The sequence below is a fragment of the Sarcophilus harrisii genome, chromosome 1 (genome assembly GCF_902635505.1).
Source record: "Sarcophilus harrisii chromosome 1, mSarHar1.11, whole genome shotgun sequence".
Lineage (NCBI taxonomy): Eukaryota > Metazoa > Chordata > Mammalia > Dasyuromorphia > Dasyuridae > Sarcophilus > Sarcophilus harrisii.
In genome coordinates this window covers 528,372,620-528,660,977 of record NC_045426.1, presented here as the reverse complement: position 1 = coordinate 528,660,977, position 288,358 = coordinate 528,372,620, and the positions used below count along the sequence as shown (strand labels likewise).

Sequence of the window (288,358 nt, the reverse complement as noted above, 5' to 3'; positions counted from 1 at the left end):
TCATGTCCATACCCAGAAAGAAAAATAAGACATCCTGCTGAAATTTATTTGGAGAAAAAAATCCTGCTAATTAGAGAATGAAAGCTGAATTGCACCTTGGAGAAGAAAAGGCTTATCAGTGCATTGGCCTATTCATTCATAAAAACTTTCCTATAAGTGTCTTTCAAAGGCATATAAAATCTGGCACTGCTCTATCTTTCCAAAATTATGTCATATTATTGTCCTTGCTGAATTTTATACTTTTGGAATATTCTTCCATACGTGCCTTTCACTCTCCCACCTCTATGTCTCTGCTTTTGTTATAGTTTGTGCATGTATGCATCATACTGTAGACTTAGAACTGAAAAGGGATTCCTCAATTTTAGCTTCTTGAATTCATACCCATCTTTTATTTACTTTTGTATTATTTCAACTTTTATTGTAATTGACTAGTGAAAGACTTTAAGCCTTTAAAATATTTCATTAAGGATCTTGGTTTTATACAACTATCAATTCTTTTTTTTTTCTTGAAGCTTTTTATTTTCAAAACATGCAAGGATAATTTTTCAACATTGATCTTTGCAAAACCTTGTGTTTCAATTTTCCCCCCTTCCCTAGATGGCAAGTAATCCAATATATGTTAAATATGGTAAATATATATATATATATATATATATATATATATATATCATACCTATCTTTTAAAGCCCAACTCAAATGCTACCTTCTTCATGAAGCTTTACAATGCTGCACTTAGAATCAGGAAGACTTTATTTTGAAACTTCACTCAGACACCCTCTGTGTGACTCTGAAGAAATCATTTAAACCTTTTTTAGCCTCAGTTTCTACAACTGTTAAATAGGGGGAGGGGGAAAGGGGATAAAAGAAACGAACTTGATGACCCTTAAGGTCCTATGACTATTATCCAATATTCCCTTTTTGATGATATTGGTACTTGGACCTTGTACTTCTCTTAATAGTTTTTCTTATATCTTTCTAACGTACTTATCCAATATTATTGTGCAGTATGGTTATTATGTTGGGGAAAATATCAGGTTTTCCTAATGAATTGAGTTTTTCCAATTCATTTGAAAAAATTAAAGAATATAAAGGGAAAGTAATAGAGATAATGAGATACAATACTTTCAGCTTGTGAGTAGCCCACTCATACCTTATTTAAAATGTCAGATCTTGAATTCATTTTGTGGTGCTTACCCCTGAAGCAAAAATGCCTACTTATGTCTGCTTGCTTACAGGAACATTGTGAGGAAAATGCCTTTAAAAATATCTATAACTGTGAATCATTACCTTTTAGGAGTTCTTTATCTACTGGGAGCCAGAGAAATTTCCTTCCTTTAGCTGCTTGGATTCAGTTCAATAAAACTCACTTCTATTTCATCCAATTTCACAAACAGTTGCTACATTCTAGTATGAAGAACATTCCTTTTGTTAGTTCTGATGGCAACACAGGATTTGGATAAGATATGGTCCCTGCCTTCATGTAACTTAAACCCTAGTAAGAGAACAAGATGCTTATTCAACTGTAGCACCACCTCTGGGCACTTGAGCATAGTACACATACCCAGTTCTCTGGGTTTAGAAAGTATAAATAACTATCTTAATTTAAAGTATTCTGAGTTTGTACAGAGTGTACTGAGTTGCACTATTAATAAGTGTAACTCACAAGTCCCTACCAATGGTAGGGAGAGAACACAATTAGCTCAATGCAAAGATATTTACTGAAATGACAAAGTAAAAACAGTAACAATAAAAATAATGTCCACCATAAAAATGGAAAACATTCTACACACCAAGTCATAAGGAATAAGCATAGGGAACACATTTAGCCAAAATAACATATATCTCTGGAACAACCTCCTTTTCTCTTTCCTAACTCCCTCCAGTTTATAAGTAAACTTTATAAACTGGAAGGTGTTACCCAAGTGTGGGTATAGTATCTTGTCCCATGAAAATCATAGGATAATAGATATCTGGAGTCAGAGGACCTGAGTTTGAATCCTACCTCTATCATTTACTCTTACCTTGTGGGATCCTAAGCAACCTCCTTCACTTCCATAAGCATTCTGAAGTCAGGATCTGTCTTGCTTTTGTATTTATGCCCTCAATACCGTGCACAAAACCTGATACACAATTGGGGCTTAAAAATACTTATTGATTGGACCTGAGTTTTCTCTTCTGTAAAAGAAAGAAGTTGAACCCATCATTGATCAAGATCTAGATGAAACCTCAGGGGTCCTTTAGGACAATACCGTATCTAACAGATGAAAAAACTGAAGGGGTGGAGATAAGTTGACTCCCAATTGCAAATAAGTAGGTTAATATGAGGTATAATATTTGAACCTAGGTCCTTAAACTCTGAAGTCAGTCTCATTATACTGTTCCCTGCTGCCTTCTATGATCTAATCTTTCTCTGGGATGGCCCTGGCAGAAAGATACAGAATGCATCTTTCAGTGTCCTTTATAGGTCAAAGGTTTTATGGATCTCAAATACAATCTATGTAACTTCTGCTTAACTTTATATTAATAATTTTTAAAATTTCTGTTCCTGATCTTGTAGGTATGAAAACCAAAGTCTATTCTTTCCCCTGACTCCAATTTACGTGAGATATCTGACTCCCGAATTTGAAAAAATTCAAATTTCCTAATTTCATGTTATCTTGAATATTGAATGAATATCCCTGTCACATCATATAGAAGCATGAAGGGTAAAAATCTATGCATAAACTACATGATCTGTGAAACTCTTACTCCAGGTAATAAAAAGACTGTATTTTAACAACACTGAGAAGCTAGCAACCACTCTGAGGTGATTAGCTGATTCATTCTTACAATACCCTTAAATGTCAAGGTTAATCACCCAGTGAATTATAAGTGAAAAATCTCTGTGCTAGCTAATATATGAGGAACTGGAATCTTGAGGTTCTGATGGTCTCTTAAACCTCCTGGGTTTTACTCTCTTGGATACCACAATGTATTATTCAACCCCAGGAGATTTCTCTGCAGGAGTAAGGTTTCACAGTTAGTACACAAGAACCTAAGTATTTTCTTTCTCTTTTGGTGTTCACATGCAATGTGATTTTTCTTTTCTTTCACCTACATAGTGCTTTATATACAATCAAAATTTGTATAGTTTTTTTCTCACCATGCATATTTACTGGATATTGTTTGTTTGTAGACTATTGAAAGTGTATTCTTAAAAGAAGTTAAAAATTAATACCTGTCATAATCCATCAAAGGCAGGCATAATGTAGTATCCAAAGAAATGAATATGACATTAAAAAAAAACCCTACCTATATTTGAATCTTGACTCTTCAATTTATTAGTGAATTTGTGCAGGTCATTTCACTGTTCTAGAAGTCAGTTTCCTACTCTGTAAAATGGGGATAATAATTTTTTAAAGACAGGCCATCTAGTAGGGCACAAAGAAATTTTAAATAAATGTGATATGTAGACATTTCATAGGACCAAAAGACAATAAAAATAGTAATACAGAGAATGAAATAAAAAAATAAAAAAATTAATAGGAACTTAATGACATGCTGAATGAGTAGATCAAAGAACAAATAGAAACAACATGAAAGAGAATAATCATAATATTTATAACAACTGCAAGCATTTAAATTGCATTACAAAGTTTGTAAAGCACTTTACATGTGTTGTCTCATTTGATCCTTATAACAATAGTGAGAAGTATATGCTATTATTACCCCCATTTTTACAGATTAGAAAAACTGTGGATGGGGAGAGTCTTGCTCAGGTCACATAATGTCTGAGCTAGAATTTGAATGTGGGTCTTCCTGATTCCAGTGTCCTAGTCATTACTCTACTTAGTGATAATGATAACAATTAGAAAACATGCCAAATTTCTGGGGTTCAGTGAATGCAGTCCTCAAAGGAAAAACAAGAAAAAGAGAAGGAAAATCGTCCCTATTTGCAAATGACACAATAAAATTCCAGAGAATTAGTAAAGACACTAATTGAGATAATAGCTTCAATAAAGTACCAAGATACAAAATCAAACCACAGAAATCAACAACATTTCTTTGAAGCAATCACAAAAAATAATAGATTGAGAAATCCCATTCAAAGCAACTACAAAATACAAAAAATATCTGGGAGACAATGTACCTAAGTATAATAATTAAACCATTAGAATTACAAAATACTCTTTAAAGAAATAAAGAACAACTTAAATAATTAGAGAGGTATTCATCATTCATTATATTGGCCACATCAATATGATAAAAAAACTATACTAGCTAAATTAATTTACAGATCGAATACTATACCAAACAAACTACCATGGGAGTATTTTACAGAGCTAGACAAAATAATAACAAAGTTAATTTGGTGGAACAAAAGCCTAAAATATTGAGAGGAATAATGATTTAAAAAGGTAGAAATAAAGGAGGAATATCATTTTATTATATAAAGCAATGATCATTAAAATTATTTGCTGCACATTCAAAAATAGAAAAAATAGATAGCAGTCAGATTGGCTAAACAAGAATCTAAACCTACTGAATAATTCAATCTTTGATAAAATTGAGAACATAAACTATTTAGAGAATGCCTCACTATTTAACAACTAAAGAAAACTGGAAGGAAGTGTGCCAAAAGTTAGATTTAGACCAACATTATATATCATGTGGCATAATCAGCTCAGAATGGATATGGGACCAGAATATAAAATGTCACACCATTAAAAAATTAGAAGAGAATATGATCAGGGACCTTAAACAGCAATAGTTGGGTTACACACTCTATCCAAAGTAAAGATAGAGATGATTGTCATTAGAGGCAGGTAGGTGATGTAGTAAATAGAATCAAAAGAGTTGAGTTTAAATCCAGGCTCAGATGGGCAAAACATTGCTATATTATCCTTATATCTCTGTTGTTGTCTCATATATAAGAAGGATAATATAGCACTTGCTTTTAAGGGTTGTTGTATCAAATGAGAAAGTTTCTCAAATGCTTAGTACAGTGCTTGGCACATAGTAGGTTCTTAATAAAGAGTTTGTTATCTTAAAGCATTTGCACAAGCAATGCAAGAAAAAGAACTGTCAAATGATAGTACAATTTGTGTTAAATATCTGTGATAAGAGTCTGAATTCCAAGGAATACAGAGAAATAACACAAACATATAAAACTAATACAAGCATATAAGAGCTGTTCCCCAAAGAATACATGGTAGAGGGATCTAAGCAAATAGTGCTCAAAAGAATTGCAAACAATTAATAATCATAAGGAAAACTGATTCAAATCAGGAATTCAAAACAAAACAACTTAAAACAAAAAAAAGCTACTTTTTACTTCATATTCATTAAATTTACATAAATGGCAAATTAGAAAGACAGATATACTAATACCCTATGAGCATATTTCTAAAATGATGTAACCATACTGGAAAACAATTTGCAATTATGATCCTAAGGTGGCAAACATGTCAAAAACCCTTTAAACCAGTGATCCCAAATCCCCAAACAAGGTCAAAATAGAAATAAAGACCCCCATACATGGCAAAATATCACTTGTAGAACATTTCGTGGTAGCAAAGAATTGGACACAAAGCACTGACTGATTAATGGTTCAATACATTGTGATGTCTGATTGTAAAAGGCTATTACTATTCTCTTAGAAATAGTGAATATGAAGAATTCAGAGAAGCATAGGAAGATTTTTATGAACTGATACAAGTTGAAATAATCAGAAACAGGGAAAAATATGACTATAACAGTATAAATGGAAAGAGCATCATAAAAAATGCAAACTACTTTAAAGTTTTTGTTATAAGCTATAGTTATAACTTATAACTAAGTTATAAGCTTGTAGTTATAAGCTATAGTTATAAGCTAAAGTTATAAAGTTATAACTTTATAGTTATAAAAATAAGCTATATTATATATATACAAATATATATACAACTATATATAGCAGAATATAGTTATTCTGCTCAGTATTTATCTGAGCAGAAAAAAAGGAAGGAATATATTCAAAATGAATAATCACAAGTATCAATAATATAACATTAAAAATTAAATTATCAATGTAACATGCTTCATAAATAACAGCATTACATAAATATCAATTATTATTATCGAACTTAAATGTTTATTAAGTATACATTATATGCAAGGCACTGTGCCATGGGCTGATGGTATAAAAAGAAAAAAGAAAATTCTTCCCTTCAAGACTTTAAATTCTAATAGTAGATATAACACTATAGAGAATAAAAACATGGAAACTTGAGCAAACAGAACGCCAACAATTTGGGTGTATATGTGAGAAGTAGAACATGTTTCATTGAGATTAAGAATTTTTTTTAAAATGCAGAAATGAATATTGCATATTCTTATTCTTAAAGACCAAACAATCTATAATTATATAATATGATAATATTTCCCCTTGTTGAAGAAGCTCTTCACTGATCCATTTCCACTCCAATTTGTTGGGAGTTTTGATCTGCTCTGTTTACTCAACTTTATTGGTTTGCTCTCCTTAAGTAATTCGGTGGATCCCAGATCCTGAGGTATCACCTTATTAATGCCAAACATTTAGCAAAACTTAGCATAGATACCCAATCAACTTGACATTGCTGCTCAGAACTACTGAACCCAAGAGATCCACCAAGGTTTCTAGTAGTGGGGATTACAAATGTGCATCACTGTGCCTAGTTCAGAGATGAATAAAGAATAATTTTCAGCTTGTACAGCTGCATCAACACAAAAGAAAGCATGTGAAATTTGAGGAAGAATTAGCCGTAGCCTAGTTTGTCTACAATGTATATGAAGGAGAGTAGAATGAAATAAGACTGAAAAGGAAGAATGATAGCAAATTGTGAAAAGTTTTAGATGCTAGATTGGGGAGCTGATATGTGATTCCAGGAGCTACTGAAGATTTTTGAACAAGAAATTAATTGGTGATTCCTTAGAATGATCATTCTGGCAGCCATATATTATAAAGGATATTGTAAAGATTGGAAAGGGAAGAAAGTAGAAGCATAGATCCCAATAAAGAAATTTTTGCAATACTCAGGGCAAAAGGTAATGAATGAATGAACTAGGGTGATGAGTCATACCAGTGATTTAAAAAAAGGGACAGATGGAAAGCATTTATAAAGGTAGAATCCATAAAATTTGATAATCCATAAAACTTTATAATCCATAAGACCTTGTCTATTTGGTGTGGGGATGGGAGCAGGAAGAATTGAGGATGACTGGTTTTGGATCTAGTTGACTATAAAAATGGTGATGACCTCAACAAAAATATGGAAGTATCAAGGCAGATAATCAGTTCTGACTTTGGTATGATAAGCTTGTTTTCCAGGAGGAGATGTCTTCAGGTCATTGGTGAAATGGATTTCGACTTTAGAAGAAAGATTGGGGCAGGGAAAGGAGAAAGATTAGAAAGATTACTTTGAGAATCATATGCATACAGAATCACAGAATTTCACTGTTGGATGGGATTTCAACAACCTCATATAAAAAAAAATGTCTGCAATTACACACTTGACAAATAGTCATCCAATCTTGCTTGAAAACTTTACATTTTTGAATATCTATAATTATTAGAGAGATTTTCCTTGAATTAAGAGTAAATTTGCATTCTAACAACATTGACCCACTACTGATAGATAGTTAATATCTCTGGCCCTTGGTTTCTTTTTCTGTAAAATGAAGGAGGATAAAAAAAAGATAATTTCTTAGAAGTTTTCCAGTCTCAAAGGTCCAGGATTCTAAGATGAAGATATCCAATAAGAATTAAACAAAAAGGAATTGAATAAACAGCACATAGAACTTAGCACAAATATAAGGAAGAACTCTTAAGCATTGAAGAAAGGCATGTATATTATGAATTTCCAAAGAACTCTATGAAAATTTTGTGGGGGGAGAATCTTTTAGGGGCAACTAGCTAGACTGCACAGTGGATAGAGTGCTGGCCCTGGTGTCAGGAGGACCTGAGTTTAAATCTGACTTCAGAAATCTAACACTTCCTAGATGTGTGACTCTGGGCAAGTCCCTTAACCCCAATTGCCTTGGAAAAAAAAAAGAAAAGAAAAAGAAGGGAGATCTCTTAAAACTAGATAGTCTAGTTCTTTGTATAAGGACAGTATTTACTGCTCCTTTTATATTACTGAGAGAAGGGGTACATGAGCAGAAATTATGTTGCCTACACAAAGATACTTATTGAATAAACAAAAGCTAGAAAATACATTAGAATATCTTCCATCTAATTTTTTGTACTTTTATAATTTTGTGATAGTGCCATAGGGGTAATTGAATGCATTCATAGAAATGAATTACATGAATGAATTACATGGCTTTACATGTAAAAATTAAGCACAGAATTTGTGAAGAGTACTGGAGACCCAAGTGGAGAGAAAGAAAAGCAAACTAAAATCTATATAATCCAATTATTTTAAATTATTCAATAATACTATTATCTTCATTATGCTCCTCTTCTTGGCATTTATTTGTCAATCAGAACCATAGTAGTCTAAGTTTGAAAACAAAAAACAGATCTCTCTGCACCAAGAAAAAATACCCAGCAGTCACCTTGATGTTTAGAAATCACATAAGACATTTATGGTACTCCATCCTAGGGATTTTGAATGTTTAGGCATATTATTGGACTCTGCAAATACTTGCTAGATAATAAGCCTTATGAGGACAGAGACTTTCCTACCCAAACTGCAAATAATTATGGCTGATATTTTTATACCCCTTTAAGATTTACAAAGTGCTTTAGTAACTTGCATCTCAATTGATCCTATATAGATTCTATCACTCTATAGGAAATTGGGGCTCAGCACTGGTAACAATCAAAGAGAAGATTTGAATCCACGTCTTTCCTTTATAACACACAGTACCTCTCAAAATTAACTCAGCATTTGGGATTGTAATATGTATGCTATTGGAACTTTACAAATGTCTGTTGGAATACTGCATAGAATAATAATTTAGGACAATTCAAGATGAGGAGATGGCTGCAAATGTAATCCCATATCAGGTCTTACATTCATCTTCTCCGACTCATTCTCTCATTTCAAAACCTAATTGTAGTCATTATCAGGAACTATCATAGAGACACTTGATGCTCATTTTTATTTGCAAAATGTTCTCCAAACAAATCCCCATGTATCTCTAATTTTGTGCATATTTAAAAATAAAACATAATAAACCTAATTTTTTCCAATACATCACTTTGACATTAAGGCATTTCCTTGGTACCCCTTAGGCTTGAGCTATGATAATAGAAAACAGCAGTGTCCTCTGGATATGGGGTGGGGGGAGGGAAGAAGTAGGATAGTACAAATGATTTCCCTCTTTCTACCACCTGGGGAAGGGTAATGAGAGATTGGGCAGATCTTCCTAGCTACAATAAGGCAACATGTTGAGACTTCCTGCCTCTAGCAAGGCATACACTCTGCACAACACTTAGCATACCTAATAAATGTGTCAAGTAATTAGAAGCCTACTTTCTTCGATGACAATCTGCCCAGGTCTCCACAATGAAAACAAAAATCAGTTTTGCTTTCAGGCTTCCCTTTTAGGTTAGAATGGATGTTAAAATAAGGACTAATCTCTGATTTCTTCACCAGGCGGTAGGAAACAGATAAATTATTTTTTTAATTTAAAATTATTTATTTAAACTCATTCAAGATTTCTTTACTTTGTCACCCTTATGTCACAAAGGGTAAACCGTGACAGGTATAACAAGGTTATTAAAATCTTTGGATCTGGGATCCCAAGCTAGAAAGCCAGCTTATCCCTAATGAAGTGAATGCCAGTAGTATTTGTCCTGACTAAGCTTTCCAGAAAGTGAACTAAATCTGTTTCACCTGTGACAGTCGGGGCCTTTCACCAGAGTGGAGAGTTCAATAGGCATAGCTGCCCCTTTGCTACAACTCTAGATTCCAGCCTGGCTGGAAAAATGCACTTTGGCTCACATCATCTATCTCCTGACAGACACCCCATGAGATCTGTTAAGCCATTTAAAAGCAAGTTGTCTTGAAGTAGAGTTTAGAGCTATTTCCCAGCACCCATTCAAGGCTCAGACTGAGGCAACCATGGAAAGACAAACACACACAGAGACCTTCACCATAATGGAATCCCAGAAATATGTCAAGCTTGCTCTTTCTGCATCCAATATTTATACAACTTCTTCTGGGGAAAAATATTTCACATCATCCCTTTGTTTCCAAGCATAGGTTTCTGATTAACCCAGTGATTTGCAGTCACTTTTCCTTTCTTTGTTTAAGGTTTGTATTCCTGAGTCATGCTTCACTATTAAAAAAAGTTGCTCTTATATAGGTCATGATTCTTAATATTTAAATGCACATCATTCTATCCCTCTGGTGCCAAGAGTAGAGGTGCTAACTTACTTGCCTAATTTCCAGAGGTATTGGCTGTTTGGCCCATCCTATTTACAAAATTCCAGTGAGGGGAATTCTTTATTCAATTATCTAAATAATTGTCAAAATAATTATTAAGGAAGTAGAACTCTTTTTGAGATGTTGATCAAAACTCTAGGGCCTTTTAGTTGTTTACAATTAACACTGTCTTTTCTGTATCAGATGCTAAGCAAAACCAGAAAGTCAAAACTCAAAAAGTCAGAGAAGCTTGCCCTTGATACCTTCTTATCTCCCCTGATTGTGTCCCTCCTCTTCTCTTTCAGGACTTCAGGCTGCTCCAGAGCAAACTCAAATGCTCCAGGTACATTTGACTGGACAAAAGTTCCTGATTGTCCATGGGGCACTACCTAGGGAATGTCTCATGCTTTCAAAACTCTTCTTTTCTCTTCTTCGTCTCCACTGTGATCTAATCTAATAGTAACAGAGGAAAACGGTCTGATGCAAAAATTCTACACTGATGCCTTAAAAGTCAATAAGCATTTATCAAGTGCCTGATTTGTGCTAAATGCTAGGGATACAAATACAAAAGTCCTAATTATTGATAATAGTTTAGGGAGATACCATGAAGGCTCTCTACTTTTTTAAAAAGAGAAAAAATGGATATCTAATAATGAAATTTCAGATATCTGATATCTCCTTAAATATTCTATATAAGATACTGCCTACCCTGTTGCTTAACAATAAATAATTTTAATAGCTAATATTTTTATTTATCAATTATCAATCCCATGAGGCAGTTATTATTACTCTCATTCTAAAAGTGAGAAAACCTTCAAAAGTTTAAGTTACTTGCTTGGTATCACAGTGATAATTTGAGGCAGAATTTGAATTCAGGCCTTCAGGGGATGTCCTGAAGAATAATCTAATATGCCACCAATCTTACATCCTATGTATAGATATATACAACATAGATATACACCCATCATCACATGGATATTGGACAAATAATTATTAAGGTTACTTTTCCATTTTGTTTTTCAGATTCTGTTTACTTGGGAAGGTACTTTATTTGAAATAGATTCTATAGGAGTCAGCAATCACTAGACAGGGAATTTAGGGAAATTGACCCTTCACTGAATTTTCCTGCTTTTATGGTCAATTAGAAAATGCCCAAGAATTTGAATGTGTCTTATTTTTGTCCCTCAGCCTCTCCCTCACCTTTTTAAAAATGTTTTATTAATGTCTTTTGTTCTTTACATCCAAGTTATTTCCAGTTATTCTCCTCTCCATCCCTAATTGAATTCTCTCTAATAACAAAGACAAATAAATCAATATTCATTTTATTAAGTGCCTACTATTTTCCAGGGTGTGTATAAAGTATTTAGGGAGGATTAGCACCTCTTGTGTGAGGATTTGCCAAATCCTTTTCAGGATTCTTCATCCACTTTTCATTTAACTCTCATTTGTAGCCCCAAGAAGCTGGAGCATGAGCAGTAGCCACACTTAGGGAAATGCATCACAGAAAATGGGCTAAACCAGGTTGAGGGTAATGACAGACTTCAAACCTATCAATGATTTGGGGGATGAATAGCCCAAGTGTGTGAAGACTTCCCCTTAGGCAGAATGGGCTGAAGAAAACAATTTGTTCCAATTGGCCATGAAGGCAGCTGGAGCAGATACTAGGGAGCCCTTAGCAGTTGGGGAGACATCAAAGATGCCAAGGTCACCTACTGCATCCTGGGTTATCACCAGTCATCCTTACTTTTATCCTGTCACTAGAGTTTAATGACTTTGGACAAGAGAATATGGTGATGACTTTGTGTAACTTCCTCATTTAAATCCAACTCATGTTCCAGCCAAGACATCACCTCATGATGTCAATGATCCTCCTCAAAAATGAAGTAAAAAACAACTCTTTACTGGGCATTGTGCTAAACTAAGGGAAACTAACCAACAAAGCTGTCTTAGGAGTTAGTATCCTCCTTCTTCCCCCAATAGTCTTTAAGATAACCCTAGACTATTATTATGTATACTAAAAAGAAGGATTCATATCAAGGTATTAGTGGAACTGCTAGGTTTGTTCCAATTGTGAGGTTTTCTGTTTCTGTGAATTTTTGAGAATTTAGAAGGGTTTTCAAAGTAAGGCACACTTTTACAAGCTATCCAAAGAATCAGGTAACCAATACCTTCTTTATAGTGCTGTAACAAACAGAGGAATTCAAAATCATTTCACTGCAATATCTTCCCATGGAAAGCAAAACAAGTTTCTTGAAACTCCCAGATCTGTATCATTCTCAACACCTCACAAGACATGAATATTCTTTCTGTTCTTCTCTTAAGCTCCAGCACTGGGACTCTTCTGGAGACAAAAAAAAAAAAAAAAAAAGAAAGAAAGAAAGAAAGAAAAAGAAATCACTGGACAATTAATAAGAGTTGGAAAAAATCTCAGAGATCATCCAATCTGGCTTTCTACACTGAACAGCCTCTCTGGGAAACTTCACCGGACAAAAGCTGTTTCACAACAGACAACCTTTTTATCTTTTCTTTTCCAGACTGTATTCTCAGTTTTTTCCACTGTTCCTTATTTATGACTATTCTCTATATGTATGCTGATCTCATCCCCTTCCATATTCTCCAGAAGATTTCATCTCTAACAATATCTTCCCCCTTTCTTCTTGAACCTCTCCCTTTTGGCTAGTTCCCATTGTCTTGAAATATACCCAACCCTTCACCATCCTTAAAACACCTCCACAAGACTCTACCAGAAGCAACTGGATGGCACAGTGGATGGAGCATGAGGCTTGGAAAGATCCATCTTTCTGAGTTAAAATTCAGCCTATTTGTCTCAGTTTCCTCTTCAGTAAAATAAGGTGGAGAAAGAAATGGCAAACTATTCTAATATCTTTGTCAAGAAAACCCCAAAATGGGATCATGGAGGGCTGGACACAACTGAACAATAAAAACCCTACCATCACCTCAAGTTACCATAAAGCTTAATATATACTCACTGATTGATTAATTTGTGACCCTCTCTGGATATACTTCAGTTTGTGAATGTTTCTTTTAAAATGCAATGCTCCAAATTGAACACAATACTATAATTGTGGTCTAACCACTACAGATTACAGTTAGACTGTTGCCTCTCTTGGTGTTTCTATTAAGGCAAAGTAAGATCTCATTAAGCTTTTGGCTGCCACATCACATTATTGACTCATATTGGATTTTCAGTCAACTAAAACATTTGTCTTTTTTTTTTTACATTAACTGCTGTTGTCACATCTTGCCTATGATGTACTCTTATAATTAAGGTTTTGATTCTCTCAAAATTTTAAGAACTTAATCCTTACTTCATAATAAGTCATTTCATATTTTCACCCTACTGAAATTTCATCTGAACTACAAGCTATACTTCCCAGCTTTGTATGACAGACAAATCTGATAAGCATGTCATCTCTCTTTTCTATCTTATAAAATAGTATTGAATGAATCAGGAGCTAAGACAGAGCCTTAGAAAGAGATTTCCCTCCAAGTTGACAATGAGACTTTAATCAACAGTCTTTGAACAGGATCATTCAATCATCTATCTACATACCCACTTTACAATTGTCACAGACCTCACAATTCTTTACCATGTTCACGAGAATGAATATCATAACAAAGATGAAGCATGAGTAGAAGGGGAAAACATGAACAGTTGTATTCCTTTGCTTGATGGTAAGAGGTTCTGTTGTATTAATCTTATGGATGGGATTTAATGGCTGATTTGTTTTTTTTTTCTTAATACCACCTACCAGAGTTCTCCTCCTTTTTGTCTCTGCTGTTCCTTTACTTTACTGCCAATTTAGGGCTATGCTGTAAAAGTATTGCAATGAAATAAAAATGGTCGATCAGATATCACTGTGAGAGCAGCAGGGAAATAGCAAAGTATAGAAAAGCAGAGATAGACTGCATACAAAATTTATGTTTTAATCTAAACATGTTTTGGATATACTCTACTTTGAGTAGAGAGGATGTGACTTATTTAATTTAAGTCTTGGACTCAAATTCAAGCCTTTGATTTGAATTCTGCAATAAAATACACACAGACTATTTGGTTGATAACTAATAAGGGAAATCACAGTAGCGAACAAGGAGGGGTTTTATGTTTTTTGTGTAAATAACACATCAAACTTTAAAAAAGAAACAGTCCATTTAGACTAGCTTACATCAAAATAAATTACTTTTTACATTTGTCTTCAGGGGAAATTTTTTAAAATTGAAAATAAGTCATTGATTTTGTCTTTTTTAGAGTTGATACAAGTAGTAACCTGGAAAATTCTTGTCTCTGATAGATATTGTGGTCCCTGATCACAGGGATTTAGTGACAATTCACTATAATGGGCAGCTAGGCGGTATACTGGATAGAATGCCAGGCCTGGAGTCAGGAAGACTAGTTCAAATTGAGCCTTAGATACCTATTACCTGTGTGACCTGGAACACTTAACCTCTGTTTGCCTCAATTTCCTCATCTGTAAAAATGAGCTGGAGAAGGAAATGGAAGACCACTCTACTATTTTTGCCAAGAAAATCTCAAATGGGGTCACAAAGCGTTGGATATGACCAAAACAAGTTAACAACAACAACCATCATTGTAACACTACTTTCAACAAATACAGCACAAAAGTTCCCACTTCTTATGTACTTTCTGTAAAACATTGTTTTGGTCATTAAAAAAAAAATTACACCTAAATATAGAATGAGAAAAGGGGAAAATATTGCCAAGTACATAGGAGACCCTAAGAAAAGATTCAATATGAAACAATAAATTTCCATTTCAAGAAAATCTGTATAATAAATACTACACATTGTTTAAAAAGCTACTCAATTTTACCTTGCTTCCTTGCTGGTGTTCCTTTGTTCTCTTCTGAGCACTTTTCACATTATTTTTTTCTCTCCCTCCCCCTTCCCAGCCTAAAGAAGGTTAAAATTAAGTGTATATATGTGTGTGTGTGTGTGTGTATGTGTGTGTGTGTATGTGTGTGTGTGTGTATACACACACATACCAATTCATACACATATATGTAAGACTATACTATGCTTATTTCCTATTATGTTTTCCTGAAGGTGGATAGCATCTTCCTCCATAAGTCTAGGTTTTCATGTTTTTTTCAAATCAACCAGCTTCCTACAAGACAGCAATATTTCTTTCTTCCTTCAATGGATCTTAGAAGTTAATTTTGGAATTTATAATAGTCATAATGACTTGGCTACTAAAGTTATTGTTAAAATAATATTGTTGTTATTATATACAATGGTCCTGCTCATTTCACTCTTCATTATTTTATAAAAGTTTCTCCATACTTTTCTATAAGCATTGAACTCATCATTTCTTATTGCAGAGTAATATTCCATCATGAACATATACCACAATTTGTTTAGCCATTTCACAATTCATGGTCATCCTTGCAATTTCCAGCTCTTGGCTACTACAAAGAGAGTTAATATATGTGTGTGTGTGTGTTGTACGTGTATACATATTTAGATATAGATATAGATATGAATATATAGGTTCTTTTTCATTTTTTCTAATCATCTTGAGAAACAGACATAATAATATTATTACTGAGTCAAAGGGTATAGACAGTTTAATAACTTTTGGGGCCTAATTCCAAATTTCTTTCCAAAATGGTTAGATTATCTCAAAGATCCAGCAACAATAAATTATGATCTCAATTTTTCCATATTCCCTCCAACATTTGTCATTTTCTCTTTCTACCATTTTTAACAATATGCTAGGTGTAAAGTTGTTTTTATTTGCATTTCTCTAATCAATAATAATTTCATGTGATTATAAATTGTTTTGGTTTTTTCATCAGAAAACTGCCTATTCTTTTGACTAATTATCAACTGGGGAATAACATTTTCATAGATTTGACAAAGTTCTGTATATATTTGAAATATGAGACTTTTATCTGAGAAATTGTCTATAAAAATTTGTTCCAAGTTTTATGCTTTCCATCTGATCTTTGCTATGTGTGTTTTATTTATTTATTTATTTATTTTATTTAATAGCCTTTTATTTACAGGATATATACATGGGTAACTTTACAGCATTAACAATTGCCAAACCTCTTGTTCCAATTTTTCACCTCTTACCCCCCCACCCCCTCCCCTAGATGGCAGGATGACCAGTAGATGTTAAATATATTAAAATATAAATTAGATTGTGTGTTTTATTTTGTACAAAACCTTTTTAATTTTTTTTTAAATTGCCCATCTCGCAACACTATTTCTTGCTTGTTCATAAATTGTCCATTTACCCATAAGTCTGTTAGGTGATATGTTTCATGTTCTTGAAACTTTCTTGTAATAACTCCCTTTATATCTAGGTCATTTTGACCTTATCTTGATAAATGGTATAAGATACTTGTCTATGCCCAGCTTCTACCATACTGCTTTCCAGTGTTCCTAATAATTTTTACCAATAATGAATTCTTATCCCCAAAACTTAAGTCTTTGCACTTGTCAAACACTGGGTAACTATAATTGCTTGCAGCTGTAGATTGTATGTCAGCTCTGTTCCATTGATCAACTTTCTATTTCTTAGCCAGTACCAGATAGTTTTGATAATTAACTGCCTTATAAGTTCTGGTATTACTAAATTTCCATCCCTTTACATTTTTTCCTATTACGTCCTTTGATGTTCTTGACTCTTTGTTCTTCCAAATGAATTTTATTATTTTTATTTCTAGTTCCAGAAAATAACATTTTGGTAATTTTATTGGGATGACATTGAATATGTAGATTAATTTTGGTAAAATTGTCACTTTTTACTGTATTGGTCCTATTTGTGTACAAATTTTTTTATAGTTTTGTTTATATAAATCCAGGATTTGTTTATTGTCAAATATTTTATACTATCTAGACATATTTTAATTTGGGTATCTCTGGCTATCTCCTCCTGCAGAATCTTGTTAGTAATATACAGGAATACTGATTATCTATATGGGTATACTTTATATTGTGCTACTTTGCTGAAATTATCATTTCAATTAACTTTTTAGTTGAATCTTTAGAATTTTCCAACATATCAGCATATTATCCACAAAAGAGATAATTTTATTTCTTTTTTTTTTCTTATTGCTATTGCTATGATCTCCAATATAATATTGACGATATTAGGCATCTTTGTTTTCATATCTGATCTTCCTGAGAAGACTTTGTTTATCCTCATTATAAATAATGCATGATAATGATTTTAGGTAAATTCTTTTTATCAGTTTTAGAAAAGTCCATTTATGTCTATACTTTAAAGTGTTTTTTTAATAGAAATGAATGATATTCTTTGTCAAATACTTTTTCTGTATCTATTGATATATGATTTTTATTATTTTTGTTATTATATAATCAATAATCTTTATAATATATTGCTGTAATCTTTAAGCTAGTATTTTATTTAGGATTTTTGCATAAATAATCATTAATGAAGTTGGTTTAAAATATTCTTCCTCTATTTCTACTTTTCTCAGTTTAGGTATCAGTATCATATTTATGTCAGAAAAAGAGTATGTAGGACCCCTTCTTTACCTATTATTTCAGATAATTTATTTAATATTGGAATTAGTTGGTCTTTAAATCTTTGATAAAATTCACTTTTAAATCCATCTGATTCTGATGGGGTTTTTTTGTAAGCTCATTTATAGCCTATTCAATTTTTTTTCTAAAATAAGTCTATTTAGATATCCTATTTCCTCTTCTGTAAGCTAAGCAATTTGTCTTTTTGTATATATTCTTCCATTTCACATAAATTTTAAAATTTATTAGCATATAATTTGGCAAGATAACTCCATATAATTGCTTTGATTTCATTTTCTTTAGGGGTATAATCACCCTTTTCACTTTTAATACTAATAATTTGGTTTTCTTTTCTCTTTATAAAAGTTATATTAACCAATGGTTTCACTATTTTCTTGAATTTTTTTCATAATTCCAAGTCCTTGTTTCATTGATTAATTCAGTAGTTTTCTTATACTCAATTTATTAATTTAATCTTTAATTTTTATCTTTTCCAATTTAGTGTTTAATTGGGGATTTTTAATTTGTTCTTTTTCTAATATTGTTTTAAAAACTTATATTCAGTTCATTAGCTTGCTCTTTTTCTTTTTTATTGATATAAGCAGTTAGGGATATAAATTTTCCTCTGCTTACTGCTTTGACTATATTTCATAGGTTTTCAGATGCTGTTTCATTATTGTCATTCTGTAATGAATTTACTGATTGTTTCTATTATTTGAAACTCATACATTCTTTAAGATTAGATTGTTTAATCTCCAATTTTTTTCTATGTTTCCATGATCCTTTATTAAATATAATTTTAGTGCATTTTGGTCTATAAAGGAAATGTTTAATATTTCAGTTTTTTTGTTTTTAGCTATAAAATATTTTTGTGCTAATATAACGTCAGTCTTTGTAAAGGTACCATGCAGTACTGGGGAAAAGATATATTACTTTCTATTTCCATTCAGTTCTTTCCATATATCTATCATATCTAGTTTATCTAAAATTTTATTCACTTCCTTAATTTCCTTATTTATTTTTTCATTAGATTTGTCCAGTTCTGAGGATGCAAGATCAAAGTTCCCATTATATATTACTACTACTATATCTACCTGTAATTCATTTAACTCTTCTTTTAAAAATTTAGATACTATGGTATTTGGTGCATAAAAGTTTAGTATTGATAATGCTTCAATATCTATGGTATCTTTTATCATAATGTAATTTCCCTGTTTTATCTTTTTTAATTAAATCTATTTTAGCTTTGACTTTAATATTTTTTGCCATTCCTGCTTTTTTTTTTTTTTTTTTTTGCATTGGGTGAGACATAATGCATTCTACTCTAGAATGTTTATGTTTAACTCTGTGTTTCTTTCATTTTTAAATATGTTTCTTATGAGGAGCATATTATTGTAGTCTTGATTTCTAATATATTCTGCTATCTCTGTTTTATCGGTGAATTATCCCATTTACATGCAAAGTTATAATTACTATTTTGTGTATTTACCTCTATATAATTTTTTCCTCATTATTGTCCTTCTTGGCTTCTGTTTTTACCCTATTCTTCCTGTAGTTTATTCTAATCACTATCTCTCTATTCCATACCCTTTAAGAGAATCTTTCCCTTATCCTCTCCCCTTATCCTTCTTTTCCTTATTTTATCCACTACTCTAAGAGAAAGACCCTTTTCTTCTTCCATACTCACCTAAATCTTAATCTGTATACCCTTCTGTAGCTCTCCTCTCCCTTATCCTGTTCCTTCACCCTCTTATTTCTTTATAAATTTAGAAGATTTTTATACACTTGCAGATGTATATATTGTTCCATCTTTAACCCAGATATGAGAGTATGGTTTCAGCACTACCAGCCTTCTACCTCTAGCTGATTTGTTTGTTTCAGTTCTTCCTCTCATGCTTCATTTATAAGAGATAATTCCTCTTTTTACCTTTTTCTATACAATTTTGTTTTTTAGAATTCTAAATTCTACTGAATTTAGAATCATACCAAATTCTTCCCTACAATTACCAATGACAATCTTAAGTATATGGTTTAATTTCCATATATAAGAACTAAACAGTTTGCCCTTTTTGAATCTTTTGCAATTGGGTCTTTGATATTTACTTTATATTTTTATTGGATTTTATATGTCAGATTTTCATTAAGTTCTGGTCTTTTTGTGGCAAAATCCTGAAAGTTTGTTAATTCATTGAATATCCTTTCTCCCCACCCCCACCCCCTCAGGATTATACTTGGCTTCGCTAAGTAAGTTAATTTTTGGCTGCAACTCCAGTTCTTTAGCTCTTCAGTACATAGTGTTTCAAGACCTGCAGGGGTTTTTTTGTATAGCACCTGCTAAATTTTATGTAATTCGGAATTAGGGGTTTTTTTGGTTGTGCATAATATTTTCTCTTTAACTTGAGGTTTTTGGTTATGATGTTCTTGTAGGTTTTCATCCTGAGATCTCTTTCAGGTAGTGATTAATGGATTTTTTTTCTTTTCTGTTTCTACTTTCGCCTCTTATTATAAAACTTCAGGACATTTTTCTTTAATTATTTCTTGCATTATTGTATCAAGATTCTGTTTTTATTATAGCTTTATTGTAATCCAATTATTCTTGGATTTCTTCTCCAGATCTGTTATTGATCTGTCCATTCTCCTCTTTTTTTGCTTCTTTTTGTTTTATTATTTCTTATAATATCATTCATTTCTCTTGCCCAATTCTGGTTTTCAAGGAGTTGCTTTCTACTTTAAGATTCTTGATCTCCAATCTGAAAAAAATGGGCAGCTAAGTGAAGCAGTGGATAAAGCATCAGCTCTGTAGTCAGAAGGAACTGAGTTGAAGTCTGGTCTCAGATGCTGGACACTTATAAGCTGTATGACCTGGGAAAGTCATTTAACCCTGACTGTCTCACCAAAAAAAAAAAAAAAAAAAAAAAAAAAAAAAAAGGTTCTGTATCTCCTTTTCTAATTGGTTGATTTTCTTGGTTTTCTTGGGTTGTTCCTTTTTTTTTTCTTTCTAAATTTAGAAGTATCTAAAATCAGTCTCTCACTTGATTTTTAAAATCCTTTTAAAATTCTTCCAAGAACTCCTTTTGGGGAGATAAGCATTTAACATTCCTCTTTGGAGTAAGAGGCTTTTTTTTTTTCATTCAGTATCTTCCTCTAAAAATGAACCTTGGTCTTCTCTATTCCCATAGTAGTTGTCTGTGGTTGGATTTTTTTTTCTCCTTTGCTCATTTTTTTAGCAGCTTGTTATTATAATCATCTCTGGATATGAAGTATAAGCGATCATGCCTCTGTCTTGAGGTCCTTCTTCCCATTATCTTTTGGGTTTTGTCTAGGCTTAACCTTCACACTTCTTTCCCCCTCCAAGCCAGACCTAAGGGTCTTAAACACACTATGCTGGAAACGTTCTTGCTCCCTAAGGACTCTCCAGTGGCTATAATCTCCACTTCTCCCCTCTGGCTAGAAACTAAAACCGAGACTTAAGCTATCCTGTAAATGCTCACAGTCTGAAGTATCCCTGCCCACTGCTGCTCAATATACTGGGCATGTGCTGCTGCTTCTCACTGTCAGCCAAAGTCCAGACAGCTCTCAGCAGCACAGCTGAGTCTGGTATCCCTTCAATCTTCTCCTGCTCAGATGTTTGACTCCTATACTATCTGTGAGGTAAGAAATCTTGAGGCTGAAACTGAGGCTCTCTCTCAATCCAGCAGTCCCCACATTTTATTTTGTTTGTTATTTCAGTGGAGATAACCTGGAGGTGTTTGCAGTTAATTCAGACTCAAGTTCTGTCCTGTGGTCTTGCCTCTGCTCTTCTCCAGTTGTTTTGATAGAAATACTACTCTGCCCCAATTCTTGTTTATTTTATTCTAAAGAGACTCTATTTTTTCTTGTTTCTGAGGGAAATATGGAAAGTTTGGAATTTTCTAACCTTCTCCACCATCTTCCCAACATCCTCTTCCTTAAAAACATTTTTATATATTTTCTTTTTTTATTTTGACCTAAATAAACACAAATATTTCAATATACAAAGAAAAACAGGACAGAGAATTATATTTGAAACTATTAAGTAAGCTTTGTTCTTTAATAGTGATCATTAAACTCAGGACCTATATGAACACAATGACAAAACACCTTCCAAACATAGTCTGATCTAAACAACTGGAAAAATATCAGTTGTTCATGGGTAGTTTGAGCTAGCATAATAAATATGAAAATCCTACCTAAATTAATCTACTTGTTTAGTGACATACCAAACAAATGGACAAAAATTATTTTATAGAGCTATGAAAAATAATAACAAAATTATATTTTTTTTACAAAGACACAGTTTTACAAAGATAGTTTTCAATATTCATTTTTATTATAGCTTTTTATTTACAAGATACAGGTATGGGTAATTTTTCAGCATTGACAATTGCAAAACCTTTTCTTCCAATTTTTCCCCTGCTTCCCCCCACCCTCTCACCCCAAATGGCAGATAGACCAATACATGTAAAATATGTTAAAGTATATGTTAAATACAATATATGTATACATATCCATACAGTTATTTTGCTGCACAAGAGGAATTAGACTTTGTAATAATGTACAACTAATCTGTGAAGGAAATCAAAAATGCAGGCGGACAAAAATAGAGGGATTGGGAATGCTATGTAGTGGTTCAGACTCATTTCCCAGAGTTCTTTTGCTGGATGTAGCTGGTTCTACTCATTACTAAACAATTGAAATTCCTAAATTTAGTTCATTTGGTTCATCTCCTTGTTGAAGAGAGCCACATCTGTCAGAGTTGATCATCATATAGTATTGTTGTTGAAGTGTATAATGATATCCTGGTCCTGCTCATTTCATGTAAGTCTCTCCAGGCCTTTCTGAAATCATCCTGCTGATCATTTCTTATAGAACAATAATATTCCATAACATTCATATACCATAATTTATTCAACCATTCTCCAATTGATGGGCATCCACTCAATTTCCAGTTTCTAGCCACTACAAAGAGGGCTGCTGCAAACATTCTTGCACATACAGGTCCCTTTCCCTTCTTTAAGATCACTTTGGGATATAAGCCCAGCGTAACACTGCTGGATCAAAGGGTATGCACAGTTTGATAACTTTTTGAGCATAGTTCCAAATTGCTCTCCAGAATGGTTGGATGTATTCACAATTCCACCAACAATGTATCAGTGTCCCAGTTTTCCCACATCCCCTCCAACATTGCGCATTATCTTTCCCTGTCATTCTAGCCAATGTGACAGGTGTGTAATAGTATCTCAGAATTATCTTAATTTGCATTAATTACAAGATATATGCATGGGTAATTTTTCAGCAATGACAATTGCAAAACCTTTTCTTCCAATTTTTCCTCTCCTTCCCCTGATTAATAATGACTTGGAACATCTTTTCATATGGCTAGAAATAGTTTCAATTTCTTCATCTGAGAATTATCTTGTTTATATCCTTTGTCAATTCTCTTTATATTTTGGAAATGAGGCCTTTATCAGAACCTTTGACTGGAAAAATGTTTTCCCAGTTTATTGCTTCCCTTTTAATGTTGTCTGCATTAGTTTTGTTTGTACAAAAACTTTTCAATTTGATATAATCAAAATTTTCTATTTTGTAGTCAATAATGATCTCTAGTTCTTCTTTGGTCACAAATTCCTTCCTCCTCCACAGGCCTGAAAGGTAAATTATCCTATGTTCTTCTAATTTATTTATAATCTCATTCTTTATGCCTAGATCATGAACCCATTTTGCCCTTATTGTGGTGTAAGGTGTTAAGTGTGGTTCGATGCCTAGTTTCTACCATACTAATTTCCAATTTTCCCAGCAGTTTTTGTCAAACAGTGAATTCTTATCCCCAAAGCTGGGGTCTTTGGTTTGTCAAACACAAAATTATTAAAGTTACTGGCAATTTTGTCTTGTGAACCTAACCTATTCCACTGATCAACTAGTCTATTTCTTAGCCAATACCAAATGGTTTTGGTAACCACTGATTTATAATATAATTTTAGATCTGGTAACAGCTAGGTCACCTTCATTTGATTTTTTTTTTCATTAGTTCCCTTGAAAGTCTTAACCTTTGTTCTTCCAGATGAATTTTGTTATTTTTTCTAGGTCATTAAAATAGTTTCTTGGAAGTCTTATTGGTATAGCACTAAATAAATAGATTAGTTTAGGTAGTATTGTCATCTTTATTATATTTGCTCACCCTATCCAAGATCATTTAATATTTTTCCAAATGGTTACATCTGACTTTATTTGTGTGAAAAGTGTTTTATAGTTTTGCTCATATAGTCTAAGATGTACCTAAGAGTACCTTTGAGTTGTTTTAATTTGTACTTCTCCAATCAACAATGCTTTAGAACATTTTTATATGAGTATAAATAATTTTCCCTTGGCAGATAGATTCCCAAATATTTTATACTATTGGTAGTTACTTTAAATGGAATTTCTCTTTGTAACTCTAACTGTTGCATTTTGTTAGTGATATATAAGAATGCTGATGACTTATGTGGGTTTATTTTTTATCCTGCAACTTTGCTAAAAGTGTGGATTATTTCTAATAGCTTTTTAGTAGAATCTCTGGAGTTCTCTTAAGTATATCATCATATCATCTGCAAAGACTGATAATTTGTTATCCTCATTACCTATTCTAATTCCTTTAATCTCTTTCTTAACTCTTACTGCCAAAGTAGTAATGGTGATAGTGGGCAACCTTGTCTCACTCCTGATCTTATTGGGAATGGTTCCAGTTTATCCCCATTACATATGATCCTTACTGATAGTTTTAAATAGATGCTACTGATTATTTTAAGGAAAAGTCCATTTATTCCTATACTCTCAAGTGTTGTACAATAATTTTAAACATTTCCATATTTGTCATGTTGTGAAAAAATTAGAACACAAGGGGGAAAAACACAAAAAAGAAAAAGCAAACAAAAAAAAGTAAGATAGTGTGCTTAGATCTGTATTCATTCTCCATAATTCTTTATCTGGATGCAATTGGCATTTTTCATCCCAAGTCCTTTGCTATTATCTTGGATCACTGCATTGCTGAGAAGAGCTAAAAGTCTATCATAGTTGATCATCAGTTCATATAAGTCTTTCCAGGCTTTTCTGAAATTAACATGCTTATCATTTCTTATGTGTTCCATATAATGGAATGTTATTCAGTTACATTCATATATTATGACTTCTTTAGCCATTTCCCAACTGATGGGAATACACTTAATTTCCAGTTCCTTGTCACTAGAAAAAGAGTTGCTACAAACATTTTTGCACATGTGGGTCCTTTTGCCTTTTCTATATTCTCTTTGGGATACAGACCCAGTAGTGACACTCTTGATCAAAGAGTATACAGAGTTTTATAGCCCTTTGGGCATAGTTCCCAATTGTTCTCCAAAATGGTTGGATCAGTTCACAACTTTACCAACAATGATTAGTGTCCCAGTTTTCCCACATTCTCCACAACATTGGTCATTATCTTTTCCTGTCATCTTAGACAAACTGATAGGTGTGAGTATCTTAGAGTTGTTTTAATTTGTACTTCTCCAATCAACAATGCTTTAGAACATTTTTATATAACTTCATTTGAAAATTGTTCATATTCTTTGACCATTTATCTATTGGGGAATGACTTGTGTTCTTATAAATTTAACTCAATTCTCTATATGTTTTAGAAATGCAGTCTTTATCAGAAATACTGGTTGCAAAATTGTTTCCTAGATTTCTGGGTCTCTTCTAATCTTGGCTGCATTTGTTTTGTTAGTGTAAAACCTTTTAAATTTAATGTAATCAAAATTATCCATTTTGCATTTCAAAATGTTTTCTAGCTCTTCTTTGGCCATAAATTCTTCCATTCTTTAAACATCTGATAGATAAACTATCCTTTGCTCTCCTAAATTTGCCTATACTATCACCCTTTATGCTAAATCATGTACCCATTTTCACCTTATATGCATTGTGAAATGTAGGTCTATGCCAAATTTTTAACATATTATTTTCCAATGTTCCCAGCAATTTTTGTCAAGTAATAAGTTCTTATTCCAGAATCTGGAGTTTTTGGATTTATCAAACAGTAGATCAATATGTTGATTATTGTGTCATGATATGTAATCTATTCCACTAATCCATTGGTCTAATTCTTAGCCAGTAAAAGATGGTTTTGATGACTGCTACTTTGTGAAAGAGTTTTACATCTGGTACATCATTTGCATTTTTTCCATTAATTCCCTTGATATTCTTAACCTTATCTTTCTCCAAATGAATTTTGTTATTATTTTTTCTAGCTCTGTAAATTAATTTTTGACAGTTTGATTGGTATGATCCTGAGTAAGTAGACTAATTTAGGTAGAATTGCCAATTTTATTATATTAGCTCATCCTACCCAGGAGTAATTGATATTTTTCTAGTTATTTAGATCTGACTTTATTTGTGTAAAAAGTGTTTTGTAATTGTGTTCATATAGTTCCTGAGTTTGACTTGGAAAGTAGACTCCCAAATATTTTATATTATCTATAGTTATTTTGAGTAGGACTTCTTTCTTTATTCCTTGCTGCTGGGCTTTGTTGGTAACTTAAAAATATTGATCATTATTTGATACTATGTGATAATACAGGGTACCCTGAAGAAGTACAGATGACAAATGGTGATCTTAAGATAGAATATTTAAAGCTTTGAAGGCAGCATTGTGAGTTTTATAAGTTGGATATGACTACACCCCTTGTGTGGTCATTGGAAGCATCCTATATCTACTATAATGCTTCTTGGAAGACAAACATTGCTGTGGTTCTCTGGTAGACAAAGACCTGAAGAGAAGTAAATATAGTGCAGAATCAAAAATTAGATGAAAATATAAATTCCCGGTGTCACAAAATGTATCCTGTTTTAAGTATTAATCTCCTGGCAGAGCATACTAGTAATTATGTTACCTCTTCATGCTTAAATTTTTGTAGTTTGTGCTTGTAAGGCATTTATATGTTTATAATTTCTTTTGTATGGAGGAAATAAATATCATATCCTGAAACAAAAAAAAATGCTGATAATTTGTGTAAGTTTATTTTATATTTGCTAAAATTATTAATTACTTTGAGTAGTTTTTTGGTTCGTTCTCTAAGTATGCTATCATATCATTTACAAAGAGGGATAGTTTTGTTTCCTCATTGCCTATTCTAATTCCTTCTGTTTCTTTTTCTTTTCTTATTGCTAGAGCCAAAATTTCTAGCACAATATTGAATAATAATGGTGATAATGGGCAACCTTGTTTCACCCTTGATCTTATTGGAAATGCTTCTAGTATTCCATTACATACAATGCTTGCTGATGATATATTTAATATCATCATTATCATTTTAAGAAAAATTTTATTATTCCTATTCTCTCTAGAATTTTGAATAGCCATCAATGCTGTATTTTGTCAAAAACTTTCTACATCTATTGAGATTATCATATGCTTTCTGTTAGTTTTGTTATTGATATAGTCAATTATGTAATAGTTTTCCTTATATTTAACCAACTCTGCATTCCTGGTATAAATCCTAATTGATCATAGTGTATTCTCCAGCTTATAAACTGGTGTAATCTCTTTGCTAATGTTTTATTTAAATTTTTTGTTTCAATATTCATTAGAGAGATTGGTTTATAATTTTTTTTCCTGTTTTGGTCCTTTCTGGTTTAGGTATCAGCCCCATATTAGGTATCAGTTTTCAATTCATGGAAGGAATTTGGTAGGGCTACTTTTTTTGCTATTTTTCTAATAGTTTATATAGTACTGGAATTAATTATTCTTTAAATGTTTGGTAGAATTTCCTTGTAAATCCATGTGGCCCTGGAGATTTTTTCTTAAGGAGTTCATTGATGGCTTATTTAATTTCTTTTTCTAAAATGAAGTTGTTTAAGTATTTTATTTCCTCTTTTGTTAATCTATGCAATTTATATTTCTGTAAATATTCATCCATTTCAATTAAATTATCAGATTTGCTAGCATACAGTTGGGCAAAATAGCTCCTGATTATGCTTTAATTTTTTTTTCATTGGTAGCAAATTAATCTTATTCATTTTTGATGCTGGTAATATGTTTTTTTCTAAAAGCAAAGATTTATCTCTTTTATTATTTTTTTCCATAAAACCAAGTCTTAGTTTTATTAATTAGTTCAATAATTTTCTTACTTTCAATTTCATTAATATCTCTTTAGATTATCAAAATTTTTAATTTGGTATTTAATTGGGGTTTTAATTTGTTCTTTTTCTAGCTTTTTAAAAAAATTTCATCCCCAATTCACTGAACTCCTTTTTCTCTATTTTATTCATATAAGTATGTAGAGCTATGAAATTTCCCCTAAAAATTCTTTAGCTGCATCCCATAAGTTTTAGTATTGTCTCACTATTGTCAGTCTCTTGGATGAAGTTATTGATTGTTTCTATGATTTGTTGTTTGACTCACTCATTCTTTAGGATTAGATTGTTTAATTTCCAACTGGTTTTTAATCTATCTTTCCCTGGCTCTTTATTTAATGCAATTTTTATTACATTGTGTTGTGAAAAGGATTCATTTACCATTTCTACATTTTCTACATTGTGGGGTTTTATGCTCTAATAAATGGCCAAATTTTGTGTGGGTGGCATGTATTACTGAAAAAAAAAACAGTATATTCCTTTCTATTCCTATTCATTTTTCTTCAGAGGTCTATCATATTTATGTTTTCTAAGATTCTATTAATTTCCATAATTTTTTTCTTATTTACTTTGTGTTTAGATTTATCTAATTCTAAGAAGGGGAGGCTGAGATTCCTCACTACTATAGTTATGCTAGCTATCTTTTCCTGTAACTGGCTTTTTTCTCTAAAAATTTAGATGCTGTACCACTTGGTTCATATATATTTAGTATCAATACCATTTCATTATCTATGGTACCATTTAACAAAATGTAGCTTCCTTCCTTATCTCTTTTAATTAAATCTATTTATGCTTTTGCTTTATCTGAGTTCAAAATTGCTACCCCTGTTTTTTTGTTTTGTTTTGTTTTTTTTGCTTTAGCTGAAGCACAATAAATTCTGCTCCAGCCTTTTACCCTCACTCTGTATGTATCTCTCGGTTCCAAATGTATTTCTTGTAAACAACATATTGTAAGATTCTGTTTTTTAATCCATTCTATTTGCTTTCATTTTATGGGAAGAGTTCATGCCATTCACATTCATAATTATGATTGCCAACTATGTATTTCCTTCCATCTTATTTTCTCCCCTGTATATACATTTCTCTCTTTCTATCCTGTCCCTCCTAAATAATATTTTGTTCCTAACCAATCCTGCACTCTACCTGACCTAACTTCCATCACTCCTCCTTTCTTCTTTTACCTTTTTCTCCAAGTGTTTGTGTTCTCCCTTCTTCCCAGTCTCTCTCTTTTCTTTTTCCTTTCTCCTCCTACCTCTTTATAGGATAAGATAAATTTCTATACTTAACTGAATGTGTATGTTATTCCCTCTTTGAGCTCGAATGGTTGAGATTAACCTTCAGATAATGCTCATCTCCCTCCCTTTTCCCCTCTTCTCTAATTATATCATTTTACCTCCCCTTTCCTCTTTTCCCAGTACAATCCTTTTTCCATCCCTTAATGTCTTTTTCTTTAAAATCGTCACATATACCGACATCCTCTAATGACTTGTATTCTTATGAATTTGACTCAATTCTCTTTATATTTTAGAAACTGGACCTTTAATAACAAAATTTACCTGGAAAATCAAAAGGTCAAGAATATCAAGGGAATTAATGAAGAAAAATGCAAAGGAAGGTTACCTAACCATACCAGATTTAAAAAGTATGTTATAAAGCAATAGTCACATAAAATCATTTGGTACTAGCTAAGAAATAATAATAGATCATGGATTCAATTAGTTATTCAAGACACAATAATAATGACTTTAATAACCTACTGTTTGATAAACCCAGAGACTCCAACTGCTGGAATAAGTATTTACTATTTGACAAAATTGCTGGGAAAATTAGAAAATAATATGGCAGAAACTAGGCATGGACCAATATCTTACACCCTATATATCAATATAAGATTGAAATGGGTTCATGATTTAGACGTGAAGGGTAATGCTATAGACAAATTAGGAGAGCTAGGGTTAGTTTACCTATCAGATCCTTGGAGAAAGGAGGAATTTATGACCAAACAAGAAATAGAGAATACTATGAAATAAAAAAGGGATAATTTTGATTACATTAAAAAGATTTTACGCTAATAAAACCAGTGTAGCCAAGATTAGAAGAAAATCGGAAATCTGGGAAATAATTTTACAGCCAGTATTTCTGATAAAGGCTTCACTTCCAAAATACATAGAGAACTGAGTCAAGTTTATAAGAATATATGTCATTCCCCAATAGAGAAATAGCCAAAAGATATGAACAATTTTCAGATGAAGAAATTAAAACCATTTATGCTCATATAAAAAAAATTCTCTAAAGCATTATTGATTAGAGAAGTACAAATTAAAGCAACTCTGAGATATCATCTTATACCTATCAGATTGGCTAAGATGACAAGAAAAGATAATGACAAATGTAGGGTTTGTGGGAAAACTGGGACACTAATACACTGTTGTAATTGTGAACTGATCCAATCATTCTAGAGAACAATTTGGAATTATGCCCAAAGGGCTATAAAACTGTGTATACCCTTTGATCCAGCAGTGTCTCAACTAGGTCTGAATCCCAAAGAGCACATAGAAAAGGCAAAAGGACCCACATGTGCAAAAATGTTTATAGCAACTATTTTTGTAGTGACAAGGAACTGGAAATTAAGTGCATGCCCATCAGTTGGGGAATGGCTGAATAAGTTGTACTATATGAATGTAAAGGAATATTATTGTTTTATAAGAAATGATGAGCAGGCTTATTTCAAAAAAGCCTGGAAAGACTTATATGAACTGATGTTGAGCAAAGTGAGCTGAATCAGGAGAACATTATACAGAGTAATAGCAAGATTATGTGATAATCAAGTGTGATATATTTAGCTCTTCTCAGCAAAGCAATGATCCAAGACAATTGTAAAGGACTTGGGATGGAAAATGCCATCTGCATCTAGAGAGAGAACTATAGAGAATGAATGCAGATCGAAGCATACTATTCTTATCTTTTTTGTTTGCTTTTTCTTTCTTGTATTTCCCCCCTTTTATTTTGATTTTTCTTTCATAACATGACAAATCTGAAAATATGTTTTAAATTATTGTACAAGTATAACCAATATCAGATTACTTGCTGTTTTGAAGAGAGGAGAGTTAAGGGAGGAAGGAAGAAAAAATTTGGAACTCAAAATCTTACAAAAGTGACTGTTGAAATTTATAGGAAAAATAAAATACTATTGAGAAAAAATGTTAATTTTAAAGTAGTAGTAACAAAACTGCTCTGCTTGGATTTCTTGGTTCCTTTTCCTGGGCTGCTAAAAGTTGCTGGAGAAAGTTTTTTTTTAATTAAGATAAATTTATCTACTACAAATTTACAGTATACATGTAACCATTGTTAGATTCTTCCCCCTGCTTTTGTCAATCATTTTTCTCTATTTTTATCAGTTCCCTAGTTTGAATCCTCATAATTCAAATGTTCAAAGGATTACAGTTTTGAAGAGCTGCCCCTGCTATTTTAGTCAAAAGCCATCCATCTATCTACTAGGCTTAACTTTTAACTACATTCTCAATAAAATGTACTATAGGGGTCTACTTAACCTGCGAGAGGTCTTTTCCTTTCTCCAGATATGAAGGCACCAGTGAAGCATTCCAGCTGTCCACCTATCAGCCATCACTCTTATTATACAGTTTCTTGAAAATTATAATTCTTCATTCCATGATTCTCAGTTCAGTTGCTGATTGACCAGAAATCCTGCTGCTGACAACTTTATCAGCTCAGTGATACAGTGGATAAAGTGCTGGGTCTGGAGTCAGAAAGACTCCTCTTCATGAGTTCAAATCTAGCCTCAGATACTTATCTACCTTTCATCCTGTGGCTTCAAGATGCTGTAACATACACAGAAGCCACACCCCAGTAAAACCATCTTAGTAGATGGGTTAAACCCAGTTGATTTTAACTGAGAAGCCTGAAACCCATCAATAAGTCAGGGTGATGTATGCTTCAAGCATGTGAAGACTTCCCCCTTGCAGAATGGTTGGATAAGACTAACTATGATTACACAACAAAGGTGCTAACATCATCCTATGCATCCCAGGCCATCACATCCACTTGCATCCCAAGTCATCACATCTACTGCATCTCAGAATATCGCCAGTCTTCTTGACTTTTATCTTGCCACTGGATTTTGATTACTCTGGAAGAGATAGTGATTGACATTGTTGGACAACTCTGCCTCATTTAACTCTAGTCTATAGACAAATAAGACATCACCCTATGATATTAGTGGTTCTCTTTGAAAATGAAAGACAAAGTCCCAAATCTACCATGTTTTACTTATGTCCTAGCCATTTTCTAAAGTTTCTCATTCATTTTTCTTAACTCCTCTCTTGATCTCTGGAACCATAATCAAATCAGGTATGTCACTGCTTCTGGAAAGAATGTGAGGCTCCTTTAACTATCCTTATAATATTCTCCACCAAAATATACTTTAGCTACAAATGCCCTTTAAATTTTGTCACTTCTAGTTAGAACATAAGCTTCTTAAGAACAAAGGATTTTTTAAAAATATCTATAGCTCCAGTGTTTTGGCTATTGTTTGGTACATAGGTTTAATAAATGCTTTTCATTTATTCCAGTCAGTTGTGTTTTGCTTCAAAGTTAAAAATTTTCCTTTCTCATGAAGGCTCTAATTAAAGCTTCACATTAAAAAATATTTCTTCACTTTTTATTTTATTGAAAGGATTGAACCCATCTGATCCATAAATCATAACTCTACCTTTCAATAGCCCTCCTCCATTCTTTATATTTTTTTCTATATCATCTATATCACCTTTTGTATGTCATATCTCTTTTTTTCCCTCTGATGATAGAAAAAGTATGGAAATTAATCACTGAATCTAAACTTGTTTCCTTTTCCTTTATTTTCATATTCTGAAGCTTCCTTTAATACTTTACTTCAGTCTTCCTCTCTTCATTGTCATGCTTCTCCTTGGCTCTTGCTTTGTCATGGTTCTAGGGTAGAAATAAGATAGACTAATATCCTGGATTAATTTAAATGATTGGTCCACAGAGTAATGGGTAGCAGGAATGGGGATTAAATTTGTAACTTAAAACATAGCTAAATAGGAATGCAATTATTCACTGTCTCATTCCTCCTTCCTTCCATGAAAAATTCTTGTGCATCAATTTCTCAGTTCCCTGTTGAGTTAATCTTACCTGTTTCCTGCTAATCTGGTTTTCCTATAGTCTTCTGAGAGATGTCTCATCTTCAGCTAACATCCAATGAGTCTTTTCAGTCTTTGATGAGGATTCTTCTTGTCAGAATCTGGGTTCAAATTCTATGTTAGGCTGCTTAGTAGCTGTTAGACTCAAGACAAATCATTAATATTTTCTTTCAGTCTCAGTTTCCTTATATGTAAATTGTGTTTGCATTTTTCACAGGCTTATTGTGAAGATCAAATCTGATGATCCATGTAAAGTGTGTTGCAAATTTTTTTCTTTGCAAAAAAAATTATATAAATATTAGTTGTTATTGTTGAAATAAAATGCTCACAAAAAATTAGAAAGACTAGGCATTTTAAAAGATAAGGTTAAAATCAGCAAGGTTAATATTAAATATTATAGAGGCACATCCTTGACACTAAGACAGCTGTTCTTTAACTTGTTCTGTCACCCATCCATATTCCCCTTTTTTCTCTTTCCTGGCTTCGGCCTTTTTTCCTGAAAGTTTTCTTTAACTCCTTCAGCTAACAAAATCTTACATTCTTTATCTTTCCCTTACCACCAGCAATTTGTTCTCAGATGACAAGCATCTGAGAACAAATATTCCTCTTACCTTGATTTTCTACCCAATCCAGTTATTGACCCCTTTCCTCTCAATACAGCTAAAACCAAAACAAAACAACAAAAAACTCCAAAACAGCCTTTTTTGTTGACCCAACTATTTATCATCAACTTCAGTTCATTCTGAGCTCTAAAGATAAGAACAAGAAAAAAAGGAGTTTTTAAACTATATCAGGAGCCAATAGACATTCCACTTAGGGCTAGGACTACTCTTCAAGATGGATACATCAATGCTTATACATGATGAAAAGACAGTCAAACTACAAATATTCTCTACCAAAAAGAATTATTTTTGCAGTGCAAATATACAACAAAAATGGAGAACAAGAATTTACAACACAAGATAACTGAGGAGTTGATAAAATAGATGGTAAGCTGTCCTCAACTCAAGTCATTGGGTTACAATGAACTACATCATAGTATACCAAACAGATCTGAGGGATGTGACTATAAAATTATTGTTAATGCTTTTTTTTTTGAAACCATGGAAAATGGAAGAGGGCAAAAAATAGCAAAATGATGTTCTAATTTTTGAACAAGTATGGCAGTGGGCTCTGGATATTGTTGGATGGTGAACTTGACAAAATTCTGACAAAATTAGAAAGTATACTTAAATATTTAGTATTTAAAAAGGGAAGTAGTGATCACTGAGAGTTATCATGGCTTCCTTCAATTATTTTTGTATGTGTGTGATAGCACTAATGGACTGGTAAACAAAAGGAGCAGAATATCTAGACTTCAGCAAGACATGTTTCAAGAATTCATGATACTGTTGTGAATAATTTGGTAGATATGTAACAGGTTATACTACAAGAAGCAGATTTGGAATAACCAGATCTTACGAGTCTGTTCAGTGTCATCTTAGAAGGTAATGTTTAGTGCAGGGATTCTATATCTTTTTTAAAATTTTTAAATAGCTTTTTATTTACAAGTTATATGCATGGGTAATTTTACAGCATTGACAATTGCCAAACCTTTTGTTCCAATTTTTCCCCTCCTTTCCCCCACCCCCTCCCCTAGATGGCAAGATGACCAATATATGTTAAATATGTTAAAGTATAAATTAAATACAAAATAAGTGTACATGTCCAAATCGTTATTTTGCTGTACAAAAAGAATCGGACTCTGAAATATTGTACAATTAACCCGTAAAGGAAATAAAAAATGCAGGTGGGCAAAAATATAGGGATTGGGAATTCTGTGTAATGGTTCTTAGTCATCTCCCAGAGTTCTTTTGCTGGGTGTAGCTGGTTCAGTTCATAACTGCTCCATTGGAACTGATTTGGTTCATCTCATTGCTGAAGAGGACCACGTCCATCAGAATTGATCATAAAGAAGTGGAAGTATTCTATATCTTTTTTGAAAGTCAAAGTCTTGTGAACCTTCTTTGCAAGTCTGGTAAAGTCAATGGACCCTTTCTCAGAAAAATGTTAAAAACACATTGCACATAAAATGAAATATACAGGATTACAAAGGAAAATAATTACCATGAAATAATAGTTATAAAAATATTTAAAATACAAGTTCATGAACCCTAAGTTAAGCATCCATGGTTTAGTGAATCTTGCCCTCAGTATCAGTCCCCATCACTTCACTGTTATACATTTATATTTAGGACTTGAATGAAAGCATAATTGGGATGTTTATCATATTGTCAGATGACATAAAGCTGGGTAGTTTTTTTTTTAATAAGTTGGATAGCAGAGTTGTGATCCAAAAAGATTTAAACAGTCTAGAACAGAGGTTGGCAAATTATGACCCATGGGTCAAATTCAGTCTGGTGCCTTTTTGGGAGGGGAGGTGGTATGGCTCATGAGCTAAGAATGGTTTTTATATTTTTAAGTGGTTGTGGGGAGGGAGATCAAAAGAAAAAGAATGTTTTGTGACATATAAAAACTATATGAAATTCAAATTTCACTGTTCATAAATGAATTTTTATGGAGACACAGCCATACTCACTCATTTATGTATTGTCCAAAGGCTCCTTTTATTACTGGTTACAACAGTAAAGTCAAATAGTTATGAGAGAGATATTTGGCACTCTCATCAGTTTGCACTGTTACTGGATGCATTGGAAATTATAGTGATACAATTATAACTTGAGTGTTTCAAGGGCTATGTGTATCACCATACCATGACTTTTTTTAAAAATTAGTATCAGTGCATGCCCATAATGTCAAAACAAAAAGAGAAAAGTGGACTTTGAGTCTTTTTTTTAAAGAACAATAGGATATAAAATATTTTTTTTGAGTTACATGGCGAAAAAAAAAAAAAACTTGTGTTTATTATGAATGACATTAAGAGAAGATATCATTTATATTTCCAGACTAATCACACTCATAACAAAATTCCCAATTCATAAAAAAAGCAACAGTCAGGAAAATTAGAAATTTTAAATGGAATATCTCATTTTAGTAGTATTTCTTGATAAAATAAAAAAATTAAAATGGTGCTAAAACTAAAGTAAGTATCTAAGTTTCCAAGTTCCTTGTTTGTTAGCCAACCAAGAAATTATGCTTATCAATGGTGAGGTAATTAAATCATGTCTTATTGCAACAGTTGAAGAAATGTGTCCAGGGAAAATAAATATGTTTACAACTATTATTCTTTTGGCTCAGTTAAAATCATATGCTTATGGATCGATATCTGCATTTAGCAATGCCTCTTTGTATGAAAAGAAATTTTCAGATACATAAATATGTAAACTCTCTACAGATCTTTAAGAGAACGTTTGCAATTGATTTTGATGATAGAATACACTAACCTTGAATCTAAATTAAATGAAATGCAACTTCCCCTAAAAGAATTCTATTCTTCTCATTTTAAGGCCTGTATTTTTTTTTAAAGGGCTTGTTATTTTTATTATTGTGTTTTGATTTTCATCAATAAAAATCTAGCAATTTGTTTTCTCTTATTAGGTAAATGCCTACACAACACCTTCAATTGTGCTTAATGGTCCACAAACCCTAAAATATTTACTATCTAGTCCTTAGCATAAAATGTTTGCCAAATCCAGGCCTAGAATGGCTCAAATTCAGTAAGATGAAACTTAATAACAGTAAAAGCAACATCTTACATTTATATTCTCAACTTTATAAGTACAGAGTGGAAAAAGGCACAGCTAGACAGCAATCCACATGAAATTAGACCTTGGAGTTGTAGTAGACTTCTGACTGAATATGAGTCAGTTTGCATGTTGTGTCAGCCAAAAAGCAAAAGCTCACCTAGGGCATATTCATAGTTCTATTATAGAGCAATCTCAAGTCATCTAGGATATTTTGTTTCAGATGTATGTGGGTACCACATTTAAAGAAGAATATTTTAAAAAGTAGACTATATTCAGAGGGAAAAAAGCATGGTGGCAAGAGAACTTGGAATCAAACCACAAAAGTGCCATAAGTTATAGGGACTAAAGAGCTGCTTAACCTGGAGAAGAAAACTAATTGGACCATGCCTTCTTTAACTACTTGCTGGGCTGCCATGGGAAAAAAAGATTTAGCCTTTTCTTTTTCATGGCACTAAGTTACTAGGAATAATAAGTGGAAGTTACAGGAAACATGATTTTTATTTAGTATAAGAAAGGACTTCCTGACATAGCTATTAAAAAGTGGAATTGGCTGCATCAGAAGGTAATGTGGGGGCCTCAAAAGAGCAATGAACTTGATATCAAGCAATAACTAGGTCAAAGCCTACTTTCTATACTGGTTAAATGAATCCTTAAGTTCTTCAAACCTTTACTTCTTCTTCTGTTAGATGAAGATAATAATATATATATATACTAAATATCTCCCAGAGTTGTAAAGATAAGTAGATAAAGTATACATAGATTGTGGATGTATGTTGCCCATATAAGATATGTATGTCATATGGGTTATCTAAATGCAGATTCAATGGAGGAAAAGATAGATATCTCTAGAATCTTGCCTACCTCTATCTCTAGAAAGATTTCTATTTCTATATGTTGGCAAACAAATAGACAGATCACCAGGAGGGCTACGTTGCTCTTCTTTGAGAGAGAGTGGTTCTAGACTAGAATTATTTCCATCTGCTCCCTATATATTTCTGTTCTAAGGGAATGATGGGGGAAAAGGGGTCAAACTACTTTTCTGGTTACTGTCCCTTAAAAGGAAAGGAATGCTCCAAGCTTACATCTGCACTCCTTTCCATCAAATGCTAATTACATAAAAGATCATTACAAATACTGAATTGGGAAGAAACCCATTTATTCAAGCAGATAGCAAATAGAAAGAAAAGAAGTTTTACATATTAGGATATATACAGAGAAAAAAAATAATACAGAGTTAATGAGCAATCCAATGAGTAAGATATTTCAGCTCAAAAGATGTGTGTGTGTGTGTGTGTGTGTGTGTGTATGGATCATTTTAATGAGACTTGTCAAAATGGTGTTCAAGTACTCATTGAACTATATGACTTCTGAGGTAATTTCTTCTCTAATATTTTATGACCAGTTGACAAGTATATTAAAGAAATCTAGATGTGAGTCCTCAATTTCCTCAGTGTTGGGCTCTAATAATTGGGAAAAATAAAATTTCTTATGACATAACTCTCTACCATGTATCTCTTATCAATAGACCTAATTTTGTTATGTCACATTACCTTGCTAGAGATATGTCCAGCATTATTCAGTAACTCTAGCAATCTGGTTTCTATATCTCTACTAAACTCTACTAACTATTCAAAGATCATCTGCAATCTTGAAATCACTTAGGTTGTATGCTTTTTTTCAGTCCTTAATTCTCCTTGACCTCTGCAATATTTCGCACTGATGATTGCCTCATCCTTCTAGATCCTCTTTTCTCTTGGCTTCAGAGACACAACAATCCCCTGACTGTTTTTCTGTTTTCATCTGTCCATCTGTCTGTTTTTCTGTCTCTTTAAACTGTTCCTGCTCTGTCTTCTCTGTGGTGTCCTCATTCGTTTTATAGACCTTTGAGGTGACCATAAGTTCTGTCCTTGGTCTCCTTTATATTCTTTCCCTTGGAAATCTCATTTAATCCTTTGTTACTTTTTTGCAGATAGATCTCCAGAAATAACCTCTTTTCTGAGGTCTAGACCAGTTTTCTAGCTGTAAGCCCTATCATCCCCTCAAATTTACATTTGCAAAACTGAGTTTATTAAACCTTAACCCTCTCTCAGTTGCTATTCTTAACATAGTCTGCCTGGTTAGGAATCTGTATCTTATGTGTCTATCTGCACTTATATTTAAACTTATATAATGTATATTGCACAATACTTGCATAATATATGTGTGTACCTAAGTGTGTTTACACATAGAGAGAGAACATTCTAACAATGGCCTACTAAAACTATTAATATAATCTCCTGATTATATTAATATATTAATATAATGTAGTATGATTTCCTGTCTCTTTTCTTCCCTTGTTACTCTTCTGTGCCCCTCCCCGCCACCATGAATTCTTCAAGCATCTAGCAGAATTATCTTTTTCCTTATATAGTTTTGATTGCATCATATTTCAGCTTTAAAATTTCAAAGGTTGCATAATAAAGTTCAAATTCCACAATTTAATGCTACCCTGTTTTCTGGCTCTGGATTATAAGAATTCAGAGTCATTTCTCAGTTTCTTCCTCCACCCCTATACCACTGTCACAATCTATCTTTCAGTTTCCTCCTTCTCTAAGAATTTTTCTCCCATTTACCTCTAATGACAATGAAATCCAAACTTTGTCACCTGAATTAAAGACTCTTCATAATCTGGACCCAGTATACTCTTCTAACTTCGTTTTCTTATACTCTTCAAACTTAACATTTTCCTTCTAGCTCTGTGTCTTTTTCCTGGTTGTTTCTCATGCCTAGAATTTACTCTCTCCTTGCTGTCTCTCAGAATTTTTTTTAGCTTCTTTGAAGGCTAACGCAAGTGTCACTTCCTAAGAAGTCTTTCTGATTGTTTTTTAAATGCATTCCCATCCTCTCAACTAAATTTTGAGATCCATGAAAATAATAGACATATTTTTTAATACATTAAACATACCACACAGTGACTTGCACATCACTGGTACTCAATAAATATTATTGTTATTGGTGATGGGAATGATGGGGATGATGTTGATGCTGATGCTACTACAACCAATGCTGTTAATTTCCAAGTGAACCAGCCATAGCCTTTAAGGATTGTTCTGCTCCCCCAGAACAATTGAAGGATAGAAATTTAATGAATGTGCTCTTCAGGGATATTAGTGGATGAGAAAGGTACCAGAAGGAATATAAGAAATCTCAGCCCTAGGACATATGTAGTGGGAAGAATTGGGAGAGCTTGAGAGGAACCCAGCTGTTGGGTTGTTGAAACCAGGACTTTTATACATTCAGTAGATGAGTTGTGGGTGTGTGATAAAGATTAAACTGTTCATGCTATCAAGGAAAATTGTTGACATTGTTGCTAATTATAGATACTGGAAAAAATAAAAAAAAGAGAAAACTGTAAGAAATTGGTTTGGCTGTTTAAAAGTAATACTAATTACTGTCATTTATTTTAGCTACTTACTTTATGCCTAATTACTACATAGCACTGTAATGATTATGCATATCATTAAATAAGTACCAGATTGATTTGTTCAGTTGATTTGATTATAAGACTAAACTGTTTGTATATGCCCTGACTCTACTTTTAAAAAATAAATAAATAAGTAAGGAAGTCATTTTCTAATTTCAGGTTACTTAGTAACCTGACCAAAAGGTCAGAAACAAAAGCTTGCCACTAAAGTCTCTGTTAAGAGACTAGGGTTTCAAGAAAAAAATAATATATAGCTAATAATTATGAAGTACTTTATGGTCTGCAAAGAACCTTATGTATGTGTGTGTGTGTGTGTGTGTGTGTGTGTACACACACACACACACACACACACACACACATATGTTATTCCCTGCCCCCCTCCAAAAAAAGCCTTGTGAGGCAGATTCTATTATTATTCTCTACAGATGAGAAAACTGAGGCTGAGAGAAGTTAAGGGTTTTGCCCAGGGTCACATTGCTAGTAAGCATCTGAGTCAGAATTTGAATTTCGAGCTTTCTGACCCCTAGTCCTAGGCTCTATTACTCCACCTTTATGCCCCATGATTATTATTGTCAGTTGTTTCTGGAATCTAGAATGACATGAAATAGTCAACGGATTTAACTGGAAGATTTTGGGGGTTTTTTTGTTTGTTTGTTTTTTATTTTTTTAAGAAAAATCAGAATTCCCCAACTAGAGGAGCACATCTGAGAAGAAAATGATCATCAAAGACAAGAAAACTATTTTATGAGATTTAGGAATGAAATAGCAGAAAAAGTTAGAATTGTTGCTAAAGGAGCCTTAGATTTAAAAAAAGTTGCTAAGGAATTAGCCATATCTGCCAGTAATAGGAAAGAAACTTGAAGACAATGACCGTTTGCCAAGATAAAAGATGTTAAGAGCTAGATGAAAGTAAGTGAAAAGAAATAGGGTCCAGGGTATGAGTTGAAGAGTTACTCTTTGAAAGCAAGAGCATTATTATCATTTCTGACATTGAAGTAATGCAAGAGTAAAAGAATGTTGAGAAGGAACCAGGTCATGTGGATTCCCTGAACCTTCATATAGAATGTAATATTGACTCAACTTAATTGTCTTAAGATTTTAACAATCACACATACACAAAAAAATGCAGTTAAATAGAATCACAATAAATGAATACCAAAAATCAAATTATTTGCTTCTCAGATATGATTTTCCACCTATCTTTTTATATGTAGCTTTTAGAGTATACAGCTTTGTTTTAGAAAAATCATATATCTTATGGAAATCTTACTATTAGGATTCAACCTGGAGCAGAGGCAGATACATAATTTTATTGGTGTAGAAAATTACTGGTAAGCAAATTTTCTCTAGCATCTGCCTATAACTTTTTTATAGCTTTTTATTGACAAAATATATTCATGGGTAATTTTTCAACATTGACCCTGCAAAAACTTCTTTTCCAACTTTTCCCTTCCTTCCTTCCACCTCCTCTCCTAGATGGCAAGGAGTCCCATACATGTTAAATATGTTAAAATATATGTTAAATGCAATATATGTATACATATTTATACAGTTGTCTTGTTGCACAAGAAAAATTGGATGTAGAAAGAAGGTAAAAATAACCTGAGAAGAAAAACAAAAATGCAAGCAAACAATAACAGAGTGTAAATGCTATGTTGTGGTCCACACTCATTTCCCAGTGTTCTTTTGCTGGGTGTAAATGGTTCTGTTCATTACTGATCAATTGGAATTGATTTGGATCCTCTCATTGTTGAAGACGGACACTTCCCTCAGAATTGATCCTCATGTAATATTGTTGAAGTGTATAATGATCTTCTGGTCCTGCTCATTTCACTCAGCATCAGTTCATGTAAGTCTCTCTAAGCCTTTCTGAAATCATCCTGCTGGTCATTTCTTACAGAACAATAATATTTCATAACATTCATATACCACAATTTATTCAGCCATTCTCCAATTGATGGGCATCCACTCAGTTTCCAGTTTCTGACCACTACAGAGAGGGCTGCCACAAACATTCTTGCACATACAGGTCCCTTTCCCTTCTTTAAGATCTCTTTGGGATATAAGCCCAGTAGTAACACTGCTGGGTCAAAGGGTATGCCCAGTTTGACAACTTTTTGGCATTTGCCTATGACTTAAAGTCTCAATTGTCTGGAACATTAAGTGTTTAAGTAAATTGTTCAGGGAAGCCAAGTACTATATGTCAAAAGTGGCATTTATACTTAGGACTCCCTGTCTTGGAGTAAGCTCTACCTTCTATAATATTTTCTCTCAACAGTGTGTTGATGTAGTAAAAGACAGCATTGCTATTCATTCGTTTCTGTCAAGTCCAAGTTTTTGTGACCCTATTTTTTTAGATTTTCTTGACACAGGTACTAGAGTGATTTGCCATTTCTTTCTCCAATTCATTTGATAGATGAGGAAACTGAGATAATTTGTCCAGGGTTATGAGGTTGGATTTGAACTCAGATCTTCCTGACCCCCAAACCTGGCACTCAACCTACTACACTACCTACCTATTGTAATAGATAGCATTATGAAAAGAATTAAAAAGGGAGGGAATCTGCTTTATAAGTTTACATCAAAGCATTTCCAATACAAACTAATAAGGTCCATTTCTCCAAAACTACTGCCAAGTGTCTCTGCTCTTTTCCCACAGAATCTATTCAATCTAGAGGAAAAAAAACACATCATATTTTCTAATATTTTTATTTTTCAAATAAAATATTTTTTCTTGTGAACATAGAAGTTTCCTTTATGCCTTTTTAAGTTTGGGAAGTAAAAAAAGTTACACAAAAGTGTAACTGTTCTTGTATATCTACGTGGGAAAATGTGATACAGTAAATATTTCTGGGTCCTTGGCATTTTATTTTACTATTCATTGTTATTCCCTCCCAGATCTTAAATCCTGTGCTAAAAATTATGCCAAAATAGATTTGTTTTCTAGAGAACTGGAAAGGTTAAAAAAAGGGGGGGGGGGGATCCTTGCTTAAATTCAAAGTATTTCATCAATAAACACTTGCTGTCATTCTCTTAGTCTATATTCACAAACTTATTCTTTGAAATAGATGTATTAAATTCTTCGTTACATTGTAACTTTCTTTTTTAAAAGATTAAGTGTAAAAGGACTAAGTTTAAAACATGAATAGTTCATCTCATGAAAAATTTGAATACCTCTGGATATAAAGGCAGGACAGAAGAGTTGAATAAATACAAGTATGTACAAATATACCAACAGTTCTGTGGGTGACATGGTTCCCTGACAAGGGAGTGCATGGTGTAGTAGAAGGGTCAACAGAGTTGTTCCAGAGAGCTTAGGTTCATATCCTAGTTCTTTTTCTTTCTACCTGTATGAACTTGGACAAAGCACTTAACTTTTTAGCATTTCATTTGCCTTAATAATAAAATATGGAGGTCAGATGAGATGGTTTCTAAGGTGGCCTTTTAGATTGATGTCCTGTGACCCTGATAAAAATACATGGATATTTACCCTAGAATAAATGTCATTTTAGACACAGTACTAAGGAATGTCATTTATTTTCTATCCTGAAAAATCCCAAATAGATTCTAAGGATATTAAAATGTCTGATAGAATAGCAGGGACAAGAGAGTCAATTATTTGGGGGAAAAAAAGAAAAATAGACAAGAAAGAAATAGCAAAGAAGGGACATGGATTTATAGATGTGAAGAAGTGAAATAGGATCTAAATCTCTCTATCCTTAAGCAACTTTATCCTTTCCCTGACCTCCCCCCTCTCAGTGGGATTAACCATATTTATGGTGGACTTCGTTCAGCAACCCCGTTGGATTTGTCCCACCACAGGTCAAAATTTCTGAGATAAAGAGTTCCATGAACCTTAGCCTAATAACAAGATTCTCAGGTGTTTACCACCATGTATTGTCTAAATCTTCCATCCTTTATTCTACCCAATAGAGAAATATTTGATTCAACAAGCATTTAATAAGTTTACTTTCTGATTAATTGGTTTTTCTCAGAATATTCAGCTTAAAAAAGAGATCTGGAGCAAAGATGTCTTTATTCCTCTCCAGGCTATACTGCTGATTCATTTCCACAGGACTTTCTCTAACTGTACCACCACCTGAGATATTTTTTCCCTTCTCTCTTTCCTTTCAAGCTCCATTTTTTGTGAATTGGATTTCCACTTAGAATATAAGCTCCTTGAGGGTAAGGACTGTCTGCTTGTGTTTGTATCTCTAACACAATACAAAACCTGGCATTTAGAAAGTGCTTAATAAATGTCTGTTGACTAATTTCTAGGAATTTACATATTGGATTTTCAGCTCATTCTGACTGTTTTTAAGATAAACTACAAATACTGACAGAAGTCAATTCTACATATAATACCAATTAGATGTCCAAATTATACAAATCACAGCATGTGTCTTTAACAGGCCTACTAGTAATCAACAATAATACCTATGGGCAGCAAGATGGGAGGGGGAGGGGAAAAGAGATTAATATTACTAAAAGAAACTTCATTTGACTTGCTTACATGAAACTGTAATGTTGATTTTTTGAAGACTTTTGAAGGCCAAACCAATATATATTTAGTCACCTACCCCTTTCTAATATAGTGAATTTTTAATGTTATAAGTTATTTCTAACAAACTATACTTTGAAAAAATTAACTAATGCTGGACCTATTATACTTGATCTCAGTGGAAAAATGGTAAGATTTTCTATAGTATATGTTTCCTGTTATAGGAGTCTAAGTTGAGTAAGTGATCATTTAACATGGAAATAAACAAGTTCTGAGTAGCAATCAGGAAAATGCAAACATTTCTTGTTTTTCAAATAAACAATTGGTCTTCAAGCATCTGGTTATCACTATCAAAAGAAAACAAGAAGCCTTTGAATAGGAGTTAAATGTACTCACTTTTGGACTTTTACTTTTAATTTCAAGTATAACTGACATTCCACTCACTTGCCCACAGCAGTTTATAGTAATTCTACACCATCTGACTTTCACCATCTCCAGTGAATCTATTTTGGAGATTTTGAAAGCGCTTTCTCACTTGTCTTGCTATATATTATTTCCTTTTAATATAATTCTTATTTGAAAAAAGTCAACAACAATGCTTTTTCTATCGGTGCCACAAAAAAATGTGATTTCCCTTGCCTCCTTTCCATTATGTAAATTTTTTTTAGATAACTCTTTTGGGACAGTTGATGACTCCACTAGTAGATAGTAACAACAGTTCTTTAAAGATGTTAAATGAGCAAGTTTCATATACAGTAACTGTGTGAATTGTATTTCACTCATCCTCTCATCTGTCTATTTATGTATCTACCCATCCATCTACCTACTTATTCATTCATTGATTCATTTGTTTATTTTTTTGAGACAGGCTATCCTTATCTTACTTAGACTGGAATGCAGGAACACTTACAGACTCAATCCCACTATTGATCTGTTTGGGAACTTTGACTTGCTCAATTTCTAACCTAAGCTGGTTTAACTCATTCTTCTGAGAGAATGGAGAGGAAATAAGCATTTCTATAATGCCTATTATGTTCCAGGCTTTGTACTAAGCAATTAAAAAACAAAAACAACTATTATATCCTTTGATTCTTACAACTCCCCAATTAGAGATGTGCTACTATTATCATTCCCATTTACAGTTGAAGAAACTGAGATACATAAATTAAGTGACTTGCCTAAGGTAACCTAGCTAATAAGCATCTAAGTGTAGATTTGAATTCTGATCTTCATGACTCCAGGCCTAACACTCTATCCCCAATCTACCTCCAAAGCTCTATCTTAAAGCCACCTGAATCCCTTTCCTGATCTCCCCTCTCTTGAGGATGGAACAACCATATTGATGCTAAATTTAGTTCAGCAGCTCCATTAGTCCAACTAAAGCTCACAGTTCCTGAGCTGAAGAGATTCACCAGCCTTTCTAGTGACAGGAATCATAGATATTCACCACCATTCCTTATTTGGCTGTTCCATCCAATGCAGAGAAATATAAATCAAATCCAGCCAGCTTGGTAGGGTGGAAAGAATCCAACACTGACATGAAAAACCTAGGAATGAATAGCAGCTCTGTCACTTAATAAATCAAAAATTTTGGAAGAGTCCCTTCATCTCTCTGAATCTTGGATTAAATGACTTGCTCAAGATCATACAGTCATTGATCATCAAAGGAAGCACTTGGGTTCAAGTGAACCTACATCTTTTTGATTTTAAGACCAACTCACTCTCCACTCCACTCCACTGACTTTCACCTTGAGATTGTGCTACAAATCACATAAAAAGTTTTTAGTATCTACAGGTGAAAGGGATCTCAGAGGTCATCAAATCAAAAGCCCTTATTTTACAAATAAAGAAAAAACAAAACAAAACCTGAGGCCCATGGGGGTGAAAGTCATATAGTTATAGATAATAAGTGTCAGAAGGATATTTGAACAAAAACCCTCTGACTTCAGAGCCAGTGTCCTTTACTTCTACCATGAAAATTTTTACTCCTTATATTTTCAGAGAGAACCTTTTTTCTTCTTTAAGGTGTTTCACATATATCTAAGAACCTAAGAATTTAAGACGCTAGTTATTGGTATATTAATCACCTATACAGATTCCCATTGGAATAAGTCTAAAGCTCTACCACTTTGCCTTGTTAAGAAAAGAATGATATACAAATTAAGAAAAGTAAATATTAATGATATTATTTTTATAAGATTCTCAGAGTCAGAATTCCCATTCCTACAAGATTGACATCAAACTACATGAGTCATAAACATTTAAATTTTAATTTCAAGAAGTATTTTATTGGAAAATCTAGTTGAAATGTATATGGGAAAGTTTGAAATAATGATTAAAATATAAGAAAGGTAAATGGAAGATAACTTTTCAGTTTTAGCATTCTCATATCATGTCTTAAGCATTCTACAACAAAGCAGTCACTTTCTGAAAAATTATGAATAATATAAAAAAATGCTTAAATAGAAAGTCTTAGTTTATACTAAGTAATATCAAATAATCTACCCAGCCAACTCTAGAGAATTAATATGTGTGTTTGATTAGGAGCAATGTTTGCCCATGTTGTAAACAAGTTATTTTGTAAGGCATATTACAAGGAGACCAGGAATGAAGTTAGGCCTTGAAAAATAGTCATTTCAAAAATCTAAGAGGCCTTAATTATTGGGGTTGGGTTTTTTTTTTTTTTTGGCAAGTTTTCTAAATAGAAGAGGATCTTGTAGTTTCTCCGTGGTGAGAAGAATAAAAAATTGGCAGAGTTGGTTCTACTGTGTACCCAGTGTCAGTTATCATAGATATCTTGGTCTCCTTGCCTTGTGTACTCATGAGTAACATAAGCATCATCACATGCACACCCCTCAATGGATCTTATGGCAATAATCACTGTAAAGAACAGAGAATTTGACAAGGTTCTCTAAACAAAATTTCAGTCTATCTGGATACCTGGATTGTAATTTAATTGTCAAAGAAAGGATTTAGGATGATAAAAATTATGTCAATAAATTTCAGTTAGTAACTAATCCTTTTTCCAGTGCTTATTATGTGCCAGATACTGTGTTAAAGCTTGGGAATATAATGAAAAACAAAACAAACAAGCAAACAAAAAAAAAAGGTCCTTGCCTTTAGATGCTTATAGTCAAATGAGGTAGATCACATGCAAAAAAACATATACACGTGTACATATTATATATATATATTGTAAATAGAATATAATCTCAGAGACCAGGCACAGGGAAGGGAATTAAGAAGGGGGGAGGGGAGGAGTAATAGATATCAGAAAAAGACCTTTAAATAAGATGGGATTTTATCTGAGTTTTGAAGCAGGCCCAGGAAGCCAGGAGGCAGAGCATTCCAGGCAGTATACATACAGTCAGTGAAAAGCACAATCAAGAATTCTAGTGCTGTGTACAAGGAATAATAAGTAGAGCTCTGTTGCTAGAGGGGAGTAAAGAGTGAGATTAAGAAATGAAAAAGGCCAAAGGCTTGTAAACTAGAAATTTCATCTTGTAAATACTTTCTTTAAGAAGAGGGTCAGATTGTTGGTGGAACTGTGAATGTATCCAACCATTCTGGAGAGCGATCTGGAACTATGCTTTAAAAGTTATCAAACTGTGCATATCCTTTGATCCAGCAGTGTTTCTATTGGGCTTACATCCCAAAGAGATCCTAAAGGAGGAAAAGGACCCATATGTGCAAAAATGTTTGTGGCAACCCTTTTCGTAGTGGCCAGAAACTGGAAACTGAGTGGATGCCCATCAATTGGAGAATGCCTGAATAAATTGTGCTATATGAATATTATGGAATATTATTGTTCTGTAAGAAATGACCACCAGGAGGATTTCAGAAAGGCCTGGGGAGACTTACAAGAACTGATGCTGAATGAAATGAGCAAAAACAGGAGATCATTATACACAGCAATAAGAAGACTATGATCAATTCTGATGAGCATGGCTCTCTTCAACAATGAAATGATTCAAACTAGTTCCACTTGTTCAGTGATGAAGAAAGCCATCTACACCCAGAGAGAGAACCATGGGAACTGAGTGTGGACTACAACATAGCATTTTCATTCTTTTTGTTGTTTGCTTGCATTTTTTCTTACCCAGTTTGTTTTTCCTTCTTGATCCAATTTTTCTTGAGCAACAAGATAACTATATAAATATGTATACATATATTGGATTTAACATCCAATTTAACATATTTAACAGGTATTGGATTACCTGCCATCTAGGGAAGGGAGTGGGGAGAAGGAGGGAAAATTTGGAGGAGAAGGCTTTGCAAGGGTCAAACAAAGTTGAAAAATTATCTATGTATATGTTTTGTAAATAAAAAGCTTCAATTAAAAAAAAAGGCTTACCGAATGCCAAAACAAAAAAGAGAAAAGAAAAGAAAAAGAAAAAGAAAAGAAAAGAAGTCAGAAGGCATAGAATTGGGCAAGCCTTGAAAAACATTAAAAAATGAAAATTACAAAGTCTTACAAAAAATTTAACTGATTACCAGCATTACAATTTTTTTCAAATCTGCTATATACTGTCAGGTCATTGGCTAGTTAAATCACTAAATGAGTCAGTGTTAGATTATCAGAGGAACTAAAAATTGGCTTGAGCTTTCTGGAAAACAATTTGGACAAAATTAATAAAACTGTTCACAACTGAGCATATAGCAATATAATACCACAAAATATCTAATGCACCATTGTGTGTATATTTGTTAATGGTGGTATTGGTGGTGGTGGTGGTGGTAGTAGTAATAGTAATAATAGTAAAAACTGGAAGCAAAGGGAATGTTCATTACTTAGTGAATGTCTGAACCCATTTTGGCTGTAATAGAACATTGTCATTTCACTAGAAATAAAGAATATAAGGAATTCAATAAAACATGGGAAGACTAATCTGTACTGATACAGAATAAAGTAAACAGAAGCAGGAGACCAATACAACAGCTACAATAACATAAATGAAAACATTAAAAGGCAGTAAACTCCAATTAATTTTAAGAAATGATCTATGTCCTATAGATTTGATGATGAAATACATTTTCAGGTAGGAGACTGTGGAAGTGGAATGTGGTATATGCTGTTAAGTGATAATGCTATATTGTTTGTTTTGTTTTTAAAAAGGCTGGTGGCCCAGAGCACCAAGGAGCAGGAAGACGAGTTCAAATTCAGCTTCAGACACTGTGTCCAGGCAAATCATTTGACTTCTGTTTACCTCAGTTTCCTCAGTTATAAAATGAAGATAATAATAGCAGCTACTTTGCATGATTGTTGTAAGGATCAAATGACATAATATCTGTGGCTGGACAAATAGTAGATGCTATATAAATGATTATTTTCTTTTCTTCCTCCCATTAAAAGTTGGTTGGGTAATTTTTATTGTTTTTATTTTTGTTTTTTGTTATCAGGAAGGGTTTGATTGTGAGAGAAGAGCTAAAAGGAAATGACTGGTATAAAAATAAAAAGACAATCAAAAAAGTTTAAGGTGGGGAAAGAAATGTAATGAAAAATTAACTATTTGTCATCAAGGAGATGGGAAATTCACATATAATAGGAGTTGAGAATAGGACCCATTTTTTTGTGGGTTTTTTTTTTCCTCCTAATGCTCAAGGGTAAGAATTATAGTATAGCATCACAAATAGGACTATATCAAAATATTTATGACAGGTCTGTTATACATAAGTTCCAAATTATGAAGATGAGCTTTTGTCTGTGTTTCTAAAATGTGGAGAAACTAGTATCATCTGCACATTCCACACCATAATGAGCTGTGCATATTTTTCAGCATCTGTTCCAGGATCTCACAAAGATGCCCAGAGCAGAGCAATCTTCCCCATGACAATAAATTGTTTAGTTCTTTAGCCCATTTGGTGGTGGTGGTGATGTTCAGTTGTTTTTCATTAATGCTTGACTCTTCATGACCCCCTTTGGGATTTTCTTGGCAAAGATCCTGGAGTGCCAGTTCCTTCTCCAACTCATTTTACAGATAAGGAAACTGAGGCAAACAGGGTTAAGTGATTTGTCCAGGGTCACACAGTTAATCCACTGTGCCATTTAGCTGCCTGCCCCCTTAAAACACATCATCCATAAATATCCAGATCCTATCTAGATGATTTCTGAGTCAGTGTCTCTATGATCCAATTATTCTCCTTAAATATATTCTTTTTTTTTTTTTTTTTTTTGGCTTCAGAGCATCCCAAAGGCCTGACCATGGATTATACAAAACAACTTCAAGAATGCAGATTCACTAGATGTCCTAAAATTGGGACTATCTGGGCAGTAAAACAGAGAAACCCAACTGGAGGGAGAAATCAGACCATGGTAGGTAAGCTGGTGGAAGCTCCTCAAAGCTTTATCAGCTTTACTTTCCCACTCTCCCACAGAGTAGTAATGAATGTCAACAAAGATAGGTTGGTCTGATAAGGGTATGCTAACATTGAAGGAAGTGCAGAACTTATTTAAATACCTGCTAATTTACTAAAGCAGGTATGGGCGGAGTCCCTGAAATTCTTTTGAAGTGTGCCTCTACTGTTCTTAGCAACCCACACCCAAAGCTAAAACTAGATATGGTGTCTTCCTCCTCCTCCTCTATATTCTCCTTCTTCTTCCCTTTTTATTTCCTCCTCTTCTTCCTTCTTCCTCTTCTTTCTTCCTCTTTTTGCTTCTCTTCCTCCTTCTCCTGCACTTAATCCTCTTCCTCCTTTTTCTTTTTCTATTTCTTTCTCCTATTTCCTCCTTCTCCTCTTTTTTTCTTTCTCTTCTTCATCTTTCTCCTCCTCTTTCTTACCTTTATTAAGTATCCACTATGTGCCAGCCATTGTCATAGACACCAGAATACAAAAACAAAAATATCTTCCAGAAGTTCACATTTTATCAGGGGAAACTCAGGTACATATGTAAAGTAAACTCAAAATATATAAAAATGCGTATTTTTACAAATATACAAAAAATAATTTGGGAGGGGGAAAGGAACTGATGGGGCTTAGCTAAAAAAGTGTCTGAAATGGTATTTGAACTTAAGTTTGCATGACTCTAAGTCTGAATCTGAGGATTCAGAAAGTCACATTCTCAAATGAAAAAGAACATTATTTAAAATTACTTTTTGTTTTGTGTTTTATATGTGTAGTCTAGGCTTCTGGGCATGACTAGTTCTAACATGGAGTTGACCTTGAGGGCTACATATTTTCCATATTACAGGCTTAAGCCACGATTCTGTTTAATAATATAAAAAGTACTGAATATGTGATCAGAACATCACCAATAATAAAGCTTGTCTATTCTCTGTCCTAAAAATAATACTGACTTAATAGAATTTAAGTGATTTTCCGAGAATGCAGGGCTGATCCTGGCATCCCTTTCCCACCTTCCTATCCCCTCCCCACATTTCAATGGCTTCCTCTCCACTCCAAGAGCAAACACAAAATGCTCTGTGTTTGGCATTCAGAGCTTTCCATAACCTAACCAACTCAGCTCCACCTTCCCCCTTTCCAGTTTTCTTACACCTTAGTCCATGACATATATTTTTCAATCCAGTAACATTGACCTCCAAGTTGTTCCATGAATAAGACATTCTTTCACCTGCAGGCTGGAACACTCTCCCTTCTTATACCTGACTAAACCTCCCTGACTTCCTTTAAGTTCTAATTAAAGCTTCTAAGGGAAGCCTTCCCCAACCACTCTTTATATAGCTTGCTTTGTATATATTAGTTTACATGTTGTCTCCCCTATTCAATTGTAGGCTCTTTGAGGACAGGGACTATATTTTGCCTCTTTTTGTATAGCCATGGTACACAGTAGACACAATTAATGTTTATTTGATTGAATTGATCTTGGTGAAAAATATCAAACTAGTAGTATTAGAACCAGTGAAGAATACCCACTGGAGGTATCAAAACCTTACCTCAAACACCACTGTCAAGTATAATTCTATGTTTAGGGTCATACTGAAGCATAATTATAAGGCAAGTTTCAATGGGAAGAGCTATCTCTGAGCCAAGTCTCTTAAGAACCAGGAAGTTTCTCCTGAAATTCAAGGAAATGGATGGAGCATTTTAGGGAGCAACTTTTAGGATGATGACTTGAAGAGGTGGATGAAGAGTGGCTTTCCAGGAGATCTTTTTTTGCATCTCATCTATTACACCATGGGCTTCTCAAAATGCTAGAGGCTGCTTCTAACCCAGAAGGAAACTGAGAGACCCAGGGAAATTATATGGCTTGCTCTAGGTCACAGAATTAGTAAGTTATTAAAAGTAGGATTTGAATCCACATCTTCTGATTCTAGAGCCAATTTATTTCCAATGTACTATGATGCCTCAGTGTAACATAATGTCAAATAATCAGTAGGAATATTTATAGACAGAGAGACAGAATTGCCCTTTCTAATAATAATAATAATATTAATAAAATAACCATAATTAGCATTAGATGATAGTTTATGGTTTATGAAGCACTTTTCAAATATTAATCTTTTATCCCTAATTGAAACTCTTAGAAGTAGGTGCTATTATTATCCCTGTTTTACATATGAAGCAACAGGAGTTATGGAAATCCTTATGTCCAAGGTCACATGCCCAGAAGTCATTTTGAAACCTGTCTCCCTAGCTCAAGGTCCAGCTCTCTGCCCACTATACCACCTAGTTTCTTCTGCCCTCTGCTTTTCACAAAAATGGGAAGCAGGTCACATATACCAAGAACTCTTGCCTAATTTTTGGCTACGCTAGAGTCTGACACTCAACATAACCCAAGAAGATCATGTCTTTGACCCTGAATGGGTACAAGTTCTCTGGGATCTTATCCTTAAGTGATGGTACCAGTTTTTTGTTTCAGTGAGATAGTTACTTTGTCTTTTGGATGGGAAGCATCATTTCTGTGGGTTCAACCATAGGGGCAGAAAAACACTGAATTTAACAATGCCAGAGGTCTCTTAATTTGCCATTTCATTGTACAAGAACTTCTAACCATGGAACAAACATTTAGCATTTATTCACTTATAAAGCATTTATTAAATTAAATGCTTATTAAATATCAAGAAGTTAGGTAGGCAACATATATGCAAAGCACAGAATTAGATTTTCTTTCTTCAAGGTTCTTACATTCTATTCTCTATTTGCCTCCTTTTCTCACACTGGTGCTCTTTTCTTCCAGAGCCATCCCATATCGTCTATGATATCTTCCCTTAGAGCTTTTTTGTACTCTAACTTAGAGGAGATATCAAACCCTGTTTAACCTCATCTCTGTTCCTTATTGATGGAGCCCATACTCTTCCATGGAAGTTGTTTGGAATTTTTGAGTATCAGAGAATTAATTTTATTTAAGAAAACTTTTACTAATGCATTCATATTTTGGCACACATTGCAATGCTTGTGAAAGGTAGACAGATATACTGGTATAGGCAATAGAAAAACAAAAAGGGTTTTATTTAACTAAACTATTAAACAAGCCTCTGGGCTTTAGATGAATGACTAATAAATACATAAAAAATAAACCTAAAAGATTAGAGATATTCTTAATACCTACTATATCACTGAAAGTTGAATCAGTTTCAATTCTTCCATTCTTTTCTAGTAAATCCCTTAGCTTTTCCCAAAGAATAATGTTTTCAAACCATAATAATTAATATAATTTCAATGTCCTAGGAAATTATGAAGAATGTAGGTAGATGTTATGGGAGCCACCTGCTAATGGCTGCTGGGGAATCTAATCAGACCAGCAGAATAGATCCCTTCATGTGAGAGGATGATAAGGGTACAAGGAGGCAGTTGCACTCTTTGACTTCTTTCTTCTTCCCTCGGATTTATTTCATTCCCAATTCACAAGAAACATCTGCTTCAGAAAAGGCTGATTTGCAATTCCTTCAAGTGTGTTATGATTCACAGCTGGGGAGCTTTTGGAGACCTGACCCACCCCATTAAGGGGTACAGTCCCCTTTAAACCTTTACAGGCTTCTAGGTTTCCCACTTAGGCGTGGTCCTTAACAGATAGAAGAAAAGCAAATATTTAGATTTTAGGGAGTTTTGCTCTGGAACCATTCATATCATTTTATCTGAACTAATAAGATCTATTTGCATCTTGAATATTGAATTCAAGGAGGGTTTATAGAATTCTAAGTTTTGCCAAAGGAAATAGTTAAAAATAAGCATGTAGAGTATAATTCCTGCCAAATTATATTCTCTATAAGTAATATTTATAATAACTTCATAAGGAAATCCATAAGAAATGTTTATAATAAATGCATAAGGAAATAAATCCATAAGGATATTTGTGACATAAAGGGACAGAACAAGGATTTCTGTGAGTCTAATGGTTTGTTATATACTTTATTATGCTTATACAGATTTTAATAAGCAAGCAACATATACTACATCTTCTAACGTTCATGACAAAATTCTCTAAAGAGAATCAAGGTAGCTGGAAATCACATGAAACATTTAGTAATAAGTGCTTAAAAAGTCCAATGATCTTCAGAATGAGAAACTAATAGTAGAAGCCCATCTTCTGGCAACCCCTTTGAGTTCCTTTAGGTCTGGGAAATCAGCAGGCTGCAGGCATTGCTTTTACCCCTCATCAAAAATAATTCTCTGAAGAAAAGCATTCTTTAATTCAAGGGAAATGAAACCAAATCTGGGTATGACTTGCTGAAATGAAAAGAACAGAAAGAAAAACAAAAACAAAAAAACACCTCAGAGATAACAGCACAAATATTGACAGGAACTGATAGACCTGGGAGTAGATAAAAAGTGGATTTTGGATTGGGCTAAATTACCCAGATCATTTGAGTAAATTGTTTTGAATTTTAAAATGTAAAATTCTTTATTATATTTTCTCAGAAATAATTACAGATTACAAAGTCCTGCATAGTTTAAAGGCACCATGCTGAGCAAATACAAGTCATTCGAGGAGCAGAATTTGAAGTTCATCCTTGAAGTAGAATGGCATTGTGGCTACTACAGCAGACACCAAAAAATGATATTTGGAAAGAAGGTAGGGGACACTCTGCAGTTCAGCAATGGCTAGAATAAGTTCCATTCCGATAGGTACTCTTAGATTCCATAATTTAGCTTCTCTTCCACTGCTCATGGCCCTGTCTTCACATATGGTCATTTCAGTAATGTGAAGTCCTCTCTCAACTGAATCTGTCAGAAGGAAGTCCTGGAGGGCATATAATTTCTCATTCTGTTCCTTAATATATTTGATGATTTTTTTTTCTAAAGAATCTTCTCATAATATGTTTCTAAGCACAAAAAGACTATATATATATATATATATATATATATATATATATATATAGTCAAACAAGGTAAACAGCCTTCAAAATAAAATTGGCCTCCAATCTTTTCTGCTTCTGCACAAAAGTTATTTAGATTACACACCGTTTCTTCAAATTGCTGTTGGTCAATCCAGTTTTTGAACTCAGGGGGGGACTTGGTCTGGAACTGGCACTGGGCACAAACAGTTATAGTTATGTAAGATGAAGGCCTGGCTGGACAGTGGCACTTGCTACAGCCCTCAGGGCCATCTTTTCTATGACTCTCCCTCCAGTGGCTGCTACATGGCCTTGGTTTCAGAAATTTCTATAGGATCTTTCCCTAATCCTGTACTCTTCCTAATCCCCATTCCCATTATCATTCCCTCCCTAACAATACACCTTATAGTTTATAGGAATTCTGAAACAGAAATTAGGCAAGTGTGTTATTCAGGCAGATTCAAGTTTCTCCTAGGGATCTGGCTTAAGGCACTGGTATTTTAGGGATATTTGGGATTTAGGACTCTGATGACAAATATGCTTTGTGTGTTATCCTAAGAACATAACCTCCATTTATAACATCTTCTCTATTTTTAAAAAGTGCATTTTAAATCATAAGTAACCAGCATACAAATGAACTTTTGTTACACAAATTTAAATCTGACTATAAGTCAATCTCTGGGACATATTTAATCATTTGCTTTTTTTTAAAAAAAAATTTACCCAATAAAAAATGATAACCATAATGGTAGTCTTTGGAGGGGAGAAATTCAGTTCAATCTATTTTTATTTCTGTTTATTAACTACTCTTCATTTTGTTGGGGGGGGGGGAGAAAGGTGAAGTTAGTGGTTAAATAGAAGCTTTTTTTTTTTGGATTATCTGTGAATTTCAATTATCCATGGTTCACCTGGTTCAATTAACACTAATAACTGAGTTAACAGAATAGAAGTCATTCCTCATCATATCAATTCTACTAAGGGCTTATTTCTTATTCCATTAATGGAGTCCCCAAAATACAAAGCTCTTCTCTAGTATGAGAAATAATAGTTGCATACCTCTATTTGTCAAATTAATGCGTTCAACAGCTAGGAGGGTCTTCATAATTAATATCTCAGTGTAAATGCTCTTCATAAAAGGACAAATTGGAATAGAAACTCAGTACTGAGTAGAATGCCAAGGCATTTTAAAAGTTTACTTTAATCAGTTTCTTCCAATATTCCCAATTCTATTAAAGTTCTCACTCTTTATATTATTCTGTGGTCGTATTCTGTTTCCCTGACAACAAACATGTGGATTAAGAAGTGATTTGGTACTTCTGTGTGCGGGGAAGAGGAAAGGGAGTGGTAGAGAAGGCTATCTTCTCTCTATATGGCAACATGGCTATTGCTTTTCCTAGTCTGCAGAAGTTTACCTATTTCCCAAAATGTATTCAAATGTGTTTTATTTGTATTTACTAAGAACAATCCACTAATCTTTTAAAGGCTCAATTTCTCTTCTTGGGCACATTTGTATTTCTATTAAACACAATAAATATCTCCCATTCTAAGAGCCCCTTTTGACCTTCTTTGATCTCTAAGCTCCAACATCCCTTAACTTGACATATAAATTAGCTTAGCCCCTCCCTTTGAAGCCTGGAGAGGAGGGCAGTGTTTTATGTTTTCTGCCTCCCTCTTTTTCAATCTGCAGCATCATGTTTTTCCATTGCCATGGAGATGCAGCTAAGTACACAGAGAAATCAACAGACCCACTGAATGTTAAAAGTCTGCAAAGATAGAATTACTAACTAAACAAATGGTATTGGCAATAGGGTGTAGGGTCAGAGAAAATGGTGCTAGAGTTCTCTTTTTTTCTCCCTGCAATCTAATTACAGGTAAAATACAAACAGCTAGCTGAAAGCTGACAGTGTCTAAAAACAATAAACAAATAAATAAATAAATGACAGATAAATAAATAAACAAAAGCACAGGGAAATATTTTTGCATGTTACTTGGTCCATGAAAAAAAAAAAAAAAAAGAATGGTACAGATCGAAGCTTCTAATGAAAATATAGATGATTTAGTACTTCTTTGGTGAAAATAGCCCTGTTCTCAGATAGCTGTCTTGTTGTTAATGAAGAAATGGTGGAGCCAACAACTAAGGGCACAGTACAAGCAATGAATCAGTGAAGAGTTCTTTCCATTTAGCCTGATAACACTCTCCATATTGTTATGTGTGGAATGAATAATAATTGGTCCTTCACTAACACTGCAAGTCAGCTACTCACAGGGGTAATTTCTTTCAAAAAATAATTAATTAATTAATACACAGTTCTCTTTATGGTTTCTAAAATCAGAACACTATCCATTCATCCAAACAGGCTACTAAATTTTCACTTTTCTTAACGTCTCTTATGTGTGCACTCGTGCCTTTAAGCATGGTCTAATTTTCAGTGAAAGAAACACTGATAATCCTCGAAAGGACATTATCCAAAGAAATCAAGTGAAAGATATAAATATTTGATAAAGATTTATAATGGAAAGTTCATATAAGGGAAGAGTCAGTAATTAAAAAAAACACACACACAATGCATCATAATGATTTACTAAGAGCAAAATCACATGATCCCATTTTCGATTTTAGTAAATAGTTAGTTGCATCTGTCCTGTATTCAGCATGAACTGAACTTTTTCGAACAAACAGAAACATGATATTAGGTGATTATGCTTAGCAGACTCTTTGACAAATTTCAGTCCCTTTTCCTGACATAATCTAATTGGAGTCTGTGTGAATTGTCACTCGTATATCATGGGTGTGCATTTTGCTGTGATCTCATCAGCTTTTCCAATTCTATTTGATGTAAAGCCTGCAAACCTCAGCCAGCTGCCTAGGACAACCTCTCAGTTCAATTCAGCATCAGTGTAAGAGCATCAAACACCTAGCATCAGGCATCTCAATCATCTTCTAATCACATTATTGTGAGTTAGACTTGACAGTTGTTGGATTGTATTGCTACTGATTTCATAGAATTATAGATATTTGAAATTTCAAAAATAGTCCCCATAGGGTCTTCTAAACTTAACTAAAGCTACATAATTTCCTACTTTGCTCTTCTTTGGTATTTTCTTTATTTGTATTTCCAAAAAAAGTGACTATATTTCTCTTCAAAGGTCATTAGGGTATAATTACCTAAGTAGCTAGCTAGCTATCTACCTACTTAAAAATGTTTGTTAAAATCAGTGTAATCTTTGTTTTCTTAATTTTATCCTTCATCCCCCAAAGTCAAACAAACCCTCTTTACCTTAGTATTACTTATTTTTAATAAATGAGAAAAAATCCTTTAATTCCATGAAACCACATATAGTATTATTTTATATTCAAGACTTTTAAAATAAAATTTGCAGCCTTTTGCCAAGCATTTCATTACTTTGGTTGGTATAAAATTAGATTTCCTGGAGATATAATCACTCCTATGTGCAAACATATACAAAAACACAAACACATATTCTTGGACTGTCTATCTTAATATTAGTTTGATGGCTTGAATCATCAGGGATGGGGTCAGACAAAGAGAAAAGGAAACTGATAAAAATATACGAGTGCACATATGGATTATTATCCTTAAAATATTATGTATGTCTCACAACAAACTACAAGTTTCGTACATTTGCTTTATTTTTGTTTATCCTTCTAAAAACATGCAAACATCACTTTTAATAAAATACTGTCTATATTTGTTTTGAATACATTAATAAAATATTTATTGGCCTGATTGAGAATCATCTCATTTGCAAATGGCTTTAATAAGAATGGTGTATTTTGACAATCATTTTATTTATGATTTGGTCTATTCATTTTGGTCTATTATATCAATTTCCTTATACTCAGTCTTCTAAAACTGACTCTCTTTGCTTCCTTTTAAAATACTGTGAAAAGGAAATATGAAAGTGACATCCCAACCTTAAGTAAGTAACACTTACTTAAGCAAGTAGCACTTACCTACCTCCTTGTTGTTGTGCCTGAATAACATTTCCACTTAAATCAAATGCAGCTTTGAACATATGGAAAGACCTCTTGATTACACATTCAAGGATAATAAGAATTGTAACAACAACAAAAACTCTCCCAGCATGGAGAAACTGTCTGTACAGGGCCCACAGTAACCTTTTTGTGACATCTGTCTTGCTCTTTTCCATCACTCAAAGCCTCCTTCCTTATTTAGAGATACCCTATGGAATCTTAGCCTAATTTTAACTATGGAATTGGAATTTTCGGCTTTCCTAGTGTGTCTTGCTGGTTAAAATCAAGAAAGCTATTAGATGATTTTTTTTTTGTTATAATAACGATTATCAGTAGATGGCCTTAGTAAATGCCAAATTAATTTTAAAAGGTCCTTCATTAGAAACTCTGCCTCCCACGGCTATATATATCTAAATGAATTGAAAAGAGTATCAGTGAGGTTAATTTATATGTGGCTTAGGTTTCTCAGAGGCTATTAAGGATATATTGCTTTGGATTCTTAGAAATCAGTGGTATCCATTTAAATTGGCATTGTTATTGAAATAACAAAAGAAATCCCCGGGGGGCCATTTAGAAGCAGTTTGTTATGACCAAGGTTCCCAAGCAGTTTAATTGTACTTTTCCTGTTAGCCTGGATATTGAGATATAAAGAATGACTGAAAAACTGTTCTGGCTACAAATGTGGAGTGTATTTATCACATATTATGCATTTCATGTTAGTGTGCTAGGATGTGGCTGCTCCATAAACTGACATGTGCCCAATATAATATTACTAACAGTCAAAGAAATCAGTCCCAACAAAGCACATTTTTAAAGTATCTCAAAGATCTATTTATAAATCACAGTCAATGGAAGAACATAAGAAATTTAAAGACAAGAAGGTTATAGCATTTGCTAATCTGATATTTTTGGAAAGAAGTCTCATTATTTTGAGATAATTGATAGCCACATGAAGCATAATAACACAGATATCCTTGTCTCTTGTCTAAAAAGGAAATCACTGTCTAATTTAATTTCTGTAGTCCTAGCTACTTCAAATAGAGGTTTGCACATAGTAGGCACTTAATAAATGTCAAATTGACTTGTTGAAACATATCTTATTACAATTTTAAGTATGCTTTCAAATTATATATTATATCATGCTTCTTAAATAGTCTAATTTTTGTATACATAGGCAGCTTCTTAATAGGATGTCATGACTGAAAATTACCATATAATTCTTAAGGTCCACTGACAGAAAGAGGTTATTAAGCTCTTAATGAAAACATGAGACTGAACTGTGGTTAACCAGGGAAATCACCGTTTAAACACACACACACACACTTTCTATGCACTTCAAGAAGATTTTCATCATCTATTAGAAATAAAGAATATCTTCTTAAAAGTTAGATTCTTTCTGGTGTTGGCTATAGAAAGGCTAGGAGGTTCTTTTAGTTTGTCTTGGTTGATAACCAGCTATTTTTTTTTTTTTTTTATTTTAGGGAGAAATTGGCGCCTTGTAGCTTTGTAAGTTAATCATTAATTTGACTGATATCTGGGTTTCGTTTTAGTGGAGATACACATGTATTACCTTTGTTGAGGGATCTTTCATACAATATTCTATTTTGACTCACCAAACTAGACTGATTGATGCATCATGCTAATGATCCATGTTGAGTTAAAGAATCAACCAACACTTCCTGTTTGAACTGAGAATTTAAGTTAAATAAGATAGGTTAAAGGCAAGCTGAATGCCCTATTTGCACATTAAAAGCTGATCATTAATCCTATATTTTAACTCTACAACTGTCAAGGAGCTATTATTTCCCTGGGAGTCTGACAGTTCTAGGGATAAACTAGAGTGGGTTCCATTATAAAGGTCTATGAATAGATATCAGAATTGTTTATGCATCAATCTCCAAAGGCTATTAAATGATACTTTCAGAATTAATTCATTGCTAATTCAAGACTAAAAGATATGAATCCTAGAACCTGGGATGTAATACTGCAAACCATGACTATACAAAGCATTAAAACAATTGTGTGTGTGTGTGTGTGTGTGTGTGTGTGTGTGTGCCTGCATGCACTGTGTGATAAAACTTCAAATGACCATTGATTATTTCTTTCTTAATGTTTAGAAAACAGCAGTAGCAGAGAGATCAGACTGTGAGATGCTTAAAATACTGCTTTCCAAATTATGTTTTCAAGTGATTCTAACATAAATCGATATGAGCAGCATCAGTTTACAAGACTCTGAGCAGTCAACAAATCAAATCAAATAAATAAAGCCAAAAGCCTGTCTGTGCAAAATTGTAGCTTCTAATAAGACTACCTACTGAGTTTTAGCCATGTTCATTAGGCTTTTAAAGGTAGGTTCTACTAATTCCATGTGAAAGGGGCCAGAAATTTACAAAACCAAATAAAGGGTAATACTGTTCTAAAGCTTATTAAATTTTAGTTTAATGCAAATAACTATTCATAAATGTGCATGACACCTTCAGAAAACCAGGCGTTTATGTTACTTAGAAAAAAAACCTAAGGTATACAAAACAAGATTGGAACCTAGTCTATGCCTTATTGTTAGATTATCATTATTTTTTTAAAAAATTTTAAATTTTTATTTAATTTTAATTTATTATGTTTTTTTATTTACAAGACATATGCATGGGTAATTTTTTCAACACTGACCCTTGCAAAACCTTTTGTTCCAAATTTTCCCATCCATCCCTCCACCTAGGCAGTTAGTCTAATACATGTTAAATATGTTAAATCATATTATCATTATTTTTAATAGTTAATAAAGAGAATTTTTTCTAATTTTAAAATATCTTCAAAACATATGAATTTGAGGAAATATGCAGATGCTCAGTAAATATGCATTAACATACTTGATTTTATTTTTGCATTAATTATCACTAATAAACAAAAGGACTATCTTTAATTTGTCTACCTTAAAATAGAAATCTATCATTACTTATCTCCAAACATTTGATTTTATGTTATTTTCATGTCTCTGAAATATTGAGATTCTAACTAAAGAACACTTTTTTTTTTAAGTGAAAATCATTTGTTTAAGGTAAGCCAGTCTTTCAGTGTTAAGGAGAACAATCATTTATTATACTGAGTAGGTTGCAGAAATAAAGCATAATATGTAATGAGGCCACAGATCATTTTAATAGCTGAAAATGGAACCCAACTCTTTACTTAGCCCAATAGAAAGGGAGGAGGGTGAAGGGAGAGCAGCATTTATTGTAGTGAGTACTCATTCTTCATTATTATGTTTAGAGCTAGTTCAGAAACTAATGGAAACTCCATAAAAGCTCTACTTCATACAATACTCCAGTGATTATTATAGATTTTAATGTTTCATTTGGGACAATTAAAAAGGCTACTATTTCATATCATAAGAGGGAGTGAATTGTTCTCTATATTTGGGAACTTATTTATTCCTGCTTTTTGCAGATTTCAATAAATTAATAACATTTAAAAATTCAGGTATTTCTTTCTTATGTATGCATATCAATAAATGTGGTCATTTTAACTGAAAATATGTTAACTAACCAAAGTCTACAGATACTACTAATTACTGCAGTATTTTGGACTAATTTTTCCTGTTACATTCTGGATTCACAACAATGTACATTAACTTTATGAATCAATGAATTAAAAAGCAAATCTGAAATGCATATGAAGTAAAAAGTTTTGGTAAAAGTCAAATGAAAATGATAATATATTTAGGCTAAAAAAAAAAGCAACAGATATCTCATGTGGCATGTAACTATTCTGTGTCTATAACCTTTAAAGAGGAAGAATCTATTCTTAAAAGTTTGTCTCAAAAGCAAGTGTAATCACCACTAGAGGAAATGATACAACCCTGCTCAGCAGCAGCTCCAGCAGGAAAGCAAATTGTGATGTGTTCAAAATGTCAGAGGATCTTTGCCAGTTTTATGTGCAAAGAGATTTGGATCAGCATTAAAACAACAAAACAACAACCAGAAGAGCTGGTAGAGAAACAGTGTAGAAACAAGTCTATATTTAGTTAGTCACCAACTTTACTACTCTTTCTCTCACTATGGAAAAAGAGTTTTTAGTTTCATGAAAGAAACACAAATAAAGCTGAAAGCTAAATAATTAAAGAGTAGCATTATAGGCAGGCTCAACTGGCGATTGTTAGCTGGAGAATATGCATTCTTTACTGTCAAAGCTTATTTTGAAAAATTTAAAATGGTTTCCTCAGACCAAATGTAGTTGCTTCAAGCATTTTCAAAACTTAATATATGATATTAACTCTAAAAAGACTGAGTACATCTGCTTATCTGAAACTCAATACTGTTGTTATTGAAAGGTTTTGTATAACTCATTTCCTGTCTTTATACTTACACAACAGGATATTTAAATTACAAAAACAATGACAAAGCCAGATAAAATGTTCTTTGGAAATCAAATAGACATTTGCTGATTTGCTACTCCAATTCTGAAGTGCTCCTTATTGCAGAGTATCTTGATTAGGCTTAAAATGATTAATGTTATCCAACCCATGTAGCCTTACTGGCTATATGATTTGGTTATATTTCCTAACAGATATTAATAGCTACTTGCACTACCAAAGATAAGGGTCTAGTGAGGCCTTACTAGGTTAAGTCTAATTTTCTAGCTATTCTGTTATTGATACATCAAACTAGAGGTTTGTGGGTATGACCTTTTCATGTCCCTAAACTATTTCAGTTGTCATATTTAATAAATTCTCAAAACTTAATCTGTATTTCCATTGCTATCCTAGTTGCATTTAAATGGCAGAAAATGAAATGCTAATTTCATATGTGTACAAAGAAAGAAATCTTCTTGAGGTAAAGAAAACCCTATCCATATCATTAAATTTAGTGAATAAAAAATGTTTCCTAGTAAAGTAACAAGAAACACTTTAAAAACCCCAACAACCCCTAAACACTATCACTTACTAGTGAGGAGAACTTAGGACTATTGCTAGCATATTAGCCAGTGACCTCCTACATAAAGTCTAAATTTGTAGTTACCCTAAAACTGGAAAGTTTAGGGGAAGTTTTGTATAGCAAACCACAGAATTAAATGTTCCTCTGTCTTGTGGGGATTTTGTTTTTATTCTGAAAGAGACATGAAATTTCTCTTTTCCCTATGTCTATATAAATTCAGGTAGCACATGTATAATACACATTATGAGAATCAAAGCCTCTTGCTTCTGACAATTTGAAAATACAGAGAATCTTTAAACTGAGGGTATGTAAGTCTTTACAAGAGAATTCCCAATTTAACACACATACACATATACACACTCCTCCCTATATGTATATGCATCTTATCACTTATCTTCATGTATATTCTAAATAGTTTGCCATTATTAATGGTTTGATTCATATTATAGACTTCCTTTATCAGTATTTCAGACAAATTATTGTGTTTTAACTCATAACATTTTACATTGAAAAAGTAGTAAAATCATAAAACTCTTAGTGTTCAAAGGGAACTTAAAGCTCATTTGAGATCCAGTTCTTCTTTTTATAGATAACTAGACTGAACCTCAACAGTTAGTGGTTTGCTTCAAGCACAGCTGGTTAGACTTAAAATCCAGATCTTCTGACTCCCAGCTTTGCCCTGTACTATAATATCTATTCAATATAACTGGATGAGTTATTTTAATTAGAGGACAATAGATACTCCATATGTACAAAATAAATGACCCACAGGAGGGCTAGGCTTATGGATATTAATTATTATAATGTAATCTTTCTAATCTAGAATCTAAGTTATTTCTTTACCTCAAAATGTTTTTGTTATAAAAAGTTAAAAAATATATAGTTTCATAAGGGAGGAAATGTGACACAGTAGAAAAAATACTGGCTCCAGAGCCAAGACACCTGCATTGATCCACCTTCCTTCCTACTGACCTTGGTGAACTTGGCAAATTGGTCTTTTTGTCTTTTATTTTATTTCTTATTTCTTGAAGGGCAAAGGGGTTAAGTGACTTGCTCAGGGTCATACAGCTAGTCAGTATCAAGTATTTGATTAAAGTTTGAACTCAGGTTCTCCTGACTCCAGGGACTGTGCTCTAACAACTGTACAACCTAGCTGCCTCATCTCATTGTCTTTATTGAATTAAGATTTTGAATTCTGAGTTTTCTTCAATTTTTAGAACTTTTATTTTTTATAACCATATTCAGTGGGTCCAAATATGATGTGCATGTGGTTGGTACAACACAAACTAAAATAAAATTGAGGAAAATGGTTAACCATGGGATTTTCAATGTCAATCCATTAGAGAAGGAGTATAACATAATGAAAAGAGTACCAAATTTTAGAATCATAGGATCTCCTCTGTAACTGCCTATGTAGTCTTGGGCATAGCAGCTAACATCTTTGGGCCTCAGTTTTCTCATCTGTAAAATGAGGGGGTTTAAACTATATGACCTCTGAAAGTCCCTCTCCAGCTACAAATTGATGACCCACTATCTAGATTTAATACACAGTAAAAGAAAAAATATGGTAATGTAATTGGGGGATGGTATGGGCAAAGAGGAGATGACTCAAATCACCAGTGAAACATTTTCTTTTATTTAAAAAAAAGAGCAAAACAATTACTTCTACAGAAATGTTACCATATCATTTTTGTACCATTTTCATAGTTCTTAAATTATATGACATTTGAAAAAAATCATAGAATAATTCATAATCACGAATCATATCAGACCCAAATCATAGGGGCTTCTTACAACATCTGTTGAATAGAGAGAGTGGAGGTATATCACACGTATGATTTAGGAATTTTCATCAAATATATCACAGTAACTTCAGTTGTACAAATCACTGTTTCTAAGGACTGTCTTGATGGCAACATTTGATCAAAGAAGTCAGCAGGATTTATTTATATCCTGTTAGGATCAAAACAATTGAAACTTCTGTGTTAACCAATTAGAGACTGTTGATTAGTCTGAATAAAAATTATTGTTGATCTATTTCTCAAAACTGTTTTGGTACAATAAAACTAAAATTAAGTTGAGGAAAATGGGTAATCAGGGGTTTTCTATATCATGGACCATCTAAATACATGCATTTAGATGAAATATAAGAAAATAGATTGATTGGGAATTATTTTGTTTTTCCACTTGTAATAAAACAGTATATGGACCTAAATTATAATATAAGGTATTTAAATTAATCATTAAGAATTTCTTATTCTAGCATTAAATAACTAGTATTAAATCTCATAAGAATAAACCATGTTCTCCCTAGTGTCTTAGTCATTCTGTAGCTGTCACATTCAGGTCACTTAAAAATATGATTTTTAGTGCTTTACATTACTGAAACAAAGTGCATGAGGGGCTGACTGATCACTTGCTAATTTTTTCATATAATGGTCAAGGTTTTAAACAATGGTCGACTCAAGGCATGATTGGTAGGTGGTGACAAAACAACTGTTCAAGAAACTGAATATGACAAAGTTTGAACAGATGTTTTTTAAAGTTTTACTTTTTTAAAGTATTAACTTTTTTGACATTATTTTCTTAAGTTTTGAATTTCAATTTTTTTTCTTCTCAGTACTCTCCATCCATTGAGAAAACAAATAATATGACCAATTCTATATGTGAAATGAAATGTATAATGTAAAATATATTTCCATGTTATCCATATTGTAAAAAAAGAGAGAGAAAAGGTAAAAAGTTATATTTCAATTTGCAGAGTTTACCACTTCTCTCTCTGGAGGTACATAGTATTTTTTCATCATGAGTTCCTTGGAATTGTCTTAGATTATTGTATTGATCAGAGTAGCCAAGTCTTGTTCAGTTTGTAATCATTACAACATTATTGTTACTCTATATAATAATCTCTTGGCTCTTTTCACTTTATTTTGCATCAATTCATGTAAATATCGCCATTTTTTGGAAACCTCTCTACCTTATCATTTCTATTAGAACAATAGTACTGTGTCATAATCATATGCACAACTAGTTCAGCCATTCTTTAATTGATGAGCACCCCCTTGAATTCTAATTCTTTCCCACAGCAAAAAAAGCTGCTATAAATATTTTTGGACGTGTAAGTCCTTTTTCTTTTCTTTTGATCTTTCTGGGATACTGACCCTAGTAGTGATATTACTGGGCCAAAAAATAAACACATGTTTATAGCCCTTTGGGCTAGTTTCAAATTTGTTCCTTCATCATCAGTCCATTAGTGTATCTATTTTCCCTCATCCCTTCTAGCATTTGTCATTTCTGATAGGTGTGAGGTGGTACCCCAGAGTTGTTTTAATTTGCATTTCTCTAATCAATAATGATTAAGAGTTTTTTCTTGTAACTATAGGTACTTTGATTTCTTCTGAAAACTGCCTATTCATATGCTTTGGTCACTTATCAATTGGGAAATCGTTCATATATATGATTCAGTTTTCTATATATTTGAGAAATGAAGTCTTTATCAGGGAATTAACTGTAAAACTTTTTTGCTATTACTTCATTTTCTATGGCACCTTTTAGAAAAATTTAGATTCCCTGATTATATCTATTAATTATATCTTTTTTGCTTTAAAATCATAATCACCTTTTATGATTCAACTGAAGCACATTCAATTCTGCTCAAGCTCTTTATTTTAGCTCTGTGTGTCTTTTTGTTTCACGTGTGTCTCTTGTGAATAACATATTGTTGGATTTTGTTTTTTAATCCACTCTGCTATCAGTTTCTGTTTTATGGGTGGGATCATCCTGTTCACATTCAAATTATGACTACTCAGTATATCTTAACATCCCATTTTCTTCTGTTTATTCTTCTCTCTCTTTATCCTGTCTCTCCTCAAAAGTCTATTTTCTTCTAACCACTATATCCCTTAATGCATCCTCCCTTTTACTACCCTCTCCCTTTTCTCTTAAGTCCTTCTCTTCTTGTTTCCTTATTGGGTAATACAGATTTCTATACACAAATGAATATATATTTGAACAAATTATGATGAGAATGAGGTTCAAACATTGCTTGCCACCACTACCCCCATTTTCTCCTCCACTGGAAAATCTCTTCTCTGCATGCTTTCTCTATGTAATTTTTTTCCCCTTTATACCTCTCCCTTTCCCCTTCTCCTAGTGCATCCTACTTTCTCACTCCATTTTTTTAGAGAGCATTTCAACATAATCAACTCACACACATGCCCTCTGTTTATGTGAACTTATTTTAATTGCCCTAATAATGATAAAAATTCTTAGGAATTACATTAATTATCTTCCCATATAGTAGTATAAACAGTTAAATAAGCTTGTTGAACCCATTATGATTTCTCTTTCATATTTACTTTCTTATGTTTCTCATTAGTCTTGAGTTTGAACGTCAAATTTTCTATTCAGCTCTGGTCTTTTCATCAGGAATGTTTGAAACTCCTCATTTTATTAAATATCCATTTTCCTCTCAGTTTTTCTGGGTAGGTTATTAGTTGTAACACTAGCTCCTTTGTCTTCTGGAATATCATATTCTAAGCCCTTCACTCCTTTAAGGTAGAATGTGCTAAATCTTTTGCGATCCTGTCTATGGTACCATGATATCTGAATTGTGTCTAGTTACTTACAATATTTTTCCTTGATCTGGGATCTCTGGAATTTGGCTATAAGTTTCCCTTATGGAATCTCAGCAAGTGATGAGTGCATCCTTTCCATTTCTATTTTACCCTCTGATCTAAGATAATCAAAGTACCTCAACATGATAGTTTCTTAAAATTTGATGTCTAGGCTCTTTCTTTGTTCATAGCTTTCAATTAATCTAATGATTTTTAAATTTTATCTTTCCAATCTTTTCTAGCTCAGTTGCTTTTCTAATATTTCAAATTTTCTTCTACTTTTTGTTTATTCTTTTGATTTAAAAAAAATTGTTTCATGATGTCTCATGGAGTCATTAGTTTCATGTGCCTAATTCTAATTTCCACTTGTCTAATTCTAATTTCTAAGGAATTTTTCTTTAATGAGCTTTTATACCTCTTTTCCCATTTGGTCAAATCTACTTTTTAAAGGAGTTCTTTTTTTTCAGTGATTTTTTTTTTTGGTGCCTCTGTTTACCATTAGGCCATTTCTGTTTTATAAGGTGTTATTTTCTTGCATTTTTTGTTCCTCTTTTATCAAGATGTTATGCTCTTCATAATTTTCTTACATCATTCTCTTTTCTTTTTAATTTTTTCTTTATTTGTCTTACCTCTTTCTTTAACTCTTCCAGGAAGTTTTGTTGCTTTCAATTAGCATTTGCTTTGAGGCTGTAGTTGTAGTTATTTTTACCTTGTTTTCTGAGTTTGTATTTTGGTCTTCCCTGCTACACTATTAGCTTTATATGGTTATAGTTTTTTTGTTGTTGCTGTTTACCCATCTTTCTAATCTGTTTCCTTACTTTATGTTTAAGTTGGACTCTGTTCACCTGGTGTTGGGAAACAGTGTCTCAAGCTTCAGGATTTTTCATGCCACTGTGTTCAGAGCTAGCTCTGGAGATTTGCAATTTTTCAGTGATTCCAAGACAGTGTTAACTGAGAAGAGATGTGAGTCACTGTTCTCCTGGTCTGTGCTCTGATCTGTACCTAAGAAGGTAACCGCAAGCACTAGCCTTCCTCTTGGCCCTGAAACTGTGTTCAGGTCCCTTGTTCCCCTGTCACTTCAGGGTATAGTGTTCCATTTTGTCCCTACAACTCTTACCAGGATTCCTACTCCATTATGACCAACCACATGTGCCCCTCTCCACTCTGAAACTGCAACCCAGAACTGCATATAGTCAACAGAGTTGCCAACCAGTTCTAGCTGTACCCAGCGCCAGCAGTAGAATCTTTGAAAGTGATTTCTGACCCGTTGTCCAAACCTCTTAACATCGCTGGGCTGAAAGTCCCTAAAACTGCAGCTGCAGCTGCAAATGCATTCCATATAAGCCTCCATCCCAATGTCAGTCTTCTCCCATGGAAATTTTCTTAGACTGGAAAAATATCTTACACTGACTTTCTGTTGACTCTGGCATTCCAAAATTTTATTTGAGGTATTATTTTAAAGCTGTTTGGAGGGTAGAGTTTAGCTGGATTGCTGCCTCTAATCTACCATTTTAGCTCTACCCACTGTGGTAAGTATATTTATGTTGCAGCTTTAAGAGTATATAGATACATGAACCCATGCTGTAGTACTCAGGATGTGTTCTACATAGTACATGTGAGAGCTTTTAAGTAACAAAGTCTAAAACTCTAGTAATTTGATGAATGTACTATCTTATTCATGTAGTTCCTTCCTCCAAAGATACAAATCATAACCTCACAACATTTTATCCTATGCTAATCTTGTTTATGCCTTCTTGTAATTTTTTCTTCTCTTTCTTTGTATTTCAAGCACTTGTGGAATTTAATAATATATTAATCTTATTTTTATATTAATTAATATATTCAATATAGTTAATATTTATAGTAATATAATTAATTAACTAACTTCATGAATGCTTGTTGACTGACTAATTGTAAATATTCTATAGGGAGTCTACTAAGTGTATTGGGGCTTTTCTTCTTATATTAGTAGTTGCCTTTTGGTAACACATGAACTCATTATTGTCTAATAGATTCATGTTAAAATTCCTTAATTATACCTTAAGCAGTAAATAATTATGCAATTATGTAACAACTGTATCTTTCCTCTGTTACAAATAAGTACGTACATATGTGAAGCATTACACTTTTGTTTATATAATAATTCAAAACTCATGATAACGTGGCAAATAATTTTGTAGTGATCACATCAAAATTTAACTATTATGTACAATATGTTCTTGCAGTTTCTCAACCTCGCATCAAATTGTTTCCAAACTTTAAGATTCAGTTTATCTCAGTTTGGTCAGACAAACATGAATTTTCTCATTTGTATTCTATACAATACACCACTGTAGCTCCTCCTTTTTCTCTGTTACCTGGTAATCAGACCTTATTAGGTGTATAATCATGTGATAAAGATATTATAAACATGTTTGTGTTCTTGCATCAAAAACATTAGGCAGTTTGAAAACTAAGATTCTTAGACGTGCATTATAAGCCATGTTGAAACCATAACAAAAGTTTTACTGAATCAAACTTTACATTTCTTCTTGCTGTAGTAAGGCTGTTTTCTGATTTAAACTTATCCCCTGCTTGAATTACTATTCCTATATCTGACAGATTTTTCTATGAATCAATGGCCACACTGGTAAGTTGTTCAGTATAGCTTCTGTGAGAATAGAATCAGATACCAATGGTAGAAAAGGTCAGCCCTAAAATGTCCTTTCTGTAAAAGATTAGTTTATACAGAAAATTGTTAAATATGAAGCAACATACGCAACAAAATATAAAGTACATTTATCATTTGACCCAGCATTTGTCATTAGCCAGAAAAAATATTTGATATTGTGTTTATTTTCATGAATTGGTTAGATAGCTAAACATAAAAAATGAATTTCCAGTTCTCTGCAAGTGAAGTTTATTTATTCAGCCAGGTTGGTGATGGAATGTATAGAGAATTAGCTTTGGAATCAGGAATCTTTGTGTTCAAATCTATTCTTCAGGATTTACCAGCTGTGTGAGCTTGGGCAAATTACTTAACCTCTCTGTTTGTCTCAGTTTCCTCAACTATAAAATGAGGGTAACAGCATCTCCCTTGAAATGTTTGAAATGATATGATATTTGCAAGATACTTGGGACAGTGGCTGGTATATAGTAGGTACTATATAAATGTTGATCTCATTTCCCTTCCCTTCCCATAAATGTTTATTATATTAAGTTAAATACTTACTAACTTACAACTTATTTTACTAAAAATGTGATTTATATTTAACAAAATTAAATATGAACTCTTCCAGATAATAAAGTGTAAGTATATGAGTTCTTTCTGGAATATTTTTCTTTAAATCTCACAATATTTCACAAGATATTCATAATTATTTTATAATTAATTTTATGAGTTTATATTTTAAATTGTCACATGTAGAATTAACTTTTATATTTTATCATTGTAATCATATAATATAAATTTTAATTTGGAGCAAAAGTTCCCATTACAGTTATTATAAGCACTTAATCTAAATGAATATCATGAATAGTATGTTAAATTTCCCTAGGAATTCACAACATATTTTGTGTTGTTGAAATGAATTCATGCGTCTGATTCTTTTTGTACAGCAAAATAACAGTTTGGTCATGTATACTTATTGTGTATCTAATTTATATTTTAATATATTTAACATCTACTGGTCATCCTGCCATCTGGGGGAGGGGGTAGGGGTAAGAGGTGAAAAATTGGAACAAGAGGTTTGGCAATTGTTAATGCTGTAAAGTTACCCATACATATAACCCGTAAATAAAATGCTATTAAATTAAAAAAAAAAAAAGAAATGAATTCATGCACAAAAAATGTTAGAAATCACTGCCTTGTATCACTTGACATTGTGTTGTCATCAGTAATATGTACAGGCTATTTTTTGGTTATCTTTAACTTTCCCTATGGGGTAGCCCATCATTTTCTCTAGATACATATTTCTTCTTAATATCATTTTCACTACTATTTTTTCATTGGTAATATGCTCATGACCATAACTTCTGGATGACCTGAAACATTAATCCTTCGAAGATTTAACCATTCTTTGCTTTATGATTAGGAGTGCAGCAGCATTGGAAGAATTTTTTTTTAAGTTAGTCTTTGTTTCATGGAGAATTTTTAGGTCATTGACCCATTCTTTTAGGGCCTCAAATGAAATAATATACATATAATACATCACAAATTTTAAAGCATTAAATAAATGTTGGTTATTATTATCATTCTTGTTGTTCTGTTCTAATTTTTTTAATGGAATCTCAATAGAAATGGTCCAGAATAGATCATTTTCATGCTATTTTTTAATATTTAATTTAATTTATTTATAGAGGGAGAAAAGAAAAGGATCCAGGAAAGAACCTGAAGGATAACTGTAATTAGAGAGCATAATCTGATCATCAACCATTTGAAAGGCTGCAGAGAAGTTAAGGAGAAAGAGGACCATGAAAAAGGCTATAAAATATGGCAATGAAGAGATCAGTAGCAACTTTTTGAAGAGAGCTTTTTCAGTAGATTAATAAAATCAGAAGCTGGAATGGAGAAAGAGGAGGGAGGGGGACAGGGAGAGGGAAAGGGAATGAGGGAATGAGAAGAAAGAAAGTAGAAGCACCCAGAAAGCCTTTTTGAGAAGTTTAACTGCAAAGGGAAGAATATATATAGGATGATAATGGGGATGGAATGATCACATGAGGGTTGGTTTTTTATTCCAGGAGAATATGAGCAAAAGGGAATGAACCAGTAGACAGGAAGATACTGATAATAAATGATAGTATAGAGATGTAGCAGACAATTATGTACTTCCTCATTTTTTCATATGGTTTTAATTTCTTCTTCTAGTTCTATATTTTAAAAGCTTTTCATTCTACATAGTTTGAAGATTTTGAATATTGTTTATGGTTACATCTATTAAACATATTATTAACTTTTGTGAATTATCTTATGTTCAGGTGATTGTGGGTAATAGTTTTTTCTGTGATAATGCTTCAGTTCTAGTATAGATTTTTGTTGCATTTTAAGGATATTTTGGGGTTTATATTTGTAATATGGAGATTTATTACCTGATTGTTTGTAAAGCATAGTAAGCTTCTAGTATATAATTCAGTGAAAATATTTCAGGCTGCTCTTGAACTTGGATGGGAAAATTTATATATCTTTATTCTAATAGAATTTTTTCCTTTGTAATCCTGTGGTTTTTATACATTTAAAAACATTTTTCTGAGAAATGCTCCATAAGTTTCATTGGATTGCCAAAGGCTTCCATGACACACACAAAAAATTAAGAATCTCTAATCTAGATACATGACGAGTGATATTTTTTTCCACAACTTGCTGTGATATGTGCATAACTCCTGTCATTTTCTTGCAAAATCTACATCGATTAGTACATCCAGATTCCTTATGGATAACTTTTTGAAATTTCTGCTGGTCATATTTTGGTCTCATATACTATCATAAAACTTTGTTTCCATAAATAACTTATTCACTTATTCAATACTTCTTTATAGACACATTATTTCTTGGCTCCATGTAGATATTACCTATGTTGGGTCTTTGGATTCTACTCTGCATTCTTATCTTTTTTTGTAGGCTCCATCTGGAAGTTAAACTATTTCCAGTTATATTTGACAAATTTATAGATGTGCACAAATTTTCTTTTTTTTTTTTTTTTTAATTTAATAGCCTTTTATTTACAGGATATATACATGGGTAACTTTACAGCATTAACAATTGCCAAACCTCTTGTTCCAGTTTTTCACCTCTTACCCCCCCACCCCCTCCCCTAAATGGCAGGATGACCAGTAGATGTTAAATATATTAAAATATAACTTAGATACACAATAAGTATACATGACCAAAACATTATTTTGCTGTACAAAAAGAATCAGACTCTGAATTATTGTACAATTAGCTTGTGAAGGAAATCAAAAATGCAGGTGGGCATAAATATAGGGATTGGGAATTCAATGTAATGGTTTTTAGTCATCTCCCAGAGTTATTTTTCTGGGCATAGCTAGTTCAGTTCATTACTGCTCCATTAGAAATGATTTGGTTGATCTTGTTGCTGAGGATGGCCTGATCCATCAGAACTGGTCATCATCTAGTTGTTGTTGAAGTATATAATGATCTCCTGGTCCTGCTCATTTCACTCAGCATCAGTTCGTGTAAGTCTCTCCAGGCCTTTCTGAAATCATCCTGTTGGTCATTTCTTACAGAACAGGATGTGCACAAATTTTCAGCCTTTATTATTATTCTACAAAAAAGTTATCTTGTTATAGAAATGTTCCTTGACTTTTAAAACCTGTTTGTTATATGTTTTGGCAATTTCTAATTCTATTTTTCCTTTTGGCTCAGAAATGTTATTCTTCCTCTAGATTCTTTGTGATGGTGGACCTTTATTTTATTAAAGTTTTATGGATTTTAGTTTGTCCATTTCACTACTATTGTCCATTTTACTGCTCCAAAACTACATGATATGACTGGTAATGTATAATTATTTGCTCTAACAATATTCTTATTGTGCTTTCATTTCAGCTTGTTACTAAGTTAAAGGTGGGAGTTCACTCTTTGGTAATAGTTCAATTACAGTATAGTTTAGTAGCTGAGTTTCACAACCAGTAGGATGATTTCAGAGAGTCCTGGAGAGACTTAATATGAATTGATGCTAAGTGAAATGACCAGAACCAGGCAATCATTATACAAGGCAACAAGAAGATTATACGATGATCAATTCTGATGGACATGGCTCTCATCAACAGTGAGATGATTCAAACCACTTCCACTTGTTCAGTGATAAAGAGAGCCATCTGCACCCAGAGAGAGGCTTGTGAGAACTGAGCGTGGACCACAATATAGCATTTTCACTTTTTTGTTATCGTTTGCTTGTATTTTGTTTTCTTTTTCATTTTTTTCTTTTGGATCTGATTTTTTGGTGCAGCAAGATAATTGTATAAATATGTATGCATATATTGGATTTAACATATATTTCTACCATGTTTAATATATATTAGACTACTTGCTATTTAGGGGAAGACTTGATGGAAAGGAGGAAAATTGGACACAAGATTTTGCAAGGGTTAATGTTAAAGAATTGTCCATGCATGTGTTTTGAAAAATAAAAAGCTTTAATAAAAAAATTAAAAAGTAATTGAGTTTCAGTTCATAGATTTCTTATCAATAAGTCAATAAAAAATAATAGGCTTCTGATTTATTGATTTAAGCAACATGTGTAGTCATTCAGAAAGCACTAATTTTGTATAACTTACAGTTATATAGTGCCCTATCTAAACTGATCACTAACTCCACATGCCAAAAAAATAACACTTTTGTAAATTGCTAATGGCAATAGGCTAGCCTTAAATGGCCACCATCAACTAGGCAGCTAGATGGCAAAGGAGGGTAGAGTGCTAGACCTAGACTCAGAAAAACATGAATTCACATCTGGCCTCAGTTACTAATTGGATCATCCAGACAAGTTACTTAATCTCTCTTTGCTTCAGTTTTCCTCAACTGTAATATGAGGATAATAACAGCTCCCACTTCACATGATTATTGAGGATCAAATGAGATTATATAGTACCTAGAATATAGTAGGTATTATAAAAATGCTTTTTTCTTTTCCTTTATTTATTTAAAAAAGTTTGATACTTCTTTTACAAAAAATGTTGCCTGATTTTATGGAGATGTCATAAGGGCATGTTGATTCCACTCTAAGATCTTAGGCATTTCATAAACTCCCTGTAAGTCATTTTTAGTTACATTTTAATAAAATGGCATACCTGTCATCAATTATTATTGTTCTTCAATTAAGGGATTTCTTCCTAATTCAACAGAATTTCTGTAAGTTTTTTTTTTTAACTAATCTGCTAATCATGTTTTCTAAGAATGTCTATCAATTCTTTTTCTTCTTTTTAAGATTGAAAGTGTTAATCTCTCTGTAATTGCGTAAAATAATACTCTCACTTCACATGACATTCTGCTAACAGTATATAGGTTTTTTATTAGGGTATTTTTTCTGTTATAATCCATTTTTACAATTTAAAAAATGAACATTAAGACTAGTATTGTATAGGTATTAGTTAGCTTACATCTATATTTTGATTTAAAGTATTTAGATAAGTCTTCTCTTTGATATCTTTATTTTTTTTAATCCAAATTTTCCTCCAGATTTACATTTTTCTCTCTTACCTCCATTTCTTCTCTCCTCAATTGAAAAAGCAAGAATTGCAATACCCATTATAAATATATACAAGCTAAACAAATTTCTAAATTAAAAAAAAAATTGCCTCACTTTGGACTCTGAGACCATCACCTTTCTCTCTGGACGTGAACAGAACTTTTCATTCACCATAACTCCTCTGTAATTTTGATTGGTTATTGTCTTGATCAGAGTTCCTAAATCTTTCAAGCTTGTTTTCTTTTATTATGTTACATAACTCTTCTGGATCTGTTCATTTCACTTTGTATCAGATAACACAAATATTCCCAAGTTTCTCTGAAAAAAAAATTTCTTACAGCAAAATTATATTCCATCACATTCGCGTTTCAAAACTTTATTCATTCCCTAATTTGTTGGTGTTCCCCCACTTTCCAAATTTATGTATGTTCCCTCAGTTTCTTTGGCACTAAAAGAAAAGCTACTATAATCTAAGGGTTTTCTCCTTCTTTCTTTGATCTCTTTGGGATCCTTATAGTGATGGTCGAGGTCAAAGGGATTTACAGAGTTGATGGTTTTTTGGACCTAGTTCCAAAGTGCTTTCTAGAATGACTGGACCAGTTAATAGCATCATTAGCATCATTATATAATAATAGTATCATTAATGGAGCATTGATTATTTGTTTTCCTATAGCCTCTACAGTATTTGTCATTTTCTTTTTGCCAATCTGATAGGTATGAGATGATACTTCTGAGTTGTTTTAATTGGAATTTCATTAATTATTCATATTTTTTTCTATGGTTGTTGATAACTTAGATTTTTTTCTTGTGAATCATTTACCACCAGTTGTAGTTCTTGGATTCAACTCTTTCATCAACATGCAATCCAGGTAAAGTTTGTCACCAGGAAATTCTTTATCCCAGTGATTGCATCAACTTTGATACTATATCTCATGAGTGTCCTCATTAGCCTCTGCCCTTCTGTTTGGAGGGCTAATTAGAGGAGGGAAGGGGAAAAATAAACTTCTCCCCAAGCTTCTATTCATAAACGGTTAAAAAGCCCTATTGTCCAACCATTTCCACTAGCTGTTTCCACCATCATCATCTCTTCTTTTCCTACTCTCCCCCTCAAGCATTTAAGTTTCTTTTTGTGAGTTATAAGCTCCTTGAGAACAGGGATTGGTTTTCTTATTTTTATTTGTATCAACAGCATTTAGCCCAATGTCTGGCACATGGGGGTAATAAATCTTTATAGAAATTTAATGCAGTTTATTCATATCCTTTAACCATTGATCAATTAGAGAATAGTTCCTATTATAATTTTGATTCAATTCTCTATATATCTTAGCAATGAGATCTTCATCAAAGAAATTTGCTGGAAAGATTCCCCTCCTGCCCAATTTCCTTTCTTTTCTAATTTTAGCTGACTTGTTCTTTCTTGCATATAAACTTTTTGATTTTTTGTAATCAAAATTTTCCTTTTTACCATTTGTGAAACTCTATCCCTTCTTTCGTCATATGAACTCTTCTCTATACTTAGATCTACCAGGTAAATTCTTCCATGCACATATAAATTTTTCATGATGTTCCTTAGATCTAAAGCAGAGACTCATTTGGCAGTCTTGTTCCTTGAATATCTTTATGAAAATATCCAGGTGACTTGATTGAAAGCAACCAAGACAGTTATAGACACCCGCTTTAACCCACTGCTTTAATGTCACTTCTGGATTTATACTCAAAGCATTTGGTGTCTATCTTTCTTTGAGGTATATCCAAAATACAATACTAATCAAGCCAAAATTAAAATTTGATATCCTTGGGAAAATATTGAGTTGTGGTCGATCTTGTTGTCATCCACATATAACATATATACCAAGTTGTTAGTAAAATTTTTTTTGGACAACTTTAATTTGGAAATCATACTTTTACTTAGGATAGAGAATAATGGATTAAAAACTAGTCAGAACAATGATGGACTTAAATGGTTTCCCTGAAAAATATCATGAAATACAAAATCAATTATTCTTGACATCTTGTTAGCATATTTCACAGAGAATTATTTTCTATGTGGATTTCAAATACTCTAGAATCCCCACTCTATTTGCATTTTTATATATTTACAATACATGAATAAACAATTTATGTGAAACTGAGCCAAATGATCTAGCAATATTTGTGTAACAAAAATTGCACCCAATGCACAGGGCTGCCCCACCTACTTCTAGATCACCATATGTGTTGGCTGAGTACTAAAGGAGTTAGGTACTAGATGATGACAACAAAGTAATCCTGTTATTCATCCCTCAGCCTTATGATAGTAGTAGAGAAGGAGCTACATCAATTTAAAAAGGAAAGAAAATAAATAAAATATTCATTTTGTAATTGAGACAGATCAGAGTTAATGATTTGGCTAATGTGTCTGAGGTTAGATTTGAACTCAGATATTCATGACTCTGCATCCAATCCTCTATGCACTGTGCCACCTAGCTGCCCCTAAGAAATAAAGACATTTGTAATTATTGCCCTACACTAGAAAACAATGTGTTGTTTGCAAAATTTTGAACAGTACTAGTGATAAAAGTTTTGTGAAACTGTTGGTTATAACTGATGAAGTCTAATTTACTTCAGTGCTGTTACAATATGTGTGAGTAGTGAAGTTCCATGTTTCTTTGTTGGTGAACTGTTAATGTTCAAAAATAGACCTTTGCTTTCAAAAGAATCTTGGAATCAGTAAAAGACCTTGGTGATTTCCCAAAAGCAACCCAATACACTTCTTTACTTACAATTTGGACAAGTCCTTTAACTTGTTCATCTAAATGCATGCTGAAATCTGGAAAATATTCTTCAACCATTTAGACTTTGGTCTGTGAGTTAATAGGCTAAACTCTTTTGAGTGATTACAGATCTCTTCCAGAAGCCTCATCAGTGTCTTGGAGTTTGAGGCAGTTAATACAATGTCATCCACAAACAGAAGCATCTGGAGAATCTATCATCCATTGGGAATGTTTCCAGGACCTGGATTCCTTGTGGAATCTCTGAAAAATTAAAAATGACTATCACATATAGGGAATGGATAGGCACATGGTGGATATGAGCAAGTTTCTATATATAACCAGTGAAGAACTCCAAAGAATAATAAGTGTAACTGACATCATTGATGGATTATTTGAAAGGAAGAGAAAATGTGTTACTCTCTTAGTAAAGATTGAAAAATTAAAGTTAGACAGCTATTTAATACTCCAAAGATACCTTCCCGAAGTTTGGGTAAAAGAAAAAGGTATCCAGAATATCGAGTGGATCCTTTGTGGCAATTTTAAAAATATATTTTATTTTTTATTTGATTTTTTCCTGATTATTATTTAAATACATTTTAAAACATTTTCTTAAAGTTTTTAGTTCAAATTTCTTTTCCTCCTTTTCTAATCCCTTCCTCGAGATGGTAAGCAATCTAAAGTGGGTTATTTATGTGCCATATAATATTTCCATATTAGTCATTTTGTGTATGAATCCTAAGATAGGAAGAAAGAAAGAAAGAAAGAAAGAAAGAAAGAAAGAAAAAAGAGGGAGGGAAAGAAAAAAAGAAAGAAAGGAGGGAAGAAAGGAGGAAAGAAAGGAGGGAGGGAAAGAAAGAGGGAAGAAGGAAGAAAGAGGAAGGAAGGAAGGAAGGAAGGAAGGAAGGAAGGGAGGGAGGAAAATAATATTATTTGTCTGGTATTCAGATGACATCAGTTCTATTATCAATAGAGAATATTTTTCATCATGAATACTTTGGATCTATCTTGGATTATTGTATTGCTGAGAATAGATAAGTTATTCACAGTTCTTCATCATATAATATTATTACCATGTACAATATTCTCTGGGTTCTGCTTACTTCATTTTAGATCAGCTCATATAAGTTCAGGTTTTTCTGAAATCATTCTGTTCATAATATTTATAGCATAATAATATTCTCTGCACTTTGTATATATTTATTCATCCATTTCCTAATTGAGGGACATTCCCTCAATTTCTTTTTCATAGCCACCACAAAAAGAACTGCTATGCAGTGCTACTACTGGGCTTATATCCCAAAGAAATACTAAAGAAGGGAAAGGGACCTGTATGGACAAAATGTTTGTAGTGGCTAGAAACTGGAAGATGAATGGATGCCCATCAACTGGAGAATGACTGGGTAAATTGTGGTATATGAATGTTATGGAATATTATTGTTCTGTAAGAAATGACCAGCAGGATGAATACAGAGAGGCTTGGAGAGACTTACATGAACTGATGCTGAGGGAAATGAGCAGAACCAGGAGATCTTTAATCACTTCAACAATAATACTGTATGAGGATGTATTCTGATGGAAGTGGCTATCTTCGACAAAGAGAAGATCTAATTCAGTTCCAATTGATCAATGATGGATAGAAGCAGCTACACCCAGAGAAAGAACACTGGGAAATGAGTGTAAACTGTTAGCATTTTTGTTTTTCTTCTCAGATTATCTTTAATCTTTTATTTATTTATTATCTTTCTGAATCCAATTCTCCCTGTGCAACAAGAGAACTATTCAGTTCTGCACACATATATTGTATCTAGGATATACTGTAACATATTTAACATGTATAAGACTGCTTGCCATCTAGGGGAGGAGGTGGAGGGAGGGAAGGGAAAAGTCAAAACAGAAGTGAGTGCAAGGGATAATGTTGTAAAAAAATTACCCATGCATATGTTCTGTCAATAAAAAGTTATTAAAAAGAAGAAGAAGAGACTTAAAATGGGGATGGAATGTACATTAAAGATCATTTTAAAAAAGAACTGCTATAAATATGTTTGTACAAAAAGCTTCTTGTTTTCTTTTTTTTTAAAAAAAAAATATCTCTGGGATACAGATCTCTGAGTAGTTTTGTTGGATTGAAGGGTATGCACTGTTTGATGGCCCTTTGAGCATAGTTTCAAACTGTTCTCCAAAATGACTAGATAAATATACAATTCCAGCAACAGTGCATTAGTGTCCCAGTTTTTCCACATTCTTTCAATATTTATCATTTTCCTTTTCTATCATAATCACCAATCTGATAGTTATAAGATGGTACCTCAGAGTTGTTTTAATTTTTACTTCTCTAATCAATAGTGACTAATACATATGACTATATATAGCTTTGGTTTCTTCGTTCCAAAACTGCCTATTCATATCCTTTGACTATAAACTGGAAAATGACTTGTATTCTTACAAATTTGACTCTGTTCTCTATATTTGAGAAATGAGGTTTTTAAGGGAGATACTTACTGTAAAATGTTTTCCAAGTTTGTGGCTTTCCTAATTTTGGTGGTATTGCTTTTGTATATGTAATTTTTTATTTTATATAATCAGAATTATAAATTTTACATCTTAATGATTTCTATATCTTATTTGATCCTAGATTCTTCCCTTATTCATAGATATAATAAATTACCTATTCCTTGTTCTTTTAATTAGCTTACGTATCCATGATCAAGTACCCATTTTGATCTTATCTTGGTATACAGTGTGAGAAGTTTGTCTATGACTAGTTTCTGTTTAGCTGCTTTTCAGTTTTCTCAGCAGTTTCTGTCAAATAGTAAGTTCTTATCCCCAAAACTGAGATCTCTGGGATTATCACACACTAAATTATTATGTTCACTTACTACAATGTATATTGTATACCTAATTTGTTCCACTGATCCAGCATTCTATTTCTTAGCCAGGACCAGACTTTTTTTTTTTAAACAATTAACATTTTATTATATAGCTTGAAATCTAGTATGACTAGGCCACTTCTAATTTTTTTCATTAATTCCTTTAAAATTCTTTAATTTTTGTTATTCCAGAAAAATTTTGTTATTTTTTTTCTAGCTACGATGGTAGTCTGGTTGGTAGGGTAGATTAATTTAGATAGAATTGCTATTTGAATTATATTGGCTTGACCTATTCATGAACAATTAATATTTTTCCAACTATTTAGATCTGATTTGATTTGTGTTTAAAGTATTTTGTATTAGAAGGGAAACAATAAACTGGGAAAACATTTTTACAGTCAAAGGTTCTGATAAAGGACTCATTTCCAAAATATATAGAGAATTGACTCTAATTTATAAGAAATCAAGCCATTCTTCAATTGATAAATGGTCAAAGGATATGAACAGACAATTTTCAGATGATGAAATTAAAACTATTACTACTCATATGAAAGAGTGTTCCAAATCACTCTTGATCAGAGAAATGCAAATTAAGACAACTCTGAGATACCACTATACACCTGTCAGATTGGCCAGAATGACAGGGAAAGATAATGCAGAATGTTGGAGGGGATGTGGGAAAACAGGGACACTGATACATTGTTGGTGGAATTGTGAATACATCCAGCCATTCTGGAGAGCAATTTGGAACTATGCTCAAAAAGTTATCAAAGTGTGCATACCCTTTGATCCAGCAGTGTCTCTACTGGGCTTATACCCCAAAGAGATACTAAAAAAGGGAAAGGGACCTGTATGTGCCAAAATGTTTGTGGCAGCCCTGTTTGTAGTGGCCAGAAGCTGGAAAATGAATGGATGCCCATCAATTGGAGAATGGTTGAGTAAATTGTGGTATATGAATGTTATGAAATATTATTATATACAGAGAGGATTGGCGAGACTTACATGAACTGATGCTGAGCGAAATGAGCAGAACCAGGAAATCATTATATACCTCAATAGCGATACTGTATGAGGATGTATTCTGATGGAAGTGGATTTCTTCAACAAACACAAGATCTAACTTAGTTTCAATTGATCAAGGATGGACAGAAGCAGCTACACCCAAAGAAAGAACACTAGGAAATGCATGTAAACTGCTTGCATTTTTGTCCTTCTTCCCAGGTTATTTATACCTTCTAAATCCAATTCTCCCTGAGCAACAAGAAAACTGTTCAGTTCTGCACACATATATTGTATCCAAGATCTACTGTAATCTATTTAACATGTATAGGACTGCTTGCTATCTTTGGGGAGAGGGCAGAGGGAGGGAGGGGAAAAATTGGAACAGAAGTTGAGTGCAAGGGATAATATTGTAAAAAATTACCCTGGCATAGGTTCTGTCAATAAAAAGTTATTTAATAAAAAAAAATAATAAAAAAATAAAGTATTTTGTAATTGGGTTTATAAAGTTCCTGGGTTTATCTTGACAAGTAGATCCCCAAGTATTTAATAATGTCTACAGTTATTTAAAATGGAGTTTCTCTTTCTGTTTCTTGTTGCTGAACTATGTTCATAATATATAGTAATGTTGATTATTTGTGTAGATTTATTTTATATTCTGCAACTTTACTAAAGCTGTTACTTAAACTAGTTTTTAGTAGATTCTCTAAATATGCCATCATATCTTCTGCAAAGAACAATAGCTTTGTTTCCTCGTTGTCTTATTCTTTCAATTTCCTTTTTTTCTTTTATTACTATAACTAGCATTTGTAGTGTAATACTGAATAATTATGGTGATAATGGGCATCCTTGCTTCACCCCTGATTTTACTGGGAAGCCTTCAGAAACAAACTTTCAGGAGAACATGAATAGGACAGAATGACATAAATGGATTTCAATGTGCACTACTGAAGGAAAATTCTTAAATGAGTCACAGAAACATTTGAGTATTTTACTATAGATTGGCATATGATGAAAGCATTCTTGTCTTCAGTGCATCATATATACACCCTTTCTCTGTCACTTTAATGCATTTCTAGCAAGTAGAATATTGATATTTGCATTTGTTTTAGTGTATCTTGGCTTCTTATAGTAACAGAACCTAAAGCAGCAAGAAATACATTGCTACCTGCTGTGTCAATACTGTGTCAAGGATTATCATGACAACTGTAAATATGATTATAATCCTCTACTATCCTGTTTATTTCTTAGATTCTAAGAAAGAGTTGCATCCACTAACTTGAGGGCTAACCCAATCAATGGCAACCCTAGAGCCTAATTCACCAATGTTTCACAGTTCCCTCCAGGCTTTTACAACTACTCTGATGCTCTTTAAGAGCTCATAAGGTCCCCATTGTATATCACCCTGACTAAGATTCCCTTACTTGTCATTGGCCCCCTCAGAGGATGGACAGTGGGTTAAATTTTTAGAGGAAAATAATCATAATTATTATTATTATATTATTTTAGCAATTTAATTTTTATATTATATAATGTTTTCAAAGTAATTTGATGAGCTATCTTTCTATTTAATTCTATTTTTAGTGACTATTCAACACATACACATGTATACACATACATACATATATTCATGAATCAGCTCTGTGTACTATCCATTTAATTATGTATACTATCTGAGAGAACATTTAAAAAAAATCCAGCTGGTTTTCTATATATGAATAGTTAGGCCCATATCTTTTGAGTTATTTATTTAGCAGACTTTGCAGAGTTCCTATTCTTGATGTAATTAGTACAATATCATTAGCAAATAGGAATAACTTCGAGAATCTTGTGGTCTATATGGCATCTCTTTTTAATTTGGACTTTGTAATAGATATTTTCCATGATAGTAGCAAACAATTTTTTCTCATTGTTTTCATGTTTTGCTTGATATTTTTAAGTAAAAGGTCTTCAAAGATTTCTATGTTGATGGTTTTCAAGAAGTTTTATAATTATTTGGCTAGGGGTATACCAATAAATGGTTAGCATTTCTCCAGGAAATAAAATGTACATATTGGATATTTTAAAAACCTAATCTGAATCATTAATACATTCTACATAATTCTCTTAAATCTAGGCAATTAACGAAATAATAAATCAAACCCTGATTTGTAGCATTTGCAAGGTGTAAATATTCACACCGTTTAAGAATCAACTTTCACAAGTCGAAACTTCACAACTTCACAAGTTGGCATCAGCACATCCCTAGATATATCATATATATGAAAGACATGTAAAAAAGTTTCTCTATATAACTGGCCAAATGATAGTCAACAGTATCCTAAACAAACTATTTACTACTAGGACCAGTTTTAGTAATGTATATTATATAGCAGTGTTCAAGACTGAAACAAGGAACCTGAACACATTAAAATTTACTTCCCAGTTTAGGAATACTTTTATCTTGATATCACCAAAGGCTTCCTGGAGCTTCTACTAACTGATAAATGGACTCTTAATATCTACTTATTAAAAAGACATGCTTTAAAAAAAGACATAGATATAGAACATTGTAGAACAACAGATAGAGAGATGGATTTGAATGGAGGAATCACTGAATTTGAATTCTCTGTTTGCTGTGTAACCCGAGCATTCATATTATCTCTGTTTTAAGTTTCTTCATCTATAAAACAGGGTCAATAATAACAGCTACCTTAAAGAATTGTTGTGAGCATTGAGTGAGATAATGTGTAAGGCATTTTGCAAACTTCAAAGTGCTTTATAGATATTAACTATCATTACATTGTGTTGCAAAGTCAGTGCAATCTTTTTTAATAATAGTTTTTTATTTTCAAAATATATACAGATAATTTTCAATATTCACCCTTGCAAAACATTATTTCAAATTTTTTCTTCCTACCTTTCCCTCGTTCCCTCCCCTAGACTGCAAGTAATCTGATATATGTTAAACATGTGCAATTCCTCTACACATATTTTTACAATTATCATGATGCACAAGAAGAATCAGATCAAAAAGGGAAAAAAATGAGAAGGAAAACTAAAAGCAAACAAATAATAAAAAAAAAAAAAAAGTGAAAATACTATGTTATGATCCACATTCTGTCCCCATAATCCTCTCTCTGGATGCAGATGGCTTTCTCTATTGGAACTGGCCTGAATCACTCATTGTTGAAAACCATCCATCAGAATTGATCATTGCATAATTTTTTTGCTACTGTATACAATGTTCTCTTACTTCTACTTACTTCATTTAACATCAGTTCATGTAGGTCTCTCCAAGCCTTTCTGAAATCATCCTGCTGATCTTTTCTTATAGAACAATAATATTCCATAACTGTTTAGCCATTCTCCAACTGATGGGCATCCACTTAGTTTCCAGTTCCTTGCCACTGGGCTGCAAAGCCAGTATAACCTTTAATCGACATAGTCACAGTTGATTCAGTGATTTCCTGGCACACTTGCTTTTCTGTCTTTAAACACCTCCTTCTAGGGATCCATTCTATGTATTCTATTGCTATAGGACCAGTATAGTGTCCATCTATGTTCTAAGATTTATGATCTATAGTCTTCCCACAAGATGCTACTGAAAGATGAAAACAGAAAAAAAAAAAAAAAAAAAAGAAAGATGAAAACTGGAGATAAAAAATTAGGCATAGTTGCTTTTTAACAGGAGACTAGAAAAATGAAAAATCTTCAAGAGATAAGGGGATAGCTTTCTAATGGTTGGATTTCAGGTGCCATGATAAGCTATTGAAGGAAATACTTTGGATCAAGAAGTCTTACCTTTATGGCTCATATCACCTACTTAGTATGTTCCCCTTCAATATTAATTAACCAATTAATATCTCCCAGAGAAATGAGTATGAACCACTACACAGAATTCCCAATCCTCTATTTTTGTCCGCCTGCATTTTTTATTTCCTTCACAGGTCAATTGTACACTATTTCAAAGTCTGATTTTTTTGTGTGCAGCAAAATAACTGTATGGACATGTATACATATATTGTATGTATACAACTTTTTAACATATACTTTAACATATTTAACATGTAATTGGTCTATCTGCCGTTTGGGGGAGAGGGTGAGGGGAAGGAGGGGAAAAATTGGAATAAAAAGTTTTGCAGTTGTCAATGCTGAAAAATTACTCATGCATATATACTGTAAATAAAAAACTATAATAAAAAATAATATTTCCCAGATATCATTTATAATCAATTGATATTAATTAGACTTTACAAAGGACTATTTAATATGACAATAATCAAAATCTAACAATTTCATTAACTGAGAAAATACTTTCCTCTATCATCTCAGTCCCTGCAAAGTAGGCTCAAACTAAAGTTGTTGCTACAAAAGATTCTGCTTTCACATCCACCCCCAACTTGATTGCTCCCCACCCACCCATCCAGTTTATTGTTGGGTGTGACAAAGCTAATAGACAAGTATTTCCTTTGTTTGCAGGATATGTCTCAGCTGCTGGGTTAATTCAGGCCAGGATGGATCTGGTAAGTCCCTCCTCAAGGCTAGCTTGCCATCACTTTACTTTCAATGGCTTAGTATAAATTTGATGGCTTTTCCAACTTTTCAGAGCTCACAAGGTCATAATCTGTTTTGTTTTTCCTCTAATATATATTCAAGATCAGGAAAGAAACAGTCAAAAAAAATGCATTCATAGTAACATGGTGACCAGAGGAATCTAAGACAGCCAGTAGCAGTGAGTTGTTCTTACTCCTAACACTGATGCTAGCCTCTTCCACCTGGAAGCCTGCAATACTACTTGCCTCACTACCAGGAAAAAGTGAGATTTTTATCGATTCTAGCTTTTTGTGAGCACATACAATTCTGCCCCATTTGCCAACCAAAAAACTTTTAAAAGCATGCTATAAATTAACCAGAAACTGGAATATCCATATCTGTGGAGAAGGAAAAAGTACCTCCTTCACACATTTCTGGAAGCAGGTTTAACAACACTCTTTGTGAATTGATACTGTGTGCGACCTTGGCCCTCACCAGTCATTTCCTTCCCTCCTCTCCTTTCTTCTCTTCTTTCCAACACCATATGTGTACACACACACACACACAAACACACAACTTTTATTAATTTATAATATGAAATAATTCTTTTTGGATACCAAGAAGCTAAATGCTTAAGTGCTAATGTTTACACACATAGTATGCTTTAAAGACAGGCCTTGAAAATAGAGATCTTTCTGACTTTTGTACTTTATCTTCCATTTGATCATTCCCCTTCATCTTTACAATTCTTGTTCATTAATTAAAATATAATTCATTATTTAATGTGTAACTGATTTAAAAAGTTACAAAATAATCATTGCAATTGATTCCTTGCTGGATAAAATCAAAGTCTATCAAGGGAATGTCACATTTATAGTAAGTCACTACTATATTTTGCCCTCAATCTAGGGTCAAGTAGAAATTATCATCCTTATTAACATTTATTGAGTACCTATCATATTTGGGGCTCTTCTGCCTTCAGAATTTATAAACCTGCAATGTGAAACTAAGACAACTGGATGGCAAACTATTAGCTTCTTCTTCTTCTTCTTCTTTTTTTTTTTTTTTTTAAAGAAAACAAGTTTAAAAAAAATTCAAAAACTGTCAATTTAAATCAAATCAATTTGTTTAGGAAGCATTACAGCAAAAAAATCTTTAAATACAATTATTTCATGTCAAATAATGTAAATGTGTGTTAACACTGCTATTTTAAATATGGAGATTATATAGATTTTGTGACCCAGGCTTTGAGAAGAATGGTAGGAAAACGGAGTTCATTGTGTGGACTAATCTCAAACTCATACAACTGTCTGTAGGCATCCAGGCACTTCTCCATTGATAATTTATACTATTTTTAACTGTGTGGCATGGGAAAAAATCATTCAGATGGTCTATGTGCCTCTTACAATAAAACAAGACTAATAACTTAGAATTGTCTTAATGGGTTATCATAAAGAAAAATTAAAGAAAGCACATTAAAATATAGTATAAGTAACATGGATAATTATAATTCCATAGTAAAAAATATATGAGATGGATCAGATCAAAGGGATAAAGATATAGTAGTAGATAGAATACTGGACCTAGAGTTAGGAAATCTTAAGACACTGAATAGCTATGTGGTCCTGCATAAATGACTTAATCTCTCTCACCCTCAGTTTACTCATCTGTAAATTGGTATTAATAATAGGACCTACTGCTCATTTCAGAAAAGCCTGGAAAGACTCACATGAACTAATATTGAATGAAGTGAGCAAAACGAAGAGGACATTGTACACAGTAAAAAGAAGATTTTGTGATGATCAATGTGATGGACTTGACTCTTCTCAGCAATGCAGTGATTCAAGATGATTCAAATAGACTTGGAATAAAAAAGTCGTCTGCATCCAAAGAGAGAAATGTGGTGACTGAATGTAGGTAGAAGCCTAGTATTTTCAGCCTTTATTGTTTGTCTATTTGCTTTTTCTTTCTCTTGGTTTTTCCCCCTTTGGTCTGATTTTTCTTGTACAACATGACAAACATGGAAATATGTTTGAAAGAATTGTACATTTATATATCAGATTACTTGTGGTCTTGGGGAGGCAAAGAAAGGAGGGAGGGAGAAAAATTTGGAACACAAAAGTCTTACAAAAAGGAATATTGAAAACTATCTTTACATGTATTTGGAAAAATAAAATGCTTTTGAGAATTTAAAAAGTCAAAAAATAGCATTTACCTCTTAGGTTGTTGTAAGGATCTAATGAGATATTTGTAAAGCACTTTACAAAACTTAAACTGCAATATAAATGCTTTATGTTAACAGAGATGATGATGATGATGACATCTGTGAAGATGACAAGTAGAATTCATCTGAATGAGTTACAGAATTATTTTAGATATTTCTAAATGATTAAGTGAATATACAGACATGTTAGTCTTTTTTATTTTTTTAACTGTCCACTCTGCTGTGTTTACACATTATTCAGTTTTATCTATGGTGAATATGCCCCCAAATTTCCAGGAAGTTTTGAAATTTTGCATTTGAATTTGGAAATAATCGATAATTTGTATGTACAAATTAGAATTATAGCTTATTGGATTTCACAATATCATGACAATTAATGTAGATGTGCTAAACATATTTTATTAAGAAACAGTATATTATATTTTTAAATAACCATTTAAAATTTCCTATATTATATTTCTCCTTTTTAGTATCATAAGAACTTCATTCCAGCCTTTTTATAGTCACCTTCTAACATGAAAACTGTTTCCTTTTCAGGTTGTTTAGTTAATAAGTAGAGTGGTATTAAAATAAATGAGATGTTGTGCCACTGGCTTCCGGGTAATTTTGCACAGCAAGAAGAGGATGAAGTAATCTTACACAATGACATATAATGGGGGAAAGATATTCCTAGATGAAAGTGATATCAGTATATATTCTCATAGAAATAAATTTGATTTTTCTGCAGTATTCTTTGTGCTTCCATTCACTGCAGATTAGATTCAATGTATTTTAATTTTTACATATTCATCCTTATAACTAATATTAAGCTCCCTGGGACTGAATAGAGAAGAAAGGATGGGCTTGGTATCAGTGAAACAGAGGAAGTTTGCTAATGGCATTTGCCATTTTATATGAAGTCGCATGGATCTATCTTTTATGATAAACAAAGTAAAATTACATAGCAAATGATGTCTCCAATCTTATAAATATTTTGTAATTGCAAGGGTTGGTTCCTCCTACACAGTAATTTAGTCACCTTTCCTTTTCTCTACTTATCAAGTTTTAATATCATTAACAAGTATCAAATAAAGAATGATTTCATTTTTTTGAAGGAGAGAGAGAAATGGTTATATGTTATTGTTAAGTTTTGTGCTACATATGGCATGTGATGAGTTATCTTCCATAAACATATGCAATATTATTTTTCAGTCAAGAGATGGATATATAGAAAATTAGATTACAAAGATATTAAAGTTAAGGCTTCCCTTCTAATCTTAACAACCTGATTTTGCTAAGGTATTTCATTTCCCAAGTGTGGAGAAAGAAAAGAGAAAAGGAAATCCATAGAACATCCTTCTGCTGGTCTGTGTCTAAGGGCAGAACTGTACCTACACAGAACAGAAAGACACATGAATTGAGTGATTGCTCCTCCTACTTGAATTTTCTTGCTTTTGTGAATTTGTCAGTTCCTTAGTGAACCTTATTTGAACAGTTTTGTACTTAATGGGTGATTGTATTGTAGCATGACTCAGAGTATAACACATATTTTCTGTTTTTATTTTTAAAAAGGTTACATAGAAGCCAAAGGGCTTGCTGTAGGAAATAAAGAAATAAAAGTAAATGTTCAGACTCTGAGTATACTGCATATTACTAAAATATCTTTAAATCCACACCACAGAAGCTTCTGAAAACCTAGGAGTCTCTAAGTAAGGCCTTTGTTGACATGAGTACCTCACTTGTTACAGAATGCTCTGGGTTTATTAGCTTTGGAGTTTAACAGGGGGAAAAAGCAAACTACTTACAAATTCTGTAACAGAAAGACTGTTACATCTGCCTTTCAAAGCTAAAGCAAAACTATAACCTCAAAAAATTCTATAAAACAGCTTTTTAGTTTTAGGATAATTTTTGGAGGGGAGAGGGGGAAGGAGCAGGCAGTGGTGTTTAGGGCTTTCAGAATTACAATCCATGTCTCTTTTCTAATAGCCAGGGGGAGTCTCAAATAGGTCTTGAATTGGAACAGTTTAAAAAATTCATGATTTTTGGTGTGATTTATGTGTAAATCAGAAGATTAGTCGTTTGACATGACCATACGGAAAGAAAAGAAGTATATTCTGAAAGAGATATAGTAGAGAGTGAAGAGGGGGAGAAGGAGAAAAGAGGAAAGGGGGAAAGGGAGGGAAACATGGAAGGGAGAGAGTGAAAAGGGAGGGGGGAGGGGAGCAGAAGGGAGAGAGACTAAGGAGGAGGAGGGGTAGGACAAGGTAGAGAAAGAGAAAGGAACAGGGAGGGAGATAGAAAAATATAGGGAAAATACAAACAACGAATGATTCTTGAAATTTCTCAAAGTTGGGAACAGTAGTATTAAGAATTTGGCTGACATTTCTCAAAATTCTAATTGCTTTTATCCTGAAAGAATAAATGCTATTATATCTGAAAAAAAAAAAAATATGTACTAGACATCATTATCTAGGAAGTTAGTGTTCTAGAAAGGGGGATACAGTGATGAAATACAATGTTTCTTTCTATATGCTTTTTTTGTTGTTTGTCCTTCTTTCTGAAAGAGACTCATGACACTAAGAAGATAATGCCATGACTTGAAAGTGAATAGGATTTAAGTGAGAGAGGGATGTGCAAAGTCACCAACCCCATAAAGAAGGAAAAAATTAACTTGACTTGGAGAAAATTTACCATACTGGTTTTTTTTTGTTTGTTTGTTTTCTGCATGATTCCCCATGTGATTGTGGTACAAGAATCATTCCCAGTTTACAAATAAGAATGCTGAGTTAAGAATAGGATATCTATCAAAACAAACATGTAGTGAGTACCTACTGTAAAACAGATGGAAGAAGTTTAAGAAAAGAAACATGAACTCTTGCAGGGACTCTTAACCTTTTTTAAAAAAAACAAAACATTTTTCACACATTTCAGGTTAAGAACCTGTGCTAGGGAATTAAGTTATCTTATATATTCATCCATACATATATATGTAGATAGATAGTGATATGCAGGAATATATGTTAAATGAAAAACTGAATGATCTAGATAAGAGTTAGACTATGGCTCTCTGACAGTTAATTGATGCAGTGTTGTGCCTGAAGTAAGGAAGACAAGCTTAAATCCAAGTTCATATTCTTAGAAGCCAGGTGATCCTGGGAAAATCATTTAACCTCTATCTGCCTTCTTTTCCCCATGGTAAAATGGATATAATAGCACCTACCTCACAGGGTTGTTTTGAGGATCAAATGAAATAGTTTTTGTAAAGCACTTAGAATATAGTAAGTGCTTAATAAATTGTTTTCTCTCTTACCTTTCTAAACTTTTTTGATCATGTGTCTTATCAGTAAAAAAAAGTTTTTTAATTGTGTATGTAACAGCAATATATAAACATGGTATTAAAAGTGTATTAACATTTCATGTTCTATTAGACAATACCAGTTCTGAGCTTATCCTGATAATCAGCAAATTATCATTAGAAATAAATTACAATTGTGACCAATTTTATGTACATATCTATATATGTGTATATACATATATATGTGTATATACCCACATATATATTCAAGCTTCTTAAACTTTTCCTACTCTCCTTTTCATCAGAGAAATTTTTACATGATCCTGGATAGATAGTATACAAATCAAATGTTTCCTGATAATAAATCATAATTTTGCAAACCTCACATTCCATTATGGACCCAATATGACGACATGGTCCACAGTTTAAGAAGCTGGGATATATACATATACTGACACATAACATTCACGTACATACAAATATAAATAAAATCAGGCTTTGTTTAATTTGAAATTCTTTAAATTTGATCCTGACATTATATCCACAGATTGGGAAAACCTAGAAGACAGATTTTTAGAATGTTTAGACCTGCAAAAAAATTTTTCCAGTATAAAAATGATTCAACATCCTTTTCCATAATTTCCACTTCCAATGAGAGTAGTAATTATGTGTTATGAAATAGACACCAAAAGGTATGATGTTCCGTAGGTTGTAAGGGTAAAGCTGGTTACAATAATATTTGTCAACTAGTAAGAAGTAAGGACAAGAAAAAAGAATTTTTTCTTGAAATTGTGGGGAAGCCAGAACTTAATTAGCTAATTAATTAAGTTTGTGACTAGTCGAATTTGTTTATTTGGAAGGTACTTAAGATTTTAAATCCTCCTAAAACTAAATCCCTGCTTTTAACATCACAAAATTAATTAAAGATTCTGCCCTCCCCCAAAGCAGTCTCCATTAATTGGTTGGGAAATCTTTGCCTAAAAATTGAAACTTTACCATGAAATTATAGTATTTAAGATCTGAAAGTGACCATCATCTAGCTTTATTTTACAGTTGAGGAAACTAAAATTGAGACAGGTGAATTAACTTTCTCCAATTTATAGAGCAATTTGAGTTCAAATCCAGCCTTAGATACTTAGATCATTAGGGCTGGAACCTAATAATTTTGTTTTCTTTTCACTATTCTAGAAGATATTTTATGACTTTTCTGTTGTCTGTTATGGATTTCCATGCTGTTGGTGATTTTTCTGTAATAATTTTTTTCAGAATAGTGAGATGGATTTTGAGGCAAATTAAATAGGGGAATACATACAATTATGAAAATAATTTAGGCAGAATATTTCTGAAGACTGAGGAAGAAGAACTTATTTGTCATAACTTATAAATATTGAATAAATATGCACATAAATTTATATGGACTAGATTAATACAACAACAAATAAGATTAATGCTTTCATAATGCCAGCTGTCAACACATCTTACTAATAATTGTTGCCTTTATTGTGTTTACTTGTATCCAACTCTACCTGAGCCCTTTTGGGGTTTTCTTGATAAAGAGATCATAGTGATATGCCATTTCTTTCTCCAGCTCTTTTTACAGATAAGGAATCTGAGACCAACAGGGTTAAGTGAGTTGCCTAGGCTCACACAGGTAGCAAGTGTCTGAGTCTGCATTTCAATTGAGATTTTTCTGACTGTCTACTTATATTATCTAGCTGCCCCAAACATTGCCTTACTTGCAGGCAAACATTGCCATGCCTAATGATCGTATAATTTGTAATTTGGAAAAAGAAATCGAAATTGTCTAATCTAATCAATACAACATCTGGATAATGAATTTTCTCATCCAGCTTCATCTGGAGATCTATTTCAAAAGGGAATTGTTAGTGTGATAAAGTAGTCCCCTCCCTACATATTCCAATGTTAGAGCTGGAAGGGCCCACAGATATCACCTAATCCACTCTTCATTCCATGTAAAAATTCTCTTTTTAATAAATAGGTGGTTATTTAGACCGTGCTCAAAAAGTTTCAGAAATAGAGAATGTTCTACCTCACATGGAAATCTGTTCAGTTTTTGGATAACTATTAGAAAATTCTTTCTTAAGTTAAATCAATATCTGTTTTCTTGTAGGACCTATTGATCCTATACAAAATAACTTCTGGTTGTAAACTTGAGAAATATAGGAAATCACATTCAACCACAATCTTTCCTAGACTCAACATTGATAGATCCTTTAAATGATCCACAAATGACTTCTGCATTTTGAGACCCTTTTGTAGGTTGCCTACTTCTAGATAGACTAATTTATCATTGGCTCAAGAGAAGAGTGGCTGGGATTGCTACCTTGCTTGTTGTATCCATTATATTTTTTCAGTTTAGCTTTAGATCACATGAGCTTTGTTAGTAGCTATGTAACACTGTTGACTCATATTGAGCATATGGTCAATGAAAATCCCCAAGTCTTTTTCCACATGAACTGCTCTTAAACTAGATCTCTGACATCCTGTACTTGTGCAGATGATTACATGATCTGTCATCTAACAGAGATTCTCTCAGAAGGAACTTTAGCAATTCTTCTCCTGCTGAGTTTCATTACAAGTGTATTTGACATATCCATATGTCAAATAAAGATTGTTACTTCCTTTTCCCCCTTATTTTCAGTTCAGTTAAAAAAGTTCATGTAAAAATGAAATATAATCACTTAGACATGACTAAAATCATCAGATTGTAGCAGAGAAATATTAAATTGTTTTACTTTTATAAAAATTTGTAGTGTTTAATAGGTCAAAATCTATTTGGTTGGTGATAAATTTACAGTATGAGAAGTTAGTATGAAAAACAGGCCACTAAATATATCTTATTTAACATGGGAACCTTTTCAAAAGAGGCATCCTTATTGAATTTGTATATCTTAAAATTAATTCTACTCTGTGGCCTAGTTCCTTTTATTTCTAAAACTATTATGAACCACATCTGTGGAATTCTGTATCAGCTATTCTGAAACCAGCTGCTACGGAGGTTCTCTCACTTAACTTGAAATTAAGAACAGATTTGTGGGTCCCCTACCTACTGTGAAGTCCTGATGCTGTTACCAAAAACTGCACATGGATGAGAAAAAGTGGCAACAGCCATTTCAATGGTGTTTTTCTATGGCACCTTTGCCTCCACTGGAAAGTTACAAATTCACGTAGTGGCCTTATTTTATTTGTCGATATAACCTTTTACTCTCATGCTAAAACTCACACAAAAGGTACTAAAAGATGCGGAAAAAGAAAGATTTATATCAATCACTGTGTGATGTAAAAAAAAAAAAAAGACAGGCATTTCTTTTAAAAATGCTGATTCAGTGAGAAAGTTTGCAAGATTATTTCTGCCATGAAGAAAAATGAGTTGAGCCAGTCTATGGATCATACATATGGATATATTTTGTACAGAATCTTGAAGTAATAACTTGCCTGTTATTAGACTCACCCTAAATTCTGGTGTGGTTGCATCTTGAAGATATCTTTGGACTCTGAAATAGAGGTACATGAATTTTTACTCTTTGCCTGTTATAAAAGTATTTTTTTTAATGTGTTTGATTTAGCCATGACTAAGCAAAAAGAATATCAGAGTTTGACCCTAAATGTAGCATGACAGATTCAGTGTAAACATTGGAGTATTTTGATAATGACTGACCCCCCACATTTTCAAAAATCAGAACCCTCTTTTGCATTTATAAGATTTTAAAATTGCTCATTAACAAATTATTCTTTATCTTCAATGGAATAAAATTTAGAATGAAGTAAAAATCATTGATTAAGGGGGAAAACATTCTGTTGGCTTCTTACTCAATCCAAAACCATTCTATTGAAACTGCATTTTAAAAATAATTAGTCAGCCACATCTCCATAGAACATCTTTTGCTGGCTCTATTCTGATCCATAGATTAGGTGTTTTTCTCCAAATCCTACATACAACAAACTTCTATGTGTCTTTATTTTGTGAAAAAGGAAAAATTTTAAAAGTCAGATCATAAATATTGGCAATATCCTTTGAAATGGTTAACTATTATTAGATAGAATCTCTAAATTCTAATTCCTGTTTTTAAATAGTTATCCTTGATTAAATCAGAATATAAACTATAGATATCCTCCTGCTATATTCTTGAGAAGTCTTCATCCATGAATACTTCAGACTTGCAATCAAATTTACTCTCCAAATCCCTAGGCAAATCTGCCAATTTAAGTGAGTTCTGAGATATAAAGGTAAGATTTGTACCAAGATCTCAGGTCTTAAGGTCACACTTATTAGTCTGAGAAATTTCTGGTAAACTGAAACACCAAGATCATTTAAATGAAATCACAAATAAACAGTAGCATGCCAAATTGTCTGATGATACTATTTACAATTTTGTCAAGATGGACATAGGTGTAATATTTAATCAGAGCTTGTTTGGTTTGACTGTCCAGGAGCTTACTATATGTATTTTTACCTCCAGCTCTCCACAGCTTTTTAGTCTTAGCTATTCTATTACGGTGTTTCTTAGGAACCTTTCTTATCTAAACTTCCACCAATCACTCCTAAAGCTAAGTTATGCAGACAAGCCATTGCACAGATTTTCATCAAAATGCCATTTTCCTTAGCTTGAGAAAGCAGAGTCTCCAATGCTGAACAAATAATTTATTAGATTACAGCAAAGGAAAATAAATGTTTCCTGCTCCATATATTTCATTAGCCAGAATTATTATATGAACAAAACTATAAATAGCCAAACATGTATTGAACCATTAATATCACTGACATTCTCTCACCAAATACTGTAATTTAACTAAAGGATTTCAAAACAGGAGTGCCTCTCTTGGAAGATTTCAGGGCTTTATATAATGGAGTAATGGTGCTCTTAATCTTTAATAGGCTACTTTAAATGTATGAAAATATTAAACAGCTGAAATTTTTGGCAATGTTGGATTTGGTTATGTGAATGAAATCTAAAATTTTATTAAATATTTGATTTTTATAGTGACTTTCTGCCATTTATTTGGATGAACTCCAGCAATCTACCTTTTAATGTTGCCTGGAACGATAAACAGCTACTGTTGACTTTCTGTTCAAATAATGTAAACATGCTGTGTGGTCAGGGATGAGATTCTCACTGAAATCACAACAATGCTAAGCTCTTGCTTTTTCTAGATTTTTAGCAAGCCAGTGATTTGGGGTTAATTTGTTTGTTTGTTACAGTAATTTTTCTGATTTTGCTTATTAATCAAGGAAATGGAGGAGATGGAGGGGAGAATATTTTAGAAGCACAGTATTGTTCCATAATAGGCCCTGAGTGAATTCACATGCAGTTGTCTTAAGGAAAGACCCTATGCTGACTATAAAAAAGAGCCAAGTTTTGAAAATCACAGGTTGTTGTTGCTATTGTTGTTATTGATGATGGTGATGGTGTGTGGATGTGTTGGGACTTGGAAGCTTCATTCACCTTTCATTGCTCTAACTTGTCAATTTTCAACATATGGAAATGATTAGTGGACACTATAGTTTAAAGTAGAACCCAAGAATGCAGATGTATAATGGATTTTTCAAACTACTAACTACTACTACTATTATTGAAAGCTAAAATTGCAAGTAAAGCAACAATCCCAAGCAACTTTTTTTTTTTTTTTTTTGGCATATGAAATAGAATTATCTATAAAGAATATAAAGACATGCATTTGGTGTTAAATTAAAAATCTTCCAAAGTATGTATTTCTGAGTAAAGGAGACTGTCCATTCATTATCTTATCTGGATAATTAGCTGAACTTCTAAGTGGAATGTGAGTTGTACTTTTGTGTTTTTTACTGGGCTTTGCAATGGACTGTGTGCACTTCAATACTTTCCTGTGATTTAGACTGAAATTTGATTGTTCAAGAATACATCCCACTCAGGCATTCATGCTGAAACCAGCAACAATTGTCAATGACCTTTAACATGCCAGCTTTCCAAATTAGTGCAGATCATTAATCACACATAGCTTACTTTTTATGATTCGTGTATCCTTCATGGCGTCTCTGTTTCTGTCTCTATCTCTTCCTTCCTCCTTCTTTCTTCTTTCCTATTCCTCACTCCCCTTTTCCCTCAACCTTTCTTCCCTCTTTTTTTCTTCTCTTTACTTTACTCCCCACCTTCGACTTCCCTCCAGACACATTCCCCAGGTCTTTGGGGAGTATTATTTCTACAGGCAAATGGGTATTATTTCTACAGGCAAGAGGACCTTTCTTTGGAGTTTGACTGTAGTACTTCCCGTTGCAAGTGCCAGAAGTTGGAGGGCATTCCAGCCGTGCTTGCGTGTTAGGCGTAGAAATACCACATCGCTAGGTAACCGTTTAAATTGGAGGGTTGCTCGTCTAGCAACAACTACTCAGGGTTCTATTGGGTAGTGACTTTTTGGGGTCCGGAAGTATCCTAAGTTAAAAGACCTGGAGGAAGAACATACTATTGCCCTTTCTAAAATACATTCATTTCGGTTGAGGAGTGGGGGTGGCGAGGTGAGAGAGACATAGAGAGACAGAAGGGGGTTGGGGTGGGGAAGAGTGGGAAAGACTCCTTCCATATCCTTGATAGCACCAAAGCTCATGGGGTTAAATTATAATGTACAATGCGATATAAGCTGTTCTGCCTTTGGCTAGATGTAGTCTGGGTAAATTGAGTTCTTAAAACAGATAGAAAAATAAGATTTGAACTTTTTAAGGATAAAAGTTAAAAAAAAAATCACAACCAAACCACAACACACTACAATTTAAAAAGCCAGATGGCACAAATACTGTTCAGAGATCTTTCAGATATTCCAATGTAACTGGTGAACTCTTTGATCTTGATTGAGGACTTTAGTGTGTTGTTACTGTGCATTTGAATAAATCTATAAATATTTTACCAGGGAGTTAAAAAAAAAAAAAAAAAAGAACCGCACACCAAACGCACCAAACCATATCTAATATACATGCATCTGGGACAGCTTGAAACTATATCCATATTTAAGCAAACGTTTCTGAACTCCAGAGAATGTAACAATCCCCAAGTGCCCAAATTCTCCACAAATGTATAACCGACCTGTGTAGACACATACGTGTATATGTGTGTCTCTACATGTGTCTGTCTAGTGCATCCAGCAATTGAAACCCCGAAGTAAGGCAGGGCTAGTCATCAGAAAGAAGGTAGGACAAATACATGATCGGATAATGATTCAATGCTATTAGTGGAACAATTATTTGTTTATGAGTCATTTGGAGCATCTAGACTTTCCCCGCATTGTAGCAGAACTTTGTGCTGATGAGACAATAGTAGATAGTGTGTGCATTTAATATAGAACAGTCCATTTCTCATCCTGGGGGAAGACACCAACCTATACATGTGGGAAAGGCTCCAGAAAACGCCTTGGGTTGGAGAAGTCCTCCCTTACACATTCGCTTGGGGGCCACTGCAGTGCCTCAGGGTCACTGGGCGAGGGGAGATTCGGTGGGGAGGGGCCCCTTGACGGGGACTGCGAGCGACTGGCTCACTCGGCGTCCCCCCTCGGCTTGAGTGGAGCTGGCGCAGTCAATCATGTGCAGTCCTTTCCTTCTTGCATTCAGCGCATGGTTTCACCTTCAGATTCTTCTGTTTGTCTGCGTCCTTCCAAAAATAACATTACCTTAACTCAGCAAGGTAAGGGGCCCGGAGAGATTTCAGCACTACTGTTCTTTGGGGAGAAGGAAGAGATGGAGGAGGATAAATAGGGGTCGTGGGGGGTACTCAAGGTAATGGGGATCCTGGTGTGATACGCCCGGGGGGGGGGGCTGAAGATGTAGAGGGGGGGACGTGGGAGGTGGAGAGGGAAACTTCGTTTTTCCAATTAATAGTTAATCTGCTGAGTAATTTGAGTACTTAAAAATGGAACTTTGGGTTGTTTGACGAAAAGGAGATTTTTTTTTTTTTTTTTTTTTTTTTTTTTTTTTTTTACCGCAGTGGAGGGGGGCGGAGGGGGGGTGGGTGGAACGGGACTCCGAGCTTGAAGAAGCCTTTCGCTTTGTATACTTCGTCAAAGGCGACAGGGGAAGAAGGGGGGGAAAAGCTTGGATGCTACATTCATCCATTAAGAAACAAAGAGCAAATTGCCTGACTTTAAAGTAAAATGCTCGGGCTAATGAAGGTGGGTAATGGGGCTCCGAGACTGGAGTAACCACTTAAATTATTAAGGGCTTTGCTGATAGTATTGATTCAGTGTGTGCTTGAATCGCCTGATGTCCTGTGAATGTGTTTGTGGGTGTGGGTGCGGGTCTTGTTTTTTTTTTTTTTTTTTTTTTTTTTTTACCCCTTTTTCCCTAGTTACAATCCCATCAGCTGAGAGCACACAACTGAAGCAGACATTAAAGTAGTATACGGCTTATTAAAGGGAAGTTGGGGCAAACTGGCGGGGGTGGGGAGGTGAGGGGGTGAGTCAGGAGTGGGAAGAGACAATTATTCATGTAATGACTCTGAAATGCTGAAAAGGGCTTGAAGGACAATGTCTGGGTGGCAATTACTACAAGAAGATGAAAATAGCTGTTTGGGGGTGAGAATGGGAGCTTTTTTTTTTTTTTTTTCTAATATAGATACTGTAGGTAGGTAATATGTAAAAAATATTGTTAGATAATGGGGGGGCTGGGTGTATGCTGGGGAAAAATGCCTTATTTTTTATTTCAAGTGAAAATTAACGTACTAAATAGTTGCGATCCTCATTTGGATTAAACCACTTTTTCAAGTTTTAAGAAACTTTGTATGGGTAACTTTGTAAAAAGCTAGCTTAGTGGGGGTATTTAAAATGAGAGGGTTGTGATGGTGGAATGACAATCAGCCGTTGTTTTCTGAAAAACCAGCTAACCTCTGCAATTAAGGACCATAGAGACCCAGTATTTTAACTGAAAAGTGTGGGTCTGTAGTCAGCACCATTTATTATGAGCGTTAATAAGCTCCCAGCAGTAGACTAGGATCTTCTGGGGAATGTGTATTGTATGTGTATATATCTTACTCATTTCATTGCGCATATTGATAAAGAGTCACTTGGACTATAAATGTGCAAAGATCAACTTGCTTAGACCTCTTTCTATACATATTCATTCTACACTTTATTTAATCCAGATGCACAAAAACCCATTTGCTGCCTTATTGTTGGTTTACATTTTCTGAAAAGGCGACTGGTGTAACCTGTGGAATTTGAAATGCAAATAAAAGCCTGTGGGAGTTGAGGCAGAACAAATCATCATTTATAAAGTGAAAAAGATTTAATGTCTTTGAAATCATTGCAGGGGGAAAAATTGGGGGAATGCTTTTTTAAGGAGCCGAAATGTGACGTCAACTCTTTTGGAAAAGATTTTATTTTTAATGTCTGAAACGCGGGTATGTAAAGTGCTTACAGGAAAAACAGATTACAAGATTAACATCTGTTAACATGATCGTTTATCTCCAGCCAAAAATAGGTCAGTTCTTTCTTAAGGAAACACGATTGCTGGCGCATGATTAAATAATGAAATTAGACTAATGAGTTCATAAATTAGAGAGAGGCGTGTGTTATAATCTGACCTGTGACAAAAATATTTAATTCGGAAATCAATGAAAGGTCAAAGTCTCCTTTTGGGTAGAGACCCTATTCACCGCTCCATCTACTCCCCCTTCTTTCAGGTCCCCCTAGTCCCTACGCACCCCCCCCCCCCCCCCCCCCCGCCCCGCATTAGTTATTGCTAAATAGTCTTTATTTCCTCCCCCGCGAAGTAAAAGATTATTGACTGACATCCTACTTGATAAGGAAGACAGACTCTTTCCATGAAGATGCCTAAGTTTTCGAGGTCTACTGTTGTTTTATCATTTAAAAAAAAAAAAAAGTGGCAAAGAATAGGAAACGCCGATGCAAAGTATTCCTAATTTGCATTTGACTGCCCCCTGGCTGTGAGTGACAGTTGAGACTTCCAATCCGGAGCCTCTTTCTCAAGCTCTGAGGTAATTGTGTGTGTGTGTGTATGTGTGTGTTTGTGTGAGAACACTGTTAAATCTTCCTAGCCCTGTGCTAATCAGTCAGGCTTCTGTATTTATACAGATTTGTGCATGACTGTGTATCGATATTGCTGTACTTTAATCTATAAACTGCATGTAGATGTCCAAAACACTGTAAAATAACACTCTAGCTATTCAGACATGTAATAATCAAACATGTAAGCATATGCTCTGATTTCAGATTCAAGCTGAAACCTGTTAAAAGTGGGAGAAAATATAAATGATCTTATGTTTCACAGCAGTCCTGTGGTCTTATTTGGAAAAAAAAAAATGAGGAATAGATATGATAGTGTAGCAAGCATTTTCCTTCCTGTTTTCTTATGTATTTTGCTTGTTTTAAGGGGGGTAAGACTGTGGTGTGCCATCAATCTTAGTAGCCTATGGCCAAAAAAAGTGCATGAAAATAATTAAGATGGTGAGGAAAAAATGATAGTTACAAACTTCCTTGCCCCACCCCCCAAATCAATGTTGCAGATTCTTGAACTTAAAAAGCTCATTGGTGGGTAAAAAGAAAGTGCAGCTGACCACTAGACCTATGAATGCTATGAATAATGGTCATTTCTGCCCAACACAATAGGCACATTCACTGAAGGAATGCCTGCCATGAACCAGGCCACATTTTGTGCTAGTTTAATCCAACACTCAACTTCACTCCAAATATTGATATTGTAATTGATTTTTTTTGTTGAGTGTATAAGACATGCTGTTTGAAAGTGTTGATCGAAGGATGCAGTTGCAATTTAGCTTCTTTTTTTTTTTTTTTTTCTGATACAGGATTGCCATGTATCTATCTCTGGGGTTCCATTGTGGTATATTCATATCTCTGTGTGTTTATGTCTCTACGTATGAATGATGATGTAGCTTAATTAAAGTACTAAATGCCACAAAGTACAGGCTCATTCCACATTAGCTGCAGATTAACAAGGAGCATGGCCTTCTTGACCTACAGGGATCTGAGTCTGTCCGGAGAAGTATCCCTCTGCCTTTGGCTTTGTGCCACACACTTTATTGTGTGCCCTGCTGTTGGACTAAATGAGTTAACTATCGGAGGGGTTTTCATTAACTGGATTTGGCAGCCATATACTTAACTTCTCCCCCCCTCCTCCTTTTAGCAGCCTACATAACTTAATTAAAAGATGAAGTGCAGGGATACTCTTAGGTGTGTAAGCTCTTTGACTCTTACTCAAGCCATCTTCAAAAGACTAGGGCTCAGTCTGAGCTCCCTCCTGGATTTTTCCTTCCTTATCTTCCTTATCCCAACCATTCTTCGCTTCCTGACTGGATTTCTGTGTGTCAGAGAAGCTCACTTTCTATGATAGGAAATGGGTAGTAGTGGGTAGGTATTATTAGATTCTCTCATTCCTATTTCTTCATCTCTGGAGCTTATGCGGGAGGATTGATGTGCCTGTGATATACATGTGGTGAGTGGGGGTAGGGGAGAGAGAGTTGCTTGTAATGGGGGAAAAGATGGATGGGGGGCGGGGGGTGGCAGGCCAAGAGAAAGGTTTTTACCTGACTGGCCTCAGGGCAGCGGCTGCAGCTTGTTGCTGTGCTTTTTAGTCAGAGGGAGGGCACAAGAAAGGAGGCGGGAAAAGGGAGGAGTAGGAGAAGGAGGAGGGATTTGGCTGAGCACTTACACTCAGTTGTCCGCCCTCACTCACCCCCGCCCCCCTATAATGTAGCGAGGACGTCACGCAGCCTTGTACTGTAATACAAGAAGTGAAAGAGCAGAGGAAACAGACACAGCTCAACTTCTAACCTTAACAAAGGCAGGGATCTGTCAAAACGGCTGGAAAGAGAGAAAAGAAAGAGTGAGAGAGAGAAAGAAAGAAGGAGGGAGGGAGGAGCGAAAAAGGAAGGTGGGGGCAGGAAGGAGGAAAGAAGGGGTTGGAAGGAGAGAAACCCAAGGAGGAGAAGAAAGTCCTCGTAGCGTTATAGAAAGTGAAGCATGGTTCATGGAGGAAGGTTTACGGGACCGAAGTGGGGGAGATTTTAAACCATTGCCTTCTTGGATTATGTTGGGTTCTTGGTACTGAAGCGTAGTGGTTTGGTCAGGTAATTGCTTTTCTATTTTAAACTTCACTTTGTTATTGCTGAGGTGGGGTGGCATAAAAGGCGTGGCACTGGTTAATAATTACATAAGTATTAGAACCTGATTTGGGCACTGGGACCAAAAAGAGCGAGGGGTGGTGGTGCTGGGGGCACCACGGCAAGGATTTTGGTGGTGGTGGTGCTGGAGCTAGAGTTAATTTCTTGACACTTTATGCCTTGGAGAGCTTAAGATGGGTTTTTGTTTGTTTTTGTGTTGAACAGGAGAATTGGTTATTCGCTGATAAAGCTTCCTAAAGTGTAGAATATTGAAATTGTTTCTGGAAACACAGATGTATTTCTGGGCGTGGAATAAAGCATTAAAACAGTACTCAGTGCATAACAAAGGAGAGAAGAATGGGAGTTGGAAGCCGCTTTTCATGTACTCACTGTACTGATTTAACCACTTAAATGCTGAGAATTACGTAAAACAGAATTATACTTTTTTTGTTCTGTTTAACCTGGGAACCACAAAATGAACTTTATTAGAGATTGTAGTTCTTAATTCAAAATTAAACAGCTCACATACATATATGAATATATATACATGTGCATGTGTATTTATAATTAAATGCTATACATATATACATATGAAGGGATCCCCCTGAATATTAGGAAGTCTTTACTCCAGGGAAAAGATTTAAAAGAAATCTTCGTGCCTCCATATGGTTATGGATATATCCAAATGCTATTAGAACAGTTGTCTAGGATGAGAACCGAGGATATGTTTTACTTTCTCGGAGTTACCAAGATAAAATCAGGCAATTAATATGGTAGAAATGTTTTGACCCAGAAATTTAGATATTAGTTATTGACTGGAATACTATAAAATCAGTTACCGTGTATACTGCTCCATTTGCTTCATGCTACTTAGTTTTTGCTTCATTCTTAGTTGTGTTGTTAAAAATGTCCTTTTTTGTTTATATTTGTATATAAAAGATATAATTTTAAAAATATCAAGTGATAGGTTGAGAATGAATCTCAGACTCCCCTCACCCCCCACCAAGTCCCTACAAAATGAAGTTGCTCAGTAACTTTACCTATGGTGTAATCAGTATTGGAGTTTGGTTACTCAAGGAGACCTCTTCAGTTTCACAAGAGTAACCACCATGGCCATCTTGAATGATTTCTAGAATAAAAGACCAGTATTATTTGTTTAAATTTGCAGAATCAGTAGTTTTTTCTGTGTTTAGTTAGGCCATTTCATTTTGGAATAATTTTTTTTCCACAGATGTGGGAGAAAAAAAAGCCCTATATTTCTTAATAGAACCCCTTTCCTCCTCAAACTTGCTGATGTAAAACCGGTATAGAAAATTGTATAAATTTATTTAAAGTGACAAATTTGGAAAGAAAGTGAAACATTCAAATAAGATGAATATTCTAGAAACTAATCAGTATTAAGACAAAATGTATTGCATATAAGGCTCACTGAGTGAAATGCCTTGAAAACAATCAAGGTGGCATGGTAAGGTAGTATTTTATCCATTAGTTTGTTTTAAGAAACTAGCTTAATTTATGACTCAGTTCTTTTTTCATCTTAAAATATTTCATACCTATCTGTGACTTTTTAAGTTGCTTAACATTACTAAAATCTATGGATCAAGAACTTTTGATCCTGGAAATATAACTTAAACATTACTAATGAATGAGAAATACTTTATCTACCAAGTGAATCTTGGCTATCTTATACAAATGAGCTCAGATTCATAAAGTTTTTGAGTCACTTTGAATGAGGTTAGTTTTTAACTTTAGGAAGAGGTTGTGTGAAGGGGAAAGGAGGTTATATTTGAGAGCATAGGAATTGGGTTCAAATTAGAGCTTTGTCACTGGTTGGTGGGATGACAAGCCATTTTATCCTTTTGGGTCTCAGTTTCCTCAATCTGTAAAATGTAGAGATTGGACAAGATAATTTCTTATGGTTCCTTCTAACTCTAAATCTATGATTCTTCAATTGTTTTTTTTTTATAATGATTTTTAGAGTATTGTCGTTGAAATCAAATTCTTTTGGTGAAGAGATAAAAATGACTTCATCATTCTAAATCTTTGCCTTTCTTCCTTTATTTTGAAACTTCAGGTTCAGTCTTTAGACTTAATTTGAGTTTAGATATTAAATACTTTGGGAGAAGTTTACTGAAATATGTGATATTTAGAAAAATCTTCATAAACAATTCTATGAAAAAATGAGAAGCCTTCGAAGTAGGTCTTCAAGTAGTTTATCTACATAATGATACTTTAGTGTAGCATTAGGTAATGTTGTAATGGATGTTTCTCACATGGACATTAGTTTAGTAAAGGCAATATAGAGAGTGGAAAAGTTCTCAGAGACACAGTTTAGAATCCCAAGTTTGACACTAGTTGGAGGACTGTGTGCAAGGCACTGAGTTTATTTCCTCATTTGTAAAATATAGATTCAAAATACTTGGGACTCCTTCACACGGATGTTGTAGGAATCCAAGGAGATAATATCTGTGTGAAGTCCTCTGCAAACCTTAAAACATCATGAAATATGACTTCTATTCATCTGGGATGGGCTTTACAAATCAAGTAAATTTTGGTGGGTTTCTGGGGATTTTACTTATTTTACTATGCATTTTTTGGTTTGTGTAGAAGAATCATCCTTTAAAAATAGTGATGGGAGTGGCTGAAAATTGACTGGAAATTGTGTTTAAGATTTCTAACTACATTATACTTGTACGCCATAGAAATAGGAAGCTAAAATAAAAGCTGATTATATACAATAGGAAGGGGCTTGTCTCAACCTGTACATTTTACTTGCATAATGAATGTGCCTGTTCAAATTTTGCAAGACCATAGAATAGGATGATTTTTAGAAATTTATTTCTTTATGCAGGATAAAGAGAGATGTTACTTATCTAATGGAAAATGATGTTTTAATCTTCCTATAAATGGATTCTTAGTGAATGAAGATTTCTTTTAAAATATATAGAAAATAAAACTTGTTTTAGTCATAAACTTTTATTTTGAAATAAGTAACTTTGAAATATTTAGTGCAACCACTTCATTTTACAGATAAGTAATCAAGACATAGATGGGTGAAGACCCAGTAACTTGTTGAGTACTACTCTAAATGAATGATAATTCAAACATTTTCAGTGATAATATTCTGTACCTACCCCTTAACCCCCATGTCCTAGTTATATAATTAATGACTAGATGGCAGAAAGAAGCAGAATGTCAAATTTATTTGATTAGATATCTGAAATATAAATATTTGAACTTAGAAGGAACATTCCTTTTTCAAAGCAGACATTTTGCATGCTGTAAATGTTTATACATTTCAGTTCTTGGATAAAGCTGAAATGAGTCAGTCAATTAGTTCTAAAAAAACACCCCTCTTCTTCCATTTCTAAGCCACAAAAAAAAAAAAAGTTCTAACAGTTGTCCCTGAGGGGGGGAGAAAAAAAGAACCAATTAATTAGCCTTCATCTTGCATTTACTTTATGAGTGGACCCATGTTCTTATTACATTTCTGGAGTTTCATGTGTGCTGCAATGACTTTCATTAGTTCAGTATTAGTTTGTAGTACTTATAGCTTTGCATAACTGTTTTGAGCAGAGAGCTTGTCTCTTACTTATCAAGTCATATGTCATATTTGTTTCAGCACCTGGAATAAAGTGTTAACTCTATTCTTTAGCTCTTGTAGTAGTGGGAATGCTCCACGCCCAAAGTTAAAACTGATAGAGCACCTCTTTGTATATTGCATTTTTTGTGTCAAATGGATTTGCATTCCTTAGAAGAACAACAGTAACTGTACATTCTAAAATCTGAATTTGTTCTGAAATCTGATTAGAATAAGGCTCATAGAGGTAGTAGGTCTCAAAACCCAGCATTTAATACCTATTTAGTTAAATCATGGATTTTTTGTAGCAGCAGTCTTCAACAGTTCAACTGCTGCTTGTTGCTTCATTTCAGTGACCTAACAAGTGGTGTGGCTTTTGGAAGAGTGTGGCCATTTCACCTCTTCCTCCTCCTTCTCATCTTGCTTCCTACTGCTCTCTTACCCCCAACCCTTTGACCTATGTGGCTGTGAGCATAGTCCCTGTAGTATATTAAGTGCCTTGAATTTAGCCAGAGGCCACAGGGGCGAGAGTGTTCCTTAATCCCACCACCGGTCTCAATTCTGACTGGTTACCAGGGCAAGTGGAGGTGGTGGTGGGGAGGTAGGATAGATCTTGCAGACACGTTGACTTTGATAGACTAGGGACCTCTGCCCTGAGCCAGTTAACATCATTCCCATCCCCCTTTTAAAAGAAGGGAGAAAACAGACTTACAGGGTCAAATATGTTCTTTATGAAGAACATAATTATGAATGCTCTTAGTTTTTTCAGGAATATTGGCAAACTCACAAATTACTTTTTCTGTCCCTCTCATTTGATTTTGAATTAATTAAAAAAATTTTTTAAATCTTTTGAGTTGACTGAACAGAAGCTTTTACTTAACAGACAACTAAACATTTTAAAAAGTATTTTTAATTTTAAATGATCACTTATTGGGCAGAATTAAATTGCTATTAAAAGAATGTTGTGTTTTCAACATTGGGTTCACATAGTTCACATTTTATTTCCTTAAGAGCAACATTGTTTAACTTCTTGAAGTTTATAGTCTTGGCCAAGTCATTGCAGCAATTAAATATATTTAAGAAAAATTGGCATAAATTAGTTTTGGCCTATCCATTTCTTCCTCACTACATTTGACTATATGGAATTTAAAGAGAAAGAAAGTTTTTTTTTTTTTTTTTTTTTTTTTTCCCCCCTCTCCAAAGCCATGGCTGTCATATTTAGGTCTAGAATGAAATGATTTCCAGCAGCCCACACCAAATAGTAAAGAAGTATAATTTTGTGGTTTCCAATGTTTTTTTAAAAGGCTGTTTTCTAAAAAAGAGCTGGCTTTTAATCTTCATTTCAAAGTGAAATGGAAGCTACAAAGCATGTGTAATTACAATTTGCAACTATTTTTAGAAATCAGACTTGTTTAGTATATACTATGATGATGAAAACAATACTCAGCATACAGAGGTAATGATTCAAAAGGAATCATTTTTAAATAAACTGATTTCATTTTTGATGAACTGGATTTCACACAGATTCATTCTGGTAGATTGTCGTTTCTCTTCTGTCTCTGTCTCCCCCCTCAAGAATATAATGAAATCTTATGTTCCCAGGAATTACTTCAAAGGATAGAAAGAAAGCCTAATGCTTCTGTGTTTCAGACAGTTCCTGATCAGATTACATGTTGAAAATAGGATGAGCTCTTAATGTATTTTGTTATTTTCTGAGTAAATGTAACCTGGGGTTTTCCCCCTTCAAAAGCAGGTAAACGAGGAATGTAGAGTTGATGTGCCACAGTTTCTTGTACCATAAGGAATAGCTGATGTCAAATCATCTTCCTGGATACAACCGTCCTGTTATTTTTTTGCTCATTTAAAAAAAAAATGGTGAGCATAGACTAGCATGTGGTGTTAGTTTTCAAGAAATATTTAAAGCAAGATTAGTGACAATTGAGGTTCTTTATTTAATATTGTGATTTTTCTTTAAGTTTGAAGACTTGCTTTGAAAAAATTATTAGCAAAGCTCTGTATATTTCTTTATTAAAAATTAATCCTTAATTCTTGTCATTTGAAAAGAATAGAAATTTGCTCAAGAATTTATGTTCTTTGTTTCAGAAAAGGGCAACATGTGTCTGTCTTTACCATATGGTAGTATTTAACCTATATTGCATGAGCTGACTAGGAGTTGCATTTAAGCATTGATTTATTTCAGCATTTCAGAATGTTCTTTGAAATTTAGTACAGTAAATGATGCATTGAGAGTTGTGCACCAGATCTGTGGCTTTAGCAGTTTATTGTTAAGTTGACATTAGGGTCATAAGCAGCTATTTACAATTAAAAAAAATATGTAAAATGATTTTCTTTGGAAATAGTTTTAAGTATAAATTTTGAAATGAGAGATAAGGGGGCCTTCTCCAGGAAAGCCTCCTAGGGAATCTAGGTTGAATGGTTTCAACCTTTTTGCGTACAATAAAGCAGATTTCAAGGCTGATAGTAGAACAGACTAGTCTTTAATGTCAATGTATACCAGTGATATCTCTCCATTTCTTTCTTTTCTTTTTTTTTTTAAATTTCATTTTTTTTTTTATTTAATAGCCTTTTATTTACAGGATATATACATGGGTAACTTTACAGCATTAACAATTGCCAAACCTCTTGTTCCAATTTTTCACCTCTTACCCCCCCCCACCCCCTCCCCTAGATGGCAGGATGACCACTAGATGTTAAATATATTAAAATATAACTTAGATACACAATAAGTATACATGACCAAAACATTATTTTGCTGTACAAAAAGAATCAGACTCTGAATTATTGTACAATTAGCTTGTGAAGGAAATCAAAAATGCATGTGTGCATAAATATAGGGATTGGGAATTCAATGTAATGGTTTTTAGTCATCTCCCAGAGTTCTTTTTCTGGGCATAGCTAGTTCAGTTCATTACTGCTCCATTAGAAATGATTTGGTTGATCTCGTTGCTGAGGATGGCCTGATCCATCAGAACTGGTCATCATCTAGTATTGTTGTTGAAGTATATAATGATCTCCTGGTCCTGCTCATTTCACTCAGCATCAGTTCGTGTAAGTCTCTCCAGGCCTTTCTGAAATCATCCTGTTGGTCATTTCTTACAGAACAATAATATTCCATAATTTTCATATACCACAATTTATTCAGCCATTCTCCAACTGATGGACATCCATTCAGTTTCCAGTTTCTAGCCACTACAAAAAGGGCTGCCACAAACATTCGTGCACATACAGGTGCCTTTCCCTTCTTTATAATCTCTTTGGGATATAATCCCAGTAGTAACACTGCTGGATCAAAGGGTATGCACAGTTTGATAACTTTTTGTATCTCTCCATTTCTTAAGTTCTAATGACAGTAGAAGGTAGCATGATTCTGTGGAAAGGATTCTGATCTTAGACTGAAAAGAGAGACCCGATTTTGAATCTTTACTAGCTGTGGGCTTAATTTTCTGATCCTTAGTTTCCTCACCTGTAAAATGGAGATAATCAATTCCTAAGAGCAGTCTCAAAGGGTGGTTCTAAGAAAAATGTATGTCAGGTGCTTTGCAAACTTTAAAGGATTGTACAAATGTCAGTTGCTCTTATGAATGACTTTTTCTTCCCTAGGAGAGTTTGCATTTTCTGTGTGAATCCTCGAATGTATGAGAGGTCTCATCACATTATTTTCATGTTTCTGGAGTGGCATACTATTTTGAAGTTGAGTTTGAAGAGAAAAATGAGATTTCTTGATTTTATATTTCATTAATTTTCATTATTCTCTGTATGTAGGGATAAATATATTTATAGTAAACATGGGTTTCAATATAAGAGGAATTTATTAATATTGATAACTTTTGAAAGGCCCATTTTAATCCTTTTCTCCCTACTTGCCCAATTCTTTATGGTTATAGTCATCTTTACAGTTGATATTTTTGATTTTTGTATACACTAATATAATTTTGACATCAGACTTAGTATCTTATAGTGTAATATGCAAGAAAGAACATTGTTTTTAGAATTAGAAACAATGAATTTATGTTTTGGCTCTGGCTACTTTTCTTTGTATGGTGGAGAAATTAACATTTGGATTTACCTTTGGAGACCATAAGGCTTATACAAGTTATTATTGTTATTACTGGCATAAATTTTCTAGTTCTAAGGAGAGAAAGAAACAAATTGGACTTACTTTCCATGTGAAAAGTAATTTCTCTATGGGCAAAATGGTGGTCCTGGATGAAATATGTCTCATTGAATTTGAGCAATGTAAATGAATACTGCCTTTGGTAATGCATAATTTATATTGACATTAACACTGACACCAAGAGAACATTTTTATTCCAGTTTGAGAAAATATCATTTATGTTGGTAATCATATTCCCATCAGATACAGACTGATCATAGCAAAGCTATCTATGCCTGTAGCATGGCCAAATCATAATGATGAAATAATTTTCTCTTTTTGAGTAATAACAAGCATACTTGCAGCTAATGTCATTATAATCAGTGCACACCAGGTGTTAAATGGCTTCCCTTGTGTGCAACTTTATTTCAGAATGGCTGAAAAAAAAAAGTTTTAAAAAGAAAGGGTCAGTGGTTTTTCAGTATTAACATATAGTTCGATTTAGATGAAGTACTTAACCCCTTGGTAGTAAGTATTGTAAACTTGGGAGAAATACTATATCAAATTTATATGACTAGTACTTTAGTGGGAGGATCAAAAATTGTCAGAGTAAATTGCTCTAGTGAATAAGAGAGGCAGACTCAAATGGTTTTATAGGAACTTTGCTTATCAGTTATTTTTTAGGTACTATAGGTTCCACTTAATCTTGTTTAAACCAAAAAAAAAATATATATATATGTATATATTAATATGTAGCTGTAGTTATTTGCCCAGAGAAACAAGGTTTCTGCAGGTTGATGATTGGAATTTGATATGCCTATACATGCACATTACATCATGAATCTCTTGTTTTGTCTTTTAATTTGTCCATTTTTAGCTCTAAAGGTTTAGCTCTTCTACACAGAAATGTATGTTTTTGTCATTCATAAATTAAATCCCCTAAGTGGTCAAATATTCCATGAGAATGAGTTAGGCAATTTTAGAAACTACTTTAATTTTCTTGAACAATTACCTCTTGGAGAAAATAAAAAAGCCTTGCTTGGCATTTAAAGCCTTTCACAATCTGGCACCCACCTACCTTTCCAGTATTATTTCATATTATTGCTTCTCATGCACTTACCATTCCAGTCAAACTGGCCTGCTTGTTTGGTCTTCTTCATATATGATATCCTATCTTCTGCTTCCATGATTTCTCATAGCTGGATCCCCCATGTCTGGAAGGCCCTTCCTCCTCACTTTTGCCTCATAAAATCCCCAGCTTCCTTCAATGAACAGCCCAAGAGCCACCACCCTTTCATGAAAAGTCTTTTCTGTACTATCCCCATTCCAGTTAATAATATTTCCCTTCCCTTGAAATGACTTTATACACAGTCAGTGTTTATTTGCTTGTGTATGTCTCCCAAACAGACTGTAAATTCCTTGAGGGTAGGTGTTGTTTGATTTTTCTTTATCTATTATCTGTGTTTATCACAAGACCTTGTACATAATAGGCATTTAATAAATATTTGTGCTGTTGAATTAAATGGAATCAGAAAAGTACTGTTTATTTCACTAAAGGCAATAGTTAACATTTACATTTATTTTTTGGCACCAAGGAGTTAAAGTAGCTCCCACGTAGACCTTACTTATTCTTACATAACAGTGTTTGTAATCATAGCTATTTGTTTATGTTATTATATATATGATATATGCTATATATAGTATATATTATAATTACATATATATTATACCACAGAAGTCTTCATCTTCATATTTCTTTAGACATTTTTGTAAATGTATACTCATTTTCTAGAACATTTGAATGTTTAAGATATAATTTGTAGAAACTATAACTTCACAAAGAATTGTCTTAAAGAACTAGAAGTAATTAGGCTACTCTAGTTCTTTTAATTTGTAGATGAGGAAACTGGAGAAAAGGTAAGTAATTATTCCACGATCACTCAGACAGTTAGTGGTAAAATTGGGACCAGAATACCTGTCTTTTTATTCTCTGACCAGGATTCTTCCTGGTAAATCCTACTGATAAATACATGCAATACTATAAGAAACTTTCCTAAAAGCACTTTGTAAGATCCAAACCTATTACCATTACTTACTAATAATATGGAGCTGTAGCATGAGGTGAATATTTAACCAATAACCATTGAATTGAGGTTGTGTCAACTTTTAGATCCCTTTTATTTTATTAGACCTAGCTTTTTTGAGGATAAGAAAAAATAAGAATAAAGAAAGATAGGTTAGAGTCTTATTTATCTACTCAGAGATAATTGAAAAAGAGGTATATCATATGAAGACCTACTCATTGTATTTTCAAATCCTTTAGAGTAGCAGAATGGAAAACCGATTCCAGGCAAGTACGGAGTCAAAAAGGACCTGTCACTAAATCCCAAGTAACTTCCAGATCCAGAAACCACAAACGGCTCCCAGAACAGATTCTCTTCTGGTGAACAAAATGGTAATCATCAATATATGAATATCACTTTCTTTGACTTAGTAGAATATACATATATATTCATATACACACATATCAGTAATTACACACCCACACATATATATGTATATAATGTAATATCTACCTATATATTTGACACAATATATGCTTGTGGAAACTTTTGCTAATCTTTAAGGAAGTATAGAATAAAAAATAGTAGCAGGAAAGATAATCTATTCCTTAGAAGTTGTCACTTATCTTTCTTTAAAAAAAAAATAGCCCCCAAAATAATAACAGAAAACCTTAGGAGTGAAAAAGAACAAAAAAAAAAAAAAAACCAGAATGAATGGTGACTGGACAAGCTAGTCTATACTTCAGGTCTTACAATCAATGTTATTCTTCAGCTGTAAAAGTGAAATGAAAAATAGCTTGAGGAAAAATTTGCTCTTTTGTGTCAAAGTAACTTCTGCTACTTTTAAAAGGGCAGATGACAGGCAAATATACAAAGGTAGGCAAATAAGTTTCCATTGGTCATTTGAGAGGGAATTGCCAAAAAGAACAGAGCAAACAAGCAATCTGATTTTGATGACTGTTTGCTGGGAATTCTATATATATATATTCTCTTTTCTCTCTGCCCTTTGCCTTTAAGAAATATGAAAGCGTTATTCATCTTTTTGTTGCTGTTGTTCTATGATGCTACTGTATACAAGAACTGAAGAAAATGGAAGCCATGTACTTTAGATGAGAACCATAAAATCACATGAATTGCTTTGGTTTCTTTTTAAACAGCTGTAAAAGTTGGCAGAGTCAACAAACAGCATGACTGAGGGTCATAAGTCACAGTTATACATTTAGAAGGAATCTCACAGGCTATGCTCATTTTATAGATGAGTAATCCAGACCCAGGAAGGTTAATTGTTTTGCCCAAGATCAAGAAATTAAACACAGAAGAAGATTATGAACCCAGTTCTCTTAACTCCAAAGACAATGTTATTTCTTCTGTATCATAAGGATGTGTGATTATAGAAGGCACATGGGATGGGGATCAGTGTCATTGGTTTCTGGTGCCCAGCTATGATATTAGTATAGTAATTATTGTATAGTGTTTTAAGGTTTATAAAATATTTTCTTAAAATAATGTTGATTATTATCCTAATTTTATAGATAAAGAAACTTAGGCTTAGATAAATTAGATAACTTAGCCAAAGTCATAAAGCTGGTTAAGTAGCAGAGATGGAGTCTGAATCTATATAGGTTTTCTGTCTGCAAATCTGATACTTTCTCAATTATCCTATGCTACTTTCTGTGACTGATGAATAGGACAAGCCATTTAAAATCTTTGGATCTGAAATTCCTTAGATCTAAACCAAAAAAGTTGGGAGAGTTGATTTTTAAAATCCCTTTCATCTCTAACATTATATGTTTTTCTGTGATGTGAGTCTTATCTCTTTCAAATTATTATATAAATTTACAAAGATTTTTAAAGAACACCTGGATAATTCTATGTGCCTTCAGCCAGTTCTAGTGAATTTGGGAATTGTGCCAAATAGTATAGTTAATTTTTACTGTGGAGCATGAGTGGCTAGAGAACTTGACAAATTTCCCATCATGAGAGAACTTAAGTCCAAACTCTAGGTTTTTTCTTAAGAGAGCAGAATAAATGAGGAAGAATATTTTGGCAATAAAGTAAATTTTTACTTATAATATTACTGTTTAAATATATTTTCTTCATATTTCTGTTTTCATAAACAGTATATATCTACATATATTTCCTTTCTACTCTTCTCCAGGAGGCAATTGTTCATGTGTACTGAGTGATAACTGACATTTGTATATATCTGTTGAACCTATTTAGGATGATAGCCCAAGTATTTTATAGATTAGGAAACTGAGGTTCATAGAGATTCCCAATCTTTTCTAAATTCATATAGTAGAATAGTAGTCATATTTTGAAGCTAGGTTTTTTTTTTTTTTTAAACAGCGAGGTTGTCATCTCATTGCATTAAGCCACAATCATTACTTTTCCATCAGAATTTGAGTTCTGGATATTTTTGGTAATTTTTTGAGAAATTTATCCTTCTCTTCTTACTCTTTTTTTCTTCCATCAGCTTTCTGACGTCAGAGACAGTATCATAATGGTTTTTATTTCCCAGTTGCCTATATCTTGACTAGAATTAACAAAGCATTACAAACCCTCTTTTGCTTATTGAAATAATTTATGGACTTTTTTCAGTATTCCTATGTGCAAGGACATTTTCTTAAGTTTTTTGGAATACAATATGTAGTAATTCTTTAAAATGTAATTGTTAACTATTTCGAACTAGCCTTTTGTTTTATCAACAAAAACAATTTTGTTGATATACTAGATGAGAATTTTGAGTTCACTTATTTTATTGCCAGTTTATTTATGGTGGTATTTTTAAAAAGTTCTAGCTGACACCTTTTTTTTTTTTTTTTTTTTTTTTGCCTACAGCAGGGTATCTTAATCTAGAACCCATAAACTTATTTTTAAAATATTTTGACACCTGTATTTTAATATAATTTTTCTTCTGTAATCTATTGATTTATCTCATTTTATGGACCCTTGACAAGGGAGTCTACCACAAACACGCGTGCACACACACACATACACACAACTTCTGCTATACTGAGTTATTTAAACATTGTTTTTTATTCTTATTAAAAGAATATTGCTAATAGCATATTGTGAATCAAATTTGTTTAATAATTATAGTAGGCTTACTAAATAAATAGTTGAGTAAGTGATCTTTTTAAAAAAAAACTTTTGGATTAGAAATAAAATTTGAAAGATTAACTTGTGAGTATCATGATATTTTAGTCAAGAGCATTTGGGTATTATTGGGAAGTGACCTTTCTCACTTGGATGAAATGTTTGCTTTCTGCTTTTTATATGTTTAAGGCATCTTGATATTTTATAATTCTGATTATAGGATTCTTTATGACTATTCTAGAGGTCAGTGAGGATTTAGGGATGATAGAAGGGAGTCTGCAATGGATTGCTTAAAATATCATGTTAACTAATGTTGGGTCACATCTGAAGTATTTAGTTCTGGGCACTAAATTTGAAAAAGGAAAATGATAAGCTTGAGATGAAATTACCTAAGTGAAGCAGGAAGATGAAGACTCTGAGATGATTATTATATGAGTGCTGGTTAAAGGTACTGAGAATGTGAGAATCTAGAGAAGATTTAAGAAGTATGTGGTGACATACAAGAGTGATTATACTTATTATGGCTGTTCCCAAAGGGGAAAACTATGTGGAAATTGCAAAAAGACAAATTTAACCATGATGAAAAATTTTCCAACTTGTTTACTGTCTAAAACCAGAATGGGCTGCCCAAACAGTTATTAGGTTTCCCTTGCTGGAGGTCTTAATGCAAAGACTGAATAAGCACTTGTTGGTCACGTTATAGAGGTAATTCTTGTTGGTAATGTTATCAAGGTAATCCTTGTTCAGGCATGAGTCAGACAAGATGTCCTCAAATCCCTTACAGTTTTTCGATTCTGTGACTTGATAAATAATAAATTGTTAAATAGAAATGAATTAAGCGGGTTTGACAAAAGTTATGTGACCTATCATTTCTTAATTTTAAATGGCTGAGAACTAGACATATCCTTCAAGTAATAATAAGAACTTAATGAATAGAACAAAAGGGATGTGATTTTAGCAATTGGAAGGGACATGAAGGCTGCTTCTGATTACTGAAGATAGGGAATGTTAGGGAGACCAGGAAGAAGTGGGGTCCATCGTCAGTCACACTGCCAGTAGGTCCAGGAGTTGGTCTTGTATAGAAGAACAGAAAAAAGTTGGTTTGTTAATTGGGGGGATGAGAAAGTAAAATGATTTGGGGTTAAGGATTTGACACATAAGGATTCAGAAGCATTATCAGCTTCAACTTTGATCTTTGGCCAGTCTCTTACCATTTCCTTTTCTTTTTATTTAAATTTTCTGCACTATTTTTATTTAAAACACAAATATGCCTTTTTCTATAATGACTAATGATTCAAATGATGCTCAACATGAATGATTCAGATGCAGATTAATAATAAAAGTACTTTAAAGAAGACATAAATGAAATCATAAAAAAGGAAATTAATAAAAAGGTTATTTATAAAAAGGATTGGAGATTTCTGTGCACATCTCAAGAATAAAATGGAGATGAGGAAGTAGGAGGAGGCAATTGCTAATGGAGCCAGAACTCCAGCTTTGGGGAAGGTTCCTCATATAATGAATACTTTCAATTGCAGAAGGATTATGTTTATTAATTTTTTTTTCAAAATTCACACATTTCCCAAGTTACTTTTGTTTGTGTATGACAATTTGGAGTTTAATGGGACCAAATGGATAGTCCTGTGGCATTCTTCACCCTTTCATGAGATTATGTGAGATTCTTCTTTTGAGCTTCATACAACTGCAGTTCCTTTGGAACCAATAGTTTCTTTATAAGTAAAATGATAGGATTGGGCTAAATGATCTCTAACTTCCTTTTCATATGTGAATCCTATGATCCTATGTATGACTAGAAAAGAATGTGTTCTGGGTCTGTAGTAAGAGAAGTAACAAGTGCATTTAATTCATGAGTATTAAAAGAGGTATAGGAAAGTCTCCAATATATTTGGTATAGATTCTATTGAGTATTTATGGAAGGACATGGGCAAGAATCACTGTGTGAAATGTGGATAGTTTGGCTTCTTCTTCCAGCAAAGGAGATTGCAAATTGTTATCATGGAGTCATTTAAATATTAATGTAATAGGTTTTAATTTATTATTTTGATGTTACTTTGGTAGGATTCAGATGAATGAATTCAGGCCCTGGGCATTATGGAGATGTTTTTGAAGCATCTTTTTACTAAAGATCTAGTGGAATCCATCAATATATGAATTAATTTTGATCATATTCTGATTAATCTGGCAAGGAAAAGGAAATGTTTTGTAGATTATTAGACTGTCTCTTCACCTCATTTTTTTTTTCCAATGAGAAGATATGGTATTTATTAGGACAGGAAAAAAAAACAAACAATTTTGCTTTATATTATCATACAAGTAATGCAGACTTTCAGCTTTTAATTCTCTGCCCTGGTCTATATGTATACTTTTAAAATTTCTGAATAACAATTTGTTCCCTTACCAAAAGGGAAGTGAGGACTTACTCATAAACATTAAGATCTTAGTTAAGCTAATAATGATAATTTGATTGATACTTTTTTGTGACATCTGGAGTTTAGACTAAACAAGATGATTCTTAATGATTTTGCAATTTTAAATAACTAGGAATTCTGTTTTCTTTCTTTAGAAAAGCCAGGTTCTTTCTGGTCTCCATGTAGATTCAATCTATACCTTCTAGATATGCAAGTGAGAATTTCACATCTAGAATACAAACATTAATTCTTTATATTAAATTCTTATTTTAGAAGTTTTTATAATTAAAAAAAAAACACTTTAAGTTGGTGGTACAAGTTGAACATTGTGCACCTAATATATTAATCAAGTTTCTGACATATAGTAGTATATTTATATTTTTAAAATTTATTAATTAAGAAATTTTAACTGGGAGTGAACTTTGATTATATCTTGAATTCAACAATGAGCAGATTTTTAGGTGATCATTTCTAAAAAGACTTTCCATTTTATAAGTAACTTATATTTAAAGTGATTTTACTAATGAGAAATAAACCACTTAATTGGGAATATTATAATTTTATGTATTTGCCTCTTATTCATTAATGATTTTGCTTGTAGCATGCTTTTTGGGGGGTGAGATAGGGGTAGAAAAAGAATTAGAAAGAAGAGATGTCTTTAAAATCGGAAGGCAGCTGCTTTCAACTGTTGCATTTATTTACAGGTTCAAATTTTGATTTTCTTCAGAGAAAAGCAGTATTTGAAGATATAAACATTATCATTAATATTTTTTGTTTTAGAGATATTCACAAAATGTGGCTGTGATCATTTCCTTTTCAGTGGACTCTGTTCTTCAAAGATTGAAAAGCCTTATTCAGAAAAGTTATTCTTTCTGCCAGAAAGTTTCCTTTAAAAATGAAGAGCAACACCTTTGCTTATGTCAGATTTCAATATGAATAGCTACTTTAGAAATGTCTACTGAAATAAAGAACAAAAATCTTTTTGTAAGGCACAGTTAATTTCAAAGAAACTTCCCAGAAGTTTTTACCTCGGGTGCCTTATCATAACTTGGAGGTGACCATGGATTTTGGCAACTTTTCCAAGAGAATATAATGTCACAGGTCCCACCAAATTAGAAAAGCTTCAAATTAAGGTCCTGAGATAGACTGTGTATCTTTCATTTGAAGTTCTGCTTAGCTGAGTGTGAAGATGATCTGTAAGAGTTTGGGCACCAGATGGCGGATTTTTTTTTTTTGGCCCACAGTAATCAATCTCCCAGTGATGGACTTGAGATCTGTCTCATGGAAGGAGTAAAGAGATATACTACAGTCATGAAATCATAGATCCTTTGAAGTATGGATGTTTTTCATGGACAAAACAGGAAAACCAATCAAATTAAATTAAACTCCTTTTAAGGTTATGATCTTCTAAATCTTTAAGTTTAGAATATGAATATTGGGCAAGTTTGTTATTCTGTTAGTGTATACTTTCTTAAAATTCTTAAAATGTTAATAATCATTTTTGAGCTTTCATTTTCCTTTTTCTTTTTTATATGGTTCTTATGCCTCAATGGCTAGAGCACTGGGCCTGGAGGAAGATCGCAGTTCACATCTCTCCTTAGATACTTACTAGCTGTGTGACCCTGTGCAAGTCACTTAACAATTGTTTGCCTCATTTTCCTCATTTGTAGAATGTGAATAATGATAGCACTTGTGTCTCAGTGAATTAATATTTATGAAAGGCATGTAGCACAATACCTGATGTAGTAGGTGCGATAAAAATTCTTATTCCTTTCTCATTTCCAACTTAATGTGTTGTGAAAGAAATTAAGATTTATTTTACTATTTTTCCTATGGAGCCATCATACTTCAAAACAACTTAAGTTGCTTTAATAAGATGACTTCTAGTAGTAATAGACTGAAATTCAAGTGAAATGAATATGAAATCATTCAAATCTTTTATTATCAGAAAAAAATACAATTTATATTTTCATATTCCAATGGGCTTATACTTATATATATATATATACACATAGTGTATATGTATATATAAACACTTATATATAATACAAATGTACATATATGCATACATAATACACAATACTACACATTTACATTCATGAATGTACCTGGTACAGATAAAATGCAAAAATTCAGTTATCAGCTTAATCCTTTCATTAGTTTATGGACCCAAAAATTCTCTTGAGAATTTCACAAATCCACATGATCAACCAAAGTGTTAGATTTCATATGTGAATTGTTAGCTTAAAGATGATTTAAAACTCTATACCCAGTCAGCCCCCTATTGGATATGCATCTGAAGAGGCTTAAGAGCTTAGGTTATTTCTTCTAAAGTCATTTGTAATTTATGTTTATTCAATTGCCTTAGGATCTGCTGGTCAGATGGCACTTCTGTATCATAATAAATTAAAGCTTTCTGATTAAAACATCTTTTTTCTTAGACAAACTATAACCCTGGTTCTGGAGGTTAGGGAAAAACAGACACAAGAGTATAGGTTTTAATTTAATCATTTGGTTTTTTTTTTTCTTTTGATATTTCACTTACCTAAGATCTTGAAAGTAGGAGCCTGGATTTGGAATATGGCCTATTTTCAGATAAGAGGAATTGTAGTTGCTAGGAATAAATATAGTTTCCTTTCTTTAAACCCCTTGATACTGAATTTTCATTTATTTACGGCAGGGATTAATATCAATTTATGTACCTTATTAACTCAACCAAAATAATGAATGTCAACAGTAGTAATATATCTTTCTTTTTAAAGCATTTGTTCTGAAATTAGAGAAAAAATATTCTCTGATGTAGGTATGAGACTGATAATATAATAGATATAAAGTCTCAGATCTAGATTCTGAAAGATGTGGATTCAGATGTTTTGTTTGATAGTCACTGACTGTGTGGTCATAAACAAGTTGCTTAATCTCACTGTCAACCCATCCTCCCCAAACTCTTTAAGATTGTAAATTTAAAAGGAGTTGCACATCTGCATTGGTGGATACAGTTTCTTCTTGAAAAGTTATCTATACCAGTGAAGTCACAAGTCTGGGTCTGAAATAAATTGATAGGAAGATAAACACATATAAATGTTTATTTTTTTGAAATGTTAAGAAAATATGGGACACTGATGATTGGTTTTGAAATGAAGTAGTTTGAAATGAAATATTTGTAAAATTTCATGCCCTTAACTACTTTTCTATTATCACTCCAAAAAAGGGGGAAAAAACCCAAACTATGGATAAATGCTACTTAATCTTTGAACTGTGTATTTATTTAGTCATGTTTATATTTAATTACTGAGTAGTTATCTTCTCCTACTTAAATTAAACTTATTCTTTGAATAATTACCATCATCAAAAAGTTTTATTGTAATGAAGAAGTCAATCCCTTTCTTTGATGTTTAGGTAAATATCAAACAACCCTTCAAATGATACACTGTACATAGTCAGTAAACATTCACTAAGTTTCTGCTTTATGCTTACACATATCTATTTTTTTGGTGTATTTTTTATTACACTAATTTTAATTACACTAGGTATACAGAGCTCTATATGTACAAAACAAGTAGCTAAATGAAGGATTATATATACGTTGTGATGAAAGGTGTACTCTAATTTTGTGACTTGGGCCATAAGAATTCTCATGAAAGTTAGTCATATGGGGCCAAATAATGGTGTGTGCATAAATAAAATGCATATGTACTTGAGGCATGCCATCAAAAAGTTGTTATTCACATAATAAAAGTTCAACACATATTTAATGAATAGATGTAAGTATTTAATGAGTCACACTTCTGGTTCTTCCAGACCAATCTTATCTATCTGTGATAGGGACAATAGATAATTTCATGGGACACTTACAGTAGTGGTTTTCCATGATGCTTACCTCTGAATATTAGTAATATACCTTGAACACCCAAAATTTCACTTTTATAACCAATAGTGAGTCTCTTTTTCAAATATTTGCCATTTTGCCCCCCTTTTTTAACCTACTTGTATGGTTTTCAAGCTTTCTCAAGAATTGGAATAATATATTTCCTGCTAGCCTTCAAAGGAATGTGTTGACTTTTTTGGTCTTGTAAGATTGCTGCTGAAGTAGCTTCATCTATAGTAAACTTTTAATGTTATGGTCTTCATGAAAACTGACTGGGGCCTTGGTGTTTCTTATTAAATCTATAACTTCATTTTCTTCCAAACTGATTATCATGACTTGCTTAATTGAAAAAGGGTTCATAAATTTGTTAGAACCTGAATAATTTTCATAAAAGTGGTACAACTGCTCCCAGGATATTGATTTCTTTACTTCCAGTTTAATGCTCATCTCTTCACTGTTGCCAATGATTCCTTAGGAATAGTAGTACTCAATTATACTATCTTTTTCTGGGCAAAATGGTAATGGTGGTGGTATCTTTGATCTTTGGAGAGATAGCATGGGAACCAGCAGGTGGAGGCCTGTAAAAAGATAATTTTATTTCTTTGTTATATTTCATAAAACTTTATTAGGAACCTCCTCCTGTCTCACCCCCCTCCCCAAAGAATCAGTTACTTTTTCATTATAGTCCTTTATGAGGAAAAAAGAAAAACTAGTATATTGTGATTGAGCCTCAAAAGAAAAAAATATTATTGTACTTAGGATTTTGTTTTAAAAAGGTGGTGGCTAAGAAATTCTTTGTATGAATTAGGTCAGACTGTTAGTTAAGAATGCTGGTTATCAGAATGTTGGCTGAAGGATATTGTATAATATCCAAGATGAAAACTAAATAACAATAAGGTCATCAGGACCAACAATATCAAAAGAATACAACTGCATATAGTTTCTGAATAGGTACCTTTCAAAGTTGGATTCATATAAGAAATCATCAGATGAAAGTAATACCATCTAAATCACAAGTGCTGTTTCTTTGAAAAATTTTGCCTAGACTTTTGAAGCCTCCAATGCAGAGAGATTTTCTAGATTATGGTAATGCCCATGTCTGCCTTTTGTGAAGTTGCCATTAGCAATTTGGTAATTTTAGCTAAAAAAAGATTGCTTTAAAGGCTTTGGTGAATGGGTGTTAGATTGTATTTTAATAAGAGTTACATGTCTTGTTGAAAATTGGGCACAAAATAAAAGATAAATTGAAGACCCTCTTAGCTCCACAAATGTAATTTCACTGAGAGGAGGAGTCCTGTGGTAGCAACTATCAATCGGGGCCATTAATAGTCTGGGAATATACAGCAGAGAGGATTCCTTTTTATAAGCTTGGGAAAGTTCAAATTGATCAGGTAAAGTGATCCATTATCACTTTCAATTGACTATCCCATCTGATGGTATCCCTATTTAGCATAGGTTCCTATGTATATATATTTCTGATTTTCAGTCAAGATAGTCACATTTATGTGGTGATGATAACTTTTTGATTACAAGCTTGGAGTAGTAAATCTTTGGAGTTAATGGAGATACTAGTTTAGATCAAAGTATTACTAATTTACTTGAAGATATTTGTCAAGTTGAATCTTTTGTACTTTTTGCTTTATATGATGCCTTAAACATCTCGTGAATTTTGACAACCAGAATTTCAGGAATACTTCTTTTAATTTGAAACCTCTACAAAATATAATTAAAGATGTTGAGAGAAGTAATTTTTGTCTAAGTCAAGCTGTTATATTGTCCATTCAGGCACTAGGGCTTTTTGATGTAAGAAAACAAATTCTCTATGTAATCTCAACATGAAATTAAAAAAAAAAATCTCAATTAAAATGTGTCAGTGACTGAAATTACCAGATTACTTATTTTGTGTCTAATTAAGCAACTTCTTTACATTTCTTCTTCCCACTAATTGAAAGCACTGGTTGCATAGAACTAGTCAGTATGCAATAAATATTAATAGATTGGTGGTGGTGGTAGTGGTTGTTTTTTGGTTGAGGGTAAAGGAAAAAATATGTAAATATGTAATAATTTGAGTACACTTAAAACAAATAGCTTCTACTTAATACAATACATACTTTCATAAAGATTTACAAAAGATATTTCAAAGAAGTATCTAAATATAAAGAAATGTCATGGGTGTCACTTAGTAATGTAAAAAAAAATAGAACAGCATATTCTTAATAATAAATGTGAGTTGTAATTTTGTACTATTGACTTCACTATATTGCATGTTTTACTAATTTAAATGAAGCCAGGAGAAAAATAAGTTCCTCCCCCCACCTCCAATGCTGTGAACTTTAGCACATCATAATTTAAGGATATCAGTTATTTATATTCAGGCAATATAGCTAAACATGTGGAACTCTTATGACTTCATCTTCAACTATTCATAAAAGAGCTTTAAATATGTCCTTTAAATATAAGAACAGAAATACGAGACAATGGATGGTACACACATGAAGTAATATTAATATATACTCTTGCCACTACTCTTTCAGTGTATTATGATATAAGGAGTATATTTTTAGGGTTTAGATTCTTCTGCTTGTTTAGAAGAAATGTCCTTTTAAAGTATTAAACAGTTAAAACTTTATATGAAAAGTCAGTTTAAAACAGTCAATTTTTTTTCATTCAGTACTGTCACTTCTGCAGTAAAGGTCATCAATCTCATGCCCTTAATAGGAGTCTAATCTGTATTAAGTAACTAAAATGTTCTCTCCCCTCCCCCTCTTCAAGTGAAAGTAGGTCTGCCTAAATGCATAGACATTGAGGGAGCATTCAGAAACAATAGGATTGATGACTCTAACTTTGAGTAAGTGGGAGACACAAACCCTTGGGGGGAAGTTCAAACTAGTTCAATATTTCTCTCTGATTCACAAAAGTCAGATTCTTCTAGTCTCAGGTACTCTCTAATAAGCTTCATTGGTTTGTTTATTGTGCCTATCTCTAGGTCAGCTTGCTTCACATTTGCATAACTGGTAGACTTCTTTCAAAAACTGTTGACATTTTACTTAATTTTGAATGGCTTTTAGTGTCTTTCTGACTCTGGTTAGGACCCAGTGACCTAGTTACTCTGTTCTGTCAAAAACAAAAAGCTGTTGAAATGGTGGTCCAATATGGTACAAGAAGTTTAAAAACTCAACAGAGGGTAATTAATTGAGTGGTTTATTCACTTTATGTGGGCTTAAAGGAAATCTGATTGATTTTTTTTTTCTTAGATGAGAGAGTAAATATATAGCTTTTTATTCTGAGAGAAAATTAAGAACTAAAAGTTATACATCAAAATTTTAAAATGACTGAAGGAAGGAGATTTATTGTAGAATAGAGGGTTGGATGAGATTTTAAGAGATGATGGCCTTGGATCATCAGGATAAAAAGTAAGCAGAACTCATAGCTGAACCCAGACCAGTCAGTGTTCTTTTTCTTTCTTCCTCTTGGCAAAGAAGAGAGGCCACTGCCTGTTAAATATTCCCTATAAACTGACCTGGCACTGTTATCATCACCAGCAAAAATTTATTGAGTGTAGGAAGTGCTTGGAAAGCAGCAGTAAAATTGAGCTGAATTAGTCACCTCGACATTTCTTCACATTATAAGAAAGTTCAGTTGTGTGTTTGAACTATGTGCTCATCTTAGTTCTCAGAAATCTTTATCAGTAATGACAGTACTACTTTGCGTTTACATGTTGTTTTATAGTTCCACGTATATTACATTCACAAACATATAAATTGGAGGCCTATACAGGGTCACAATATATGCTCAAACTGGAATAAACCTTGGCCTTCATTTTACAAATTTTACAATTCAAAGCCATGTAGTCTCACTCTTAAGTCCAATATTCATTTTATTATAGTATGTTGCTTATCACTTTATGAGCCTCTAATGAAATTCTTAAGCACATTTTGAATGTACTCATTTTTGTGTCACGAAGACAATTTCTGTGTCATGAAGACATGAAGATTCAGAGGTAGAGAATTTAGAGATCAGCTAATATAGCCTTTTACATTTTACTGATGAGGAAATTGAGGCCCAGAAAACATTTAGATGATTTTACTTGTCCAAAGTCACAAAGGTTGTAAGTGTCAGAACTAGGATTTGAAGTTGGTTTATCTGAGGATCAAAGGAGACAATATTTGAAAAAAAAAAAATGCTCACCAGGATATGTGGCATATAGTAGGTATTCAATAAATGTTTCCTTCCTTCTAGTAAGATTTTTCAAACAACATTGATAATTTTTCTCTCTTTCCCTTTTCCTTCTTTAGTTAAATATTCAGTAAAGGCTTAGTGAATGAAAGTTCAATTCAGCTCAACAAATATTTAATATAATTTACATTATATAATTTATACTGTATTCCATTTTAATCATACTCTCAGGATTTGTGTTCAGTAAAATATGTATTTGGCTTATTTTTTTGTTTATACATAGCAGGATTTAAAAATCAAATTAAAAACCTCAAGTTAAAAAGAAGTAGGATCTGGCATGGATAATTTTATATGTGTATTGTTGGGTTTCACCCCTTGCCACATGGTGCTAATTTGATGAAGGGTATAACTATACTGATAAATATATCCATTCAAATATTAGTTGACATGAAATTTTTATGAAGCAAGACTACAAGTTAAAAGAGTCAGATGATAAGATATAGTATAGCTAGCAAAAAAACCAATAGAATTTATATTTCTAGAAAAATATTTTAAGCCACTATGTCTTCTTCATTAGATGTTTAATTGAAACTTATTTCTGAAAAAGACTTAAACATTGTCTAGTCTCTTTTTCATATCAACTAATAATGAATTTTTCTTATATCTAAGAGTTGGAAGTGGAAATAAAAATGCATTGTGAACTATCATGTATTATCTCTTTTTAAAAGAGTGATCATAAAATGTTATTCCTTTTCTGTGAATTTCATATTGACCTCATTGAGGGTAGATCCTTGATGCTGGGGAGGCTTAGAGAGGAGTGATAGACTTGACTCTTCCTTCTCAGGCTTAGTGCAGTTTCTCTTCTTTAACCACCTCCCACATTCATCTGTTCTTAACTTTTGAGAGTTAGTTGTGTTCCATAACTGTATATGGCCTGGAGAGAAGCCTTCCACCTCAGTTTTGCCTCTTGAATTTTTCTTAGTCCTTAAATAGATGAATGGGTCATTAAAAAGCATTATTAATGTAAAGAAAATGGATCTTTTCAAGAAAAGAATGTGTTTTCTAGTCACAACACTTCAGTTCATTAAATAGTGTTAAGCTCCTTCCTTCATGGTCCTCAGTTTCCTCCTTTATATAATAAACAGGTTTGACAAGATACACCCAAAGAATATCAACATCAGTGCAATTCACTTGTTGACTCATCAAATGAAATTAGTCTCTTTAGTGTTTAATTGTGTCTATTTGTTCATTAAATACACAATTTTATTTTCATGTTCCTTTTTATTCTCTTTTTAAATTGACTCAGCAATTTACTAAACACTAGTAAGCATGCCCTCTATGCTGAAAGGCTATTTTTTCTTTTTTCCTTTTTATCTCTTTCCATTTAAATGTAACTATGTTCAGTCCTTTCACTTGCCTTTGCCAATTCAAGAGTTAAATTCATCAATAGGCAGCAAAGTGAATCTTAATTGTATAAAACAAAATTAGTAAGACTCACATTGTGTTTTAGGATTTTATTTAGTGGCTCTACTCAGCAAAATGGGCAGCAAAGTAGTAGTTTTGCTTTAGTTTTTCCTTTGTTAAAGTTGCATGATTTGATAGTTACTCTAAACAGAGTTAATATTATAAATAAAAATATACTACAGGGAATCAAATGGGAACTGAATTATTCTTAAGTAAGTCCATAATTTCCAATACAGGTTTAAATAACTCACTTGGGAAATAAAAATAAAAATGAACGAGGAATAGATCAGCCAGTAATGACCATGTGTGAGAGTTAAGGGCCATTGGTATAAATATCAAGTAGTCCTCTTGCTTTAAAAGATGGCGTCCAGGGTGGGGTAAAATTACAAAATTAGAATAATTTATTTTTGACACTGTGATATTTCTGTAGTGTCTGTCTCACTAGATACCTTTCTGAGCCACCTGTAATCTATTTGTAACAGATATCTACAAACATAGGATATTAAAGCACAAAGACACTAGTACTAAAGTAGTCTTCATAATTTAAGGTTCAGAAAAAATAAATTGATGCAGCTTGGTAAGTAGATGAAATGCCAGACCTGCCGTGTGAAAGGCCTGAATTTAAATTTTGCTTCTGATTTTAGCTCTGTGACCCTGGGTAATTTACTTAGTCTCTATTAGCTTCACTTTCCATATTTGTAAAATGGAAATTATAATTGTTACTCATTTATTTCAGTCATATCCAACTCTTCTTGACACCATTTGGAATATTCTTGACAAAGGAGCTAGAAGGGTGCATCATTTTCTTCTCCTGCTCATTTTACAGGTGAGGAAACTGAGGCAAATAGGGTTAAGTGGTTTGGGCTGGGTCACACAACTAATGAGTGTGTGAGGCCAGATTAGAACACTAGAAGATGAGTCTTCAGGACTCAAAGCCCAGCACTCTGTCCATAATGCCATTTAGGAACCTCACAGAGTTAATAGTGGGGCTCAAGGAAGATAATGTATATAAACTACTTTTTAGACTTGAAAACATGATATTATTAGTGTATTTATTCTTCAAGTCTGAACCTCCCCCTTACTATTTAGACTACTTCTCCACCTTTATTTCACTAAACTTCCCACACTGCTAACACCTCTCCTTCTATAACCTCGGGTTATTTGTGAGTTCCTCCTTAAACCTTCATTTGAGGTGCAGTTATCACACCCCCATGCTTTCTTTTAATCTGATCAATCCTGACTCTCCAGACTAGTTCTCACATTTTGCCCACTTGGCAACAACTTTCCTTTTTGACTCCCTCTTTATATGTTATCTTTCTTTTTTAGAATGTGAGCTCCTTGAAGTGATTGCCTTTCTTTTTACTTAAGTTTGTATTCCTATTGCATAGCATAGTGGCTAACACATAGTAAACTATAAGACATCTCTGTCTTCCTTCCTCTTTTTTTCTCTTTCTCCCTTTACCCCTCCCCCCTTCCCCCTCTGATTGCCTCCTCCTGTCTCTCCCCTTTATTCCCTTCCAAACTCCTGGTTGTAGATTTTTACTTCCTCAAGTTGCCCCCTCACCCCTCCCCCCCTTTTTTTTTTTTAGTCCAGATCCCTAGTTTTTCAAGATGACATTTTGTTGGTTTAGTTGATGAATTCATGTTGCTAGGATAATACTAAAAAGATGCCCAGGATTGTTCTTTGGCTTCTACAAGGTAAAATAAATATATTTTACCTGTGATTTCATGGATATAGTGATTCTTTTTCCTTAAAAGATTTCTTATGAGGTTTTTATATTTGGACAGAGAATCTATTTAGGCAGGGTAGGCTTTAAAGAATCTGCCAAATCTTGTTACATAGGTGGTCTTGATTTACATTTTCTGCTTTTCTGTGACATGCTAAGTAGGAGATGCCTACATATATTCTTTTCCTTTCATGTTAACCATCTAGTTCTTGGGTGTTTAATCTGTTGTCAGGTCAACTTGTGTTGTGAAGTTGACTGGGTTCTAAATATGCCTATATTTGCCATAACTACTAATTTTCATGGGAAAAATGAGACTAATGACCTATATTCATTTGAACCAACATTAAGTACTTATAATGTGTAATGTTCTATCTAAATTGCCAAACTTTTTTTTTTTTGTTATAGCAATGAAAGATTTATTGATAAGTCCTTATTCTCTCTTGGTTCAGTCAGGTCATCAATAAATACTTATTAAATACCTTTTAGGTGCCAGACTCATTAAGGCATGAATTTCTAGAATAGAACAGAATATCTCAGATTAAATCTGTGACTTTTCCTCTTTAGAACCAGCTCTGAAAACTACAAATTAGCTATATACAGAAGTCCTATGTTCAGATGAATTTGTGATCTCTTTATTTCTTCAAGGAATAAAGTTTTCAGCCCATTCTTCTTGTCTGCTTGTACTATGAGATTTGTAGCCCATCTACCCAATGTCTCAGGAGACTTCTGTGGGTTTATCTGACAACCTGAGTATGTCACTGGAGAACAATATCAGTTGAGTATGTTCTTTGAAACTATAGGTTTGCTAAAATTGTGAATCTAAGCAGAGAAAATGGAAGAACTAATCATCTTAGTTTACTAATCTCATATCTTACCCTTATGCTATCTTGACTCTAATACTAAGGACCATTTATATTACCTCCAGAAACTAAGTCCTTTTGCATATGACTTTCTGTGGAATTCTTGTATATTCACTAAGAAGAGCCTGATGTTATCAAAAGGTATTAATTCTATTCAATAAAGATTTTTTGAGTGCTTATTAAAAGTTAGTTCCTGTGGATATAAAGGCAAAAAAGCAAACAGTTGCTGCCCTCCAAAAGGTTATGCTTTATTGGGGATGGGGGTGGGTGGGAAAAAGATCTAGGTTTTTTTTGTTTTTGTTTTTGTTTTTTTTTAAATCAAGTGCTCAGTCATTGAGAGATCAGTGATATATGTTGACCAACCCTAATTTCAGGCTGTGTTCCTAATTCCTTTCTACAATGCACTGACTTCATGATATTCCTGCATGACTCAGAAGATACTCAGAAGAAGTCTAAAAGGAATAAAAAGATATATAAATATAAATTAAAAGTGATTATATTTGAAATTCTATCTTACTCCATTTTATTTTGTGACAATTATAATTGGGAATTTGTTTTTTCATATCCCTAGGAAATGTAGAGATTCATGTCTTTTGTCTTCTATTGATTGGTTACCTTGCCTCAGGGGAGTGATAAATGGATTTAAAAAAAGGACTTGCCTCTCATTTTGAAGAAACTGAAAAAAGAATTGCTACTTCTACTGCCAAAAAGCAACAATCTTATCTACCTTTACCTCCCTTTTCTATATTTAGCTATATACCCATACATTGTCTCTGATGGTGAAGTTCTTCACTTAAATTTATAGTTTATCATTGGGTTAGCAGTTGCGCTAGAAAGTAATATTTGAGGTTTTAACCAGTATGTGGGGAGTGTATATAATATTGGTCTTTTAAAGTATTAATGTCTTGCTTGAAAGGCCGAAAGTCTTAGAATAGGTAACCCAGGCACATGCTTAGGTGGATAAAAGAATCAGATGAATCGCACATTCTAACCTTCTACTCCCAAAGTCTTGCTGCAGTGCTTTAGTGACTATATCTTCCCACTCCCTTTTCCCTTAAGCTTTATGAGTTGCTTACATGCAATATAGACTGTTAGATGAAGGGGAATGTTGGCTCCGTTTACTCTGAATTAAAGAATGACTTTTAACTGATTTAACTGATTTAAAGAATGATTTTAGATAACATTTATGTAAAACAAATAAACATATCTTCCCTTTTTCCCTATCCCTAATCTGTACTCCCTTCCTTGTCTGTACCTCTTCCTTCTCCAGTGATAGTTTCAGTTGCTGTCATTTAATTTCTCTGTGCCTTAATTTCTTCATTCATAAAGTGGGTTTAATTATAGCACCTACCTCAGAAGGTATAGTGAGGATAAAGTTAAAGTACATTTATTTATATCTCTTATCTAGCTATAAAGCATTATAGACCGATATATTAAACACTTTGGAAAACTTAAAGCATCATGGAAATGGTGGTTATTTATGCTACTTTCCTTCAAGTCTTCCCATAATTCAATTTTTATTCCATAAATAATGATTATTAAATATTTTCCTCTTTCCTTCTTACTCAAGTATTCCCCTTTCTCTCCCCTTAGATGCCTCCTCTTCCCTTAATGCATTAGAATATTTTCTTTTTTGGGTAGTAGTAGATGGGACTGAGAAGAAGTAATCACTTGAAATTCCATAATTCTGGTTTTTCTCTTGATACTGAGCTAAGCTTATATAAAAAGAAAGGACTTTAGGGATAGAAGTGGGGTTTCTTTTTTTTTTTTTTTTTTTTTTTTGTAATAGTTTTAAAAGTAAAGGAGACTTTTTCACTGTCTTCATATAGATCACATTTGATGGCTAACATTATCACCAAATCATTGTTTATTTCTTCAGAGTTCTCGTTTATCTGAATTGTTTAAAACTTCCCCAGAAGTTTTTTTTTAATTTTAATAATTTTACTGCCAGTTGTATATCTATATCTGAATTGATTACAATTGAGGAAAAATTTGCCTTGGCATGAATTCTTAATCTGAGTTCCCCAAGGTGGAAATTTTTTTTTATCTTTATTTCATTTAATTGATTTCTTTTGTAGCCTTGTGCATTTGGTTTTATTCATTTTAATACATTATATTGCGAAGAGGTTCATTGGTTGTACCAGACTGCCAAAAGGAATACATAATAAAAATTCAGAATCCGTACTCTAAAATAATTGTGCAAATGTATATTTATAGAAGTGTAGTAGTGGAAACAAATTGCAAAACTTTTTTTTAAAAATTGACGTGAGCATTTGTGAAAGTAGATAATAACATTTTATATGAACATCTGTGATGTGGATTAAGATATGATTATTGTTTATATGGTAAAAAAAAACTATTTGTTTCAACTTTTAAAGATGTTTTACAAGTGAGAACTTGGAAATGTAACATCAAGAATCCATTAACATGATTAGAAAAAATAACCTATTGTTGTAATATGTCTTCCTAAGGATGGCTTTAACATAATGCTTTATAGTGGTAGGTGCTCATAAATCGTTCCTTGAGGTAGCATAGTGAGTATAGTAGAAATTAACGAAGATTCATTTCTGGATTTGCCATTTACTTGCCTGTGTGACTAACTTACTCTCTCTGGGTCTGTTTCCTCATCTGTAAGGTAAGGATTTCGGTCTACATCCCACTTCCAAATAACTCTAAATCCCTCTGATCTTATTACATAATTGCAATTGTTCAATTCTCTATCTTATTCTGACTATTGGAATAACAGATGTATGATGTAGAAACTGCCTATTTTAATTATTAATCATATAGTGTTTCACTTATTCTGAAAATATTTACTGTGGCTGTAACATTGGTGAAGGAGCAGTCTCATGCATTTGTATCACACATCCCATATATTTTATTAAAAAATGATAGCACTAGCCTTTTGAGCATTTCAAAATAGTGTTCATGAAGCCCAAAGCTGAGTGATTTCCTTCTTCAAGGTAAAACAAATGGAAACAGAGGGAGGAATTCTGATTTGCCTAACTTTTGCATCGACATATTAACAGGAAAGTTAAATTTGGTTCAATCAGAATAGCTTCCTGTTTAAATATTGGACTTCTGTTCCAAAGACCTGGACTTCAGATAAATGCTGAAAAGAACTATTTTAATTATGACCTTGACATATGTTTGTTTTTCTTGGCATTGCTGGAAAAAAAAAAAAGAAAACAAAATTAATGGTGTGGAGCAAGAACAGTAAAGAAAAAACTCATGCTTATTTATGAAGAGTTAGTGGTTTTTTACTTTTCATTAAGGCCAGAACAATATAGAAAGAAATGCAACCTTGCTGTCCAGCTATTTTTTTCCTGAAAAGATTATTTTAATAATTCATTTCATCATAAACAAATGTAGAACCTTCATTGCTGCTTCTGCTTTCCCCACCCCTTTTGATCATCCAGAAAAATATTGCTTAAACAATGTAACTTTTCATTGGCATTTGTACTGCTTTTTATTATTCTGTACAGCGCTTTAAAGGACAAGTACTTTCCATGCATGACAGCTGCATTTTCTCCTTTGGGAGTTCCATTAGTGAATATAATAATAATATGGAGATCAATTAATTATAAAACTTATGGATGTTGTTTCATTTGTTTCTACAAACAGATGTAGGAGAAATTGTAGCTCTGTGGACAAAGCACCAAGCTTTTTTTTTTATTTTACAGGCATTTAAAGAGATGAATTGTTATTTTATCATGCAGTCACCCTGATAAAAGATATTCTTTGGTTTCATGCCTTTAAGTTAAATCTGTTTATATGGCCAAGGGACATTCTAGTAGCTGAAATAGCTTTGGTTTGCAAACACCTTATAAGGAATTATCAAGTGATATAAAGAATTTTCTTATTTGTTTTGTTGTTATGGTTTTGCACATTTTACATTATATTTGTAATAATTTCAGATGATTGTATATTTGTGAGATAATTTCACATGATTTTGTGTGGCGTCACATACAATTCCTTTCAGATATTATTGGTTAGTATGGCAACCGTTCGAAACAACATAGTTTAGTGGCTTAATTAGTTGTGAACATTTAGATATGAAAATTAAATGCTCAATGGTGAAAATGACAAGAATTTTCATTCTTAAAAGTTTTAAGTTTCATAAAAACATTGCAAAGAAGATTAAATTATTCTATCACTTTGTAACTTATAGTAAATAATGTTATGAAAAGAATAGTAGATGGAAGAAATTCATATTGTTTATTTAGCTTAGTAATAGGAACAAAAACCTTGTTATGAAGGAGGGGAGAGACTATTTAAATTATTAACCTGAAACTTTGCATATATAAGTAAAGAGATTGTAAAAGTCTTATTTTCTGAGCGACTGACAAAAAGGAAAATCAGATGGAAGAATTTTCTTAAGAGACAATTCAGAGTGAATGGATTTTGTTACATAGTTGGAATACACTTTTATGGTTATTCTAGTGATGGGAAGAATTGCTGCTGTGGTGACCATTGATAAATACTGATAATTCCTACTCTTAAGGGATCTATACTTTTGTTGATTTAATAGTTATTGTGATACCATTAGTATGATGGATAAATGTCTTAGCAAATATTCGAATTTTTTGAGATTCAGCCTGATTTAGTGTTTGGTAAATATCACTACCCATCCAATATGTTATTGGAACCAAAAACAAAGAAGAACGAAACATATGTCAAGTGATTTTTTTTTTTCCCATCTTCTAAAGAAGAAATGAGACAGAAACATACTTTTGGTACCAGTTATAGATGAATGTTCAGCAAAGCTAATAATTTACTGATATTTATTGGACTTATTGGCAAGAGTATTTTTTCTTAACTTTCTAGTGAATTTTTAAAAAACATTATTGTCTTACAGGATGCTTTAATAATACCTTTTAAAAATTTTTCAATTTTTTATTAAAAAACAAACTTGGATACATTTTATTTTGACTCACACTTTTTTCTCTCTCACACACACATATAAACCCATATACCCCATCTATATAAAATACTGCTTGTTCCTCTTTCTGTTCCCTCCCCCCCCCAAAAAAAAAACCACACACACACAAAACAGAAAAAGAATTAGGTTTTTGGTTGTTAATGGTTTGTGTGCTACAATTTTGATAGAATCATTCTTATACTTTTGGTATGTTTTTCCGAATAGCAAATTTTATGGATCTTGCACTGAAGATACCTACCCCAGGCAGTAATACAGCAAATTACTTAAATATTATTTCATGAAATGTAGTAGTGGAGGAGAGAAAAAAAGGTGGTCATTTTTGTCTTTTAGACAGAAGTATTTTTGTCTTTTATCCATTGGTTGGTAACTTTTCAGTTAATTAGAGCTGCAACCTCTAAATTCTTTTGTGGGAAATTTTTCTGGTTCTTAGAGGATGAAAACTTGAGAATGCAATGCTGTATTCAAAGAAACTTTCCACAGGATCAAGCTGTAACCCTGAACAGTACTTTGCATTTAAAGAGCATCCTTTTTAATGAGAAGGTCAAAGCAGATCAGAGACGTGGGTCCATATAACATCCTAAACAAGACAGAAACACTGGGAACTTAATTTTGGGTACATACTAGAAAAAATAATGGTTGAGTTAGTCCTCTAGTAGTGTTAAAGACTTCTCAGCAGTTCCTATTGGCTAACCATTTAGTATAACTTCTAAGAATGTTCTGACCCTTTTGTCTCTTTTGTATAGATATAGTAAAGGATCTGGGCATTGTTGAATATCTTCATTTATCTTACTTAGACCACAGAGCCAAGCAAAAGATTTAGATCATCTAGAAATAAGTTACTGGTTTAGTGGAGCCCTGGCTCTTATAATATTGATAGGTGCAAAGTTAAACTGTGTTTAACTTATTTAAGTTAGAAAGCATTCAAGCTTGGCATTACTCACATTCTTTTCTTAAGTATAATTCACTCCCCCTTCCCCTTTATTATTGTAGCAGATTCTAAAAGTAGCCTAGTTTCTTAACAAGTTAGTTCTTTTCTCTGTCCTTTAAAGAAAAGTTTCTTCCTTATTTCTGAGCCTGTTGGTTTCATTGTTAGCACATTTAATATGATGTTTGCAGCCAGCCTAATCATAGACTCCATGGGACTATAATTGCCCTCTGGATCACCCCCATGTTATAGTAGGAGAAATACTGGTTTCCAAGAAAAATATCCTGTCTTCTGTATAAGTTTTCAATCTGCCTGGGTTTTCAGCCACTGAATAAAGCTTATAACCCAAATCATACAAATGTTTGGGGGAAATAGAAGTTCAATCTATGAACTATTCTGAAAATTGGAATTTTTTTTTTTTTTTTGGTTATTGGATTGGAAACAATGCAGTTTGTATCCATTCAAATTAAATGAAATCCTGGTAGGTAGAATAGATGATTGAGTAGAGAGCAAAGGACAAGTTTGCCTATTGCATACAACACAAAATAAATGGAGGGAAGGTCTCAAAAGTTTAGATTCCAAAATTGCTTTTCTTTCAAATTCAAGAATCAACTATTGTACTTAAAATTTCAGACAACTGGAAAATTGTGAACTTTGTATGTTTGTTCATGGCAAGAGTAATGCACTTTCATCAAGAATATTCCAAGAATAGTAAGGAGAAGATAACAGTGCCTGATTCTCTGTAATGACTTATGTTTCTTGTAGGGAATGGAAAGCAGCTGAGTAACTGTGTGGCTGACAATATAATCAATTCAGTCATTGATTCTGAAAGGTTCTCCTGAAATGACTTTTATTTAGTCTTATGTTTATCTTTAGTAGTGCTTCTTTGACTGATCCTTAAATATTCCAAAAAAAGTTAATCCTATGGGAGAAAGCTCTAGAAAGATACCAGAAAGAAATGTTCAAATCAAAGAAAAGTATACTGGTGTTTCTAGTGTCAGTAAGCAGTGATACTGAGCTTATACCTAAACTCTGTCAAATGGAAGATTTAGTCCATGTTTCTTTCTTTACAATCCCAAATGATCTGTTTCCTTCTCAGCTCATTTCTAATATGGTACTGAATTCTTCTGCTGCGAGTGTTTCACCTTCATAAGGAGTAGAAGCATGAACTATTTCCAGTGAGGAAATATCTACTTTCTTCTCTTTGTCCCTTCAATGAGTTGTATGGCAGGCAGATTGTGGATAAAATCACTTGGAAGAAAAATCCTATTAACTTATTTTGCTAGAAATTATTGTAGTCAGCATGCTTTATATACTTTACTTGAATACACACATGTTCACCCTTTCATTGGTATTTTGTAATACTGGTGGGTATCACCTTGGAGGGTAGAAATGGTTTGCTGATTGATACTTAGTCCTTTCTGTTCTCTTTTCCTTAAGGATGGGAAGGAACTGAATCTTTCCCAGGCTTTTTTTTTTTTTTTTTGTCTCCTCCCCTGCAGGGTGGTTTAGGGTGTGATCTTTTCACCCTGGTCTCTCCTCTTTAACCCCTTTATCTATGGAGATTTAATCATCAATGCCCTTTTACAACAATTAGCTGCTTCTTCTTCTTTTTTTTTTTTTTTTTTTAAAGTCTGGGGCAATGTATAATGGTCTATAGGACCTTTCCTTTTTTGGGGGAAAAGGGGAAGTTTATATCAGATGAAATGTTATCAACATAGTCACAATTTGAAGCACTCTAGAGAATTCTTAGATTTTTGGCTCTCACCCTAAATAAAATATGTCTCCAATTCTTGGCTTCTTTATATTTGAGGGAAAACTCAGAGTTTGGGAAATATTGAGCTTAAAGAAGTAGGAAAAGTATGTTATAATGTTTAAGATAGGAATGAGAAGGGTAAGTTGACAAAAACAACCACAGAACATGCTTTAGGTATCATCTTTAATTTTTTTTGTCACTAGTTATACCTGGACCACCTATTGTTTCTGGCTCAGCTTGTTATTTCTCAGGTGACCTGGGGATGCTATGTCCCCTCTGCAGCTATTTCTGCCTATTTCTTGTAGATTCTCTCTCTCTCTCTCTCTCTCTCTTTTTTTCTTTCTTTCTTTTTTTTTTTTTTTTAAAGTTTTTCTCTCCCAGACTGTATTTGATCCTTTAAGAACTCCTTTGTGACTCAAATCTATTTTCTGTCTCAAAGATTGTGATAGTCCCAATTTACTCTAAGGGTTGAGAGAAGATGCTTGTCCCTTTGAACTACAAATCACAGACTATCAGAAACCTCAAACTTAGTATATTCCTTCCCAGTTTCAGAATTTTATAATACCCTGAAAAGTCAGCTGCATTATCTATAACATCTGACTATGCAGCACAGCATCAAAATACATTAGTACTTAAACAGAATAAAGATGATTGGTTAACCTGGAATATTTGGTAAATCACCGTGCCATTCATAGCAAATATACATGAATAGATGCAATACAACTAGTGTGATACAGAACATCACTTGACACACCACTTTGATGACTTGCAGATCTGAATTTCATGCAGGGTATATTCAGTCAGGGATCATTTATAAGTGGTAAACAGCTAAAGAAAATGCTAATATGAAACACTGAGAAAAAGAAAAATGCTCTTAAGATTTTGGTGTTACATTTCACTTCCGTGTTGGTTAAACTTATTTAAAAATAAATAAAATGAAAATATACTAAAATTTGAAGATTGGAATGAAGTGTATATCTCTGTAAAATGATATTTTCCATTTGCTTCCTAAGTGAAGCTGTCTTTTCAGTAACACTGAAAAGAATTATCCTACTAGATTACAAGACTGGATCAACATGTTCTTATGAAAAGAACCTTCTTGTGTAAAAAAAAAAAAAGTTTATTCTTGAGCTTTTCTGTATTTGAGACCCTCTCACAATAGTGATAATGCCTGCTTTGTCACTCTTTTGTTTTTTTTTGTTTTTTGTTTTTTTTAGGTTTTTTAACCTTCATTCAATTTTGAAAAATTTCCTGTGCATTCTGTGTAGACTTTTCTTTAGCAAGCATTGCTTCCCTTTAGAGATTTAAATACTTGCTTTGAGAAAATTACCTAAGAAAGTGAATATGGGTGCGCTTATCTGAAACATAGGTGGTTGTAGTGTTAAAAGGTGAAAAAAACTCTAAAGTATTTGTTAATACTAGAACTGCTTATTTATAATTTGTCTGAAAGGATATTCCGGCAAGTATCTACTTACATAAGCATTCATTTACCACCATTCATGGTATGCTTTGCCTTATCTAGCAATGTTCAAAATGAAAAGCTTTTCCTTTTAAATGTATACTGTGTCTTGCAAAATTACATAAGGATCCTCATGGATACTGAACAGTTTAACTTAACAATGTAATAGATGGTAGACTAACAAGTTTCCCCATTTTTTTTTTGGCGGTTTACAGTTTCATGCAATAAGAGTCCCTACCTTAATATGACAGAAAAATTCAGAGTACTCACAAATGTAGAAAGAAAGTATATTTACTTTTGTGCACTCATTAAAGAACAAATGTGGGAAGGTAGAGAGGAGGCAGAAGAGTGCTGAAACAGTGGAACATCAGGCTATTGATGTGAGCATGTTTTGTGATCGGCTTTGAGTATTGCCTTTTGAATAGAGAAACCAACAGTATTTGTGTATTTAGGAGCAGAATCAGAAAACACCCCATGATGAATCAGTCATGCAATAACCCATGCTTATTTGTTGTATAACAGGTTTAAGGATTTAATGGTGTAGATCAAACCCAGCTCTTTAATTCTGAGCAGAGCAGTTAGAGTGTGGGTCTTCAATGAGAAATATGCTGATCAAGCATTGCTAGCCTGAGAAACATGGGACTATTTATACTAGCCTAAAATTATCATCCATGCTGTGTTGTTATTTGGGCAGCTTTAGTTTGGATAGGTTTTAAGTAGAAGCTACAGTTGCTAGGAAGATTTGATGGTGGGCTAATCCCTGTAAAAAGAATACATTTGTTGTGTGAGATTGAGTAGCAGAAATCTTATACTTTTCATTCTAAAGTTGTGCATGACCACTGATTATCATTTTTTTAAAGGATTATAAAAGGGGAACAAATTCTGACATGTAGTTGTGCTAGATTCCAGACGTGCTTCATTTTTCGTGTCTAGTATTCTTAATCAGACTTCAGATTTTGCTAACAAGGTCAATGAATAGGTGAGACTGCCTGCAACCTCAGGGTTCAGAAAGGTTTTGCTTGAGCAGCTTAAGCTGCCAAAGAAATCTGGTTGGTCGTGGGGGCTAAAGTGAGTGTCTATTGTTTCACTTTAGCAAGGTTCCTTAGATGAATAAGAGGGCAGCAATGCTGTCTTTATCTGAAGTGACAAAGCTTACTTTTCTAGGAAATAAGGAGTTTAATGACATCTGATCATTGCTGCCCAGCATCATGGTACCTGTCTGTGTTTTTGTTGTGGCTGAATAAGAGAGCAACTGGCAATGAAATGGAGAATGCTTTATTGTATATTATTTTAGGATGGAGGCTGAGGGAATACAGATTTCTTAGTCAATGGCCTCCATATTCATTAATTTAAAGGACTGATTTAATAGCAATCTGATAAAATACAGTCATAAGAATCATGCTTTCTTCAATACTTTTATATTAATTCATTGAATGAACAAATTTTCTTTAATTTGGATTAGCTGGCATGGAGACTTTTTCATTACATGTGTGGAGTTATGCACATTGGAATATTTGTAACATGTTCTTGCTTGCAAGCCTAGCTCATTTTGTAAATTTTCTGGTGGAGTGACCTTCTGACCTTTCATCAAATATGAATTTACATTTACTATTTATGACAATTTTCCGTAATTAAGGTGGTGTTGAAGTTTGGAGCTTAATAATATATAAAACATATAAATATTCAAAATATGAATGGGTCTCAGTTTCCTTTTTCTTTTCTTGCTGTGCACGAGGGATGGCATGGAATTATTCTAAATAGATATCTAATTCCATAGTCTTTATTATAAACAGTCTTTTTCAACACCACCTGTGCTGGGTACAGTCTTTCAGGATCTTTATCTGTCTCCTAGCAATGCATTACACATCTGGTCACAACATTTGCACTGAACAAATGAAAGAGGGGAAAAAAATCAAGGGAGGGTGGGGTAAAACAGAATTTAAAAATGGAGGGAGGGTGAACATCATTAGAGTTTTATGTCTGTGCTTTAAGTTATTTCTTTAACTATATATATAAATATAAATACACACATATCCAAATTGTTACTGATTTAATTCCAAATATGTGGTAGCTGTATCCAAAGAAGATACACTAAATATGGCTGCCAAATAAGTGTCAGAGTTACAAGATTCTTGAAAACATTTGTAAACAACTGGTTTGACTCCTGTTTGTCTCTTTGTTTGACATAGTACAATGATGTTCTGCATTAATAGTGCAACACTTTATTCCCAAATAAGCCAGACTAGGCTGACAGCTGAAAGGTTCAATTTCAAGTTCGATATCACTTCCCTAGGGATTACTGAGTCTAAGAGCTTTGAAATTCAAAATTTGCCTGTTTAAATTTCAGATTTATTTTTATATAAAACACTTGCTTTGTAAGATATCCTTTTTATTCAGAAAAATTTTCCCTCCATTTAACCTTATGGAAGATCATATGATAATCTAATATTTATGCTTTTCTTAAATGACTGGTAAGATGATATATTTACTGATCAGTGGAATAATAGAATTTTTGATGTTGTAGGGAATTGAAATTTGTGTATATGTGGAGGGGGAAAGGAGGTTCAATTTAGGAAAGAAAAGATGATCTGATCCCTTGAAAGCCTAGAACTTTCAATGATGTATCAATCACAGTTATTAGGCTTCTCTCTGCACATACCTTCCCCCAGTCAAACACAATGCAGGATAAAGCCCATGGAGATATTATATAATGTACTTGTCAAGAATTGTTTTCTGTAAAGATTCACTGGTATATCACTCTCTCTCCTGCTACTGCTGAAGCATCTAGCATCTTTCAGAGGTATTTTGTGTGTGTGTGTGTGTGTGTGTGTGTATGTATATGTATGTACATACACACATGTTGGTGATAAAGTAGGTCATGTTATAGTATATATTGACAGAAATAGACTTGTAGGAGCTCACATTGTGCACATTGTATGCAGTATATACTATGCAACAATTTTGGAAGGATTTATTCATTTAGAATTTTGGTCTTCATTAAATATTGATTAAAATTTTAGATATGGCAAGCAAAAAAATCTTAAATGACAGCTCACATGATATGCCTTAGAGCAACCCTACCAAAGTACACTAAAACCCAGGATATTTTTACAGAAGTATTGTGTGTGTGTGTGCACGCCACTCATATGCCTGTGTTTAAATAATATTCAAGAAAAGCGATCATTGACTTGCTTATATACTTTTTCTTATGTATTCTTCCTTAAAGAAGGGCTTTTGGTTGCCTTTCTGTGCAAACAGCGTTACCTATGAAGGTAATGTTTAACAGAATGCTTTCTGGCTTGCTGCACATAATTGTCTCTCTTTGTATTCTAGGGCACAGTTTTTTTATTTGATGGTGGGAATTTTTAGGCTTTTTTACAAAATGGGACTTGGAAAAGAGATAATAATGTTAGAAAAGGAATTAACTGCAATCCATTTTTTTATGGTGATAGGAGAATTGTTGATTTGGGGTAAAGGAATGAAGAAAAAAGGAAGCGGCCCAAAGCTGGTCCTTTATCTTTTTGTGCATGTAGAAAAAAATAGACTATACTTTGTGGACAGGTTTAAAATAATAGGACTAATAAAATTATAAGAAAATAATTTAGAGTTGTAATAGCCAAATGGTCTTGCCTGCTAGCACATTGAAAATTTTTAAATGTGTGCTCAGGAAAAGGGGATTACATAATAGAAGTATGTGTTAAGTTTTTCCTTTCACCGTTTCTTATATACTGAATTTTTTCTGCTAATTAATCTCTGAAATAATTAGAATCTATTATGAGGTTTGTTTTATTTTTGTGAATGGATTCTTAAATTTGTTCATACTCCAATTTCATAAAGACTTTAAAAGCTGGGTTTTTGGTAGTATCATGAAAATATTTCTAAATTTCCCTTAAAAATAGACATTTAAGTTGGATTTTTTTCCTCTTTTACCTTGAAGGTTATTTCAATGATTGTCCATTTGATTCACTACTTCTGAAAAGTCGTATGTGAAAATAAGGTAAATCTTTCTAATTTTTTGATTGTCAGCATGCATTTTAAGAGGTGTGTAAACTATTTTTATAAAAAGTGAATCAGCCATTCAATGTCTATATAACTTTATTTAAGCTGCCAAGTTTGGACCAAATGCAATTTAAAATGGCTAAGTTCTGAGCCTCTGGAAATGGGGTTCTTAATGGAAATAGTGACAAGATCATTAACTATAGTAACCCTGCTGGGCACTTGCTACAGGAATACTAGATGTGTACATCCAAATGTGTTATGTGAACTGGTCGTAGCAATGAAGTTGATTTGAATAAAAAGTTTAGCTGTTATAAAGTGCTGGAACAGCAAGAGATTCTCTTAATCTTTATCATTTAGTTTCATGAAGGCTAATTATTTAGAAAAGAATGGTTTGGTGAAAGTACTTATTTGATTTAGATTTTGGGAAGTGTAATAAAATGTATGTTCATGAATTTGGGAATGCAAAAGAGAAATGTTTCTTCTGCTACCCTATGATTTTGAAAGGATTTTTCCGAATTTCCAAATGGGAATGTGCCATATTTAGTATATTCATCATATCAGTATGCATACATATACATACAGCCTCTACAGCCTCTGTACTAGAATAACAGTTTTTGACTTCCCAGAACACATTATTAGAAGACCATGGAAATAAAACATACATTCTCTCTCCCTCCCCCGCAAAAAGAAACAACACAAAACATCATGTCTATTATCAGTACCAGTTGATTTCTTGGCTTTTCTAGGCCTAATCAATAATCACATTGTGTAGTCATCCGAGTTGGGTTTTTTCTTCCCCATTCTCCTTTGAGGTCAGATTTTACTGTTGGTATATCAGAAAAAAGGACATAGCCTTGTGTACTAGTAATTTTGGCTTTACTCTTTCCTTTTGCTAATAAACTGCTTAATATTTGTACTAGTAATTTTTAATAAGTTCTGTTCTACTTGTCTATTTTATCTGCCTCTGATACATTCATTTTATCTTCATCAATAACTCCTTTATCATTCATATAAATAGCTCTTTAAAAGATTTTAATAATTAAATTTGATTAAATGATGAATAATTTGTATTTGGCAAAATAATAGAAATGGCAAAAGTAAATAGACTTTGTGATTGTTGAAAGGTGCTTAAATTGACTGTTTTTGAATGGACTTTTAAAATGAAAGAAGATAATTTTTGATGATTGTTTTGATAATTTTTGCCTATATAGTCACCACACAATTACAATACTGTGTCCTTCTTCTAGACAGCCAGTTAGTCAGGCACATTTGAGCAGTGTTATCTTACTTAGTAAAAACCTCTTATTTTCTATTGCCAAGTATTTTAAAGAGAGCACTTTTAAAAAACATGGTAATTATGTCATGTTTTGTCCTGATTCATTGTACTTTATTTTCTGAATGAGGCCAAATTAATCTTTAAAACAAAAAAATCAGTTTAATATTCTACTATATTTCTGTTTTGAAACTGTTTTGAAATAGAGCTTCTTAGTAATTTTGTAAGTTTAACACATTTGTTACTAATCACATCATGGGATGGCAATAAGGGGATGGTAACTTTTTTGATGGTAATGTGTTCAGTGAGGCTTTTTGTGAGTGCTGCTGATTCTGATTCCTTTTTTTTTTTTTTTTTCATTTCTTCATATTAGAGTGGAAATTTGGTTTGTTCATAATGTATTATTGATTGGTCTGAGAACAGCAGCAGCCCCAAGGCCTTGTCATCAATGGTACTTACTCTCCCAATAGTGAATGCATCACTTCATGTAGCTCTTTGGGATTCCAGTCTGTAGCATATAAGCCTACAATTGTTAATCTTGTACAGAACAGTTTTTAGGGAGAGGAACTCTCCATTGTTGTTATGGAATTTTTTCCCATTTGTCAAAGAATAGTTTCTTTGTCATAGCAGTAAGATAAGCTTGTTCAGGATGTTAATGATGTATTTTCATTCATTGCTCATAATACTACAGTGTAACAACTAAAGTACATTTCATTGTCTCCAAGAGGACAAACATGTCCAGTAGACTGAAACATAAAATCGGACTCTCACCCACTTAGTACATGTATTTCTCAACATACCCTATAGCAGCAGGGCACAAGAATAACCTTTTCATAGAACTGTCTCTTTAGCAACCCCTTAAAAAACCCCGGGAGGAACATTGACATTGTTGATTGCTTTTGAAGCATGTTACCTCTTTGCAACATGTCCCTGTGTCCCTATTTAAACTAATTAAAGTATTTTGCTTTTGTTTTTATGTTTTTTTTTTAAATAAAGTGCATTTTCCTTCCTAGTTTCTGTGTCCTGCCATATACACATGTAATCAATCAGCTGACCAATCAATTCAAAACTGGAGGCTGGTGTACAGCTCATCTTTGCTTTTTGAACTCTTGTGAATTTAATATCTATCTGAGTGACTGCTGCAGAGAAAGAAGCGGAGGGCATTCTTTGATATGCTGGCAATTTACAAATCCAAAGTAGGTTTTTAACAGAATGATATATCATTAATGAAAACAAGAGCTGAAAGAGAACAATTATTGTTATAGAAATAAAAACACAAATTGAAAACTTCCATGGAAAAAGATTGTTACGGTTACCTTCAGAGTTTGAAAAGCCTACAGTAAGTTTAGAAATGCTATTTATTTTTCTAGCAGCCCCTTTCGTTTCTCTCCAGTCTCCAGTGCCAATTTGGGCAGATTTAAACAAACCTCAAGAGTTGGATAGTTATGTATATGTAATGACAACTCTAAATAATTGAGCATGTTTGAAAGTTAGCCTTCCATGAAAACTGGTTCAGTGTCTGAATGGGATTTTGATTGCATTAATAACTTAGCTGGTTCTGTGAATATAAATAAAATCATTTAGCTTTTATATAATCCTAATTTACTCTGCAATGTTGAAATTTGCTACAAATTTAGGAATATTCTTCCTATTAAAAGATCTTCTCTCACTTTCTTCTTATGCAAGTACATGATAGTTTGCTGATTAGTAAGATGTTAGCTACTGAAAACAGAAAATAAAAGTAGTTTTTAAGAAAAGGATACCACTTTAAAAAAAGAAGGTTGCCAGTGACAAAATACATTTAACTTCAATCAGTTTATTAATAGTTTACATTTGTAAAGAGATAAGAATTTCTTTGGAAAAGTGAAGTCCTGGATAAGGAAACAAGTCCCTATTGTCCAGCTCTACCTCTTCATTTCTCTTATTCATCCCTTTTCCTCTACTTGCTTAAGGAATATCCTAGTTCAGATCTTGATTGATTCTTGCCTGATATATTGCAATACCTTCATAATTGGTCTCCCTGTCTTTAATCTTTCCCCTTTCAAAACCATGTTTTACTGAGATGCCCAATTAATAATCCTAATGTTTAATTCTGACCATATTACTCTTGCTCAAGAAACTTCAGCTGCTCCCTATTGTTTTTGGAATAAAATGCAAATTCCTTCATTTGGTGTTTAAACCCCTTAACAATCTGATTCCAGCCTATTATTTTACACTGATTTCATATAGTTTCTATTGTACATGAGGACCTGCATGCTAAATTCCAGATAAACTGTCCATGTACTCAATATTTCATCTTCTTTCACCATGCTTTTACAAAACCAGGCTGTCCGGGGTGCATGGAATCCTCTGACTTACTCAGTTCCACCTCTTGAACTTGAGGATCCCCAGATCCCTTCAAATCATCTCAAATGTAACTTTTTATATGAGTTCTTTCCTAATTCCTCCTCCAATTAGTGTTCTCCTTCTCCCTCCCCCTCATTGGAATTTCATTCTAGTTTATTTATATTTATATAACTGTTTCCACATCTCCTACCCCCTCAATTAACCCCCAGGAAATGTAAGCTCTCTGGAGGAAGGGACAAGTTTGATTTGTCTTTGTATCCCCAGTGCCAAGTACAATACTAATTACATAATAAATGCTTATTAAAATGAATTGACTTGAATTATTCACTAGAAAGTACGATTTGGGTAGCCCTAATAATCAGTTTCTCTAGGACTCTTCTAGTGTGAATGTCTTTTAAGTTTTCCTCTAATATACCATAGACAACCTCCCTCATGCTTCAGGCTCTTTTAGTATTATAGGAATATGGACCAATGTGCTGTGACTAGGCTATATATAATATATAATTTTTTTTTCTGTTCTTATAACACCAAGCTACCTCATTTTCCTGTCATAAATGATGTCAATCAAATGATATTTGTCTCTTCTTGTTAGCTACCAACATTTATTAAATACTCACTATTTTTTTTAAACCCAGTGCAGCATTAGAATGATATAGGAAAGACCATCCTGGGCTATACATTAACTTACTATAACTTTTATCTCTATGATATTTAAAATGTGTCTGAGTTTCTACACTTTCTACACCTCTTAACAGCTAGTTCACGTTCTCGTTCTGAATAGTAAACATTCTTTTGGCTACACATTACATTTTCCTTCTTGGAATGAAATGTTTTGAGTCTTAATTAAGGTTTTTCCCCTTTTAGTAGAGACTAAGGTTATTCTCAAGTTGGGTACTTTGTTGTTTGTTGGAATCTTTACAAAGTGTTAAGCCATTGGAGTTGATTTAATCTTAGAAAGAGATATTTTGGGCCAGAACTTGAAACAAGGTACTAGGTGGAACTGATAGAAACAATGCTTGTGTTCACACCTCTAGAGAGCTCACAAGTATCTAAGTACTCAATGGAGTTCACACGTTTGGGAGGATGCAGGGCTTAGTAGGGCTTAGTCCGAATTCACACTTCCCTTAGGGCCAGAGAACACTCTGGGAGATAACCCAGAATCCCTCTCCCTTCAGAAGGCAGAGTTAACCTTTGGGAGATCACATATATAGGGAGCTTTTGAAGCTTGAGCTTAGTTCTTCTTGTGGGACTGACTGGAGTTAGTTACTTGAGGAGTTACTAGAAACTCTGGGAGCTCGAGAGAGATTTACTTGGAGTCGGAGAGAGCTCTTGGAACCCACAAGCCCTATCTCTCTGCTTGGTTCCAAGAGATCTTGCAGCTTTGTCCTTGGCTTCTCCCTCTGCTTTCTTCAGCCTCCAGCCAGCACCAAGGTAGAAGATGCAATGAATCTCTTGCCTCAAAGATAGGGCTTGTAGGTTTTCTTCCAGAGTGTGCTGTGGTCTTGAGAGCTTCTTGCTTATATGCTGTGCACTGAGTACACACCCATCATTATATCACTGGGAAACCATTATTTGTTGTAGGATTAAATCAATGCTAAACTAGATTTAACCATTGTTTCTATCAGTTCCACTTAGTACCTTATTTCAAGTTCTGGCCCAAAATATCTCTTTCTAAGATCAAATCAACTGCAATGGCTTAACAGTTTGTAAAGATTCCAACAGTTGTTTAGTTGTTTTTGTCCTGACTCTTTGTGATCCTATTTGAGGTTGTCTTGGCAAATATATTAGAGTGGTTTGCAATTTTCTTTTCTAGTTCATTTTCCAGAAGAGGAAATAGAAATAAAACAGAAGGAAACAGACTTGCCCAGGATCACACATCTAGTAGTGTCTGATTACAAATTTAACTCTTGACTTCAGGTCCTGTGCTCTTTCCACCTAACTGCTCTAAATAGTTTAAGAAATTGCATTAATATCCTTAGACCACTGAAGCACTGTTTAGTATATATTTTAGGGGTTGTGCTAGATTCTAAAGTTAATGCTTATCCTTAGGTCCTTACCTGAATCCAGGTAGTTATTTATTAGCTAGGTGGTTCTAACTATGAATTATAGCCATTTCAAATAAAGTAAATGTTAAATACAGCTTTTTAAAATTTCACTTAATTCTTTTGGGGTGTGTGTGTCTATTGTCTAATAAGATAAAAATATTCATGAAATCTGCTGAAACTTTATATACTCATGTCTATGAACCTGGGAATTTATTGTAATGCCATTTAAAATTTCAATTCATGTTTCATTTTCACTTTGCTGAATGTGGCCTTTCTTTTTCTTTTCCCACATTTGGAAAAATGTTTTCTAAAAATAACTCTGAATTGTTCATTAGATCTCAAGGGAAATTAAAAAAAATAATAAAAGCATTTGAAATCTATTTTCATACAGTAATCAGCAAAGCATTTTCATATCTAAACAATTAAAGTACAGTTTTGTCTGGCAAGTTCTCAATTTCAGTTTTGGAAAAAGTTATTAATAATAACAACACTGATTTAGTATGACAGAATGTGTTTTAATTAGTTTGTGCTTTGTTTTATGGGTCTAAGTTGCCATACTGTCATTGTGTTTTAGAAAACATATGAATACTACCTTTTTACTTCCTATTCCCCTTGAATTGTTATAACTATTTTCTTTCATTCTAGTTTGTATAAAAAAAGTTGTGTTTATAATGGACCTGGAAGTTCACTACCTTCATGAAAAGTTAGAACTACATGCATTTCTTGTACCTCTTTCATTTCTGATAGATAAAGTGAGAGTTTTTCTGAAGTCGTGGGATTCATTTAAATAGAATAGAGTTTTGTGGTATTTCTTTATTGTCTTTGACTTGTAAACCATTGCCCCCTACAGATGAGGCTGAATTCTGCCCGACTTTACCCCATGTAGATCACTTGGAAGGCTAATCACTTTTCATAAAGGCTTTTAGTTGGGGCTAAGTACGATGAGAGCATTCTCAAATTTGAGGCTTTGATAACAATACACTTCTTTTTACCTTTATAAAGAAAAAGGTTCAGTCCTATCTTAAGCACTCACTGATTTCCATTATTTTTTGCTAAGATATGATGATTCAATCATTTAGGTCAGTTAGAGGAGATTAATTTTTGGATGCATTTTTGAAAGGCCTCTAAGAAACTTGGTCATTTTAGTGGTGGTCATTGGAAAGGTAGTCGTTTTGTCTGTTTTTTTAAATGGGAAGTATCTTTTACATTTAAACTGTTTTCCTCAGATTATGCCCATTTTCTTGGTCACTGTTATCACTCCCTCTCATTTATACATTTACATAATTTTCTATGCTAAATATTAATCTTAAAAAAACATTTTTCCTAAATAGAATGATTTTTATAAGTGCTGATGAGGGATCAAGGACAACCAGTGAGTTCTGTCAGAGAGATGAAGGTGAACAGTAATATAAAGAAAATATTTTAAAATAGATTTAACTTCCTCATGAAGAATTTGATCAGCCCTTCAAAATGCAGTCACAGGCTAGTTTGGGGGCATCATTTTTAAACTGGCAGGGTATAGTATAAAATGAAAATTGTATTTCCTAATTGGAAGACTTTTGAAAGGAAAAATGTCAAATTACCTTTTAGGAGTTCTTGGAGGAATTAAACCCATACCACATGGAGGGGAATAGAGGTCACTTAAGAGAAGTTTCAGAGTTGTGGGTCAAATGTTGATTTAAAAAAATTTAATAAAGAATCTAAATGATTTTGTTAGTCCTGATTGCAAATAGAAATATTTTGTTATTGGCAGAGAAAAGAACGCTAGCATTCTTTTAGACTGTTAGTTAATTATATTTTAGATAATTTTGATCGAGACCAATTTAAATTAACTTGTGTGGACCTCAGTTTCCTCATGTTCAATGAGGGAATTGAACTAGTTAATCTCTATGATTATTTCCCAACACCAATATCACTAATTTTATAAAATTTATGTAATAACAAATTGCATTTAAATGTGATTACATTTATTACATTTAATAATGACTAGCTTGTGTTTTAAAGTTTTCAAAGTACTTGCACATCCATTGTAATATCACATTTGTGCAACTCTTTATTATAAAAAAAAGCAATCTTTCTCTCCATTAGCTTACTTGAGCTTCAGGACAATTTAAAATAGATAGTACAAGTACTTACAAATTTGGAGTTGGGAGGAATCACTTATACTATCTTATCTTAGAGATAGTATAAGTTTATCTCACCCCTTTTTGTCCCCTCCCTGTTTTATAGATGAGAAACCTGTAGCCCTCAGAGGTTTTTAAATGGCTTGTCCAAAAGGGTTAGAGCAATCAGATGACTTTCCTAGGATCATAGGTTAGTTGTGAATAGAGCTGGGATATGAACTTCTATCCTTTGACTCCAAGTCTAGCTCTTTTTATTATGTAATTGATCTGTATTGGTCATGGAATAAAGCCTTGTAACATTGCTTTGATTCAGATAACACAATAGACCCATTTTGATAGATGAGGAAATGCAGCATATGATACTACAATTAGAATACAAGTTAAAATACTTTGATATTTTTGCACATTATTTAATTTTGAGTGATTTTCATAATAAAGTATGGGATTCTAGGGACTAGTAAGTGGCACAGTGAATAGAGTATTGGACTTGGAATCAGGAAGTACTAAGATATTAGCTGTGTGGCCCTGCATAAGAAACTGAACATTTCAATGTGACTCAGTTTTCTTATCTGTTAGGTGCTATTTTTATCTTCACTTATCTTCCATAGTTGTTCTGAAAATCTCAAATGAGAGAAAATGCTTTGTAAAACTTAAATTGCTATATAAATGCTAGATTAACTATCATCATGACATGCAGGAGAAACTTCTTTAGCTGGAATGAGTGGAGAGAGAAAAAAAGGGATTTTAAAAAATTAGTTCTGACTCAGATCTTCATTGTATACATCAGATTGAGTCAGAAAAAAGTTTTCAATGAATATATTTTTGGGTATTTCCTCCTTATTCTTCGTTTGTCTTAATTTATGTGTATAGTTTTGTTTTTTAGTACAGGGGTTAGGAAAAGGAAAAAAAAAAAAGAATAGCCAGAAATCTCTTATTTCAGATCATTTATTTTTAACCTTTTCAACTGAAAAAATCCATTTTGACTTTAAGGTGAAGATTTGCATTGGTTCTTATTTATTACCAACTGGTTCAGTGAGTTTTCTCCCTCAGCCTTGCCTTCTTGTCTTATTAATAGGTTACTTTATTGTCTAGGTTTCATGGACAAAAACTACATGCTGAATAGAATAAGGCCATGTGTCCAGTAGTTCTGTCCTTTCAAATTAGTTCTGAGACACTAATTTTGGGGGTCAGAGAGCTGGTTATATGTTTTCTTTGTAGAGTTGATGTACATGTGGTTCCTCAACCACCTGAGGTTATATGATTCTCCTTTAACAGTGTGAGATTATCAGATTCCCTAATTTAGATATTAAAAAATATTTCACTCTAAAAGTTGAATATTTTAAATTCAAGATGTCTATTGGATAAAAAAAATTTTTTTTTGAAGCTCAGTCCTAGAGACAAGAGTTGCAGCTGAAACTGATGCTTTTGTGAGTAAAAATGATTATATAATGATAAATTGCAATTAAAACATTATCAGAAAATTACTTCTGTAAAAGTAAATTTAATTTTAAAGTGCTGTTTTTAGGAAATGTTCAGCTTTATGTTTATACTGATAATTCAAAATCGCATTTAACAAACCTTAAGTGATGGAATAAATAATTCTCTTCTATCATTTTCTTTATTTTTATATCAGAAATTCTGGTGATTTGTATCTATATGTCATGTAACTTTTTTTGCTCTTGTGTTTACAGTAATGAGTTAACTTAATTTTATATTATATATTAAAGTAAATAATATACTGAATGAAGCTACTTTGTCTTTACTGTGGATTGAGTTTGCCACTTAAAGATGAATGATGTTAATATTGTAGAAACCTAGGGAAAAATAGGTTGATGCTTAGAAAAATTGAAAAATAAAATTCTAAAAAGTGTTTCTTTTATATTGAGACTACATAGCTTGTGTAATCGCAAAGATTTAGAAGAATTCTCTCCTTATAGGAGAGCTCACTAATCATGTAGAAATGGTGGCTGAACTCTTGTCATCCTCAATACTGATTAAAACATTGTAAAAAAGTAGCAGGCAATGACTATCAACTACTATTTTCATCTGTGAGTGGATACTTCTGGGAAATTTCTTGCCTATCCTCCCAAAGACTGTGGGTTACAAGTTGCCTCCATTTCTTTCAACCAATATTCTTTCTCTTATCTCATTAGTTACAGGGGTGACATATGGTCTCTCCTCCCAATTTTGGTGGCTAAAGAGTGGTGGCAGTGGGGGGAAGGGAAGGCAGATGGTAAAAGCTAGTGAATGTCACATATAGTGACAGTTTTTGTCAGGGTATATATTGAGTACATATGTGTATGTTGTATATATGTTTGTATGTTATATATGTCTTTTTTTTTAAAAAGGTTAGTAAATATAATAATGTTACAGTTCTTTTAATAGATGAATTTATAATAGTACTTTAAAACTCATGTTTGCAAAAGCATTTTAGTATTGCTTAATAACTGACCGTTAGGACATTTTGTTAAGACATGTTGTACATTTTCTCAGACTATTTCTGTTTTAATCAGAATATTAAACTTATTACACGTTGTTCTCATGTTCTGAACAGGAAGTGCTAAATCAAGTAAAGTAGTAATACTGAAGGCTCAAAGTGAGTTTCAGGCCATCTGCTCTGTAGAAAACTTTGACTCTTAAATAAAATTAACACGATGTAATAATAATGACAGTTGACATTTATATATAGCATTTGAAGGTTTGCAAAGTACCTTACATATATTATGTCAAGACATTTCAGTTAATTATTTTCTTGGTGTCAATTTAATTCAGTTAAATAAACATTTGTTAATAAAATATGTATTTTAACAATATGTTGTTAAAAATGTAGGTTTACATCTTTAAAAGTTTTGTCCAAATGTAGAGAATCATTAGGGGCTATAAACAGCTATTCAGGTTATTAATTCTGACTTGAGAAATGTAAAATAAACACCCTGCCCAAAGAGTAACAATTTATACTGTTTTTTCTTTTAAAAAAAAAACTCTTCTAAATAAGGTTATTAAAATTTGAATATTTTACAAGTACTTTTTTATTTTACTTATTGTTTTGTGTACTCTGCTTCTCATCCATTCAGTTGTAAATTGATAGTCTCATTGTTTATACCCATCTTTCAAATGTTTTAGTAGTGATTTTTGAATATCACAATTTTTTTGAAACATTTGCACTGAGGTGATCTGGTCATTTACAGAAAAAAAATATCTATTTTTGAATAGCCATTTTATGTATATGATCCATAATATTTACATTTAAGATTGAAAGAAACTTTAGGGATCATCTAGTCTAGCCAGCTCTGTTTACAGGTAAGCATTCTGAGGTCCAGAGAGATGAAATGACTTAGTAAAAAATAGCAGATTCAGGCTTTTGACCTAGATCTTCTTTCTTCTAAATAAATTTTAAAAAAAAATTATTTTGCGCCCTCAAGGTTGTACTTTCATTTAGTAACAAAGGCAGCACTTTGTTCTATTCACTTGTACTAGAAGCTTCCCTAAATTTGCTTAATTTCAATGCCTTCCTTCTTTTATTTTTATATTTATGCTGCATATAGCTTGCTTTGTATATACTTGTTTATATGTCTATTCTTTTATTAGATTGTAAGGTACTTGAGATCAAGAGTTTGTTTTGTTTCTTTTTCTATCTCAGTTCTTTGTACTTTACTAGACACAGAATAGGTGCTTTATTAAGTGTTTATTGCTGGATTAATTGATACTATAATGACTCAGTTAAATAATCTCATTTAAATAATTACTGGACATCTACATATCATATAAAGGTTTGCAAAATGCTTTCATATAAACATTTCTTTTGATCTTCATATCAACCTTGTGAAGTCAGTACTGTAGGTATTATTATGTCTCTTTCAACAAGGCAGAATTCTGAAGCTTAAAGTGGTTAAGTGATTTGCCAGTTTTCACACTTCCAGTAAGAGTCAGAAGCTAAATTTGAATTCAAGTCTCTATTGATTTGTTCTAATTTGCTAGGTTACTTTATTATTTTACTCTATAGAATAATTATACCTTACATTTGTAATTCAGTGGCAAATTTATTATGCAGTTTTATCCTATAGATTATTCATGTTCTTCATCTGTCTCCTTTCTTTTAATTATAGTAGTTACAACTGACCTAATGGTCTGAAATTTACATGTATTATCTCACTTAAGTCTCAGAAAACTTTGAAGTAGGCAGTACAAGTATTATATCCATTTTACAGATTGGAATTTTGAGGCACAGAATAAGATTGAGTGCCTTAATCAAAATTACAGAACTAGTAAATGTCATTTGTTGTTGTCTAATTGTTTCAGTTATGACTTCGTAATTTCATGTGACGTTTTCTTGGCAAAGATACTAGACTGGTTTGCCATTTTCTTCTTCAGTTCATTTTACAGAAGAGGAAACTGACAAAATTTTCCAAAATTTTTGTCACAAAATCCGTGTGACAAAATGGATTAAGTGACTTGCTCTCAGGGTCACATAGCTAGTAAGTATCTGAGGCCAATTGTGAATTCAGGTCTTCCTGATTTCAGGCCCAACACTTACCTACTGCATCACCTGGCTTTTTTTCTTTCCTTCTACTCATGTAATTGGTAGCCTATGTTTTTCTCACATAGGCAAATTTCTTTATTGCCTTAGCATTTGCTTAGACTGTGATACATTTTTAATGGTAATTATTGTATGCAATCTCTATGAATAGCACATTCATTTTTAAGGGAAATGAATATTTGAATGGGCATTTATTTGATTTTGTTTGCCTGTTTGCTTTTTTTTTTTTTTTTTTTTAAGAAATGGAATAATACTTTTGAATTAGGGGAAATTAGAGGTCTGTCCATTGAATATGAAGCATACTTACTTACATTTGAAATTGAGTTTCATTAGTTTTCATGTGCTTTTCCTTTTTCAGGTGCTTATTGCCATCCTCTATATGGTTCACTTAGAACATGCTTGAACATAATCGTACTGGGAACATCTTTTACCTTTGGAGAGGGAAAATATCACTTAAAAAAGAAAAGATAACACGATTGCTCTTCAAAACTGCATGATCCAAAGCACAACTCTACCTGCCACTATTGGACAGAAGTTCACCCTTTTCCCCTTCACAGCTAATGGTGCAGTAGTACAGATGGATCGCCACAGAGAGGCAGAAATGGAATTGAGAAGAGCCTCTAGTCCCAGCAAAGCAAATAAGAGCAATGAAGTGGATGGAGATAGGTCTTTGTGCCACAGCTGCTGCATCTGTGGCAAGAGCTTTCCCTTTCAGAGCTCCCTTTCACAACACATGAGAAAGCACACTGGGGAGAAGCCATACAAATGTCCTTACTGTGACCACAGAGCTTCCCAAAAAGGTAACTTGAAGATTCACATTCGGAGCCATCGTACAGGAACTCTAAGTCAAGGACATGAATCTGAGATGGGAGAGTCACAACTTGGAGAGATGGGTGTGTCTGAGGGACTTGATGGATGTACTAGTCCTACTAAGAGCACCTCAGCGTGCAACAAGATATTGAATGGGGCTACCCAGATGGAAAACAGCAAAATCTTGCTGAGAAGCAGCAAGAAAGATGCAGGAACAGATGCCTCTGCTGAAGAGGATAAGATCTCTGTGTTCCAATGTACTTTCTGCAAAACCAAGTTTGAGAGAAAGAAAGACCTTGAACAGCATATACATCAGGTCCACAAGCCATACAAATGCAGGCTGTGCAACTATATGACCTTGAGAGAGGAGACATTATTGAACCACATTGAAAAGGACCATATCACAGCTCAGATTCCAAATGGGGAGACATATGTGGAGAATGGCAAGAATGAGCTCAGCCCTGGGGAATTTCCTTGTGAAGTGTGTGGTCAGGCATTTAGTCAAACCTGGTTCCTTAAAGCTCACATGAAGAAGCACAGGGGCTCATTTGACCATGGATGCCATATTTGTGGAAGGAGATTTAAAGAGCCTTGGTTTCTCAAAAATCACATGAAATCTCATGGCCCAAAAACTGGGAACAAAAACAAACCAAAAAGTGATTTGGATCTGATAGCTACTATCAATAATGTGATTCAGGAAGAAACTATTGTGACTGGCTTGTCCCTCTATGAAGTTTGCATCAAGTGTGGGAACTTGTTTACAAACCTTGAGAGCTTAAAAGTCCATAATGCTGTGCACCGCAAGGTGGAAGGGATTCGAATCCAAGACAAAACCCAAGGGTTAGTGTCTGGAAGCTTCGACCCCTCTGAAACACAGCAGTTTTTCTTACAGTGCCTGAATTTGAGACCATCTGGAGGGGGAGATAAAGTTACAAGTGGGCAGTCTGGAAAAAGAGTTGCAGAACTGGATCCTGTTAACAGTTACCAGGCTTGGCAGTTGGCCACCAAAGGAAAAGTGGCAGAACCCTCAGAATACCTGAAGTATGGAGGATGGGATGAAACCTTGGCAGATGCAGATGTCACTTATGACAAAGACAAGAGGGAGTATATCCTTGTGAGCCAGGAGAAGCGCAAGAGGGACCAAGATTCCCAGACTTCTGGCAATCCCAAGAGGAAGACTTTTTCAGGAGGGCGCTCAGATAAGTCTGGAGGTGTTCAATTAGGGGACAATTGCTTTGTAGTTCAGGGTGATACAGATTACAGACCATCTTCCCGCCAGAGTCGCCGGGCAACCCAGAATAATAAATCAACTGAATGCTTTGAATGTGGAAAGATTTTCCGCACATACCACCAAATGGTGCTCCATTCCAGGGTACATCGAAAAGATCGCCGGACCTGCAGTGAGAGCGGGGCTACAGCACAACGAGAACGATATGGCTCCACCAGTGAAGGGGACTCGGGTTCTACTAGCCAGCCCAGCAGTCCTGGGTCTGCCTCGGCTCCTGAGGATTCATTGACCTCTGGGATGGGAGAGGAGGGTGCTGATGACAGCTTTGAGGAAGGAACCCCAGAATCCTTGCCAGGTAAGGCCCCCATTATTTATTTAATGTTTTTGTTAAATCTACTTGATCTATGCATACCTTCACAAATGCATTTTGTTCTTGTTGTTGCACATTTCTCCATTTCTTTTGATTAATTAACTTGTATTTTTGCATAAATTACCCTTAGTGACACTTTTCTGCTGGTGTTCTCTTCTGGGCAACCGTAACTCTTAAGCTCAGGAAGTAGCTTCTTTCACACTTGAAAAGATTCATTCCTTTCTTGATATTCTCCCCTTCCTTACTACTTCCCTTCCCCACCCTTTCAACACATAATCACCGTCTTTCCCTGTCCTTTCAAACTTATACAGATGCATTAAATAAAAACTTTAAACTCTTATGCAGCTATAATTAATCTCCTTGGATTAAACTAGTCCTCTGGGTTCAGTGCTTGTTAACTGGAACAGATTACTTTCCAAGTAGTAGCTAAATATTTAAAGAAGCATTATAAACTGTGGTTTAATTTGTCTACTTGCTTCTCCATCATTTTCCAATTTTAGTTAAATATTCTTCAAAAATGGAAAGTAGCATTTTAGTCATTGAACTGGATTTACCCACTTTGTCAGCTGCATGATGTTCTCAACCAACAAAATATGTAATGACATTTGCCATTTAAAAAATCTAAACATACCACAATTATTATGTACTCTGAAGTGCATTCACATTAACATGAATATTACATTTATGTTATAAATTCCATGTGGAAATGATGTTTGCATTGGCTGTGCAGAAATACAGGATTTCAAAGAACAAGACTTTGCAATGAATGCCTTTATTATGAAGGCACATTCTATACCTAAATAGCTACAGAAATTATTTGAGAACACTATACCAGTTATGAGTCTCCATTTTCTTTATCAGTTAAGAACAAGTAGTAGTAGTTTCTCTTAAATTAAAAAAATAGTATTAGTATTTTATATTTTTATAGTTTACAAATTTGCATTCACATACATACTCTGTTTTGATACTCAAAAGCTTTAAGCTAATCAGGGCCAAGATCATGATTATGAGCTCCATTTTAAAGTCAGGAAAACTGAGGTAAGGCAATATATGTGTATATATATACACACATCTACTGATTATTTATATATGCAGATGAACATATGAAATCAGGTGCTGCATTATGATGATCTTATATAAATTCCATGTGCAGATAATATATGGTACAGATTTTATATTTTCTATGTCCATTTCTTACTCTTGAATTCTGTGGCAAAACAGAGTAAGCATAATGCCTTTTGACATACAGTGTTCATTCAAGGAGGTGAATTATGGCTTTTCACCCAGTTAATTGGCACTTTGAAGCTTGACCTGTTTAATCAAGGAGCTGTCAGCTGCCATTGTGCTCCTCTTCCCATAGTTTTTTGTTCCGCCTCCACCAATACCCCCATATTTCCTGACTCCTAAAATTTTTTTTAAACAAATTTTTAATTTTTAAAATTAAGAACAATTTTTTTTCTCATTGTCTTCAATGAAAATACCTTCCCTGCAACTTTCTTTTCTCTTTTCACCGCACCCATCAAGCTGTTCTTAAAGCTTTATCTTAAGCAGATGACCTACACTTTGAAAAAGGTTAGGACACCTTTCATACCTTTTAGAATATTGACTTGTCATTCATAAGACAATTATTTTGAGAATATTAAATGATACCCTATGTCCTTTAAAGAGTTAACATACCACACCTGAATAAACACTTAATCCCCAGACAATATTTTGATCACTCCAATTCATGACAAGCTAACTATACTTTCTTAAGTAGTAAAAGTATTAAAAGAACTGGTTTGTCTCTTTTCTTTGGCTCCTCATCATTATCAGCTATAAATTGTTTGAAAAAATGAAAAAGCTAGTGCTTTAGATTGAACAGCAGTTTTGTTCATCATCATTATAACAGGCATGACCAATACCCTTAAGGAGGAACACCAGAAAACTGGGTTTCTGGAGGTACAGTGGCAGTACCTCATTCATGCTTTGAAACTGGAGAAAGCAGCAGATTAAGCCAAGCTGAATACATAGGAGGATCTTGGAAAACAAAAGGAGTTGCCATGATTGGCATGGCTATCTTAAAATTCCACAACTTCCCCATTCAAGGACTGGAATAATTAATGGGAAGAGCATAGCTTGCAAGGAATTCTTGCACAGGGCTTAAGCTGTCAAATTAGAAATTACTTGTCAGCTCTGGGAATCCTAAATCAAAAAAGCTTGAAGAGAGGTCATTATAGTCATTGTGGGACTGATCCTGGTCGTGAGCGATCTTGTCTGTCGTTAGGTAGAAATCACAAGTTCCTAATTTAGGGATACAAATTACTTGTGTAATACTTTTGTGGAAGGAGAAAAAGCCTAAAGGAAATGAAATTCAAAGTAGTGAGAAATATACCAAATGAATTGGGTCTTGTAAATATATTAAAATTATTAGGGACTCTTTTCTGAATTGAGTTCACATGAAGACAAATTTCCTAGGTACTTTATTGGGAATTTGGTTTGTTTAAGAATATTGAATTATTATCATTTGTGTCAATAAAAAATAATAGCTTAAAATTTGTATAGTGCTTTGAGGTTTGCAAAATGCTTTCATTATGTAATTTCACATGTTAAGGTCCATGTTCATTGGAATTGTTTAAGGCAACAAAGAAGTGCATGCTACTATCTTTCAATTTTTGTTTAGTCACAGTGAGAAACTGATTGTGAGCTTTAAATGTTTTTGAGAAGTTTAATTCTTAGCTTTCATTTTTCTCCAACAACTATAGATTTTCTTGGATTCCTTCCAATAAAGTTGAACCTAATTTTTCACAGCAGAATTGGATAAAAATGTCAGGTTAATGCTAATCTCTTAGCATTGTTTTATTTTTTACTTTGAGAGTTCAATTTGTCATTTTAGAAGAAAAATGACCATTTGGCCATTTTACACTATTAAAAAAGTCAGAGGATTAATATTAGTCTGCCCAATGGAATTTTAAATACTAGAAATTAGAAAAAGCAAATAGTTTTCCCTGTAATTTGGGATTTATATTGTTACTGTTTTCTCATATGAGTGGTGGTTAGAGCTATTATTTGCCATTTGAAGAAGTTACACATTTCAGTTTAGCCTTTTTGTAATTTAACAGGCACCTTATGCATTTACCGTAAACTATAGAAATAAGAGGAAATAGGATATTTATCGTTTTACTCAAATAATATGATTAGCCTATCATTCATGAAACAAAATGATTAAGCTATTTATAAAACTGAAAAGCATTATTGCCTGCTGAGTTGCCTTTTCTCACTTAAAGGGTTGACTATTTTTGCTTAATAATTGAATTTTCTTGGGTCAGGGGAACCAGAACTAGTCTTAGTGCTCTCAATTAGAGGACTAGAGGAGTATTAGATCACAGATTCATAAAGCCTCTTTGAAGCAAAGAATACTTAATACATTAATTTAACTACTATGAAAAGAGGTTGTGTGATTTGGACAAATCCTTAGAAGAAACTACTTTGTAGATGAAGCTCCTAATATTTCTAGGTTTGTTTCTTAAACCCTCTTTGTGCCTTTTTTTTTTCTTCAAAGAACATATGCTGACTTCTGAAAGTGCTCCTAATGTCACTTAACACTTTAAACATTAAAGTTATCTTTTATTAATACTCACAGCACTCCTGTGAGTTGGCTGATGAGAGCTTTTCTTGCTAGAGAAATTCAAGTCAACAAAATTTATTAAACTTGCATAAAGAAATGGAGTCCCAAAGAATCACTTTTGAAAAACGATAGCAGTGATCTTGAGGAAATTATTATTCACATCTTGTGACAACTGCCCAGAAAGCCATTTTTGTGTTATAATGCTATTTTCAATCTTCAGATGTTTCTTTGACTTTTAGGTACTTAATTTTGTATTTTTCCTTGCATAAAGTTTTATCTTGCAATGTCTTAGGTTAACTGAAAAAATAATATGTATCACAGCCTGGTACTTGAGGAAGTTTAAAAAATTAGAATGCTTCCTCCCTCCCACCCCCCACCTTGGTGACAAGTAAAGAGAACAAAAGAGGGGAAAAACACAAAAATACTATCTCAGGGTCATCTGTGAGTTTCTTTACTCCCCATTTCTAGTCTTTTGCATATCATTCCCCATTCTGACCAGGGAAGAGGTAACCCTTTTCTGTGGCAAGGCCATCCATCCCTCCTCTTTGTGTCCTTGAGCCTGACTTTTCTGGAAGCTTCCCTTATTTAATCACTTTTTCCCCCTGCATCTTCAATCTCTATATTTACTGAGTTCTTCCCAGCCACCTACAAATATGCCTAAACTTCTTTAAAAAAAAAAAAAAAAAACAACTACACAAAAAAGAAAAACAAAAATCTTTAACTTTACTATTTCCTCAAACTTTCTTGTCTTCACAAATTAAAAATAAGTAATCTACACTCATTTTTTAAATGCCATCTAAATTCTTGTTTCTACTACAGTTTCTCACCCTGACTCAACCAAAACTACTCTCTGAACTTAAAAAAAAATTATTATTAATTTATGAAATAAAAAAGGATTTTCATAACATAATAAAAAGGTGATTGCATATGAAACTGCAAATCTATTATATACAACTTTCTATTCCTTTAAAATATATAATAAAGTTATCATGTAAATAATCATTTTTGCAGAAATTCTTCTCTCTGCTCTTATTTTTACTTCACTAGTTACTCAAAGCAGTTTCATATTTTATTCATTAATGTAATGATTATCTTTTGAATATAAACCTGGTTCAATTTGAGAGTATAGTTTGTGTTATAGTGCACATAGAGTTTACTGATCTCATCCAGTTTCCAGGACACAGTAATGTTCTCCAAAGTAACTTTATTAAGGAAAGAAACTTAGTATTCTTTCAATCCAGTGTATTGGAGGGGCTGTGCCTATTTACCTTTTTTACTTGAACTCACCGAGGCAAGGAAGCTTAGGTGTTTTTCCTTTTACATATTCCTTAGAGTTTACTTCACTTTAGAGAAGAAATATGCGTCTAAGTATCTTCTCCCCATTGTGCTGTTAGGCATGTCTTTTAATGACATCAGGCACCTGCACAGAGAAAGCTTAGAGACTTGGGACTAAAGCTTTAATGTTATTAGAATCTTAGACATTGGGTGGATTGCTGTTTATTAAATGTGTTCAGATGTTGGATTGTAAGAATCTTTTATTCTCATTAAATTACTTCACCAGTGACTCCACAGAAGAAGCTAGAACAATAATTCTATAAAGGGAAATGTTATAAACACTGAAGAGGATAGAAAAAAAAATTACTAAAATGAGAACAAGAAAAGTTCAAAGTATAGGCAGGAAATAACAAAGTGACAATTTAACAGAGGAAAGAAAAACACATATATCTGGGAAAAATTTAGTCCTTAACATTGATATTTTATGGGATTAAGGTACCAAAAGTATTGATGTTAAAAAATGTACATAAGGGATATCAATATATAACTTATTATCTTTCTAAAGGATTGAAAGCAAAATGAAAATATTATTTCAATTCAGTATCACAAACATTTATTAAGTTTCTGATTTATGTCAGACATTGTGGGGGTTACAGAGAGAGAGAGACAAAAATAAAAGTTGCTACTTTCAAGGTACTCATAGCCTATTAAGGCTCTTCTCTAGCTCTTTAAGGTTAAATATATCTCAATGGATAATAGCCCTTTGAGGGGTAGGCATGGTGGGTATTACTGACCCCATTTTTACAGATGAGGAAACAGATACAGTTTTAAATCTTTAACTTCAAAATTTTGCCCCAACAGGGTGATTTGCCATATGATTCTGACCAAATTACTTAACTTATTTTTTTGTTCCTCATTCTATTCATAAAAAAAAATGAATAAAACATGTCCCCCTAGAAGAGAGGTTGCAATTGAAATGTGAAAATATTTGACCGCCAGGTTGAAGAACTTTGACTGTATTTGGCAGGCAGTATGGAAAGTTGGGGGCAGGGAAGTGATATCATCACAATTATGCCTTATGCAGATGAGAGTCTTAAGTCACAGAATCTGGAGAGTATCTTTAATACTATCTAGTTCTCTCATTTTAGAGATTTAGAAATTGAGGTTATCTCCTGGCAGTAGTGTGGATAATGGATTGATTGAAAAGGCAAGGTATTAGAGGTAGGGAGACCAGATAATTTCACTGTAAATGCCATTATGCCACTTTTTACTAATAATTAAAAATAATAATAGCTAATATGTATATAGCCCACACTATGCATTAGGCACTGTGCTAAGCACTTTACAAATATTAGCTTATTTGATCCTCACAGCAACTTGAGAGGTTTGGGGCTATTATCCCCATTTTACAGATGAGAAAACTGAGGGAAACAGAAGTTAAGTGTCTTGTGTAGAATCATACCGGCTAGAGTCTGAGGCAGAATTTGAACTCAGGTCTTCCTGACTCCAGAAGTAGTACTTTATTGTGCCACCTTGCTGACTATACTTCATGTCTGCCTGTTTTCTATTGAAAAAGCACAAACAAAAATTAAATAGTTATTTGAGAAATTCTTTCAATATCTTGGATTTGTCAAAGCAAAAGAAATAATTTACATTGTCCTATTTTCTCTCATCTCATAATGTTTTTGAAGTTTATTTATGCAGGGGTCCAAAGAAATTAAAGTCAAAGAACAGTCTAGCCAGAACTGGAAATCTGGTGTCTTGACAGCATGGCTATTGCTCTTATATCTTCTTCAGGAAGTTAGAAAGATCACAGTTATTTCAGAGTAGAAGTAATATGAAGTAAGGTTAAAGGTGCCAAATTGATGTTGGATTCTTCAGATTATTTTCTGATAGGATAATCTTTTCCTTGTTTCTTTGACTCATTGCTCCCTGCTCTATTCTATTGATGCTGGTAGTTAACTTCCCGTTTAAGTGGACACTTTAGCTCCTTTTTCACCAATTTCTAAGCTTAAAGGATGTAAGTTTGAAGCAGGTTGGAGTAATGGAAATATCACTTGTCTTTGAGGTGAAAAAAAGGCACACTCAAGTCCTGATTTTCTTGTATTCCTGCTATATTTGGTCAAGTTGCTTAGGGCTCTGAACTTCAGCTCCCTCTTTTGTGATATAAGGATACTAGAACATGTGTTATTCATCTTGATAGGTTGTGAAGATCCAGTAGGATAACAGACATATGAGGTGTTTTAAAAGTGCAAATTGTTATTATACTTAATACTCTCAGCTTCAAAATACTGTTTATGACATCCAAGCCAAGGAACACTTTTTTTGAAAGTAGCATTTATTGATAGTGACTGAGAATAACAAGGATAACATCCTGAGATTTCGAGGGCTTTGCAAAGAGTGACAAGGTTGGTAAGGTGTAGAAAGAGCCTGTAGAGATTCTGAATCCTGTTTTGAAATCATCCTTGGCTGATCAACTGGAAGAAAGACAAAAAGCAGCTGGGAATAACCAATGGTTTTGTTGAGTGCAGGTGTTGCTAAGGGACAGGGCTCTAAGTATTGAAGCTTGATGTCAGCTGGGAGTTGGCTGACAGTAGAGGGTGTGGTTAGAAAATGGCTCTGGAACGGCATAATTTAGGCTGCTGACGGAAATAGTTCATTCACAGGCTGGGAGATATGACCATTACATAGTTAATTGCCTTTTAGAGTTCACAGAGAATGTTTGTGTGTGTGTGTGTGTGTGTGTGTGTGTGTGTGTGTGTGTGTGAGATTGCTTTGCTCAAGAAAATGGTCATCTGCTTTTTTTTCCTTTTTTTTTTTTTAAACACATTTCTTCAATATCTGGGGTGCCATGTAATCAATTCTTTATAAGTAAATGTGTATGCTTGTCCACACATGTGTATACATGTGAGGCTAGTGATAGTAAATAAGAATACAAAATTGAGTTACGATTCCTCTTATAATTGTAGTGAGGAACTGTCATGAGAAATGGTACATTTGCTAAAAGATGAATTTTTGTATAGTAGTGTCTGGGGGAAAAAAACCTGTAGTCATGTTATATCGATAGCTTTACACTTAAACATCCTGTAACTTAATATTTATGTTCATAAGGAATTTTTTTTAAAGGATGGAAGTGCTGTAGCTATACAAAATTATATTGCAGCTGCCCTTTATATTCCATTTTAATGTTTCACTGTACGTTTATGATATTCCTCAGTAGCTCCCTTCCCAATTTATTGAACAAGTTTCAGCATTTAGAGATCTGATTCCTCAAAGCATGTGATTTTCGCTGTTTCTGACTCTGCACATCTTTGTATTATTGCCATTGTGGTTCATGATAACATTCATTTGTTTTCTGGGTAATTCGTATAGTGATACCATGGAAAAGGGCAAAAATTGTGTTGAATTCATTTTTACATTTAGCTTGAACTTCTGATCCAAAGGTAATTTGGACCTTACAAAGTCATATGGTCTAAGAAAGTCACTCAAATGTTTTCTCATAATCTTTCTGTGAGTTCTCACAATCTTTACTTCCTACAAAGGTAAGATTTTTTGGGAAACATTATAGATTCTTATACTAGAGATTTATGAAATAAATAATTTGATAAACTTTTATTAAATGCCTGCTGTGTTTAGTGCTGGAATACAAAAAGAAGCAAAGAAAAAGTCCTTTCCTTCGAGGAGCTTGCAGTCTAATGGAGAAGACAACATGGAAGAAAGGATAAATAGGAAATAACAGAAATAAGGCATTAGTATTATAAAGATGAAGGCTTCCTATAAAAGATGGAATTTTAAATGAGACTTAAAAAGAAAGACAGGGAATTCAGTAGTTGTAATTGAAGAGAGAGCTTTCTAGGTATGTTACAGAAAACAAAGGGGAATACACCACCATGTTTTAAGTGAGATCCCTTGTTTTTCTTCTTGTATGGGGAAAACATCTGTAAGTCAGTGACAAAAGTGTTGAAAGCCACCAGGCAACAGAATGTGGTATCATTTTTTGGGGAGGGGGGAGTGTGATAAACACTATATAATAAAAGCTTGCATTCATTATATGAATGAGTTGGAATGAACAAAGTTCTGAATATCTGTAAAAAGGAGGGGGAGTGGCATTTGTATATTATAAAACAGGCAACTTATAAAACATTTACTTATTTTACTATGCAGGGTAAGGCCCAGCCTCTATAATTTTCACTATCCATAATGTGTCCTTTTTGAACCAGATAGTAGTAATATTCTTAATATATAGCCAGAGAAAATTCTCAAAAACATCTTTTTTATTTAAATCCTAGAGCCAGAGTTTTTTTTTAACTTTTTCAATAGTATATTATTTTTACAATTATGTGTAAAGATTGTTTTCAACATTTTTTTGTAAGATTTTGAGTTCCCAATTTTCTTTTACCTTCTCTCCCTTACCTCCCTTCTCCTCAGAGAGCAAGTAATCTATACATGTACAATCATTTAAAACACATTTCTTTATTAGTCATGTTTTGAAATAAAAATCAGGACAAAAGGGAAAAATCTTGAGAAAAAATTACCAAACAAACCAAAGGTGAAAATGTATGCTTGGATGCTCATTCAGTTTCCATAGTTCTCTTTTTGGATTTGAATGGCATGTTCTATTCCAAGTCTATTAGAATTTTCTTGAATCACTATTATTGAGAAAAGCTAAGTGTATCATAGTTGTGATCAAAAATAATCTTGCTGTTACTGTGCACAGTGTTCTCCTGGTTCTGCTTATTTTACTCACTTCATGTGAGTCTTCCCAGGCATTTCTGAAATAAGCCTGCTCATCATTTCTGATAGAACTATAATATTCTATTGCATTAATATTCCATAATTTATTCAGCCATTTACCGATTTATGGGCATCCACTCAATTTCCAATTCCTTGCCACTGTAAAAAAAAAATGCTGCTATAAACATTTTTGCACATGTGGGGCCTTTTGCTTCTTTGTGTTCTTTGGGATACAGGATCTAGTAAACACTGCTGGATCAAAGAATATGCACAGTTTTATAGTCTTTTGGGCATAGGTTCCAAATTGTGGAGCCAGGATTCTTAATCTTTTTTGTGTCCTGGAACCATTTGGCAATTTGGTGAAATCTATCAACCTCTTCTCAAAATAATGCTTTTAAATACATAAAAGATATGAGATTATAAATGTTGCATACATTGAATAGGAAATTTACAATCTATTTAGTTATCAAAGTATTAAAAAAAACACACTTCAAGGGCCCCACACTAAGAATCTCTAATCTAGAGTCTAAAGGTGTTAAAAACTATACACTTCTACATTGTGGTCTTAGCTCTGGCCACTGGTCTGCTTGACTGAGTCCATTTGCTATATGAAATTTATGTTCATTAGTAGTGAATCCTAAGCATAAATGAAAAAACTTATTAATTTTTAGTAATCTCATATTCCTCCATCCTGTATCAGATTGATTTGGTCAGTTGATTGGATATTTTAAAGAAATCTATTGGATGCTATTTGATTTGCATCATTTTGGGATGAATTTTCATCTTGGGAGTTTGTTATGGTGAATTATTTTATAGACTTAGACTTTCAGCTTTGAAGCACTTAAATTTTATTCAGTGAGTTTGCCCTTTTATTGTTCAGTCTTCCCTGGAATATGCTCTTAATTTTTCATTTGTTAATTTAAATATTTTCTACTTGGATGATTCCTAGATAATTTGTATTGGGATTAATCTAGGTTTGTAGATTTATGAGCAATTTCTATGCTTATGAGCTAATCCAGTGCATCCGTATTTGTTTGCATAAAGCTTGGTATATTATTCCCAATTATTTCTTTAGATTTATCTTTTACTATCCTTAATACTAATAATGTTTGTTTCTGGATGAATGTATACAGAACAATACAGTTTTATTATTGAGACTTGTATTTTATTTTATGTATATTCTTACTATACCAATTCATGGAGAAATATTTAAGACCTTTCTATGTTCAAGGCACTATTATCCATTTAGATGATTTCCATTCTACTGCTTTACTCTGTTTGCAAAGAAAACCAATGATTTGAAAGAGGTTTGTCCTAGATTAGGAAGACATTTGGGCTAACTGTTCTGTGCCAGATGCATTCCAGTAAAAACATGTGTGATCTGAATATTATTCTGGTTCTTTCTGCCAAATACAGGATAATTATTTGAGCACTGAAAATGCGCTGATATCTTCCAAATGTTCTCTGGTTACTGTTTCCTATTGAGTATCAGAAGTATGTTTTAAATAATGATGTCAATGGCAATAGATATATTTGTATCCGATAACCTGGAGAATAACCAATTTAATGTCTTTAAAAAGTATGCTTATTTGGGTCTCTCATTAGTGCTAAAATGGTATTTTATGAGTTAATTAAATTCCTACTATGTGTTAAACATTGCATTATAGAGGGGAAAGGATTACAAAAGAAATACCTCATTTGTCTGAGTATGTAATGACTTTGAAGATAAAATGACTTTACTTTTCAAAGAAAAATAGCCAGTATTTAAAAAAAATTCTATCTTATTCAATCTCAAACATTATTATCATGTATGCTATTGGTAAAAAAAAAAAAAAAGACCTGCTTGAAATTCTGCCAGTTGTATAGATAACCATACTATTTCAAAATGAAAATGCTTCTGGGAACACAGATAGTCAGAAATGATTTTAATCAGATTGTTTTCTTAAGTGTTAGTTTATGTCAGTCTAATAAAGGAAAGACAGGGAGAAATTTAGAAAGTAATTTTTATATCTTGGGACATTTCTGATGAGGATAGGTCTGTATAAGGCACAAATATGAAGGGCCTGGGACAGTTAAAGGGATATCATGAAATGGCATTTCTCCCAGGGGAGATGAGTAGAAAGGATACTAAAAATGAAAACAGCGGAGTTGGAAAGGAATTAAAAAGTGATAGCAAACATTTATTAAGGACCTATTCTGGGTAGAGCACTGTTGTAGGTGCTGGGTGAGATGCAAAGATTGTAGATAAGACATAACACATTTTTTGACTAGAGATGCCTCTTCATTGCATTTTACAGTTCTTTGTGAAGAAAATAGGGGGCAAAGATTCATGGGTTCTTCATCTGCCCTTCTATATCCATTCACAGAGAGAAGATTTTTTTAAAAAAAGATAAATTTATATTGATAACTTTTATGTCATCCATTTTCCTTAAGATACATCCTCCTTGTGCAGCAAAATAACTATTTGGACATGTATACATATATTGTATTTAACATATACTTTGACATATTTAACATGTATTGGTCTACCTGCCATCTAGGGGAGGGGTGGGGTGAAGGAGGGGAAAAAATTGGAACAAAAGGTTTTGTAATTGTCAGTGCTGAAAAATTACCCATGTATATATGTTGTAAATAAAAAAAAAACTATAAAAAAAAGATATATCTTTCTTGGGGCAATTAGGTGGTACAGTGGATAGAGCACCAACCCTGAAGTCAAGACCTGAGTTCAAATTTGGATTTAGATACATAATACTTCCTAGCTGTGTGACCCTGGGCAAATCACTTAACCCCAATTGCCTTAGAGGAAAAAAAAGATATATCCTCCTTAGGATATCTCTCTTTCCTTCCTAGAGAAACAACCCCTATGTAAAAGAAAGAAGAAAGAGGAAAAAAATGTTCAGCAGAATACACACAGCAGGAAATATTTGATGTTATTTATAATGTTTGATGCCCATAGTCACTCACTTCTTTGAAGAAAATAATCTTCTCATATCTCTTATTTGACAAATTCCATTTCAGTTCTTGTCTTGTTTCTTCTATTTACATTGTTGTTAATACAGACACACACACGCGCGCGCACACACACACACGTTGTTTTCCTGGTTCTGATTATTCACTTTGCATCAATAAGTCTTCCCATGGTTCATTGTATTCATGGTAGTCATTATTATTTATAGTACAATACTCTATTATATTTTTAGACAGTAACTTATTTAGCCATTCCTTCATTAATGGGTATATAATTTGTTCAGAATGGTTTGCCACTACAGGAAGTGCTGTTGTAAATATTTTACTGTATATATGGGACTTTTTTTTTTTTATCATTGATTTCTTTGGAGTAAAGCCTAGAAGTGGAATTTGTGGGGCAAAGGAGAGGGATGTTTTAGTGACTTTCCTCATATAATTCTAAAATGGTTTTCTAGAATGCGTAGACAAATTCAACTATCTTTGAATAGTGCATTAGTGGAGCCGACTTTCCACAACTCCTTGAGTGTTGACCCTTTTATTATCTTTATCAATTTACTGGATGTAAGATAAAGCCCAGAGTTGTTTTGATTTATAAAGAATAACAAAAATGATAGTAATAGTAATCATAGTTAGAATTTATATAATGCTTCAAAGTTTGTAAAAATCTTTACATGCTAATTGCATTTGATCCTCAAAATTACTCTGTGAGGTAGGTGCTAAAATATTATTCCCATTTTACAGAGGGGGAAACTGAGGCTAGAAGGGATTAAGTAACACAGCTATTCAGTGTCTGAAGCAGGATTTGAACTCAAGTTTTCTTGCTTCCAAGTCCAGTGCTTACCATACTATTCTGCTGCCTCTACTTGTCTTCTCATTACTGACTTGAATCATTTTTTTATATGTTTGTTAAATATTTTGCAACTGTGATTGTTCATTAAAAAAATTCAAGCCCTATGATGGACTTTGTTTTTAAAGTAATTTTTCTTTTACCAAAAGAATGATTGCCTTCCATTAGGATATATGGGAAGGAAACATAATTCTTGTTCCCATGCCTTTAAAATTTAATTAAGGGAAAGACCAAACATTAAATGTTACAAATAATTTATAATGTTAATAAAAGAATATATGTGAATGAAAATTAATAAAATAAATCAGAAAAGATAAACTTTATCATATATAGACATTATAAGTTAAGTTAATATAATAATGATAGCTTATTTAAACAATGCTTTTAAGGTTGGCTAAAGGCTTTACAGGTATTATCTTACTTGACTATCATATTAAAGCAACTTTCTTAGGTATTGCTCTTATTATTCTCATTTTATAGATGAAGAAAACTTAGAATGTCTTCATACTATTATGTTTATATCTTGTTTGTTAAGCTCTTTGCTTGCTGCTTTCTCCCTTAGATTGTAAACTTCTTGGGAGAAGAGACTTCTGTTTTCACTGTTTCTAGCACAGTGTCTAGCATAGTGACTGGTACATAATCAGATACTCAAGAAATGCTTGTTCACATGATTTAGGATGGAGCAGTTGTGAGTTGACCATGGTCAGTCACTGTTGATAAAGATTAAATGAGCATAAGGTAATATATTGATAAATTGTGATTTTTTTATTTGTCTGTGTCATAAATTTATAGAATTTTCCCCTAATAAAGTAGTAAAGCTTTAAAATTTAAACTGTCTTGGTGTAGATTAAAACCATGAATTGATCACCTAAAAAGCCTGAGTTTGACATTGAAATTAGGGTTAACTTTTACATCGGAGTCTCAATTATATTTCATTCACAATGATTTAATGATTCCCAAATGATTGGTGTTAAATGAATTGTGGTCAATATTTTGATATCAAAAGAGAAATAGTTACTGGCTTTATATATTTTCATTTTTAAAGACATGTATTAGGCAGTGATAGAAATACTGGGATGAAGGAAGAATTATTATGGGAAACTTATAATTGCTCTTTCAAAACTAAGAAATATGGTACTCTAGGAATATAAGTTTGAAAGCCAAGTATAAAATTCTAAAGACCATTTCCTATTCTAGTAATTCATTGTGTTTGCTTGGTCTATAGTGAAACTTGAAAAAATAAATAGAAACCTTGAAAGCCAACTTAATATATTTTGTGAGAAATGTTCTTTTAAAGATTCTGATCATCAAGCATAAAGATCATGTGTTAAAAAAAATTTCATAGGACTTGAATGAACTATTAATGTCAAATTTTTATGACATGATTTTTGCTATATTATTATTTGGGTAAAATATCTAAACTTTTAGTAACAAAAACAATTGGGGAAATGGGGGGGGGTGAAGAGGCAGAAGCACTATTGAAAAGGAGACCTTAAAAATACTTTGAATTATAGAGACTGATTTAAAAGTTGGTAATAAAGAGGAATGATATTTATAAATGTATAGGCCTGCCTCCAACATTGTGTATATATTAAATTCCTTGATATTTGAAGGATAAACACTATGATATACAGCATTTATTCTCCATTATTCTCTCTATTGGGATCAGAATATTTTAGTTTATGTTTACGAGTTAAAATCCCTATGTTTGTGGATGATCATTAATGCTAATGAGTGTAAGTAAATATCTTCTGGATCTTAAATTGAATCATTCTGAAGTATCTATAGATCTAACCTTGGATATATTGTCATTATTTACTTATGTTTTTGTTTTAGATGTTTAATTCAGTTGACTAAATCTATTTTTCTCAGATTTTTTTTTTTTGTCTGATCCACATTTTATAAGACATGTTGAGGAGTGAGAGGAAGAAATATGTTTTTTCACTATCCTCTGGGACCATCATGCAACCCATCTGCTTTTCTACATAAATGTCCATATCTTTCACTCTTAATTTACATTAGACTATACACATGTGTATATATATAGATGTGTCTACACATGAATGTTTCTCAGTTGATTTTCTAAGCAGATAATGTTTACAATTATGCAACTCATTGAGAGAACCTATTGTGTATATTTGTTGGAAAAGATTTTATTTGGGAGAATAATTGTTCAGTCATTTTCAGTTGTGTCCAACTCTTTGTGATTCCATTCAGATTTTTCTTGGTTTGACATTTTCTTCTCTAGCTTATTTTACAGATAAGGAAACCGAGACAAACAGAGTCAAGTGATTTGCCCAGAGTCTCATAGCTAGTATCTGAGGCCAAATTTGAACTCAGAAAGATGATGTTCATTATGGTATACTACACTGAGTCACCTAGATGCCTCATGGGAAAATGGAATGGATTTTTAGTGGCTTCTTATACAAAGTATCTTCTATATATGTAGTAGATAGAGTGCATATGATAGAGTGAGAAGAGTATTTCTGGAGTCAAGAAAGATGTAAGTTCATTTCTTTTATCAGAAACTTAGTAATTTTGTAACCTTGGGCTTAAAACTAGGTCTCTTTGAAAATGTAGTTGCTGTAGTGTAAAATGTTCTCTTGCTTCTGTTCACTTCATTCTGAATCACTTATAAAAGTCTCGGTTTTCTTTGAAAACATTCATTTCTTTTTTTCTTACAACACAATAATATTCTATTGCATATATAGCATACTTTCTTTAGCCTTTCCCCAGTTAATAAGCACTCCCTAATTTCTTCTTTGCTTTATTTTTGTATGAGCCCTTTTCTGCTTGCTTTTTATCTCAAACTTTAAGTTTCATTTTTTTCATCTGTAGAATCGGACTATAATAACCACCTCACAGGGCTGTTGAGCGGCAAATAAGATAATGCATATACAATGCTTGGCCAACTTTAAAGTGATAATTGTATCATTTTAAGATTTGCCAACCACTTTTAACATATCTTTTCTCATTTGATATTGGTTCTCCTTTTCTTCTTTCTCTCTCCTCTCCTCCTTCAGTGATCTTTTGAGTTTTATTTCACCCAACATATGCTTGTCCAAGGTATTTAAAATTGCCATGATTTCCAGCAGAGTCCAGAATGAAGGATCCTCTGGTCTTTCTCCAAACTTTTCTATTAGCAAATGAGATTGTAATAATTGGATTAAATCTTGGAGTAGAATGATTCCTAAGTGAAATCCATAATAATTAGAAAGAGATTAGTTTTCTTGATAAAACTGCTTATCCCCAGATTTTAATATGCAGCTAGACAGACAACTCATTGATTTTCATCCCTCAGTATATTTTTATATTTTTCATATCCTCTTGATGAGTAATGAAATAGTTCTAGTGTTTAGGAGTAATGCTACATAACTAATTCGGGGTAGAGAAATGAAACATGATCATTAGGTGGCACATTTGTCGAACATTTTCTTCTAATTCTGAACTGAATTTAGTACATATAGAACTTTCCCCATTACTCACAATGAAAATGAAACATATTAAACAAATAGATCTGAAAATAAAAATCTGTGGCAAACCATTATTCTGGAATTCTTTATTGTGTTTTCAAACTACTGAAGAATTACTGACATGTACTCCATTAGCTGTAGCTGCCACAGAGCAGTTCTAAAATCCCTTCCAAACTGAAGTCCTTCCTATTCTCCCTTCGACCCCCACCCCATGCCAACAGAATATGCAAACACAGATTTCAAATTTATTTTAAGAGATGGGTCTATAATTGAAATAGAAGACTTTCCTAAACCTGGTGTTACTTTGAGATAAGGCATTCATGAGTCAGCTGAAGGCTCCAACTCCACCCGACTGCATTTCAGAGGTGTGTGTTATCTCATAACAACATATGTCTTACCATGCGTTATTGCTTAAATGGCATTTGAGGCAAGGTGCTGTCAGTGAAAATTAAGTAAGTAGTAGTGAGAAAAATGCAAGAAAATCTTTGTGCTGTTTTTCCATTCTCAGAGGGACTTCTTGAACTTAAAAGTTTAAAAAGTAACTTTCTCTTTCCCAGTTTATGAAAAAGCTTTGAATTTGTATTTAGAAGAAAAAAAGACTGGGAAGCAAGCATATTTATTGTCATATGAAAAGACTGAATGTAGATTATGTCCTTGGAATCATGTTCTGATGAACCATTTGAAGGAATTTACTAAATATGGGCATGGTACTGAGTGGTACAATTGTGCAGTCCCCCAAATATAATACTCAGCAGATGAAATATTTTGGTGGGATACACTTTTTTTGTGAAGAAAGTGCAAGCAAAAGTGTCTCTATAAAAACATTAGGTGGTAAAAAGATTAAATATTTAGAGTTGTAGAACTGCATAGTATTTGCAGAGAATATTCTGTGGGTTTTTTTGGGGGGGGGGCAAAATTAAACTTAGTGACACATCTACTCTTTTCCTTAAAGACTCATCTCAGGCACCACATCTTACTTTTGAGAAACTTTCACAGGTTCCCCCATTTATTGGTGGTCTTTCCTTTTTCAGGTCATATTCTGCTTTTTTGTCTCTATAAAATGTGCACTCCTCTCCCCCCAAAGACAGACAGAAACACACACACACACACACACACACACACAACGGGAATTATATATCATTTCAGACAAGCAGGATGCTGTAGTGGATTAAAAGAGCTACCCTTGGAATGAAGTGAGTTCAAGTTTTTCCACTGACACTTCATTTCTATGTAACTCTAGTCGATTCTCTAGCTCCAGGCAATTGTGACTATGAGCTGCAGAAAAGGTGTTGGCCTTTGGAGGAAGTTCTTTACTGGGAGGGATGACATAAAGGGTCTCTTCTCTATTGCCTGGCTTCAGTGATTAGTACTTCCTTGGAAATAAATGCTCACTAAATCAAATTGAATTATTATCGAATTATTATCAAAACGAATAGAAAAGGACATTGGTTTATGTAGCCTTTGTTATTCATGCATTCTAATATTTTACATTAGAATTATATAGCTTATCTTCTGGAATTTCTAATATCTAATCTTTGGTCTACTAACTATAATGCAAGTCTGTTTTTTGCTTTTCCTGCTTTGGGAGAAATGGAAAATTGCTGCTCATACTTTTCATATATGTATGCATGAAGACTGTCATTAAATCATCCCTGATCCCACTTAGCATTCTTTTCTCCTGAATGAATATCCTTATTTTGGGAACCTTCTTCCAAAAGGACTGTTTTCTTAATTCTTAAATTCTTTGATTGTTTTCTTGTCACCTATCTTGCTTAAATATGGGGGGCACTCTAAAAATGTCTTTTTAATGTAAAACAGAATATTAACTTATAATTTATTTTCACAATAATATCTGTTATTTTAATAAAAACTATTGCTTTTTTGAAACTTATTTAGTTTATTTTAAGTCAAGTTTTTCTTTGACTTGGGTAGGTTTTTTGGTAATTTCTTTTAGTTGATAACCACCCATTATCCAAGTTGTCATGATAATTTTGAATTATAAGCTGCTACCCAACTTGTAATCATTAGCAAATTTAATGATTTCATATGAATATGGCAAATTTAGTGATTGTATCCATATCTGCACAATATATGTACGTGTATTTGTGTTGCATGCATGCATACACACATAAATGTATACATACTTGCACATGCATTAATGACATACATACTTAAAATATATGTGTCCCAAAATAATAGTGCAATCAATTTTAATAGATGTACTTGTGTTCATGTTGATGGCAAGCTGCATTATTTATGATAATTAAGTTTCACAAAGCTGGACCCTGACACAAGTAGAACACTGATACTAGATATGCAGTACACACACACACACACACACACACACACACACACATATTGCCATGAGCATAAAGTTATTAAAAAAAAAGAAATCAAAGTCTACTATATACTAATTGATCTTTTGATTAACATTTTATAAGAAAACAAACCTTTTCTAAATCAATATAACTCTGAATAGGCGGACTTACTATGCCAAAAATGATTTTCAAGTTGAAATGAGCCCCACCCATTTGGAGCTAATTTGGAGGCAGTCCTGCTGGTCAGCTCTAGCTACTAGAACGTGACTAAGACAAAGATTGTCCAGTACAAATAAATTTGGAAAATTTCAAGTTATCTTATATTAGCTTATATTCCAACTACCATCCTCCTCCTTATGTTTGGAGTGCATATAGGGGTGTGGTGGTAAATGCTACACTTTTAGGTATAATCTGCATTATTAACATATTTATTTATTAACATTTTCCCACCATTTTCTCATGTCTAAGGAATCAATAGAATGATAAATTAAGCCCTGATAAATACTTAAGCATTTGCTAATTTCCAAGTATAAATGTTCACAATGCAAATTTACTGATCAACTCTAGTGAGCTTGCTCCCAGTTGGTTCTAGCACACTGCTGGTTCTCTTGATGGAATAGTTCAGCCTTCTCAGGATTTGGAATTCCGAGATCATAGTCCCAATGTTGTTTCAGTCACTAATTTATCTTTGTTACCTTAGACTAACTTCTCTTGTCCTCATCATTCTCAGCTGTTTAATAAAGTGGCTGGACTAGATCATGAAGTAGAAATAGTCATGATCCTGAGTCGCAGGACTAAGTTTGGATTCTTGCTGTATCACTTAATACCTGGGTGGGCAAGTCATTTAACCATTCTGAACCTCAGTTTCCTCATTTACAGATGAATTGGTTTTTATAAGATTTTGAATATTTTCCCCAGTCTGTGAGATTTCATCCTAAGATTTCTCTAGTTATTTCCAGTAATAACACCTGTGAGAAAAAAAAAAAAGACACATAGGGTTAACTACTTCCTTTCTTCCCTCTCAGGGAATATGGATTCTCTTTTCCTCATTCTCTGTTAATAATTGGGTAAATTCCATGTCAGGAAATCTTTCTCATCATTTCATATACATCTTCCTTACTGTTTTTTCCCTCTCCCTTCTCAATTGGAAATTTTCCCTCTCCCTTTCTTTTTTCTCATTTTTTGTTTGTGACCCAGTAAACAACACTAATCAATGCAAACCAAAGTAGAAAAATAAACTCCCCTCTCCCCTTCCAAATAATTTATTTTGAAAATTGAGAATTTTGTGTCATGAATGCCTGTTGTATGTGCTATGTATATCAAGTTAAATGATAAGTTTTGAGTATTTTCCAAAGGAATCAGTGTATGCCTCAACTAAGAAATGCTGAGAGAAAATGATATTAGAGGTCTTAAGAAAATTGCTATTTTATTCATTTCAATAGAATAGATGAAAAATTGGTCAAATTAAACTTTTGTCTAAATTTCTAATGCATTACACATGTCAACTATGTATAGTTACACTTACTGCATTGAAGCATAATTGAGAATTAGAAAGCAAACAAAAATTAAATGTTAACACACCATAAAAGCTGATGTACTTTGTTAACATGAACTCCTCAAACCTCACTCTGAGCTTTGTGGCTGTTAATTTCACACACAAGTCGAATCAACCTAGTTATGTGGTTTTCCAGCCTAATAGTATATTACAGGAAAGAAGTCAGAAGTTGAAAGGGGCTACTAAAGGTAGGTACAGTGACTGCATTGAAATGTAATAGGTGAAAATAAAAAGATGAGTAATGGGAACAAGAAGGGAAGAAACAGGAAAACTATAAAAAGTCATTGACTCATGACTTGAAAGGTGCTAGTCTGGGGTCAGCCTACCTAAGGGGAATTACTATATTGTGATGTTCATAAAGATGATTCCTAGTCAAGGAAAAAAAGCCAAATTATTTTCAGTAGCTTTTGTTTCTCAACCAAGATGTTTTGTTTAAGAATGTTAGATGTATTTCATTAAAATAATGGCTGAAAGGGGTGAATTCTTAGCTATTTTGAAAATTAGGTATTCTTTCTAGATGACTTTTTTTGGGGGGGAAATTCCTGAGAGGTGAGATTTTAGATTTAAATCCTGTTATTATACATACACACAGAGACAAATGTATATATTCATATATACATTCTCATAAATGTGTGTATTCATACACCCATCCATCCATGCATAGATGTGTATATTTAAATATATATAAACATATATGCACATGTATATTCTCTCTCTATAAAATATTAGGTAACATTTTTTCCCTAATCAGTACTTTTTTATTCTGGGATTTTCTATCATCTTTTAAGTGAGGAACATCTTTTCCAGTTCTGCCAACATGCTACATTATTTTCTTGTTTTAGTTCCAAAACTAATATTTAAAATTTCTAATGCTCTATTTTTGTTCTTTTCTAAAGATATTTTAGTTTTTAATGTAAAATGTACATTGATACCTTTAAGTTATTAAACATATGTTTAGTTTACATATTTCTTGCTTTTCCTTTTTTTTTAAATGCAAATTCCTTTGTATGTAAACAGAATCTCTTTTCTTGTGTTACTCTTATTGTTTCCTGTCTTAATTCAGGGTTTATTGAAGTAAGTGGTTCTAATTATTCCAGTCAAAGATTGTGAGCCAAGTTTTTCTTCTTATTAATTAATAAGTATGTATCTTCTGTTAACATTGTGGAAAAATTTACATGTCTTTTAATCTAGCAATAAATATAGCTATGGCTTCAGGAACTGTTGGGAAAGAGAATTTAAAAATGCATTATTTAACTCACATACATTTTAGATTACAACAAATAAGTTGGATTGATTTTAATTTAAGAGTTTAAAGATGTTCGCCTGCTAGTTTAAGACAACCTTGTAATCCCATATCCAGCATAGATTTGGTTTTTTCCTAACATAAGGGTATACTGTTGTCATATTACTTGGATATTTAAATATTACTGTTTTCTTGTTAGAGATGCATGGTATTTTGAAACGGATACAGAATTGCATCGACAACAGGGACTCAGAAACAGTTATTATAAACAAAGACTTTTTCATGCAGTTATTTTTTTCTAAAGAACAAACTTACCAGGTTAATAGAATTAATTTCAACAGAAAAGGAAGAAAAATCTTTTCAAGCTTAAGTGATTCTAGACTTTACTAGCAAAGAAACCCGAGATATAAATTGCTGATTTAGCATGTTTCTATGAAAGATTATTATGGATGATGTTTAAAGAAAACATGTTTTTTAAACCTTGATTGTGCATACATTTCATATATTACACAAAATGTCCTTTTAGAAATATTGATGTGCTTTATGCAGTGATTGTTGACAAGGACAAAGGTTAATCAAATCTCCAAATTTGCTTAAAAGCAAAATTATTTCTAGATTCTAAAATGTCTCAAGGTATCTTGGAAGTGTCAGATATTCTTGGCATCCAAATTTTCATTGGTTAGTTCAGTGTTGAAAGAGCAGTGAGCAGTCACTCTAGAATTAAAACATTCAAGACCAAAACTATTCTCAAACCTCTTCTTGCCTTTTCCTGGGATAGGCAGATATTGTGCTTTGAAGTTGAGAATAAGGGGGTAGATGAACCATTCAGTAGTTATTTCAGAGCTAGAGCATTCAAAGTTCAAAGGCATCTCACTGAAACCATTTGCCAAGTTCCATTTCAAAACTTTACAGCACCCCTCAAATGGTTGCAAGCTGAGAATTACTGTGAAAATCTGTTTATGTCTCAGTATCTTAGATCTTCTTAACCATGTATTCTTTAAGTTAATTTATGGATGTTGATTGTCTGTTTGCCAAATATAGGAGCAGCTAAATGTTTCTGTATTTTTTCTTTTTTTTTCTTTATTAACAAATGACTGCTGTTTGTGATTAAGCCACATTTTCAAAGAGAAAGTGTACAAACACAGTGTACAATTTTGAAAAACATCAAGATTTTCAAAATTCATATTTCCCATGATATTGCAACAAATTAAGTTCCTTCAAAATCATATTTCAAAAAAAGGCTTTCTGATGCATCCCAAATTAAACAAGTGAGTTAAGATATGTGATTATCATGTGGGGAGATTAGTATAGGTGCATAATATACACATGCATACATATTAATAAGTCTACTTTTTTGTTAATTGATAATGTATCCAATGATAATGTGTGATGCTACTTTAAAGTGTTGAATTTCTTGGAGTTAGTGCAAATGTTGTATTTGTTACTTTTTTTTAACCTAACACTTGGCCATTTGTTAAAATTTAGATAAATTCCTCCAAGTTAAAATGGGCTAAATGATTGACTGAAAACATTTTATTTGGCATTAACAGGAGGAAAATAAAGCAACCCAAACATTCTTTGTAATGAAAAACACCCGCCAGGTCATGTATTTTAAAAATACAAAATATAAAAATAAAAATTAAGTTTCATAGCACTCTTCTCCTACTGAAAAAATGCAAGAGGGAACTTTTTTATCTTGTGGTGCAAGCTAGATCATTTATTACCCCCCCCCTCCCCAAACCAGTAGTCTTCAAGTTAGCCGTTTGCACTGTTAGCCCTTTGACAGCAAAAAACTGTAGTAGTCTCCCAAGTATTGAGCTTTTGTTACTTTCACAATATATTTTTCTGAGTGATTTTTCATTACCAAGTTAACATTTTTTTGCCTGGAATCTTCCAAACCCTTTCAGTGAGATTTAGTGATTAAGTATGCTGTACTAAAAGTCTATCCTTCACTCACCATGACCAATGAGCCTTTATGAATATTGAAAATATATAATTACAGTTAACTTGGTGAATTCATTTGTTAATATAAAATTTTTAATGTTTCTTTACATATACTGAATAATTTTCAAAATGACTTAATTTGCATGTAGCAATCATACAATATTTCACTTCAGGTAGGAGATATTAAAGATCTTGGTCATGATGCTTTAGTTTTTTGCAACACACCATAGCTGCAAAGTAAACTCTCTTTAGCACCTAACAGTTGGAACTCTGAATTTGAAGTACAAACTTTGAAATGAACTTTGTATTCAGGGCAAGGACTTATTTTACATAAGAAAGACCACAGTGTTCCTAGAGTCAAATAAATTATGTAGCTTATTCTTAGTATAAAAAGAGATAAAACAAGTTTCCCAAGAAGGGAATACAGAAAAGCACTCTCCTGTGGTCAGGTGAAGATTAGATAGATCAAAAGGACAAGAAGTGAATCTTTTAGTTTTAGACTATTGAGAACAGCCCTCAGACTTTTTATTTCATTGAGGCATTATTCTGACATCATAAACCACAAAGGCAAAGCCCAGGAGCATCAGCCTTGGTGAATGCTAGATGAAATTACACCCCTTTGTGATAGTACTCTATTACTTTTCTTTAAAGCTGGATACGGTCTCTTTTTAGCATAGCAACCATGAACTGTATATATATTTACTTATATTAGAAGGTGATGGCTCAGAGAAGTGCTTTTAGTGGTTAGAAAATTGATGTTTAGTGAAGTGAGTTTGGTGCCAGTGTCAAAGCCAAGTTTGCTATTACTGTCATCAAAGTTAAATAACCATCAGCTGGATATGTTGACCAGGTAATAAATGCACTCCAAGTACTCATATGGTAGAATTGCTGTTACATTTCTCTTCTTTAACAATTCCATATAGCTTTAGAATTTTCTTTTCTATAATTTGATTCACAACATCTTAGACCAGTCTGATGGGGCATTTGATTTTATATTTGAAGGCTGGCAGCACTTTTTATTGGTAAGGAAAATGATATATTGGATGTTGAATTGAGATTATGTAGCAGGAACATGAAAAAGCAAATTCACTTTTATGCCTTGCAACTCATACGAGATTTAAGACCAAAGCCTCAGATTTAGATTTAGCTTCCGTATTTTAGATCCTTGAGTAAGTGGATATGGATAAATAGATCTTTAGCCAGCTTCAGTATTGGATGGGATGGGTGGGATGAGTGGTTATTTTGGGGGTGTGTGTGAAAAAACGGTTGTAACATTAATTATTTCCTTGTAGAACTAAGAAAATCCAGTAGAGAAGTATTTTCATTTTTCATTGAGAATTTCTTTGTCACAATTTTTATTCAATACTATATCTGTGTTTGAAAGAATTTGTTCCAGATGTATTGCCCTATGAGGTAGCTAAAAATTTAAAATCCATCAAATTGTATAGTTAAAAAGTACTTTTAAAAGACATTATTAGCTTAGTAAATATTGGATGCAAAATTCTTCTGAACCATGCAGCTCAGCACTTTCATTGCAACATAAAGTGATAAAGAGTCACTTGGGAGCACATTGTGACTTGCCCAGGGTCACATAACCATTATGAGTCAGAAGTGAAATTTGAACCCAGACCTCTGAAGTCAGTCTTCATTGATTTCCCTACACTGGACTGTTTTAATCCTGGCATGTGAAAAGATTGGCATTACTCATTTGGAATAGTTTAATTTGAATTTTCTGAAAGAAATAGCCTTCAAAACTAAGGAATTACTTAGGGAAAAAAAGGACTATGAATTCTAGTTGTTTTTTCAGTATTCCCTGTGTTTGCAGATAATTGCATTTGCTATTTTTGTGAAATTGAAAGGATAATACCCAATACCTGACAGCCTCACGCATTGTCAAAATCCCCTGACTTTGTTTATAGATCCTGGCAGATGAGAATGAATAAATTGATATTTATTCTTTCAATAATATGGCTGTGTATTTTGTGTTTTTTTTAATTTCGATATTTTTTGACCAAATTTATTGGGACATGTGAAGAATATATGGCTTATAGCTTAAATGGTCACTTGATAATATATCCTTTAAAAAAAATCTGTTTCTAAAAGTTTCACTGGCTTGATATTGCCTGGCATAACTTATAGAACCTTTAAAGTAAATATGTCTTCTTTTCTTTTCTGGATTCAAAAGAAAGTTTTTTTAAAAAATAATTCTGACAAAATAATTTTTCTGGTCTAAATTTTTTTTCTCCCAAAATGGAAGAAGGCTGATAAGCTCTTTAAAATCCAGATATTCCTGGGACTTTGCAATCAGTGGCATATTTCTTTTCTTCCTAATTTAGTTCAGTTCGTTAAAAAAAAAAAAAAAAACTCATAGTATGTTTTTGTTATTATTGTTGATATGACAACAGTCTTCATTCTAGGGAAAAATATTCTGACCCATAATCAAGCTTTTGTTTCTCTTCAAGTGAAGTAAAAACAGTGCCTTTTATCCTTAGCCAGGCAGAATATAATTCCTCATTCACATCAGAATTAGATAGTATTCCTCCCTTTTAATTTCTGCTCACCCCTTCAGTTGATCACTTTGGTCTCATTTGCAATATTTTTGCTAGTGTTTTGAAAATGAGGCTGAGGAAATCAAAATATTACTTCTACTTAAAAAAAAAACTTAATAAGGACTTAATAATGGGACTCAGTATCAGATTGGGATATAATCTATTTTAGGATTACAAAATGACAGAGCTAAGACTCAGATAATTTTAAATAAAACAAATAAAATGGAGAAAATGGAGGGAGTGCAAAATTATGGAAGCCTTTGATTTGCTTTTGTGCAGTTTCTGATGAATTGTAACTCTAGGTCTGGATTGGTGCTCTTTTCCTTATCCTCAAAGGTTAACCTCTTCCCTGCCCCTGATGACAGCTGCCTGTGAATTCAGCATTTCATAGTCTTCTTGTATTTAATTTTTGAGGGTTAGAAGGGCAATGATATATAGCTCCTATATTTGGCTTTCTCTTTTTGAATGGTTGGCAGGGTCTCAGATGAGGAGTATTTGTACCAAGGGTGTGAGGCTGAGCTTTTTATCTTTTCATGTGCTACTAATTAAGTCTGTTGAAGATACAAATGACTAAATGTTGATACTGAATCTCCACTGAAAGAGAAAAGTGCTTGAAAAAGTGGTAAGTTATTGACAATTCAAGGACAACTGAAGACAGATTATATATCTGAATTAATGAAAGATGAGAAAAGGTTTTTAAAAGTGTATATGTATTTTTAAGACTAAATGTTTTCTCATCCCATCTATAGTTCTTTCACACCTTTCTTGAGAATATTAAACCATTTCCACTTTAATTGCTGATAAACAAGAACAGTTAGCGCTTATATCTTCACATTTTTTCCTTTCAAAATTCTTTCCAAATTTAACTAAACATTACATTTTCCATATGAGTTAAGTTGTAGGTGTCTTGCCTTCTTTGAATTTTTATCATTTTGTCAAATGGGATGATCTGATGAAGGGTGGCAGAAGATTTTTTGAGGAAATATGCTGTAGTGAAGAGAAATAGACCTATTTTTGTATTGGTTATATACTTGCTGGGTAACTGGCTACATCTTCTAACTTTTGTGAGCTTTCCTTTTCCTCAGCTATAGGGTAACATATGAGAATAGCACGATAAGGATGACAATAATACTTAGATTGTGTCATAGATTTATAAAGAAAGCATTTTAGATAGTTAAAAGTACTATTGAGATGAACTTAGGCTGTGCCATCATTATTACTTTCTGACAAAGAGATGAATTAAGTCCAGAAATACAAGAAATATTAAAACTTAGAATTAGGTCATCAGATCATTGAGTACCTAAGTTAATTGTATAGCATGTTTTGTGATCAGGGCATTGACTTTTGTAATGGTAGGATATACCATGTATATCATATATAATAGTTACATATTTTGTTCTTTTCCTTGTCTTGCACCTGAGTATAATTTCCCATAATCTTTTTTGTTTTGAGGTTAAAAAAAAAAAAGGAGTAAACCTTTCTGCCTGGAAGCAAATTATTTAGCAGGATCAGGAAAATGAATATTTTTGGGGTCACCAGGATACTAGTTTATGAATTAATCCACCATTCTTAAAACTTTAAGTGGCACCCACAAAGTAGTTCATTGATTTCTTGGTGACTTTGAGGGACATAATACTCCTCTTCCTTTTCTGGGCTATGAGTGGAACTCATTGTTACTCTCTAAATAGAATTAGTGAAACAGGAAATGACTTTATGGGAAGCTGGGAATTTTTGCCACTCCTGAAACTTTAGAGAAGTATGAGCTTTGGCTCAGTGGGAATGGAGAGTACAGCCTCACACTAGTCCTTTTATGGATATTTCAGTATTGTGGATATTGAATTAAATAAATTAGAATAAGAGAACCAAAGCAGTAAGGAGTTTTGGAGATCATCTTGTCCAGAGGGCCTTAACCTTTTTGTGTGCCATGGATTCCATGGGCAGTCTGGTGAATCTAGTGGATAATTGTTTAAAATTACGTTGTCAAAAGCACACAGTAAAACACAAAGGATTTCAGAGGAAACCAATTATAGTGAAATTGAGATATTTCCTATCCATGTTCGCAGACTCCCTGAAGTATACCCATGGATCCCTTGAAAGCCTTAAGGTTAAAAATCTTTGATCTATTTTATCTCATAAAGATAAGAATACTAAAATCTAAGGTCATGTGCCTGGCTAAGAACATTTTCCTCTATAATTTTACTGTACTCTACTCTCTCATGATATATAAAATATACCCAAGAAATGCCTTATAGATTTTTTGTTTTTTTTCAATCATTTTGTTAATTCACAACATTTATTTGAGTATCTTTGTGCAAGGTATCTTGTTAAGTACTATGGGGAAATACAGAATTGACTAAGCATGACCTCTGCCCTCAATGAGTTTACAGTCTTAGAGGAAAGACATGTACACACTTACCTGCAATACATGGCAGGTTATGGTATGCCTACAAAAAAAGATATAAACAAAATTGCTATGGCATGAAAAAGAAAGATCTCTTTTGGTTAAGAAGATGAGAGAAAATTTCATGAGGATAGCATGTGGAGGTGAAGACCACTTTGTAGTCTAGAAGAGGAAACTGAGTTTTAGGATTTAGTCTTTTTATGGGAATCTAGGAATCAAGCTCCTTGCAGACCTTCAACACTTGTCTAATAATTTCATGAACTGATTGAAAAGATATGTTGCCATATCATGTCTAATTCCCTTTATAAATATGAATACGGCAGGAAAAATATCATGATATTATCTGTCCAAATACATAAGGAAAAGGAGAATTGGGAAGCATATTTAAGTCAATACGTGCATTAATCATGCATGCTTTAATGGAGAAATAAAATAACATTTGGTCATTTCAAAAAATAATAATGGATTCATTATTATACTTCTTTATGTGACTAATAATTTATAATTAATATAAAGTTAAAGTAAAAAAGCAAAGAAATTAGTAGTTGACATCATAATAGGGGCAATTGATGCTTTTTGGAGCCAGAAGACATAAGTTCAAATTTTACTTTTGATAGTGATACCTGAATGACCTTAAATTATCCATGCTCCCTGAACCTTAGTTTTGTACCTATGAAATGAGAGACTTGAATTACATGGATGTTCTCGTCCTTTCCAACTTTACATATATGATTCTTTGAATTTCATAAGAAATTTTTAAAAAACCCAAGTGAGGAGGAGATGGATTGGGTTGTGAAAAACAAATATGTAAAAGAGTATAGCTAATAGTAGTGAATTTTCTGTGCTAAGTTCTTCCTATTAGCGAAACAATTATACATAGTTTTGAGTTTATCTGCTTCTTATGAAAGGATAGAAAAGACAATGGTAATTATGGTAAAAAAATTTGTCTTGAAGTTAAGACTGTTGTGCATTACATATGCTAGGATGCCTTTTTCCTTCTTCACTATTATTTCCTTTAAAATGTAATTCAAATTTTATCTTCTAAGAAATGGCCTTCCTGATAAATTCTCATATGAACTCACTTATAAATCCTTCTAATGCTGAATGACTGAAACTATGATCAACATTAATTCATAAACCAGAAAGAATCAGTAAGGAATAAAATCAATTTAAAGAAAGCTTATTGAGAATCATTACTAAACAGTATTCATAAAAACATTTAAGAATGAAAACAGGAGGACAGCAGACAAAAGATATGAAACTCATTTTTAATTCTTTAGAGACTGGAGTTCCACGACTTGTAGCCATAAACAATACTGGTAATGTGTGTGTGCGTGTTTGTGTGTGTATATATATATATATATATATATATATATATATATATGTATGTATTTAAATGGATCTAAGTTTCTGAGAGAAGCTTAGTATATTAAAGCATCTTTGCAATTTTCCAAAGGAATTACAACCTACTTTTTTTCTCCTGTTTAAATCTGGGCCTAATTTATTATCCATTTGTATTACAATTCAAGATATGTAATGATATGATATGTTTGTGTGAATAAACATATATGTATATACATGCATTTGTATATATGTACACATTGATATACTATGTATTAAGACATATAGACACATATATACATATATCTAATTGATCTATATTTATCATATCAATCTATTAAAGTTTTTCTGTTTCTTTCTAAAACCTTCATCAAGGATGGTCTTATGTGTGTTTAAATGATTCTTGTAACAGTTTTGTATAGGTAAGAAATTATACATATAAGTCAGGAGTTAATGATGTTCTTTTGCTTGACTTTTGGGTACATATACATATTTACATATCTTGGATTGATAGTACACAGATATATATGTACGTATATCTTGGATTATTAGTATCCTGATAGTCAAATTTTCTATATTGTTCATTCAAATGTTTGTAATAATCTAGGTAATAAATGTTGTCATCCATCTCGTTTTTCTTGATTGGATAGTTAGGTAATATGTATTTCTTCTGGGAAGAAGAAAATATTCTGGAATGTGATATAAATTAGTACAATGTCATCTACAAATATGAATATCTGGAGGATTTTACTATCTCTTAGAGAATTTCTCTTCAACTTAAAGCTATCTGTAAATCTTTATTAAAGTGTAGGCTCAAGGAATACTGGATACTTTTAATGTGTGGACAAGAGGAAAGTCTTTATTGAAAGAAAACCTTTCAGGTGGCATTTTCTTATATAAAATAAGAAATTGGTAAATAAAAAGGATCTTGTATTCTCTATATCTTTCAGTCAATCATGTGACATTAATGATGAGATCTGCTTTGGACTATTGCTTGTGAAAGCCTTCAAGGATGCCTTTGACATGTACAGATGATTTTATGTATGAAATTACATATTTTTTATATATATATGTATATATGTATGTATATATACATGTACACACAGGTTAATGATGCACTCTTGACTTTTTGGGGGGTGATGTTATTCATGAATTTCTAAGTATTCCCCCCACACTGTTGGCATCTTTTCCTTCTTTTTAGATACCTGCAATTTCATCCCTCAGGCCCTCTTAAAATTGTGACACTTACAGCTTGGATCACTTCTAAGAAAAATTGATCTAGAATGGCTATTTTTTGTTTTTTCTTTATAATACCATATCTATTTTTGACTACATCTAGGAGAGGCGATGTTAGCGTCCCAATATAACTTTCCTGTCCTTGATTTTGAAAAGTTTGTTGTAAAAACTTTTGACATTTGAATTATTCATTTTCATTTTTCTTTTGTCTGCTGTCCTCCTGTTTTCATTCTTAAATGTTTTTATGAATACTGTTTAGTAATGATTCTCAATAAGCTTTCTTTAAATTGATTTTATTCCTTACTGATTCTTTCTGGTTTATGAATTAATGTTGATCATAGTTTCAGTCATTCAGCATTAGAAGGATTTATAAGTGAGTTCATATTCTAAATTAATGTTGACTACCTTGTCCCTCCACTTGGTAAGTCATGTGTTTCATGTCTAAGACAATTTTTAGGCTCTTTTTTTTCTCCTTGTTATGGCAGCTATTTATACTATTTAGATTTCTGCTTAAAATTATTTTAGGATAGCCTGTGCCCTTTCTTCCATATCCTGTTTTCATCATCAGTATCTTATTTGAATAATCAGAAAACATTTATTAAGGTCTGCTATGTGTCAGGCACAGTGCTAAGCCCTAAGATCAGGACTGATTTGTTTCAGTCTCATGCTATAGTCTTTTCTCAGTTTTATTGAAGTTTTGATCCTTGCCATAACCATTCAGTAGTTGAACTATACATAGATGAGTGATTCAGAAATGACTCCCACATTAGTAACAAATTTTTCCCCCATGTATTAAAATAGAATCAGTTCTTTTTTTGGTGTTACTCTGTGCTCATTCTTTGTCCAGCATTTACCAGTGTTTTTATCAAAAGAAAGTATTTACTCATAGACATGAGGTTTTCATAGCAAGGGCACATAGTAGGTGGCAAAAAATGATTGTTAGTTTATTTATTGATTATGTAGTCTGAAAATCTTTTATTTTTCTTTCTTATCCTTGATTCACATTTTCAATTTCTCGTTATATTTAATCTTTGTGTTGCAGTCACTTTGCAATGCATAAAATTTGAAATATCAGATTAAATTCTTAGACAGGCAGATAATTATTAAGTGCTTACTATGTGCTGGACTCTGGGCAAAGCACGGGGGATAAAAATAAAAACAAAAAGACATACAAGTGTTCAAGGAACTTATACTCCAATAGAACATATAACAGATAAAAGAGAGTGGAGGAGTGGGGTCAGTCAAGGGATAGTGGCAAAGTTCAGGCAACCAAAAGCTGAACCAGGAAGGGAATGAAAGATGGTTGGCTTCAGCTCTTTTCCAAAAGGGAGGTCTTGCTTGAGTGAGACCTATAATGGGTGAAGAGTCAGAAGTGTGGAGGGAAGTTGAAGGGTTAGAAATTAATAGAATTCTTCTAACTTTGCCTCTTCATCTTGTGCAAGAGTTGTTAGTACATAAATAACAATTATTTTCATGGAGATATTTTTGTAAATACATATAATCAATGTGTTATACTTTCAGATGCCAAGATTAATACAATTAGAATGACTGTAATTTGATGTATTTTTTTCATTAGTAGGTCCACTTATTGGTCATTGGACAAAGCTTCCCATTTAGAATAGCAACCATTTGATTAAAATTTAGAGAGTTTTAAAAATTGTGTGATGCTTAGCAGTCTATACTGCCTCTTTTGACACTCTCCTATCCATATCACAGAAGCTGAAGGGAGTCACATACTTCTGAAACCCCTTTGTATTTTTGTCAGCAGCCATAACAGAAATATTTCATCTCTAAAGGTCCAGCTGCTGGTGATGAAGCTCTCACTATTAGATAGCTCCTCTGTTTCTTGGAAAACAGCCTCATTGTGTTACTGGCACCATACTTTGAAGCCTTTTAGGATGGTAGAGTCTGCCAGAACTTGTGCTTCAGTGCTTAACTTTTGTTAACCCAGAGATGTCATGATGAGGCACAGGAGTGAGAAGGACTTTGTGGAAGGAGTACATGAGTTAATGAATGAAAATGTTCTTTATAATTGCTCTTACAATTGACTAGGTGGAGTTTTAAGATTAGGGAGAGTAGTTCTGGAAAAAGGCACATTAATTAAGTCAGATGGTTTATATTGTCTTCTGATGTGTGGAAGTTAGCCTTTGATTTGTATTGCTCTTTGTACTTCCATTATTTTGTGACTATTTTCTCTATGGTTTCTGCCATAACCTTTGCTAAATGATAAGACCATTTGAAAATCCATCTCCTTTTTCGCAAGGCAAGTTGATATGTTTCTGCTTTCCCACAGGGGGATATTCCTGTGGCATGGTGGCTGAAACTGTCCATTATAATATTTAACTTTGCAGAGTTTTTCTCTGGCTGTGTCTGTAGTTGTCCCACTGCACAGGTTACTGTTCTAGCAGCAACTTAGTTACATCCTCAAGTCACTTTTCCTTTGCTCAAACCTTGCTCACTACAGTCTTGTTCCAACAGCCATAGCTTCAGGGATGTGAATTGATGACATCACAGGACCACAAAGATTGTAGGCCCTTTTTGTCAATATTGTGTTCTGTGTAACTTGTATGGTGAGTATGCCTAAGTCTTTATGACTATTTAGTAGGTAGAAATATATTTCTGAAGACACATTATTATTACTTTGACTCAGCCATAACATCATTTCTATCTTAAAAGCTAATATCTATTTATTTGATTTTCTGCTGTTGTCTTTTTTCTGTTAACATTTATTATAAAATCAGTAAAAACATGTTTTAAAAACAAAGAAGATAGGTCAGTGAATTCCTGTTGCTTAGTTCCCTGCATGTTATTATTATTATTATTATTACTATAAACGGTTGAGTATATAGTTTTGATGTGTTTTTAAAAAACCCTTGAGTATTCAAAAGCTTTTGAATGTTTTTGTTATTTAGCATACTGTTTGTTGAGCCTCTAGTTCTTCCTTCTTCTTAGCTATTTGCATGACTTCGCATAAGTTATAGCACTTGTGAGGAACTAGTTTCTTCATGTTTCTTCAGATCTGACAATTGTCAGATATTTCTGTTTGTGGTGTACAGTGTTAGACCTAAGAGAAAGAAGTTGCATTTCTGACCTAATGGGGTTTATGGAGAGGGGAGGAAAAGAAACATGTACAGATAGCTATTATAACAAATAATTATACAAATGCACTAGAAGTGCAAAGCAAAATGCTCTCTGAGGTCCAGAGCAGTTCTGTGAATGACACAGGGATAACTAGGAGGACTTTTTGAAGGAGGTGGCATTCAAGTTGGGTTTTAAAGAGTAGGAAAAAAATTCAATAAATAGAAAGAGAGGGAGTAGGTAGCACATATAAAGAGAATAGGGTAAAGAAAGAGGGAGGTAGGAAAATACTGGGAACCTACAGGGAGACATTGTGTAGTATGCTTTTCTAGAACGAAAAGTAGTAGATGAAGAGGGGAGTGGTATGAAATGAAGCTAGAAAAGTAGCATGGTAGTAGGTTATGGAGATCCTTGATTGGCATATAAATATAAGAATGAGTTACTCATCCGGAAGATCCCTTTCAGGTCTAAGAAATATAAAATTCTGTAATTCTAACAGGATGAGGGAGAGGGAAAGAGAACGAATGTGGTGTGTGTGTGTGTGTGTTTGTGTGTGTGTGTGTGTGTGTGTGTGTGTGTGTGTGAGACAGAGGGGGGGGGGGGGGGGGGAGGGGGGGGGGAGGAAGGGAGAAAGGAGGAGGGGGAGAGGGAGAGGAATAACAAATGAACATTGCTGTAGAAAGTACAGCTTTGTAGCTTCATTTGGGTAATTTTTAGCCTAGTAACAAGGTGACTCAGATAGTAACCTGGATAATTAACTTATATAAAAACAATCTGTTTTAAAATTTGGTTTATGGTTCTTAACAACTTTATGGCTAGAAGTCTGCTACCATTAACAATAGATCATGTTCTCTTCTGTACAATATAAATTATAAGCTGTCTTCATTTTGAGAGAAATAGAGACTATAAATTAAGAAACCCACTAGCCTGATAAAGTTATTTTTAGGTTAGTGAGAAATAGAAATACTTTAGTTAAAAACTTACATTAGGTCATTGTTTTATTTTATCATAAAGCTTTAGAAATACAGATAGTTTGAAACTTTTCAAATTATTTCACATGGCTCAATGATACTGCTAGTATCATAATGAATTTAAACTTATTGAAGGTAGAGGTCTTATTCTATAATTTTATATCCTCTGAAATACTTAACAGGTGGCATAAATAATACCTGGGTCACTTTTTCAGATGGTCTGTCACTGATGACAGTGTCTACAATATTTAGAACATTTTAGCAGGCAGCCCAAGGAGAACACAAAATAAATAGTCTCACAAATCTCTTCCTCCCCATATTTTTTACAATTCAGTTTGAATAACGTATCAACTATATGTGAAAAATGTTTACTACATGTTTTAGAATTTTAAATCTACAAAGGACTCTAGATATTATTTAGCACAATCCCCTCATTTTACAGATGAGGAAACTGAAGCCTAGAGAAGTTAAGTCATTTGATTCAGTTTACATAACTATTAAGTGATCTAGGTCTACTAAATAATTTTGAAATCAGTTCAGGTTAATATAGTATGAGGTGACTTATAAGTCACTTAATGTCATTAAACTAATGACTGAGAACTTCATGATTTCAGGAATACTTATTCTCAGAAATAGCCAAGAAGAATAAAATTTGGTTCCATACCATTGAGGACAAAGGAGAAAAACTAGTGACTTCAAGCTCATAAAAGGAGAAAAAAGGCCAAAGGTGGGCAGGTATGTTATAGGATAACTATATAGGTAGGAATGTTGTTGGTAGAAGGAATGATAAATGGTACTTGGGTGTGATGTCGAATGGAATACAAAATACCACTAGCACTAACAAACCTGGATTAGGTGTTGAGTGTATTAACTCCCTTGAGGGTTGGGTATATGCCCAGTGAAAAATAAAGTTATTCCAGGAATTTGCATCACAGACCACAGAAGTTACTTTGAGTTTCTGTGAGTGGAGGCAAGGAGAGTGGGAAGATTGATACTAGAGGGATCCTGTGAAGGGCTGAAGAAGAGTAGATGACCAAATGGAAACAGTATTTAAACTTTTATTTTCAATTTACAGCAATGCAATAATTTTTAGCATGTTTGAAAGTTTATAAAGATTTTTTCTCACAATAATCCTGTGAATTAGGTAGCACATTTAATATTATACCCATTTTATGGATAAGGAAAATGTCAGACAATAATAAGTACATCCCAGGTACTGCTAAGGAATGGGGATACAAAGAGAGTCAGAAGCACGGTCCTTATCTCAAGGGGCTCACATTCTAATGGGGATGAGAAAATATATACAAAACTACATACAAGATATATACAGAATAAGGAGGAAGTAAGGTAGAGAAAGGCACTAATTATTGAGATAAGAAGTGTGGTACCGAGAAAATCTTTCTATAGACAGTGGTATTTAATTTTAATATTGAAGAAAATCAAACAAGGAGAGAGAGCTTTCTGAGTCTGGGGAGCAGTGGCTTCAAAGAGTGATAAATACAGTGTTGATGAGAAGACAAGAAGAGGACTAAAGAGTAGAAGGTCTGCAAAGGTAGGACAAGGCCAGATTGTGAAGAGCTTTGAAAACTAAACAGGATTTATTATTTGATCCTGAAAGTAATATGCAGTTGAGAGAAACAGAGAGAGGGGAAGGGAGAGAGAGAGAGAGAGAGAAAGAAAGAGAGAGAGAGAGAGAATGAGAGGGGGAGAGAAAGGGGAAGAGAGAGTGTGAAAATGAGGGATAGGGAGTTGGATGGGGGGAAGAACATGTTAGACCTGTGCTTTAGGACAATCACTTGGTGGCTGGATTGAAGAAGGGAGAAATTTTGAGCTAAGTGTTGCAATTATCCAAGCATGAAATGAAGAAGGCTTGAACCATGATGGAGGATGAGAGTGTGTGAATAAAGTCAGCATAGTAAAAAGATATTGTGAAGGTTACACAATAAGATTTGCCAACAGATTGGATATGCGTAATTGTAGAGGTTAAATGGCTTGCTCACAGTCAGTCCATTGCCCTTTCAACTACAATTCACAATACCTAATATCTCTTTAAAATGTCCCTTTATTTTTCAGAGGTGAAAACTATAGTTCTTAACCAGCTGGGTTGAGGGGTGGACTATATGAAGAAATAGTCTTGTATTTCTTCCACAAAATGGAGGAAGTTGGGGAAATACTGAAAGATTTGTAAAAGGTTCAGGAAGAAATATTTGAGTAAATATTATAATGAGATTTCAAGATTTCCTGAAAATAGTTGGTAGCACTTTTACATGGGGCATTTAAGTGTGGGTTTTTTCCCCTCTCTTGTCTTTTCTTCTTATTTTTACTAGACAAAGTGAGAGAGGATTCTACAGATTAGGAGAAAATGAAAAGAAAGTACACAGGAGAAGAGGGAAGAGCATTATTTCCCCCAAAGGAGTATAATTGTAATCCCTTTGACCTGTCAAGAAAGTTCACAATTTCAGAATTGAATTGATAGGACAAGCTTTTTGTTTGTTTAAGCAATTTAAAGGAAGATCAAAAGTAATAAAAGCTTGAGAAGCTGGATTGAAATTTAAGAGATGACTTCATGACATGAAATTGAAGAACCATTTAAATTATGTATTTGCTTCATCTGTAAATGGGAATGAGGGGTACATATGTATTATATGTATTAATTTCATTGATTTTCTTGCCATGAAAATATTTTAAAAAATAGACTTATGTGTGATCCTAGAAGGAGATATAAACTACCTAAGCTACTGTTTGATTGATTAGTTAATATTTTACTTGAACACTTCTATATGTTGATAGCCTTGTAACTCACACTAACTTATTACTAATTCATGTCATGTTATCAGTTATCTAAAGCAATGAGTATGTTTGATTAAGCAATATTGAGTAGGTTTTTTCTTTATTCATTATAATATTTTTAGGTCATTGAAAAAATTGGACCTATGATTTTACTAGCACAGGTATCTTACCATGAGAAAACTACCTCTATGCATTCATAATGTCAGGTGTTTTGAAATTTACAGTTTTAAAGAATTGTGACTCTTTAAAATGATTTGATTCACGCAAAGTCATGTAGATCTTTGTATGGAAGGTAGGATTTAAATTTGGTTGCTTTGGACTCTGGTTTATGGCTCTATCCATCATGCCATTTATTTATTTATTTTAGTTTCAAAATAATGTATTCTCAATGGAAATTTTAAAAAGCATTTTTTGGTAATGCTTAAAAGTTTCCAAAATAATTTGAGGGAATCATATGTTATTCTAGTCTTTGACTGAAATTCTTTGACTATATCACTATATCAAATAAATAACAACTTTATGGGGGAAATTTGAAGAATAAGGAGACTGTGGTTTCTCTGAAGCTAAAAAAAGTAAGAATGTCCAATCAGAGTGGGTGGTCAATAGCTTAGATTTTGGAACACTAAATGTTCCCAATCTTATATTCTCATTTTGGACCACCAAACACATCTTCTCCCGTTAAACACCCACACCCACACACATGCACAAAACCACAAACAAGTCAAGCCCTCCTTCATTATTTCTACTTCATTTACTTTTAGCTTCACTGCTAAGCTTTTCTGAGAAGTTATCTCCACTCATTGCCTCCACTTCCTTATTACCTTATCTCTTGTATTCTGGTTTCTGTATTCTTTGTACTGAAACTTCTTTCTCAAAGGTCACCCAAGGTATCCTCATTTCCAAATCAAATAGCCTTTTCCAAGTCCCTATTTATTGTCTTTGGTCTCTCAGCTTTTGACATTGCTGGCTATGTCTTCTTACTGGTCATTATTTTCTTCTTTGGGCTTGAGATATTTTGCTCCTTTTTAGCAGCTGCTTTGCCATCCCCTTATTCTTTTTCCCTTCCTAGACAGTGGTTGTTTCTTCCCCACACTTGTTCTCTTAAATTCTCCTCAGTAGAGCTATCAGGTGATAACGAAATATCTGCCTCTGCCTCTGACAGAACTATGTCTTTAGCTGTTTTTGGAATAGTTGCACCAGGATGTATTAAAAAATGAGTTTACTGTCTTCCTCAGGATCCTCATCCTTTTAATCTCAATATTTCTGCTAGTGATTCCACTATTCACCTAGTGCCCCATATATGAAACTTTGGTAATTGACTCTTCTCTCTCCTTTCCTTTATTATCAATCATTTACTATGTCCTATTGATTCCACTTGTACAATCTCTCTCCTATCTGCCCTCTACTCTCCATTTCTACTTATACTACCCTAGAAGCTTCCTACTTTCATGATCTTTACCCTTTGGTCCTTCCCTTTTGTCATTTTCAGAATAATTTTCCTTATGAATAATTTATTATACTATTTCTCTCTTCAAGCCTTCAATGACTCTCTGTTAGCTTTTGGGTAAAGTTCATTTAATACTCCCTTTGCCTGGCATTCAAGGTCTGCTACATGAACTTCCCCCAGCTTGACCTATATTACTGCCCATCATATTCTATTTAGTCAAACTGTATTACTCAGTGTACCCAAAACAACTACTTCATTTTCCCAACTTTGTAACTTTGTTCACATTATTCTTTATGCTAATAATATATTCTCTTCTGTATTTGTGGAAATTTTAAAGCATAACCTCCTCTATAAAGCAATACTTGAGCCTTTGGTCCATGATGATCTTCCTCTTTATACTTGACTATCTCAATGCTATACAATATTTTGTATTATAACTATGTGTGTTTGTATTTTATTTTATTTACCTGTAGAATGGTAAGATAAATGAAAATAGGATTTGTATCTCATCTATATGGCTTACAAGTATCTAACATACTTAAATAAATGTTTGTTGAATGAATGCTTGAAGACATCAACTTATATATATATATCCATAGTGATTAGTTTAAAATATAATTTCCCTATATTTTCTTTGAGGATAAAACTTATTGTTATTCTTCCCTCCCACCCCCAGGCAATAGGCGTTAAATGACTTGCCCAGGGTCACATAGCTTGGACGACCTATTAAGTGTCTGAGATCACATTTGAACTCAGGTCCTCCTGACTTCAGGGCTGGTGCTCTATCCACTGCACCACCTAGCGGCCCTTGTATAAAGTTATTATCAAGTATGATACTTTATGGTTGGATTAGTGTTACAATATCATCTAGATCTCATTTCTCTTTCCTGTAAAATGAAACATTTGAATCAGAGGATTTTCCAGTATCTTTCACATAAAAATGTCAGGATCTTTTAGGTACTAATTAGACATTTAACACAAATGAAATTGTAGAGGTGAATACAAACTACTATAAATCTTAGTACTTTCTTAAAAGAATGTTTTGACAAAATATTTATAGTTGTAGAATTTTTCATAGCAAGATTTTTCAGAGAAATGCAGTCTTCAAACACACACACACACACACACACACACACACACACACGTGTGTACTCCACATCTATATCAGTTGATGAAATGAATTTTTTTATTGCTGATAATTTTGGATAAATTTAGAACTCACGATGTCCTTGTTTTTAGCACATAGACTGAAGCAGAGATAATAAGTAACTTGACAAAGAGAGCTTATCACAAGGTCTTTTGAAACTTTCCCACGTATTCAGACTATATGTTTATATATTCACTTTTTTTTGTCTTGAAGCTAAAATGAAATACTTGGAAATATATATATATATATATATATATATATATATATATATATATATTTTAAACTTCCTACTTAAGTGCATCTATTAGACACCTGTTTAAGTATTCTTAAATGAGTTTTCAACCAGGATGTTATTTTAAAAATATGATGCTGAGACCTGATGAACATAAATAAATGAATTATTTGCTATTATTGTATTTTGGGAGAATGACTAGTCATTCAAATAAGCCACTCTAGAAATCATAATCTTTAGTCTTAAACCATCACAATATTAACATTGTATTTCTTAAGTGAATGTTTAGTAAGCTTAACACCAAATTTCACTAATGTGTTTTGAGACCTGTTGATTAAAAGTTTAATCCGTAACACTGTTATATTTTTGTATCTAATAAGACTTTTTTGGCCGGCAGACCTTTAAACAAAATTCTTAATGACTTGCAGCACATATTTCCTTAATAAATACCTGTTGTTCAGAGCTGGATATCTCCTTGTTGCTTTTTAAAAATCACTGAGACCACACACGTTGCTGAGTAGAGGAGGGGGAGGGGGAACTGTTCTTGATAGTCTGTGAGCAGGTGCCATCTAGTGGCACATGGGATGTAGTGCGGCTTATAACAGCTGATGCCAGAGGCAGCTGTTCCCTGTATGGATGCCAGTGTCTTACTGTATTACATTCTAAACAAAGACCATTTTATGTTATGAAACAGCCTTTGTTCAACAAATCAAACATTTGACTGATTTTAAAGCTTAAGAGTAGACTAATAAATAACACTAAGTTTTAGAAAAGAACCACTGTAGTTAAGCACAAACAAAGTTTTGTGTTTTATTTTTGAAGAAAAAACACATCAACAGAAAAAAAAAAAGTCTTTAAACTTTTGGAATGCTATTGTACCTTTAAAGTGTTTAACAAGATTGAACAAAGTTTGAAAGGATGGTTTTCTCTACAAATTTCTAAAGGATTTTACTCTTAGTAGCCCTTAAAACAAATCTCCAATCACTTGGTCTTTAATCTAATAAATGAATAAATATAGGTAAATTGTTTGCTCAACTAAGGATAACTGTAGAATGAGTAGTATTATGCTATTATTTCTTACTCTGCCCAGTTCACTGGATAAGAAGCTTTTTTTTTTTTTTTTTTTTTTGGCAGGACAGATTACAGTTTAATAGAATTTAAAATATTGAATAGAAATTTAAACTACCTCATTAATAGGTAAATTTTTTTAAAAAATAAGATAAGTGAGAACTAATTTTAATACTAAAAAAAATCTTTACTTCCAAAACTATAATTAGCCTGGTTCAACTAGAGAGACAAAAGGTAAATTATTTAATCTCATTGTTTTCTTTTGGGTGGTTTCCAAACAAGTAGGGCTACCAGAACCATTTAAAAATTATTTGTTCAAAAAAAAATAAAAAATATTCTATAAAGAATTAGTTAATACTTAAGCTTTTTGAAAATTTATGGCAGAGAAATACAATAATCAGGAAATAGTGAGGGATACACTCATTCCTGTTTACATCAGTAAATCAAATCCATACATTGTGAATGTATTGATGTGTATATATTAGTATACACAAATCATCTTAAATATTATTTTATTATTTTGTTTTCCATGTTTGATTCTATGTCTCCATTCTTATTTCTTTAGGGATTTTTTTTTTATCTTTCCTTGTTCTTACCAAATGCAAAATATGAAGTTAGAAAACTTTATTTTTAATTCATTTTCTTTGTGGAAACACATAAAATTTAACTTCAATAAATATATTTTTGCACTATCTGGTAGCAAACTATTTTATTTTTTCTTGATGGGAAATTAAAAGCTGGTTTTAAAAATTGAATTGAGAGTCTCCAATATTCCTTTTATGCTTTATGTTCATTTATTTTGTTATTTCTCCCTTGTGTCATGAAATTTTTGAGGCCTTCAGCCACAGAGTTTGCAACTGTACTGCACTTTTATCTCTGTGACAACATTTTAAACAGACCTATCACCATGGCATAATTTTGTTCACCCACTTTTTTCTGATCTTGATAGTCTCCTTGTTTTAAGCAGAACTTCCAAATTAAGCCAGCCTGTGGCAGTGTTTTTCAGCATTTCTTTTGCTTCTCTCCTGAGTCAAGCTTGGATTTCTTTCTTTCTTTCTTTCTTTCTTTCTTTCTTTCTTTCTTTCTTTCTTTCTTTCTTTCTTTCTTTCTTTCTTTCTTTCTTTCTTTCTTTCTTTCTTTCTTTCTTTCTTTTTTTCTGTCTGTCTGTCTCTCTCTCTCTCTCTCTTCACTTTTTAAAATTAACAACAGTCATGCACATTGCATATAGAAAAATGTCCTATTTCATATTCCAGCACCAAATTATTTTAGTAACAGCTCCGTTATACTTTATTTACTAAGATAAATATTTCATAAAATTTCATTTTGATTTGGAACATTTATGATTAAGATTGCCTAAGTGTTTATATGCTGCCACTTATTATTTTCATATGCATTCAATTTTTTTCTAAAGTGAAATAAACTAAATGGATAATTATAGATAAATAAATCAAACTAGGGAGTTTTGTCTAAAATATTAATAGTCCTTTTTGGCTCTGATTTTTCTTATCTTTATCCAACTTTATGCCCTTTTTAATACTATATCACAAGTTAGTGTTCTCTTTTTATCAAATAATCACATAATATGCATTCATTAAATATCTACTATGTGGCAGGCACTGAAATCAGGGATGATATGCAAATAAAAATTAAGCAAAACTTACTGTCAGTCAGTAGTGAAAATTTAAATTACTTTAAATTTTTTTTTCTGTAAAATTAAAAAAAGAGAATTTTTTTTAATAATTCACATTGTTTAGAAGGAAAAAACCAATTACTCTAGTATGTAGTGAACTTATCAACACTTAGGACTTTCTAGTATTTGAGGTGATCACAATAAATATTGTCTGAATTTTAATTAAGATAGTGATGCTATTCAATAGAATTTCACACTTAAAGTTTGTACATGTTTCATTTCTGGGTTTAGAGTAGTACCAAGATGGCAAAAAAGGGATTACCTAGCTCCCTCATAACTATTTTTCCTACCAGTTTTCTGTGTAGTCTTATATTACTGTATGGTTATTAAATATTTATAATATTGGTAGTACTGTAGGGGACAGGAAAAGCTATTAAAAGTGAAAACTATTCAGGTTGTAGCAATCATGGAAATAAACAATCACTATTGAGTTGTGCCATATTTGTATAATAACTTTAAAACATCTGGTTAAAACTTTTGAAACATCTGGTTCTTTTCAAGACTACCGAGGTAGAAATTGGAACTTGATAATGCATGACAACTTCTTTGTCATATGCTCAAAATACCTTTCCATATGGTGATTCAGTAAACAGTCTTTGAAGTATTTTCTCTTTCTATTATCTTGAGTATTTTTTTTTTACTGTGACATATTCTTGTATCTTGTTTTGGTAAAACTTGTCCTTTTCTACAATAACATGACCTTAAATTCTCTTGAAGCTCCAGTTGAGAGATTCTGAAAGATCTGAAGTACATAAGAACTCATTGTTTTGCCATCTTTCCCAAGTGCAGTTCCACTCCAAATTCTGCAAATATAGACAGACTAATAAAAAAAAAAAAGACATCATTTCCTTCACAGGATCAAGCATCATTTCCTTCTATAGGATCAGATAATTTTCCTTCAATCACTCAAGACCATATAAGAATAAAATAATTTGGTCAACACCTGTTCTTTGCCCTGAGTGACATATAACAAAACAGTATATAAAATAAGATCAGTGTCCTTTTTCATCCCTGGAATCACTTTATTGTAAAGTGTATTAGAGCATGTAGAGAGTCAAACACTAAGTTAACAAACAACAGCTGTGGATTGAAATATTAAATTCAGATAGCTGTTCATTTCGCATGTATCCAACATTCGGATGAATTTTCATATCCACAACATTCATTGTCTTTGTCTTTTCATGGTATGATATACATGTATGTGTATACGTACACACACATACATATATATTCATGGTACAAAATGGGTACAAATCAGTAGTAATTTTGGTTATTTCATTATTTTCTCAACCTGAATAGACTTCACTTGTGAAAACTTTTTCAAATTTTTGAATCTTCAGACAATCCTGTGAATTGGACAGATGTTTTTTATTTCCATTTTATAGATGAGAAAATTGAGGTTCTAAGAGGTCTTGTGGCTTGTTCCAAGTCCAGTTAATGGTAAAATTGAGACTATCAGAGAATTACATAGTTGGCCAGGATTCCAGAGGTCATTTGGTTCACCTTTTTACAATATGCAGGACTCCTTAAGAAAAACTGTCCTCACTAGATGCTTCTGCTTCCTTATTTCTCATTTACCTTTAAACTCTTCCAATTTAGTCTCAGTACTAACAGTTTATTGATACTGCTCTCCCAAGATCACCAAAGATCTCTTTATTTAATCCAGTGACATTTTCTCAGTCCCTGTCCTTCTTGATTTCTCTATAGCAAAGCTTCTTAAACTTTTCCCCGCTCATGACCCCTTTTTACCCAAGAAATTTTTATGCAGCTCCAGGTATGTAGGTCTATAAAATAGATAAGTAAACCAAACATTTACTGATAATAAATGGTAATTTCGTGACCCCAATATTTAATTATGCTAACTCACATGGGGTCATGAATCACTGTTTAAGAAGCTTTGCTCTAGAGGATTTGACACTATTGACAACTTACTCCTTTCCTTTTGAGTATTTGTGACAGTGATCTATTGTGGTTCTCTTCCTAACCCTTTGATCCTTCAGACCTATTTCCTGCTTCCTTTTCTTTTCTCTCTCTACTTCTCATTCTCCCAGTTGATCTCTTGTGCTCCCATGGATACATTTATTATTTCTTTGCAAATCACTCCCATATCTATATATCTCTCCTTTATCTTTCACCTGTGCTGTATGTAGTCCTGCATCTCCCATTTGCTGTTGGGACATCTGCTCTTGATTGGGAAAATAGGTATGTCAAACTCAGCATGTTTAAAACAGAATTAATTATCTTTTCCTTGAACCCATTGTAATATTTTCTCTATTTCTGATAAGGTACACCATTCTTCCATCAGTAAGGTTGAAAACTTGAAAATTATTCTTAACCTTACTCTCAAATCCCACTTATACCCTCAGCTGTATATCTCCTATAGCCTTCTCTCCAAACCTATGTGCACCATTCCGCTTTGGTCCTTAACTACATTTCACATGTACTATTAGAAAAGTCTCCTACCTCGAATCTCTGCATTGAGCCTCTCCTCTCTCCAATTCAACTTTCTTACAGGAATCCAATTGACACTCCTAATGCACAGATTATTCCATGTCAGTCATGAACACGTGATTGAGGACCTTAAATAAATTCCTGTTGCCTCTAGCATGAAATGCATGCTCTTCTCTTTGACATTTAAAGCCCTTGACATTCCAGCTTCTGCCTTTTTCCTGGCTGGGTACACATTATTATTCCTCATGTCTTCTACACTCTAAATAAACTGGCCTGCCAGTTCTACCTCAAACATAACATTTCCTCTCCTATCTTCATGCCTAGAAGGCTCTATTTCCTTCTTTGTTGCCTCTCATAATCCCTCTGTCTTTTTAAGCTACCGTTATCTTGTTACCTGCTACCAAAGTCTTTTACCAGATTCCTCTGGGTTTTTAGTGCACTAAACTCAAATTACTTTTGTGTATTTACTTTTCTAAATCTAGAGTCCTACTCTCTTCTCCCCCTATTTCTAGAATTCAAGTTCCTTGAGGGTAAAAACTCTCATTATTTGTTACCAGCTCCAGTGGAGAGTGCCTTGGGCATAGTAAGCACTTAATAAAAGCCTGTTGAATTGATTTGAATAGGCAACCACCTGTTCTTAAACACCTTGTAATGAGGAGTAGGGGATTCAGTAGTTAATTAGGTAGCACATTCCTTGTTTGGAAAAAAGAAACAACTCAGACCTTTGGTTTATGGCCCTCCTTAGAAAAAACTTATACAAGTTTAGAGGTTGTCTCCTGCTCTGTATTAAGAAAGTTACTCTGAGGCACTGAAAAGTTAAGTGGTTTGCCTGGGGTCATGCAGTTGTATATCAGAAGTGGGAATTACACACAAGCCTTCCTGATTCCACAATCACTTTTCTCTAGGCCATACCAAACTACCTTTGAACCTATTTTTTTTTTTTTTAAATAGTGCTAATTATTTCCGGTCTCCATTATAATGAGCCAAATTCTACTTTCCTGGTTCTTGAAAATCTTATTCCAGATTTTCTTTGGAGGAGAAATGCAATGTACACACCTACAGTACAATGTACATTTTAAAAGGGTAAAGTACAAATGTAATCTCACTTCCATTTAAGAACTCATTAAATATTGGAAGACATTTATCAAGTTGGTCAGATCACGAACTATTCCTTCCATGAAATGATTTCAAGACATCTTCCATCCTCAGGATGTTTATTTGTTATCTTACTACTTAAAATATGCAAACAGCTAAGTAGAATTTATCCAGATGTGGTCTGGCAGGTACATGATGCAGTTTGACCATTATCTTTGTTTTTTCTGCATTCTTCAGTTTAACTCATGGCAGCCCAAGATTACATTAACTTTTGGGGGCAGCTACATTGTACTTCAGACTCGATTTGAACTAAATGTACTAGACTCCGTTTACATATACCGCTGTTGACATGCATTTACCTTATTTTTGTGCAATTGATTTTTTAAATTCAAGTTCATATTTATTTCTTATTACATTTCATTTGTTAGATTTGGGCTCAGGGTTCTAATCTACTGAGAATTATTTGAAGCTTGGTCATCCAGGCTAATGGTTATAGTTCACAAATTTTCATCTTGTATAAACTTGATAAGCCTATCATCTATATATTTCTTCTAATCATTGATTAAATAGAACAAGGTGAGAAATAAAACAAGACCAAAGTATGCCACTAGAGGTCTCCTGATTTTCAGTACAGTATTTTTTCTATAATATAGTGTCTTCCAATGGCCTGATTGATATGGTGATTGGTTACCTGTGACAAATCATCAAAATGACCAACTTAGCTATACTGTGTGCTTGTGTGTGTGTGTGTGTGTGTGTGTGTGTGTGTGTGTGTATGTGTATGTGTGTGTATGTGTGTGTATTCAACCTGAATGAAACATTGTGGTAATAGGAAAGATCGCTTAGAGTTAGAGAACTGAATTTGAATTTGTCACTATTTCTATGATTGGACAAATCTTTTATTTTCCAGAGCCTCATTTTGAAAGTGAGGCAATTAAATTAAATGATCTTTAAGGTCTTCTACAATATTAAATCTTTTTTCCTATGACACATACCGATGTCCAAAAATTCTAAATTGTATTCTCATACCTATGAAAACTTTGTCTCAGGAAATGATTTAATAATTCAAAAACAAGTGCCTGATAAAAGAATATTTATCAGGTCCTTTTTGTGGGTCAATAGTGGTGTCTAACCCACTGAAACAGTCTTTTGATCATATTTAAATTAATCACTTGTTGAGAGACATTATGACTCAGTGGATAGAGAAGCTGATCTTGTAGTTAGAGACCTGGGGTCAATTCTTTCTGGATATGCATCTTGACTCTTTGGTTCTGAATAAGTCATCACGCCTCTCCATGCTTCAAGCAAATCACAGAAGCAAATATTCCCTGATAAAGGCAGCCTCCTCCTATGCCATTGAGATTGCAGTTTCAGACTAGAAGGGGGGGAGGAAAACAGTCAATTTCCTATTGACTTCTTTACAGGGTGATAGAATTTAGAGGTGAAAGGAGGGACCATAGAGATGAACTAGTCCAGTGTCCTCATGTCCAACACATTTTCCTCTGAACTACACTGACATTTAAATATCAACCATATATTTTAGCATGAAGTGATTTGCTGTTGTGTGAGATTTTGGAATGATACAATATGTTTATTATTATTGTCAATAATAATAATGCTTTTTATTAGTGGTCTGGAGCTGATATTTTGTTGTTAAAAGAAACTTTTTAAGAGGAAACTCCCTCTACTGATTGACAGTGACAACTCTTGTGCAGTTGAGAACATTGCCTGGAACACTTGGGAGGTTAAATGATTTGTGCTGTGGGGTCAGTCACAGAGCCTGTGTGGATGTCAGAGGCAGGATTTAAGTCTTGCTGCCTTTCAGGTGGCAGTGTAGAAATGCTGAAGGAGGATGATGAAATTCTTTTTGCTTCTCTCAAAATTCAGTGGGCAAATTATTGAATTATGAGAATGCTTCACATTGTCTTCTTGTTCATATGACATTTTATACTTTTAAGAACACTTCTATTTCTATTTAAATGACAATGACCCTTTAAAGTAAATAGAATTTTCCCGTTTAATAGGTGAAGAAACAGACTCTGGGAGGTTAAGTGATTTATAAAAGGTAGGAGCTGTATAGTTTCAATAATTTTTGACTACAACAGTGATGCCCTTTTCATATGCAAGAATAAAATAACACAGTTGTATAGAAAGATAAAACCTCAGAATTTGAGGAGACCTCATGGCCTATGGGCCATGGAAATTCAACCTACAGCTGAACAAGAATCCTTTTTACCTTGTCTTCAGCAGGTGTTATTAAACCTTTACTTGAAGAACTGCAGTAAGCTCTACCCACTTTCATTTGAGTAAGTCTATTCCACTTCTGCATAGCTCTACTTGTGCTTAAAAAGAGCTTGTCTAGGTTATATGCATTTATTCAACAAATATTTGTTCCATTTCCCTGCACTTTACAGATGGGAAACCAAGGCCCATAGGGGAAGTGACTTTTCCAATTACACAAATAAGAGAGGTAGAGACAAACAAGTTAAATTCCTTCCTCATTTTCAGCATTACACTATGCCACGTAATGGAGCCCAAGATTACTTTAGCTTTTTTCAGCTTCTATGCTGACTCATTGAGCTTGCACACTCTTAGAATATTTTCATGCAAATGGTTGTTTCAAGAATTGAATTTCTTGGTTTGTAAGATGAGGATTATACCATGTGTTTTAAATTTATCTACAATCCCCATAGGCTTATTGATGTATTTAACAACTCCATGAAGAACTACCATATGAATCCAGAATGTAAAATATGTTATAGTCAAAACTTCTTTGTTTTTCTGGAATGGTGTCAGACGTGTATGTACAAACTCTTACAGAGGGCAATAGAAAGTTAGAACTGAACTTTTCTATTTTGTCTATGTTTGCTTGTTTTCCTAATACAAATTTCAATAATCTGAAAACAGAACAAGAAAGAATATTATATAGAATATATTTGTGTGTGTGTGTATACATACATATAATGTTTTAAAATAAATTTTCATTGAGATTTACATAATTAGTGAAGCTTATTTTATGAAAATGGTTCTCAGGTTACTCGTTCTTTCCTTCTCTTTGACTTTTAGGTTTCCTTTCCTGCTTTTTTGGTCTCTTGTCTAGGGCTTCATCTCCTTACAGTTCTGTTTCCTAGGTTATAGTTTCACATGGCTATTAATACTTTTAAGCCTATGTATGTACTAAGTTAAGAGCCATATTCATCAACTGACCTATAATGTAGCTAACTCTCACCTTGTACAGTCACTTAGCTCTCTGGGACTCAGTTTCTGGCTTTAAAATGAGGAGATTGATTTCCTAAGTCAGTTTGGATTTGAATAATTCTATGTCTCAAAATTGGCTTTTATTTATTTCACTGTATCAGAATTTCTTAAAATTTGAACTTCTTAGCTTCATTACAAATGTCAAATATATTCTTTTTTTGTCTCTTTGGTTTGATGTTTTATTTATAGGTAGAAAAACAGGAAAAGCAACTCTTAAATCTTGTTGGAAAATTATTAGCAGCTTCCTTTTAAAAAATGGCAAGCATTTCCTTTTTTAGAATGGCCATAATATTTGCTAGTCCTTTGAACTAGAAATATCTCCATGGTGAAATGCAAATAGAAAGAGGAGTAGATATTAAAGAACCAGTTTACCTGTTCCCCTACATGTATAATCTGTACTCCAACCAAATTGGATTACATACTTGCCATTCCACTCATAGGCCTTGCCTTATGCCATTTCTTCCATAAGGATTGCTCTCTGTTCTTCTACCACTGGCATTTTTCCATCTCTGTGTGTCTATTCTTTAAGGCTCAAGTTAAAATGCCATTTTTAGGAAGCCTACTCTGATTTTGCTAGTTGAAGTTAACTCTTTCCTCTTCCATATTCTTATAACTCTTCTGTCACTTAGAATGCTATCTTTTAGCTTAGTTGTTTTTGCATATGTTATCTCCCCTATTTGTCTACTTAAGGAGTAAATTGAGTCTTGCACATATTATGCTATGTTTAGAATAAGAACTTATTGAATGATAATGAATGGACTCCTAAATAGTAGTATTTATCAGTTTGTAAATTAAGACAACCAAGAAGCCAAAGTCCTTGTAAGTCTATTTGGGAGCCATTGAATGAACAACATATTTTTGAGCAGTATCTACTATTGCAATCATTTTTCAGAGTTCTTAGGAAGCAGTTATTTTCAAATAAATATTCTGGGCTTCATTGTATTTGTTGAATTGAATCTTGAAAATTTTATTCAATTTTACTCATTCCAGGTTTTTTTCCGAGTAATTAACTAAAATCCATTAAAATATTTTTTTATCATGTGCTTTATAAAAATTCTGCATTGTTCTTTCTTTCTATTTTTCCTCTTCTTCCTTTCAGTATTAAGGTGGCAATGAGGACCACCCTTTGGCATACACCCAGAAAGGCTGCCAATGTTTTGGTTTATGATCACCTTTGGGATGTAAACTAATTTCCTCCAGAAATGATAGAGATTCTTTAGCCTATGGAATTTGTGAATTATTCTCTTGGTTCCCTGTTTATGTTTTTACTGCCCAGATTGAAAGAACTCAGTGAATATATTTCCTTTGTAATTGGCAAAACTATGAGGCATTTATTTCCTGAAAACATTCCTTGAAGAGACTGTATTCAGAAAAAGTTTAAAATTACCTTTTTAATATGGTATCAGTGGTAATGGAGAGATAGTGATGTGGATCATGCCAAATAGCAAACAATCCGAAAATAATTATTTTACTTTGGAATGCATTACATATTTTGGCAGCATATTTATATTCCTAATTATGTTTTGCTTAGTATAACATTAAAATTAGTTTAAATTCCTGAAGCATAAAACAATTGACAGTAGAAACAGGGGAAGGTAGCTCAGAAATCTGTTGATGAGCCAGAAGTTTGTCTGTGATTTAAAACTGACCTCATATAATAATTCACAAAGGGGTTAATTCTCACATAAGTAAGCAGGTGTTAACTATAATGATTATCACTTTTTTTCTTTTAGTGTCTCTATTGAAAATGTTTTGTATAATAATAAGATCTTTATTGGACCATGGGTACAACTTATGTTGTATTAGTGAGAATTTTCCATTTGCTTTCCTTTTTTTTTTTTTTTGGTTTATGTGATTGGTGAGATGCTGAGGATTAGCTGAAAAAGTTAAAAGGCCAGTTTCCAACCATAGATGTGTAAGAATTAAAAAAAAAAGAAAACAATTATATAATGGTGGGAATTAATGGCATAATTGAAGTTTATCATTCACATAACACACACATTAAGAAAACCCTACAAATTCTTCTCTTCTTTGTTCTGCTTCATACACCTCCAGTTACTCCAGGGACCTTTGTGGAGGAAGTCCTGAGCAAAGAGAGGACAAAAACTTTCATCATTTACATGTAGTGTGAAGCAGCATGCATTATATAGAGTTGTCCTTAGAGCAAGCAAGATGGGTTCATGTTCTTCCTTTGAAATGAACTTCTGTGACATGTTGGGCAAATCACAAAACTCTTAGTTAGTATCCCTGGCAATTCTCTTGAAACCATCAGTTGCTCAGAAAAGTAATGATCTGCATTAATAGAGATTTTCCTATTCTGATGAATTTGAATATAGTTTTGAAGTATAAATTAAATGATTGTCATTCTTAAATTTATTTTAAATGTTTTTTTAAAAGAGAGAACCATGTATCTTTTCACAAGAACAAAAACATAACAAAAAATATGGTAATGTTATGATAGAAATAACTCAAGAATGAGATTTTAAAAAAATCTACTTAATATCTTAAATGTAACTGGATTTAATGTTTCTTTTTTGTTGTTATTGTTATTCTTTTTGGAATCAAATGATATTTCTTGCCATTAGAAACATGAGGCATAGAGATTAATTTTCTCATTAGATCATGTAAAAAATTATTTTTTTCCGCTTATAGGTGTTACCTATATATCACCTATAATTGACATCTGCATCTATATCTGCATTATCTAACCATCTTTATCTGTCAGCTATCATTTATAAGCTACTGGTACAATAATTTATGTAGAATGGGAAACATTTTAAAATTATTTAAGGATTATTAAATGTACAAAATATGCTTTACCCTATTAGTATACCACATGGCTGTATGGTTAATGAGTTTGCATATTTTATTATTGTGTTAAAGTTGCTTGAGGAAAAGGACTGTTGTGTTCAAAGATATTTGATCTTCACTTATTAAGGTGGCTGAAAAATTATCTTTAGCTGGTCTTTATGATTTTTTTACAACCCTCATACCCAAACACATCTAATATCTTAAGAGCAAGACTTACAAATTGAACAAACTTTATTGAATTAGTCTGCTGGTTGCCTATTCATGTTTTCACTGCCTACATTGTAAGGGCTCAGTGGGTTTTGTTTTCACAGGCAGCAGGTGTCCAACGGGACAATACTAGAGAGATTAGTCAAATTCAGAATCAAGAATGTTATGAGTTGTGAATTCCAGTGGCATTTTTTCTCATTCATCCTCAGGAACATTTCACAGCTCTTTTGAGAGAATGAAATGAACAATATAATGAGCAGTTTTGTGCAGCAGAGGTTGGGTTACAGAAATGATGTGATGCAATATTTAAAATGTTTAACAGTACAAATAAAAAGGAACTCACGGATAGATTTGAACATTGTAGGATGTGAAATTGTAGAACACAACCAAAGTCTTGAAATATCCTTCTTTTGTATGCTTTAAAATATTTTTTAAAGATGGTGGATTAAAAGAGAGAGGAAAAGTTGGAAATAAAAGAAACTAAGAATATCATCATCCTAAAAGCAAAAATTCAGTATTCTTTTCAGTTATATTAGGAATCACCCTTCATGGTATTTAGGACAATGGAATAAAAAAGGGAGCTAAATTGTGGAAGAGAAAGTTTCCAGAACGGACATAGACCATATTTAGTTGGCACATTTTTTTCCCCTTGTAGATTATAAAGCTCAGAGACTTTTCCTTGCTAAATTGAACAGTTTGTGATTTAAAAAAAAAAAAAAAACTTAAATAAATATTGGTTCTTTCCTGATATTTTCCTTCACTTCTATCTTCTTTGATATTAATCAGTTTAATAAAAGGTATCAGTAATGACCAGCACGGTTTGTATTCATCTGTTTATCACCTCAAAACGTTATTTATTTTTTGGTACAGAAAACCAGTTGTTTTCAGGAATTTAAAGCATGATATTCTCTTTGTTGAAAACCTGACCATTATGATTATGTAAGATTTTTGAAGATTTCCAGAGATGATATAGTAAACTTACCAGAAGAAAACACAGAAGGAATATTTAAGATGGAAAAAAAAAAAAAACACAAACCCAAATAAAGAAAATAAATTTAAAAAATTAACTAGTCAGTCACTAAGATAGCCAGGTATTGTATTAAACACTGATTATGTGTTAGGGCTAAGGTCTGGGTGACAAAGAAAGGCAAAAGGCAATCCCTGTTCTCAAAGAAGCTCCCACCCTAATGGGGCAGACAGAATTCAAACAGCTCTATACTGTACAAACAAGGTATGTAGTGGATAAATAAGTAGTAGTCAACAGAGGGAAGGTATTAGGATTAAGAATAATTAGAAAAAAATTCCTTTAGAAGATAGGGAAGTCAGAGAAACCAAGAGACAGAGATTGATGATGATAATAATAAATATTTGTATAGCATTTATTATATACGATATATATGCCAAACACTACGCTAAATCCTTTACAAATTTTACCTTATTTGATTCTTACAACAAGCCTGGGAAGTGGGTCATTCATTATTCTCATTTTACAAATGAAAAAATTGAGTCAGTGAGGTTATTCTGAGGGTCACACAGGTAGTGTCAGAGGCTGGATAGCTGTCTATCCACTGCAACACAAAGTACCCCTATAAGGATATAAGATGAAGAGATACAATATTTCATGCTTGATGGATAGTTAGATAGCGTAAATGCCTGGAGTTGGGTAATATGATGTCTTGTGTAAAGAACAATAAAGAAGCCAGCCTTAGAAGATTGGAAAGATGAGGGTAGGGACTAAGTTATAAAAGAATTTAAATGCCAAACACAGACTTTTATATTTAATCCTGTAGGTGATAGCAAATCATTAGAGTTAACTGAGTGGGAGGCAAAATGGGCTGTTGATCTAGAATCAGGAAAACTCTCAAATCTGGCCTCAGTTACTAGCTGTGCGATCCTGGGAAAGTCATTTAACCTCTATTTGCCTTAGTTTTTTCATCTGTTAAATGGAGATAATAATAGCACCTTCCTTCTTGAGTTGTTGTGAGGAACAAATGGGATAGTAATTGTAAAATAATTAGCATAGTGCTTGGCACATAGTAAATAATATGTTAACTGTCATCATCATCATCACCTCCCAGGGTTGTTGTAAGAATAAAATGAGAAAATATGTGTAAAGTGCTTTATAGTCCTTAAAGTACTATAGAAATGTTAGTTATTATCTATTATTATTATCATGCGACTAAAAGATAGTGAAGAACTTTCATTTAATGGAATTAAAGGGCTATAGTAATTCTCAAAAAACAAAAGGCAAAATGTAAAAAGGGGGCAATTTCCTATCTTGAGAACATGTGAAAAGAAATCCTCTAACTATTCAGAGTGCTTAGAAAACATAGTTTGAGCATTTTAGGATGAAATTAATTATTTAACAGCATTATTCAAAACCTTTAGTTACATAGCCAGAATTCAGGGAACAAGGAACTAAGGAAGGGGAGAATTTTTTTGGTGCATACACAAATTACCTTTTTAAAAGGATCAAATTTAGGGATCGGGAGAGTCCACTGTAAATATTATTTCTTTAATGAATACAAAAGTGCCACAGGGTAGATAGATAAGAAAGCTTATACCTATTTGAAGAAGCCAAAATACAGAGGGCTTCAATTAGCTTCCCAAAGTCACAAGATCTACCCATATTTGGAGCCAAGAATAGGACCTAGGACTCCTGGCACACCCAGTACAGTGCTCCATTTCCCATATCTCATTTCATCTCTCTAAGGAGTAAGGGAAAATAAAGTTGTTTTTGGTTGTGTGTTTTTAATTGAGAGGGGAAAAGAACTGAGGCACTAATATGTGCTAAGAATTAAGTGCCTTAAAATGAATGTAAAAACTAAACTAAGAGTGAACAGTGGAACCCAAATCAGTCATTAAAGTGAAAGGGGAATAATGTATCCATCAAAGTGCATTTACTGTATCTCTGTGCATTTTAAAGGGTAGTAGGTTTTTTGTTGTTGTCAAGGATGTTGCCTCTGGGGTTAAAAACAATTAAAGGTAATAATTCTGAACAGTGAACTTCTGGTACTATTAGAAGCCATAGTGTGTTTCTGTTATGTTTATGTGCAAAATGAGCCATTCTCATTTACCCGTTTGGATATATATTGCTTCAACTGAAGTCTGGTTTGTCAAAGCTTAAGCACAGACTAAGAATTTTTATTTTAATATATATTTGGGAGAATATTTCAAAATAAAAAAAAACAATCTCTCCATTTTTGCATCTTGCTTAGCATTGTGGGGGGACGAAAAGTTATATTTAGGGGCTATTCTTGATCTGTTTCAGATATTGTTATCAGTATTATTTCTGTTTGAATCTCATCAAAGATGATATTAAAACTAACAGATATACTAATATAATGCTAATACTAATATAATAATAATACACTAATATTCTCTAAGTTATACAGAATAAAACATTTTTGAAATTTAGAACACTCAGAATTATGAGGGAATGGGGTGAGAAAAATAGACTCCCTATTGTCCTGATTGCTATTGGAGTTTTACCAGCAATGTTTTCATTGAATCTATGAGCTTACATCCTAAAACTTTTATTTGGCCACAAACACTTTATCCAATTATGTAATAGTCCATAGACTATCAAATATTAGAGAATGATAGCAACATAGGATCCCTATCCTAGGATCATTCCTATGTTAAACTTATAAAAGAGAGAAGATCCAGAAAATAAATTTACATATCATTAAGATTTATAAATAATCTTACATATATTATTTCTTTTGATATAGTCACCTTGTACTACAAAGATTTATAGCCTTCATTACGTATGAGGAAACTAAAGGCTTGGTATAATTAATACACTTGCATGTGGACATACTTTTAATTTGTGTAAAGGTTCTAAGCCAGGTATATCATACCTTCATTTACTGTACAATTTCTACTACATCACCCTCCGTGGTAATGGAAATTATGAGTGGTATAATGGATGGAGAACCAGCTCCAAAATCATGAGAACAGTAAATCTCTCAGTTCACCAGTATAGAAAATGGTGAAATGAAGATGAGGATCCATAGCTCTGGGGAGTATAGAGCTGAGAGGAAATGGAAAAGGTTGGAAGAGCTGTGGGAACCCAGACACACTAATACACTGTTGGTGGTGCTGTTGTAGCAAAGTTGTGCATTTTATTCTTCAGAATGAGGTGGAGTTCTGAAATACCTCTTAATGAATGAACTGATTCCTCTTTAATGTTATCAGTTTAAGTCTGTTTTCTGATATGTTCCTTCCATTGTTAGCTTTTAGTGATTATCACTCCAGTCTAGTGAACCAATAAGTAAAATTTAATACCATAGATAATTAATTTAGAAAATACATTGAGCAAACTTTAATTAAAAAAGAAAAGAAAAGAAAAAAAAAGAGTATACATTGAGAACAAAAGTATGGGTATTTCCTCCAATGCTGCAGGGTACCTTCTCCTTTATATCTTTTCAGGCCTTGGGTAGAGAGGGCTCATACTTAACTAGTTTCTACATAGTATTTGCCTCTCCAGGTTTGCTTTTAAAATGTAGTACAACTCTAAGGCCTGAATGTTGGACTGCCTGGCCATAAAACTTTGCATGGACTATGACTCCTGAGCCTCTGGTAGTTAATCAGTATGGGCTTTTGAAGTTCACTAGGTCATAGCTATCTCAGATACTTTTTCACCAAAAAGCTGGGTAGAACAAAATGCAAAGAGGCAAAGAAGAGAAGCCCATATTCATGAGCCACATGTCAACCTTAAATGGAAAGGGTCAAAGGCTTCTTCAATTTACAACATTGTCTCTCTCCTTAAGCACTGTCTGGGAGGAAAAGAACAATAGGCAGCCCCAATTGAATTGTGATGTTATCTAAATTCAGCCTTTGTATTAAGATGGAAGCATGACTTGGTAAGCAGAAGCCTCACTCAACTGCCATAGGAGAAATTTTAAAGTAGAATCACTGGGATATGCTGTATTATGAAAATTTATCTTATGCTCAGCACAAAAAAGGGTGAAAAAATAACAAATTAGAGATGGCTGCATTAAAAGTGTTTTAACTGGGAATGTGAATTATTATGATCATAGAATCATCAAAGGTATCCCATTATTGAATTTTGCTTTGACCTAGCTTTAATGAAACTTGATGTTAACAAATGATGGTAATGTCTGTAATGCATGGGACTTAGAAATATTTTATTTCAGTTTCCTTAATTGCCCATGCCTTTTTTTAAATTGTGTAAATGAACAGAGAAAACAAAGGGTTAAAGATAATTTAAAATCATTGCATTACTATTTGCATTTTGTAGCATTTAAAGCTATATATGTTTGTTTCTATACACATTCACGTTTGTATATGTGTTTCTCCATTCAACTGTTTTATCTTTTCACTAATTTTCAATTGAACTTGAATATGCTACTTATGGTGTTTAAAACAATCAGGTCCTAGTTCAATGAAGACAAAAAAAAAAATTGCTAAATTATCACAGTCACATTGTGTGTCACTGCCTCCAAGTCACAACTGGTATTCCAGACAAAAAATATAACTAATTCTGATAAGACTGATTTTTTCCCTCTGTAAAATCCTTATTTTTACTTGTATGAGTCAAACCACATTATCTTAAAGTACCCTCAGCAACATTTTTTTCCAAGGCTAATTATTATGAATACAATAAGAATAACAAAAATAAGTTATATCTTAAATTTAGAAAAGGCTATTATAAGAGGGGGGAATTAATTTTTTTTTTCTGACAGCAGTTCATTTTACTAAATTAATTCCTTTCTCCCTTTTTCACCTCGTCCAGTGATATCCATACCATCAACTTTTTAAACCTACCAATTGCAAGAAACGATAATCGGTTTCCAGTATAAAGTTAATACATTCTTTGGAGACATTTTATCAATGTGTTCCTTTTTGATTTAGAATATTATTCTTTTCCTTTAGTTTGTTATTTAATGTTGGTCAAAGGTACAACCACTTGAATTTAGATTGTGAAGCTTTAGAGTCCAGTTTGGAAGCACAAATGTTTTGGGCTTTGACAGATGTTCTTTGAAAATATCACAGATGTGTGGTGTCATGTTACATCATTGCTCTCAGTCTCTTTGTTTTAAATTATAAATTTTACCAATAGTATGGGGCATGTGTTTTCATAAATTCTTATTCTTTATAATACAGGAAAAAACAAGGTTTTTTTTTTTTGGTTTTTTTTTTCTTCTTCTCAGACTTTAACCCCTTTGGGAATTTCAAAATGACCTTAACAGAATGAGCGTTCAATCCCTTGAGACTGCAAACGCAGGGGTTATTTTTAACCTAATTACTTTGAATTAAACAAAGACTCCAGACATTTTCCCCCTGAATTGAAGGTGAGGTTAAATACACTTTTATAGTAGTGAGAATCCAACCCCAAACATATGGCTACCCTTCACTCTTTTAGGATAATCCCAGGGGGAAGATGTACTTTACAACTCTTTTTGGCTTTAGTTAAATGTTAGTTTTTGAGCTCATGTGAGTGTAATAATTTACCATCATCCATCCCATCCCCATCAATTTGTGTATTGCTTTGGATTGATAACATTTTATATATGGACATAGCCCTTTAATTTTGCTTAACAGTGGCTCATTAACTACATACTAATTGAAACCAAACATTTGTCAGTCTGCTCCCTTCAGCTCCATAGTAAATGCATTCTATGAAGTAAGCTTTACTGCTGTGATGAAGATCATTGTAGAATTGATTTTTAACCAACTTGAAGAGATTCATTGGTTTTGTCTTTCGCTCCAAAAGAAGTAAATTGTGAGTTAATTGATAGTCATATATGTGTGTACATACATATATATATGTATATATATATATACATGCATGCAATTATAATCTACTGTCAATTATACATGTATGTTGAAATCTCTCAAAGCCTAATTAAAATAAAATAAACAAAGCAAGGCAAAACAAAACAAAAACAATTTCTCTCCTGAAAGAAATCATAAATTTTTAATCTGGTCAAGTACTCTCCTAGCTCCACTTTCCAGATCCTCTTTATGTTTGTCTTTTCATTGAGTGTAAGTGTCTTAAGTGTAAGGACTGTCTTGTTTTTGTGTTTTGTGTCCTCAGTGTTTAGCATAGTGTTAACTCATGATATACGTTTAATAGATGTGCTATCCACCTATTTAGATGTACTAGATAGTATGTAGTCCAAATTTGATCTCAGTTATGATTCATTCCATTGTATATTGTTTTAGCTAAATCTAATTACATGGTAAAATGCTTTGTTTCCAAAAAGTGTCCAAACCTCTATAATGGAACATTTCTACAACTTCTTATATAGGAAAATCTGGGATAATATTGTTTGTCCCCTGTCCACCAAAAGAGATTTTTTTGTTTGTGGATATTCTTCTAACATCAGTTAGTTAATACTAGTTAATAAATTCAGCTGCGGATTGTCCTTGAAGCTTCTCTAGGACTTTCAAAACTAATAGTGGCCTTCTTGACTCTATGTTATCCTCATATAGCACATAAAGATAGGGAAAACACAGACTAAGTTATAGAATACTGTTATGAAACCAGAAGTGGAACATTGGAAGAGCTAAGTCTGAGACAAAATTAAATACCTCTTAATATGATGGGTAGTAAATAAATTTAGGGTATTTAAACTTCCCAAATGTAGTATGGCTAAATTAAAAAAAAAAAACATTTTAGAAAATCCACGGACACTAGATCAGCAATGGGCTGGGGTCATAAAATCTTTGATTGCTATCAAAGAGAGAAAACAAGATGTTTCTGAACCCTCCCAAGATAATGGGGAAAATATTGGTCCCAGATTCACTATATCTCTGACTCCTTTTGACATTTCTCAGGATCATATAATATAGCCATGTGTTTAATAATTCCTTCTTTTCACTGATTGATTTTCTCTTTTTCCTACTGACAGTTATATAAAATCTGCCCCCTTTTCTTTCCCTTCCTAATGTTCTTCCCAGTTTTTTCTATCTATCTTCTTTGTCTGGCAGACTCTTCCTTCCCATTTTCCATGAGCAACCAAGCTCTTCTATCTGAGATCACATTTTTATATGATTCATAGCTGGATTTATAGTCCTGAGTACAATTCTTTCTCTGCTTCTTACTACCTGAATGACTTTGGGTAAGTAACTTAAAACTATCTGGACTTGTTTCTTTATACATTAGATAAAAGCCAGGGAGTGAGGGGGTTAAGACTAAATCACTGAGATTTCCAACTTGAAATATTTTTTTCCTATGTCCTACTGCATTACTTTTTCCTGATGAATAAATAAATCAGAAGATCACATTAGCCCAGACATTGATTATTTCTTTCTTGAGGAATCTGAGATATTCATTTATCTCCATACTCTTTTAACTACTTCTCTAAATTTATTCTGAAAAGACTTAAAACAATGATTTCTGACATTTTTTTTTAACATTGTTAAGTAATAGTGAATAAGGCAAGCTCCTTATTTTTTACATCTCAACTTGCCCTTTTTCTAATTCAATTACTTATAACTCTTTTAAGAATTTCTTATAAGCTACATGATAGGTGCTATAGTGGATAAAGAGATGGCCTTAGAGTCAGGAAATCCTGGGTTCAAATTCTGCCTCTTTCATATCCTCTATTGGTTTGTCTGGTTTTAGACAAGCCACTTAACCCTTATATTCCCCAATACCCTAAGATTATGTTATAGACAAGTTACAGATCTATATGAATAAAAACATTTTTTTTCCTTATTGAGAGTTTTACATACTAATGTATCAACAAGTCCCCCCCCCAAAAAAAAAATCCAAATACACGTAAAAAGAAAACCCAATATGGTACTTGGCTAAGTTTTGTAAGTATGAAGGTAAGGCACAACATAGCCCCTACTCAACAGGAAGCTTAAATTATAATGGAGAGGATCATTGAGACATGAATATAGATAAATATGATATAGAGTAGAATTCAATAAAGACAAAGTAGAAGGCCTAGATGAAATGATATTAAAAAATAGAAAGGAGAGTTGATTTTTTGATGAGGGTATCAAAGGTTTCATGGAGAGGTGGAACCTGGTGTGGGCCTTGAAGAATTGGAGAAATTCAACAGGAAGGGTTATGAGGCACCACAAATGGATCTCCTCTAGAAAGGTATTTATAAGGGGGCCGAATAAGATTGTGGAACAGCTAGTAATATAATAGCTGAGTAAAAAGAGAGGAATAATTGAGTATATTGCACTCAGATAGGTATAGTCTCCCCGTAACAATATTACTTTTATTTTCATGAGCTAGATTCTATATGAGGTCCCCTTAATAAGTTTTGGTCCTGTGATTACAAAAAATTACATTTAATTTAACTTGTTAATAATTTTTTACATTAAATTAATTCCAACAAATAAAAGAAACAAATAAATGTGAGTTTTTAAAACTCACTCTGAGTTTTTAAGGATTATTTTTTGTTGCATTTTGTTGGTATTTTCATTTCTATTTCTATAGTTTAGTTAGTATGATCTCTATTTTACTGGTTCTTTTTTTCCCTTTGAATTATTTCATAAAGGTCTTTCCATATTTTTGTCTTATTCATACTTGACATTCTTAATTACATTATAGTATTCCATGTCATTAATTCAGTAGAGTTTATTTAAGCATTCCCTATTATTGGACATTTCATTTTTTTCCAGCTTTTAAAAACGAAATGGTTTGAACAACCAACTTTTACTTTGCTTTTGATAACACTTTTAGGGCCTATCTCCACTAGTAAAATTATTAGGTCAATGGGTATGCTTATTTTGGGAACTTTTACTGTGTATTGCCATATTCTTCTTCAAAAAATATTCTCCCATCAACAAAGAAGTGTATCTATTTCTCTATAATCCCACTAGCATTGTTTGATTGCTTTAATTATTTTTGTCAATTTGAGTGTTGTAAAGCATGTTCCCCAAATTATTTTAATTTATTTCTCCTTGATAATTAAGAATTTTAAGTATTTACTAACAATTATCCTCCTCTTTCAAAGATTGTTCATATCCTTTGAATAATTATCAATGACTGACAGAAAATTACCTTTTTGAATTTTAAAAAATTGCTCATTTTAATTAAAACATATTTTAATAAATTTTAATTAAACATATTTTGTAAAGCCATCAGCAGTAATAAAGTATTTTTTAATGTTTTATTAAGCTGGACTCTAAAAAGAGAATACAAACAAAAGAATTGCAAACTGATATAAAAACCAGTATCTGGAAAGACATTTAACTCTTGCTTGGAGTCAAATTTTATGGCTTGGAAATAGGCACTTATAATAGAAACATGCACACTTGCTTTTCATTAAAATATCAGCTAGCTATATGACCACTTAATTTTTTTGTTATATTTTGTGTACTAATAAGCAAAATAGTGATCATCATATTGTTCTTCTTTATGGATTATCCATAAGTCAGGGAGACTTATTCAAAGTCAACTGAGTTCCAGGATACTGTTGCTATTTTCTTGAAAATAAAGTATGCTCAAATCAGTTAACTTCAGTGTATTTTTATGGTACCTAGTAGATTGCCATTTCTGTAAAGTTAGTACATTTCCTTTAATATTACCTCCATGTCTTAATGAGAGGTGGTAACCTTTTATTTTACTTTGGGTTCTCTAGGAGGAAAGCCGTACAATTGCAACTTTTCTGAAGAGGTACCTACAGTGCTGCCTCATGGAGATCACAATCGTCAATTTGGAAATGGTAACATGTCAGAAAATAAGGCCAGTGAATCAAAATTAGGAATAGCCATTTCTGTTCCAATACTTGAAAATAACATCCAAGAAGCTTCTAAAAATGCCGAACAACACAGATGTTCACTTGACTTAAAAATGCCAGGGTTTCACCGTAAGCAAGAGATTCCAGGGTCTGGCAACAGTGTGGATTTTGTTTCAGGTATGGATCAAACATACTCAGAAATGGCAGTAGATCTTCAGGTCTCATTAGAAAACCAAGCTAGTCATCCTAAAGAAAAGCTGTATGATTTGCACAACAAGGAGTATCTTGGGGGAGGAAAAAAGGTGATGACACCAGACCTGATTCCACTAGATTTAAGTCAGAAATCCACAAGAAATGATTCCAGGAATAAGGATATTGCTTCATCCTTGCAGGCTGCTTTGATTGTCCACCCATGCCCTTACTGTAACCACAAGACTTACTACCCAGAAGTTTTGTGGATGCACAAAAGAATCTGGCACAAAGTGAGCTGCAACTCTATGGCTCCTCAGTGGATTCAGCAAAACGGTTATAAAGGTATAAAGAACACCGTGGTGTTTCTCGCCAGAAGCGGACGCACCGGACCTCCACCTGTTCTTGGGGGGAAAGACTGCCAGCCCTTGCCCATTGCCCGATTCACCCGCACCCAGGGCCCCACCGGGTTGTCAGCATCTAAAAGCAGCTCCCCCCTGGGAGTCACAGTGAAACCAGCTAGTATGCCTAAGAATAAGGACAGCCCTTTGAGTGGCAACTCTGAGCTATGGGCGTCAGGTCCTGATGGGTATCGGCAAACCAAAATGACCCACGCCCAAGAGCAATACAGTTCAGCTTCGCAGCTCTCACCGCAGCTGAAACCTAAGTATGAAACCAACTCCAAACTGGTGCATGCAGGCAGCTATAGCCGAAGTGTAACGCCTACCCAGACGGTCATATCAAGGGCCACCCCGCAGCTCCCTAACAGTAAGCCAGCAGAGAAGTACTTGATTTCTCCAGTGGCGGCCAGCTTTACCACTCCAAGTAAGCACTGTACGTCTGACTCCATGAAGGCCAAATTCAACCTTCAGCCTCAGTACCAACCTCTCTGTAAATCCGAGCATTATTTGAAACCTGAAGGTCCCTCCCTGTCTCCCCGGGAACCCCACAACAAGGCTGCCCAGGAGCTGAGGACACTGGCCAACTGCAGTGTGGGATCCAGGGGAAGCCCAGTGATGCAAGCTCAGGCCACTGTGACGGGAGCTCCCTCAGTCTTACACTCCCTCAAACAAGAGCCAGCACCTGAGGGCCATGACAAACGGCTGGACATTCTAAACATTTTCAAGACATACATTCCAAAGGACCTTGCTACGCTCTACCAGAGCTGGGGTGCTAATGGCCCTGCCTTAGAACATAGAGGTAAGAGTTCTGGTACTTTTCTTTCCTTTCTGTGACTTCTTAGTCATTTAGGTAACCAGACCCCTTAGAAGCAATGTCTTTTCTGAGACAGTTTGAGTACTTTTTCCCTCTTGAAGGGTCATGGATGCTGCTCCCACCTGCTGTGTGACTTTTCAAATGCAGGTCAGATGTATCTGTTTCATTGCAGAGCATTTATATTATATTCCCTCACTCACTACTTTGAGTGAAGGTACTGTTACACAGATGTTTCAGTTCCCCTGTAACACAAATACCCTAGCGATATGCTGGTGTTAGTACACATCATAAAGTTTCCTGCTTCAGGGAAAAATAAGGTCTCTCTAGGCTCCTGTATGATGTGAATTTGGGAACCCATTTAAATTTCCTCTGTGCAGAAATGTGCCAAGAATAGGCAGACTTGATTGTGATTTACTTCCTTTGTCATCCTAGACAAAGAATCCTTGACTATCCATTGTCCTCATTTCTCAAAAGACGAGAATTATCATTTTGAGTTACTATTTTAAGTTTTATTTTTATATGTGTATTATTTTTAAAATATATACACTCTGTGCTCAGAAACAAGTAAACAGGGTTTTACATCATATGAGTATTCCATTTAAAATTCCTGGAAATAATAAACTTGAAAAAAAAAGTGTTTTAAAAACAGATTGTCGGATCCTTTTCAGGGTTTTTTTTTTTTTTTTTAACATTTAATAAGAAACCTGCTTACAACTTTCCACATGCTATGCAGAGCTTATAAAATATGTTGTTTCTGGTTTTTTAAGGGATCTTTAGGAACACAAACTGCAGTTATATTCCTGAACACTAAGGATTTATTATTAAAAAAAAAAAAAAGAAAGAAAACAAAAGCTCCATCTTTGAAATTTTTCTCTAAGGTAGTGGTTATATAACTTCTCAAGACTCCTTTTCATTCTTAAAAATTGTTTCAAATCTACTCCCTCAAGAACTGTTGCTTATGGGGACTATATCTATTGTTGTTTATAGATTTTTATCATATTAGAAATGAAAATGTTTTGTTATTACTATGAAAATAGTTTTGACCTCATGTAATCCTAGAGAGGGTCTCAGGGGAGCCCCAGAAACTTTTGGACCACACTTGAAACCACTGCTCTAAGGATTTATTATTTTATTCTTGGTGATATTAACCTTGATGTGAGTAAAAACAAGGCCACATATAAAATACAAAGTGAATGCAAAATAAATATTTCTTCAGAAGAGTGAATGGGTTAGTGAATGAACTCTTTAGTAATGTAGATGATAGATCATTGAATATTTGTTTTCTGAAAATAGAGCCCTACTTCTCAAGGGAAGGAAATAATTCCTGGTTTTGGGAAATAATGATAAGCAAAGTCCTGATTGTTAAAGAATAGAATATAGAACTTAATGGTGACATTGTATGAAGAACCTTTGAGAAACAGCATGATAGGGGATAGAAAAATGTCCTTGAACCCAAATCCTACCTGTTATTAGATAATGGCTATGTGACTAGGCAAGTCATTTAAATGTTCAATTCTCTAAGCAACTCTCTTAATGATGCAAGTTGCAGAGAGGGTGCTGACCTGCATGGTAGAGAAAATTTCCTTACTTGGGAGCTCCTTGAACTAAAGAAGTCATTTATTTATTCCTTAGTCTTATATAGGACTCTTAGATTGTATAATAAGGGATACAGGTTGGATATTAGTAAGAACTTCTTTTCATTGTTATTTTTTAGCTATTTTGGTTGAAATTAAAGAGCATGCATAAGAATAAAGAAGTAAAAATATTTATTTGCATTAAAGTATATAGACTGCATTTATATTTTGGGATTTCTCTGTCTTATAAATGAGCAGGTATTTGGCAGTAAAGTCTTGTCTTGTAAAGTCTGTTGTGTTATTGTCATGTTGTTGAATAATGTAGTGTTTCTGTTACTATTTCTCATAATTAAGAGATCTTTTTAAGTTTTCTGGAATTAAAATGATGTCTTAGGCCACAGAGTGATGTGTGCAGTTGTGGAAAGGGATGAATATGAATTGTGAAATAATAGTTACTGGACCAGCCATTTTTCCTCCTAGATTTTAATTTATTTTTCAGCAGTGAGGAACCATGACAGATTTATTTTAAAGTTTTATTTGATGCCTTTTGTTTCTGACAGTATAACAATTTTCTAACATACCAATCCTGCTCATAGGAGTGTCTCTTGTAACAAAGAAAAATAATTAACAGAATCAAGTGATATGTAACAGATATGTTACATATCATACATCAGACATACAGATATGTAACAGTGTCCATAGCACCCCCGGTTCTAATAAGAGAAGAGAATTGTATTTCATTATCTGTTCATGGAATCATACAATCATAGGTTTAGAGTTGGAAAAAGCTTACAGATCATTTCTTCCAATTGCCTCATTTCCTAGAGAGGAAACTGAGACTCAATGAAGTGACTGGCCATTGGTCACACAGATATTGACATTTATAGGCCTCATGAGGATCAGTCAGTAAACATTTATTAAGCATCTGCTGTGTGGTGAGCCCTGTGCTAAGTTCTGGGAAAACAAAGAAAGGTAAAAGGCAGCTCCTAGTCTCAAAGAAAACTGAGTTTTGAAGCAAACTAGATAAGGAACATATGCATGAGACAGACTATGGACATGGGACATGGTGTCATTTACCAGGAGTTGCAAAAAGGACTGTTTGACTAGATTATCAAGTGTGTGAAATTAAATAGAATGATACATAAGGTTCTAAAGATAGGTTTGAACCAGGCTGTGAAGTGACAGGACTAAGATTTGATCCCAAGCCCTTTGCCTCATTTTATGCTCTTTCCATTATACCACCCAATTTAGTTTTAAAAAAAAATTATCTTCCCCTAAACCCCATAGATTTTTTTTATCATTCCCCTTCCTTAAAACACAGGTGTTACTAATTCAATCCAAAACTGGTATGTCATGTGTTAAGGCTGGAGTATAACTTAGTGCTTTTGTTAAAAACCTTAAATTTTCCATATACAGTTTTAGTAACATTAAAAATTTGTTTTGTTAAATTGAATTTTAAAAAACCTGACCAATAATGTAATAATGTGACTTTTGTATATATACTCACTCACAAAAGAACTTTTTTTTTTTTTTTTTTTTTTTTTTTTTTTTATTTAATAGCCTTTAATTTACAGGATATATACATGGGTAACTTTACAGCATTAACAACCGCCAAACCTCTTGTTCCAACTCTTCACCTCTTACCCCCCCCCCCCCTAAATGGCAGGACGACCAGTAGATGTTAAATATATTAAAATATAACTTAGATACACAATAAGTATACATGACCAAAACATTATTTTGCTGTACAAAAAGAATCAGACTCTGAATTATTGTACAATTAGCTTGTGAAGGAAATCAAAGATGCAGGTGTGCATAAATATAGGGACTGGGAATTCAATGTAATGGTTTTTAGTCATCTCCCAGAAGGAACTTTTTTCTTTACGTGTTTTTACTACCCCTGTGATGAAGGATCTCAGTTTATTTGTAAAATATTAGATCATGTGGGTTCTAAGTTTTCTTATAGTACCAAATCCTATGAATGCAGTTTAGATTAAAAAAAAAAAAAAACTAAAACTAAGAGATTGTTTTTTACGATAAATAGAAATTTCATTGTGGACTGAAGTTGATATTAGTTTCTTAAAGGGTATGATAATTGAATACAAGCTTCGACAGGTCCTATCAGACTAGAAAGATTTCATGTCTGGGGTTGTGACAAATTTTTATATAAGGAGTAGCTTTGATGAGTTTGATCTTTAAGGAAGGAAAGTTGATAGATTAGGTGACCAGGAAAACCCCACAGGTTGATAGATTTGTTGACCACAAAACAGTACTCAGAGTTCATGTATTATGTCATGGAGGATATAGAATCTGCATCAGCTGAAGCAATACTTATACTATATAAGTCATATACATGTCACATATAACATATATAAATAGAGGCATAAACTTACCTTAGTCTCTCTATATAGAGAATATTCCACCTAATGGGAAGTCACATCAAGAGAGCAAGTTATTTGATGCTTTACATTTAAATTGATTTAATTTCTTTTTTTGAAAAAAAAATAATTTTACACTATTGGCATGAAAGAATTGTATCATTCATTATTATTGGGCCCATGATGCCACTACATAGGATTTATTTATTTAACTTTGGAAGATATTCTTTTTAATTTAAAAAGGTACAGTAGTGAGGAAAACATTTGGCAAATCTTAAAATGCCATACAAAGATGAGTTATTGTAAGTTATTATTTTTAGTGAGTATTAAAGGAAGATGGATGATTTTTGATCATAATACTTGACATATAATGTAGTTTGGAACATTTTCCTTGTACATTTTCCCTGCCTTTTTCAAAAGGTTTAGAGATTTATTTATTTATTTATTTTTGCTGTTTAAAGCATATAAGTAAATATTCAAGCAGTGTGTCTTTCAGATGTAAAACTATCGAGTACAAGAGGTTTAAAATGCTACTTTGTGCATTATTTCTTAGTGATTCTTAATTTTATACTTCATAATGTGTACATAATATTTTACCTTTTGCTTTTAAATAATAATTTTCTCACATAATTAAAATTTCTGGGTCACTGTGTGAGCTTTTTGCTCACCAGGTAGTCTTCAATGCAAAACAAGTTTATAACCTTTTTTTGATAAACTCAGAATTTTGGAGCAGCCTTGACTAAAAAGGGCAAGATGACAGCTGAAAAGTCGCCTAGTGCCTCCCTCCCCCTTTTTTTAAAAGAAAAAAAAGAATATCATTGTTTAAAAAATATTACCAAAGGCATGTCCGCATTGTAATATGCATGTGAATAAAAGAAAGAAGAAATGAATGCCAGTAGATTATGTAGAACTTTTTTGTATATTTGCAGAGACCTAGTAAACAACAACAAAAAAAACCTAATAATACCTTGCCTTTATGTCATACTTTAACGTTTGCAAAACTCTTTCTATAACTGATCTGATTTGATCAAATGAAGCATTTTTACATCAGTATTTGAAATATCTGTGTTATTGCTGTGAGTGTTCTTCTACTCTGATTGCTTGATAGACTGAAGATTTTTTTAGGCTTGGTAGGACTTGCCAAAGTTTGCACTTCAAAAATTCTGGATCATCTTCAAACTGTGAAGCATGTAAGTAGATAGATCTTCAGGGGAAGGAAAAGAATGGTTAGAATTCCTTTGTTCTAATGTGTATTTAAAAAGCTGTGTATGCTAGTCTTGGTGTTATAACAGTGATCATAAACATTCCCTTGGCATGTATTCATCCACCGAAATTAGATGAAGTGTTCCATATTCTTTGTCATCTAAACATTAAGAAAAATTATTTTTAGAAGTTGTTTCTATTTGAGGTTAATTAGACATTATATGGCAATGATTAGGAGAAAAGATATGCAAGATTTTCAATCACTGGGATTGATTTAGACCAAATAGAAGAGGGATAAAATGTTTTCCTTAAAGATTAAGTAGATTTATAGAGTTTCTAGCTATAAGAGTCTTAGAATAAAAATAAGTATTATGTTAATAAATATATCAGTAATAATATATTCTATGCAAATAAACATTATCATATAATATGTTATCATACAATAATTTCATATGATGAATGTTATTACATAATAAATATGATCCTTATGTTCAAAGAACTAAATTCTAAGGACCATGATAAATTTCATTCATCTTTAATTGGGTTTTTACATTTAGTGTTCTTTAAGGGCTATAATAAATTTCATTCATCTTTAATTGGGTTTTTACATTTAGTGTTCTTTCTGTCACATCACATTGCCAACTAATGTTATTTAAATTTTATTTCTTAACCAAATGATGAAACTTTGAAACTTTTAAAAAACATTAAGAATAAGATATAACTTTTTATACATTGTGTCTTAGCAATACTTGGAGGAAGCACATCTAAATTTTAAAAAAGAGGGATAAAATGACAGCATTAGCCTTTTAAATTAACTGTTGACCAGGAAGATAGAAATTAATTTCCTTCTGTTTCCTGTTTTTCACAGAAATAAAAAGACTTAGGCTAGAAAATGTAGAAGATTATATGATTCCTAAAGTTAGTTTTTAAGAGTAGAAGCATAACTTTTCCAATTAGCATCTTGTCCTTTTCTATCAGCTGTTGTAGCATTGCAGAAAAAGTCAAATGCTAAGAAATTTCTCTGAAGACAATATCCTATAAAAATACTAGACTTTTTGTTTTACTTCAGAGGAGAACTTCTTACCTAAATAGAAAAAGATACGCCAGCAAACAAGAGAAACCACTAAAAGCCTGAACCCAATCTCCCATAAAAGTCAGATGTGTCTTTTTTGATCAGCAGAAAAAAGACAAAGACCAGTCCTTTAAGTCAGATATTGTAAACTGACCTTTGGAGAGAAAGAAGAGGTTCGAGTATCTTTCCACGAATGCTAATGGCCTAGAAAACATGTTTACCAAAGTGGGTAGGAGACTGCTTGGGCTGCTACTAGCTCCAAATGTCTGGAATGACACTTTCATTCACAGATGTCTTTCGTCTGCGCCTCAGAGGTCTGAGGTCAGAGCAGCCCAGGCAGACAGGTAAGCAAGGGCTAAAGGTTTGATCAGTTTGTGATGGCTGCACTCACTCTGCATTTGTCTCCCAAGTATTGCAGCCCAGGGGGGACAGTCAGGCTCTGGTTCTACTCACTTCTTATTATCCATGTGACTTGTCTCCGCCACGCTGGAGTCACTTTGATTTGCCTGATGTACTGCTTGACAAAGCTGGGTGATGGCTGAGAAGTGGATCCAGCTGCTCTGAAAAGCACACACCTGACATGCCAGTCCTGGTGCGGGCACATCATGGGGAACGTTTTTTAATTCAATGTAATTTATGCATTCTTGCAGTCCTGTGTGTGCCTGGTCTGTCAGCCAGTACCTAGATGAAGGCTGACAGTTGTCATCCAGGGCCTGAAGGTAGCCTCACATAATGACACATTAGACATACTAATGATGTTTTCTTCTGGCATAATGTTTTCCTCCACCCATTCCTCTCTCCCCTCCCTTTTCCTTTTCCTTCCTGCCACCTCGGTCACCATCACCACCACCATGGTCCGCCTAGGAGAGGGAAGCTTTCCCCAGCCCAATCACTTAGGGACCCACAGGCGGTCTCACACAGGTATCATTTTCCCCCTCACCAGTCGTTTTGTCCATGCAACTGAAACAAAAGTGATCTCACCCATGGCACAATTCTGTTCTAACTGGCTCCCTTACTTATCGAATACGTGTGTGCAAATCTATATACACACACACACACATGTGATATATACATGTAACACACATACCTGCAAATATATGTATGAATTTTTTACCCTATATCTAGGTTGTTTCTCTTGCATTAATATGACTGTTAAACTTGTTCTTTCTGCTCCTCACCTGATTCCCCCCACCCACTCTCTTGCTAGTGCCTTGTGGCTTAATTTGAGATAAGCCTGTTTGCAAATGTTCCATTTTAATTAGAGAGTAGGCTACTCAAAAATGAATATGCTAATGAATTCTATTGCCACCAGCACAAATTGAAATCAAAGTGCCTCCTTTAAGTCTTAACATAAGGCTTTGTTTTATCTCCTCATTGATTTTGACGAGAACAATGTTACAGGAAACCTGATCCCCTTCAGTCTGGTCAATTTTGTGCTATGAAATCCCACAGTTTTTTTTCTTTTTTTTTTTAATCATAGTGGTGCATAAACTGCTCTGTGTCAGGTACCCACCACGTGAGCTTGAGACAGAGTAGAGAGACTGGTAGACTAGCAGGTTCTTATCAGAAGTGTGAATGATGCATACATAAGCCAGGCTGATGCAAAATGACAGAGGCCAAATGGTAAGTAATGCAAGAAGAGGGACCCTTTACACATACACTGATAATTAATGCTGTCAGTGATTGCTTTCTTCTGCAGAGAAGTCTGAATTAAAAAGGGCAGTGGCCCTAGGCTGCCATTATCAGCCTCTCTTACAGTAAGTGTTACCCTAAATTGGTATTTTCCAGCTACAGGCTAGGCGCTAGTGCCTTATTTATCTATCTATCTATATGACTATCTATCTATGAATGAGTGAGTGTGGCTAATTTGTAATGGTTTCAAATAATATGCAGAAACTAACAAAGCTTGAATGTTCATATGTTAACTAACGCCCTTGTTTCCACAGTGGTATTTGAATCTAATGGACTCCGAGAGACTGAAGTTCACACCACCTCTACAGATGCCCCCAAACAAGTATGTCTTACAATTAATTGGGTGTTTGTGTGTGTGTATTTTTTTTTTTAATGTGGTCACTGGGAAAAGATGTACTGTGTATTCATCACTAAAGCCCTGTTTAAGTCCAAGTGTATAAACAAATTTGCATTGTCCTGATTTGAGATTCTTTTGCACATGCACATTGAAGGTAGTTTTACTGTACACTAAAAGTAGCTTTAGCCTTGACATATATGGTTAAATATTATTAAATATATAATGGAGGTGAGGTAAGAGGCAGTGTATAAGAATTTAAAAATATTAGGCAATTTCAGAGTGAGGTTTTATAAAAAGAATTTTTTTTTTTGGATAAAGCTTCCTTTAAAATTCAAAATACTTTATATAAACAGTTTATCTTCTTTCATAACACTTTGCAATTGTACTCTTGGCCTTTAGTTTGACTCTGTAGTGCCAGATATAGTACTGTGTCTCATGTTTAACATTCATAATTTCTTATTTTTCATTATACAGTTTAATATCATGTTATTGATATAAAATAGTTATGCACATACATAAATGTATATCAGTATAGATATTCATAACTGCATAAACCACAGATTTTATAATAGGCCATATTTTGAACAATTTATTTGTGACAGAAAGAGGCAGAGAAGCATTTTAGTATTGGTGATTGGTATTGTCACTGTCTTAAACATTAATTTCTCTGTATAATGAGCAACCTCATAGGTCATCTCTCATATAGGACTTGAGGGCATGAATTACTTTCTCTCATTCTTTCCCCCATTGTTGATTACTTTTTTTTAATCAATTGTCTTATTCATTCACATAAAGCATTCTATATATGCTAAACTAAGCTGCTAACCAGCTGCCTGAAAAGATATATCAACATACTGCTTTCTTTGTCACTCAAGAAAGGGTTTCTACTAAGGAATCCTTGGAAACTTTGTCTTCAAGAATAAGTCTGTATTCAGATATGAAGTTGGATTATGCTGATGTGCTGGGCCATCAGCCAATCTGTTCTACACATACATTCAGAGATTTTTTTAGAGCTAGAAAAGACTTGTAAAAGAACATGAAAAACCAAAGTCCAAAGCACATTCCCCAGTCTCACTTCATGTTTATAGGTGAATAGACAGGCCTATAGAAGTCTAATGACTTAAGCCATAGTCACATAAAGTTAAAGCCAGACCCCAGTCAGGACCTCTTTTTCAAAGTGCAGCCCTTTGACTTTAACTATTTTTAGGAAGTTCTACTGTACAGAAATATCCGTTGCTGAAATGCTGAGGCAATAGGACCTGCTATGATATTGCAGATTTTAATAAATGGACTTTTTGCCATTCTTAAAGCTTAGTGAGATAAAGACAATAGTTTGATGAGGATGAATTAAATGAACTAGATATAGAAACATTTCAGTGAGCATCCAACTTGTGTAGAATTTACTTGCATTAGGTGGTATTGACCTTTCTGACTAAATGGAACTCCTGTACCATGGAGAAGTCATTGAAATGTTTCTATGAAATGTAGTAACTGCAAGGTCATGCCCTAATTGGAGAATTACACATTGAAATTACAATTGGAATCATTCCAAAGTATTCCTGCTTATACCAGTGATCCATTAAAACTCTCCAAAGATATGACTCCATGATGAAATCAATTGTTGGAGTGAAACACTAAGCAGTGTTATGAATAACTCAGTGCAGGTAACATATACTTTGGTAAATATACAAAGTTTTTCCTCTCATATCTCCCCCTCCCCCTCCAAAAAGAAGTAATTCTTTTTATCTAAGCACCTTTAAATGCTTCTGTCTTCATGTCACCAGCCATGGGTAGAATTATGAGATTTTAAAAAAAAAAAAAAGAAAGAAAGAAATCTTGGAATTAAGATTTTATGTTAAAATTGTTTTAAAAACACTGAATATTTATGTTAGGGATTTCCTAGCAATCTATGATTCTTTCTTGACAATCACAGAGACAAACTATACTTACATTTTTGTCCTTGTCACTGTAAACTAATATCCTATTATTAGGTAGTTGTTACAAATGTTTTCCCTAACAAATTTACTGTGGTGCAGTACTATAGTCTTAGTTTCTGCTAGTCACCGACATAACAGATTTATATTATCTCTCAATTCAACAGGCCCCAGGGGGACAGAGGGAGCTGTGTAATTTTTCAGTCTAATGACAGTGGTTATCCAGATTTCAGATGTTGTATCTCACATCCTGACTCTCAAAGCTCTGCTATCAAGAAGACATGGTTATTTTCCTTTCTTAGTCATAGCCATCCCCTCTGATGGTAGTCTTTACCTTTAATCACATATAGGCTAATTAGAGCTATTGTTGATTTAACATGAAAAGTCATGATTGCTTAGTACAGTTACATTTTATCCAGTATCTAGACCCAGTTTGGTGTAAATTTCTCTGGCTTTTCCCTTAAATGTCTCCATAACCAGGGTTTGTAACTTACTCTTCCCAGAGATAGTCAAAGTGTAGCCATCGTGAAAGGATAAACTAAATTTTATAGTTATTCTCTGATTTTTCTTGGATCTCTTAAATTGAGTATCATCAAAATTGAGAATTCCTTTTTTTCATGCATAGAAGTATATTTTGCAGTTTTGCTAGTCTTGTAGTTATTTATAACTAGTCTGGCTCATTTTTCTTGACATATTGTTCTTTTAATCATTTTCATGCTGTATTAATATTGATATTAAGACCAGACAAATTTCTAATGAGGTCTTAAGGGCTAAAAGGCTTGGTATACACACAGACACACATACACACAGAGACATGCATACATACACATGTACACACAAATGTGTATATTAGCAATAGCATCATATACAATAAACATCTGTTTATATTTGTGCAAAAATTGGTGTCTCATATTTAACTTCTTGAGTATCCTAATTCTTTGTTTATGCTCACAATAATAATTTCTTATTAGTATTAGTCACAGTGCTTTATATAATCCTGTAAGATTTCCCAAGCATTTCCCTAAAACTGTCTATTAAGTAGATAGTGTAAATATTATTGCCCTCATTTACAGCTAAGGAATGTGAAATTCAAGGGAGAGGCATTGTTGTCATACAGCTACAAAATTTTGGAGCTGGAATGAGCTTCTGTTCCTTTTGACTTTTTCTATCTGCTTTGCTTCCTTCCTATGCACCTTACTTCATCTCCTAATATATGCTACGATGTACCAAATTACTTTGTTAAAGTAATATTTGTATACAGGCATTATTAAACGTTTACTATATTCTAGATCATATGCTTAGAAGCATTGGAGATCCAAATTAAAAGCAACAATATTCCATATTCATTGTAAATTATCTAAGTCCCTGGTCTTTCTGTACATATATATATATATATATATATATATATATATATACACCCACACCCACATGTGTATTCCAGATTTATCATGTGGTTGATGGATATTTGTCAGTCATTAGCACATTAAGCCCTTTGTCTCATAGGGGCTCTTATGGAATTATATATATTTATACATATATATATATATATATTTAAAGTCACAGATGAAAAGATAAAATACAGAATGGTTGCATTTTGAGTATATATATATATACATAAATATATATATTTATACATATTTAGAAAAAATAACTGAAGGAAAAAAATACATGTTTTTCTGAATGTTTTTGCCATTCTTGCTAAAGTTAACTGAGAGGAAATGGAGAAAAATGGAATTTATGTCTCCATTAGCATGCTAGATTTTGACAATATTTTCATGCACATGTTATTTGATAGAGTCCCTTTACATACTTTAAAATTAGGTATTGACATTATGGCTACACTTGTTTGATTTAAGTGGAATAATCCTTTATTTATGAATATACATTCTAACCTTGTGGATAACTGGGTAGTGAAGTGGGTAGAGTGCTGGGTTTACAGTTAGGAATACCCATTTTTTTCTGAGGTCAAATTCTACCTCAGATACTTACTAGTTGTATGACCTTGGGCAAGTCACATAAACCTTCTTGCCTCAATTTATTCATCTGTAAAATGAACTGGAGAAGGAAATAGCAACTGCTCCAGTATCTTTGCCAAGAAAACCCCAAATGAGAGCATGAAAAATCTGAAGTGATTCAACAACAACAGTTCATTTTTGTAGATTTTTGAATTGGACATGAGTGAAATGACTACACCACCTTGATAATCATGATAGAAGAGACAACTAAGGGTTTAAAAATTTAAGATCAAAATGGAATAGTTTGCTCAAAACAGAATTCCTAGTAGATTAACCTCATGTCATAATCATGAAGACTTAAAATGCAGAATTTTTGAATTGGAAGGGACCTGGATCATAGATTTAGAATTTGAAGGAATCTTAAATGTTATCTCATTGAAGTCTTTTCATTTTATGAATCAGGAAACTAATGGCCAGAGAAATTAAGGGACTTTGGTATTGTGATAAAATTGGGATTTTAATCCAGTTCCCCCATCTCTAGCTTTCTCTCTTCATTATTTTTTCACTTTATTAAAGTGATTAAATTATGTAGCTATTTTTTAAAGGTAAGGACCTAAAGAAGTTCTAGAGAGGATGTAGGTCACATTGCAAGCTAGTGGCATTAAAGGAAGTAAAACACATCCTCTGACTTAGTTTTAAAGTTCTTTTCACCTTTCACAGTACCTTATTACTTCTTCTCTTGACACCTCATTTTTATGCATTTCTTTTAATCAGCAAAATATTTTTAAAGGGATATTGGTACTTGCTGCCCTTCTTAGTGATTTCCATGAGTAGTGGTACTTTTATATCCTTCCAGGAAGTGTAAACTCACTGAACATTTTAAAAATAAAATCTTTGGTGTTATAAATAATTGGGAAATATGTAGTGAAAATTAAATAGTTTTTTAAAGTTGTTTGAGTGATAGTATCTTGATAACTTTGGTCCCATTTGCATTTACATTTAGTTAGTTAGAGTTATTCATTATAAATCATTGAACAACAACAACAAAAAAGTTTTTTAAAAGAACCAAGGAGATCTTGCTAACATGTAATGAAGTATCCTGATTTATTCTGATTTTTTGGCACTTAACAAAAATCCATGATTAGTAATTCATTTCTCATTATTGTAAAAAATGTCTAATTGTTTTTAAGTAGTTTTGCTGAGAACAAGAATTCCATTAATCAGAGTGATTGATAATGAACAAATAAATAAAAATTTGAATATTTTGTAGCTATGAGATAGATGGCAGATTATAAACATGAGAGTGCCATATATATTCTGCCTTATTTTTGGACTTTCTACATAAATTCAGCTCTTGTTCTATATTTTCCCTATTAATATAACAGTAAACCTTTGCATGCATATTGACTATTTAAATTATATTCCATTTTATTTGTGTGTGTGTGTGTGTGTGAGAGAGAGAGAGAGAGAGAGAGAGAATGAGAATGAGTCAATTAGGGTTAGTGTCAAATGTCTGAGATTGGATTTGAACTCAGATCTTCATGTCTCCAGGGACGATGCTCAATCTGTTATGCCACCTAGCTGCCCTAATTATATTATATTTTAAAAATGAAAGTATTGTCAAAATTTTACTTGACTATTACATGTCTGCCTAATAAAAGCCAATTATTTTAGTTCAAGTAGAGGTTTTCTAACTACTAAGACTTTTCTGTGATTATTTTGTAGGAAGGGAGATTCATATCTAGAGTTAGGATTTTTTATGTACATATCTATACACCCTTAAGTATATACACATCTCCTAGCTTTATCAAAGAAATGAAGAAAAAATGTATCTCATAAAGTATTAGGTGAGTCAATATCAATTCCTGGAAACATTGACATAACTTAAAGAAGGCAGTATTCCTTCCACTATGAGATCCATATACTTATAGTTGGGAAGACAAAGTTTTTAAAGAGATATATCTGATGTTTATAAAAAAAAATGAAATAGCAGTTTTTCACAATTTATCTACTTCACCAAATATCAGTGATTTTTTTTTTGGTCGCCCTGTCCTATTACATTTTCTCTCTGATTTATTTCTCAACTATAACTTTTTTTTTTATTGTTTTAGGAAATCAGAATGATCATGTTGAATAATAAAATGGTAGTTCTCATGAACTAGCTGTTTAAAATGTTTCTTTTTTTAAAAATAAGGCAGGGACTGAAAATCATATTTCACATTGAATTGTAATTAGGTTTCTGTAGATATTGCTATCAAGGACAAGTTGGGTTCTGCAGCTAGGTGACACAGTGGATAAAGTGCCACACCTGGAGTTAAGAACACTCAGCCCCCTGAGTTCAAATCCAGCCTCAGTTACTTACTAGATGTATAACTACTAGACAAGTCATTTAACCCTCTTTGCCTTAGTTTCCTCATTTGTAAAATAATGTGGAGAAGGAAATGACAAACCTCTTTAGTATCTTTGCCAAGAAAATCCCAAATGGGATCACCAAAGTTTATACAACTGAAAAACGACCAAACAGCGACAATAAAATTGGATTCTAGGAATTTTGTAATTCTTATGAAAAGTTTGTTCTCTTTATATGAACCACCTCTTTATCTCTATCTCTTATATTCTTTGTAAAGTTCATGCCATTTTCTGTGTTTTTGGTAGTGGATACATATCTCCTTTTATTTTTCCAGAACATTTAGGGAGAATATTTAATCTGGATAAACTCCTCCAAATCAGAGCTCAATTTTGACATTGGCAGTTACTACATAGATGAACTTACAGCAAAAGTGCTTCCCCATCTCCTTTTTATTTAGAAACTCAATGGAAATTTTCCTTGTTCCCTGGTGTGTCCTTAGCTTGTTCCGAATAAGCCTTGTTAATGATGAATACCTCCTCTTGGAACTGCTGGGTTCTTCTCTCTAAGGCATGATGTAGTTGGGCAAAAATGTAAAACATCCTTCTCAGTTTATTGCAAGAAATTCAACATCCAACTAAGGAAGTTTTATCACATCCCTCATTCAGTTACTGTTTCCTACATTTCAAGATACCACATTATATGCTACCATATCCCCCCTGGCTCCTTCCCTCTCATTTTGTTGCCAATTTCTCTGACTTCTACCACACTTTGACTGGTAGATGTCATGAATCTGGGGCCAGCATTAATTAGAAATTTTCTAAATCTATTAGCAGAAAAGAGACACTTAATTCATTATGTCATCCAGAGTTGGATTTCTTTGCCTGATTTCTGGGACTGCTGTAGGCGTAGCTTGAAACTATTTAGAATTTTACATGGGCACTGTATTTTGTTGTTGTCATTGTTGTGGTGTGTTCGTTTTAAATGGTCTGTTTCAGTTCATCAGAATTTTAGCTTAAGGTTAACACTTTTATGTAAGATTAACCATGCCATGTTGTTTTAGTCATCAGAATTCTAAACCTCATTGTTCAAACAGTGATGTTCCAAATGTCATTTTAACATTTTAAAGCATTCTTTAGGAGCTTCAGGCTCACATTTATTCACATTTTTATCTTGCAGTTCACTTGACTTTAGAATGTCCCTTCTATTTTTTCCAACATGGTAATTATTTATGGAAATTGGTAAAAAACCTTCTCAGGTTTTGACAGACCTTTATGAGAACTGTACTTTTCTTGTTTTTATGGCCTTAAATCCAACCTTTTTGGGAACTATCATTCAGTTGTAGATATTCTTTGTACTGCAAAATTTTGCTATTAAGATTCATCATTTAATTCCCCCCTACCGGTCTTTTTTTTTTTAAACTTCCTCAAAATATACAGATACTGTTATTTTTCTATTCATATATATGGAAGAGTTTATAGGAACTTGATTTTTTTTTGCCTTCCCATGGAAATGATTAAAATAATTGTAATATAGTTGGTCAAATTTATTTTGGGTCATACTGATTTAAAATAAAAAGCAGCTTAAGTTGGGGGGAGGTGTTGCCTGCTTGACCATTTTGTTGCATGTAGATGGTCTAGATTAAAGAAAAAATACAATTGAATTGAAAAATACAAAAAAATACAATTTTTTTTAATGTTTTGTTTTCTTTTTTCTCATCCAGGGGAGAGACCATTCTAATTCAGACATTGCCCATACAGTGCCTCTCAGAAAGGGAACCTAAACACACCTAGCCAGTGTGTGCACCGAGAACCATTTAACCAGGAGTTAACAGTACCCTGACTGATGGTTACAGCAGCCTCCAAACAGTGACCTACATAGCCCTGCCTGGATGACTTCCCTACAGACCCTCAAATCCTTGGTGCCGCTGTGCTAAAGTGGAAACTCAAGGGAGATGCCTCAATATTCATAACCATTTAAAAATAAATGAAGATCTTACATACCTAATATATATATAATATGTATGTATGTATATGTTATACATATACCTTGTGTACACATGCTAATCGGTTCCATGGTTCCATATTTCCTTTATAATTAACAGTGGGACTAGCAAGCGCTGTGACAACACAAGGTTCCTACATCATTCAAGATGAGTTTGAGACACTGGAAAACCAAGCAGAACAAAACTACGCGTTTTGGAGAACGTCATGAAGTTAAGCACTGTAACAAGACTCTCCCTGATGCTCCTGAGGACTCCTATTTAACTGCATTGGAACAAATAGTGGTGGATTTGAGGGATGATGAAGTGTTAATACTTACCACTCCTTGTTATAGAGGAAAAGCAAACTGAAAAGAGTCCGTAAAACATCGGAAGGAAGTGGTATTTGGTGCTGTGAAAAACCATGCTTGAGCGAACAGGGACTGATGGGGAGAAGACCATATTTCTCCAATGGTTCTATTTCATTTAAATCTGGGGGCCACTTGCATTTCCCATGTGATTGTTCTAGACTTTTCGTTCACCAAGAGTTCTACATGAATATGGAAATGGAAACACTTCTATGGATATGCTTATACTCTGCTTTGGACAAGAAAGCTAGTTGAACACTAAGAAAAGCAGGCTTCTGTATTTTACTCTCAGGACCTTTTTGTAACAGGGCTACATTTGGCAAACTGCTCACAAAAGAAGACTGCACGTTTTAACAGCCACTGAATGCTCCTAATGTGTACATGTTTTTAATAATAGCAGAAGAGTCTCTGAGCAAATGTAGGAAATCTAGATTGCTCTGTATGCTTCTGTCTTCTTGTTTTTTTTTTTTCCCCCCCAGCAAGTCAGTTACCCCTTTTCTTCTTGGGCCTAGTGACATCCCCCCCTTTCAAAAAAAAAAAAAAGATGACTTACCTTTTTCATGGTGGCAGGTTAATAATGTTCTTTATAATATGTCATGTATTGTACTTGGTGGTCACTGGTAGTGTTAGGGGGGAAAATGCTTTATATACCTCTTCCTCAGTAACTCTTTCAAATGCAAGTTTTCGCGGTGGGGATTAAGGCACATAACAAAGGATCTTAAACCATGCAGTGTAAGCAATTAAAAAAATGTATTCCACAGATATAAATATTTTCTTTCCTTATTGCTGTGACACTATGTGTGATGGTAATATTTCTGAGAGTTTCAGATTTTTGCACATATGATTTTATGCATTATCAAAAGTTACTGCTGCCTTGAAAGAAAATGTTCTGTGAAATTTTTTGCAAAAGCTTTACTAGGTTTTTTTTAAATTGTGACATTTTGTAAAGGCAGGAAATGGATTAAAACTAGCATGCTAAATATATTTTTCAAAAAAAGCAATAATTTTACATGTACAGAAATTATCCTAACCTTTAATACTGGTGAGAGCAAGTTTACTTAATACAGTAATGGACTAGTGCAGTTTTTTTGTAGTAAATGGGCTTCTGATACAAAGATTTGTTTAAAAAAAAAAAAAAACAGCAACAAAAACCCTAAGGTGTGGTTTTTCTGTTCTAATGATTTGTTGAGTTTTTATAATTATTATAATTATAATTATTATTTTTATTAGACAAAGTTTGGTTCTGGATTCTACTTGTTATTGGTTTTGGATTACTTGACAGTTCATCTTACTTTGCAATGCTTGCAACAATGCAATGTAACTTGCTAGTGTATTTTTTTTTTTTTACTTATTTTCCCTCATATCCCTACACCAGATGTGTACCAGAATTCTCTGTAGTACTGGTATAATTAGGAATGTCTGTGCAAATACTTAGAAGTGACTGTAATTGACTGTTTTGTAAAATTATTTTGAGTGAAGTTGCATAGACACATTCCACTGTTCACCTGTTCTGTTGATTTATGTTTGATCATCCTTTGGGGTTCACACTAGCGATAATTTTTGCCTTTCTGGGTCCTGTTTCCTTGGCTTAAAGTAAATGGTGACAATTCAGGAATGCATCAAAGCTAGCTGCTTAGAACCCTGTTTGCTTCTCTATGTTTTTAGCTATTAAAAAAATTATTCTGTACCCAAAGTGACACAAAAGTGTAGTGTACATTTGTGATTTTTCAAAAGTGATATGGAAAATCCTAATTAATATTTGGAAATGAAAGCTTCTGGGTGAATCTTCCTTTTTAGAGTGTCTGACAGAAAGAAGAGGAAAATGCTGTCACTTCCATTACCAGGGTACTAATCAACAAAGTTTACAATCAGAATTTAGTTACATAGAGAACAACAGTAGGGGGAAATCAGTTTAAATAATTATATGCTGTGTTTGGTGCAGAAATCAGATTTTCACTTAATTAAACAAATGTGTGGGGGTTGAGGAACCTTCCAAGAATGCCAACCTCAAAGACAAGCTGTTTGCAGGAATGAAACTCTGGTTTATACTTTTCCATTTAAAAAAAATTATCAATGTTGTTGTATCGCTTCATTAATTCATTTCTCTGAGTTTGACCATAGTATTTAAAATGATTTGTGTTCCATATTTATTTAGCAAATGATCAGCATTTTAAAAAACTGCAATTTTAGCATGATATACTTCTGTAAACCATCTTCTGACTGTTACAGACTTCCTACTACCTCTACCAGAATCTACCTTTCCTTGCTATTTAACAGGATTTTTTACAGTGTTGCAGCTTAATGTAACTTAGACAATAAAGGGTTTGATTATCTATGCTGCAGATTCTCTGTGTATCTGCCCTCCTCTAATTCTCACTCATTCTCCATTCTCTTTTTTTTCTTTCTTTCTTTTCTCTTTCTTTAACTAACTTAAAGAAAACTTGAAAAAAATTACCTTCCAAAGACCTTTCAGGATGTTCATACTTGGTGCTATTTCTTAGTCTTTATAATGAATATATAAGGTGAGTGAATGAAATTCAGATAGATGCAAAGTATATTTTTTATAGATAATCTCCATTTTTATGTTTCTGTTTGCATTTCCTGGAAGTCTTTATGTCAAGAGCAGATGAATAAGTTCCAGGATGGCCAAAACAGAAGACAAATTACTGAGCCAATTGCTTTGAAAATTATTTATTGGTGAAAGCAATCCACAAATAGGATGTCTCACTGTTTAAAAGCCTAGAAAACACTGATTTTCCAGGATATAGTGGCAGGAAATGAACAATTTAGATTACCCAAAAGTAACTATTGGGAAAAAAACCTTTTAAATTTTATTGTCATAGAACTCATTTTCTGATTTGGCCAGTAGGCCGTTCTTTAATAATAATAAATTATATGTCCAATTTTCCTAATTTGTGTAGATATCTAAAGATTGAATAAAAATCTTTTGTTTCTTGTGTAACAAATACTATATAGTTTGCTAGAGATACAAATAAAAAAGCAAGATAACTCTTGCTTTCAAGAAGCTAACACTTGAATTGGGAGAAGACATCACAAACTAGATGTTTTAACTATAAGTTAGGATTAAAAAGTCCAATGAACAAAAGGGTGTGTAAAAACAAAACAGACAGTGACCTGACCTCTTCCATGCTATTTCCTTTAACAGTCTGTTTTCAATGCTGAACAATTTGACGATGCAAAGGACTGAAGTGCTCAGAACTTTTTTGGGGTCGGGGAGAAGGGGTGTTAATTGAAAATTATGGCTACTCAGGAAGTAAAGGCTACACATGTACCTTTAAGATATATTCTTTAAATGGATTTGTAGCTTTTGGCACTTAATAGCAAATTCTTTTTTCTCTGGTGACTTTTCAGTATCTTGACTAAGTTCTACTATATTAATGCAGTGTAGATAATGAATGAGAGTATCCTCCTGGATCAAAGAAAATGAACAAGGTTCTCATTCTCCTGGGAGGACAATTTACCTTTGAATATCTTGGTCAGATTCTTCTTTTTTGTAACATTCTCCATAATAAAAACTGAAGTATGGCAGTTAGGTTGTAGTAAGTGAAGATGGACTAAAGCAGGAGTACTTTCCTTCAGTTTCTCTTGTCACTGAGAGTATGAGTTCTCTATGATGTTTTCAGATTACTGAGTTCTATGCCCAGAAGGGCACATTCACTGGTAAAAATCACAAGCTGGCTTTAAGTGGATGACCTTCCATTGAACAATGAACTTTCAGTTAAGTCACAGCTCTCATTTTAGTTTAACTGATGCTGGAGAACTCCATAGGAGGAAAAAAGATTAAAAGATCACTTTTCCAATGAAAAATGACCACTTTTTTTCTACTATCCTTGCTGAACAAACCTAGATCAGTGAAATACAGAATACTGTAAAATTTCTATGCAATTATTTTTGCACTACTTATAATTACAATTTACATTGTTTTATTCTTCAAATTTTTAAAATATTGTGGAAGGAATTTTTGATTCAAATAGGTATAAGGCTAAGTCCTATCTAAATGTGAGATTCTCATTCCATGATTCATATTAGAACATGCGACTAAGATTAGTGAATTGCACTATTTTTTATTTCTGTTTTCACAAAACTAATGTATTTTATTGGTTAAGTTGTAAATATTATCAATACATTTAGATAATACCTCCTACAATTTGAGGAAATGCAAATATCTTTTCTGTGTTATTTGAATTTTTAAAAATCTTTCACTAGCCTCATTAGTTGGTCCAAAGTCACTGCCAAGGTCTCTTGAGCTGTTTTAAAAAAAAGTTTACCTTGCTACCTTTGTATATTTAAATCACTGACTCTTCTTATGCAAGTCTTACTTCTAATAGCTTTAATTCAAATCGTCACAAGTCTTGTTAGGTGACTTTTAAACCAAGCTATACTGCAAAACACTGAGCGCGATTTTTTTTTTTTTTAAACCTCTGGGACATATCCGTATGCATACCTGAATTTACCTCTGTTGTGGCAGCATAGAGCAGCTTTATTTTTGTAGTATACCTAGGTTCCCCAAATATATTGTTTGTACTTGTTGATCAGAGGATATAATTGGAATAAATCTTAACCATTCTTCAATTAGAATTTTCTAATTAGCCAGGATTTCAGCATAGCTGAAAATGAATAAAACATAGTGTAATGACTTCATAAGTATTCTCAAATGAAAAGATTATATTTATCTCCTAGGTTTCTTTCCTTCCCCCCAAAAAAGAAAGTGGCCACCCCCCTAAAAAAAACCCAAAACAAAACAAAAACAACCACCCACTTTCTCAAGGCATATGACATCTGACCAAAGAAGCCTTTTAAACTGTCAATTTATTGGGATAGCTGACAGCCAATGACCTTGTTCCTAGGCCAACGTTCTGTTTTTCCCAGTTTCCACAGTGTTCACAACACTCTCCAAGTAATCTTATTACTTTTCTGGAAGAAAGTAGTTGGTTATTTTTTCCAAGAGTGAGCCATTCTGTGTGCCTTTTCCAGAACATGTTATAATAAGAAATTGTTGGAATCTACTGGAAGAAGGTTGGGGGATTTGACAGTTTATAACACATGGAAATTTGTACCATAGTATATTGGGAGTAAGAAATGGGCATTTTCTGAACCTCAAAAAAAGTATATCCAATATTCATATGAATTTGTCTATTTATGGTGCCTGGATCTCTTTTTCCTCAACTTATTGTGCACCATGAAAGTGGGTTGTTAGTCCTCATGAAGGTGCTCCCAGATCCTCACTCTAGTGATGTCCTCTCTTACTTTTAAAGGTAAGTTATTCTTCAAGGGCTTTGTAAAGTTTCTAAAGAAAATGTGAAGTACTGATGTTATTTTTCTATGCAACAATCCCTTGGTCTGTTGGACTTCATTTAGCCAGGCGATGCAACGAAATGGCCAAGGTTTTGGGGGAAAGAAAATCCTGTAAATTCATCTAGACTTCCCACTTCCTCTCCTTACATAGAATGAAAAGAGAAAAGATTCTTCTTTGTACCACTCTATTAAGATGATTATGGGGGTTTCTATTTCTGATTGGTCTCTTGAAAGGGACTTGTTATTGAGTTTATTTCAATTCAGCAATGACAGATAAAACATTAATGATTTACTACACGATAAGCATCGTGCCAAGTTCAGACATAGAAATATAAGCAATTAAGAAAATCCTTGCCTTCAGGGAGTTTACATTGTAATAATAAAAGACAAAGCATAAATATATGAATTGGTACTAGAAAGGGGGAGTAGAAGGAAAAGAAAGAGGGTATTTTGTGACATAATGGGACTGAGAAATTGCATGGAGTCCTGAAGTATGTCTAGAGAACCAGGGGTAGAATCCAGATTTCATTTGGGGGTGAAAATTGTCAGAATTCTGGACTATGGTGGGGAGTTTCAAATATATACCTACATATATGTATATGAAATGTTTACACTAGTTATAAAGAATTATGCTAGGAAATTTGGGGAGTAAAAGGATGAAGAAGACATGCCCACAGAAGGATAAGAGAGAGAAGTGCAAAGTTATAATAGGCAATAATAGGTGATGGATGTATTTAAAGTATATAAAGATTTGCTTTGGGAGCTCAGCAATGGGAGATCACATGTTTACTTGGGGGGAATCAAGAAAGACTTATTAAAAGAAATAGCGATTGTTATATATCCTAAAAGATAGTTTTGACATGGATTAAGTAGGAATGCTAGGCAACTCATTTGAGTTTAAGAAACACTCACTAGAGAACTGTATACAAGGCACTGCTAGATGTTGGGGGATATAAACAACATGAGCAAAAATACTGAAGCAGTAAAGTGGGGGATGTTTTTTAGTGAAAAGTGTATAGTCCAGTGTATCTGCAGTTTAAAGTATATATTTAAGGCACTGTTGAGAGGTAAAGCTGGAAAGATAAAATTGGGACCCTATTGTAAAAGGCCTTGGCAGTCAAGCTGAAAAGTTTATATTTAATCCAATAGGCAAATTGGAGATGTAAGGTGTGATTTAGAGGGCATTGAAAGTTTCTGAACAGTGGATTGATATGATCTCAGATATCTTTTAGGATAATAATTCTGGCAATGTTAGCAGAATAGAGGGGGGGGGGAATGAAATAGAGGCGGTGAGACTAGTTAGACCACTGAAATACATTCAGGAGGGTTTGAGCTAGAAATGGGGATGGAAAGGAAGGAACAGATTAAGGGGATTTATTTGAGGTGTGATATGTTGTATTTAGTGGTATTTCATTTGGGGGATGGAGAGAGAAGTTTAAGATAATGCAAGGTTTTCAAATCAGGGTAACCAAAATACTAGAAATGACATGAACAGAAATAGAAAAGCAGCTTTGTGGAAGAAAAATTGTTTTGTCTTTATTGACTACAGATCTTGATCTGAGAATAGAAGTGAATTGAAGTGTCTAAATAAAAGTAGTAGTTGCAACTGGAGAAGATAAGGAGGAAGAGGCTGTGTAGAGAGAAAATGGTTTAGCCAGAAACCAAAAAGATGTTTACATTTGGGAGCAAAAGGGGGCAAGAAAAGAAGATATTGAAGGAAATAGAGGGATGATAACCTCTTAATGTACAGTATCATAAAAGCCAAGCAAGGAGAGTTAGTCAAGAAGGGGTAATCAATAGTATCAAGTGATAGAAAAATCTATGGATGATTGAAACTGAATGAAAATATTGTCATTGTGGTCATAAGAATTCAGTGAAAAAACACTAAGCAACTAATATGTGCAAAACAATATTCCAGGTTCTAGTGACACAAAGATTTTTCTTTTAAATGGCAGCATTCCTTTCTTCAAGGAAGTTATATTTTAGAGACGATTCAGAAAAAAGTGGTGGGAATTGAAGCCAGACTATTTAGGAGGTCATGAGATCATAGACTTAGAATTGAAGTATTATAAAGGCTAACTCAACTCCCCTCATTTTAAAAGTGAAATAACAGGCCAAATGATTAGTTCATTTTCTGAGTAAGAGTCTGAGGCAGGAATCAAATCTAGGTTTTCTGATTTCAAATCATTTATTATTTTTTTCTCCAAATCCATTAGTCTGAGGAAGTTTGGTGGCTAATGAGAAGTGGCCATTTGAAATATAATGGGGTTAAGGAAAGGGTTTTTTTTTTAAATTAGAGGAATATATATATATATATATATATATATACACATATATATGTGAATATATATACACACATATGTATACATGTATATGTATATATACATGAGGGAAAGGTGGCATTTAGCCCTTGGAGAAAAAATTCAAGAGGGAGGAAATAGTTGATAGAGCAAACACAGTAAGTAGAAGCAAATGACAAAGAAAAGGACAGGGAGATCTTGACAAGGAGGAAAGTTTCTATGAAAAATGAAAAAAAAAAGTGAGAATGAAGGTATAGATGTGTTGACATCAATTAAATCCTAGTTTCTGGCTCTAAGGAACATCCATTAGAGGTCTACGTGATACACTTAGTAAAAAAGTGAACAATAATTTTCATATGATGCACAATAAATGTATCAAAGGAATATTTGGAAATTAAAATAACTAAGTAAAAGGTAGAAACCTATAATGAGTTATTAAAAATGAAAATCTTGAAATAAATTCCCAAGCTTTGATTTTTGAAAGAAAATCGCCTGGTTTCAGCATCTCTGAGTCAGGAGGAATTTTAGAGGTTAACTAGAAGAATTGACTCCCAAATCAAAGTCACCTCTATAATATCCCTAAAAAGTGATAATCAGCCTCTACTTGATGATCTCTGCTAACAGGTATTTATTTATTGCCTTCTTGAAGCAACAGACACATTTCCTCTTTGATACAACACTAGATATTAAGAACTTTTTTCTAATACCATTGGTAGTCTCCCTTCTACAAGTTTTAGTCATTAGCACTGAATTGGGCCACCAGGGCCAAAAAAAGTTTCTGATTTTCCTTTCACATAATAACTTGCAGTTATTTCAACTCACCTATCATATTGTTACTGTCTTCTCATTTCCAGACCAAATATCCCCAGTTCATTCCACTGATTCCAGCATGGATTGATCTTGAGTCTCTTATCTTTCCTGATTGCCTTTTTTTAGACCAGGGGTTCTTGGGGGATAGTTTTCAGAAGGCCTCAGAATTTAATGGGAAAAATACAATTTTATTTTTAAAAACTGAAATTTAGTATTTAAAAAACCATTTTTTTTCTAGAAGAGATGCACCCCGGACTGCCAAAGGGGTCCATGACACTAAAAGAGGTTAAGAATCTCTGCTCCAGACAGTCCCTCTAATTTGTTACTGCTCTTCCTAAAATGTGCTCAAAATAAACACATTCCAAATATGGTATGACATGATAGAACATGACTGAATTCTCACTTTCCTCAAACTGTACAGTTTGGCTGTCATCATTATCTGGGTATGTCATGTCATTTGATTGGCTCAAATTGAATGGATAGTCCATTAAAACTCCTATATAGTTTCAGATGACCTCTCTTGTGTATGCATTTCCCTTTTTGTCAAAATGATTTTTAAAAATTCAAGAGTAGAAATTTTAACTTAGTTCCATTAGATTTCATTTTATGAGATTAAGGGAAAAGTTTTTGCCTACTGAAATTTTTTGTGTCCTGTTTCTATTATACAATGTGTAAGATCCCTTTCAGCTTCATGTCTTCTGCAAATCTGACAATCAAGACTCTCATGTCTTTAAATCACTGATAAAATGGTGAACGGCATAAGTCCAAAGACATTTCTAGATATTTCAATATAAGTTTATTTATGGGACCACATTTAAAAGTAATCACTTTTTGCTTGCAATCATTCAATCAAAAACAAATCCGTGTAGCTTCTATAATTGAGATTACATCTCTCTATCTCTATATTGCCCATAAGCATAATATGAGGTACATGGTTAAATGATGGAACCAAAGCACTCTATGCCATTAGCATTCCCTTCATCATCAATTATCAGATATAGGATCAGTGATTTCCTTAATTTGGGAGGTCTCTTCCCCATTAGACTGTAAGTTCCTGGAGGGCAGAAACTGTCTTTCTTATTTGCATCCTCAGTCCTTAGTACCCTGCCTAGAACATAGTAGGTCCTTAATAATTATTTATTGATTTGAATTGAATTGATGAGCATAACAATCTGCCTGAAATTTAGAGTTTCAAAAAATTTGCTACGGCTAAATGAGATTAAGTGACTTGCCTACTTAATGAGCACTTAGCTAGTAAATTGCCAAGTCTGGAATGCAGGCCTTTATGATCCCAAGTGCATCAGTTATCCACTATGGTACATTATCTCAACACTCTTGTGACTTTAACAACAACGAAAAAAGGAAAAGAAAAAAAAAGAAAAGAAAAAAATGAGGTTAGAGCTACATGACTTCTTAAGAAACCCATGCTATATCTCAATGATTATTGCTTCCCTCTAAATGTTCTTTTCATCCCTAATACATTCTAACATTTCCCCCAAAATCGAAGTCAAATTTACCGACCTATAATTTGCAGATTCCTTTCTTGCTCCTCTTTGAAAATCAGATAAAGTTTTGCTTCCTGTGGTTGTTCCTCTTCCATTAACAATAGCTCAATAACAAACATTTGCTTGCTCTTTTAGAACTTTAGATACTTAGATATTCCTCAGCATGGTTATTTGAATTTACTGAGGGCAATTTGGTGCATTCTGACTATGACAGATTCTCTTGATCTTCAAACGCCTATTCAATTTTTGTTTTGTCTTTCCTTTTATTTTATGATGTTTAGTCTATCATTTTGCTCTAGTCTACCATTGTTCTTGGCAGGAGAAAAAAAGGAGCAAACAAAACCCTCAAACAACCAAAAACATTCTTTTTCTTATCCTTTATCTTATCTGTTGAAGAAATGGTTATATCCATTATTATTTTTGTCTTGCTCTTAACAAACTTTTTTTGTTGTCCTTTGCATTCATCACTTATTCACCTTGGCTTTAATAATTTTTATAATATCTTTCTATCATTGTAAACTTTCTTTTTTCCTCTCCATTATCTTTTTGTTTATTCATCTTCTATACTTATCTTTTTATAATCCAAATTTATTGGTGGAATAGTTGTGTATTCAAATTGATCTATCGAGAGTTATCCCTTTCTTTTTCATCACAACTGCTTTTTTTATCTTTAGAATTTCATTCTTGATAGTTTCTATACATATTGTTTCATACATACAGAATTATGGTGCATGAAAGCCTAATTACCTTTTTTCTCAATATAAAATATCTGATTTATTAGGCATATATAGGTGATTCCCCCATTTACCATTCCTTTTCATTTAAATTTTTTTGACCAAATAAACAATTATATATGTATAATGTTTTATTAGCTTTTGTTGAATGGACTTCATCACCAGGCATATATTTTAAACTGTAAATCCCTTTATTAGACATGAGCTCCTTAATTAACATTTCCTTTCAACTCTTCCTTTCTTTTTCTGAAACTTCAAACTGCAGCAATTTTGTGCTCCTAAAGTCAATAATTGTCAGCAAGCGTTTATCAAATATCTACTGTGTGCCAGATGCTGTTAGTTCTGAGAAAAGAAAGATAAGTAAAATACCTGTCCTCAATGGGTTCACATTCTGATGGGGAAACAACACGCTAACAACTATGAACAAGTTCAATGATTTTTATCATTCTATGTTTTGTTGTTCAGTCATCCAATCATGTCTAACTTTGTGACACCATGCACTATTTTTCTTTCTTTCTTTTTTTTCAATAGTATTTTATTTTTCTAACTACATGAAAAGATAATTTTCAAATTCATTTTGGTAAGATTTTTTTTTGGTAAGATTTTGAGTCCATGGACAATATTTTCATAACCTTTTCTTTACAAAGATACCAGAATGACTTGCTGTTTGCTTCTTTATTGGGTCACCATTTTTGTCAGAGCTCTCCACTATGATCTGTACATCTTGGGTAACCCTGTGCAGCAAAACGCTATGCAAGCTCCTTTGTAATAACAAGGTAGTGGTCCAGTAGGCTTTGTAAATAGAAATCATTTTTGCTTAGGCCAGAAACCCTGGGTGTTTTCCCCTCCCAAGTACATTCATTCATTCATTCATTCATTTATTTAGATTTTTTTTGGGGGGGGGACTAGGTGAAAGATGAGATTCTTTGTCTCATTTGCTACCTACCCTCAAACACTGAATGGGTAACGCTTCACCTCACCAACTGAGACTTGTTGAAGACCTTAGTTTTAAAAGGTTTCTCATTTCATCTCCCAGTCATCTGGTTCTATATCTTGCCACTGCACCCAGATGGCTCTGGAGGGGAAAAGTGAGACAGGTGATCTTGCCCAGCCCTCCTTCACTTAAATCCAATTCACTTGAATGTCATGATATCATCGCCCTGTCTCATGATCCTCTTAGAGAAAAAAGGACAAAACAATCTTTTTTGGGGGGTGGGGTGCAAATAAGGGTTGAGTGACTTGCTTAAGGTCACACAGAGGTTAAGGCTGAATTTGAACTTACATCTTCCTGTCTCTAAAACTAGAACTCTTTCGACTTTACTATCTAAGTTCCCCCAATTCTCTCATGAGCAACTTCAAAATTTGACTTCATTAGTTGCCTAAATATCACTCGTCAGTCTCTGTTTTTCACCTTCTGATTTTCATTGTATTTCTCTCATGATGACACTCAATCTGTTTCTTGGTTCACATGAAGAACATAGTTATTATATAATTCTTTCCACTTTCCATGCTCCCCTGTATCATAGTCTTTCACCCTCAATTTCTTGACCCAGGTTAGGATTTCTCTTTGCTTCTTTAAATTGTCTTTTCTTACTTATTTTCATGTAGATGTAATTGCCAATCTTTTAAGGAGCACTTCATTCTCCCTGATAGTTTGGAGAGAGATGATTCTTTTGATAGTTTGGAGAGTGAAGTTTCTTTACCCCCTTCCTTTTCTCCTATAGGAGGCAGATCAGGCCAAATTTTGTGCATATAGAGCTGTTATTTATCATTTGTTAGAAATAAAACAGGGTTCATTTTCTGCAGATTAAAGAAAAAATACTTTTTGCCTTCCTTCCATATGTGCTAGAAGTAAGATCTTCTTATTTACTTTGAAATTATTTTATGATGAGTTGATAGGTTTTCCTCATTGAAAAAGATATATTAATTAGTGAGCAAATTTCTTGGTATGGTAGATCATTAGATTATCTACACTTTGTAGATGGGTTCTCTTAAGTTGTGTCATACACTTGAATTACTTCAACCACAGTTTATGTTGGAGTCAGATTCAAACTGTGACTCCAAGCCCAGTACTCTTCACTCCATGCTCAAACTATGTGAAATAAATAATTGCAGGATTCTGCATCAATAACATGCTTATGATAATTTTATTGAAAATATAACTTTTAAAATATATGTTTAGTAGCGAATATAGGGAAAACTAATTCAATTACAGTGATGACTCTTGTTTGTTTTTTAATGAAAAGTTTTCTAAATTAGAGGCAGTCTGGTATAGTGGATAGATAGTGGGATCATGAATTAAGAAAGCTTGAATTCAATACCTACCACATTGGTTAAAAGTATCAGAGTTGAAAGTGACAAATGTTGGAAGGTATATGGAGAAATTGGTACACTAATTCATTGTTGGTGGAATTATAAACTGATCCAATCATTTTGGAGAGGAATATGGAGTTTTACCTTATACATTTACTAACTGTGTGACTATGGTCAAATGACAACTACTTTGTGGTTCATTTTCCTGTAAAAAATTAACAGGTTAGACTTAATGGCCTATCTTTCCTTGCTTTATCTATGATCCCAAAGTGGGGAGATAAAGGAGACCATAACTTTAAAAAAGATAGCAATCTTGGAATTAATTTAATTCACTAAATAGATGAACATCATTGTTTGGGTAGTATTAGGTTCTATGATTAGACATCATTTTGGATATGTGGCTGGAATTCTTACAAGAATTTAACGGGGCTATTTTCACGGATATGGTAACTTCGTTCTGTTTGGTGCTTGGCAGATGTTAGCCAAAGTTCTCCAAAGTTGCTGTAGAGATTAGTTTGGAAAGGGAGTAGAATTAAAAAAAAAAAAAAGACTTTTTGCTCTTTGTGGTGGGTGGAGAGAAATTTGACCATTGCTGATGATTTGATAGATGATTTTTACAGATTTTGCCTTTGCTTATTGTTGTAGGGAATGTTAGACAAAAGCAATTTACCAGTTACTGTTCTGTGGGCAGGGGAGGGACAGCTGAGTAACTGTCGGCAAATGACAAAAGCTTTTCAGTGGCTGCCAGAAAGGTCGGTGATTTATTCCCACAGTGTTGTGTTTATGGGATGCTCCATTTCTTATATTGTCTTTTAAAAGTTTTAGTACCTAACCAGAATGGGCCATTCAGGAATCCCCTAGATGTCCATGTCTACTTTGTAGTCTCCCACGCTATAGTCATATGGGGGCAATTATCTAATGTATGTGGAATATAAAACTTGGAAACACAAGCACAGATAATATCAGAGAGCCTACTCTGAGTATACTTTTTCCTCACTTGTATCTTTGTCACTTGGAGACATAAAGACTGGGTCTACTAAAAAGGGAAAGACTTATAATCTTTGAAAGCATTTATTTAATACCTCATTATGCTACTATAGCTAGCCTAATGGTTAGGGAAAATTGGTAGTAACTTTGCAATTGTGACTAGAAATACAATGGCATCTGCATTTCAAATTCCTGTCAAGTGCCTCAAATTTCACTTAGTAATTCAGTCCCTTAGATCTTAAAAGACTGCAAATTATTGAGAACCTTATTTCAGTCAATTTGTAAGAAGTGAATAAGGGATAACAATGTGCCAAATGTATTGAGGATACAGACAGATGTATCCTAAGGACCTTACATTCCATAGGTTGAAACAACAATACACATATAAGTATATACAAAATATATAAAAAGCAAATTTTAAGGTAATTTGGTCAGGAGGCACTAGCAACTGAGGGCATCAAGAAAGTCCTAAGGTAGGCAGTGGCCTTTGAATATCTATCTAAGCAGATGAATACCTCTAGGGAAGATTCACATCTTAATCTATTCACAGATGACATTTTATTTCAAGGATTATTATATTAATGAAAAAGATGACCTTAAATTAAGATGGCCCCTTCCCTCCACAAAATGTGATATATGAAAAAATATATTTTAAACTTATATTTTGCCTAAAATTAGTCTTTTAGATTGCTTCTATTGTTACCCTTTATACTACTTACTGCTTTTACTACTAGGACACATTGCATCTTTTCCCCATTTCTATCACAATCCACTCTTGCACCATCGACTTCTTCCTCACCTTTATTGCCTTTTCTATTTTCAAATTTTTCAAACTCAAAAATACCATCTCCAGCTCTATTTATGCAATTTGAAATACAGTATTTCCTATAAACCCTTTAGCTACGGCTTCTGGGTTTATCTGATCTCATGCTGTCTTAATCCGGTGATAAAGCAGTGTTATACTAGGCTTCTTTATTTTCCCTGCAGGAGTTCCAGCATGATCCTCTGCAGCCTCTGCTATCGCTAGTGTAAAATGTGCATGGCAACTTCTCCTTAGACCTTGTGCTTCATTTCCCCTTTGCACTCACACCTCTCATCTCTGCAGGTTCTGCTGCTTTACAATCCACTTAGATAATTTGGGAAATCTCACAAATCTGCCAAAAATAGTAGCGATATTCTCCAAAGAATAATATACCACAATATTTTGCAAGCAAGTGAGAAAATCAGCAGTGATTGGGGGTCATTCTCTGCCCCCTACCTTATTATCCCTTGGCTGTTAAAAAGGTTTTTATTTGCAGCTTCACATTTTCGTCACTAGATGGCACTCATACCTTCAGTTAAGATATTTTTATTTTCCCCAAATTTGAACTATTTAGAGTTAGGAGAAACAAAAGTCTGATTCTGGGAAAAAATACAAGAAGGAAGGAAGGGAGGGAGAGAGGAAAGAAGGCGGAAAGAAAGGAAGGAGGGAGGGATAAAGAAAGGAAGGAAGGAGAGAGGGAAGAAGGGAGGGAAAGACAGAAAAAACAAAATAGGAAAGAAGTAGGGAAAGAAGGAAAAAAAGAGGGAAAGAAGAAAGGAAGGGGAAAAGGAAAGCATCTTGATACTTTAGGAAGGAGAGGAAGGAGTCTCTGGTTACTGTCAGATCTTTAAAAAGAGTTGGAGGTGGTGTACTGAAGCCAAACTTGTATCACTTCAAAATTTTGCTTAGATTGATTTGGTATAGTATTGTGTTAAATGCTGCATTGGAGAATTCAAGTAATGATCCTTGCCCTCTCTGAACATATACTCCTTAACTTTGTGATATACAGACTTACTACCTTCTTGTAGAGAAACGAGCAGAACATGAATAAATGTATAAGGATGGACTAAGTGCATTGGCTGGGTAGGTATGAATTTTATGTTATATTTGAGGATGAGAGGAAGTGCAAAATTTAACACCACCACCCTTGGCTTTGAATGGAGCCTCAGGCCATCTATTCTAACAACAATTGAAGAAGAATCCACTCCCCCTTATGACATTCCCATAAAGAAGTCTTCCTGCCTTCTTTGAAAATCTCCAATAAGTCAGCAACACCTACATCAGGCATCTGGTTTCCCTTACCATTTTTAGGAAGTTTCTAATTATCTCAAGCATAAATTTAATTCTTTGCAACTTTCACCCATTGCCCCCAGTTCTGCCTTCTAGGGCCAAACAGAATAGATCACATTCATCTTCCATGCAAAAGACTTTCAAATACTTGAAAATCCCTAACATGCCCCATATAGATCTTCTCTTTTCCAATATAAACATCCTCAATTCTTCATCTAGTCCTCTATAGCCTCATCTCTAAGCTTTCATCTTCTTGGTTACCCTTGGACTGGATACAGCACAGTGGATAGTCCCAGTTTAATGCTTCTCTAAATGGAGTTTAAGATCATATTAAAGTCTGGTATCTTGGGCAACAAAGTGCAGAGTCTGGAGTCAGGAAGACTCAGCTTTCTGAGTTTAAAACTGGCCTCAGACACTTACTCGCAGTGTGGCATTTTACACTATTTGTCTCAGTTTCCTCAGCTATAAAATGTACTGGAGAAGGATATGGCAAACCACTTAAATATATTTTCCAAGAAAACCCCAAATGGGATAACAAAGAGTTGGACATGATTGAACAACAGCCACCACAGAACCTGGTGTGGAGGTGTCCTTTCTGAGAGTCCAAGGCTTGATTTCAGGAGTTCTACACCACTATAGGACTAAAACTTATCAGATGTTCATACTAAATCCAGGACTGATAAAATGAGGATGAGGGTGGAGGGTTTGCAATAGGTTGGATAAGAAAGGACTATCTGTTCTAGCTTAAAACAGCTTTGGGTACCATCAGTGCTGGTACTGGCCTTTGAGTGGCTGCTGCCTTTCCAGTCTACACAAGATTAAAAAAACTGTTTTTCCCTGCCTCGCCCTCTAAAAAAACAGGTTTTTGGCTATCTTATCACACTATTGATTCATATTGAATTATACACTTTAATGTGATCTTTTTCAGACAAATTTATGTCTAGTCATACTTTATTTTTCTTTGACTTATAATGATTTTTTAAAAAAATAATTTATATTTATGGCCATTAAAATCCATATATTTATCTTCAGCCTCTACTGAATATAAATATATGATACTCAATATATAAAATATCAATACTCAATATATAAAATATCAATATTCAAGCCTATGGAGATCTCTATGGATCCAAACCTAACTTTCAACATATTGACTATCTCCATGGGTTTTGTGACATCTTCATAGTTGATAAGCATATCATCTATGCCTTTACAAAAATCCAGGGACAAGAACAGATTCTTGAGTCCCATACCAGATACTGTCTTTCAAGCTGATATTGACCCATTCAGATTTACTTTGAAGTTTAGTCATTTAACCAGTCCTGAATTCATCCAACAATACTTCTGTCTAGACCACATCTTTCCATGTTGGCCACCTGAATTATATGAGAGAATTTGTCCAAAGCTTTCTTAAAAAACTGGGTAGATTATATCTCAGCTTTTGCTAAGATTATATCTTGGGCTGAATTTGTTTTTATGTTCTGATGCAGTAAATGGCTCAGTTAGTATGCAGTAAAAGTGGTTGCTTTACTTAAGTTCAAAAAAATAAAGTTAGCTTGCATTTCCAGGCCTCTCCTCTTCTGCAAAAGTGAACTCAGTAATCCTAGGTAGAAGTGGACAGCACAGGAGTATAAATTAGATCTGAAGAGTTTCGAAAGGCAGGTGAGCCAACCACTCTATATTCCTTGAAGAAGACCCTCCCTTCCATATACCTGAGGGCTGATGGCTGATTATCAGCCATCTGATGATCTAAGTGTCTGATAATCAGCTGTTGCTATGCTTAACTTAATTCTTGGGCTGCCAGGTACTTGATTTACCACCTTGTCTGAAAAAGAAATAGTCTGGCACAACTTATGCTTGATAAGATGGAACGGACAATGCCTTGGCTACAAACTGATAGACCTGTCCTCCCAGTACCATGTGAGTTGTTTTTTCCTCCTCCATCAATAGCAATTACTTTCTAGAGTACTACTCTGGAGAGTTGGGCCCTGGTTTGGGGCTGGTGGTCTACACCTATCCTGTCCACTTGTCATATTCTCCCCCTGCATACTGCAATAGACAGAGAGGACTACCATTTCTTCTTTCTCACTGCTTATCGGAGAAAAGGTTAGGAGTGAAGTGTTAAGGATCTTTGGTTGGAATTCTCTGTAAGTAAGGGATTCTCTGTAAGTTAGATTCTCCAGGGACTTTATGCCCTGTTGAAGTGCATCCAATTATGAACAATTCATGAGATAGTCTGCTTAAATGCAACAAATCTGAAATGCATTGAACATGAAGACCCATATTTTCCATAGATGCCATACTCCAATTGAGTTCTTCCCAAACCTGTCTCTGTCTATTCCCTTCCCCCAGCAGACATCAGCATCTCTCCCCATCACTTTTGCCCTCTAGGCATAGATAATTATTTGTAGCTTTGCTATTTCTCCACAATTTCAAAAGCATTGAATTTCATTGCTTTTAGTTACTTTTGTCAATTTTGAATGTGAGTACAAAATGGTATCTTAGAGTCTAATTTATATGTTGAGTGAGCATTTTTAAACTGATAATTTTTTCTTTTGTTTTCCTTTTGTAAATAGTCTGTTCATGTCTCTCGACCATTTATCCATTCTGAGAGGAGGAGTTGTGTTCAAACATTTTTCACAATTTCTTTTATTTTTAGGTATCAAGTTTTTATGTCACATTTGCCATAATCATTTTTTAATCTGTTATTTTCTATTATTTTGATTTTTATTATGCAGATGTTTAATATCTTACCCTTGAAATTTTTATTTATTTGTTTAATAGGAACAAAGTTGTTTTCCCTTCATATTTGGGATTATTCTATTTTCTTCTGTTTTTAAATAATTTACTTAAAAAAGAAATGATTGTCTAACACCTAGCTGGAATTCCCTGAGACTTTCCCTTGGTATGAAATGAAGGTCTTAATCTATTTCTTGTCACATTGGAAAAAAAGTTTTCTCAAGTGTGTTTCTTAAATAATGAATGCTTTTTCCAGTTCTGATTTTTTATCTATTTTTTCAAGCATGAATATTTTGTATGTATTTGATTGTATATCTGGTATCTTTCTTGGTTTCATTGGTTCATTTCTCTTATTTCAATGTAGTAACAGATAGTTTGATGATAGTAGCTCTTTAAAATGTCTTGAAATCTGGTATTGTAGGTCCATTTTTGCCATTTCTTTTTCAGTATGCCTATTGATAGTCTTGTGCATTCATTTGTTTTTCCAAATAAATTTCCATTAGATTGTGAGATGTTTTTTTCTAAGACCATTTCATTGAGGTCCTCAGAGTTCAGTTCGTTTTTAAATATTTTAATTTCTACCATAGTCATTGTACATAAAGTCCCTTAGATTCAATTTATTTCACTATACGTAATTATTAAATTCCTTCTCTACTTTTTCCATCTATGTTTCTAATACAGAATAAAATATTCTTGTGGTATCAAAGAATAAAGATCAATATGTACAAAATATTTTAGCTGGGACACAGGGATGGTAACAATCTTCACCACATCACATATCTATAACATTTAAATCCCTCTTTGTGACCAAAACTTTTCATCCTTCTACCTTTCCTTGTGCTTAACCTTTCCTAAACTTATCCTGTGTCCTTGCTGCTGACACCCTTGCTCTGGCCTATTTCCTTCTTTCAAAAATCTTAACCCTTTAGTTTATAATCTCAACTTCACACTGTCTTTAGTTCTTGCATCTTGTACTCCACTGTCCTATCCCTGCTTATCCTTTCCAAATCAAAGCATTAGGTCTTCTTTTTTCCCCTTCTGCTAGAGTGCTGCTGCTGAATATGGTGGGAAGAAGTCACATAACCATTCTAACTAAGTCCATTACAATTTTATTTTACTTGAACTTCAGCTGGGCTCTCATTTCTATTTCTACAACTAGACTAGCTTTCGTACTCACTTTTGCCCGTTGAATTCTCTAACTCTGTTCAAGACTCAGCTCAAGTTCTGCCTTCTTCAAGATGTCTTTCGTGATTTCCCCATTTTCCTGATTTTCTATTTCTCCTTCCTCAAATCACTGTATATTTATTTTATATATACTGAATTTATTTGCGAACATATAGTTGGTTGATTGTTCTTTGTTCTCAAAGAGGAGCAAAATGACATCACCATATTAGAATCAAGTTATAGTTGTATCTGATTGTGGCAGACCAATATGAGCTCAGAATGCTCTGCCACAAGATGGACACAGATAGTTCCTATGAACACTTAGCAAAGCTTCTCTAACTTTGTACATGTAGCATTTCCTCTGAGTTAATTCAATTCTTCTTTGCTCATAAAGCACAGCACCTTCTCTAATGAGTGCATGTTATGCTGGGCTATATTGTGCCAATGTCTCCCATGTCATATAATCAATTCTAAAGTTCTTAAAAGAGACCTTGAGAGTTGTCCTTGTATCACTTTCTGACTACCTTGTTTTCACAAGGTTCCTATGTGAGTTATCCATAAAATAATCTTTTTACCCTCTAGTAGAATATAAGATCATTCAGGGCAGAAATTGTCTCACTTTTCTATTTATATCCCCAGTATCTACCATAGTTTCTGATATATAATATGTGCTTACTAAATTTTTGATTTATTTTTGTTTGTTCTTGTGAATTACTGGTCTTCTTTATTGCTATTTTTCTTACTCTGTAGCTACTCTCTCTATTTAGATTGATAGATATTATAGTGATTTTCTATAATTCCTTTTCAATAGAAAACTTGTTTTGATTCAGTTCATAAGACAATGATAAATTGGATTTTTACTCACTCTTCATAGGTATATTCCATCCCTGGCAAAAATCTCATCATTTTTGTATTTTAAGTCACTGAGCAGAAATTTCTGTATTTAAGGGAATAATTACATGTAACTCAGATAATTTGAAAAAGTTTCATGGAGGAGAGATTTCATGGAAATTTGAGAGTATTCTATTTTGGGTTGATATACATGAAAAGAAGAATAGGAGAACAAAAAGGGATCTCTAGATGCTTCTGGGAACTACAAAGAATAAGTTCAAGTAGAATCTTCAAAAGATACATTGTCAGAATTGAAAGGGAAACCAGCTATAAATGCAATTAATTTGGTCCTTCAGTAAAACTAGGATTCAGTCCTATTTTGGACATTATCATAAAATCAGAACTAAAAAGGACCTCCAGGGTCGTTCAGTTTAACTTTGTTTTATAGAAGAGGAAACTCAAATCCTGAGAGGCTAATTTACTTTCTCAAGGTCTTACAGATAGTGAATGGAAGAGCTGGGATATTCAGGGGCTCTCAGTTCGAAATCAGCTTTTGATTCAGTCTATATTCTCCCTGAAAATCCCTACTTGTGAAAAAGAGGTAGTTCTTTTCATGTAAATTTTAGAACTTATGACGCCATAAAGTCACCTTCATCCCCTTATCCTCTTCCCCCCAGAAAAGCTCTGGGTCTGTTGAGAGATAGAGCCATGTCTTCTGGCCTAAGTGCAGATATCACAAAAGTCACAGATGTCACAGAAATTTCTATATTCTTTAGGAATCTGGCAGACTGGTCATAATTGGTGGGGGAAAATGAGGAGAGAATATTTTCCTTCCTTCCATTATTCATGCTCTGGTGGCCAGGGTTAGAGAGGAGATTCAGACTTCATCAGTTTAATTAAACAAAAATCTATTAAGCACCTGCTTTGTTAGAGCAGTATGCTGGATGAAGATTGGGAAAACAAAAAAAAAAACAATCTATAAGACAGAGTCTCTTTTTTCATGGTGTTTATATGGCATTATACCCAATAATAAAATGATAAGAGTAAATATATAATGGAAATTTTAAAACAATGTTTATGGAAGAGAGAAAAAGTTGCTACTTTTATTGTAAATCAGTGTTTGAAGAGAGAATACTATGTGCATGGCACAGTGATAGTTAATATGAAAAAGGGTGAGAGATATTGTATTCTTTAGATGCTAACAAACCCATCTTACACATATTTTGTATTCTTTACTATGTCAATTTAGCAAACTGGGCTCAGATCAAGCTTTGATAAAAACTCTTTTATATGACATTGAGAAGTATACTATTTTTCTCTATGCCCATACAGTCTATATTTTTAATTCAAATTATAAACAACATTCTTTCTTATAAAAAGTTTATCCAGTTTCAGTTGAATAAGTCTTCTTTTTCCCCCAAACACAGAATTCAAGGTTGTAAGTATCCAAGAGCAATATTTAACACAGCAACTATCTTCAATCTTATTACGTAGTGAAGACTTCTATATGTAGACACATAAATAACATTACCAGACAATATTGCTAATGTGACACAGAAGGTAAATGCAATAAGAGTTAAAGAAGAAGAAAGATGAGTTGAGGTCAGAAGAAGGGGGGGAAGACTTCAAGGAGGAAGTGGGATCCTAAACATAGATAAGATTTGTTAAAACTTTTTTTGTCTTTTTTTTTTTTTTTTTTTTTTTTACCTAGGGAATTAGACTTTAATCTTACATTATAGTCAACTCTTCTCCTCCACTTTTTAAGAGCAAGCACAGCTAGGTGGCATAAAATGCAGGACCTGCTGTTAGACTCCTCTTTCTAAATTCCAATTTGAATTTAAGTCCTTACTAGCTGTTTGACTTTGGCAAGTCATTTAACCTTAATACCTAATCACTTAACAGTTTCCTAATTGGTAAAATGAGCTTGGAAGAAAACCATTCCAGTATTTTAGCAAAAAAAAAAAAAACCTGAAATGGGGTCATGAAGAATATGAAATGACAAAACAACCCAATAATTTATTTTTGTAGTTTTATGGACATTGGGGTTTGCTGATAGTATCAGAGACAATGAGAAAATGGGATTGAACAGATGATAGAGGTTCTTAACGGATAGGTATGTAATTGAATTGGATACATTGAATTGAATTGCTACATTGGATATGTAATTGAAATAATTTCCATTCAAGAGATGTTTTTTAAATGCCCACCATATATGTCAGGTAGCTAGGCGATGCAGTGAATTAGTGCCATGCTTTGAGGTAGGGATGATCAATCTTCTTGAAGCTAAATCTGGCCTCATAAGTTTATTAGGTGTGTGACCCTGGATAAGTCATTTAACCCTGTTTGCTCAGTTTCTCATCTGTAAAGTTAGCTGAAGAAGGAAATGGCAAATCACTCCAGTGTCTTTGCTAAGAAAATTGTAAATGGAAGTCACAAAAAGTTGGATACAATTGAAGATGACTGAATTTCATTTGACATATATGTCAAAATTAACCAAACCAAACCAAACCAAATACAAAAAGTTCCTATGTGCAAGACACTGTACTAGGTTAAAGACAGACACAGATGACTAAATTAATTTGACAAATACTTTTAAGCATCTACTACATGCAACACATTGGGCTAGGCACTGGGGATGCAAAGGACAATAAAAGTGTTCCTACTCTGAAGGAATTTATCTTATTTTACTAAAATATTAAATGTGTAAGAGAAATTTATCCTATATCCTAATGCCAATTAATGTGTCTAACAAGATGCTCTAAGCCCTGATACATTCATCAAGTGAGAATGCCTCTTGGAATTAGAGAACCAATCAATCAGATGTAAAAATTAGGTTTGAAAAATTCCTAGACATCTCTGTTGAATCAAACAATCAAGACCATTAACTACTTATTATGAACAATCTAGTTAATCAAAGTGGGAAGGAATGAAATGCCTCAAGCTACTGAATAAAATCAGATGACCACATCATTTATTGGTGTTATTTGAAAGTATATGCTCTTCTTTTTTGCCTAGGGACCAATATGAGCTCAGAATGCTCTGCCATAGGTCAGACACAAATAGTACTTATAGACATTTCAGGTGGCTTCTCTAACTTCATCTCGTGTTTCCTCTGAGCTAATTCATTTTTGCTCTGTTCATAGAACACAGCACTTTCAGTGATGTGGGCATGCCATACTGGGTGGTCGTCTTCTAGTGTCTTCCATATCATAAATCAGTTCTAAAGTTCTTAAGAGAGATCTTGAGAGTGACCTTGTATGGCTTTTTCCTGATCATTTTGTGAGCACTTGCCTTGAGTGAGTTCTCCATAAAATAATTTTTTTGGCAAGGGTACATTTCTCATTCTTGTCCTCTCTACTCTGAGTATTGGCATTCCACAAAAGCAAGGACCCCAAGGCAAAAAGACTGCTAGAAGAATTAATGTAATAGATTAGAGTATTTCTCTGAGAGGGAACAGTTTGTTGCCAACTTGGAGGATGAGTTGAGCCAAGGCACATTTGGCAACAATGGAGCAGAAAATAAGTGGGCAACTTTCAGAGATTTGGTGTAAAGCATTGCATTTGCTCATCTGAGTCAGAACGCTTGCAAACATCAAGACTATGAACCTAGAGAGAATGTCACAACTCTCCTTAACCCCTATTGGCTATATCATTGAGTCAAAAGATGACAGTGAAAGAGGTGAAATTTTAATAATCTACTTGGGCCCCAATCCAAGGGGCCCTGGGGAGTCCACTGGGAAGACACTTCATGAAGACTCCATAAAAAAAACATCTTCCATCTAACCCAGAGATTTGAATAACCCCTGTATCATGTCTATTTTCTATGCTTAAGTATGTTCTCTTCTGCACTCTGTGTGTGGTTGTGGGACAGTATGTCTTAAGACTTTTGGGACTCTATGTGTACTTGTGGTACTTTTGGAAGGATTAGTATTTAATATTCCTTTTCAGCAAATTATCTTTTTAAAAATTATTTAATGGCTATTTGATGTTAATAATTATAAAAGTCATTTCATGATATAGATTAACTGAAACTGGGGAGCAGTTAACTGGTTAATCAATATTGGGGCAAATTAGATAGAAACTCACAAGTAATAGTACTAGATTCTCCTCCAGCCCCTCAGGCTGAAGGGAAAAATAGTCAATCACAACTTAGGGGCCTGGTCTGCCAGTTTAATTGGAAATTGGGTGAATGTAAATTAGATACACAATAAGTATACATGACCAAAACATTATTTTGCTGTACAAAAAGAATCAGACTCTGAAATATTGTACAATTAGCTTGTGAAGGAAATAAAAAAATGCAGGTGGGCATAAATATAGGGATTGGGAATTCAATGTAATGGTTTTTAGTCATCTCCCAGAGTTCTTTCTCTGGGTATAGCTGGTTCAGTTCATTACTACTCCATTGGAAATGATTTGGTTGATCTCGTTGCTGAGGATGGCCAGGTCCATCAGAACTGGTCATCATATAGTATTGTTGTTGAAGTATATAATGATCTCCTGGTCCTGCTCATTTCACTCAGGATCAGTTCGTGTAAGTCCCTCCAGGCCTTTCTGAAATCATCCTGTTGGTCATTTCTTACAGAACAGTAATATTCCATAATATTCATATACCACAATTTATTCAGCCATTCTCCAACTGATGGACATCCATTCAGTTTCCAGTTTTTAGCCACTACAAAAAGGGCTGCCACAAACATTCGTGCACATACAGGTCCCTTTCCCTTCTTTATAATCTCTTTGGGATATAATCCCAGTAGTAACACTGCTGGATCAAAGGGTATGCACAGTTTGATAACTTTTTGAGCATAGTTCCAAACTACTCTCCAAAATGGTTGGATTCATTCACAACTCCACCAACAATGCATCAATGTCCCAGTTTTCCCGCATCCCCTCCAACAATCATCATTATTTTTTCCTGTCATCTTAGCCAATCTGACAGGTGTGTAGTGGTATCTTAGAGTTGTCTTAATTTGCATTTCTCTGATTAATAATGACTTGGAGCATCTTTTCATATGACTAGAAATAGTTTCAATTTCTTCATCTGAGACTGTGCTACAAGTAAAGTCAGAGGGAGGAATAAGTTTTAGGGAAAGAAATGAAATTCAGTTTTGGTCAAGTTGAAATTGAAGTGCTGGCAGGACATTCAGGAGATGTCCTGAAGGTAACTTGAGCTTTAGAGCTCAGAAGTCAGGTCTGAAAACAGAGATTAGGGTATCATCTGCCTAGCTGTAGTTTTAAAAATAATGTAAATGAGTGAGATTTCTCAAGCTACATACAGATCTGTAAAAGAAACTATTACAGTCTTTCATTCTCAAAGAATATCATGTCATGAAAATTGGATATAAATGAGGGAGGACTGTGCAAGGTCACCTGCCTCACTTTCCCCACCAGAGCCTTCTGGGTCCATGGCAAGATATAGATTGAAACAACTGAAGATGGCCCTGGATGAAATGGGAGACCTTGGCCTTTTTAAACTAAGGATTTCAACAGGTCTCAGATTGATTGAGGCTGCATCCATTCAGTGATTAAGGCTTGGTATGTCCAAGGTACTTCTGTTATGCATCATTATGATTCTTCTGGAAGCAGGTTTTCCAGCTTCTTCCATAGGGAAGAATTGCATTAGTAGCACTTTAAATAAGCATTTAAGCACTCAGAAGGATTTAGATTTAAGAACTCCATTTTGTAGGACCTGAAAAAAAAACCTGATTTGGTGAGTAGAAAACCTTTCAAAGAACATTTTTAGTTACAGGTATGGGACCAGCAGTCTAGTTGCAAGATTTGAGGATATAGGAATATGGCAGGTGGAGAGTTAAGAATGGCATGTTAGACAGCAAATATGATGTAGCTGTCATATAACAATGGAGAACTTTTCCTTCATTGGGATAACTTAAGGTACAAATGGGAACTTATTGATAAATGATCTTAGAGAGAGCCTACTAAAATATCTAAGAATCATCTTATCTATTCTTCCTCTGCTCCTTGGTCCTAACAGAGTCCCAGCTTCTTTAAGATCACTTCCATTTGGGGTCATCAAAGAGAACAGGAAGAAATTGCTTTATTTCATATATTTTCTCTCTTGATTAGTAAATCAAACCAAAGGTCAATAGAATACACACATTAAAAAAAGGTAAACTAGCAGGTTTGTAGGTAGATGGAGAAGAGCTAATGGATAGAGATAAATTGAAAATTCATGAAAAATGGCAGTTAACTCCTGGAGTAATTAAAAAGGAAAGCTATGGTCCTTTTAATGTATAGAAAACTCTTACCTCAAAGTAATCCTCTGGGAAAGGGACTAAGAGTATCATAATCCTCATTCAATAGATGAATAAACTGAAACTCAGAAGGATTAAATGATTTATCCATAGTTACAAGCTACCAAGTGTTTTGAAGCTGGATTCAAAACACTAACTAATGAATTAACAGTTAACCTATCATTTTACTAAGACATTTAGCTCTTGAGAGGAACAATAAATTTAATACAGGATATGTCAAGTTTGACTTGGCTAAATGGCATTTTCATCATTAAGCAGATGAAAATATGGAGAAGGAAATTGGTTGAGATATCTATGTTGGAGTAATTAATACTTATGTGATAATTGAAACTATGAGGGCATATAAACTTTCAAAAGAAGAATATATAGAGAAAATCTGAATCCTAATCCTTGCAGAATATCTATTTGCATCTGGAGATTAAGGGGGAAAATGAAACCCAAGTAACAAAATGTTTTAGTTTGGAGAAAGTAACAGTGATGTTGTGCTGCAGAAGAATAAGAACTGAGAAAAGTTCAATGAATTTGAAGTGAAGGAGATCTTTGGCTACCTTTGAGAGAATAGTTTTAATAGATTAGAGGAGATACAAACCAGATTGCAGATTCTATGTGTTCCCAACTTTCAAAAGATAGGCATAAATATGACAGAAGCAGCCCTTTCCCTGCAGGAGAACGCAAGAACATAGGGGGCTCTTGCTGGTTATCTGTTTATTTTGCAATTAACAAAAAGCAGGGGAGCCTTTTCTGAAATTTCTGCTTAGAGACCTAGAATTTAAACTTAAACCATTACTAGAAAGCATTTAGTAACCGTCATCGATCACTTCTATGGTTTTTAAGTGTACCATTGGAATAAAAATGTCATTAGTAGTTTCCCAGCCTGTTTTGTGTTTATAATGACAATGTTTCCAGGGAAAGATTAGAAAGCTTCTGCGATGACGTAAGATGGCAAAGGCAAAATATTTCAGCAAAACTCAATGAAGAAATGATTATGATGTACTTACAATTATGGTACTAAATATATACAGTTTATATTGTGTTAAAATTGCTTTGTGGCATTTCGATAACAAAGTAATCTCAAGGGAAGAAAATACAGTTCTGTCTGATTTAAAGGACCTGGCATCAATACAAACCATCTTATTCTTGCCAGCCAAACTCTTAATGGTTTGTTAGGTGAAAACTTGCATCCTGTGCTTTACTTAGGTGAGCTTCATTGAATGCTCTAATTTATAATGTCTTTCTATACTGCTTGAAGCAAATGGGAAATGTGAGAATATTAAGATAAAATTTTTAAAATTCCTTGAAGGAAAATTCTTTAAATTTGGTTTTAAAGAGTGCTTTAAATTTAAAAGGGTGAGAGAAGAAGAAAATTGCCTGTATGCATTTATAATGGTAGATACCAGAGATAGAAGTAAATGCAATATGTGAAAAATAGCAATTCAGATTCCATGTAGTCAGTCAATAAATATTTATCTAGCAGTATACGGGAGAAAAAACCAAGCAAGGACCAGCATTAAACCATCCAGTCTCAAATGTCTATACACAAATATTCCAGTTAAGGAGTAAGATGAACTAGAGAGTCTGATGCAAAGAGCTAAATTTTACCTGGATTGGATAATTTTTAATAGCCTATTTTATTCAAATAGACCAGAATATATAAAAAGGAGAGGAACTGTATCATACATTAAGCAGGTAATTGCCAAGAAGAACTGGGGAGAGCCTTTGGGTGAAGATCAACAGAATTACAAAGAGAAATGATATTATTATGGGATAGATCACCAGCATAGAAAGAAGAAAGAAATGAAGAGTTTGGGGAAAAGATTACAAGTCTGGAAAAGGGTCCTGATATAGTAGTGATAGTGTACTTAATTTACCTGAAGATCTACTTGAGTCCTCTTTCTTTGGCAAAAGTAGAACAACTAATTAATTCTTGAGTTTCTATAATGATAGTTTAATTATTCCACAAATGGATAAAGTGATAAGGAAAACTACTATTCTGGATATGATTTTCTCAAACGAGTACAGTTTCTGAGGTGAAAATAATGGGAAACTAGGGATGTTACCTATTTTGGTACTGCTGAGAGAGAAGTAAGCAAAAACAGTCATAGTATGATTAGTATACAAAATATTGAGAGAGTTAATGTTAAAGAGTTCAGAAGTGATAGATAACATTTCATGGTCTAAAATTCTATAAGGGGAGTCATACCAAAAGGGATGAGAAATTTCTAAGAATAAACTTCTCAGGTTGAAAGTAATTTCAATGAGAATAAATAGAGAGATATTTCTAAAGAAGAACAATAGAGATACATGAGGAATTCATTAATGCAGATTTTGAGATGTATATTTTCTACTATAAGAGATGGTTTTCTGGGAAAGGAAAAGAGAAGTCATATGGGGAAACTGTAGATCTGTAAAAACAAAAGATAAAAATTACAGTATATTTTTAAAAAAGAAGATAATGTAGACAAGACAAAATCAAACTTAGAAGATGAGCATAAAAGTACAATACTATTATTTAATCATAGTTAGTGGAGAACTAAATGTCTAAATGAATGTAGGCAGGTAAATGTTAATTTCCAGTGAAAAGTGCTTCTTTATATAATGAAATAAACCATCAAGTAAAATAAATATGCTTCTCATGGAGTATGGGTCAACAACAACAGATGAAGGAAGAAAGAAGAATTTAAATGTCTCTTAATTTCTTTTTTATGTCTCAATTTGTTTTTATTAATTTCTGTAGTACAAGGCATTCACGGTCACTGGACAAACATTTGGCAGAATATCCTAAAATAAGTTTCCCAATGATTTTAAAAGTAGGTGTTTTAGGAATATGGGAAGATGATGATGTGTTAGGACTTATGTGAGCTCAAATAATTGTGAAAACATCCCAGTAAAACTTTAAGAATGCATCAATTAAGAGCAAAATTAAGAAAATAATGTATAGATTCTTCCATCAAGCACAGAACTGGACAAAAAGAGTCCTGAAATCCTGCAGAAACTCTGAAGTAGAAAAGTCAGAGGATCTAGAAGCCTCAGTGCAAAGCAATTCTGTGATAATTGGTGAGGATGCCCACCTATTGTTAGTGAGAGTTTGACCCCAGAGTCTTAACAGCAGGGGAGAAAAATCTCAACATCAGGACTGACATGAGTCTTGGTCATGAAAGAGAGACTCTTGAGAAATAATTAATCAATCCCAGCCCAATTTAATATTCATGAAGCTTTGGCCTGAACCACAGCAGTAGACAAGGGCAAACAATTCCTGTAAAATGAGTGGCCTAATCTTGGCAAACGCACTCAGGACCAAACAGGATCTGCCTGTGCAATTCCAGATTACAGGGGCCAATCTTGATTTAAACACAATTTTCCTTCCTCCATCTCTTCATTTCCTTCCTCCATCTCTTCCTCCATCTCCTCCAGCCCTAATCTAGATACTGAAGATGCTGAGATTTAAAAAAAAACAAAAACCAAAAACAATAGAACTCAAATCAAAAAAAAATCAAGACACTATTATGAAGAAATTCTTTGGGCTGAGAGATCCCTCTAGGGTAAACTTTGAGGAAGAGAATGACATCGTATCTCCAAGTAGAATCTTGAAGGAAAATATTGGCCCAGTTACAAAGGTTAAAAGATTACCTAGAATAATGGAACAAGAGATACAAAATGCAGTAGTCAAGAAGAAAAGAATGGAAATGAAAATTGATACTTTATAACTAATGGTGAGAATTCAAGATTACCTAGAATAATGAAAATTGATACTTTATAACTAATGTTTCTTATCTGAGAACCGAATACTGGGAGAATTAGAATGACCAAGTAGAAAATATGACAATAAAGCAATAAATAATAATAAAAACACTTTTTAAAGTGATGAAAATGTAAGAAATATAATATCAAAAGCAACTGACATGGAATAGAGGTTAAGAAAAGATAATTTAAGAATTATTGAACTATGTGAAAAATGATTATCAGACATAAAAAGTTTTGGAAATTCTATTTCAAGGACTAATAAATGAAAACAAAATGAAAATAGAAAGAATGTTCAAGTTACCTCCAAACAAAAATTCTCCCAATCCAGAATTTCCAGGTAAAATAAAAAATATCACATACAACCAAAATGAAAGAGTTCAAGTACCCAAGAGCTGCAATGAGCACCATACAAGACATACCAGCTACTACTAAAATAGAGGGGAAAGCTAGAAATACATTATTTCAAGAGGCTAAAGATAAAATCTTACAATCAAGAATAACTTATCTGAAAAAACTAAGTATGATTTCCAGGGGAAAAAAGTGAATCTTGGGTAGAATAGAAAAGAGATGTCAAACATATGACCTGTGGGCTGCATGTGGGCCACAACTCTCTTGAGTATGGCCCAAATCAGATTAAAATGTAACTGGGAAATATTTGATAGATAAAATACAAATAACAAAGCACATAAAATAAACACCCCTCCCTCTTGTAGATAATATTATATTTGAAAACTAAGTCAACAGGCAACTTTGAGCAATCCTTATGGAGACTAAAGTGACCCCTGTTGCTTATTGAGTTTGACATCACTGGAATAAAGAATTTCAAAATATTAATGATGAAAAGGCCAGAAGCAACTAGGCATTTGAAATAGAAATGCAAACAACAAAAACATAAAGGCACAGAGATAAATTAGAAGAGACTATGTGAGGATGAATTGCATACATGCTAATGGCATTTATGAAGCAAATGTTTTCTTAGGACCTTTATATCTTTAAGGATTATAGTTGTTGTGTAGCTGTTTTCAGTTGTGTCCAACTCTTCCTGACCCTTTTTAGGGTTTTCATGGTAAAGATTCTGGAGTAATGTGTCATGTCCTTCTCTAGCTTATTTTATGGAAATTGAATTAAACAGACTTAAGTGACTTACCCAGGGTCACTGGGCAAATTATTATGTGTCTGAGACTAGATTGAATTCGGTCTTCCTGACTCCAGGCCCAGCACTCTATCCAGCATACCTAGCTGCCCTCAAAGATCATATAGAAAGATACAAAGACTATGTATGATTGTCTTAGGAGAAAGCAAAAATGGGAGGGACAGGGACTATAATGGAAGAAGAAAGTAAGAGGAAGAGGGATGAAAATTTCTATCATATAATAAAGGTATATAAGAAGAATTGTGGAGGAAATGGTTGCAGGGAACAAGAATCCCATGAATCCTACTTTCATTTGAACTGACTAAAGGATGACTGAATACAATTACACAAATACGCATAAACACACACACACAGCTTTGGTATACAAACATATTAAATTAAAAAAGGAATAGGACAGGGAAAAGGAGAAAAAAAAGAAATGTGTCTAAGAAGGAGGGCAATAGAAGTAAAATAAGAATCATAAGGAAAACATTCAACTGTTGGAGGACAGAATATGAAGGGGGATTAAAGAGACGGAGTCCAGGATCATTGTTTGTCTTTCTAAAGTTTCTAATTATCCTTAAGTTGCCAAAGGCCTTTTTTTTCAATCTCTTTCTCTTGACTTCTCTGCATCCAACTTTTTGACAACCTTTGACATCATCACTCTCTTTCCTCCTTGACACTGCGTTCTACTTTTTTGGGACTCTGCTCTTTCCTTTCTCTCTCTACTTATCTGACCACCCTGTCTCTGTCTCCTTTGCTGGATCCTCTTCCAAATCATATCCTCTAGTCAAATGTGTCTCTTAGGATTCTATCCTGAGTCCTCTTTTCTTCTCTTTCTACACAATTTCACTTGCTGATTTCATCAGCTCTCATGAATTTAATTAATACATCTATGCGGATTCTCAGATCTACTTATCCTGTCCCAATCTCTTCATTGACCTACAATTTTGCATCTCTAATTGTCTTTCAGCTGTCTCAAACTGGATGTTTAGTAGTCATTATCTTTCCCTCTAAACTCTCCCTCAAGAAAACAAACAAACAAACAAACAAATCCAATCTTCTCTATTACAATATAGGGCAACATAAATTCTCCCAGATCCTCAAGTCTACAACCTAGAAGTCATCTTGATTCCTCACTCTTTCTAACTCTTCCTCCTCACCCCCCACCCCCAATCCAATATGTTAACAAGACTTGCCTTTTTCACCTTTGCAACATCTTTTGAATGCCCTCTTCTCTCCTCTGACACTGCCACTATGCTAGATCAGGTCTTTCTCACCTCACAGCTTGATTATTGTGATAACCTGCTGATAGGAAAATGCCTGCATCAAATCTCTCCCTAGTCTAATCAATCTTCCATTTATCTACTAAAGTGGTTTTCCTAAAGTGTAGGTCCAATTATGTCTTCCCTGTTCAATTAAGTGCAGTGGCTTACATTTCAGCAATGTAGTGCCCAATTCAATATTATTTTCTTGTGTTGTTATCAATAAGAGCATAAAATGCTTTGATTGTATTATAGAACTTATCACTTCAGTTAGTCACCTAGTATTTATTTATTAAGTTCCTGCTCTGTGCCAGGAAGCATACTAAGCACTGGGGACACAAAGAAAGGCAAAAATAATCAAAGGTCTCTGCTTTCGAGGAGCTCACAATCTAATGGGGCAAACAAGATCCAAAAATCTTTGTATAAAAAAAGGCATATATAGATTAAATTGGGTGTAGTCTGAAAGAGAAGGCACTAAGATCATAGAAGACTGGAAAGGATTCTTGCAAAAAACAAAACAAAACATGACTTTAGCTATGGCTGGAAGGAAGACTGGAGATAGAAGGAAGACCATTCCAGGCATGAAGTATATCCAGGAAAAAAGGTCAATATCTGGGAGATGTAATGCCTTGTGTGATGTATACAAAAGATGGAAGTATCACTAGATTACAGACGATTTGAAAGGAATTAAGATATGAGAAGGTTAGAAAGATAGGAAAGAGTTAGGTTATGAAGCTCATAGGATTTTATATTTGATATTAGTGGTAATAGGGAGTAAGTAGAAGTTATTGAATATGAGGTTGATATGGCCAGAACTGCATTTTAAGAAGATTATTCAGATAGCTGGGCTTCATTGTTTATAGGGCAATGGATTTGAGACATCTAAAAGACAATTTGAGATGGAAGTTTGAGACACCGCTGGGGAGGTGAGGACAAATAGAGTCATCCACCTAGAGATGATAATTGAATCCATGGGTGTTGATAGCCAAGTGGAGGGTGGGGAGGTAAGGAGACAGGAGAAGGAAGAGGGGAGGAGAGAGAAAGAGAAAAAAAGGGAGAGGGGAAGGGAGGAAGAGGAGTGAAGAGGGAGAGGGAAAAGATAGAAGAGAGAAAAAGAAGAAAGATGGAAGAAAGGAAAGAAAGAAGGAAAAATTCCAGAGCTTTGAGATTAGCAGGCATAATAAACGAAGATGTAGGAAAGTAGACAGGAGATAGATAGGAGTCAGAGAGAGAAAGTATAGTCAGATAAATAGAAGGAAAACGAGTAGACAGAAATGGCATGAAAACCTAGAGAAAAGATAATATCAAAGAGAAGATGGTAATTGATAGTGTCAGTGTCTGCAGAGGCAGAGGTTAAAAATGATAAGCACTGAGAAGAGAATATTTGATTTGGTTATTAAGAGATCACTACTAACTTTGGAGAGAATAGTTATGGTTGAATTTTGAGGTCAAAATGTTAAGAGAGTGAGAGGAAAGGAAGGAGAGGCACCCATTATAGACAACCTTCTCAAGTTTATTTTTTTCTTTTTTTCTTTTCAAAACATATGCATAGATAATTTTCAACATTGACTTTTGCAGGACTTTGTGTTCCAAAATTTTTTCCTCCCTTTCCCCCACCTCTTTCTGTAGACAGCAAGTAATCCAATATATGTTAAACATGTGCAATTATTCTATGCATATTTCCACAATTATCATGCTGTACAAGAAAATTCAGATCAAAAAAGGAAAAAAATGAGAAAGAAAACAAAATGCAAGCAAACAATAAAAATGTGAAAATAATATGTTGTGATCTACATTCAGTCCCCACAGTCTTCTCTCTTGGTGCAGATGGCTCTCTTCATCCTAAGACTATTGGAACTGACCTTAATATTGAAAACCTCAATATTGAAAACCCACATCCATCAGAATTGATCATATAATTTTCCTGTTGTTTTGTACATTTTTTCTCTTGATTCTACTCACTTCACTTAGCATAAATTCATATAAGTCTCTCCAGGTCTCTCTGAAATCATCCTGCTGATCGTTTCTTACAGAACAATAATATTTCATAACATTCATATACCATAACTTATTTGGCCGTTCTCCAACTTAATGGGCATCCTCTCAGTTTCCAGTTTCTTGAGACTACAAAAAGGGCTGCTGCAAACATTTTTGCACGTGTGGGTCCTTTTCCCTCCTTTATGATCTTTTTGGGACATAGGCCTAATAGAGACAATTCTTGATCAAAGGGTATGCCCAGTTTAATAGCTCTTTAGGCATAGTTCCAAATTGCTCTCCAGAATGGTTCAATCAGTTCACAGCTCTACCAATAATGTATTAATTTCCCAGTTTTCCCACACCTCCTCCAAAAATTCATCATTATCTTTTCCTGTCATCTTAGCCAATCTGAACCTTCTCAAGTTTATCCAAATCAATTAAACAATTAATCAACAAGGATTTATTAAGGTCTATTATTAAGGTCTATTAAAATTCAAAGCTATTTGCTCACAAATAGTTTATATTCTACCAGAAAATTAAAAGGAAATAGGAAGTAATTTTCAGAGGGAGACACTGACAGTTTGTGAGAGTTAAGGGAAATTTAGGAAAAGTTTCATCTGGTAAGTCTATGTGCTGAATTATGAGGTTGGGAAGAAGAGAGAGCTGACTTTAAGGGTTTGAAACTTGGCAAAGTTCAGGACTTTGACAGGAAAGATAGGCATATAAGAAGAGTACTTGTTTTGGACAAGTATGAAAAAGTCACCTGAACAAAAATTCATATAATTTAAAATACTTGAAGAGAGAAAATTCTTATAAGGAAGACATAATTAAATAAATAATAAATAAATAAATACCTAATGGATTCTAGGCATTGAGATGGATACTAGAGATCCAAAGACCAAATTGACCTGCCCTTAAAGAACTTATGTTCCATAAGATCACATGTAACTATATAATTACATAAGATAAAAATAATACAACAAAATAAATACAATCAAGTTTAAATAATTTTTATTATTTATAGAGGAAGGGCACTAGCAATTGTGGAGATCAGGAAAACACTGTGTAAAAAGGTGTGCTTGAGTGGAGTCTTTTTTTCTGGATTTTTTAAAAATTAAAGCTTTTTATTTTCAAAACATATGCATAGATAATTTTCAACATTCATCCTTGCAAAACTTTGAGTTCCAAATTTTTCCCTCTCTTTTCCCCACCCCCTTCCCTAGATGGCAAGTAACCCAATAGATGTTAAAACATGTGCAGTTCTTCCATACACATTTCCACCATGCACACAAGAAAAATCAGATCAAAAAGTAAAAAAATGAGAAAGAAAACAACATGCAAGCAAAGAACAACAAAAAGAATGAAAATACTATGTTGTAAATCACCTTCAGTTCCCACAGTTCTTTCTCTAGGTGTAGATGGCTCTCTTCATCACAAGAACTTTGAAACTGGCCTGAATCACCTCACTGTTGAAAAGAGCAATCAATGTCCATCAGAATTGATGATCTCATAATCTTGTTACCATGTATAATGATTTATTGATTCTTCTCATTTAACTTGGCATCCGTTCACTTAACTCTCTCCAGGTCTCTCTGAAGTCATTCTGCTGATTGGTTCTTATAGAACAATAATATTCCATAACATTCATATACCTTAACTTATTCAGTCATTCTCCAACTGATGGGCATCCACTTAGTTTCCAGTTTCTTGCCATTACAAAAAGGGCTGCCACAAACATTTTTGTATATGTGGGTCCTTTTTCCTCCTTTATGATTTGAGTGGAGTCTTAAAGGAAGTAAGGGACTCTCAAATAGATGTGAAAAGAGAGTGCATTCCAGTCATGGATGATGGGCAGAGCAAATCAAATGAATCAACATTCATGTATTAAGTACTTTCTATGTGACAGGGACTAAGTACATAGCAGACACTGTAGTATAAATACAATGAATGAAAAACATTCCAACTGTAATGTCCTTACTTTTTTAATGGGAAAGACAAGTATGCATATGTTACACATATTACACAATAAATATAAAGAGAATTAATACAAAGAAGTTGAATAGGAGATAATTTGAAGGAATTAGGAAGGACCTCTGTAGAAGATGGTGCTTAAGTGATTCTGGGAAGAAATAGGAAATAATGTGAGGTGGAGGTGAGAAAGGAGTACTTTTCAGCAGTGGTATGGCACTGGTGTTGAAATGAAATGTCTGAAAAACAGAGAGAACCCAATTTGACTGTACTTTAGAGTGGAGTGAGAGTAATATATAGTCACCCTGGAAAAATAGGTTGGGCCAGGTTGTGAAGCACTTTGAAAATCTAAACAGAGAAGTTTATATTTGGTCTTACAGATAATAGGAACCCACTGGAATTTTATGAGTAGGAGAGTAATATGGGTTGACCTGCCCTTTAGGAAAATCAAGTGAAAAGATCCTTATATTGTAACTTTTGAGACCTGGGTTTTAGCCTGAAAACTAAGCTATACTAACAACTAAGTAGCTATATGAGTCAAAACTAGTATGTAACCTCCAGATCTCAGTTTCCTTTTCTGTAAAACAGATGGGATTAGACTAGGTGATGTTCAAAGCTCTTTCTGACTCAAACTCTGAGCTTCTTGGTAAAAAGAACAGATATGACATATGTTTGTGATTATGTAAATGACTTCTGAAAGAGTTAACAAAGTTACAGAGGACATTTCCCTTGCTCTTTAAAAGGCCATTTCTCTTATTTGGACAAACAGGAACATTTGATTGTATTCATTTCAATTCAATTCACCTAACACTTATTAAGTATCTACTATTTACCAGGTACTGCATTTTTCTTATACCTTTTCTTTTTTGATGCTTTTGCAAGTTTGTCTTGGAAACTAAGTCAAACAAAGCTTAAATAAGGAGTAGGGACAAAAAGGTAAGACACATCTAGAAATCTGGTTTGCAGAAAGTAACATTACACCTAGCCTGCTTTTAATTAACTTGGCTTCATTCTAGAAATGAAATTATTGAAAAAAATACCGTTCACATGGAGGAATGTCATTGAAATAGCCTTAATATTGATAAAGTGAAAAAGTGATGAGAAGATTCTTAAACTACTCTTGAGGTCTGCAAAATGGAGCTGCTTTTACTGGGCCAGACCTGATAGCTTCATTATTTAATTTTTCTTATTCAGCTCAGGCATACTATTTCACTTTTCTGAGCCCTTTCCAATTACTAAGAATTTGTAACAAAGCACTGGGCATTCCTTAACAAAACAATGAGCTAATCCTGCCAAAGGTCTAATTATATAGCTGTGTGTGGCCATTTTCCTTTCTCACACCCATGTTTATTTTTAAGACACATCATAGGAGTGAATCCTCTCCTGACTAAAGAATTATTGTTGTCCATGTAGTTTAATCCCATTTTAGATTTAAGAACACTATCTTTTAAAATTAATTAGGTTGGGCATGTCTGTTTGGGGGGGGGGTTGGCACAGGAGAAAATCAAAGAACATAGTATTTATTATTTGTGTCGTATAACCAGCTAATGACAAACTATTAAATTCTATTCATGCAATAAAGGACCAACTACCACTAACCAGTCAGTGTTCTTGTATGAGTATGTATGTGTGTTCATATATTTTGAATCAGATAATGTGGATAAGAAATTCATAGAAAAAGTTTTGTCTATGGAAATTTGAAGCTCATATATTTTGAGATAGAAGGAACTTTTGAGGCTATCTTGTCTAACATCTTTATTTTTTCCTGAAGAGAAAAATTAGATTCAATAAAGTAAGGAGACTTGCCTTGGACCCTCACAGATAGTAATTAGTAAAGCTGGGATTTGAACTGGATTCCTCCAACTCCAGAGATGGTATTTTTTTTAAAATAAATTACCACAAACCTCTTTTTATGACAATGGAAGAAATAAATGTTTTTTTCTCTAGAGATTTCTTCTCCTTCCTCCTTTTTAAAGAAAGCAAATTTTACAAGATCACTTTATTAAGGCAGTAAGAGCCCTATTTCAATAACTGATTTTCTTTCCCACATATTACTTGTAGCACCTTCGGGTCTGAGCTAAGAGCAGCCATCTTTTCTAAGTCCAGTCTTTTCTTTCTTATTTTGGAAGCATTTTTTAAAAAGGCTATGTCACTTGGTTTAGACCACAGATTATCTTATTTCATTTTTTAAGAGGGAAAAGGAAAAAAAAAGCATGGATTTGGTTTGTTAACAGAATCACTGTGTTTCAGTGACCATGAAGAATCTGCCTCAGTAGCATGTGAATTATCTCCCTTTTTCTCTCCTTTGTCAGAAACCCTCATAAGCTATGTATTTCTTCCAAGTTCCTGCACAGGGCCATTTTGTCATCAAGGCTGTAAATTGCATTTAAGACTGTACTGCACAAACCATGGCTATCTGAAATCACAAATGAGCATATTGTCCTGCTCATTCTCTGACTTACCCTTCCATCCGGAATAGATCCTTTCATTTGTGCTCAATTAGTTCTCTCAGCCAGGCCTGCTTTCAGTCCCTGAAAGTTTCTACTGTTCTCTTCAGGTACTGAATATTGATAGTGTGGTAGACATTTGCCTCTGCTTAGTAATTTGTTTAGTTCCTTTGTGCAGCAGATTTCATCTTTTAAAAGAGTTTGGGGGTGAAGGAGACTTATTTGTTTTGACAAGCCCAAGTGCTATCACTTATTATGCCATGTACATGTCTTAATATAAAATAGCCCTTTCAATTAGCTAGAGGTATGTGTTGGTCATCCTATGATTTTTAAAATATATGACCAACTCATCCTCATCATCATTTTATAATTTTTGACAATTTGAAGCTCAATGAAAGGACTTTGACAAAGTATTCTCATATATATGCATGTATATACAAATACATAAGTACATATAATACATATACATATATGTATGCATATATGTGTGTGTATATTATACACACATATATGTATTAGGATTTGTTAGGGGCACTATTCAATGTACATAAATGGATTTCTGATTTTGATTTCAGCCCCAGAGCTGAGATATAGTAAGTACTCTGGTGCCATTTTACTAAAAAGTCAGTGGGATTGAGGGGCTCAAGCAGTATCTCTAGTCCTCCTAGGCAATATTATATCCAAGCAGCCTCAATCCTATTTTATGGATCAGGACAAGTACCCCAATATGACTGTCTACATGACAGCCATATAGCAAACCTTTGAAATGCTGCTCCTATAGTTTTTCCCCCTCCCATATTATTTTATCCTTAGTCCAACACTTTGACCAAAATTATTTATTTGCTAATATTTTGAATGATTTGTTACAAAAAACCATTTTGCATATTAATTGATATTTCTGATTAGAGTAAATGGAAAAGGTAAATAAAATGTATTGTTTTTTAAATTAATATTTCATTTTCCTCCCTTCCTGGCTTCTCACCACTTTCCTTCCCCTGAGGCAGAAAACAAAAGTGAAAGATAAAAAGCCTTGATTTTCTCAATAGTTGCTGATTGGGATATAGCAGCTCAGATTGTTTGTTTGGAAGGGATTCTTCCAGCTAAATGACTTCTAGTCAGCTGGTAGCCCGCTGGGCTGTACAATCAGCTTTGGCTTTACACCTTAAGGTCTACTTCCTAAGGCTACTTCCTATATCAGTCAATAAATATTTATTAATGCTTACTAATTGTTTAGCTAACCAATGAGGGGAATACAAAGAAAGACAAAAAATAAGCCCCAATTCTCTATGAATATTGCTATTTGATATACTACTGCACTTTAAAGACCCCTGGGTCTTTGTGATCCATCTTATTAGAACCAAAGAGTCACTGAAATTTCCCTCTGGCCTGGAACTGAACATTCCTCCATGTATTGTTGATTCTAATTAGAATATGACTTCCAGATATTAGCAACTATCTTGTTTTTCTGTTTGTATCCTCAATACTTAACACAGTACTTGGTACATAGTAGGCACTTAATAAACGTTCCCTTCCATAATTTCATTCCATAATGACTTTTCTCAGTTAAACTAATCAATTTCACAAGGTAGATATGATGAAGAAAGCACAATACACAACTAATATTACAAAGATTTGTAACCATAATCTACAATGAGCACAGAGCGATAATTATAGTAATAATGTGATTTACTTCCTTTACTTGAAAAACAACCCAGGAATATCTGACTTTGTCAGGGTATTTAGGTGACTTGTTCTTTTTCCTTAGCATTGTTAACTATAAACAGAGAACGTGACATTGTCTGTGTTTTGCAAAAATATTTTATTATCTTACATTGCTTTACAAATAATAACTAATAACAGTGCTGCCAAATCACAGAATGCTTTCTGTGTTTTTTCTCACCATGTTAAAAGCTGACTTTTTCTTCTCTGCTCTCCTTGCTTATTTTTATTTCTGACTTTCAGTGTGGTAATCCTGGTCCCAGCATAAGTTTGAGTTCTCTAAATATAGAAAATATAAAAAAGTATTTAAATGTTTTCATTATATAATTTTTTTATTTTGCATTGATGATGGGATTTTGATTTTGAATACAGTATGCACAGGTTTCTTTATATTCATGTTGAAGCACTCAAAATATTTCTCTTCTTTGATAGATATTTTATTTTTTTAAATTTAGGATAATGTAATGTAACTCAATGTAACTTAATCAGATAAAAACTCTAAAATCTCTGATAGGTCTCTGATATTCAAGATAAATGAGAAATTAATACATAGATCTGATCAAGAGCCATTTCTCAAAGGCTTAGTGGACAAAGTACAATTCCCCCAAAAGGATTACAAACTAATAAGATCCACGTGAAAGATTTCTCCAAATCACAAATCATAAGAAAAATGCAAATCAAAATAACTTTGAGCACTTACCTTGTAATTAGCAAATTGGTAAAGATGATGGAAGATGGGAAAATCCATATTGCAAGGTGTGGAGAGAAGACAGGCACACTTATATACTGTTGCCAGAATTATGAATTGATTCAACCATTCTGGGAAGCAATTAAAATCATTCTAAAAATGTGACTAAAATATTATATGTTTTGACCCAGAGATCCAACTTCTAGTCATTTATTTAATATAATATTATTATGCCATAAGAAATGGTGAACATGAAGAATTAGGAACAGCATAGGATGCATGGCAGAATAAGTAGAATCATAGGAAAAAATATATACTGACTCAATACTCATTGATTGTACTTTGTACATTGATTTCAGAGTTCCCTCCAACAGTGCATATCACAAGATATCCATTTCTGCTGCTACCACGTCCCTCATGAGTATGTTCTCTGCTAAGCTCATCATAGACATGACCATCCAAAGTAATAGAAGCTTTCTCTCCTTTCATTGTTATAAAGAGAAGATGCCAAAATAAGCATTTTCATTGTTCATCTGATACAACCAATCCACTTTCTCCTTCTCTCCTACATTTTCTTGATGATCTATTTTACTTGTGTTCTTCAAAGATCCTCACAAGTCATATGTTACAGTTTGCTGACATGTGCTATAGGCCTTTCCATTGCTTTTTGCATGATATTTATTCAACCCATAAAGTAAGTTAAATGAAATAATACAATAATGTAAATGAAAAGAACAAAAAAGTGGAAACAGTTCTGCAGGATTGTAACCAAATTATCTACAAAGAAAAAGAGGGAAAATGTAATTTAATTTCTTTTTTATAAAAGTGGGGAACTATGGGTATGGAAATGCAGTTACTATCAGACTAGTTAATACATTATTAGTTTTGTTGAACTGTTCTCTTATTCTACTTTATTTTTTATTTTTTTACTGAAGAAGTATAAGGAATATATTGGAAAATCAAGGTGATGATAAAAAGATATCAATAAAATTGTGAGACTTATAAACTCAAATCAGCATTCAGTGAATTTCTGAATAAATTCATTTCTTCCCTTTTCCCCTCCCTCCTTTTTTGTAAAAGTTTAAAGCAATGATTCTTAACCTAGGCTCTGTAAATGTGTCTTTCTAAAAAATTGATAATTTAATTTTATTTCAATAGAATTTATTCTATTTGCAACCTAATTTTTATTTTATGCAGCTAAAATATTATTATAAAGAGTCTATAATCTTGACAAATTTGCTAGAAGGACCTATGGCACATAAAAAGATTAAGAGCCTTCAGCTAAAGAGTATGGGGCTCACTGGACTTCTGTAGTTTTCCATGAGTCAGAGAGGCCCCAAACCCAAGATTAAGGGTCTGCCAGGGATATAATTTAACCAGATTTTAGCAAAGTATTTGACAAAGCCTTTCATGTTGTTATTGTAGCTGAGATATAAAGATATGTCCTAGATCATAGTATTATAACATGCTATTGTATTTAGTATTATATATAGTCCTATATATATGATATACATATATGTAATATATACATATAGAACATATGTTTTATATATAATAACATGATAACACAGATAAATTAATTTGGGATTCACCAAAGAGTGTTGTTCAGTCATGTCTGACTTCTTGTTAACCTACTAGAATGATTTTTATTTCCTCCTCCAGCTCATTTTAAAGATGAGGAAACTGAGGCAAAAAATTTAAGTGACTTGCCTAGGGTCACATAGCTAGTAAGTATCTGAGACTGGTCTTCCTAACTCCTGTCCCAGGGCTCTATCACTTAGCTGCCCCTTTTTACTTTGACACTAATACCTGATTTTCATTAATTTTTTTCTCTTGACACTGGAGAGTATGATTTCTTTTAGGTTGTGAACATCTGAAGATGCTTTTCTTGTTAGAAACAATAC

At 33.4% G+C, this 288,358-nt stretch overlaps 2 protein-coding genes across 9 annotated transcripts; one reads left to right on the top strand and one right to left on the bottom strand.

The window, feature by feature from the left end:
- Positions 1-55,776: 55,776 nt before the first annotated feature.
- LOC100924542 lies at positions 55,777-71,023 on the bottom strand. The gene is given in 4 exon segments (XM_031946875.1): positions 55,777-56,094; positions 56,097-56,336; positions 56,338-56,385; positions 70,790-71,023. Coding segments are annotated over 4 exon segments (840 nt in total).
- A 31,021-nt stretch (positions 71,024-102,044) lies between these two features.
- Positions 102,045-246,788, top strand: ZNF516 (zinc finger protein 516). 8 transcript variants are annotated; one of them, XM_023496291.2, is made up of 6 exons: positions 102,045-102,154; positions 147,003-147,062; positions 159,747-161,781; positions 226,109-227,596; positions 235,785-235,852; positions 243,827-246,788. In XM_023496291.2, exons 3-6 carry the CDS (start codon positions 159,882-159,884, stop codon positions 243,884-243,886), a joined length of 3,516 nt encoding a protein of 1,171 aa, XP_023352059.2. In that variant the 5' UTR covers positions 102,045-102,154; positions 147,003-147,062; positions 159,747-159,881; the 3' UTR covers positions 243,887-246,788. The 8 variants fall into 8 exon arrangements, with proteins under 8 accessions (XP_023352059.2, XP_023352054.2, XP_023352060.2 ...); XM_023496286.2 differs by lacking the exon at positions 147,003-147,062 and adding an exon at positions 116,621-116,752; XM_031946715.1 differs by lacking the exons at positions 102,045-102,154; positions 147,003-147,062 and adding exons at positions 102,463-102,638; positions 116,621-116,752.
- Positions 246,789-288,358: the final 41,570 nt, after the last annotated feature.

What these genes read in the sequence shown, in the direction of transcription:
- ZNF516 (XM_023496292.2), top strand. Translation starts at nt 159,882, where the DNA reads ATGATCCAAAGCACAACTCTACCTGCCACTATTGGACAGAAGTTCACC. An exon ending in CCCTGCCTTAGAACATAGAG is followed by an intron (nt 227,597 to 235,784) that starts GTAAGAGTTCTG and finishes TTGTTTCCACAG; the next exon opens with TGGTATTTGAATCTAATGGA. An exon ending in CTACAGATGCCCCCAAACAA is followed by an intron (nt 235,853 to 243,826) that starts GTATGTCTTACA and finishes TTTCTCATCCAG; the next exon opens with GGGAGAGACCATTCTAATTC.